The sequence below is a fragment of the Catharus ustulatus genome, chromosome 11 (genome assembly GCF_009819885.2).
Source record: "Catharus ustulatus isolate bCatUst1 chromosome 11, bCatUst1.pri.v2, whole genome shotgun sequence".
Taxonomy (NCBI): domain Eukaryota; kingdom Metazoa; phylum Chordata; class Aves; order Passeriformes; family Turdidae; genus Catharus; species Catharus ustulatus.
Window position 1 is genome coordinate 12,392,896 of NC_046231.1, and position 282,542 is coordinate 12,675,437.

General features: G+C 40.4%; 7 protein-coding genes across 12 annotated transcripts; 4 read left to right on the forward strand and 3 right to left on the reverse strand.

Annotated features, from left to right (window-relative positions):
* The first annotated feature begins 9,290 nt into the window (after window positions 1-9,290).
* LOC117001406 (galanin receptor type 1-like) lies at window positions 9,291-22,704 on the forward strand. Of its 4 annotated transcripts, none has more exons than XM_033069724.1 (4): window positions 9,291-9,531; window positions 10,054-10,452; window positions 11,296-11,361; window positions 21,454-22,704. In XM_033069724.1, exons 1-4 carry the CDS (start codon window positions 9,412-9,414, stop codon window positions 21,769-21,771), a joined length of 903 nt encoding a protein of 300 aa, XP_032925615.1. In that variant the 5' UTR covers window positions 9,291-9,411; the 3' UTR covers window positions 21,772-22,704. The 4 variants fall into 4 exon arrangements, with proteins under 4 accessions (XP_032925615.1, XP_032925614.1, XP_032925613.1 ...); XM_033069723.1 differs by having other exon boundaries at window positions 9,443-9,867; window positions 21,454-22,701; XM_033069725.2 differs by lacking the exon at window positions 9,291-9,531 and adding an exon at window positions 9,748-9,926 and having other exon boundaries at window positions 21,454-22,703.
* Window positions 22,705-23,624: 920 nt separating this feature from the next.
* DDX28 (DEAD-box helicase 28) lies at window positions 23,625-26,261 on the reverse strand. The gene is given in 2 exon segments (XM_033069887.2): window positions 23,625-25,934; window positions 25,936-26,261. Coding segments are annotated over 2 exon segments (1,974 nt in total). The 3' UTR covers window positions 23,625-24,286.
* Window positions 25,297-43,096, forward strand: DUS2 (dihydrouridine synthase 2). Of its 2 annotated transcripts, none has more exons than XM_033069889.1 (16): window positions 25,297-25,354; window positions 26,290-26,429; window positions 27,197-27,242; window positions 27,936-28,027; window positions 30,301-30,344; window positions 31,023-31,083; window positions 32,322-32,369; window positions 32,961-33,026; window positions 34,626-34,696; window positions 35,078-35,164; window positions 35,270-35,438; window positions 36,340-36,461; window positions 39,114-39,257; window positions 40,265-40,352; window positions 40,977-41,050; window positions 42,251-43,096. In XM_033069889.1, exons 2-16 carry the CDS (start codon window positions 26,307-26,309, stop codon window positions 42,486-42,488), a joined length of 1,473 nt encoding a protein of 490 aa, XP_032925780.1. In that variant the 5' UTR covers window positions 25,297-25,354; window positions 26,290-26,306; the 3' UTR covers window positions 42,489-43,096. The 2 variants fall into 2 exon arrangements, with proteins under 2 accessions (XP_032925780.1, XP_032925779.1); XM_033069888.1 differs by lacking the exon at window positions 25,297-25,354 and adding an exon at window positions 25,928-26,009.
* Window positions 43,097-70,470: 27,374 nt separating this feature from the next.
* NFATC3 (nuclear factor of activated T cells 3) lies at window positions 70,471-132,962 on the forward strand. Of its 2 annotated transcripts, XM_033069780.2 has the most exons (11): window positions 70,471-70,668; window positions 85,813-86,932; window positions 94,661-94,823; window positions 106,765-106,964; window positions 107,592-107,764; window positions 108,499-108,639; window positions 109,757-109,812; window positions 110,450-110,576; window positions 112,393-113,439; window positions 121,989-122,090; window positions 130,656-132,962. In XM_033069780.2, exons 1-11 carry the CDS (start codon window positions 70,569-70,571, stop codon window positions 130,778-130,780), a joined length of 3,354 nt encoding a protein of 1,117 aa, XP_032925671.1. In that variant the 5' UTR covers window positions 70,471-70,568; the 3' UTR covers window positions 130,781-132,962. The 2 variants fall into 2 exon arrangements, with proteins under 2 accessions (XP_032925671.1, XP_032925673.1); XM_033069782.2 differs by lacking the exon at window positions 121,989-122,090.
* An 18,131-nt stretch (window positions 132,963-151,093) lies between these two features.
* ESRP2 (epithelial splicing regulatory protein 2) lies at window positions 151,094-193,626 on the reverse strand. The gene is made up of 15 exons (XM_033069956.1): window positions 193,495-193,626; window positions 192,899-193,027; window positions 174,783-174,896; window positions 172,760-172,874; window positions 171,946-172,038; window positions 171,766-171,820; window positions 170,876-170,986; window positions 169,893-170,025; window positions 169,658-169,700; window positions 168,880-169,181; window positions 166,699-166,920; window positions 165,243-165,441; window positions 163,832-164,027; window positions 162,463-162,640; window positions 151,094-152,386 (listed from the first exon to the last, which is right to left on the reverse strand). The coding sequence occupies exons 1-15, from the start codon at window positions 193,624-193,626 to the stop codon at window positions 152,228-152,230; spliced, it is 2,181 nt and encodes a 726-aa protein (XP_032925847.1). The 3' UTR covers window positions 151,094-152,227.
* A 35,698-nt stretch (window positions 193,627-229,324) lies between these two features.
* Window positions 229,325-230,589, reverse strand: LOC117001399 (leukotriene B4 receptor 1-like). Its single transcript, XM_033069713.1, has one exon. The coding sequence runs from the start codon at window positions 230,453-230,455 to the stop codon at window positions 229,445-229,447; it is 1,011 nt and encodes a 336-aa protein (XP_032925604.1). The 5' UTR covers window positions 230,456-230,589; the 3' UTR covers window positions 229,325-229,444.
* A 14,495-nt stretch (window positions 230,590-245,084) lies between these two features.
* PLA2G15 (phospholipase A2 group XV) lies at window positions 245,085-263,201 on the forward strand. The gene is made up of 6 exons (XM_033069890.1): window positions 245,085-245,298; window positions 252,622-252,778; window positions 254,135-254,253; window positions 255,674-255,772; window positions 256,178-256,402; window positions 259,145-263,201. The coding sequence occupies exons 1-6, from the start codon at window positions 245,160-245,162 to the stop codon at window positions 259,654-259,656; spliced, it is 1,251 nt and encodes a 416-aa protein (XP_032925781.1). The 5' UTR covers window positions 245,085-245,159; the 3' UTR covers window positions 259,657-263,201.
* Window positions 263,202-282,542: the final 19,341 nt, after the last annotated feature.

Sequence of the window (282,542 nt, forward strand, 5' to 3'; positions counted from 1 at the left end):
AAGGGTGTCACACTTTTGTTTATGATTCCACTGTGGAGAAATGACCAAGTCTCATGAACAAATCTCCCACAGACCTGTTGTGCAAGTTGTGTCTTAAGTGGAACACATATTTGTCTTCAATACTCTAGTTCCCACTAATTGGAAAACTTAAACAGAAGCCCCCACATCCCTGAGAATTCTGCTACATATTGCCAATTTGACAAACTCCACTTATAAATATTTACTATCCACTTCTGTGGACTAGAGAACCCTAAATAATACAAATGAAGTAACAAGAGAAAAGACAAATATTTTCTCATTCTAATCTGAAGTTTGATCCAGACAAGAGCCATTATTATGCCTATGACAGGAAACTACCTTTCATATTTCAACTAAAGCAGGAATTGTCAGGTTCAGATTCCTTTTTCATTTGCGGTCTAGTTCTCGTCTATATTTCATTGTTAATTTTAAACTTTTCAGATTCTCATATCTGTCTTCCAGAGTAAGTAAATATTACATAACAATCATTGCTTGCAATTTATTTTTCCCATTTTCTGAATTTTCTCTCCTTGAAAAGTCAAGATAAATATTTGATCTGATTTCTACCTAAACCTAAGCTCACCAACTCTTTGTTCAACAACAGTTTTTGCTGAGCCACTGAGCACCTTCTTGAGCTTTTAACAGCTCACCTCTCTGCAGATTCAGAACATAACTGATTTTAAAAGCTGCTAAATGCCAAACGATTCCTTTGGCTCACAGTGAGGTTTCTTCCATAATTTTGTTCCAGTAGCCCTGGATTAATGCTAACAGCTGTCTGTGTGTTATTATTCTGTGTGTTATTATATGTGGAATTTATGATGTACATCCTTCCTGCAGAGTTCACTGGGCAGGACTGGTCTCTTAACAAATATCCCAAGAGCAACCTTGATTGTTCAGAATGTTGCTGCACAGCTGTCTCTCCCTGAAGATAGCTACCCCTATGTTTATACCATGTTATATTCACCTCACACATACTTTGGAGCAAACTGAGAATCTGTAAAAGAACTGCAGCACTCACACCACATCAGCTGCTGTCAGGAAGCAGAGGGATAATATTATGTCCTGGAATACTTTTCCTGCTAGGAAGGCTTGTTCCAGCCCAGAGCATCTTCATTAATTTCAGTACTTACACAGCCAAAGCACTGATAGTTTTTACTATCAGCACAGGTTGAACTGTAGATGAGTACAGCTGGGAAAGTCAGACTTTGTACATGCAGATACCTATTGCAGCAGTCACTTTGAACTGCAATTTTGTTTTCTTTAACGTTATTCTCTTCTACCAGCCCCCGGCATCAACTGCACTACATAATAGCACTTCAGCACTTGGGATGGATAAAGTTTTGTGTGTGAATCAGCTTTAAAACCCCATTGCAATTGCTTAGGGACAAGCCACATTAACTCAGTATTGTAAGTCCTGCTTACCAAGTATTCAAACTTGCTGTCTTATTTCTGTGTGAAGATTACAACCTCCAGGGCAGTCAGTTTGGCATTTCTCGAGTGCAGGTATCACTGCTTTAATTAGGAACTGTTACAACACGTTAGGAAGAGGAAATCCTGTGTACCAGGATTTCAGTTTGCATAAAAATAGCAGTACAGGCAGACTTCACTACTGCAAACTGAGTTCCATCTGCTTCTTCTACTCATCTCAGCATTAGTTTCAGGTCCTAAAATGATGTTAGTTCACACTCGGTGATGGGAGGTCCTTTGGTAATTTTAATCTGTTTAAATCAGCACGGTTGCAGCTTATTTCTTAGATGAGGCCTTATGAGAAACATTAATCTTGGGAGATCAAAGAGGTTAAAAACCAAGTCAGTAAAAAACTTTTTGCCATGTTGCTCTGCTTCCAGTTTCACAACTAATTTGACCAGCATGCTGAAGGCAGTTCAGAGGATGCCATACACTCCCAGGACACGAACATACAGAACCACACCAACTGGCACCAGTTACCAAACACACAAAATACAGGAAGTACCAAGAGAAATTTTTCTCTTCACAGAGAAAATATTTCATGAAGCACATCAAGATATCACCAAAGCTCCTTAGAAGGAATCTAGAGCTGAATGCTGCCTTTAGCTGAAAGCAAACAGACCATAATGAATGCAGTCACCTTTCAGGATTAACACAAATTAGTACTATTCTGACACCCATCAATGTGTCTTGTCAACAAGTTTTTCTAAAAATACCAATTTTTACCCATACCAATTGCTGTGGATTCTCCTGGCTCTATTCTCTGACAGAATTAATTTCTATATTTTCTTGGAAGAAAGATGGAGAAAGAAGTAGTGGAAAAAAAATAGCTGCAATAAGCTTATCTAGTAATTTACATTGTGTTTATTTTAAAATATCAGTAATATTTACAATTGATAATGCCCAAATAGCAAAGCAAACTATGCAAGGCCTCTGTTTGTTTAGTTACACATTTGTTCTACAAAGGTATCAGGTATCCAGTTTAACTCTTTTGATTCAAGCAAGGTGAAAGTTCTTCATGAAGTGGCAGAGCTTCCCCATTACAATAATCCACAGTCTGTGATCTGATGACAGATTGCTGATTGGCAGGACTGGAGATGACTTCTGAGAACCAGGACACAAACTAGCTTGTTTCAGACATGTGGGCTGTTTAATTTGGAGATTGTTCCCCCACCCAAGGGAATAAAAAGAAAAATCTTTTTTGAAAGGCAGTTGAAGAGGTCACAAAAGGCTCAAGGTCAACAGAAGTTGTTGCCTACTCAGTTTGAAAATTTTATCTGAAAAGGCTTCCAGAAACACTTAGAAAAAGTAAAGGGGGAGGGGAAAAGGACTTTCCTGTTTAAAAGCAGAATTCTCAAAGCTATATTTCTGCCACTTCCCACTCCAATTTTTCAGGAAGAGCAAAGCCATTCATATCTATTTAAAGCAGCTGCTGCCCTTGTGGCATGAGCACCCACAGCCAGGCAGGGCAGCAAGCTCCACTGAATGCCAAGTTCCCTGTTCAGCACAGCTTTCTGAGAAGAGCCAATCATTTTGGTATCAATGAGAAAATCCACTTTAGAGCATGTCTACTTAGCTTCGTTTTTGCCACCTAATAATGGGTCTATTTTTTAAAATTTGTGATTCAAATACTTTACTTTGAGTTTTGGAGGGATGCCTAAAAATTGTCATCCTTGCCTGATCTGTAGATGGTATCCAGGAAATCCTTGAGCAAGGCCTAATTTCTTGTTCATCCCTATGCTTATGAGTAGAAGCTCTCAGCCACCTTTAACTGCAAATTTGTCAGCACATGCTAGGATATTAGAAGAGTGTAGGTTCTTCTACCAGCTTTCTAAATAATCAGTTGTGTGCCAGTCTCTTTGTTAGCAATTCTGAAAGGCTTAAGCAATGACTTCTCTTTGCAGTGTGTCTGCAAACAGCTGTGCTGGGCACACATACAGGTAGTGTTTATTTTCCTGCCTCAGAAGTGTTATGAAGCTAAATGGTACATGCAAATAAATTGAATAGTTGTGTCTCTTTTTCAGACCACATTGAACAAACTGGAAACTAAGTTGCTCATTCAGTCTGTCAGAGACCTTTAGAAAAATCTAGAATTTGCTGCAATTGTTTAAAGTTAGCTACCTCAGAATCTGATATGAAGCACAATCAGATGGTTTTAAACATTCAGAGCTGTGTGCAAATAAGAGATCCTAAGTACATATATATATATATATGTATGCATATGTTTTTACGTGTTAAGAAGCTTCCAAGTACTTTTGTCTTGGGATGTTTTTGTTAAACCAGAAAATTTATCAGCCTAGGATCCATGATTTCTGAGGTGTTTTTCACAACATATTGTGATGCTTAAGAAGAGGTTTCTTTAATTGAGGAATTTGGCAGTAATTTCAATGAGGCAGTAGATAGAAATTGGAAAGAGAGCTCCCTTGCAGCAATGAGAGCAAATCACCATGGAAACTTTTTGCTAAGATGGCATTAAAGAGCAGCATGTACACTTACATCTCTCCTTTTGTAACGCAGCATTTTGTGATACAGTCTGCAGTGACTGAGTCAAAGGGTTATTTGCACAGCAAGACAGCAGGACTTTCCCAGAACTGTTGCAGGATTTTGTTATGCTGCAGAGCTGGCCAGTTGACAGCACATCTTGCTACACATAGAAAAGTGTTAAGAGATGAATGGACAAGTGATCTTACCCAAACAGTTTGGTAAAGTCAAGTTGATACACACATAGGAAAAACAGATTTGTGAGCTGGCCTTAAACCAGTTTATCATCATGGGAAGCTAACTAAATGTTCTCATGTTGTCATAGAATGTTCTGGTTTTCAAATCAGGGTGGGCTAAGTTCACACACTCCACTGAAGCTGCAGTATCCCCTTTCCCTCCCTCACATGAACACCAGGGCTGGTACTGAACAGGCAGCCTCTCTCCAGGGTGACACTGTGCTTCTGGCTTCCACAGCACAGGATGTCCCAGGCTCTGCACTGGGATCTGATCGCCCTTTGTACAGAGGCACACAGGTATTCACAAATATCACATCAGGACCCAGATGAAGACATCTTGTTCATCTGTGTTAAGCCAAACTGTGAGAGAGCACTCACATCACTTTGTCTCCTCTGACTTCACAGAAGGGCTGTGCACAAAACCACAGGAAGAGATACATTGTCTTGGATCTGCTGATGTAAGCCAGAATATGTTCCTTATTCCCTACAAAATACTGAACAAGTATCTACAAGCATCCTGCTTTGAGATTTATTATGGTTTTGACATATTCCTCCCCTAGTTTTATATATATCTGTCAACACTGTATGCCAAATAATCTTCTCTTTTTGTAACTTTATTCCAACATAATTTCTGTTAGAACCAAAATAATGGTTCTTTACTCAGATGGTTGGTCATAAATGAATAACGAACTTTGTTAAACAATTATCAAAAATTATACTGCAGAAGAAAGTTTTGAAACACTTGGATGTGCTATTGTCTGTTTAAATGAAGTTGTTCTATTTTTGATATAAATTCTAGGTAAGTCAAAAGGAATTTGTAGGGTATTTGTAACCAGCTACCTCTCCAGTAAGAATGACACAGAAAAGTCATGTGAGGACTTCATGGCCAGAGTGAGATACATAAGTTCAATTCTGACCCTTCACTGAAGAGACTCAAAGGTATAGCTCACAAAAGGTGAAGGGATTTATTTATTCTGGCCCTGGGAGTTTTGTACTTGCTGCAGCACTTCATCATAGCTCCTCCATGAGCAAGACTACCCCACACAGCTGGGCTTGGAGCCTGGTGGACAAGTAACTTCTGGGGGGATGAAAGTTTCAGTTCCTTTGGGAGCTATCTTGATGCAACTCAGGAAAAGGATTGTGTGCAATTGGAAAGAAATTCAATCTGGGCTCTCATTTTTGGGGACAAATATGCAGAGCAGTCAACAGGACCTCCTGCCTCTCTTGGGGTGACACTTCAAGAGGAATGGCCACTGCACCTTCCCCTTTCACTCGGGATCATAGCTGGAAAGAGTTGGTGTGAGCCAAGCACAAAGATTTCCCACCTTTGCATCTAGAGATAGCTCATGAGTCAGCCTAAAGGGCTTTTCAGCCCAAATCAGCCTTTCAAAAAGCTCTAAGAACTGCACAAAAGCCACAAAGAGGCTTTTGATCTGGATATTTGTTTTTCTTTAAATGGATCTGAATCTGAGATGTAACCCCCATTCTCCAGAGAGACAGAAAAGCGTGACACTAAGGTTCTTGCTTGCTGTTAAGCTTCAGTGCCCTCCTTCCACTCAAAAGGCTTCAAGAGCTAATGCACGAGTATCAAAAAGCTGAACCATGGCTATCATAACAGTAGGAGTGCTTATAACATGCCACATATTCAGTGCAATCAGGAGCTGAAGTACCCATTAGCAATCAGAAAATGGACAAATTAGTTTGTACCTACACAAGCTAAAAATGCTACCATTTAAATACTACTGTTTAATGTTTAGGGGTTTTTTCCCCACCCTTATTCTTAGGATTGACATTTCCCATTCTTCTCCTTGCTCTGGGATGGCAAATTTGTTCATGGAGGTCCAGTACTATCCCCTCTCAACAAGACACGTCTGATGCCTGTTTAGTCAGGGAAGAAAATTTGACGCTTTTAGCCCAAATCAACTCAAAAGCAAGAACATCTGGCTTCCAGTTAATTCTTGATCTTGATCATCAGTGATGGCTATCAGACTTCTACTTTTATTTCGTCTCACAGAGATTATTCAGTGTCCTTTTGCTATGTCCTCCCACTCATGTTTAAATATTTGTTGTCTTCTAAGAAGCAACAGAGTTTCTAAAGAACAGCAGAATTTTTACAGCTGAGATATTTCATGGAGCTCAATCCACAGTGTATTAATTGTTTCTGGTTTCCAGATGAAACACTGTGAATTTTAAAATACCACACCTAATGTGAGTGTTCCCAGCAAATCAGACATTACAGGTTTACTTGCTGTTTATGCTCCTGTACTTATTCAAGTGACTTGACCTTCTCCTGCCAGCTGCACTAATGAAGAGGTCTCATGGCTTTGTCTCAGCTCCCTTCTGACTGTATTCAGATTGGCAATTCTCAGGGACAGGAGATTTCTCACTGTCAAAAACATGTGATTTAAAGCAGTTGAGAAGTGGCACAATGAAAGAAACAGAAGAAGGAATCTTTACCTTTGTGAAACTTCTGTCTGCCACGGTAAACATACTTTCAGGATAAGTTTTCAGTTTTCAGCAAAGCATGTAAATTAACACTGGAAATTAGCTCCTAGTGAGTAAGGCCAGCCAGGATTACTTCCATACCAGCCAAGCTCCATATGAAATCAGATTTGCAGCATCTCAGCTCTGTGGTGAAAACAAGCTAGGTTCCTGCACATAGTTTTCTGGATATCTAATTCAGCAGGTGACTGCCACTTTCTATCCAGAATATTCTCCTTTCTACCCCCTGCCCAGTTGTAACACTTTCAGAGAATTGGAAGGTTCCTCCTGTAAGAATTTAGGTAATTTTAATTTTTTGAATTTTTTTTTTTTTTGCAGATCTAAATGATCCTATGATCTGTCCCTCCTCACTGCCAGAACTGTGCTATTCCCTGCCCATGTTCTGTTTGTTTGCCATGAGATCTTTCAGAACTGCAAAGCTGTGTTTGTTCTGCAGGTGATACAAAGAAGCAATACTTAAATTCCTGCATGCATTGACTCAAATCCCCTGTAGTAGAAACCACTCGTGTTGCAGCTTTTATTGCTTTTCCCAAACCCACTAGACGACTAAAATGCATGTTCTCATTTACTGTGAAAGTTACAGGTTCTATATGATTATAAACCGCACTGAGTATAAGCCGCACTTCCGGGTGCCAGCAACTTTTCACTCTTTGTCCATACATAAACCGCACATTACAATCCAGAGTGTGATAAAAGGTATCTATTCTATCACCATCTGTTGAGGGTGGGGGCAGTGATCCTTATCTCCATGGGAGATATTCTGCTAATGGGCCATCCATTGAAACCAGGCAGGGCATTGTTCTTTATCTTTTCACAACCCATCCTTCCTCCAGCCAGTCATTTTCTGCTCATGGCCATTGAGTCCCACTGTGGGACTGATAAAATTACTGCATCCCATTGGGAGTTGCTCCAGCCAGGGGGAAGAGCCCAACATTTCTTACCAAGATAAAAACAGAGGGTTTGGGACACTAAGGGAGCCCCTTTCTCCACTGGACTCCAGAGGAAAACCGGATTTCTCCACATCACCACTGGAGCTCCAGAGGGAAACTGCACCTTGTACAGGAGCACTGCTCCAACTGAGCCACATCTGTCACTGCAGGAGGATGCAGCCACCATGGAATGGGACTGCTACCAACACCCTGCCTGACGGGGTGTCAGGTTGTACTCTGACTTTGTCAGGGTTTGGAGTTTGTTTCTTTGTAGTACTGTATTTCTATTTTAATTTCCCTAGAAAAGAACTGCTATTCCTAATTCCCATATTTTTGCCTGAAAGCCCCTTGATTTCAAAATTATAATAATTTGGAGGGAGAGGGTTTACATTCTCCATTTCAAAGAGAAGTTCCTGCCTTTCTCAATGTAGTTATATGAATAATATTACAAAAAGTAATTTTACAGTGGTCACATATTATCACAAAAGGAAATGGAAAAGTTTCATGATCTAAGGAGGAGTAAAGGTGCATAAGGATGAGAGAGACACAGCAGGCAGAGGTAAGAGCTGAACTGACTGAATATTTGAGGGCAGGGGAGGCTGAGGGAGGCACAGGAGAGAAATGTCAGTAGATGGCACTCGGGCTGCAGCACAGCCCCATCCCTGCACACATCCCAAACACACAGAACATTGGGGAACTGCGAGACTTCAGGGTGTGGGAGTCTCTGAGCAGCACTTGGGGCGGCAGGGGAGTCAGGTCCAGTCATGGGGACCTGCTCAGGACAAGGAGAGATCATTTCCCCATGGCAGCTTAGACATCTTCCCTTCCCTACCCCACTGTGACCTCCCCAAAGCTGTGAGGGGAATGAGGGACTGAGCTCCCGATCAGTTTTGTAAGTGCCTGCAGTTGTAACCACTGAAAATAGAGCTGTGCTGCATCCATAAATCACTGTGTGCAGGTACTGATAATGTCTGCATAAACTTTGTTCCCTCCTCACTGCCTGCAGAATCCCTAAAAAAATGTGAGGAAACAAACCGTTAGAACTAACCTGCTTAGTACCTTCTAAAACATATGTACTGTTTCTATAAGTAAGCATTAAAACCATGGTAACTGGGCCATTAATCTTCAACAAAACTTCTCCTAAAAAAATAAAATCATAATTCTGTTTCCTGGCAGGGAATATTACAGCTGCTCACAGCTACTAAGACTGAACATTTCCTTTTCCAGTGCAGATGCTGTTGGCATACTGGGCTGAACCTAAAACGTCTTCGAAGCTGCATCAAGGTCCATGAATATTCAGGCATTAAAGAATTTGGGCAGATATCCCAAAAGTGGCAAGACTCAGCACTGAATCTAAAGCTCACTCAGCTTTTTGTGTTGGAAACGCAACAATTCAGCTGGCTTTATGCTCTAATGGGAGCATTGATGACTATGAAACAAATAAACAACTAAAATCATTCTCAGTTGATTAAAATAAAGTATTTTAGCTTTTTTTTTTTTCTAATGCAGCCAGTACCAGCGCTGCCCCTCACAGAACTGCTAACATTATTGCTCAGCAGCTGCTGCTTATCCATCCCTTTGGGTGAGAACTGTTGCTCTGCTCTTCTCCCTGGTGAGCAGTAATGCATGGGGACAAAGCTGGCCAGGAGTTGTTTTTTGAAGGGCTCAGGACACAGACAGCATTTGTTCTCTCTGCCACAGGCTCAGCGTGGAGCTGGGAAAGCAGGTATGACAGCCACACATCCAGGAGTGTGGGAGGGAAGCAGAAGAGGAGGAGCATGAGGAAGTCGAGCTGCTGCTGCTGCTCTGCCGCTGCTCCAGGCTCCCAGGGCAGCCTCATCCTCTGCTCCTCTGGCACAGACTTTTCCTCTGCCACACCTGCACCAACTGCCAAAGCTGTGAGTGACACAAATTCCTCCTCTTATTGCCACTCCCTGGAATAATCTGCACCAGAGACAGAGAGAACTCAGAAGAATCGTCTGAACAAAATCACTGCTCAAAGGAAAGGCACGGCGTTGGAAGAGGCAAAAGTTCATCTCTGGCCACCCCAAACAAACCCAGCAGTACCTGTCAGCAGCCAGGGCTGCAGTGACTGCTCCCTGCCTGGCTCCATGGAGGAGCAGCAAAACAACTTTGTGCTTTCCCTTGGAGCCAACACCAGCAAGTGCAGCCTTGAGACCAGCCCCAGAGAGGCCCCAGCATGCTGGGCAGGAGCAACCAGGGGTGGCCCAGAGGTGGTGATTGTACCAGTGCTTTTTGGGCTGATTTTTCTCCTGGGAATGGTGGGAAACACGTTAGTGTTGGTTGTTTTGGGGCGCCTCCGGCCCGGGGGACGCCCGTCGCGCAGTGCCACCAACATCTTCATCCTGAACTTAAGCATTGCTGACTTCTCCTTTCTGCTCTTCTGCGTTCCCTTCCAGGCCACCATCTACTCCCTGCCAGAGTGGATCTTCGGTGCCTTCTTTTGCAAGTGGGTTCACTACTTGGCCATGGCAACAATGCTGGTCAGCATCTTCACTCTGGTGGCCATGTCTGTGGACAGGTACATCGCTGTGGTCCACGCCCGACGCTCGCCCTGCATCCGCAGCAAGCGCAACGCTGCCCTGGGCGTGGCTGGCATCTGGCTGCTGTCCCTGCTCATCGCCATCCCTGTGGCCCAGCACCAGGCCCTCATGAGTGGCCATCAGCAGGCACCCAACAGCTCTTTCTGCTGGGAGCACTGGGCAGACGGCTCCACGGCCAAGCAGATGTACAAGATCACCATCCTGCTGGTGGGATACCTCCTGCCCCTGCTGCTCATCACCTGCTGCTACGCCAAGGTGGGTGCCAGGGGTGGGAATAATGGTTAAATGGAGGGGAACATCCCAGACTCTTGGTGGCTGATCCAACCCTTTCTATATCCTCTCCTGGTACAGAATACTTTTTTGAGGCAGGGTGGGGGGAAGGAAAACAGAGAATGAAATTACACCAGCTCACAAAAACAATTGCAACTACCAAGATGATGCCCAGCCAGACACCCCAAACCCCCTAAAGACTCTTGCTGTTTTTCATATTTCTCATTTTGTTCTTTCTAAATAACAAATGTTTGCTACTGGCAAGAGAAAAAAACCTGTGGAGGGATAAACATTTCCAGGTTATTGCTGTGCTGTAATTAGTTTCAAAAGCTAGACCTAGATGTTGTTAACTGAGAACTGCCTTCAGTGCTCCAACACTCCTTATGACCCTCCCTCGGGAGGGTGACCTGCTCCTACCACTGTATCTGTTTGTGCTGCCTTCAGGAGCAGCAGGACAGCCCCACCAGGGTACAGCCTCCTCTATGCCCATGTGCATCATCAGCCTAGGGAGTAAATGAAGACAAGCTGAGCCTCAATATAAAATTAAAAGTCCATGTGAAAACTCCTGTGGATTTCAGCACAGTGCCAGCTGAACTCTAAATATATGCTGAACTACTGGAAGCTTAGCAGGTTTAATGCTCTTTCCAAACCTTGTTTCTTGAAAGAGAAAGGGAGAGCTTAGAATTAAAAGTCTGAAAGCATGAAATCCATCTTTGAATCATGTTAAAACAATTACTTTAAATTTTTGGTGCTTGTATGAGGAGTTCAAGTATTAATGCACAAATTTCAATTTCCCATTCAATATATTGCGCCTTTTTTTCCCCCAAGGTTTTATACCATCTCCATACCAAGGTAAAGAACATCTCCAAGAAGTCAGAGAGATCAAAGAAGAAGGTAAATATCTTTGCTTTAATCTGTACATTGACTATAATACAATAGATATGTCAGATTTATGAAGTAATCAGCCTGGTCTGTGCTGATTTCTGTTAAATTAGAGCCATTGCTGTTTCTGTCAGTCCCTTTTGCCTATGAATCCTAACCAGATTTAACTGTAGGCTATATGTAGTTTCTACTGGTTCATTACACTCACTAGCATACACTCAGTTTTGTTTGCAATATACTTATGAGGATCAATTCATAATTGGTCTTGCACCTACACTGTCTGTAAGGATAGAACTCAGCTGGTATTTGCAATATTATCTCATAACACAGTAACTGTCAAAGTTATTATACACCACAAACAATATTTACTGTACAGGTGTTACTTTCCCCTCAGAGTGTTTTGAACATGTTCTCTGTCTTCATCTGACTTCAGGTAGGTTCTGATAAACATTCTTTTAACCACCTTTTCTACGGCAACACATAATGCAGCAATGAGCTGCTGTGTATTGCCTGCTGCAGGAGCACCACCAGACCTAGATGGAGCAGACTGTGTTGAAGAACACCATGTCTTTTTTTGCCTGTTGACTTTTCGGTGAATGCTGATGCTGCTGCAGATAAACTTGTCAAAACCAAGAGTATAATTTCTGGATCAATAGTGCAGACCACAAACAGAAAGCAGAATCAGAGTTTTGTGTGTTTAACAGTTACTATGAGAAAAGGCAACTAAGATGTGTTGACAATTTTGATAATGTAGAATGCAGCAAAGAAAGTGCTAAGAAGCATTGCCATTCTACATAGAATAATTTCATAATTTCACAGGTTTGAAAAGTTGTTTTAAGTCTCAAAATCACCAACAAATCCCTAAACTGGTTGGTTTACATTTCCCTCCAGAATTCCCTTACTTATATATTAATGGCACACTACCTATTTTGTTGTTGATTTTCAAGAAAAAGCTACCAACAGTTGAAAATTACTACTGTCCTGCAAAGAAGTGAAGAATTTAATTTATTACATTTTTAATGTATTCTCTTGCATTGTTTTCAGATTTACTCTGTAGAGTTGGATGAAAAGCTAGCTCTACAGTTTCTTCAACCTTGAGTTTTGTTATTAGATATTGCCAAGAGGATCAACTTTAAAAAACACCTTTGATTTTACCTGTTCAAACAAGTTAGTGGTGCAGCACTTCTTCCTCCCTCCTCTTAACTATTTCACTGGCCATAATTATGAAATACTCAATAGTGATTCTTGTTCCATATGGCACAGTTAGGCCTAGTTAAAGAGGTGATCCTTTCAGACAGAGGAAAAATTAAATACCTTCCTCTATACATGCACATCATCCTTCACAATATGTCTTCTTCCAGCCCTGTCTGTGTAGAAATTGTCCATCTAGCCTTCCTGCATGCCAAATATCTTTAGTGTACTTACTTAAAGGTTTTGTTGCAAACACTACTCAACATTTCTTAGGGAGACTACCTTGGGTTGGTTGAACACACACTCAGTTCCTGCATGTGCTTTCAAGGCATGCTTGAAACACAAGAAGGAGAGTCAGTCTTTAAAGCACATCTTAAGCACACTTCATTTTAGAGCCTAATAGGAAACTCATGGATGGCTGTCAGTTGTGTTAATCTGGCTTCCTTAATGTGTGTATTTAGTTGGTCCAGTTGTGAAAGTAGCTGTGTTTGGGTTTAATTCACAAGCTTCATCAGGGATTAAGTGGTGAACAGCTTTTGTGTTTTAACTGGAAGATGTTTGACAAATTAAACTTGATCCACGTTTGGAAGGCTAATTTATTATATAGGGAACATTGAGTTTGTTCTGAAATATGTGTGACTTCAGTGGCTAAACCCTGATTGCCTTGAGCTATGACAGAAAGTGTAGCACAACAGGCAAGTGATAAAATTGTCTGAGTCACATCTGTTAATTCACAGTGTGCATCTTCACCAAACTGATATCGATAGCAAGGTGTCATATTCATAAAAAAGAGGATAGTCTGAAAGTATGACCATGCAGTTCCTGCTTCATCCCTATAATTTCAACAAAACAGGGCATTTGAGCTACTGTCCTCCTTCTACCCCCAAGAGAATGGGGTTTGGGTTTGCTCTTTTTGGGTTTTCCCCTTTGGGTTTGGTTTGGGTTTTTTCTGTTTGGTTTGTGGGTTTGTTTTGTTTTTAAACAGTTAAATAGCAAATTTTGCAAACAGATTTTTGCTCAAATCTCCCAATGCTCATCAGGCCTCCACACATGAGTAAAGGTCTCAAAAGAATCAAATTGCAGACTCAGAGTCCTTGTTGAACAAGATTTTCCAGTGAAACAGTTGCCAACACCACCACTGCAAACAATTTGCTCTGTCACTCACCATTTCAGAAGCTATAAGACCTCTCTCAGGACTGAACACTTCAAGATAAAACATAGTTTAGAAAGAAAGCAAATGCCATAGAGCTCAGGGAATGGTCTTGCCATAAGCAGCATTCCTCATGCTGACTGGAAACACATTGCTGTTATTCTCCATTGTAGGCTGCTTTTCAAAAAATAGCATTACCAGGTAAGATTTGGTTTTAAATGTCAAGACTTCTTTTTGAATCTTTATCTTTCATTGACCTTGCTGGACCAGTGCCTCCACCCCCAGATCCTATAGCACTGATAGCAGGCAGAAGAGACATCATTCTTACTCACAGAGTTTGAGCCACAGAACACAGAAATGCAGTGAGAAGCATTACTGGGACAAATCCAAGCTAAAGCCACCTGGAAGGTCATAGAGGAGCTGGTATTTTATCTGCTATCAGTACATCCTGGAAATCTGGAAAGAGCATGTGAACCTCAATAAGACAAACATTTACAGAACAAGTAGGACACTGCTGGACCCAGGCCTAATGTGGTTTCTAAAGAAATGGTGATGGCACAGCCAAACAAACAGCCCCAGTGTTGTGCAAGTACAGGCATGACCTTCCTAGGTGCATTGCTGTAGCAAGGAAAGCAAAATAATCCTGGATTTAACTGGCTCTAAGTATGTGAAGCATATTACTGGAGCCCAGGTACTTGGTACTGTAGCTCAACTTCCCCCTTTAAAGATCATACTGCATCAGTAATTTGTATCTATGCCTTTAAAGTGAAAAAAAAAATTAATTTTTTTTTTTTTAAATGAATAAATCAAACCCATGGAAACAGGAAGCAAAGTATAATGAACTAGAATATTAGGAATTAATTTTTCCAAGAAGTCTCTTGCTTGATTCTCTCCTCCCTTCTGCCTTTTTGTGACACAGCATGGTTCCAGTGCCTGCTCCCTCCAGCTGGGCTCCCTTCCCTCCCTGGTGGGTGCTGCCTGCTCCCAGCAGAGCAGGACCTGCTGCCCAGAGCCCTGCAGAGCCGCACGAGCAGACAAGCCTGTGATAGCTCTGTCTGTTATCACAGTATGGAAACAAAACCCAATTAAAAATTAAAACAGTGGTAGAGTTTTGGTTATCCACACAGTTAAGAGAAGCTCTGACACATACACCTACAGAGTGTCATTGCCACCCCATTTCCCCTCAAGGGGTTTTGTCAAAAAGTTCCCACTGCTATATGAAGTGGGAATATATAAATACATAAAGTCTAAATAAAAGTCTCTAATACCAGATTTCATTTCACCAGGATCTGAAGACCCAGTTGTTGTCTCCCAGACCACATTGCCACAAGATTTAGCTGGGGTTTCAGTGTGGATTTTATTCCCTGCACAATGTTTGCAAAGTCACTTTTCCCTTCTCTTCCATTACTGGTGATCTTTCTGCTGTCTGTCATTGTCCCATTTGCCACAACATTGTACTCAAAGTCTGTTATTTGAAGATATGTAGGGGTAAGAGGGCCCTGTTTTTTAGGACGAGCTACTTATGGGCAATATTTAGACCCACTACTGTAAAGTCAGTTACAACCAGATTTTGTTTGAATGGGTCCAGTTTATGAATAATCCACAGAGCTCTGACAGCTGTCACTCTCTCCAAGTCAGTGTTCAAACACTCGATGAAAAGAACAAGTTTGAGTTTAGCAGAATCCTACAAATGACATACAGGCACACATCAGAAAAAAAAAAAAAGAAAAGAAAAAAAACCCAAAAAGTTTTGCACTTCAGTTGTGATCTGTAAGCCTTTAAGTTAAAGGATGGTTATGTTCAAGCTACAGCAACCTTTTCAATTTATGCACACATGAAACTTTGCAAAAATTTCCCTTCCATAAAGTTTGCTGCATCCTAACTTCACATTCCATTATTAAAAGAATTTGGCCCTTAATTCAGATTCCCACTTTGAAATTTTTATATAATTTTGCCATCTACATGCCAAATGTTGGGCATTCCCAATTTAAAGGGTGTTTCCATTTACATGTATCACCTGTGCATTAGAGCAAGGAAGATGCTTAGAACTTTTTGCATGTCTAGGCTGAAATTCTTCATGATGTACTAAGACTGTGCCTGCAGAAGGGACACATGACTGGCTGTTTCCCCACTTAATGCCATCCTAGCTGTACAACTTTGCCAGCCTTGAAAACCAGATGATGTGATGCTTCCTTTGAAGTTTTGGATAATCGTTTTTTGAGGCCAGCAGCAAGACCACACGCTAAAAAATTCCGTGCACCCCTCTATGACAATTAAATATATTCCAGTTCTGTTACCTCTTTTCTGGACTATGCAGAGTACTGCAAGTCTGTAATTTGGCTCCAAACAAAGTCAACCATTCCCTGTCTGACAGTGTTGCAAAATGTTTCATAACAGCCCAACCCCAGGAACTCTGATTGTACATCTGCCTTAAATAAGATGATTTAATGAGGGAAATTAATGCAAACTAAGGTCTAGCATGGCTCTGTGGTGTTTTACTGGCCTCTGGAGCACACCAGGGCTCCTCAGTGTTTACTCAGCTCTGTCTTGCGCATCTTTAAAGAACAAATAACAAGCCTTGCAAACTGAACAATCTGAAACGCTTTTTCAAGCTCAAGAATGGATCTGGGGAGGTGAATTTTGCAGCTCTTTTGCAAGCTCCTTGAAAGGATAGTAGGAGTTGTGGGACCTTGAGGTCAGAAGCTTCAATTAACCAACCAAGTGAGCCATTGAAAGAAAACAAATTCTTTGTTATAACATATTTCTGTTGGTTAGCTGCAATAGAGAGGTGAGCCGTGCTTACCTGGCAGGTTGGCAAACCAGCTGTTCATTGCTTCCAAAGCTAAGTAAACACAAAGACACACAGGTTTATTTGGGACACTCCCTGGAGTGCTGCACTTTGAAGGTCATACAAGAGCCTGAGGTACAAGACGCAGAATTCCTCCAAGGTAGATGGGTATTCCTAAAAATCTTGGCCAAGAGAGGCAGATAAAAACTGCACTGTGACTGCTTCTCTGTACACTAAACTAATTGTTTGGCTATTGTCCAGGCAAATTGAAGGTTTTCATATAGATGATGAACATGATGTTCAAGGCCTTGGCATTTGAACAACAGAAAATACAGCAAAGGAACATGGAAGATCCTGGGATCCATTGAGCAGAAGAATATAATTCAGAAGTGAAATCCTGCATGTTGTTTGGTTAAGAGGAGCCCAGGGCAACAGGAATTAAGAGCATCATTACCAATTAGGGCATAATAGAAATATCACAATGCTCAAACACATTTATGAATAGAAAGTGAATAAGTTTCAAGGGCATCAATAGAGGAGATTTAGTGGCATAATCCCAGGATGAGAGATGTGCAGATGAGCAGCTGGAACAGTGCAATCAAGCTGCTGGGAAATGAAGAGTCCCTCTTAGCACATAAAGTGAGTAATTAAAATGATTACTTCATTCCCTCCTCTTCTTCATAACATCCAACTGCCACCTCTGGCTCTGAGAAAAAAGAACAATGAGAAAGAATACTTTCAGAGTGGTTTTAAGATCACTGAAGAGTAGAATTAGACTCAAGTGTAATAAAAAAAAAAGAACAGAGGGCAATGAGAAGTGCTTCAATAGTAATTAAAATATGTGGGTGCTCTGAAGAAGAGGCAGCTGCTATCCAACCTTTAAGTTACTTAAGAATAGTTATGCCATTTTCTAAACATTTTGCATTCTTCACTAAGATATGGAGTGTTTCTGGAGATCAGATTGTGCTCGGGACCTTTCTGTCCCTTCTGTTAAGAACTTGACTTGCAAAAAGGAAAAGAATGTTTGCAAATCCGTCAGGGGGAGTCAGATTTGCCACCAAAGCAAAGAAGAGCATGGCACCAGGAGTGAGGGAACAGGCAGATTCACTGCACACGTTGGCTCCCAGATGGACTCTGAGCAAAGGGATGATCTCAGCTGGGTATCCCTGAATCTAAAGCCACAAAAATTGCCTTCCTCAGAGGCTGGTAAGTTCTCCAGCAGCACAGTGGTATATTGCACTAAGCCACATGTGTTCTTTTAGATGCCTGTAGTATCTATAAACAAAAGCTTAAGGCAACGTGGGTCGTTACATTTTTTCCAAGTGTTCACTACAGTAAATTACAATATATAATGATGTCTGTTACACTGTAGTTTCCCATAATGAAGTCTGGGGCAGTAAAAATGTGCACCAATTGTCTCTCATACTTTAAGGAAAAAAATATACAAGTTAGAGATAAGCATAACAGGAGAAAAGATTTATTGGTTAATCACATAATCAGACATCCTCCTACAAAGCAGTAATAAAGGAAGAGTCAAATGTAATTTGCTGATAAGACAGTGTGGAAGAACAGGTACAGGCTTCTTCATGCTTCTTCATTTAGAATTATGGAAGAAAAAAGGAAGAAAAATAATCTCACCATATTCAGGAAACAGCAGTGGTCTCACTAATGAAGCACATTTTGTCTGCAAGCCAGTACTGTTTAATAAAAACCTAATTGAATGTTCTTTCCCATTTCTGCGTGGCTGAGGTACACAGTAGAAATGGATGGTCTGATCAGCTCTAAAAATGATGTGCAGCTGGGCTGTCTCCAACTGGGACTAAATTAGGAAAGTCTACCCCTCTAGACTGTTCAGTCCACTCTATATTTTAATCTCAGGAATGTTTATTAATCTAACATTCAGGTAGTTCTTCCTAAAATTTGTAAGTCCATGGAATACTTGAAGCATTTGACTCATAAGAGGGCAATCTCAATGTTGTCCTTGACAAGATGCCTGACACATTCAAGCAACTTCATTAGAAGCTTATCAAGAATAACAGCTGTGAACACAATTAAATGCTAAAGACTTCATCATCCTCCTGAATGAGGTATCTCCCCCAAAAAATGTTTTTTAAACACATTTTCTAATGCTTTTTGAAGGATGGAGAAAGGCTGAAAGCAAGAAATAGCTTGTTCAGGGACAGGGGAAAAAATAATCACAGGGCAAAACAAAGAAGGGCTGGAAAGCATAAATGAGAGGCAGATGGCCTACAAAAATAGTGAAAGAATCAGCAAGTAAATTCAACACAATCTGCACATGACAGAAATAAGGGGATGGGAGGGAGGAATAACAGAAATGTATTTAATTATCTGACAAACAAAAATATCTCCTTGTCTTTGTTTGTCACCAAGCTATTGTTTCACTGTACAGCTTAAACACACTTAATTTGCCTGTACAATAAATAGACTGTAAGTTATTTCCTGGAGCTGCTTGAAAGACTTCTAGGAATAGTAAGACTTAAGTGGCCAGTAGTGGCCACTGTACATGTCTATTATGGACCAACAAAAATTTCAAAGTTGAAACAGAAGGTTTGCATTAAGTGGGGACAGCTTGATCAACAGTAATGCTGTAACTGTGCAAACTGTCACTGCCCATGGAAGAAGCTCAAACAGCACACAAACTGTTTGGATCAGTCCTCCACAGCTGGTCACAGCCCACAGTAACAGCAGTTTAAGCTACAGCAAAGTTACCACATTAAAAGCCAAACAGTGTTTTGTTTCAGTTTACTCAGTCTTAACTACCTGTTCCCTGAATTGAAAAAACAGACACAAGTTCCATTTTCAAAACCTGTTTCTTGAATCATGAATTATGTACATTAGTTCTCTAGTATTCTCTGTGTTTTCCACCTGCAAAATCCCAAAAAAGCTGGACCCCAGAAACAACTCTGTGCTATTTCACAGCAACTGCAAACCCATTGTGAATACACAGACCCATGTTAAATTGAGTTTGGTATTTCGCAATAAAAGGGGGAAAAAAAGCTAGGTGTATAAGCCTTATTCAAAAGAATATTTCAGTGCTTGCATCCCCCTAATTTAAGCAGATGGATGCTCTGAAAGGTTGCCTGGGTAACAAGCCTAAGCTACTTAACATTGCTGGAGGGTAGAGAAGTAGCACCATTATTTGTGGTGAAAGCTAATGATGGGACCTATTTATTAATCATTTCTTTGGTACCCACAGTGCATGAGTTGGACCCCACAAGACCACTAGGTCTGTGTCCTTCAGTCTTACCAACTTCTAATCATTCCAGTATTTTTAAGGACATCATCTGGCTCCCAGCAGGGCTGGTTTGAGGATGCTTGGCAGGGTAGTTTGTTCACTTTTAAGACAGCATCTTTGTTAGCTCAGTGTCAGCATTCTAGTAGGTGAAACAAGGAAGAACCTGGAGCATGCCAGGTACACAATGAACTTACAGGTTCTTGCCTTTCAAAGTTAATAGAAACTGATTTGAGAGACCTATTTGACATAAATCCCTTTTTTTCTTGTATTGTCATCATGACCAAACATCTTCCTTAGAGACGTTAATGGCTTTAACTAAATGCAGCCATGATAACCACTGACTAAATGAATTTCTGTTCACTAGAGAATTATCCATTTCTAGGAAAATGATTTTACACTGTTCACTCGAAATCATGCAAGGGAATTATTGAGAAAATGGACCTAGACTAGGAAGGCTGTAAATCTTGAGCTGAAATGAAACCTAAATTTTAATTTTTCTCCAGTGCTTTTCTGCTACTTGTACAATTCTCTTTAGGGGAAGGATATCATCTGCATGTTTGCAACTTGTTACATTTATTAAAATGACAAAATAGAAATGAGAAACACTAAATACCAAAGTTAAAAAGGAAACATTATGCAGAGAAACTGGTGGGGCAGGAGGAGGGAATTCACCAGCTGTGCATTTGCTACAGAACCCCAAAACTGAGGGATTAAATAAACAAAAATTGCTCACCTTGCATTACCATTTGTATTTTTGAAAATTCATGAAGTTGTATGGAATTAGCCCTACAAACACATCAGGCAAGGATCTTAGGGCCCCAAGTCAGTAATCTTTGAACCTTGCTAGGCATTCACTGAATGTTCTAGAAATAGAATGTGGGAGAAAAGCAACACTACCAGCTTTCTTAAGTTGAAAAGTGCAGTCCTGCTCCCACTTCTGTAAGTCCTCAGGGTCTTACAGAAAAATGTTGAAGTGAATTACAGCTTAATTTCAGTTACTGTCACTGTTAACCTTCATTTTGTATGGAGATCTCAAAGAACAGTTTTCAGGAAAATTTTACCTCAGGTCAAGCTTTGGACTTACAAGTGACAGACTGTGCCAGAGGCTGGCCAGCTAACTGGGGAGCAAGCACTGCAGGGTAACACATAACCCAGGCAGCACAGGCTGGGGTCCCACAGGCACAGGAGCCTCCCTCAGGTCATCACCCAGCTAGGAATATGCCTAACCAATGAGCACTGTGTATTTTTAAAAAAAGTCCTCTATGCATTGGTTGTCTGGGTTTCTCCTGTAAAAGAGAAGATACTGGAAAAGCCTTTCTCCTCAGGCCAGCCTTTGTTACTCCTCTCAGGGGTGTGCTAACTTGCAAGATGTTTTCCCCTGCAGTTACTTTCAATAGCCTTAATGTTCCTCACCCTCCAGATGTTAGGGAATATTATTTCCACTCTTTCTTGTAACACAGCTAGCATTGTTGCAGCCTTTGAACTGTTGAAGTTTTACAGGCACTATCTCAATTGTCTATAGTTATTTGCTTGAGCCAAAACTAGTAAACCCAAGTTTACCAAGGATTTTAGCATCCTTTTCCATATAGTCAGAATTTGCCCACCTGGCAGTTGTCAGTGCTGCCTGTGTTATGCTGCCTTCACTACTGATGGAGACGAGCAAACTCACTCATTCCCCAGACTCTCTTGATGATTTCAGACATTTCTCCTCTTTTCCAGACGGCGCAGACAGTGCTTCTCGTGGTTGCTGTGTTCCTGCTCTCCTGGCTGCCACACCACATCATCACCATGTGGGCAGAGTTCGGGCACTTTCCCCTGAACAACATCTCCTTCACCTTCCGCATCATCTCTCACTGCCTGGCCTACGGGAACTCTTGCATCAACCCCATCCTTTACGCTTTCCTCTCGGAGAATTTCCGCAAGGCCTGCCGCCAAGTCTTCACCTGCAAGCTCTTCCTGCAGCCGGTTTCTGCTGAGAAACTGGCCAGAGTGCGCATGGAGAACTTCTCTACCACGCACTCCACCACAAACATGTAAGATGGGTCACAGAAACGTGCTTCAGGAGGAAAAGAGGGCTCTGTCTGGGGACAACATGCATCCAAGTACATTCCAGGCAGCGGTGGAGTCTGCAGGCGTGGACTTTGCCAGGTTGCTGGGGTGGTAGGAGACACATTTCCCTCTTGCTATGATGGATGATATGCAGCAGAGCCTGTCCTAGGGTACCTTGCTAGTCACTGGGTTATGTGCAACAAAGGCATCTGAATGCTCATAAAACAGAGCCCAAATGGAGTGGTAGTTGTGACCATAGGATTTAGAATAAGATTTACACAGAAGGTAGAATGTATGCACAGACAAGACAGCAGTAATTATGTCTGTAGACAGCCATCAAGAAAAGAACAATGAGTGATGTGACATTCAGAGAGCAGTTTGGGAGAAGTCAAACTAAAGTCTTTGGATGCCTTTGTTTCTTCAACAAATTTAACCACATGTGAGCTGCACACACATTTAGCTCACTAGCAGTGGTAGGGTCTCTAAATCTCCTTGCAGGCTTAGCTGCAGCATTTACCTATTGGGCAATTACACTTTTCACATGATGTGTCAGTGGCGTGGCTGTCTGCATTTGGTGGCTCTGTATCAGCTTATACATCCCAGGGTCTGAGTGTCTGTGTGCTCCTGTGTGCAATTACTGCTGTTAATCACTGGCTCCAGCAACTGTCTCTTGATGAGCAACAATAGGGAGGTGGCATTTCTCAATATATGCTTAAAAAACTGTGATTTTGTTTGAAAGTACTGTCTACAAAAGGTTTTGTTGGTAAATACAGTGTTCTCTTGAGTATATCTAACCAAGGCTTTTTATTAGACACTTTGGTATATAAATGCCTGAAATTTGTGGTGAGGGTTTTTTGGGGTTTTTTGTTTGTTTGGGTTTTTTTGACAAACTGTTGTGATCAACAGTGGTCTAGCAACAAACAAATAAGAGCATTTGTACTTGTAACTATATAAAATGCATATTACTTCAGAAGCAGGAAGCAAATGGCTGATTTTCATCATTTCACTGTGTTGTCTAATTTAGTATTTCTGTGTGCTGCAATCCAGACTGAGCTGGATTTCATAGACTGCAAAAATGTGAAGTTAAACAGAAGTTAAAAGTTACAGAAGTTAAACTACAAATTATTTGCCATGCAATGAATGGGTATCCTGCCTCCAAATGGACCACTCTTTCACTGCATTTCTAAAACTTGGGAGCTTTATTATTAAATAATTTTACTGCAGTTTGTAACTTCCTTTAAGAGCCCCTTAACTGTGCAATATGAACAGATCACATGCACAATAGGATGAAGTCATTGCCTGATTCTCTGATTATCTGTGCAAGTTTTCTCTTTGTTTTACTCTCAGTATACTAAGAGTAGCTCCAGTGAATTATTTCCTTAGGAACTAGATTTAGATCCAATGCTGTGATCTTCTCATTTACCATAATGTAGAAATCTACTATTTCTACATTCCAAGTGATTGCACAGCCTAAAGTGGGTAGCATGGGGAAAACAGCCACTAAAAGAAAGGGTTGTGGCAAATCACTGCAACAGAAATTAGAGCTAAAATGCTTATTTGTGCGATTATTTACCATGGATACAAACTAGCAGCTAGATATGAAAAAACCTCAGCCTGACTTCAACTCCCTTTGAAGCAAAATAGGACAAAGACACAACATTCAAAAGAAATCACTCACTCTAGAACACTAGAACCTGTGAGTAAACACTCCTCTTTCATTTAACAGAAGACATCTTTCAGTGTGCTGGGGTTGGGGTTTTTTGGTGTTTTTAGTCATTTCAGAAACTGGACATGTCACTACAGTATGCAGGAAAAAACGTGCAGGAACCACTTAAGCCATTTTTATTTTTATTCTTATGCTTATTTTTATTTTTATTAAATATAATATGAAGGAGCAAGATCCCATTTCTCAGTGAAAGGAAACCATAAAATAACAAATTAAGGCCTTGTAAGATCCTCAGGCATTATTGTGCCTTCTCATTCCCGGTGTACTTTTAGGTATCCAGTCTAGAAGTCTCTGAATGACCTGTTACATCACAAGAAAATCAAGTATCCTTTGTGTCTGTAACTGGTCAGTTTTTTTCTCCTGCCACAGTAGCAATTTTTAAGTTTCAATAACAAATGTTCGCTGATGGCAGTAGGTAGTAATGAAACGCAATAGAGCTGTATATCACACAGACATAAATTAAATTCAAATCCAAATCCAAATGAAAGTATGTCTCAAAATAAGCAAACCTAATCAACTGATGAGGTAATTCTTCAATATTCTCCAAAAGCATTCTGTTACTCACTTACTAGTTTCCTCTGGGAAAGCCACATGTTGTGATGGCTGTGCAAACGAACAGTGCAGCTTCCAGAACAGCGCACAAAGTTAACCTGATCACCCTCCCTGGTTCTGAAACTCAACTCTACTTTTCCAATCTGCCTTACACACAGCAGCTTATTCACTCTGCCTTAATGACCTCGAGGTAAGCCCCTAGAAGGGAATGCCTGGCAACCTGCATCAGCCTCCTGTAGGTGAAGGTTTGCTGAGAGAGTCCATTCCTGGGAGACCTGTCCTTTTCCGGGCTGCAGTCTCTATTTTCCGTACCAGGTCCACATCCCACCGATGGGTGACAAAGCTGACCACAGCTCCAGGGGCCCTGCTCCCAACCCGGCCCACCCTCCCAGCACGGTGCAGGTAGTCCTGCAGGGTGTCTGGGAAGTCATAGTTGACCACTAGCTGCACACTGCTGGTGTCCAGCCCGCGCGAGGCAAGGTCAGTGCACACAAGGACGGACACTTCACCCTTCTGGAAAGAGGCAAAGATGCCAGCTCTAGCGGCCGCCGACATCTGCCCCTGCAGCCGCAGGTGCTTGATTTTGTGGTCGTCCAGGATGTAGCCCAGCCAGTTGACAGTGCTGGCGCTGTTGCAGAAGATGAGAACAGCCCCTCCAGATGCTGGGCGCTCCTTGAGCAGCAGCAGCAGTTCGGGCAGCTTGTCCCGGCCTTTGAGGCGGACGAACTTCTGCTGGACGTGCGGCGGCAGGCGGTGCAGGCTCTGGGTGCTGAGGGTGACAAACCGGTCCACGTCAGTGAACTTCGCCAGCGTCTCGCTGAGCCCCGCGGGGAAGGTGGCTCCGACCACCACCACCTGCGTCCTGTCCTCGTCGGGACCGCCCGGCCCGGGAGCGCCGGCGGCCAGGGGCGCGTGTGCCAGGATCTCCTCCAGCAGCTCCGTGAAGGACTCGTCCATCAGCGTGTCCGCCTCGTCCAGCACCATCCAGCGCAGCCTCTCCAGGCCCAGGAAGCGCCGCCGCAGCGCCTCCCGCAGCGCGCCCGGGGTGCCCAGCAGCACGGCCGGGCCCGGCGGCGGCGCCCGCAGCTGCCTGCGCAGCCCGCCCGCGGCCCCGCCGCCCGTCAGGCCGCGCACCGCCAGCCCCGCGGGCGCGCACAGCGCCGCCGCCACCGCGCCCACCTGCGCCGCCAGCTCCCGCGACGGCAGCACCACCAGCCCGCGGGGCGCCGCCGGCCCCGCCGCCTCCGCCGGTGCCTCGGGGCGGCCGAGCAGGCGCTCCAGCAGCGGCAGCAGGTACGCCAGCGTCTTCCCGCTGCCCGTCTCGGCGGCGCACAGCGCGCTGCGGCCGCGGCGCAGCGCGGGGATGGCGAGGCGCTGCACGGCCGTGGGCCGGCCGATGGACAGCCGCTCCAGCCCGGCCAGCAGCGCCGGCTGCAGCCCCAGCTCGGCGAAGGTCGGGCCCTGTCCCGCCTCAGCCGGCGGCGCCTGCAGGGCGGGAGCCGCCTCCTGCGAGGGCTCTAGCTGGAAGTAATCCCCGTACGCCTTCCGGTGCTTCCAGCCCGCCGACACCAGCGGCGGCTGCTCCCAGCGCCCCACCGTCTGCCAGCGGGGCTGGCTCAGCTCCGGCCGCCGGCTCCGCAGCAGCAGCTTCCCGGGGCGCGGCGGTGCCGCCTCCTGCTGCCCGCGCCGCCGGCGCTGCGCGCCCCGCTGCAGGCGCTGCCGCAGGGCCCAGGGGATGCGCACCACGGCCCCGGGGGGCTGCGGGCTCCCCGCCGCCGCTATCCCGCTGCCCGCCGGCCGCCGCGGCAGCAGCAGGGGGAGGGAGAGCCCGGGCCCGGCCCAGCGCAGCGCCATCGCGGTCCCCACGTGGGCGCGGCGCTGCCCGATGACGGTGGCAGAAGCGCCGGTCCCGGTTCTCCCCGCCCCGCGGCAGAGCCACGCGAGGAGGGTGAGTGTGGCGGGCGGTGCCGCTGCCTTCTTTCCCCTTTTTCCGCTGCCGGTCCGAGCCGTCCCCGCGGCCCTGAGGGCTGTGGCGGGGGCGGCCCTGAGGGGCCCCGGCTCGGGAAGGAGCCGTGTGGCCGGGAGCATCCCCGGCTCCCGCACGCCGGGCGAGCCCGGTCCCCGCTGCCCGGAGAGCCCTGTCACACCCCCCGCTGGCAAAGGACACATCTGTGTTTTTGGGCAGGAAATGACCCCCCATGGTAGTCCCCCCGGGCTCTCTCTTCCAGGTGGAGCAGCAGCAGGAATGACGGTGAACACACCGCTGTGCTTTAGAGGAAAGAAGATCCTGGCTCCAATGGTGCGAGTGGGGACTCTGCCAATGCGTCTGCTTGCTCTGGACTATGGTGCCGATATCGTGTACTGTGAGGTACGGAGAAGGAGAAGATGAGGCGGGTTTATCTGATAACATTAAGAAAAGTACAAATGGACTTATTTTCACTATATTAGTTGTTCTTTTTGCACATAATTTTCCACTAAAAATGAGGAAAGAAGTCTATTTATTAAAGCATTTCTCAGCTATGACAAATCCATATTTTAAGGCTGTTCAGTAACTTCAAGTAATTTAGACAAAACATGATAGCAATTTCCTTAAGTTGTATTTATCTGGTTAGTTCTGCCGTGTTCCATATGTTTCTAGTCACAGCACTGCTGTCCTTGTTTCTTAGCCACTTTTTTTAAAGCTGGCTGAAGTTGAGCCTCAGCACAAGAACTATCTGGACCTGTTGGAGTGGATCCAGAGGAGGCCCCAGTGATAATCAGAGTGCTGGAGCACCTCTCCTACGAATACAGGCTGGGAGAGTTGGGATTGTTCTCTCTGGAGAAGAGATGGCTCTGAGGAGACCTCATTGAACCCTTCCAGTACTTAAAGGGGGCTTTTAAAAAATGAGGGAGATTAACTTTTTACGAGGACAGATAGCAATAGGACAAGGGGGAACAGTTTTAAACTAAAGAGAGGAGAGCTTGAGATTAGGTATTAGTTAGAAGTTCTTTAACTAGAGGATGCTGAGGTACTGGGACAGGTTGCTCAGAGAAGTTGGTCTCTCCAGATAATTATTTAATAAAATGGACAACTATTTAGAGCTGACTGGCTGAAACAATTCAACTCACTGAGTTTTTTTAATCCTTTCCCCTCAGGAGCTGATTGACATAAAGATGCTGCAGTGTAAGAGGGTTATAAATGGTAAGTATGGCATTTCTTTTGATGATGCCTGTAAAAAGACTCTTTTCTAGTTAAGAGAAAGGGTCATTATTTCTCTGAAGCATTTTTCTGTGATTATAGTGATGTATCAGTACATCTCACTGAATTGTGTCTAGGGGCTTACAGCCAGCTTTTGAAGTGCTACCTTAGACTTGTCTGCTGCTCTGTAGTTTCAGACTTTCAGTTTGTTTGGACTGCAGTAGATACAGTTTCCAATCATGAGTCTTTTTAAGTGTTAGATGTTTGTGACATGATATATACACACCTTGTAGTCTACTGCAATAAGGGAGCAACACATACAAGATCTCACTGTTTATCATTTATTTATTAACTTGAAGTCCAGGGACTTCACTTGGAATAACATTATTGTCACTGCAAGTTCTTAAAAAGATATCTTTGAGACCTGGCCCTATTTGAGTGGCATAGAAATAGTTGTTTGCAGTGTCCCTGCTGGGAAATAGAAGTTCACTACAAATCTCCTCTCTCCTCCTGCCCGTTCTCAAAAATAGAACTTTCATTCTGGCTGGGTTATCATTGGGCTTTGATACTTTTCAAAGAACATCAAATGACTTTGATGACATTTCATTTACATATAAATGACATGGTCACATGACTTGTTAAAATTTTTACATTTGTATATTTTTGTCTGTTTTATCTGTTCCTCATTTCATACAGAAGTACTTGAAACAGTGGACTTTGTTGCACCTAATGAAAGAGTTGTTTTCAGAACTTGTGAAAGGGAGAGAGAACGTGTTGTCTTCCAAATGGTAAGAAACCAGATACTCTTCTAACAACACATTTAAAGGAAATGCTGATGACATGTTGATGTCAGTCCAAAGCAGCTCTCCCTGGTGCAGACTGTCAGTTTCTTGGTGTTTCAGGGGCAGGTAAAGTTTCACACCAAAGGTGTTGCAGAATTTCAGAGCTCACTGTAAACTGTCCTTACGGCTGTTTTCAGAAGAGGCGATTCAGATAAGCTGTGTGCTCTGCAGCAGCTTGTTTTTGTAGCAAGTATCTTAGATACATTTCCCAACTTATGGATGCAGAAAATGAATTGTACTGATGTCTGATCACACATTGAAGTTTTGCACTGTCCTGTAAACAGTCTCACTGGAAACACTGAAAGAATTGGCATTGTTTACTATAGATAAGAGAGGATTACAGTAATTTCACAACTATAAGGCGCACCGGACTATAAGGCGCACCCCCCCGGATTCGGCAAAATTTGCAACTTTGTAGATCAGATAAGGCGCACCGGTCTATAAGGCGCACTTTTTTTTTTGCAATGAGGCCCCGCCCCCAGCTCACCCCGTGGGGTTGCTGGCCGAGGCCCCGCCTCAACCCGGCAGCCATTGGCCCCCGGGCCCGCCTCCACCCGGTAGGGGCGGTGCCGCGAGCCACCGAGCCACCCTGGACCCGGCAGCCATGGGTCCCCGGGACTGCTTCCACCTGAGAAGGGGGGTGCCGTGGCCCCCCTAGCCCACATTCACACGGCAGCCATGGCTCCCCAGGACTGCCTGGACCCAGGAGCGGGGGTACCGCGGCCCCCCTAGCCCGCATTCACGCGGCAGCCATGGCTCCCCGGGACTGCCTGGACCCAGGAGCGGGGTTGCTGCCGGCCCCCTAGCCTGCCTTCATCCGGCAGCCATGGGCTCCCGCGGCTGCCTGGACCCAGGAGCAGGGGTGCCGTGGCCCTCCTAGCCCACATTCACGCGGCAGCCATGGCTCCCCGGGACTACCTGGAGCCAGGAGCGGGGTTGCCGTGGCCCTCCTAGCCCACATTCACGCGGCAGCCATGGCTCCCCAGGACTGCCTGGACCCAGGAACGGGGCTGCTGCCGGCCCCCTAGCCTGCCTTCATCCGGCAGCCATGGGCTACCGCGGCTGCCTGGAGCCAGGAGCAGGGGTGCCGCGGGGCCCCTAGCCCACCTTCATCTGGCAGCCGTGGGCTCCCGGGACTACTTCCACCCGGGAAGGGGGGTGCCGCGGCCCCCCTAGCCCACATTCACCCGGCAGCCGTGGGCTCCCGGGACTGCCTGGACCCGGGAAGGCGGGTGCCGCGGCCCCCCTTGCCCTCATTCACCCGGCAGCCATGGGCTCCTGGGACTGCTTCCACCCGGGAATGGGGGTGCCGCGGCCCCCCTTGCCCACATTCACCTGGCAGCCATGGGCTCCCGAGACTGCCTGGACCCGGGAAGGCGGGTGCCGCGGCCTCCCTAGCCCACATTCACCCGGCAGCCATGAGGCCGAAGGACTGCCTGGACCGGAGAGGGGCGGTGCCTTGGTCCCCCTGGCCCGCCTCCACCCGGCAGGGGCAGTGTCGCGGGCCTCCGGGCCCGCCCCCAGCCGGCTGCAGTGGCACTTCCGGCTCCCCCCACGACTCTCAGCTCACACTTCCGGTTTGGCAAATTTCGCCGCTTTGTACATCAGATAAGGCGCACCGGACTATAAGGCGCACTTCCGGGTTCGAGGGAAAATTTTAGTCAAAAGGGTGCGCCTTATAGTCGTGAAATTACTGTAATATGTGCATTAGCATTGCAAAATGTATTAAAGATTCTGTCTGCTGAAGAGAAAGAAAGTAATTTGCTCTTAGAGACCACTCTGTGTAGGACAAGAGATGATGGGCTGGGGGTAGGGAGAAGCATGAGTGGTCTGCATTAGATACTGAAAAGACGATTTTCAGTTGTAATGTAGCCCTGAAATAGGTTGCTTGTAGACTGTAGAATTGTTATTAGTGGAGCTTCTTGAGAACATTAAAATAGGTATCTGTTGTTGAGGAGCCAGGAACATTTGATATTGCTGCAGGTGAAGAGGGCAGACAGACCTCTTTGGATCCTTTTTTCTATCACTTTTTATCATCCAGTGGCTGACTCCAATTTGTGCTCTAGGTAAATGTTTTAAGTGTCCAGTGTGCCTCTGAGTGGGTCTCTGTACTAAATGTTCAGAACAAATAGAGTTGTACACATGTGCAAATAAGCACCTTGGTTTTTTTATCAGTTTGATGATATTTTCTAATATAAATCCTCTTCTTTTGCCAACAGGGTTCAGCAGATGCTGAAAGAGCCCTGGCAGTAGCTAAGCTTGTGTAAGTTATCTTCTCTCACCTCCTTCCTACCAGGGGTTGGTCTGGGGATTTTTGTACAGAGGAATTATTGTAAAGACAGTTTCTTATGATTGAGAGCATCAAAGTAACTCTTGATAGAACCAGGAAAAGTTCAACTACATAAATTCTGTGCTGGATTGGCTTTTTGCTAGTGCAAGTGTGTCCTTGATCTCTTTGATCTCCCCAGTATAAATTTCCCTGGGTATTGTGCAGCTGCAAGACCAGTATACCTGAAAATGTCCCATACTGTTTGTGGTTTAAAGCCTCCAAAAAGTATTGTGCAGAATTGAAAAGTGGTTCTCAAACAGGTGGTTTAAAGCCTCTATTTAAATAGATGGAAGTTTCAATAGAGCTTACTGTAGGGATAGTGGTGGATATAGTTTATATAGGATGAAGTATATAGAAGGTATTTAGGATGAGTATTTGCAGCTTCTGCACAGCACTGGTTATTGAAATCTGTGGACAATCTAATCTTCAGACTGTCATTAAGATTTATATATTTAGCTTAAATGAGAAGCTAAAAATTCAGAAGTTCAAATAAGCTTTACCTTAAGTTCTCACACCTTAATGATGGTGGAACAAATGACCTGGAAAGATACCTATTTCTTGATTCTTGTTCTAATATGCTAAAAAATATTTTAATTTTTCCTTCTCTTTCAGAGAAAGTGATGTGGCTGGTATTGATATCAACATGGGATGCCCAAAAGAATATTCTACCAAGGTAAGTGGATTTTGATTACTCTTAAATGAGCCTTTTTTGACTTTGAGGTATGGAGTGTGGAATACATGGTCTGGTTTTCAAATTCAAGCAGTAAAATTTTGATGTAGAGAAAAATTAAATTTAACTTTTTGTAGTGAACAGAACACTCTAGAAGGTGTCTTGGCTCTAATGCAATAAAATAACATAAACTGCTAGAAAATTAAATTCTTAAAGACTAGACAAAATTACTTGTTAGGGTTTTTTAAGATTTTTCTGAAGTCATTAATTTGTTGGGTGAGTGAAATAAGTTCTGCCTAGCCTTAATAAAAATTGAAATCACAGTTTGTTATCCAAGCAAATAGATGGCACAAACCATCACAAGTTAGTAATGCTGAATTCAATTATTTGTCAGTTTTAAATGGATCAGTTAAAACCTGATATTTTTTTGGGGTTTGTTTTTTTTTTTTAATAAAGCACATGCAGTTCTAAATTAGTCCTGTGTCAGACTAGAGCAGAGCTTTCAAACTGGTTGTAGGACTGTTAAGCCACTTGGTGTAGAGATAAAGGATCAATAAATTGGACCATGATGCTCCATTTTTATGTCAAATGCTCCACAGAGCAGTAATTAAGAATAAAACGCCAAAATATCCATCTTGTAATAGGGTGAAAGATCAGAAGTTCAACTGCTGGTGAATGGTTATTCTCCAACAATAGTTCTGGGTCAAAAAAATTTGTACCAAAAAGTTGTTGGCCTCTGCATCTATGTATTCAGATGAAACAGTGTGGGAGGAACAGCTAAAATATGAAATTGTTCATAATTACATTAATTGTACATTTTTTCTGTTCAATAAAGGCACTTAATTTGTCTTAGTCTCTTTTTTAAAATGTAGTGTGTAGATGGAAAGTACTGACTTAAAAACCTCTCAAGTGTAGTGTGTAATGTTGAAACAATAAATTTGTTCAGCTGTCACTTAATGAGGGGAAAATGGATGATAATGTTTGCTAAAAATAGCTTTCTGAAATCCTGTCTGCTCCCTAAAGTGATGAGAGCAAGTTGGTGCCCTGAATTTCTGCTTACTTATTCTGATACAGGTCTAAGAAATATTGCACAAGGTGTTCACTAATGCTCCTGTGTTTTAAATTTTGCCATTTTTCCTTAATGTACCATTGGGCTTTTGTTGTGGTCTGCTGTAAGACAAAACAATTGAGTTGAAAAATGTATTTGCCTAGTGGGTGACAGCTTCTGTCTGTTTTCCCAGGGAGGGATGGGAGCAGCACTGCTGTCTGATCCTGACAAAATAGAGTCTGTAAGTATCACTTGGTGGGGTTGGAGCTGCCTTGGAAAGAATTGTGCACTGTGCTCTACTGGCAGCAGGAATGAGTTGCATAGACAGCAAATTTGTGATTGCTGGAGTGGAATGCTCAGTTTAGGGCATTGGATATTAATCGGATATAGATAAATATTCCTGATTTAGTTCTCCTTGCCATTATCTGGACTATACAATTGCTACCTTCTTTTTTTTCAGTTTAAGAACTTTCAGTGTGGTGCAATATTTGCAAGTTTTACATTCCTATGCATGTAACTTGAGATTATCAGAGTTCATTTGTCGTGTCATATTAAAAGCAGTGTTGAAACTCCAGCAGCAGTTAATTCCTCTATAAAAATCGAGTTGAAATCAACAGAGAAGTGGAAGCAAAAATGTCTTAGACTATTAGTGTATCTACTGGATAAAATTGTATATTCAGTTACAGATTGTGTATGTCTGTCTAGCAGGTAAGATTCTTTATAGAGGAATAGTAAACAGTGTTACATTATTCTAACTTATTTTTGAGAGAGAAAGGAGGAGAGTTTTAGTAATGCCATTGTTGTGATCAGGTTTTTGTCTTTTTTTTTCCAGATACTGACCACCCTTGTTAAAGGAATTTGTAAACCAGTAACCTGCAAAATCCGCATTTTGCCCTCAGTAAGAACGTAAATCATTGTGCTCAAGTGTTCAGCTGTTATTTCTCTGATTTGCCATAGTTAGAATATATGTTGTTCTAGCATGTTTCACTGTATGCCTGTGCTGTGAATTAGCACTTGGAATTGCAATTTCTGTTTGGGGTGCTGTCCCAGCCTAAATGGTTATCTGACCTGCAGGTGCACAGAGACTCTGATTGTGGGCTTGTCAGATTCTGTGATATGCAAGGTCACAGAGGCTTTTGTCCTCTAAATTTCTCAATGATGTAATTTTTATGTCATAGAAGTACAAAAGGGTGTAGGACAGCACCCCTTGAGCAGCCAGTAGATGCTGTTAATTCCTGTTTTTCACATGGGATAGCCAATAAATTATTTTTTTTCTCTTCTTTCAGACTAATTTTTCTTCCATACTGTTTTCCTGTTATTGCAGTTAGAACAACCAATGAAGTTACAGGATTTGTCTTTCTCAGGGTCTTTTTCCAGACTTTTTTTACAGCTGATGTAGCTTCTTTACTGCTTTTTTTTTTACAGATTAATTCTCTACATATTTTTAAACCTCCAAGAGATGATGGGCCTTCTCTTTTAAAGACTGATTATTTTGCGATTTGGTATTTAATTACCTGCCTAGATACTATGATTGCATATGACCTAAATAGATATTTCAGTTGATGGATGAACTGTACCTGAGCCAGCTTTGTTCAGAAGTCATTTATGTGTTGGATAAACAAATGAAGCTTGTCTGAAAAGAACCAGTAACCCATAAGATCATTTTGGTTCTGAAGTATTAAATCAGAGAACTGGCACCTTTATCCTAGAGCCTCTTCCTTTTTGTTTCAAGCTGGTTTTGCATAATGTCATCCATCAGAACAGCAGGTGAGCTTCTGTCTCTGCATCCCTGCCAGCTGGGACATGCTGCAGTTTTCAAAACGAACCTGATATGTTAGGGATGAGCCACAGATATTCCTCCAGCTTTTGAAAGGAAAATTTGCCTTACCTTTTTTTTTCATTCTCCCTACTGCATAAGACAGGCTAATGCAGCAGTGTGTCAATTTTATTTCTGCTTTTTAAGATCATTTTACCTCTTTGAAGATATACTGGGCCTTTTGATCTACTGGGCATGTACAAATATCCTTAGAAATTTTTAGATGCTGGTTGACATTTTTAAGACACATCTGAGAGGAATATTTATAGGTTGCATATTAGGTTGATTTGAGAAGGCTTCCTCTTACTGAAAAGAATTTTAATTATAATTTACAGAACAGTCATTAGAGGGGACTTGCTAATCAAATGTTCCAATCATTTTCAGTTGACAGTCTGAAAACCTATTGGAAAATATTCTCCTGCTACAGAGTATTATGTTACCTGGTTTGAGAAAGTTTGTAATCTATAATTTCAAGGAAGCATTGAAAATGGACTCAATAGCATGTATTTTTTTAATTGAAGTATATATTAAATGGTTGTACATGTTGGGTTATTGATGAAAGACAGGAATCACATCCCTCTTGATAAAGGAAGACTTCCAGCATTTGTTTGTGCAATGGTCACATGATAGTAATTGCTTTTGCTTTGAATTAAAATCATGTCAGTCTGTCTTATCCCTCAGGTTGAGGATACTGTGAATCTGGTGAAGAGAATAGAGAAAACTGGCATTGCTGCCATTGCAGTCCATGGAAGGTAAATTGATTTCAGGCAAGAAAGACTTAGTTTTTTTAGTTTGTTGGTGACTATAGCACAGCATGCTATGACTGGTATGAGTATACTCAATGCTCTAAGTATGTGGTTCTGATTTCAGCTGTTAACTGGTGTTCTAGGAAATCAATTCAGTAATTAGGAAATTGAACTGCTTGCTGCTCTTTTCCTAATATTTTTTCTCAAAGACCAAATAGAACTAAAATTATCTTGCATACTTCGTATCTAAAAAATCAAATATATGAAATAAATAAGCTGAAACAGGTATATCCCAATAATCCTTGTGTCATGTCTGCTGTGGTTTAGAGATCTATAAATTCCACAGGAAATCTTTGGTCTTGTCTTTTTTATTTGTTTGTTGGAAAGGAAGAAGGAGGAGAGGCCTCAGCACCCTGTTCACTGTGATGTGATCAAGGCCATATCTGAAGCTGTCTCCATTCCAGTAATAGCAAAGTAAGTTGGACTAATTAGCTCATTATGGTCAGATGCATGTATTTAAGATTTAATAGTGCAGGAAAAAGAACCATGATTAATTATATTAGTGTTGTTAATTTTTAGTGGAGGCTCTCATGACTTCATCAAAGAATATGCAGACATTGAGACCTTTGAGAAAGCAACAGCTGCCTCATCAGTCATGATTGCTCGTGCTGCCATGTGGAACCCCTCTATCTTCAGAAAAGATGGCTTTTGCCCTTTGAAGGATGTCATGCAAGATTACATCAAATATGTATGTTTTTTATAAGATCTTACTTGTAATTAACATTGTTTAGAATTTTTAATGCAAGTCTTAGTGCAATATCTTAACTCCTCTTCATGTCAAAGAATTGGTTCTGGGGTATTTGAACATAGTGCATGTGACATGAGTCCTGAAATCAACCCCTGCTTCCTCTGATTTTGTTCAGAAGAAAAAAGTTCTGAAAACATGCTTTTTAGCCCTAATTTCTTGGGAACATTTATGAGGCTTACTAGGCTATCTAAAACTGTTAAAAAATTTAAAAATGTGTTGTCCAACTTTTTCGAAGTCACAGTTGTACAATTTGAACAGATTATTAGATACAGTATACGATATTGAATTTACAACATTGAACAGAAAAGTGAAGTAAATGCTCAGTTGCTCCTAGATTCACTTTTAGAAATCAATAGTTTTCACAAATACTGTCAAGAAGTATTCACAGTAGGGGAGCAAAGGGAATGATTTGCCAATAGAGTAATGCTGTATTGCCAAGTCATCTAATATATGAAGTTATATCCACTGTTTGAAAGACAAAATTTTAATGATGTAATAGGAATATTAGTCAGAAATCTGTAACTTTGATCATGTCATCAATTTAAATCCTTTCTTTTTTTAATTTGAGCTTACTATTGGTTACTAAAATATCAGTGGGTTGCTAGTAACAGGTCAACTCTTTTTTCAGAAGTGTGAGAGTCAGTTGAACTTTAGTTTGTGAAGGCATGCCAAAATAATCAGATTATAGTCACATTCATGGGTAGTGTTGAATATGTTACTGAGGAAACTGCACTGTGGTTTGCCTTTCAAAAGTGGTTGTGGAAATAATCAAGAGACCATGCACGGTATAGAGGATAAATTTGTTTGGTGTGGTTTTGAATTCTTTGTCTCTTTCCATCAGGCAGTGAGGTATGATAATCACTACACCAACACTAAATACTGCTTGTGTCAGATGTTAAGAGAACAGTTGGAAACTACTCAGGGTAAGAAGCTGCATGCTGCACAGTCCACACAGGAGATCTGGTAAGCATGGACTTCAGAAAAGGAGTTGTACTCTGTCCAACTTGTACACCACTTCACTGTCCTAGCACTGCCTGGCATTTCACACTGTCAGGAGAAGTTGTGAGAACCCCAAAAACAACCCCAAAAAATCCAGATGGGAAATGTGAAATAACAGAATAAACTTTTCCAGGTTTCCTCCATGCTCAGATGTTAGATCTTTAACCCTAAAACTCTCTATTCAGCACACTAATTTGAGTAGTGCTTCACTGAGTGACAGGCATTTATTCAGCATTTGCATGAAGTGATTAAGAAAAATTTCAGCTTGTCTGAAATTTTGTGGAACTTATCTTCTTCCAAGGATGTTTATTTGATATAACTTTCCCTTTTACATGTGGGTTTTTTAATGTTACTGGAATAACGTATTTGTTTTGAAATGAACACTTAGAAACTCAAAACCATGTATTAGGGTTGTCTGGTTTATGGTACTTAAATGTAATTTTTTCTGCTGCTTTTCATACCTGGACTATCCTAATGAAGGATGGCAATCCTTTGGAGGAAATATAGTAGCCTTAAAGAATCATGTCATCCTGCACATCTGAAACAGACTGGATGAAATTTTTCAGTGGTAGAGACAGAAATGAAAGAACAAAAGTTTTGAAAGAAACCAAAAATTAGGCAGGTGAATAAAGATTTTGCCCCAAATTAGGGGAATTCAGGTTTGGACACATCCCAAACTGAACAAAATAAAGCTCTGAGCTTGCATGTATCGTATCCATGTTGTGTGTTATAATTGTCCTTCTGATAGAAGGAAGGGGAAGAGTCTCCTTGTTTATTTCCAAAATTAACAGTCTGAAACTGTTTGATATGTAAGGTGTATCAAAATTGATGGAAATGTTGAAAGCTTGAAATATTTTGAAAAACTATTTATTGGTTTCTAGCAAACCCTAATCAGTGTTCTCTTCATGTTCAAAATGATTTGAAATGCCTGCAATCCTTTTGCCATTTTATTGCCTTTACCAATTTTGACTTTCTATAAATAATTCTGTCCATGATTATTACATTACAGTACAATGAAGGGAATTTGTATTGCATATATAAAGGGGGTTAGACTTCATTATTCTTAAAGGAGCAGTGGAATCCATGAAAAACATCTAAACTTTGCAAGTTACTTTTCACTTTGGCAACTTAAAGAATTTAACACATTTTAGTATGCTGATAGACTATTTATTTTGATTATGGATTTTGAGTTTAGGAAAAAAGTATCGATTGGAGCTCAGCTCTTTTGCAACTTCAATAAAGTTTTAGCCCAAAGAGTGGTGGTGTTTGCTGCTGCATTAATAACAATGGACAGTATGTAAAATAAATAGTGTAATGTAACAGTGTTGCACTGGTAATGAGAAGTGTCACAGTTCATACACATAAACACTGGATAGAGATCTAGTGTAAAACTATGCCTAACAATTCTTTAGGGGCTTCCAAAATCAAACTCTCATTTTTGTACAATGTGATGCAATACCAGCTTCAAAATGGACTGAGACAATGTGTGTGCAAGAGAGCAGGACAGAGAGAGCCATTTGTAGCCTAAATTTGAAAATTTATGAAACTACTTTCTGCCAGCAAACTTGGTCTTTTAACCCCTGTTCTGAACAATCTGTTTCATGTCCAGATAACTGAGGAACATTCACTTTTTAAAAATGCAGCAGCTTATCTTCAGACAAAAATAGTGCATAATTCTGCTGTCTCCTGGTGGTGAGGATGGGTTACTGCCATTTGGGCTATAACCTCAGTGCTGAATGCAAGAGAACAGTCTGCTGCTCTTCCCACAAAACATTTATATAGCAGTATGTAATAAATTACCTGGCCTTAGAAGCATAAATTAATATTGTTCAGCTTCATTGCTTTTTTGCTTGGACCACTGGAGATGGCTTTGTGGGCAGAATTCATTTCGTCGTTGAGCAGCCCCATATCAACAAGCATCCTTATAACAGAAAGTAAAAGTTTTTCATGCTGCAGGTTTTATTGCCATTATCATCTGCAGAAAATCAATAGTCTGTTTTTCAATGTAGATCCAGCCTACCGTGAGTTTGAAATTTAAAAGGATTTGAGGCTTTTGCCTTTGACTAAAATCCTGGTTGCTCCTTCTCTTTATTTGGGCTTGTGAATAGTACTCTGAAGTTAGAAAATCTGAGATTTTGAGGGGTTTGGATGCCATAGTGTTTATTTCTTAAAGTATTTTTAATCACTATAATTAGAAGAAGAATCTTTTTCCTACTTTTGGCTCGTGTTTCCCTTGTGGAGTTGATGCACCAGGAGTCACTCTGAGATGTTTGTTTGCTGGTTCATCCGGCTGCAAGTTATTAAATGAGCTACTAACTACAACGTTGCAGACCTGTATTTCTGACCGATTCTGCCTGCACTTCCAGGCTACAAATTGCATATGTAGTGCTGGAAATCAGAACATTCTTTTTCTACTTGTAGCTCAACAATGTCTGGTGAGAATTGAAAGAGAAGCAATGTAATGTCCCTGTGCAGAATACAGCCAAAACTTCTACTTCATTCTCTGTACTCTTAACATATGCTGTAAACACAATTGATTTCTACATTTTCTTTATCATAATGCTACACAAAAATTTATAAACTGATCTCTGATATAAAGGAATTCTGTTTGAATAGTGAAGTCTTTGAAATGGGTGACTTCTATGAAGAAATGACATCTGTTTTTGAAGGAAAGAAAACATCTTTAGAAACCAAGACGCAAGATGAAGATGACCAAATAGAAGATCCAGATGTAATAAAAATGGCTGTTAGATTTGACAAGTAAGCATGCAAATCAAGTTTTTCACTCTCTTGAATCTCTGAATAACAGCTGTGAGGTTGACAGTGTCTTAACAGTATTTTGAAAATGATAATTTGCAAAACCACACTTACTGAATGAATTCCTGTGAAGCAGTAAATGACCATCATTGCATAATCATCACTCTTCCTGGGCCGTTTGGATGTTGTAGGATGTTCTATAGTTCCAGGCTTCCTAAGACTGCTTAATTCTCTCACTTAACTTGTTAAAAGTGCTGAGTGCTCTAGGAGAAAAAAACAAAAGAACATCTCTATGTAGGAAAGTGTATTACAAATATGTAGAGTGAAACTTCACTAAAACATCATAATTTTTCTGTAAGAAGTCCTGAACAAATTTCTTAATAGTCTTCTAAGCAGATAATATGCTCGTCTGAAGTGTTCTAAATGTGTTCCACTCATAAGCTATTCCTTGAAAAATTAATTCATGGAGTTGAATTCTAGTTTATTTAATTTTGAATTATAATCTGTGAAACCCATAAAATTGCTGTTACTTTCAATGTTAAACTCCTGTTTGCTGTTTTTTGCTAATAGGCTTATCAGTGTCAGTAACTGAATAAATTCCTGCATTTCCTACCCTTCTTTCATTTGATTACTGCTTCATAACAGAAGCAGCTTCTCCTTTTTTCTACTTGTGTTTAATTGGTGCTTATAATAAGCAGTACCAAACTGTTTCTCTCTTCTGTGTCACGTATTTAGTTAGAATCTCCTTTCTGGTAAGTGTCTTTTCTCTAGCTGTGTTATTTACAGGATGTGAATGTTCAGGAAGAATTAATAGAAAACGTTAGGTTTTATTTTAGATGTTTTGTCACATCTATTATTTGAGTTGTCTAATGAGGAAGAAGCATCTTTTTCATAATTTGAGCTGTAAAATTAAACCTCAAATAACTGGTAGAAGTAATACAATAAGCAGCACTGTCTGTTTTAAAATAGAACTTTGTGCACAGTTGTTGACCACAAATTCTTCTGTCTAGGCGAGAATATCCACCACAGATCACTCCAAAAATGTATCTTCTGGAATGGTGTAGGAAAGAAAAGCATCCTCAGCCTGTTTATGAAACTGTGAGTCAGTGAAAAACCCTTTCAAACCTCTTCCTCTGCCTTGTATATGAAAGTAAATATTTTAAGACTCAAGGTAGTGAGAAATTCTGCTTCCCAGTCTGGTGTAGCTGTTTCAGAAAGCAGCTGCAGAAATGGTAACACACACAGGTGTGAAAGTAGCAGCTTGTTTTATTAGAAAATAAAGAAGTAAGAGTCAGTCTGCTTTTGATTCATGTGTGAAAGAAGTAGCTGTAACTTCTTGGTCATTATATAGGAGCCCATGACTGATTTTCTTTTGCTACTATTCTGAAGTAAAGAATTAAAGCTTGGAATGTTTTCTCTTGTTACACAGTGTTACAGATAGGAACTGTATGGGACTGGAGCACCTGTTTGGTTAGATGGGATATTATTTGACTACTTACTTTTGTAAAGCAAAAATATTTGCAACTTGGACAGTGTCTTAGTTTTTTATTGCTGAGTATGTATGGTGAAATTTGTGGCGTGAATTAGAGTAATTTTCAAGTTATGTTACTTGTTATTCTTGTCTTTATACCTGTGAAGGAATGTTGATGATGTTGTTTCTTCTGTAAATTACATGACTGGTTTTTGACAGCCCCTTCCCTTTTACTTCTTTTTTTCCTACAGGTTCAAAGACCACTGGATAGATTATTCTGTTCAGTAGTGACAGTAGCTGACCGAAAATACCGATCAGCTCTGTGGTAAGTCATCCTTAATGGGTTTTTCAGCTGGGTTTTTGTTTCTGAAATGTTGCTTCAAAACTTACATTAAAAGGGTATTCCAGTTGACTTTGATAAAGGTCAACTAAAAGGTGCCTCCTAAAGCTACTTCTAGGAGGGAGAAAGCATTAAAAACTTCTCAGAATTGAATGTGACAAGAGGAAGTAAGCACTGGCAAAATCAAGTAAACAATTACAGATTTTAATTCACTTTGTGTTAGTCCACAAACTGTACTGGAAGGGGAGCAAATGGGTGACCCAGTTCTGTTCTGTATGTGATGAGTTCAGAAAGAAGCCAGGGGAGGCAGAGGGGAATGTTGAAGGAGATTGTCTTCACCCACTACAGCAGATTCACTCCCAATAAGAAGTCAGGACTAAGTGTCTATATCCAGTGAGGTAGAGGACAGCACTCTGAGCTCTTGGAGATCACAGTTAATTAGCAGCTACATCCAGGGCTGCTCTAAAGTTTCATGATGGTATTTTATACAATCATCTATTAATACTGGAGTTGACTTGAGGCATTTGCACCTAAGGTGATCTTGATTTAACTGCAAAGCTGGAGCTCAGCATTGAGCATTTTGAACAGGACAAGTGCACACAACTGCTTTGCAGCCTTCCTGTTCAGAGGCTTTAGGAAGTTATGCTCAGCTGATCCAAAATTTTGAGAAGAAAACGTTTTCAAATACTGACTTCCACAAATGTGTGATGTGCAGTCTTTCTCAGAACTGACAGAATTTTTAGTATTATGGAACAGTTCCTGCTTTTGTCAGCATCATGTACTTGTGCCAGAGGGTATACTTATGCCTGAACCTTTTTCAAGAAAAGTGATCCTTTATAACTCAGTTTTGTTCAGTGATCAGATTTGTAAAAGTTACCTTTCTTGAGGATTGTGTGGGACAAAAACCACATTGACTGTGTACCTCTGTACTGGAGAGTGTTTGAGAGACAAGATCTGATAGAGACAGATTTTCTGGGAATATTGCATCAGGAGTGATGCATCAACACTTGACACCTAGCAGGATTGAAATAATTTCTGGAAGTGACCTGTTTTGTTCCTCTGCTGTGAGATAGCTACAAGTGCTGTTTGTTTCATCATGTTGCATCAGAGAGAGGAAATTGTCTCTTGGCAATGTAGAGACCTCAGTTTCTACTTTTACGTGTGCTCTGTGTGCTTGCTCTTCAGGGACAAGTCCAAGAAACTGGCAGAACAGGCTGCAGCTATTGTCTGTCTGAGAACGTTGGGTGTCCCAGAGGGAAAGCTCTGTGAGGGAGAAAATCACCTGATCACCAAACGCAAGAGGGGAGACCAGGAGCACTTGATTAGCAGAGACCACGGAGAGGATCTTGCTGAGCCTTCCCATAAAAAAGCTAATTTTATTGAAGAAACTGCTGACATGACTGTGCCGAAGATGCCACGATAGCATGGAAATTGGGGGTTTCATGCCTATGCAGCTGCAAATGAGCTCCTATTTGTGTATCTTGCTGTCCACGTTTCATTTGGATTCTCTCAGAGACAGATAAATTTCCCAGTTGTGAGAAATGCCACTGAGATGTTTACTGTTCACCACTCGCTGTCCCTATGGTGCCTTTCAGATAGGAACTTGATTTTAGAGAACATGGAGAAGTTAATCCCAGTAATAAACTTTTTAAAAATATCAGGTATTTTCAAAGCAATTTTGTCATTGGTTTCATTACTTGTTTTTTTTATTTTTAATAAGTCTACAATTTGCTGGTAAGAGATATATTAATACATCATCCACAAGCAGAGGAAGGGAACTGTGTATTGAAACTGGGTAGTTAATCAGGAAAATCAATGTAGGAAAATAATTAATAGCAAAGTAGATGTGGTTGTGTCAATTAAGTTCTATGCATGTTTTGCAAGCTTTGTTTACACCTCATGTACCAAGAAAAAGTGTTTTTGCAGAGAGAAGAACTTAAAAATTGTAAGACAGGCATTAAAATAACATGCTTCTGTGGTAATTTCTACTATGTTTTACCCTTTAGAAATATGACAGTGGAATTCACCATCCTTTCCTGGTCTTAGGTGTTAACATTTGTGTCTTTCCAGTAAGGAACTGGAGCCAAGCCTGGTAGCAATGACTCTTGAATGAAGGCTCTTCGAGTTTTTTTGTTTTGAACTTGAAAGTCCTCGTAAATGTCTACAAGTAGATTACTTGCAGTAATGGGCATCCAAATATGGCCTTGTATGTTCTTGAAAGGTGACCTTGTTTGTCTCAGTAATCAGCTGTTGGTGATACAGGGGTCTTGATCAAAGGCCCATGTTCTCTTTGTTTTCCATCATCACAACTTCCTGGTAAACGCTAAGTAAATGCTATATGCCAAGAGAGGGTACAGACCCTGTCTGATGCACAGTGACTCGTCTGATTTAAATTAGAGTTGTGAATCCTCAAAAGAATGCCAAAAGAATTCAGACATTTCTGTTAGTAACATCTTGTTGAAACAGTTTCCCTCAACAGTGCAAGAGATCTTGAGATGATCAGCTCTGATCTGAGAGCAAAATGATGGGGATGTATCATGTCATGGTCTCTAGAGTACTTTTTATAAAGAATGTACAAGATATAAGTAATTTGGTTGTAATTCATAAAGAATCTTAAATAAAAAATTAATTATTTTCCTAAAGTGATAGTGCCAAATTAGACCATTCTCTTAAAAAGGAAGAACAATATCTTATCAGATAATATTCAGGATTGTGAAGTTAAAATGTCTGCTATTCAGATTAGAGTAATTTCCAGTAAATCTGTACAGTCTAGGAAGAAGGAAATCTTTCTTGTTCCGTTTTGCAATAAATGCACTTTAATATGTTTACATTTGATATCATTTTAGTGCTACAATTTTACTTTGAAGCACTAAAAAAATTGCAGTATTAATCAAATTTCAGAGGTAGCCCTTTTCCTATTATAAGTTCCATCTGGATATCTTGCTTTTGTCAGAATTATTTGGAGCCATAATAATAAAGAAAAAGTCATTTTTGGGTCCTGCTATTAGTGTGGTTTACAAGGTCTAACGTGATAAAATCATGGAATGTTTGAGTGTGGAGAGGATCTCTGGAGATTGTGTGGTCCAAACCCCATGCTCAGTGCAGGGTGAGCTAGAGCAGGTTTCCCAGGACCATGTTTTGCACATCTTCAAGGATTGGGACTCCACAACCTTTCTTGGCAACCCATTCCAGTGTTTGAGCACCCTTAAGGTAAGCAAAAGTGGGTGGGTTTTTTTTCTTCTTCTGCATGGATTATCCTATATTTCAATTTCTGCCCATTGTCTCTTGTCCTGCCGCACAGAAGGATCTGGCTTAGTCTCCTAAAAGGAAAATTGAATCTTTGGGTGATACAGGTGGTGGTGCCTAAGTACGGTGTGGACTTGTGTGGCAGCAATTACTGTGGGTCAGTGGAAGTTACAGTGGATTGGGATGAGTTTATAGATAAGTCAGTCATGAGAAGCATGTTATTTCTCTTTTGACTCCGAAAAAAAACCCCAAAAAATTACTCGGGAGAAACTGTGCTGCTGCTGACTTGAACTTCTTACAAAAGTGAGATAGGATCATTCAGTTTAGGAGCCAAGGCCTTCATATCAGTATTTATACCTTGAGGTTTTTTATTTCTGGTATTTTGTCATGTCATGTGAATGTGCATCCTTCTGCCTCCTTGATGAGGTACAGCCTGTGCAGACCTTTCATATTGCTTCCTTCCAGCCAGTGCCTCCATGCACTCAGAGCACAGGGTTGAGGTGAGAGGTGGGTGTTCCACTGCTGCTTGAGAAGGTGCAAACTTGGGTTCATTTGAACAGCTGAGCAGATTTCTGCAGGATGCTGACAAAAATTCACATATAACTGTAGCTGAAGATAGATACCTTAACACAGGTTGTGTGAGTACCAGCCTGGAGGTGCTTTACTACTCGTCTTACATTACAGAAATGTGCCCTGGCTTGGTTGATGGACAGTTGGATAAAACTGGCTGCATAGTTTGCTATGAGTGAAACAAATTCTATGTTAACACTAGTCTGCAAAGTGTGCATTAAATCAAATGGGTGCTAAACGTTGGAGGGGATGTTTCTGTTTTCTAATAACTGCATGTTTTCAAGCCTTTCCTGAAATTATGACATGGTTGTCGCTCTGCACTGGTTGTACACATGAACAGGGCTGTGGTTATGGATAGGCCAAATAGAGCCTGTAGAAGTGAGAGTGAGGAGTCACTCTGTTGGAATGAGCTCTTAATGCTAAATATAAAAGGGCTGTGGTTCTGGCAAATGGCTATAAAGTGTAACATTGGACACCTTTGATCGGGTTCAGGAAGAACCAAAGTTACCCTTGTATGTATATGTATGTATGTTGTTGTCAGAATGTTGAGATTTAATGACTTTCTGTTACATACTTACATTCCTTGTAATTCTGTTACAACTGGTGTATGATGACTTACCCTAGTTTGATCAATCAATTAATCCCAACCAGTTCTACAGATAAGATAATTGTGTTTATCATGTGTGTTCGCTTCTCAGTACTGGTGGTAAAGTGATTACTTCAGTGACCAGTGCTTTCCTCCCAGAAATAATTACATTCACATTGTTTTTAAAGACCAGCTGGTTACTCGGTGTGAGTTTCTGCTGTGCTTCTCTTCCCTGCTGTACCTTCGAGAAACAGAAGGTGGCAGGTTTTTTTATTGTTTTCAGAAAAATACGCTGACTTCTGCAGTATTTACCAATCATTACACTTCTGCATTCTTGCATAGGGTGGCAATTGAGGCCACAGCTGGGTTGGAGGATATTTAGCTTCACTTTTCAGAAACTTTTTTTTTTTATTTTAATGTGGTGTGAATATGATACTTGGTCAATACTGATGAAAGCTGTGCTCTATTTTAAGTATTTGCTTAGTGAAAATGTTTCACTGTTAATCCTATGAAACTCTGAAGTAACTGGAGGGTTTTTTCCCAGCCATCAGCCAACAAAAAAACAGTTGTATTTTTTTTTACTTGATAGTGATGCTGCAGAGAGTATTTGTAATGATACCTGCCAAGGTGTGGTCCATAGCTATGGGGAGAACTGCAGATCATCCTCCCTGTATTCTGCTCACTAGAAATGTGAATGGGAATACAGAGATATTTTTACCAGCCTTTAGTGTGGATGCACTCACTGTGGGTCTACCTCCAGGGCCTTGCTGGCTGGAATGCTTTTTGGAATGTCCCGGGCTCTGAGCCCAACCCCGCCCTGGAATGTGAGGTTAAATGTTGGCGGTACAAATACAGAGTTTGAATATCAAAATCCTTGAGTTCCCCAGCACTGCAGTTTCAGAAGCTGGCAAGTGAGCCACATGTCAGCTCAGCTGCTCTCCGAAGAATAAGCATGCCTCGGGTTGCTGGGGAAGGAGGGGGATGGGTTTTGTTTTGGTTTGGTTTTCATTTACCCATTATGACATGCAGAAGAGCAAGCTTCTCAAACACGTCAACTGGCAAGATTGTGAGAGGTCCCAGACAGGTGTTAGCTGGAGAGAGTCTTCATTCACAAAAGCATTTTACTGCCATTCTTTAATCTAACCTAGGAACTCAACATAATGAGAACTGTTGCATTTTTAAAAGGAACCTGCTTATATTTGGACTCCAAGTCCAGGAGTGATGAGATGGCCTCTAAGGCTTGAGTTCCATCTGTGCCACAGTGCAGGAGGCTGGTGCTTGAGGCTTTGAGTCAGAGGTGCTGATGACAAAGCTGATGAAAAACATGAAAAGCTAAACATGGAAAGCAAGCCTTTGCTGAGGAGGGAGTGCATCATGTATTGTTAAAAAACAGTTGCCTAGGTCAGCTAAGGAGAAGAATTGCTGAGCTCCAGGGGGGTCTGGTTCAGTCACCTGTATTCCAAGGAGCTCTAACCTCAGTGGGCTTTGTGAGAGGAGGCTTCAAATATGCCTCACTTGTGATGTTCACTTAGCTCCCAAATGAAACTGTGTTCCAGGAGCTGATGTGAATCCACTGTTAAACATCTATCAGTTAAACAAATAAATACTTTTCCCTTGCCCTGGTATGGTGGGAGAGTCTCTGTTTTCTGTTTTTAGAAAATTATTGTCTGCAAGATATCCTCTTGTGAGAGTTTACAGAGAGAGAGCACTGTATAAATTTGATACTTTACTCATTTTAACTTAATTTTCCTTGATAAACTCCATACGTTTGTTAATGCTTCAGTATGTCATTATGTTCCTGTTCAGCTGCCTTTAAAAATTATTGCTTGGTGATTGGAACCAATGGATATAATCTATGTATAGTTATGAACATGCATTTTTTGATTAGTATTCTGTTGCATAGAGTTGGCAGAACTGGATTTGAATACAGATCTTCAACCTACTTTTTAGCTGGTTTAAAACTCTGTAAACATGCTCCTTTTTCTAATACTTTTTTTGTTGATTTGCCAGCTTTTCTAAGCAGTGTTAGGCTGCCATGCATACTGTGCACTTGCCACTGCCTGTGCACAGGTGTTAGCATGGATTGTCAGCAGCTGGTCATGAGCCTTCGTGTTAAACTTCTTACACAGAAACTGATAACGTGGTTTCCCTCGTTGTGGTCGAAGAAAAGTGAGCGTTATAAAGATATTTAACTAAAGCTTGTACATTTTTTACCTTTTCTAATCTCAAGTGTTGGAAAATATTATCTTTCTGAGTAAAAAAAAATAAGGCTGTAACTGAACTTCATTGGGAAGCTTCTCAGTGACTTACCTGGTTTGGTTCTGTGTATGCTTATTAAGAAATGGACTACTGCAATTTTCTTTCAGGTTTTCAAAAGCCTTTGTTTTTTTTTTTCCCTTTTTGTGGTAGTTTACTGTTTCATTAGCTCTCTGAATTGCTATAAAATTGAAAGCAAACTTCCTAACCATCTGTGTATCCATTCTACTTAAATACTCATACTAAATCCCAGGCAACAAAAAGTTTAAAAGCTGAAACCATTGTTTTCTTTTGTGCTGAAAGAGACCCAAACCTGGGCACCAGACAGAACACAAGTAAACATGTGTGGGCAGAGGCACTATATGAGCCACAAAACCCGTGAGATCTGAAGGGTGTTATAAACAATATGGGGCAGTTTCACTTGAGCAGAAGTGTGCATTTATTTCCCCTGTATGGCATACAAAAGGGGTGTTTGTAAGGTTGGGTTTTTTTATATAATTTAGTTTAACATTGTGTATTCAAATCTGTAGGTGGAAGGGAGTGGAAGGTGGAGTGATCACAAGGATATCAGAATGATATGATTTCAGAGAGGTGCAATATTGGGACTGCAGGATTCAGGCAGTAAATCACTGTACAGTTAGACCATGATGCCTGGTGTCACATCAGTGGCATAGTAATTCTGTCATGCTGCCCTGTGACATTCTCTTCTTACAGCTAATAGCAGCTTTCATACTTTGCTGTGCCTGAACGTGGAAAACAATTGCAGTTCTTAGAAAGTTTATAGCTGTGGGCTATAGAAATACTGCATTGAGAGTGCTGAATTAATAGGGATTTAATAAATCACCTTCTCTCCTATTAGCTTTTATCAGCATGCCAAGTGTTGCAATGTAGACTATAAAATCAGTGGTAGTTTGCTCACTGGTGTTGGTAACATGCATGACTGTGCAGCATGAACTGAGAGTGCATATCCCATAATGGCAGCAATGCTGGCTGAAGGGATGGAGGGAGAGAAAAAAAAATAGATTAGTCACTGCTGTCTTTCTGTGCAGTAGCACTGGTACAGCATTTACCCATAGATTAAACATTTAGCCCTTTTCCTTGTGTTCATTTTTAGTACACCTCTGTTGTAAGATTCTCCATTCTTTGTTAGAGTCAAAATGTGTAGCACAGCATTTATTGAAAGTGATGCCTGATGTCGCAGGAGCAAATACAGCTCATAGCAGGATGGAGGGAAGAGTTTCCATTTAACTTTGTAGAGAAACACGCTAAAGACAAGCAGATTTGATCCACCCACACTCCATTTTCTTCATACCTCTTCATTAAAAAAAAAATCAATTTAGATGAAGAGGACATTTTACAGAAAAGGTTGATATATTTTCATCAAAGGAAGAGCTAACCTCATCCTGTTAGAAAACATCTTGCATCTTCACCTACCACTGCCTGGCTGCTCTTGTGTACTGTTTTCCTCTCAGCCCAGCCTGTGAATTCACCGGATCACCTGGTTGGAGAGAACATTTCACCCACACAGTTCACCCCTCTCACTTCCCCTGGGCTTCAGAACCCCCATGTCACTGTACTGACAGTGCAGACTCACAGTTAGCAGCTAATTGTATTCCTTCTTGCATTAGGAGTTTTTATTGGCTGTCTAGGACTGTGACTTAAATTGATTTTCACTAAATGCAACTCAGACCTTAGAGAAGAAGCTGTCTGCAACTTTTTAACAATTTTTGGTATAATGACAAAAGCTAATCTTAGTATTTTGATGATACTCTTCACTCAGGTCTGTGTGGGTCTGGAAAAGGGTTTTCAAATGGTAATTCAGGATAGCTTCTGCTCAGTTGTTTTCTTAGCCTAAGTTGACTAAGCTAAAGTTACCTTTTATAAACACCTTTTTTTTTCTTCTGCCTCAGTATTTAGAGTAGGCATGTCAAGATGACCAGTCTTTTCAGCTGAACATAAATAGTCACCTAGTTAATCCTGGAATTTCCACTGCAAGCCTTTCTTGCATCCCTGGGTGAACTAAAATGAATTTGGGATGCAGCAGTTACACCTGAACAGTATTGTGCAGGTACTGACTTCCATTCAAGAAGGTTTTTAGCTGAGGTGACAAAAATGTATGTCATTTGTTTTCCAGTCTTTGGTCTGCCAGTATTGTTTCTGTAGTAGAGAGCATCACACAGCTCCTTCCTTGAGGTCTGTAGGGCTCAGTTGGCAGCATCCAACTGCTGCCAGTGTTGGTTTTCCTTACTTTGCTTACTCACACTGCAGCTGGGATCCTCCACAGCATGTGTGTACGAAACATCCTGTTGACAACCTCAGCACAAACATCAGTGGCAGAAAAAGAAAAGGGCAATGAAAATACTTCTTAGTCTTTTCAAGTACAGTATCTCCAGATCAGGACTCAGGTCAGTGATAAGGGCATATTTGGAGTTTGTACTGTTACTGTCTGTGAAGTAGCTGATCTCCTAAAGGAATGTAATAATATTCACTCTTTGGCACTTCTATGCAAATTAGCAGGCAAATTAGTGCCATCAGAAGATACAGAGCAACAGATGCACTTTTCTGTTATGTTTCCTTGTGATTGAACTGGGAACAGTCTGGAAAATTTCTGTCCAGTATACTTCACATTTATTGGCTGCTCAATATTGCACAGACAAGTTCATAAGCTTTGCATAGGTATTAAATTTATTCTGTTAATTTCTGTGAATTAATCAATTCATGAACAATGTACAGTATTGAGCTCTGTCAGCAACTTGAATCTATATCACAGTAATACACCCCCAGTACATGGTGAACTGCTGTAGTTTAACACAAAACTCAAATCAAGAGGATCTTCCTTGATAAGTGAGGAAGTGGCATGATCTGTCATTAGCTTCCTTCTAACGAGAAACAGGTATCTGCAACCACATCTTCAGACTCCCACGCCACTGTGGATATCAAGATGTTAAACTTGGTTTATTTTAAAGGTCATCATGTGAGATCTCATGCACAATTTCTAAGCCATAAACAAAACATAGCTCCATAAAAGGAAAATGTAGACTATCAAAAGTGAGTGAAACTTAACACAGCGTCTAAAAATAGACTCTGACATTACTTTTCTGACTCAAAAACATTAGCAATTATGCTAATGTTGATATGGGTTGATATGAGGAAAAAGTTCAGGTCTGTGTGGAATATAGTTTTATCCTGTATATGATAGCAAAATCCAAAATAGTCCCAATGTTAAGAGTATGTCGAGCGACTGCTGTGGCGAATTTACCATCTAAGAGAACAAAGCTGAACAATAGAGCAGACAGGATATAACTACAAAGGGTGAAAGGTAGGGAGGAGCACGAAGCTAACTGACCCATTTTTCACAAGAGTAGAGGAGAAGCTGGAGTACATATTTTTGCACTTTTTGTGCTCTGTGACAAGGATGGATGTGGTGAAGCAGGAGGAAGCTGAGGGACTCATGGTATCGTCAAGACAAGGAGAAAGAAAAACATTATACAAAGCAACTTAAAGAATGTGTTGTGGATGAACTGGTGAGCAGAAAGTTAAAATAGTCAGGGATCTGGAACTGGGGTCACATGAAGCAATAGAAATGGGGGAAATTGTGCTTTTATTGGTAATTTAGGTATGACTCCAAGATCCTGGATGATGTCCTGAATTCAGATATACTCACTATACACATGAGAAGTATTGGTGTACTAGTTTCTTATATATGATTGCTGACAGGAGATTGTTTAAAATGGAAATCAGCATTTTTTCAAGTTTTCACTAGTTGAGTATAAAGCTTTAGACTGAAATTCTTATAAAGGATGAAATGCTGGTTGAATTAGATGGATTAGAGTAGCACACTTTGGATCTAAGTTCTCACAAACTTTAAAGCTATTTAGCCAAGGAATTTTGCTCCAAGCTCTTTTCTCTTTGATTTTTTTTTTTTTTTAATTGTGTGCTTAAGAAGAAGGAACTGATATGCAATAATTCATGGGGACTGCATGAGATTTTTCATGGGAAATTGCATTTAACTGAGATGGGAGGTGAACTGAAGAATGCCAAAAAGGGCTATTGAATGACCATCAGCTAAGGAAGTTGCTGCCTGTCCTTGAGTCTCTGAGTGTAGTGGAAGGACACTGTGTTTGAACTATGTTGCCATTATATTCTCGGACTAATTATTCTTGAAACAACACACATTTCTCAGAGACACTCAAAGCTACTAAATAAACCACTGTAGCATTGAATCTGTTAAACTGTTTCTTTCTTGAAAGGAAAAGTGGAGCTAAAACTAAGGCAAGGGACTATGAAGGCTGACTTGACATCTGTTCTGAACTCTTTCATACTCAGCAGTAATTTCATCCCTTTGCAGTTCCAAATCCTCTGTTAGAATAGACACACTGTGTTATCAGGGCTCACATAACAGGCTGTGGTTTGAATCAAGGTATGAAGTCCTTGCCTTCTGCTTCTTATTGCAGCCTTTTTTGCTTCTTACCTCCTCCCTTTTGCCAACACAGACACTTGCTTGTGGTTGCTTTTATTTTTCAGCTGAATCAATTCCCTGATTCGATTCACTCTGGGACCACACAAGTCTTAGTGGTGGCACAACAGCAAGAATGGCACCTTAGTGAGAGAGGAATGGAGAGTGCCTAAAAAGGGAAAATGGGGACTGTTGGCCAGTATTAGTCACCCAGAAAAGGTCAGTAAGCCAAAGTCTTGTTAGCTTCAGGCCCAGAGAAATATCTCCCAACAGTTCATGTTAGTCAAACGAGACTTACAACTTTTTAGCCCTACAGATGATGAAAGTCGTGGCAAAAGAGCTGTGCTGAACAAGGATATGATACATTGGGAGACAATTTGCTTCATAAGTTCTGTGATTTCTGGGAGCAGTTAAGACAAATGTTATTTCCATGTAATTGAAGTTGTATTGTTAAAAATACCAGTTAAAATGACTGGCTACTGGCAGATGAGCTAGACTGAAACAGATCTCTGAGCTGGCTAAACTTCTCAAGTATTTATTCAGTTTTGTAGAACATCATGCACCCCTGCAACGAAATCTGTGCTGCAAGAGTTCTGCTAACAACAGCTGCTCTACAGCCAGGCTGGCTGTGCCTTCATGAGCTGGAGTTCTAAAAATGCCTGCAGTGTCCATACACTCTGACACACTGGGGAGTTGTTGGGCCAGTATCTGCATTATTGAATGATTAAAACAGTTGTAGTTCAGGTGGACTAGCCACTGATTTTAATGTATATGGCAGCAATGCAAGTTTGGGATAGAAATCTGCATTTCTGATCCTAGATGGTGACTTTAGGGAAAACTGCATCTTTTAAGCCCTAGATATTTTATTACTTCTTGCTAGCTCTCAATAGGGCTCATGGCAGATGATAAACAATTCACTCAAATGTAGAATCTAAAATTAAATATCTTGTTCTACCTCCTTTATCCTCCCACTATTGTTTCCTGAAAGCAAACATTTTGAAATCGTTATTGAATCCATGGCCTACTTGTAAATGTTTGCCTGGGGAATTAGTGCTATGGGAGAGGTCTGGGTTAGTGTCTGTGCAGGCTGAAGTCCTCTGTCTATGATTTGGATGCACTGTGGTCAAGTCAGTTTTACAAGTGTGGCTTGTGAAGTCCATTCTAGCAAAGTACAGTGGAGATCTCCTCCTGCATCACACCCTCAGTTCTGCAAGTGCAACTGTATGTACAACTATCTGGCCAACTTCACTGGGGAGCTGATGCAGGGGAAAATCAAGTCTGCAAAAGAAAGTGGGTTTGTTAGGTGGAATTTTTTGATAACAAAGGGCCACTGCTGCCAGAAGAACCACTCAGGAGCCTCCTTTACTCCCCTCTGGGATGACTTTGAACCAGGTTATGTAGTTCCTGGGCTACCCAGGGCCCCACAGTTCACATTACCAGATGCTTTGGACAATGTCTCAGTCCTAAATGAAAGATGAAAACAGATACCTTTTCAACACAGAAGTGGCAGCTGGAAGTATTTAAAGGGTAGATATTGGCAACTACAAATGAGCTGAAATGGAAGCTAAGTGGATTCTTGTATGTCTAACAGACAAATAGCATTCCTGTACAAAGTGAGTTGTCTTTCCTGGCAGTAAGGCACTCAGACTTGTTTCTTGACTGGGTAACAGATGCTGTGGCTCTTCTCTATGTGTTAAGATAGCAACATTTAATATTTGGAGGGAAGTTAGTCTGCAGCAAAAAAAAGTTGTGCCAATTCAAAGTGTGGACAAGAGAGCAAATATATTTCATCTTGCAGCAGTTTTTGAGTTAACTGGTTTTAATTGTAAGAGATTATTTTTAAAATAGAGCTGCCAGAGGCTAAACTTTGCAGATCATTAAATATAAATAGTTGTTTCCAAATGGCCATCAGTTCCTCTCTTTAAAGAAACTGCTATACAGCTGCCTACTCCTAAGATATTCCTAGGGTTTCCTAGTGAGATTTCACTCTTTTCTTCTAAATCATGGTATTCATTCACTTTCTATCAAGGTATTAATAGCCATGGTAACCATCAGTGAGAACCTTGCCCAGTCCTGGGAGAACAGGAACCAACAAAAAGGAACATTTTTTTTCATTCCTTTCCTATGGTTCTCTTTGAATTATCTTTTGATAATTTGCCACAAAAAACAAATTTTTCTGATAGACCCAGGTAAGGGAGTGGCTCCATGTGCAGTCAGAGTGGCAGATCTGAGAGGACTGGCAGCTAGAGGGGATGTGGAGGAGCTCATCTCTTCATACAGACCAGCTGCACATCTCTGACCATGTCCTCAAATTCAGTAATGCTCCTTCTCAGGCAGGGGAGATGGAAACCCCATTCTCAAAGTCCCTTGTGATACAGAGGCCAAATAAATGTTCATCTTATGGTCTGCATGATTTCTGAATGATAAACATCAAGTTCTGATTGCTCCAGGCAGGCAGATGAGTCTCATCCTTTGCTTTACTTGGCTGTGAATGAAGCCAAGGTTTGCAGAGCAATTCTCTGTACTGGTCCCAAAGAGCATAAAGGATGGAAAAACACAAGAGGAAGGGAAAGGTCCAGGGGAGAGAATTTTTAAAAAGCTGTTCCAGGATCCACACTAACCTTTTTTCACTACTCTCTGATGCTGCTCCTGAGAATTTATTATTTTCTAAATGAATAAGGTGATGACACCTTGAACAATACGTCTTCCTGAGGACTCCAGGTATTTCTCACAGCTGCTGGGCCAGGTGACAGATAAACTACACGGTTATCTGTGAGCCATGTAACATATATCAAGGAAAGCACATAAACTTTTGGGACCATTATTCACACTTGAAGGCAGATTGGCAAAAATAATGCAGTTGGCTCCAGTCTCCACGTTCCTACCACATCTATATAAGCCTAGATAAGATAGAAGCTCTTTTGAAAGGATTTATGCATTTGAGTTTTCTTCTGACTTCTGGCTCCAGATTTTTGTCTATAGATTAAGAAAACACAAACATGAAGGATTACCAAGAGTCACTTCTGAAGGAAAAGATTTGGGAGGGGAGGAGCAAAACAAAAATGTGCCTCTGTTCCCTAAAACAAAAGCATATTCTTTGGAATCTCTTTATAGAGGTTCTGAATAAGGAGCATATGCCCTGGTCAGTATGTGAAAGGTGTTTAGTCTAGTCCCACTGCCATTCAGAAAATACAGCAGGCCCTGGGAGTATCACTGGGGAGGCAGATCTGACCTGTAAACAGACTAAGTGTTAGGGATTACCTCCTACCTCATGGAAAAACAAGTACTCTATTATATAGAGTAATAACTCAGCCCTCTATTCATAAAAGTGGGGAATGACCAGCTGCTTAACAGCTCTTTTTGGTGTGTTATAGAGCCTTTAAAATTCTGTCTATGAACTTTTACATACAAACACCTACATTGTGTATCTGGTTTGGGGACAGCAAACATACTGAACCTTGGAAGTTTGTGCATTCATGTGGGGTTATAAAATAGTGTGCATATTTTAATTTTTAATTTTGCAATAAACTGCAAGAGTCAGTAACAACCTTGTTCATACAAAAGTGGTGTGAAATTGCAACCTTATCCAGGGTGGGAGAGAGGAGAGACCATGGGGGGCTGTGTGTGACCCTTTTAAAGCAGAAATCTCCTTGGTCCTAACAGTGCAAGTCTGATTTATAGGTGGATCAGGGAGCTTTTGCAGGTTAAAACCTGTATTCTCCACATCACTGCCACCCCCCTCCAAACAGTTTTTTGAGAGCAGTAAGGCAGAAAGCAAAGGAAGGAACAAGGAGCCTGGATGGTTTGAGACAGAACTGCTGACAAAAGCAGCATTTATCAGACTGTGTCCTGTAGATATTAGATGTGTTTGTTGATGTGGATGTCTGTGACATTACAAATATTAAAGGCTTCTCAACAGAGCTAGTGCAAAGAAATATAAACCAAACACATTTGTTCCAGGATAAAGAACCCCCCTATTGAAAGGGAGAATTACCATTATGGAAGAAATGTGATTTCTTCAGCTGCCCCTTGTGAGGCAGAGCACTCAAAATTTACATGTACACCATGGCCCTTCCCTGCACATACATGTATTTGTCACATAAACCTGTTGGTAGAAAAACTTCAACAAGTCGAAGTAATTTAAAATTTCAAGTTTCATTTTCATGACTAATTTTAGAGGCTACATCCAACTGACTTAAAATGAAAAAACCAGAAATTTCTAAGGCATTTTGGAAATTAAATGTAGTTTTTGGAGGTAACTTATTGATGGTAGACTACTTACTCCATTCCTGCTGCTGTGTATGGTGAAGCTTCATCTCTAGGCACTGTCATAAGAACTTGGTGGGTGTCAGAATTACAGTTCAAGTCAACTGAAAGACATTTTGGATTGTGTGCCATGTAACTAAAAATCAGAAGAGAAGTTGCCTTTCAAGTTGAGTATATGGAGGCTTTTTAATCTTGTAAAATGAAAACAATCCTCTCTAACTGCATGCAGCTTTTCAGTGCTAAGCAAAATTTTACATTGTTATCCCATTGTCTTTTTTAGTAACAACAGGCAAAGTGAGTTTATGTAGGATAAAAGTCTCACCATAATCTTCTATTTTTAGAACTGAACTTTTTCCCCACAACTCCTGAAGACAAAACACAATGTGTGAGGTTGACTATTCTCATCATATTCCAGCTGAGAACAGAAATAAAAGTACCAACATCACAAACAAGCCTTTTTCTCCCAAGACTTATAGCACATTTTTTTTGATAGAAAGCATTCAGATGAATTTCTAAACTCTTAGATGTTTATCTAAACTATACCCACATTTTTTAACCTTTTGTAGCTTTCCTTATATCTGAGACTAAAAAATACATTCATCAGGGCCATGGCTTAGAACAACAATTATCCCTAGTGGACAAATTGTTTGTTTTCAGAGTTACTGCTATGAATTGTGGGGAGGGGAAAAACTGATGAATTGTTTTCTAACTGTTTTAAAGATTCTTTCTTATTTGAAGTAAGCTTTAGCCTGTTTTTCCTGATTTCCTATTTCATATGCATCTTTCTGACAATGATACTTTTAAAGTGATTATCTTTCTCTTTACTGAATGCAAAATGTCTTTAAAACAAAGGTTAACATAAGGAAATTCTATAGCAAACAATTCAATAGCCCTGTATTTATCACTTGCAATAAGCCTCATTATTTACCGTTCAGATTCACTTTCTGCAAGTTTCACTGCAGATCAGCCTCATCACAGCTTTGCCTCTAAAGTCACTGCACAGCAATGTATTGACAGCATTTATCCTCCAGATCCCATCTGTTCATCACTCATGAGCTCGTTCACAGGGTTTCGTGGCTCGTGGGGCACATGGATGTGACTCAGAGCTGGGTTTCTCCGGGGCTGCTGCCTGCCGTGGGCATGGCCAGGGCCCGGGGCTGCTCTGTGGTTTTGTCTCATGACACGCAGCCCTTGGCAGCAGAACTAACTTTAGACATCCTCGCTGTGTTCTTGCGGCAGCCCCTGCACCATCCCCGCTTGGCAGTGCTGACACAGCTCTTTGGGATCAGATCTGGGGAGCTCACCCAGCCTGGGCACTGCTCCCCTGTCCCTCAAACACAGCCCCAGGCTGGCTCCCTTCCCTGCTCCCTCGTCTGGCTCACAACTGGATCTGCTGAGGCAGCTGAGCACTCGGGATGCTTGCAGGGCACAGAGGGAAGGAGCAAACCATTACACTGCCATTGCCCAACACCATATTCTTATAAGTACAAACAGACGCAAATATTAAATTTATTTCCTAATACTTGTAGTTGTAACTGCAACTTACCTTAATGGCTGGGTTGCTGATTGTAAAGGAGGAGGTTTTGAGACTTAGGTGTTATAGCTTATCATGTAGCCTAAATTAATTTATTTATTCAAATAGATTAAAACATTGTTAGAGAAAAATCTGTAGTTAATACACCCCAGTTGGCATTAATGGCAGACTAAGTAACTGGTACGGATCAAAGCATTGCTTCTTCTGCTAATTATTCTTTAATTGCTAGGCTAATATCATCTTTGGTTTGTTATCTGGCACAGTAAAGATACATTTTAAAACAGCTACAAAGGTCCTGCAAATGGGGTCAGGTCTGGCTCTGTTCCCCGGATTAGAGTGTGCTCTGGCATTCAGTCAAATTGAACCAATTCCAGTGATTTCTGTACTGTACCTGACTTGGGCTGGCTTTTCCTGCAAGTCTTGTAGGTCAGAAACCTGTGATTATGCTTTTGCTGCCTTGCATTCATTCTCCATATACTGTTCTTTGATCAAACCTTCAGATAGCCCATGGTTTGAAAACTTTTTTTTCCTGGCCCCATCTCTGCAGTTTGGCACAAGGCAAGCAATTGACAATTTCTGTTGAAACAAAAGATTCATCCTTATAAGTACCTTATTTTTGAAACTGGATGTGTTCAGTTCATACAAATTGCTCTTTTTGTTTTAATTTTATGGAGAAGGAGGCACAACAATAGAGGAACAGGAAAAGGTTACATGCAAAGCCCTGTCTTTTACATGTTTGCTGTGGCCTCATTGCGAAATTGGTGCATAATGAGAGAGCTCTGGTACACACCCATCCAATAGCTCAGAAGATTGGCTCTGAGGCACAGGCAGGTGGGCTGCTGGTGAAGAAAAAACACTGAGGTGATAAAGTCTGACTGAGATGCAGGTCCCATCCTGATTTTCCAGGGAAACATCTGCAGTTCAAGCTGTGTGGGTAGTGTGGCTTATTTAAATTGTGGCTGCAGGGGGTGTCATGAATGAGCTGGGGGTGCGGGCAGAGGTCCCCCCCTTACCCGGGTACCCACAGGACATGCACCCCCAGCCCGAGAGGGAACAGCCACGGGCTGAGCTGAGCTGAGCTGAGCTGAAAAACCTGCTTCTGAAAGAAAATTACTCCATTCCCACCTCGTTCTGCCCCAGGCAGAAAATTAACGCAGCAAAAGTGAGTGAGACGTTTCCAAACGGTTGAGTGAGTTTGGGCAGTTCCCGTCCGAGGGGGTCATAGGGAACACAGAGTGTGGAACCCCCTTTCCACACAGCTGGATCCCACTGCTCCTTTACTGTGCTCCTGCTAGCAAACCGCTTCTAACAAGCCGTGCTGGGCCATTTGTGACTCTTCTGCTGAAAGATGTTACTGTTCCCATGTTGGAAATAGCAGGTCTGGTGGAGTTTTATCTGTTTAATTTACTCTCTACCCGCAGCTAATTGGGGTTGGTGTCACTCTTTGGGCTCTGGGGTTAGCCAGGAGCGCTGGGGGTCCCAGCTCCTCCAGCAGCTCCTGTCCAGCACGGCTCCAGCTGAGCTGGCTGAGCTCCCTCCCCTGTGCCACTCACGCTACTGGATAATGAGCCCGTTCAGGGAACCGAGACAAAAAGTTGCTTTCTTTGGAGCAGGAGCCTTGCGCTGGCTGAGGTCCCCGGGCTGCCTTAGTGCGCACTGCTCACATCAGCACAAATCACCAGGCAGGGGGAGGGCCAGGCCAGGGCAACTGCAGAGCAGGTTAGCTTAGGGTGTTAGAGAAATACACCCTGAATGCAAGCAGAAAAAGTATAAAAACTTGCCTTCCAGAATACCGTGTTTCTTGAACAATTGAGCCACTACTTAGAAATGCAAGGATATTAAGCGCAAAGGAATTTAAATCCTGCATAATTCTGATTTAGTTTTTAATTTTGAGTCATATTTGGGCCAGTTAAGTTATAAATATTGAAGTAGATTTCCCAAAAAAGGAATTATGTCCACCCTTTCCCTTTTGTTTAAATACCTGTCATTCTGGTGATATTATGGGTTAATTAGTTTATTTTCTGAAATGTATTTCTGGGATATTTTCCCTTTAACTACTTCAACCCATAACCTCATGTTCTGAGAGTTACTTAACCTTTGGTCTTGTTCAGTTTACTGGCAACCATTCCTTTCCTTTTAGGATTTCTTATTTGTGATTCCCTTAGCAATATAAACCACATATAGCCACTATTTCCTAACATGAAGCCTCACACAGGCAACTGACGTTACAGTTAATTAACAGAAGACTTTCAGATATTTCACAAAGTTATTGACACCAGAAATGCTGTACATTAATACCAAATGTTTGACATCATTTACTGTAAGAAGAGATTGCAATCTCAGATTAAAAGCATATTAAAATGTAGATCAAATTTATTTTCCAACTAAAGGATTACTGTCGGAAAGAGTTAACATTGCTTGGATATCCTATGTGTAGTTCTATGCCTTAAAAAGTTTGGATTTCTTTCAAGTTCTGCTCTAACATTTCTTGGCTTACAAATGTTTTCTACACTAATTTCAAAGCTTAATTTTAAACACTTACAATTAATTTTATTACAGCCTCAATATTATTTGTTAGGGAATCCCCAGTGAGAAAAAGTCAAGGAAATCCAGTAAGACTATTTTTAATACTCTGAAGATACATAAATACCAACATTGAAACTATTTTTAGTTTGATCTTTTGTCGGATTCACTGGTCTGTACCAATTGTTTAGAGCCAAGCACAGTCAGAGCTGGTAGCCAGTTGAACTGGGTTTACAACTTTGGAAGCTGCTTAGACAAATAACTTTCATGTACTGTCTTGACTGGAAAAGATTCATTTTCAGTTTATGGTCATACTGCAGCAGACACACCCCTCCCTCTGTGATAATAAATACAAAACTGCATTCTGTGATATGGATCTTTAATACCTTTGGAAGGTTCTACTGTAAAAAAATTTAAAACATAAAATACATTTTCTTAATACAGATAAAACTTGGAGCAAGCAATGTCCCATTTGGTGCCTCTGGTGCTTTAGAAGGCTTTTCCTTTTAATGTTTCTTGAACAACTGTATAAACCCAGAGGATTAGAGTCTGCTGCAGGAGAGCACCAAGAAGGGCAGCTGTTGTTCTCTTCAGCATTTTTTTGCTGAGCCATCAGGACAGTTTAATGCTGCTACATGCTAAAAAAGTCATGCATTATAGTGGTTGTGGGTACATACAGTCCTGCTGAGTCCCTGCCCAGCTGAAACCACTCCATGGCTGCTGATTGATTGTTTCTTCTTTTTTAGTTTTGCCTAAAAACTGGGGAAGATATATATGTTTTAATTGAAATGGAAAGCTAAGTAGCAGATTCCAGAGACCTTATCTGAGTGTATTTAGTTCAGCAAAAGGGTTTATTAAGTTAAAGGAAAAATCACCACAAAACTACTTACTAGCACCTCCCTGTCTGTATTTATACAGACATGTATTTTTGCTAATATTTTAATATTAATTAATGCTGATAGTTTTATATTAGCACCTCCTATCATCATGGAGGTGACCAGTTTCCATTATCTTATATTCTTTTCCTCCCAAATTTTACTACCTGGATGTAACTACTATTATGATACTTTAACCTAACAATCACAGAAACCAGAAGTAAATGACAAAATTAGAGAGTAGTCTGAGCACTGAGCAATTTTCTAATGCTACATTTTGCAGTTGTTGTCAGCTTTCTAACTAATCAACAGATTGTGAACCTCAGTGTCAAAAAATGCTTTATAAAAAAAGTCAGACTGAATAAATATAAAACTGAATAGTTAATTGTTTTTCCCAGGAGGCAGTGCAGCCTTGAACACTTTAAATGTTAACTAGCCAACATTTTAAATGATAAAGGCACATGACATTTTGTACAGATATTTCCAGTCTGTCAAAGTCAAGCAATTATAATGCCTCAAAAAAACATTGTGCAATGAAATACACAAGAAAAAAAAGATTTTGAGCTCTCTGAAGTATGTATCATGCTTTAGAATGGATGTATTCTGTATTTTAACACAAATCACTCTAAATGCCATGGATTATAGAATTGCTTTATACAAATTCCATTTTTTAATGGGAAGGTAGTCTATTTAAATTTGATACAGACCTCACAGAATTATTTACCAACTGAATATCATAATGTTGAATTTAACAAGTTTAGCCTTTTCTCTTACTGGTTTTCTTAATGGGAAAATACTTGTAGCTTATTGGTGTTATTTCTTCTTAACATATGGGAACACCAGATCCTGGTCTCCAAAGGAGTAAGCAGCAGGACAAACATTTTATTGTGTATTTCTACACAGATGATTTGTGCCTATTCAGGCATCTGTGGCCTTTTTGATAATGAAAACAAGAGGACTGATTATATGATTTGGTTTTGCTCAATGATTAAGTGACATGATTGAACCCTTGCAATAAGATTTTTAGTTTGAATACATATTAAAAATCCATTTTATGTGAACATTCATTTAAACTCTGTTGTTTTGTTCAATATAAATTACCAGCCAAACCATTCTTTTTATACATATCTGATGAATAAATATATAGGATCTGCAAATACAGCAAAGCTAAATTAATTTTAATGGGTGAACCTTTGCTGAGTAATATTCTTCCAGAGCTTACTGGGCTCACTTTATTCATTGAGTAGCTCATTCTCCAGCTAGGAAAAATACTGAGATAGTATTTAATCAGTTATTCCTTTCTGTGTTTTGTCTTTTCTACTTTCCATAAATTTTTAATGTACAGCAGCACCTTTATCCCAATCCACCCTGCCAATATAGAAGGAGTTAGAGGATGCAGCTAAGCCTGCTCTTGGGAAGGGGTTAGGCTAGAAAGATAAGGATCAGGACCAGGCAGCATATCAGATGACTGACTGTAATGAGGATTGATTCTGTGACCAAATTGAATCGTTAAAGCTCCCAGCCCTTGCTCTGTCAAAGAAGAATCAACCCTCTTACATGCTGCAATCTGGACATCAAGCCAGGCGGAAACTCAATCAACTAAAAAACCGAGAGGCAAGAGCAGCTAATGAAAACCACCACCTCTACTCCAATGCAAAGGCAAAAATAAACGTGAACCACCTGGCTGGCCTGTTTGACTTTAGACTGGGGTGGATTACAGCAAAAAAGACACATAAGCACCTGCAACAGCTGGGCTACGGCAGTGTGTTCACATGGTACCTCTCAGCTGAAACCTGCTGTGTCCAAACTAAGACATTGAGTCAGAAAGCTCACTAGGCACAGACTAAGCAAGGGGGGTGAGCATATGAGCTCTAAGGACTGCACAATGGATCCACAGAGGAAAGGTGGAAGTCCCAGATCAAACTGCCAGGGAGCCTTTAAAGTTTTCCGCACCACTGGAACCTATTGTTTCATGTTGGCCTAGCCTGATCCGAGTCAAGGACACGAGAGTGGAGTGCACAAGGCTGACAGTCCTGCTCACTCAAGAGTCAGCCCATTAGGCTTCCTATGGACCCTGGGAATTGGCACATCAAGGAAAGTTTAGTAATACATTTATTCCAGTTGCTTATTCTGAATTATGGTGAAAAGCTGTAATGAGGGGAAATACTCTTTTTCTACCCCTGAAGGTAATTAAAATGCTGATGAAGAAACATTAATTTATGAATAAGCAAAGTCTATGTATCATTTATTAAATTAGAGTATATAAGGTGGGATGACTTAAGCACATGAGATTGTGGTTATACCTAATCAAAGGTTACATTAGATTGTGGTTATACCTAAGCTAATCAAAGGATATAAAATCTATATATGAAATACAGAAAAACCATTGCACCTTCAACTGTATGTGCATTACACTTGAACAAAACAGAGCTACTCTACAGAAGGACCATAGTTTTTAAAGATCCTTGGATAGAATAGTTAAAGGTCCAGGGACTCAGGTTCCATTTTGCTACAAGAGTTGTGATGCCTCTCTTTGTCCAGTACGAAGAGAAATACCAGCCCAAATCATCTGGCCAGGCTGCTTAAATGTTCAAATTGAGTGTATAATAAGCAGTATTTCAGACTTGAGAGTCCTTACTCAGATGCATTTGCAATCTAAGTGAAAAGAGGAACAGAAGTCATATCACCCTCACCTTAGAGGGAAACTAAGGCAATGTTTTGTGTTTATATAAATAGCAAGTTACTTGTGTCCCTCTGAAGTCTGAAAACTAGACTGCATGAAAGGGGAAGCTGGGAACAGAGCCTGTATTTTCTACATCCCTGTACTGTGCAAGAGGACAGTCTGCTGGCTAGTGAACAGTCAAAAATGAAAGTTAAAATATGGAAAAGTAAGTAAAATGCCATCTTAGTCTTTTTTTCAAGGCTAAGAGCTTTTATGAAACCTCATTTGAGTTTCCACAAATATTTATCTTATGCAAACATCACTGTGCATTAAAGGGGTTTGTTCTTGTTCTGGTAGCAATCTCGGTTGTCATCTGATTTCACTCACAAACCACTTTAGGCTTTGTAATAAGACTCTAAGGTATCTGTAAAAGCAATCATTTCAGAAGCAAGTACTTGTGCTGGGAGTGTCTTCGTACACTGGTATCAGTAATGGTGCAGCTGATCATTTCACTTTGCTTTCACTCGATGATCTGAGAGCAAAATACTGTGAATATAAAGTCTGCGAGGAGAGCCATGCAGTTCAGTGCCAGATTTCTAGACCCTCTAGTCTTTTCAACATGTGTGATGGTAACCCCCAAATGGGAGGATTGCAACCTGCTCTGTAAAACTCTGGAAATATAAAGCAGCAGCAAACTTTATGAAGTAATGTCTGCTTTACATGGCATGTTAAACAAACAATAAAGCAAAGCAATGATTGTTTTATGTAAAAGTATATTGAAGAGAAATATATTAAAGTGCATTTAATGTGACTGCAGTAAGTTTAGGAGAGCGATGAAATTTCTTGGGGAAAACTGTAAAATGGTTACATGAGACTGTGACCTCATTAAGTTTTTATGTGGATATGTTTTTGTCAACACACACCGTGTAGGCAATCTTTTGTTTTTTAACTTTGTAATCTTGCTATTACAAATGCCCCATTGATCAAACACCAAGCTCAAGATCTAGATAGGAGTGTTGCAACTGCGTCATGACATAGCAAAACTTAAAAGGATGACACTAGATTTTCACTGAAAATTTATCAAAGTTCAGTCAAATTACTGTCTTGTACTCTGTGTTTTGCTACTGTGTATTCTAATGCCTGAATTAGCACAACTCCTAATTTTGCTAGGAAACTTTCCAATGCTATGCAATCTACTTTTGTTTTTGTTTTGCTTTTAATTCCCCAACGGCAGAAGTTTCATATTTCACCCAGGCACTGGTAATTAGCCAAGGAAATTATTTAAAATGCCAGATGTCACATATTAAATATAAATAACCTATGACCCTGTGTGCAGAATGCAAGCCTCTTTCCTATATGACTGCTGAATTTAACCTTCTTCAACATAAGCTCAATACTGAAATATTATCTTTCTCCTGCAGAACACCATTCTGCTTGCTTAAACAATGGATGTGCCTTGTTAGCTGTAAGAGACATGAAAGCTGTGATAATTTTGTTTGTATCCATTTGCAAATGAGTTTAGGAGTATTAAGCATGCCCATTGATCAAAAAATGCCCCTTGTTGTACTCATGCTTGCTTCAATAGCAGCTGTAAAAGGCATAACCATTGCTGCAGCCAAGGAACACTATCTGCTCAGTCCAGGAGCCTTTCTCTGTGCTTTCTCATCTGCCCTTTCTGTGCCACGCTGGTGTGTGTGGCTTTTAAACAGGTCCAGATTCAACCACAAATGGGAATGAGATCAAGCACATGAAATGCAACCTTCTGTGTTATATTCCTAATTCGAGGCTGTTTGGTTGATTGAATCATGCAGAACGAATGCCTGACCATGCGTCTTCCAAAGCCTATTCTGGCTACAACTGCACAGCTGGCTTTGATTTGCTGCCCATAGGAAGGGGGGAGGAATCCCTATTACTCCAACACAAATACAGATCTGGGATGTGGCTGCAGATCCAGAATTCCTAGCTATCCAGCATCGGATGATGTGTGGAAAATAAAACACAGCACAATGTAGCCCTCAGGTTTTTGGAGCCGAAAGTCACAACATGCCTAAAAAACAGCCACAGTTTGGAAAGGATTCAAATACCACAGGAAGCACGTTCCTTCCTTCTCAAGTCACATGCAATAACTCCAGCTCCTGACCAGATCAAGGTGTATCCCCATCTGGATGCAATAACACAGCCTAGAAGCAACAAGGACAGAAACCACCTATGTATATTAAATGAATGAATAAACAAAGGAAACTTCTCCTCACAAAACCACAAGTGAAATGAAGTTGCCCTTGTTAGTGCCACCGTTTCATTTCTCAGTAGCCAACAAAAGACAAATCAGCCATCCATGTCCTGGACCTCAAGCACTGAGGTTGACAGAATTCCCTGGAAATTGAAGTGAGCTCACTCACGTCAGTTGTTTTACCAACTCACTTCCAGTCACACCCCAATTACTCTTTAGCTGTGTGGAAGAGGTTTGAAGGGCTATTTCTCTTTACAGTTTCAGATGGAGAAAGGATGTGCTTTTTGGTGCAGTACAACAGAGCCAGCAAAATGAAAGCTATGGTGAAGACAAGATGAGAGGAAAGGATGATGTTGGCAGTGGAAGTACTGAACTCAAAGACATACATCTGCTTTTCAAGTAAAAAGCTTTATAAGGCTTACTGTAAATAACTTACAATACCACCTTTTACATATTCTCTAAATTCTTGCCTTGTTAGCTAGGTGATCATGTCATAACCAATTACTCTGTTTATTTTAGGATATATAGGCCATTTTCTTTTTCAGCTGAAAGCAGGAGGTAGGACTAAAAGCAATACCTGATATCCTGCTTATATCATAGCTTTCTGAATGAATAGTGGAGACAAGAAAAAGGGAATACAACATTTATTTTACAGTTAAGGGAAATGAACAAGTCATTGATATGAAAATCTTTAATTTAGCATATTCACTAGAAATATACTCTTATCATCTATTCAAAGAACATGGATCAAATACTTGTGTTCAAATCCCCCTTATGAAGAGAACAAGTTTGATTGTTTTTTTCACCAGGAGCATGCATAATGAATAATCTACTGGTCTAACAGAACAGGAAACTGCTGTGGTTGCTCCATTTGCTGTAATCTGACACAACAATTATTTAACAATAAGACAAAGTCTAATTCTGCTGCTTTGAAAAGCAAAAGATTACCCAAAAGTTTTCAGACAAAAATTAGCTGTTATAAGTAATTTTGTGTATAGTGTATTTTACTGACTCCTTCATTGTAGATCTGTTTTCATTCAAGAATGTATGGGGGGTTTTTCTTAACCACAGTTAATCCAATTACACATACTTTTCCAGCTTGTCTTGCTACGTGACCTTGGATTTAGAGATAAAAAGAGGCTACAGGCCAACTGGGTGTGAGCTCCTTATAAAGATTCAGTCTTCCTTCAGGAGAGGGACTTGTCTACCCTAACAAGAGCATGGATCTTTGGTTTAAGTGTTGTAAGAACTGTAGCTGTAGCTGCTCATGTATTTTCAGTAATGAAATAGCTAGTGGTGTGTGGGAAGTGATAATGGCAGGGACAGTGCTTTACAAGATAAGTCAAAAACATATGGCTGCTTTTGCACTAGAAGCAACTTCCCATTTTGGGCAAACTCCTGCTGTCCCAAGTTCTGCAAAGTATTTTTTAATATTATGTGTTCTGTTTCCACTAGAATTGCAATGTCACAAAGTAGCTTTTCACTTAGGCTTGCTTTCTTCAGCACAGATTACCGACCTTCCTCAGAAGTGCACAGAGAGAGAATTCACAGAGAATTCACTGCACTCTGTTAAGAGCCTCTGGATTGAGGATTATTCACTGTAGCTAATTCCTCTTCACGTGAGCCTGCTTTTCTCACTTTCACAGGTTCTAACGAGCACATCCAGGTACAAATGCATGCCTGGGATTATGACATGCCTGTTTGGATCTGTCTAAACAGCAACAAACATGGAAAGACACTGTGCATAGAAACAGTTGGAATTATTTTAGAATCAAACAATATTAATCTCCAGATGGCCACAGTCACAACACACTAGTTCAGCTGATTTTTCAACTGAGTAAGGAAACCTTAGAGATAGCAATGATATTTCTGATTAATATGAATTTCATGTCCCATAACAAATTAAACTGTGAATATTACATAACTAACTATAAGCAAACTTGACTACATGTGAGTAGTAGTTTAAATCTCATCAGTGCCCAAGTTTCAGCCTAAAATCAACCTAAAATCTAAAAGAGATCATATGTATTAAGGATTAATATTTTACTAATTTCACAGCACACAGTTAAGTCAGAACCATAGAATAGAATCACAGAATCATTTAGGTTGGAAAAGACCTCCAGGATGATCGAGTCTGACCTTTGACTGATCACCACCTTGTCATCCAGTCCAGAGCCCTGAGCACCGTGTCCAGTCATTCCTTGGACACCCAGCAATGGTGACTCCTCCATCTCCCTGGGCAGCCCCTTCCAATGCCTAGCAACCCTCTCCATGAAAAATTCTTCCTGATGTCCAGCCTGAACCTTTCCTGGCATAGCTGAAGACCATGTCCTCTCATCCTGTTGCTGATTGCCTGTGAGAAAAGGCTGATCCCTGATCCCTGGCTACACCCTCCTTTCTGGAGGCTCAGCCTCCCCTGAGCCTCCTCCCGTCCAGGCTAAACACCCCCAGCTCCCTCAGCCACTCCTCACAGGGCCTGTGCTCCAGACCCTTCCCCTATTCTGTTGCCATTCTCTGGACATGCTCCAGCACCTCAATGTCTTTCTTGAACTGAGGGACCCAGAACTGGAGACAGGACTCAAGTAATAAGCTCTCCTCAAGTTGCTGTATGATTTTTAGAGTGCAAATTCCGGACTCATTAGGACAGTTTCTATACTGCCAGGTCCTGCAGGGAACAGATGCTCATGTTGCAAGAACAGCTTAAATTCTACATTTTATTTTGCCCTTCTTCTTGTCTTTCCACCTTAGTGCAAGGCAAAACTATAGATTATGGTGTGTTATCATGCAGGCAGAGCATCCTGAAGTTCCTGTGACCTTCCTGCTGACTGCTGGGCTCCCTTCACGGATGACATGCATTGCTAAGGAATATTTAAATTAGTTTCCTTATAGTTAAGAATTTCTAGATGCAGATTTCACAAAATGGAAGACTGGGAAGACACTATTCCATGCTTTAAAATTCTTTTTGGAATTGGTTTCGGGGGAGAATTCCCCCCAGTTCTAGAGCCTTGGTGCAGCAGCTGTGGTGACCAGAAGGTGAAGTGCAAGCCAGGGTGGCTGGGCACTGTGACAGGCTCCCGAAGGAAGGGTCACAGCACCGAACCTGCCTGAAACCTGTTCAAGGAGCGTTTGGACAAGGCTCTCAGGCACATGGTGGGATTATTTTGGGGTGTGCTGTGCGGGCCCAGGAGCTGGGGGATCCTCGTGAGTCCTTCCAGCTCAATATTCTGCGGTTCTGTGATGGCTTGATTGCCACTGCTCCCACTGAGCCGGAAGGCAAGCAGCTAACAGCTTTGGGTCTCGGAGCCAGCGTTTGTTACCCAAGCGACATTCCTCAGCTTACGCCATCCACCTAATTATTCGAGTCATTAGTTGGTGCCAAGAGCACCATCTATTTACATGCGGTGGTTTAGAAAGTAACGCTCCGCACGCCGCAAGGGAATTCTGCTCCTTGGCTCTGGCGTGGGGCCGGCTGCGCTTTGCAGGAGGGCTCACGGAGGGCTGAGGCTGGGGCTGGTGCTGGGGATCGGGCTCGGCTCGGCTGGGCTCGGGCTCGACTGGGCTCGGCTCGGCTCGGGCTCGGCTCAGCTCGGCTCGGCTCGGCTCGGCTCCGGCTCGGCTCGGCTAGGGCTCGGGCTCGGCTCTGCTGGGCTCGGCTCGGCTCGGGCTCGGCTCAGCTCGGCTCGGCTCGGCTCGGCTCCGGCTCGGCTCGGCTCGGCTCGGCTCGGCTCGGCTCGGCTCGGGCTCGGCTCGGCTCGGCTCGGCGCGGAGCGGGGCGGCCGCTGGCGGCGGCGGCGGGGCCGACACGTGGCACCGCGCCCCGCGCGCGGCCCCGCCCCCCGCGCGTCGCTGGCCGCGTCCGATTGGGCCCCGACCGCCGACTACAACTCCCGGCAGGCCCCGCGGCGCGGGGGGCGGGGCGAGGCGGCCTGTCTCGGTTCCCGGTGGCACGGGCGGCGGTCACGGGGCGCTGTCGGTGCCGTGACGTCACCGCGGGAGGGCCGGCCGGCCGGGGGAGGGCCCGGCGGGGCGGGCCGGGGCGGGGGGCGCTGCCCGGGGCGCGGCGCGGGGGCGGGTCCAGCCGCAGCCCGGAGTAGGCGCCCGCCCCCCCCGAGTGACAGAAGCGCCCGGGCACCGGAGCTTGCGCTGGGGCTGCAGCCGCCGCTCGCGCCGCCACCCCCCCCTCCGGCCCCTCCGCCGCCCGGTGTTATGCGGCGGCCCTGAGGGGCGAGCGCAGCCCGGCCGGACCCAGCGCGGCCCTGAGGGGCGACGGGGTCTCGCTGCGCCTCGCCGGCCAAACCCATGACTACGGCAAACTGCGGCGCCACCGACGAGTTCGACTTCAGGCTGATCTTCGGCGAGGACGGGCAGCCCGGCCCCGGGCCGCCGCTGGGGCCCGCAGGTGCGCCCCGGGGCCGGGGGGGTCGGCCGGGTTCCTGTTTTTCTCGGAGCGAGGCGGGGAGGGCAGCGGGGGCTGCGCCGGCCCCGCCGCGGGAGGCGGCAGCCGGGGGGAGCGGCGCCGTCCGTCCGTCCGTCCCTCAGGCCGCGGCCGCTTCCCGGCGCCGCTCCCGTTCCTCCCGCGGGACGCGGGGGCTCGGGGCGATCGGCCGGGCCTCTCCTCGCCGTAACAACTTTCTTTGGGAAAAGAAACCCAAGAGCTCGCATCGTGCGGGAGGAGCCGCCCCGGGCGCGGTGGCTCCGGCGGGGAAAAGGCCCCGGGTTGGATGTGGTGGCCGCACGCCCCCCGGGCCCGGGGAGCGCCGTGGGGCCGGTGAGGGACGGGCGGAGAGCAGCGGAGCGGGAACGGGGCCGCACCAGAGCCGTGCTCGGGCACTTGCGATGAAAAGTTTCAACAGAAGTGTTCCCCTGTACAGAACATCCCAGTTACTCCAGTGTGTTCTGCAGACTTTGTGTGCGTGTGGATGGGCGAGCACCGCGTGTCGAGATGTGATGGCCCTTTGGGTCCGTGTGTACAGATGCTCGGGTATATCTCAGAGTACTTCCATTTTACTTCGTCTTATAAAAATCTGTTTTGAAAAGCCTGTTTTAAAATGCTCGTATTTCTTGCAACTGCAGAAAACAAAGTGTTCACTGTGAATTGTGGTGTGAAGAATCAATAAGGACCAGCTGTGCCTTGTTTAGCTGTACCAGAGTTTGAGGGCTGCGTGCTTTCTTTTCTAACCTACTTGAAATAAGTTTTAATTGGTAATGGGCTGTCTTATGTCGAAGTGTTAGATGATAAGATAGCTCTGAAACACGACTGTATCCAGGCTAAATGATGCAGCCATGTTGTTTAGTTCTCTGACTCGGTTGTCTGCCGAAGTTAATTAGAAAAAAATTTGTTTGATACAGTCGGTGTGCAAGCACACAGGATTAACTTCTTAGAAAATCCCTAACTTTTATGATGCTCAGATTTAATTTTCACATTCATTCAGATAGGGGAAGACTTTATTTGCCTATTTTCCATCTCAGTGCAATAACAGATGTGTTTTGTGAAGGGGCCCTGAATTCTGCAAGCTAGATAAATGCATTACAGTACCATAAGAAAACAATGGAAAACTTGTGTGAACAAATGACAACAAAAATAATTTTGACACCCCCATTTCTGTTATTTTGACATCAAATTGGTTGTCTAAACTATGTTCCTTTGTCGATGATAGATTAGAATGAGAGAAGTTTATCAGAAAACTGGAAATACTGGTGTGGTATCAACTCACTGTTGTGATATTTGTATTTGGATAGCACTCTGTAAGAAGCAGTTTCAGATGTTACTTTGAATACAGAGAATTTTCTATGCTTGATAAGCCAAAACTATTCTTTTGTCAAATTTTAAAATGTGATATTTGGACCATGAACTGGTTTGTTTGCTGTAGCTCTCAGTAAGAAATCCTTAATCTGAAACTCAAGTAATTTTACTGTTTTGTAGAATTCTGGAGATGATCTCGCCTGCTGTGCACAGATGTGGCCTTCAGGGGAAAGGGTTAGACTAGGACTCTGCCTTCATGTATTCTGTTCAAGTATTGCCAGAGCTCATCTGTTAATTCTGCCCATGTATTTTACACATATGAGGGACTAGAATTCATATGAGAGGTCCCATATTGGAAATCTGTTTTTTCCCCTTATCCCTCTTCCAAATATATTAGATTAACAAAAAAAATAAGTTCTTAGAGCTCCCTAAAGCATCTATTTCATAATCCCATATCACTTCCTTCAATGGTGGTGTCCATTGTGCTGCAAAGTGAGCATAAGGGCATTTTTTTTTCAAATGTGTGCTAATAGCAAAGCATGTAGGTCACAGGGAAAGTTGCTTAATTTGAAATAAATAATACTAAAATTACAAAGTTTTCCATGATCGTGGAGAACACCTAAAACCACATTCTGATCCTTCATGCCTTGTCTCTAGAAGTTTGAGACTGGCATTCTGATGAAAGAAGTGTCTGGTACTAAGTTGTTGTGCAAATAGCATGGAAATCTATGTTAATTGTGTCTTTTATACTGAGATGTCTCTAGTGTTGTGAGGATTTTATTCTTTTATGTATATAGATGTAAAAGTATATACAGTTACATATTTATATTTAACTGTATTTGTAATCAAAAGCAAGGAAAAGTGAACTGTTCTTTCACTTCCTTTAAATACTTTTGATATCTGAACTACTAAGAAAGGGCTAGAAAGGACAGTAAGAGAAATTAAATCAGCTGGGATCTTTAGTTATTGCACAGAACAATTTCAGCCCTGCAGGACAGCAGGACTAACATTCATAGTTTTGTGCTAAGTGGCTGGACTTGAGACCTCTGTTCTGCATTAGTGTTTGTTTGCTTGATCTGAAAGTTGTAGTTCCTGCTGCAGAGGAGAATGCATAAAAGCTGGTGTGAAGGTGCTTGAAATCCCTGCTGTAATACTGCAGTCTTTGCAGCATCCTTGGATTGAAATTAAAGGGTTAGCCCATTTCTGGTAGTTTTTGAGTGGAGGTAAAAATTTGCTCAGGTAATTGCTAAATTAAAGAGTCTCAAAAGCTCTTCAGCTCCTTTCAAGTGGATGTTAGGTACTGAACACCTTCTGCAAACTCTTGCCTTCTGTTTCTCTGATTGTTCAGTGTCCTTTTCCCCGAACAACAAAGAAATTGTCACTTTGGTTTTGTAGTATTAGGCACTAAAAGTGTTTGGTACAGTTCTAGGTACTAATGAGCTTCATCTTTTTATGACCAAGAAATTAAATCCTCCAGTGCCCAAAGGTAATGCTGTTGATCACTCTAAAGTGAACCAAATCTCTTTGGTGTGCTCTTTGTTGCAAAATTTTGAGTAGCTGAGGTAGCATCTGATTGCATCATGCCACATTTTATCAGTTGCATTCGAAATGCCGAAGTCAGCACGTGCGTAATGTTCAGGTCCTGCACAGTCTTCTAAGAGAGACTGGCATCCAACTGGCAGTGACAGTGTTTGATGTGCCACCTGGTTTGGTCTTTTTGATGGAGAGACCTCTGGGATGTAATGTGTGGCACTTGAGTGATTGAATTAGCTTGAGTGCCTTTGTAATGATGCCCCGATTCCCTCCACCACCACCAGTTTTGCAATACTATTCAGTGTAATTTTGGGAAATTTGTCTAGAATTTATTAAGCAATTAAACTGCATTGAGTTCTCCACATTGCTGAGAACATGTTATACTTTTTAAATGCCAAACTTCTCAAAACAGAAGCAAATACGAGTTGCTATGATATTTTCTGACGTTTTAATTTAGGGGGTTCATCTTCTCTTTTAAAGAATGATTTTTTACAAGGTAAAAGCTGAACTTGGAGTATATAATACTAAACTGGGAATTTAGGATCATGTAAGGTTCTGTGTCATGCAAAACTATTTCCTACTGGTATGTGAAATCAGGACTAAAAATTAGAGGCTGCAAACTGTTCAGTATTCAGAAGATGAGTTACAGATGAGTTATTGATGCTGCTGTTCAGCATCCTGTCTAAAATGTTCCTTTAATTTCTGATTAAGTATTCTAAGAGCTAAAGAGGGGCTAATGTTTTGTTACCCAGTGAAACAGAGTAATATGTGAGTTTCACCCGAACTTCCACCTTTTGTTCTTGGGTTTTGAAGTAGAGAAGGAGAAATTAATATTTCCATTTAAGTAATCTTCCCTGGTTAACTTTGTTTATTTGCTTTCCCACAATATGAGGGCTTTAAAAGAACTGATCAGACTACCATCCTTGAACTTCAGGTTCATAGTATTTATTTTCTTTTCTTGGAAACCATGAAACAAGCTGAAAAGGGGCTCTTCATATTTCCTGTGACTTAACGTTTGGTGAAGTAATGCTATTTAGTAATCTTGTTACAAATGAATCTTACAATATCTGTTACTTTTCTACCGAAGATATAGAAAATTCCCGGTTCTGTAATGAATTTTGTGACAGTTCAAAACGTCTTTGTGAATTGCAGCCTAGGACACTCTCTGTGGATTTGGCTCTTGCATTGATTGCAAACTTCTACTGCTGTTCTCTGAGATTTTTTTTCCTTTAGCTTAGAGCTAGTAGGTTGCTGGATATCATGACTGAAGTACACGTTTTGCTATAGTCTGTCAGAGTAATCTTTTCTTTGGAAGGTGTCTGTGGCAGACCTTTCTCTGTGAGCATCCACGAGCTGCTTGGGCTGCTCAGCAGTTGTCTCCTGCGCACATACCAAGTACTCTGAAGTGATGATGGGTGCTGGATTTTCCCTCAGCTAGGCAGAGTTGTCTTGTAGTGAAAACTGGCACTATGTATGTGTTATTTCATTTAGGTATGTCCTAGAAGTCCTAAACCCACTGATTTGTACTGAAACACCACCACAATACTAGTCTGTATAGCTTTGCCTTCATCATTAATATGTAAAGGATCCTTTTTCCCTTCCCAAATGTGTGTTCCTGACTGATGTTGCTGTCAGGGATTGTTGGTAGAGTAGAAAACAGCCAAAGCTACTGACAAGAGTTTGCAGTGTGGTTGAACTTTTTTGTTCTTTTCCCCAAGGTCGTGATTAAGGTAAATAATCTTAAGAAAGTCAAGATGTGTTAGAAAAGTGAGAGTAGTCTTATAATTAGATTGAGCAGAAAATTAAGGGCTGGATACTGGCAGTAGCTGTGTACATGAGGTGTGAGTTGACCGAGGATTGCTCTTGGTGAAATTTGTTTTTGTGTTCAAAAGAGTTGGTCCAGAACTGTTGCAAAGTTTGCTTTCCTTAGCTGAGCAAGAAGAGCTGGTGAGACATCTTTTGAAGTCTTCTTACCAGGCTACCTTGCACAACTGTATGGTTCACTTGAAGTTTTATTATTTTTTACAATATTTTGATTCTGTTTAGATTTGGCTGTGTATATAAATGGGTAGGAGAGAAAGTCTTTGCACGAGATGGTAACTGTGGTTAATATGTATAATTTGAGCCATCCATATAAATACAGCTGTCTGCTGGTCTGTTAACATTTGCTATACAAAAGAGTGCTCCTATGGGTTAATAATAGGATCAGCTGGTGCAACTTTAACAAAGGAATGAATGGATAAGTTACTTGAATCCGTTAATTTTTTTCTCTTAGCTATAAATGACATTTTCTAACAAATATGTTTGTTTATTAGATGACTGAATGTTAAATATATTGTGATAAACCACCACTTGCAGGAAATTGAGCTACTATCACTTTATTTTACAAGCTACTGGATGCTGGTATCTGCATGTAGAAGATTGACACACAGGGACACAATGCAAATCAGTCATATAGGCTGTGGTTATATAATCTGCTGATAGGGGGGAGGAGGGAAAACCAAACAGCTGCATCTGACCAAAAACAGAGGGTCTTGTGACTTCAAGATAGCTTAGAGAAACACTGAGGAAGAAGCAAAGAAGAATGAATACTGAAGTGGTATCAATGGAGTCAAGAATTGCCTGGCAATTAAGAGATGAAGATGGTAATCCTGGCAAGCTGACATGTTTGAGTATGTTGTGATTTTTCGCAGTATTCTGGATAAATTAAATTGTACTTATTTGAATGAAGTTTGACCAGGATGAGACTGTTCAGAGAAAATACCAAAATCTTTTGTGTGATGTTGCAAAGCAGTTGTAGTTGCAGCCAATCTAATTTAATAACTTTTCTGTTTTGGTAGTATGGTTCTTTGATCACTACACTGCGTGGAGAGTCACTAGGTAGTGAGTCACTGTGTTTCACAGGGATTTGAAAAAGGTCCCCAGTTTGACAAAATGTCATTTGCTTTGTTTATTAATTCATAGTTGCACATCACTCTGTCCCCTTTCCCCCCAGCTGAATTGTGGGCAGAGTGTAAATGAGAACAAATCCTGAGATTTGGGATGTGGGAGATGGTCAGGGTGCGAAAGCATTTGGGCTGGTGCTTTTGTCTCACTCTTTCTCAAAGTAAAAAGTAACCCTCTGCTTAACACGATGGTCCCATCTTTTTGGTCTGTGTTGTCCAGCTGGAAACAGTTTGTCAGATGCCACCTGAAGTGTAGCCAGCTCGGTAATGTTGCTGTGAATGAGAGAGAATAAATCGAGTAGATGGGCCTGGATCAATAGTAAGCAGCAGTTTGGCTGTTCACAGCAATAACGTAAATACGGGAGTTGTTGCCTCAAGCTGCCCTAGTGGGCCAGGGAAGTACGTGGAGCAGACTTGGCAGTGAGCCCAGCCAGTAAAACAACATCCAAGTCCCTGCATTTGTCCAGGCATGCCATGTGGGTTCGAATGACAGTGGAATTTAAGATGAGTGAAATGATCAGTAAGGCTCAGTAAAACTGCAAGGCAGGAGCGAGCTTATTAAGAAGGCAGCATTCTGTTCTGCCTTCAGTGCACCCCTCTGCGAGTGTTCTTGTGAAATACTGGCCAAAGGGAGCTTTAAAAAGTCGTAGAACTGTTCAAAGTCATTCAGGGAAGATAAATTTGAATCTGAAGCCCTGCAGGTCTGGTGGAAGGAGAGAAGAATGAACTTTCTGGGGCTCTGACTACAAAACCATGATCTTTCGGCGCTAAAATCATGAAAATAGAATTCTGTATGTGGCTCGATTTGGTGTTGTATGGTGATTTTGGTGGGTTTTTTAAAGCAGAAACAAAAACTTCATTTGAGGTTGCATGACAGATGTTTGTAGGTAAAAACATGAGCAAGTACTTACAGCGAATTTATTAATTCCAGGAATGTAGTATCATATTGATTAGATTAATATTGAAATTAATAGGAATTGCATGCTTTAAAATGGCTTCTCAGGCTGCACTTTAAAGATTAGACATCACTTGTAAAAATGAGAAATATTTTTAATATAGAAAACGTTCTTGAATGGAGTTGAATATTTCTGGTGGTTTTTTGGGTTTTTTTAGTGGGTTGGTGGAAAGGGTTAATGAGATTCTTCGTGTTTGAGTGGCTGCTAACACGGCTTTTTGGGAACAAATGCTATGAGAAATGTTTTTTTTAATCCCATATTTTAATTTTTTAATGGTTTTGGAAAAAAGGCAAGAATGACTTACACATACTTTCAGAGAAGCAGTGTTTGCTCTGTGCTAGAGAGGGCATGAAATTGTGACTGATTGTAGTCGGGCCGGGGCAGAAACTGTCACCTTTTAACTAAAGTTGTTTTACAAAGTAACCCTCTGTATCTTCATAGCCAAAATGAAAGTGTAACAGAACGACAACCTGCTAATTCAGTAATGTTGCATTTATTAACTGTTAGTGACAATGATTCATTGCTTTGATGGCTGCATAATGGCCTGTAACAATATCTGCAGTGATGTACAGCTACTCATCTGTATCTTTAGATGCTTTCTCCAAGTCATTCCCTAAGTCAAGGACATGAAGATGAGGAGATTCAGTTCGTTTGGGATAACTGTATTCAAACAACAAGGCCATAGGGAAATGCATGGTTTAATCCAAAGAACGACTAAGAAAATCTGTCAACATTTTGTATTTTGCAAAGCTTCTTAAAATTATGTAAGTCTCTGTATTTAATCAGTGTGATTTGTAAAGTTTAGTCTTTTCAGAGCAAATGCTGCTGTCCTTCAAATTGCCAAGCTTTTTGTGTTGGGGGCAGGAGGTGAGGCTGATGTACAGTATGTGGTGACACCTCCACTCCTGCTGGAATAAACACAAGCTATTTAGGACTCCGGGAGGAGATGCAAAGTTACATGTGCACAGTCATGAGGCACGCTAATACCACCATCTCTGTATTTTGGGGTGTCATTCTAAACCTTGCTGAAAAAAATGGTATCTGTGCTCAGTCTCCTCTTTTTCATCTGGCTGATTTGTGTTTCTGCCTTCTATTGTATCAGTCTAGCAAAGTGAATTCAAGGTGTTTCTGTTTCTACATTCGTGTGTGCAGATGGGAAAGCAAGGCAGTTTCAGATTGTCATTGTGGCTCATTACAGCTCTTTGATGTACACAGCCTTTGAGTTTAACGTGCCTGAAGTCCACATTTAAACTGACTTATGAAATATTGGTGAAAAGCTGTAATAATTAATGGTTTGAAATACTGAGTTAACTATATGGCAGGACTGCCTGCTGTGGAATGGTTTGCCCTCTGTCATGCAGGCCAGCTGCAGAAGCACAGTGTAATTTGGCCAAGGTGTGAAGAGTTCCCAAACGAGTTTGTTCAGATATTATCGATACCAGTTCTCAATCTCTGTGTCGTGCTCTGATAATCAGAAATGCCTCCATTTCAGTCTCCCCTCCACTGTGTAACTGCTCCCCACATGGACATCATCTACCAGGTTTCACAAGGACTTTGGGCTGTGTCACTGTACTTTCATGTAGCTAGAATATACATTTTCTTGCCTGTTTTCTTTGATATGGCCCTACTTAACACCTGATCTTGGAATTTTGGCTTCTCAGTGCTTGTTTCAGGACTAGAGCAGTGAACTGGCAGTGTCTCTGTATAGAGCAGCAGGTTACTGTGAGTAAGGTCATGTTAGAAGTCAGTGGTAAAGGCATCCATGTAGAAGTTAGGTGAATTAGGTGAGCACTTCATTCTGTTTAATAACTGGAGAGCCTTTTTATGGAGTCTGTTGGCTTTGCCCCCACAGGGGAAGAGTTGTTAGTGGTAGATTGGCCCACAGCACCAAGAATCTAGGCAAATGACATGTGGCAATTACAGCACATGATTAATTCCCTTGTTCCCTTCACTCAGTATTTGCCTAATCTCACTTACCTTTGTGCTCAGTGTGCTTTCAGTGAGTCAGGCACAGCACTCCAGATTGGAGTGATCAGACTTCTCTCAGATCCCATGGCTACACATCTGAAATGCTCTGGGGTTGCAGCGCTGCAGTCCTTTAGCAGGCTAACACCTGATTGTGTAGAGTAAGAGTTCATTTTCAGAACAGCAGTGTCAAAGGGCTGTTCACATTGTGTGATAGTACCTGCTGTGCCCATGTACTGTGCTGTTTCCAAAAGGCTGTGCACTCATATCTCTGAACTGCTGGGTCATGTTAAGGTGGCATTTGAACGGACAGTGAATGACAAATGAGGCCTCATCAAACTGGAGGGCAGCAGCTTCTGTTTTGTCCACAAGGTTATTATGCAGTGAAATACCATGTCTTCTTGAATGGTACAGCCACAGATTCAAAGAAGGAACCAAAGACGAGCCCAGAGAACTTTAAGGCTTTTAAAGCAAGAAGCAGAACTTTTTAAAAACAATTTTTTTAAATGGATAAATCCTTTAATACTGAGCCAAAGGCTTTATGAAGTTATCATTTAAAGACATGCTTCATATCAATCAGAAATAGCAGGAGAGCTGGAGAAGGCACAGGTAGAAACACTGCTTAGCACTTCCGGTTGTTATTTTCTGTTTTGTAACTGAACTCAAAATGACTAATTCTTGTCAAATCTTATAAGTTGAATTCTTTACCTGCCTTGTACATAACTTTTTATCAATGTGTCTCAAAGCTGTTCTTTCCCTGTTTGAAATTTAATGTAATTACTTTGGTGTGAAGCTGGATGTACACTAAGACAGCAGTTCTGGTTTAAAAGCGTACCAGGCTGTGGCCTGACTTTATTTAGTTGCATGTTATGTTTTCATTTGATAGTGAACATCAGTGAACACCTGCAGTTCCTGTCCTGGTTGCTTGTTTCCCCCCATGTCCTAAAGCCTGCCATTCTGTCAGTTGTGTATATACAGGTGTTAGTGCACTGTAAATATGATTGCCAAAATCATCTATGTTAAAAGAACCTCTCTTCTCATTTCCCCTCCCCCTTTGTGTGTGAAGGTGTGTGGGAGGGTGGTTGTGCTGAAAAAAACCTTGGTGTAGTTACACCCCAAGAGCCAGTATGTTCTTATTTTAGTCAGCATCAGTTGTAAACATTTGATATGCTGGATTATTGTCTTGCTTAAACTAGTGCAGTTTCTTTATTCTTCTATATTTCTACCAAGGATAATGAATTGTTATCCAGCCTAGAATTTGGAAAAGATTCATTGATGAGCTCCCACTGTTGAGAAGATTACTTTTCTTCTACATTTCCAGTATTCTTACTTAACAAAAGAAAATAAGTGAAATTGTCATTGGCACGACAGAACAGCCTCTGGCATACGTGATTGACAAAAGTAAATCTATTTTTATCCTTTTTTGCATAATTTGATGTGACCATGAAACAACACAAAACCATCGAAGAAAGTGAACTGTTTCTTAAAATGAGAGTTGTAGATCATCCTTATTTGAAAACTTAAACTTGCAGTACTGCTCCACACATTGCTAACTTTGGTCTAGAAGGATGTTTCCCCCTACTCCACCCTGCTACCTGAATTTTTTTCACAATTTATTCTTTTTCAGTACCATATTTGGCTTGCTAGTCAGTTGTAGTCCTTATAAACAAATACATTGCTATGTTTCAGTTTGGGGTTGTGGGATTTTTTAAGTTGTTTTTTAAGCTTGTAGGAAGTGTTTCTGGAGAACCAATAGCTTGTAATGGAAAACTGGAGTTAAATATCCAATTATAGAGCTTTAGTACAATAGTGTACCAAGAAGAACTCTGATCAATTGTGGTTTTAAGTGCACAAAAGAAAAGCTTTTGGTTATTGGCTATTTTGTGTTCCCTGTGAAGATTAACAACTCCTTTTTTATACCAAGAAATATATAAACTTGTGCAAACCTGCAGGATAATGAAATAAAAAACAGCCACATATCCTTTTTGTCCTGGTTTACAAATATTTTTGTAACCCATCGTATTCAGAAAGAGATAATGGTAACTGTCATGACAGAAATGGAAAACAGAAGAGTTGGTCATTCTTTTTAAAGCTTGTAAGTGAGACAGACTTGCCTGAGAACACACATGATGTCTGTGTCAATGTTCAGGTCTTTCCTCATGCTATTTAAAGGACTTGATTACTGATCCTGTTTTCACAGTAGTAGTTTTATAAGTCCTAGGTCATGTTGCACTTTCTTCTTACCTTATAGCAACTCCTATTGTCTGAAAATGTTTGTTTATGGGCTTGTAAACTTAGAATAATAAAACAGTTTGGGTAATTCTGGCACAAGGCTTGTGTTCAGACATTTGATAGTAATTGACCTTCCTTCTCTGGAGAAATCTGGCTGAATGCACAGCTGCACATGTGCATGTGCCAGTACATCACTGGGGAGTGAACAACTGGTGGGCAAGCATTGCTAGTCCTAAATGTGCACTCTGATACAGCAAGTAGCAAGCAAAATGCGTTTAGAAACAGTTGTTCTGGATATTATTTAATTATATTCCCCAGTTAGACAGCTTATATTGAAGTGTAGTTAGCAGCTTAGTAAGGGATGAGCCAGCATTGTTTTAATACTGAACAGGAGCTTCTGTACATGAGGCTGTTTCCAGACAGTAGCAAATGTACATTGAAAATGAGCAACCTTCTGGTTCTCATTGACAGTGGATGACACAGACGCCTGATGCAGGATTGCAATGAAAGTCTGCAGCTTTATTTAGCTGATACACTGTGAATCTAGAGCATCTGCTCATTTTTGTGATCCCTCAGTAGTGAACCTGATCTCAGCAGGGTGGGGATGAAGGCTTCAGTAAATTTCTAAAGACTCATGGCTTCTCTGTGCATGGCAGTGTTAAGAGTCTTAGTAAGTAAAAACAAAGCTGAATTTCTTTCTATGCCATTTTTCCAAAAGATCTCCTTTGATTGTAAAAGAAAATTTGTTTGACGTGGTTTGTTCTTAGGAAACAGTGATTTGTTTTTTTTCTTTGTCTCCTTAAAAATGCTTTCTGGAACAAATAAACTATTAATACTACTTCTAAAACTGAAGTTGAACTTATTGACCCATAATCCTTCAGTAGTTTTTAACCTTTTATTTAGTCCAGTTTTTTATACTCTTTATTGCTGTTATATTTATTAGCTATTCATTCTGTTGTCCTTACTAAAGCAAAAGCATTTAGCACACCTGCCTTTTCAGTGGCATGAAGGCTTTTGATGTGAATGGCACTACTTCTCTTGGTCTGTGTATTTTGCTGTGTCTGTCTTGTCTAGCTTCTTGCCCCCATGTGCTTGTGGTAGTTTCTGTGCTCTACCTTCATAGTCTGCCCTAGTTTCTGTGTCTTGAGTGCTTTCTTATATTTTATGGTCAGTGAAATCCTCATGACATGACCAACTCCATTATTGTCTTTCCTCCCCCAATAGGATTGTTTGAATGTAATAACTGTCCTACTAAGTAACCAGATTTCCATAACTCCTCTTTCCCTTGGGTTTCTCCATAACTCTTTTTTCCTTACACTTGTCTGTTGTGAGACTTCTCTTTGTTTGTTTACCCTCTGCTTCTTGAAGCCCTGTTTTGGATTTGTTTCGTGCTATTCTCACTGCTTTCTCTTTTAAGGGTTATCACCTATGTTTTTTCATTCTTTCTTTTTCCCCCAATTTGTCTTTGTTTGTATGTTCACTAGTTCCTTAAGATAGGTTAGAAGTCTCTTCCTGATTGGATTCTCTGCAGTCTTTTAATGACGCGATTTGTAAAGGTCTCAGTGTTGTCCTTTTTTGTGAGCAGCTAACAGGTTATTTTAACACATGAACTATAAGGGGGAGGATTTGTGTGTGCAGACTGAAATAAATCTACATGTTTTTCAATTGTGTCTGAAAATTATTTGGGTGACTTGGATTTCAAACTGTGTTGTGTTCACAGTGTGAAGTGTACCTTTGGGATTGGTTATTCAGTAGGTTTCTTGCTTCCTGTTTGGTGTGTGTGCAGCTGGGGAGGGGTAACAGGACAGTGCCAAACTCAGGAGACGCTGTTTGTCAGGAGAGGACCAAAGAAGCCTGAGTCAGAAAAGTTCTCTCTCCTGTCTGCTCCATCTCTTCCCTGCTGCTGTTGGTAATTCTGTGCTCGTCTGATCTCTCCACCTCAACCTTGTGAAAATTAAATTCTGAATGAACGTGTGCTTTTTGTAAATCCCTGTGATACTGAAAGTAGAGAAATTGTCTTAAATATTTTAAGATTTCTTGATTATTGGTGCAAGAGGAGTAAGACTCTTTGCAGTGGTGAGAGATTTAGTACAAACAATGTGCTGCTACTGTTCCTAAAACCATTAATGATGGTAAATGGTTACACACAGGGCTTGAAGACTTCCAACTGCTCTTTTTCTGAAACATTATTATTATTTAAAAAGTTCTGTAGTTGTAGCTGTTTTATTTCTAACTTTTGATAAGCTGGATAATAGTCTTTGTTAGGATTGCATTTTTCTTCCCTTGATCTATGCTTTTATTAATACTGACTTAGGAAATCCATGGTCTTGCACATTAATAGACCAATAGATGTGGAAAACCTCTAACCAACTACTGTCTGCATTTCATGTTTTGTGATGGAAAACAGCAAAAAGAAAGACCCTCAGTTAATATTTTAAAAAATGTTTGTTACCCTAGTGAAAGGACAGGGAAATGCAGTTTTGGTAGTGCTCAGCATAGTGAGCTTGTGTTAATTGTGTGCAGTATGTGCCACAGTCCTTCCTGAGAATCCTAATCCTTTGTGTGTGCTCACTTAGAAATCAACCTGTGCTGATTTTCTGTGCTCTTAACACATATAATAGTAGTTAATGATATATAGTATAGATAACTGTCATACATAACCATGATATATATAAAATCACACAGTGTTTATAATGTTACTAGGTACTCCTTAAATGCAGTGTATGTCTCCTTCGATGTATTTCTTGTAGAATTGCTCCCTGTTCATGAATCTTCAGCCTTTTCTTTTTTCTTTTTTTTATGAAGTCTGAGGAATGTAGTCCATTCCTTGGTGACAATATGCTTTCTCTTAAGTTGAAAATGCTTCCCCTATCTCTGAAGAGCTGAGATTTTGTTTCTGTTTTAGTTAATTTTAAGCTGATTGCTGTTAGTGAAACTGTTAATAGACTGACTTCATTAACAAACTAATTTTTTCATCATGGAAAGGTCTAAAATACATAGCTTCCTGTCTGGATATTTTAACTGATTGTGAGAGAAACTACATTTATTTTAAAACAAATATTTGTAGTCTGCTGATACTCACGATAAAAATAATTTTTAAAAAAGAACTAATACCTAAAGATGCAATTAATTTCATCTAGTCTGGATTTATGAAAATTCAGGAGTGAAGACCCTATTTACAAGTGGAAAGAAACAAGAGTGGAATCACAGTGGCTACAAAATATGAAAAAAAAGTTGAGTTTTCTACTTTGATTTCAGACAATTGTCTCATATTGGCAGTTAATTCAATGTTGAGAAATGGGACAAAAAATCCTGCTTCAGTTCTGTGAGACAAAGTTGCTGATTTTGTTAACTGGACTTGTACTCCCTCTCAATTGCTTGTTTTTCTTTGGAATATTTCCTGTGTTTTGGATAAGTTAGTGAGATCTGAGAATATTTTGTTTTGCCTTTTTTTGCTGAACAACTTGTGCTCAAACTTCATGAGACTTCACTGAAAAATGCTATTTAGCATAGGCACTTGAGAATTTTCTACTCTACAAAAAATATACCTTAGCAATACAATTCTTCATAAGACCTCTAATAATATTCCTTGTTAGGCCTTCTTTAGTTGAATGTTTTTAGTAGTTCAAAATCTTCATTCAAGTTAAAGTCACTGTAAGATCCTTTCTATTGTTAGAGTAGATCAGTATTATGTATGTGATGTTCTCGTGCTTGTAAGTATTGACTGGGCTTGCAGAAAGTACCCAGTCCTATTTATGTCAAAATGGCAAACTTATAATGATTTTTGATTTAAAATGATTAGTCATAATTGGAATACAGTTATGATGAAGTTTGAATTGAGTATTCAAGCTTAGATCCTTTCAGGATTTCAACCCGTTTTTCGTTTTGTGTTATATTTTCAGTGATTGAGGATGTGTATAGATTGTGAAATCTGAATGAAAACAGGATTTATAATAGAAAACCATACTGTAGCCATATTTAGTTGTAAAATAGACTGGGGAAAATTTAAAATTAAGAATTAGCTTTATTTTGTATCACTAGTGTAATGGGAGGGGTCTAGGATGTTGATAACAGTATCTGGGGAGCAAAGGATTTTTTTTCTGGCGTTTATCCAAGTATTGCATTCTGACTCTTACTACTTTTTTTATCTTTTTAAATTTCATTTTCAGATCTTGAGTCAGATGACTGTGCATCCATATACATCTTTAATGTAGACCAGCCATCATCCTCTGTCAATCAGCCAATTTGTATTCCTCGCCATGGACTGCAGTCTCACTCCTCTCCTACAAGGTTTCAGAGTCACAAAAACTATGAAGGCACTTGTGAGGTACCAGAATCCAAGTACAGTCCACTAGGTGGACCCAAACCCTTCGAGTGCCCCAGCATTCAAATCACATCGATTTCACCCAACTGTCACCAGGGGATTGAGGCCAATGAAGATGAATTGCACACAAATGGCACAGAAAATGAGTACATGGAAAGGCCTTCCCGGGACCATCTCTATCTTCCTCTTGAGCCATCATATAGGGAATCATCCCTTAGTCCGAGCCCTGCCAGCAGCATTTCGTCCAGGAGTTGGTTTTCAGATGCTTCCTCTTGTGAATCCATTTCCCATGTTTATGATGATGTAGACTCAGAGCTAAATGAAGCAGCTGCTCGATTTACCCTTGGCTCTCCCTTGGCATCACCTGGTGGTTCTCCAAGAGGTCCCAGTGATGAATCGTGGCAGCAACCTTATGGATTTGGGCATGCCTTGTCACCTAGACAGTCTCCCTGTCATTCTCCTAGAACTAGTATTACAGATGAAAATTGGCTGAGCCCTAGACCAACATCAAGGCCCTCATCAAGACCTACATCCCCCTGTGGGAAACGCCGACACTCCAGTGCTGAGATTTGCTATGCTGGTTCTCTCTCTCCTCACCATTCTCCAACTCCATCACCTGGCCATTCTCCCAGAGGAAGCATAACGGAAGACACATGGCTAAACACTTCCATTCATAATGTTCAAGGCCTTAACTCTGGCCTTTCACCATTTCAGTGTTGTACAGAGACTGATATTCCTCTAAAAACCAGAAAGACCTCAGAGGATCAGACTGCCACTTTATCTGGAAAAATAGATATCTGTCCTGAAGAGCAAGGTAACTTGTCATCATCCCTTGAAACTGCAGTAGATGATTGCTCTGGATCTCAGCATACCTTGAAAAAAGACTTGCCTGGAGACCAATTTCTTTCTGTTCCTTCGCACTTTACTTGGAACAAACCAAAGCCTGGTCACACTCCTATATTCCGGTAGGTGGTTAGAAAGTAACTCCTGCTTTTCCCATCCTGTGCATCTTAAATAGACATATAAATGTCCTTGTATTTCAGTGATGCATTAAGACTTCTTAAAGAAAACTTTTTGAAAGCAGGTAGGTCTTATAATTAGGAAAAAACAAGCTGAGATACCAAATACCCTTCATCTTTTAAAAATACGGTAGATTGCGTTGTAAATAGGATTAGGTTTATTTAAGTAAAGTGTGTATGCACAAAGCCCAGCTGAATTAAATGTCTGTGATTTTGTACATGCTTTGCAGTTCCATCTAATCTGAGCACTTGACATTTTAATATAGCTAGGGAAACCTGACTTACATGATTTTATAAAACTGGGAGCTCGCAAAAGAGATAGGAGCTTATTTGCTTTTGTGTCTGTTTGCTTCTTTGGGCTCATATAATTCTAGAAATAGAATAAAGAAAAAAATTTGTATGCCATGTTGAAAATAATCCAGAAAGAATGGATGTCTGGGCTGTAGTTCCAAGGTATTTCCACCATCTATGATAGAATTAAATAGATCTTTTCCTTTTGCAGTCCTGTCATGTGCTAGCAGGATGATTTGTGGAGACTCAGAAAAGGAAACTGGTTCAAAGGGGGGAAAAAGTCTCCCTCCTCTCCAGTCTGTTACTTTTTAGATGGATCAGTTCTATGATCTTTCAAGTTATAGAGCTTGTATAAATTGTTCAGAAGTTGTCACTTAGCTTGGCTTGTTAGTAGCTAAATATATTGAAACAATACTTATTCAGCTATTTGGTTATTTTTTGCCTAATTTTAAACCACAAATTTTAATTTATCTCCACAGAATTGTAGTGATTTTAATAAATTGATTGTTTTTTCCTTCTCCTTAAATGTTCTTCCACATAACTGTTTATGGATGTAAAATGTAACAGTAAAGATGCAAAGCTGCTGGCTGGAAAAATCTGTTCTACCAGGTCTGAAACTACTGTGTTAACAGATAACTTAAGTGTGCTCAAGTCTGGGGTTTTTTTGAGTTCCATTGCCATCTGTTAGTGATACGTGTTCAATCTGTTACTAGAATCTTTTCACTCAAACTAAAACAGTGATGACTGTTTTAACTTAATTGTGTATTTTGGAATTGTATTGTATTTATGTAGGATACCAAACAGTCCCATCTCTGCATTTTTGTTAGCTTGCAGGCTGACATTGCACATAAAAGGTGAACACTACTGTAGGGTTAGAGGTCATGAATATAGAGGCATGGGGTGTGGTTCTTCTGTGGGATGAACAAAGTGGTTTAAAACACAGGCAGCTCATACCTGTTTCCTCTTGTACTGCAGAGAACTGAGTACCACTAAATAAAAAGAAGTGTGTTTTCATTACAAAATAAAAATTTTTTTTTCAATGTCAGACTTTATTTAGAAGCTGGAACTGAAAATTTCTGTAAATACAAGATGGACAAACAGAAAAGACAATGAGGACTGCACCTATACTCAAGGAAACTACATAAATCTATTAAGCTGAGTGCATTTACTGCCAAAAATGTTGGCTGATTATTGAATTAGTGGAAATGCCTGCACTGGCAGCTGGATCCTCAGTGAAATGTTAAATTACTTAGCAGTTGTAGGCTGTTCCACAAGGGCTGTAGCAGTGTGCATCTTCAGTAGGTAAAACATTCCATTCTGTCACATAATATTTTGTAATTTTGATTCTTGTAAACCACGGTAACTAAGTTGACCCTTACATGTTATGAATAATGATGAAATGCAAGAAGATCCACTGTTTCTAAATGGTTGATGACCAAAAGTGAACATATTAATTGTCATAAAGAATTATATAGTCATGTTTATGCATTAATTCCATATTGTATGTACAATTGTATTAATTATAGTATCAATTACATGATATAGTAAAAATAATACACTTCTTAATGTCTTGATTGTATTGTCAAGCACAAAGTAGTGCATGAGGTAAGCAGGAATATTGATTCCAAGCAGATGAGGTGCACACCCAACTGCAATAACTGACCCCTGGTAGAAGGGGGGTAGTTTGCCTCACGTGTTCTGTGGTATGAAATGTGTAGGTAGCACCTTCTGCTCTGAATGCTCTCTGAAGTTTTGTAAATCTGTTATCTACTTTATCTGTCAAGCCCTCACCATGTTTTCCTTCATTTTTCTGTTTTCAATAAGTATGCAATGCTTAACAAAATCTAAAAATGTGTAAGATGCTTTTGAGCGTATTAGTCATATTTCACGTGCCATCCAAACTGTTTTGTTAGATGACAACTTGTTATTTGGTCACAGAAACCCATAATCTGCCAGTCAGTGGCATATGAAAAATGTCTGTGTATTCCATGCCCTGAGTCCCATTTCTACTCCCTTGTCAAAGATAAGTGTGGGCAAGGGCCTGGGCAGGACCACTGCAATTCCTTCCTACAAGTGAAAGAACTGGGTAGCAGCTTCTGCACAGGCAATAGTACAGGAGGTGTGTATTGGTGATGTCACTCACCAGGTATGATGGCAGATTCAGTTGGTCATTTTACAGAATATTCAGCAATGAACTCGGTAATCTTATTTATTAATGGTTACTCTTGTTACTGTTTAAGATACCTGTTTCTTTCACCCCCATCCTTCCCACAGGGGATAAGACGAAATTTTATCTGTGTCATGTTTTCCTTCTCCTCCACTTAAAAAACCCTTCTTTTTGGGGTCTTAATGCAGTGATAGTATACCCAGCCTCCCCATTTGTGTTCTACCCCAACATTCCACAAATGCACTCATTTTATTACTTTCTTGCACATTTGCTGTTAGAGTTTGAGTTGTAAGAGTTCCAGAAAGTGGGGGGAAAAAAAAATCAGCAAGTCTGTTCTACAATACTTTTTTTACTTGAATAAAAAGAGTCCAGAGATGACCTAGAAATCTCTACTGAGCAGGTGATGTAATGCAATACTTTTGGTGAGGACTTCGCTTTACAAACACAATTCATAAAAGATCATCAGCATTGCTGGTGCTAACCTTGGTTATGGTCTTACAGGGCTAAGGACCATCACAGACATGGCCAGCACTGGTACAGGTAACATGGGGCTGTTTTTTAGAAGAGTGGTCACTGATCATGCAATTGAAAATCATGGCAGTTCTGTTATTTTTGCTTTTAGACTTGGTTATCTTTTGCTTTAAACTTAAAATTTTAACATTATTGACTAGTGGAACAGTAAACTTTAGATTTGGTAAAGTGGATCTCAAGAATCTAATTTGTGTCTCAAACAAATGGGCATTTTGCAGAGTAGTAAATTTAATAAGTTGTTCACTTTTTCTTTCTTTAGCCCCACAGTATTTGATGGCAATAAATGATGCTTTTGTTTTGCTTTAACCAGGCAATATTCATTCATGGTCAAAAATCTTGAAATAAAACCTAGTTTCTTTTACTTCCCTCATGGAATTAATAGATTGCACATAGATTTAAAAATGACACATATATTGATGTTTGTCTCCAGACTGTTGTGTCATGAATTTTATCTATGATACTGAGAGGTGATGGGACATCAAATAGTTTCTTAGTTCCATTGGTAATTGACAGATGTATTTACAGCCCAGAAATGGTGGATATGTAATGGCAATTTGAGAGTATTTTACTGCTGAAAACTTGGATGGCTGACAATGTAATTAATTTGTTCAGAAAAAAAATTAGTTTTAATAAAGTGGTAGATAGTGGAATACTTGGGAAAGTTGTTTCTCTTGTCTGAATCCTTCTCTTGGAAGTCTAAAGAATAGAGAATAACAGAATCATGTCCTATTTTTGCCATAACTATATTGGGCCTTCAGTCCTGATCTTAAAAATTCCACTCACATTGAAAGATTTCTATAGACAAAGTTGGTTTGCCAAGTATTTATCACCTTATTCTGATAAACAGAAATTACACCAGCTATTCTACTAGCAAAACTTTTAAATTAAAATGTTTGCAAATTACTGACTTTGAAGATAAGGACCCACTTAAGTGAGACAAGCAAAGGAACTTTGAACCTCTTAGGTTTTTAATAAGCAAGGCTATCACTGTCATGTTTACACACCATTAATGAATCCAGGGAAATTCAGGTAGTGTTTAATACAGGACCTTTGTGCTGTAGCTGTTATTCATCTCTCTGCTTTGCTCTAGGATGATGAAACAGAGATTTCCATGTGGCAGTTCACTGTACCAGTACTCTGGCAGCATTGTGAACTGTGGCTCAGCTAGGAGCAGAATTGTGGTATTTTGAATGTAAACAGGATTAATAAAGTCTATTGATAGGCCACTGTGGCAGCTGGAATGGCCCCAAAACTTCTTAACTTCAGAATTTTTCCACCAGGGAGAATATGGCTTTGTTCTAGGCAATGAAGAGCAACCACAGCAGGGGCTCTGCAAAAGTTCTTGAAAACCATAGTATTGAATCATAGTTCTGATTTGAGATTCTCATGGGCTTGCTGTGTTGCAACGTTGGCTTGTCACAGAATACACCATGGGTTCATCTCTGCAAAACTTGAGATGAGCTAAAAATGTGCAATAACACATTGGTTATGGTCAGTGAGCTTTTTCCCTTTTGAAATGTTGGGAGGAGCTGTAAGTAGAAAAATATTTTTGCTGCAACTAAAAATTAATAAAAGTATCTCTCTGGGAGATCTGAGATTCTTGACTAGTGAAGGAAACAAGAACTTTTACAAATATCTGGAGATACTGTGGGGAATCTCTGAAAGGTTGCTACTAGAATTAGTGGCTGCAAAGAGGTGGGAACATTTTCATACAGAAATACAGATGCAGTAAAGCTGGCAGCTTCAGACCTACTTTCCCATATTCAACATCTGGTACAAAATAGCATTGCTTCATGTCAAAAAGTATTCAAAACTACTTCTTGCACCCCCAAGGCTGACATGATTTTTCTTATTTCATATTGGATTCTACATGGAATAATAAAACCTCAAAATACCAAGAGTTTGTAGACTGTATTCTGTTGAGCTTTTAAAGTTATTTAATATGCAATCATGTGGGTTCATGTGACTTTAAGAAGGTGACAGTGCTGGCAAGGAAGTTCCCACTCTGCTTCCCACTCCTTAGTTTTGCTTGAAGGTGTACAGACAATTGGAACTCTAGTAAATTAATAAGATTTAAAAATTTACATTTCAAAATGAGCCAAAGCTGGATCACGGATTCAGTTCAATGTGTATCTCTATAGTATTTGTCTCAAAAATGTCTAAGGATGATGTGGAAGCAAAAATACATCAAACCGATACCTTACAAGGCAGAAAGGTGCATGACAAAGTACCCTAAAACCTTTGAAGAATCCACTGCTGCTGAGAAGGTCAGGGATAGAGGCAGCAAGAAAAATATTCAGAGAAAAATAGCAGTTTGGATATCCAACATCAAAAGGGAAGCAGCTGTAAGTGTCAGACCAGCTACATGTAGAAAACATCTGTTTGGTGCAGTACAGCCTCAAAAACTGTGTCAGTTACTGGGGAATCTGTGTTTGGATGCTTTGCAATTTTTTAACATTTTAGGCATCTGCGCATGCACAGTGCACTTCCTTGCTCTCTCATGCTGTTATTTTCTACTTGTTTTCAGAGGATGACAAAATCTTGAAACTTGGCTATTTTCTTGTCTCCATATTTGTTCTAGTATGCCAAATATTTTTTCAAAAGATGATTTGTGTGTGATACAACTTGTGCCACATGACTGTTAGTTAATTGCAGGAGCAGTAAATGTCTTTGAGCCACCGTATGGAGAGTGGTATGAGCAACAATTACTTCTTTCTTGACTGTATTAATCATTCAGCTTTCAGTAATATCTCCCAATAATTGGTGTATAGCCTGTGGTGCATTAACAGAGTTCTCTCAGGTACCATATCTCTTCAGTGTACACCAGCTATTTTGACCCAGAAATTTGGTTATGTGGGGGATAGATTTTCAGAACCACTACTAAAAAGTTCTCACATGCAACACTTCTTTTACCCCTTTCTAGTATCTTCTAATCCTGATGTTTTTCTTTCCTTTTCAGACTGAAGACCTGAATCCTTCTCCCTCAGTAGCTATAATAGTGAATGACAAGATGTAGTTGGTAGCCAGTAGTAGCATTTAGGCAGTAGCTCTTGGCCTGTGGTGAGTACCTGGAAGGACTGGGCTTATACTGCATTCCTGACAGTTCCCTGTTTTATTGTTGGTATCACCATCATCTCCTCCCCAGTAAATGCTGTGGGAGAGCCAGTCCTCAGACCTCCTTATGGGGGGGAAGAAACCTCTGTGCTGTGCATTGAATGAGTGTGGAGATGATTTATTGCTCACATTTCTACCTTTCAGTAAGAAGAAAGGGAAATACTCACCCTCTTCCTCTCATTGCTCCCAAAAAGGTGCTTCAGGAGAGAAGGTTTATGTTATACTGGCAGCTCTGTCCTGAAGTGCACAGCACAAATGTCCATGAAACAGCAGCTCAGAGCTTGTTCTCCTCAGAGGAGGCCAGCAAGCAGTGCTGTTTCTTCTCCCTCTTTCCCAGTCTTAATGACAGATGTTTCTGTGGTAGAAAGTAGATCTGTGGTGCTGCAGGCTGAGCCCAAGTCCTTCCAGATACTTCCTAAAGACAGAGATTTTTCTTTTTTTTTCTTCAGTCCAAACATTTATCTTCTTTCTCAACTGTGGATATGTTTTTATATGTCTTAGCTAAACTCCCCGAAAGGAATCATTTATCTGTCAGGGACCTGTGACTATTCATGTTTGTGGATATTTGCGTTGATTGGTGGAAGGGTTTTACCCAACTTCCTGTAAAGTGGAAAGAAATTAAATTGAGCTTTCCCAGATGATGCAAACCAATATTTGTCCATCACTTTAAAACCTAATTTGCTTTTCCTGTTGGTCAGAGTAAGCTAGTACAAAACTATTTTTAAAAAAGATTATTTCAATTACAAATGTTTTTGTTTGATAAACAAAATGTTTACTATAGATGAACATTATGTATATAGATGTTCACTTTTAAATGTTCATAATTTAATTTGCTCTACCAGGTAATTACTGGCTTGAATCTGACTGTTCATCTTATTGGAATCCTAAGTCTATAAATCTATGCAGGCAAAAGGGTAGATATGCAAACATTGGTTTGAAGTTCTTCCATGTTATTTTTATTACTGTGTTTTGTTATTCCCTGGAGTGACTTTGCTACTGTGTGTAAGGGTGTGTGGGTGGACAAGCTGAACGCACCTTTAGGTGTCTTTGTTGCCTGTTGCAGTAAGTCTTTATGTTAGATAGAACAAGTAGTTTTTTAAAACTTTGAGTGATCACATAGTGTTCTTTTTAATGATAGTTAACAAAATGCAGTGCTTGCCAAAGGAAAACAAAAACAGCAAGCTGGAAGATAATGCAGAGTTAAAACTTAATGACTGGCAGGTTGAGTTTAGATATTCTCTCTAAACCACATTTCAATTTGCTTGCTAATATACTTAAGTTTAAAAAGTTAATTTGAAGGCATTATAAAGTAGCACTGGTAGTGGCTGGAGGTCACAGAGTACCTTTCTTTTGCTCAGGTGCTGGAAATAAGAATTTCCATTGTAATTGAAGATTTTAATATACCAGCAATACTGTGGAATTTTCATGTATCAATTTTAGGCTGATAGTTACTCTTATTTGGTTATCATTTGTCACAGAAGAGACATCACTGTCTGTATTTTAGAGTGAAGGCTTTGTGCTGTGGCCAGATGGAGCAGTTCCTGTAACCAGTGTGTTTGTCTTGATTGCAGCACATCTTCATTGCCACCTCTTGACTGGCCTTTACCAAGCCATTATGGGCAGTGTGAACTGAAAATAGAAGTCCAGCCTAAAACTCATCACAGAGCTCACTATGAAACAGAAGGAAGCAGAGGAGCAGTAAAGGCATCCACTGGAGGACACCCTGTAGTAAAGGTAGGAAGTCTGGCTGTCTTGAATTGAAGGCAATTTTTAAACTACAGTTGTTGGTATTTACGATGCTGTGAATTGTTACCTTTCGTGAAGCTTACAGCCTTTCCTAGATTTTCTCCCTTAAATGTAGTGATAACTATTTTGAAAACACTGACCAATAAAACTAGTTATTGTTGAGCTCAGAATTAGATGTAAGGTCCTGGTAAATTAGACTTGGCTTTGGCATCATACTCTGAAGAGAAAGGTATTTGGGTTTGGTTTTGTTGGAATAACTGTGTGCATGAGATGTGATGTGCTCCTCTCTGACTCAGAGTGTTCAGGTGTGCACACCTTGCTCTGTCTAAGCTGGTTAGAGATAGTCACTGAGGTCTCCTTTAACATCCATGGTATCAGCTGGCTCACACATCTTGGAAAGGAACCCACCCTCATTCACTGAACGTGGGGCAAATGGTGCTGAGAAACTGTGGGGCTTCTTAAGACGCCTTGGTTTGTTTGCCACATCCTTAGGTGAAACCAGTGTCTCTTTACTTACCTCAGTATTGTTTAATGGTCTTTATCTTAGTTCCAAGCCAAGTTAAGACAAAATTTAATGACTTGTTTATAAGTAAAATCCAAGAACAGTTACAAAATCTTTATGAAACAAAGAGGGGAGAAAAATTTTATTGCATGAAGGTTACAGCAGGTTTTGTCTTTTCCTCCAAATCCAGGATATTTCATATTCTTTTCCAATAAAATTACAGTCAGTGTTTCAGTCCTAAATATTTTGCTATGGTCTATACATTAAAAATGTATTTTATGTATTTATTCTCTTCCAGTAGTTGAAAGTAACTTATTACTATTGGAGACCAGATGCAAAGTGCTGATAGGATTGGCATAATCGGACCCCATTCTTTCTCCTACTCTTACTGTAGTATAAACATGATATCAGTTTTCTTCCTTATGGCTTATTCCTCCTCTTTGACAAGCGAATTTTGTCATACTTTGTATTTACATCATCATACTTCATCTATATAGATTAAGATATTCTAGCAGAATTTAAGTATCTTGGATGATTTGCTGGTCTTAATTTGTCTAAGCAGCCTCTGCTTTCCAGGCTGTTCTTCTGATGTATTTCTTCCATCAACTTGACTCCTAATCATATTCTTTGGGCTGTTGATCAAACTGTTTCTTCTCTGTTAACTTACCTTGAACTTTCTCATTACACCTTTTTTCCTCTTAAAGACTTTGTATCGTTCCTTTCTCTTCCTCTAAAAAGGATTGGTTATCGCTGAGCTCTTCATCCAGCTTCCGTGTTCCCTGCAAAGTTGCTCAGTGTTTTTAATTCTCACAATACTGTGGCCTAACCAGCAACTCTCTCTTTTTGCCAGACCTGCAGGGTTTCTTAGCACAGTGGAGGCAAGGGTCAGGTGCTTCTTAGGAAAGTGTATGCTGCAATCTAGAGGAAGGTGAGGATGCCTAGACTAGGCTGGAATGGGAAAGCTGACAAGACACGTTCCTTCATGTGGAGTATTGTGTTGCTTTAGTCAGTGGAGGACAAGTAGACACAACTTCCACATGCCAAGGTGCTTGCAGTGGAATTTAACACATTATTAATGAGGACAGAAACCTCAGAGATTTTAGCTGACAAAATAAATCTTTCCTGAACTGCTGTGAACTGCATTCAATATGGTTTAATTTTTTTCCCTGAGTGCTTATGTTTTGCACTAATATTTGCATTAAGGGAATTTCTGCTGATATTTGTAAGATTTGACAAATATGTAGGCTTTCTTTTGCTTACAGAACTAGATGCTTCTAAGCTGCAGGACTGGATGCTTCTAACTGCAGTATTGCAAGTTAGAAGAAACAGATGTGTAGTGGTGACTTACACCGATGATTTTAAAAGCTATTTATTTGCATAGAAATTGTGAAATACCTTGCTATACAAGAATGCTGTCTTAAAATGAGGATGGCATTTATGTGTCTGACAGTCTCATGCTTCAACATGTGCACTGTACTGTGCCTCTCTAAAATAAATGCAAATGCAAATTAATATTCAACTTCACAATTTGGTCTCTTCCAGCTGGATTGGAAATTAATTAATTGTTGTGTTTTATAGGAGATAGGAAGTTGTTGTGAAACAAAACATTGATTTGTGTTTACTTTTACTTGCTACTGGGAAAAGCAGCATGAGAAGGGCCAGGTTTGAAAAAGGTAATACTAAATATCTGTAAGCAGGCAAATATTACTTTGTTTTGGAGTGTTTTCCAGTACTTGTGGAAGCTTATTCCAGAAATCCACATCACAATATGCATTATTACTTCTTTCTGACTTTTCTTTTTGCTGCTCTTAGATTTAGAGCAGTGACTTCATATGTGATCATCGCAGTAAAGTACTCAACATTTTCCTGTGTAAAATAACTCTATGTTTACCAGTGTCAGATATGAGAAAGGGGGTGGGTAAATAGAATAGAATCTTTTAATTGGAACAGACCTATGGCGGTTATCAAGTCCAACTGCTGCATCTTTGAGTGCCTGAAGGCTCCGTGCTTTTTTTTCCTACACAACTTGTTTTGCTTTTGAACATTATTTTATAGAAAGCTGGGCTATTTAATTTCCAAACTGTGAAGCCTCTATAGTTCTGCATGTGCACTTGATGTATTATTTAAAATAAACATTTTTAAGATAGTACATGGCTTCAAGCCTTTAATGTATTAGTGCATGTCATTAATCTATTACTAATACTGTACCACACCTGTTGCTAGGACACTAAGCTTCTGACAAATTTGGCATCATCTGTTGTGAGTACATTTAATCAGCTTATTTCCAAATGGGAGGAAATTAAATAAGTGGAGCATCATGCTTTGCTTTGTATATGTCTTAACTTTAAGAAAGCTAATTCTATAATGATGTTCCCTTGTTCTTAGCTTTTTTTTTAAAAGCAAAGTGTTCTAAGAAGCAGATACCTTTCATTTTGAGCTCTGCTTTCTTGGGAGTATGTTCCAACTAATCCTTGTCATCTGGTACAGTTTCTTTTACCTTGGCACAGAATCTGCATGATAATGCTGACGGTTTTCACCAGGAGGGAATAAAGAATATAGCAGAAAGGTGGTGTGTTGAGCTTTTGTCATCCAAATGATGTGGAAATTTTGTAGTGCATTGCCAGGAGACAGCCTCTGAGCACTCCCTATTTTTACCATTCTAATTCATGGGTTAGAGTCTGCAATTCACCCATCTACACAGCCTTTTAAACAAGTAGCTGTCACATTTTATCCAACTCTAAATAAGCAGTCATCGTTGCTTGAATTTCCACCCTTCCCGTGGGTCCAATTGTACACAAAATAATGTTTGCACTTATAATTTGCTAGAATAAGCTTTCACTTCTGTCTGAAATGGTAGGGTTCTTTATGAGACCTCACTTGTCTAATGCTTATGATCAAAAACAGAAAAGCGTTTTAGAGCAGGTGGGCACCTGATAAGAATCTCTCTGGGATAGTTTGGGTTTTTTTCACTTTTGTATCTTAGTTTTCTGATCTAAAAAGAACTTTTTAAAATAGGCAAACTTGTTTTATATATTGTGTTTCTGTTACTCATGCAATTTTCTGAGCTCAAGTATTTTAAATCCAATGACATGTTTTGGTAGTAAATTATGAAGGCTGTGTTGTGCACAAGAAATACTGTTTCCTTTTCTCTTTTGTCCTGTTGCTGGGGAAGAAGGTGATGTCCATGCTGGTCATTTTGTAACCATACAGAGTGATGTACTCAGGGGCTGTGGGCTCACAGCTACTGCTGAGCACCATTCTGTGTGTGAGGAGTCTGTCCTGGGGCCATTGGCCACTGTGGGGGGCACTGTAGTGTGAACTGTGATGGGCTAGTTGGTACTACAACTGGTAATGTATTTGCAACAGACACAGTACAGAATCCACTTACACCCCGTGTATGCAAGGTAGTTTTGGATTGGTGGTAGCTGTTAAGAATTTACCTGGACCAGAAATGTATTTTTCGTATACTGCAAAGGGTTTAAGGATAGAAACATTCTGTTCCTCTGCCATAAGCAAAATTATTTGTGTAGCAGATTCACAGTAACAGAGGAGGGGAAGCATCGTGTAATCCATATGGACAACTCAGAGTTCTGCAGCTGAAAAAAAAAATGTATGGTCAAAAATCAAAGCCATAATAAATAAAAGCCAGTTTTAATGAAATGACTGTGCACTGCTACTCACTGACAAGCAGAGAGTTGTCTTCTGTGTGAGGTTTCATGGAGACCTGTAAAAGAGGGACTCAGTGTCAGTTCTCTTTAAAGCGATTGCAGAGCTTGAAGTCATGACAAGCACTGCAGTGGAAGAAAAAAGTAAACTAATAGAGCAAAAGTAAACTCACTTTGAACTGCTTTGAAAGTTCTGGGACAGGAATGTGTTCTCAAAAGCCTGTCAAACTCTGCCTGAGTCATGAAACTGCAACCAACAGGAGAGGGTCTATGCAGGCAATGTCAGATGATCTGATAAAAATAAATGAACAAAGGGTTGTCTAAATAAGTGTATATTTCCTGGCCTGTAGTTCTGTGGCTGTCACCTTTTCCCAGCTGTTCTGTGGCCAATGCATGTAAATTCTTGAATATCAGGTATATTGGAATTCTCCCTCTTCTCTGTGTCCAATAAACAGCACATTTTTTGTGTTTTGCAACCCTTCCTATTCTTCCTGCCTTTCACTCTCTAATTTTCATTTTTGGCTTTGAATTTTTTTCTGATTTGTCCATCACCAGAAGGCAGACTGTATGCCAGCTCTAGTTGCCTACTGTTGATTGGTGACAGCAACCTGCCAATAAATTTAAAAGGCAGAAGGTAAATCTCAGCCTGTGTGAACTGTGTAATGGGCTGTCCTGGCAAAAGCATCGACCTTTGGATGAGATTCTAAAACTATAGATCTTTCAAGAACAGTTTGATGTTTTAGACATCTTCTGCTTCAGAATCCCAAAAACAGATAGCAAAAGTGATGCAACTGTTCACTCTGGAAAATGCAGTAATTGCTGTGTGAAAACCAATAAAAACAACCATCTGCTTTTTGTATCATGGGTTTACTAATTTTTTTTTTCTACAGGTTATGTGGGAGAAACCTTTCCTATCCCAACAATGCTTGTCCAAAAACTCTCCATAGCTTAATTAGCATCTGGAGTTGTTTCAGGAAGAGCACCTTTTTTTTCAACAGTGTGGTAGAGCCAAGTGCAGATGGATGGTTTGATGGCTGATTAGATGGGACTGGCAATTCTGCACTGTGTTAGTCTAATACTATTTTAGCTATTAAATTATATCCTTTTTTGCATAGTCCTGTCCCATTTTACACTATAACACCTCAAAAAATGACTGCAGTCAGTATTTAAAACACTTTCAATCCTGTCTGCAAGCAGTGAGTGTGTAAAAGTGTGAGATTTCAGAAATAGAAATCCAGGTTTTTAAACCTTGAAGCATGTTCTGTACATGGTACCATGACCAAGAATGAACTGATATTTACCATTACTCTTTTGCCTTAGTCTTTTGCAGGGTCTGTTTGGTTTTGTGATGACCTTTAAAGTGTTTTTAATTTGACTTATGCTCCTTCCTAATAGTTTATTAAAGTTTGTTCCTTTTATCTGTCACTATTTTTTTTCCACAATTGCAAAGGTCTGTACTATTTTAAAGTCTTCAAGTCAGTCTACTCTACAAGATTAAGGCAAAGGAAGATACTTTTCTGAAGTGTATGCTTGTCCTTGATGGAAAGATGCACCAAATAATCAAGTGATAGAAAACAGTACTGCACTTCAGGAAGGGATTGAAATAGTTGTTTTGGTTCAACATATTGAACTTTAAAATCAGACATTTAACCTTTTGCAACATTATAACCTCTGCAGAATCAGAATGAAATTATTAAAAAAATTCAAATGTGCTGTTAAGGCTTTTTGAGCCAGTGGTTGGAATATTGCTTGATAGATCTGAATGGAGTTTCCTTCCATCAGTTTCTGCAATCTCTTTTAAGTAGTCCATTGAGATTATAGGTCTGCACTCACTGCACCTCTGCAAGGGATGACTGTAGTCAGTTTGACTTTCAGTAGCTTCCCTGAATTCTGTTTTCTTCATTTCATGCCCATGGTTTACTTCAAGTTTTTCACAGCTCTTGATAAATTCACAATAAATTGTATCACTGGTGTTAGTCATGGTGTCTTTTGTTTTAAATTGTGTTCATCTTCATGCCCTTGGATCCTTGTCATCCTTTACTTGTCATCCCAAGGCATGATTGATAGATATGCTGCTTGCTTGGCAGACAGCCCTTCAGCTTTTAAACCCAGCAATCCTCACAGTTCTTTAGGAAAGTTGCTGCACACCACTCAAAAGGGAAATTCTTGTGGATAAATGTCTGTAGAAAAAAAAGTTCCGTTGATCAAAGCCATGCACTGTTGCTTCTCTGATACCACTGTCCAAAAGATTCCAGGCTTGTGGGTCTTATCTCCCTTTTCTCAGAGGATAAAACCTCTAAGAGGTTTTTTCTTTAAATCAAGTTTTTAAAAGAAACTGTATTTTACTTTTGAAGTGGACTGAAATTTAAGCAGTAATGGTTCTTTTCCTTTAGGATTGTTTAGGTCTCATAGTGAACTGTACCATATTTTGTTCTGTCTTCCAAAGTAAAGGGGATAATACCTGATTTGAGAGAACAGCTCTTTGTTTTCACCCTCTGCAATGGGCCTGCATTCTTCTCTCTTGCCCTCCTTACCTTGTCACTCTGGGAGGTGTTCTAAGGAATAGAGAAGTCACTGAAACCCATCCAGCTGCTGTGAGTCTATCAAGGGGGAAATATCTATTTACAACCTGCTTTTCAGATCAAGTTGTTGAAAAACCTTAGAAAAATCCATCTGAAGTAAATGCTTTCTAAGTGCTTGTGGCTCTTTGCACAGATGATGTTCCTTCCCTGTTGTTCACATTGGAACTGAGGATTTTTGTATGGATACTGGTGCATTTGGTGAAGATAGATTGTTAACTTCAGGGACTTGATTATGACAAACTTGTCTTGTATTTCAAGACTATGCCCTATTTTTAGGGAGGCCTATTTGTATGTGAAAGCTTTCTGTCTAATCAGCCTACTTCACCAATCCAGTAATGCCATAAGCAGTGAATTAATTGCACAAAGGCAAAGGAGCACTGAAATCATCTTCAATTAGCAGACAAAACAAAAACCACATAAAAGATGAAACATGAGTATTAAGCCCTAGTGAAAGTTTGATTAAGCTTGGCAATTTCCTAATAAATGCTGGAAAGTTTTGCAGAAAAAATGCTTTAAAAATACAATCAAATAGGTTTTGACACCATCTGCATGGTGTATCATAGTATTCATTGATAGCTGAGCATAAAACCTAACTGATGAAATTATCTTTTCCCTACCACCACCCCTTACACACTCCCCCAGTTACATATTTTCTCTTAAATTCTAAGTTTGAAAGTGTAGGTGTGGAATTACAACATTGTTTCTGGATTCAATGACACTATTAGGTATTTGGGGGTTTGGATACTTTGGTTCAGAAACCCAGACTATTTCCAAGTATACTTAGTGATGTCTGTAAGTACCTGGTTACTGTGAAGTGTGTATTTCCTGTTGGATATTTTTTCCCCAAGTTTTGTTGTGTGTCTTAAGAAAGGACACTTTTGCATTTGAATAGAGATTGGTGAGAGTTAGCCTGCAACAATAAATGGAACACAGGGGACAGAACCTTCTTCATCTAAAAAAAAAGGATGAGGATGTTAAAATGTTAAGTATTAGAGACTAAAAGGAGTTTTCTCATAAGCTTTTCAAATTGCAAGATTTTCTTTAGATTAGAGCATGGAACCAATGATATCTGAGCCAGCTATACCCCAAACATAATCTGCATGAAATCTGGAAAAATGGTAATTTATTTTTTCCAGGTTGATGCCTCTTAATTAATGTGACCTTTTTATTTTCCTCAGCAAGGAAAAGTTCTCACCATTGCCACAAAATTCCAAGTTTAAATAGTGCTGTCTTCAGTGATCAGTTTAATCCATACAGTCTCTACTGTGACACATTTTTAAAGGATTTTCCATGTGTGCATTAAGAATATAGGGGTGGTTTTGTTGCATAAAATAATGATGGTGATCTAAAACTCGTTAAGTGGCTGCCTTTCAGTTGCTTGGTAAAAGCTCTGCACTGCCAGTGCCATGCAGGGGTTTCCTGTGTGCACTGTAGTAATATGGCTGGAGCTGCTCTGGCGTGCAGCCCTTGTGGCTTATCCTGTAGTGACCTTCAGTCTTTAGCCTTCCAGCTTTAGTTTAACTTACGCAGGCACTGACCTTTGCTATGGAAACGATATAGAAACACAAAAACAACTTGGCTGAGTTTCCTCCAGAGCGGTGGGTGGTGTATCAGGATTCTGTTACAGAGGAGGGTTTCTAGAGGTCACTAGTGACACAGTGCAGCAACTTACTGCTTGTCTGCTGCACACTGTTTGCTGCTCCTGGGAAAGTGCTGTATCTTTTTTTAAAGTAAAATTAGCAATTTTTTGTTTGTAGTGAGCAGCTCTAATACTGCACATTAATGGAATAAGCGCTGGAAGGTGTACCTGAAAGCCTTCCTGGGGCTCAACCAGTAGTTCAGGTTACTGCTCCTCTGTAAGTGACCCATGACTGAATGTTGAGCACACTGATACTGTAGTGCCTTACCATAATGCATCTTCATGGTGCTGATTCTGCAGCACTTGCCAGTAGGTTGTAAAATGCTGTTTATTGAAATACCTATGATCTGTAAAAGACACTGTGTTCTTATTGTGTATATTCTTTACTAAGGTGAACTACAGGTACAGATGCCATACCATTATGTATTTCAACAAAATATAGTATTTTTTCTCTCGAGTTAATGAAGTACTTATTTTAGTTGAAAAACAATTAAGAGGTTGGGGTTTTTTACTGATTTAAATGTTTGGGCTGTTCAATGTGCAGAATTGTGCATAAAGCAGGCAAGGTGGTAAGAAAGTGTCACCCTGCTGTCATTGCAATTAAGAACAATCAATATTTTTTTGAATGAGAAAAAGACTGTATTTAAAATGTATTTTAAATGCCTAAATAAGTAATTTTTCCTGATTTGAAGTTGATTTGGGGTAGTAAGTCTCCTTCATTATTCATGAGGTAGGTATTGCATCAGTACTGGCAAGTCAGCCTGGAGTTGCCATCTCACTTATTACACAAGATTTAAGGGGGAACTGTTCATTCTAAAGCACAGATTTGTCTAATAAAAGTTGGGTTTTTTCTACCCACAATCTGTCCAGCTGCCTGAGTTTCACTAGCACATCAGGCTGTCTCATTAGCATGCACAGCCTATTGAGCTCACTGGCTTTTGGCTCTGGCTGGGGCTGTTGGGAGCACGGGGACACTGCAGCCTGACAACTCTTGCTTGAGGCTGGGCTGTTTCTTTTGATGAGGCTTCGTTGGTGCAGTCAGGCCCTGAATTTTACACCCTGGGCTGAAGGACATGGGAGTTGTTCTTTCCTTCCCCACTCCCTGGCTTGCTTTATTGCCACGAGTATTGCACACATTGGTTATATTTATACCCTTACAGTAGGGGGTGGAGAGTGGTTCTCTTTTATTTAACTTTGAATAAAAGCAATAAATTGCCTGCAATACCAAATATATATTTTTAAGTTTCTGCTACCTTGCCTGTGTATATGGCCAGAGAGTCTCCTGGGCAATACCAGTGTGACTGCTGGCATGGGGGATGTTTTACTTCCCTAAACTGAGCTCCTGCTCTGTGTCGGCTTCTGTAGAAGATGGTCTTCAGTCTTCATGCACTGTAGACAGACCAGCTTCATTTTACAAGTATCCCCCACCCTTCCTTATCTCTGGTATCACCAGTATCTCTAGAACTGCTGTGTACATGTCCATTGTTCAGCATGGGGAAGATTAGCCTTAATTGGAAATTAGCTTTGTCACAGTGACCGCATTTGGAAGTCAGTCAAATTTTTGAATAGGTCTGGCTTGTAATTTTTATAATTCCCAGTATTAGAGTGAACACATTTCACTAACGTCACATTTAGGCTGGATTCCATTGTGTTAAGATTTAATTTTAACTCTGAGGAAAATGGATGGTGGAGTCACAGTGTTGAGAACTTGTGACAAGATGGCTGCTGTAATGCTAAGCTAATACATGTCCTAATTTTCTTTAAACTCCTAAAATAATTCAGACTAATAAAAAAAATTCAAATATTTGTTTGGTGTTTAATGACAGAAAAGACTTTTGGAAAGGCACTGGAGTCCTCCATCAAGCATGAAAAGGAGCTTGAGCACGTGTATATATTTAATTGATGTAACAGTCCCTATGCTCCACTGTGATTGCAACACTAAGAGAAATGTTCCTTGTGCTCCTGATGTTCCTGTAGTTTATGGATGACTTCTGACAGTGAAGGGAGAGAAACCTGTCAGTACACTGACTGTCACAGGAGGTTCTTTACTATAATCTTTATCACATTTATTTACATGGGTATCAGCTCTCACCATCTAGACTATCTCCACTCAGTGGCTGAAGGGATATTTTGGTTTGGTTTAGGTGTTATTTAGCTGGATTTAGCTCTTTCTGTACTGAGAACTCCAGGGATACCATATTTGACAAAACAAAGACTTAACAGACTTCTGTTGGAACCTAAATTTCTATTCTTGACTGAGAAAGCAGTAATAAAAGTGACAGGCCTGTAGGTGCTGCCACTTGAATATAGAAACCAAGCTGTAACTTGAATATAGAAACCAGGAGTTCATTTGGTCCATAAAACTCCCTGCCAGGAGTGATGCACCAACAGTGGGGCTTCTGACTGCTGGGTGTGGGTGCTTTGGGCTTTTGTGCCACTGACTAGTGGCTTAAATTACTCTTCTAAGTAGGTTAAATTGACATGTTTTGTTTGGTTTTTAAGTGTTGGTTCTGTAAAGAGCTTGGATAATATTGTTGTGTGACCAAATAACTCTCCCTAGAGACAAAAATATTGACATGACAAAACCACGTTTAAAGAATGACTGTCTGGCCCTCCCTCCCGTTTGAACATAAGTTGATGTCAAAGTCAATGAAACGGAAATCTGCTCCAGTGCAGTTTAGCAATTATATAACTTGCAGCCTGCATCAATCTGCCAATTGCAGGAAGGTGAAGGAAAATGGATTTGTAAGAAATATTCCGTAGGTTTCAGATTTATAATAGTAGGGGTTAAAGGAAACTGATGTTACTGTTGTTTACCTTTGTTTCCTTAACAAATTACCCATGTACTATCATAAAATCGGCTTTTACTTCTAGATTCAAATTTTTTTTCTGCTGTTTTGGTGTTGAGCCAGAATTGCTGCAGTTAGCTCAAGCAACAGGTGATTTTATGGCAACTGAGTGCATTGGTGGTTAGATGTGTATTTGAGAAATGGAAAGATGTGTAAATTACCATTTGCAAAATTTAGGGATTTAAAATATTTTCTTTGCCAAAAATAAACCACACTTGATTTTTCTTGATATGAATTGAATCTTCTTGTCCTAACTTGATACACTTTCATTCACAAAACTTCTTAAGGTTTAATAAAAATTGCTATTCCATTTCATAGTAGAAAAGCTAAATTTTTTTAGTATTTCTATAATCTAGGTGCATCTTAGTAGAATTGGAAATAAGCAATTAAAAACAGCGCCAAGAGCTGACCGGTAGCGTAGCATGGCTTTGATGTAGAAATTCTGTAGAAAGAAAAATTCTCTTTGAGAGATTCAAAAATAATAATGGTACTTTGATATTCATTTGTTCCAGTAATTGTTGCCAGTCCTTGCATTTGGAGACAGATACCTGTACTGAGTTTTCTGCTTGCTGAAGAGTTTGTAGAAGTTTGTGATGAAGTGCTACTGACTCTTAACTCTTTGGACTAGTGTCCACACACAGCTGCAGTGGCAGTCCCCTAACGTGTTGCTCTTGCATGTGCCCTTCCCTCAGCTGCTGGGCTACAGCGAGAAGCCGGTGAACCTGCAGATGTTCATTGGCACGGCCGACGATCGCTACCTGCGGCCCCACGCCTTCTACCAGGTGCACCGCATCACCGGCAAGACCGTGGCCACTGCCAGCCAGGAGATCATCATTGCCAGCACCAAAGTGCTGGAAATTCCACTTCTTCCCGAAAATAATATGTCAGCCAGGTACAGCACAGCATCAGTCAGCCATTTGGTTGCTATGTGTAGTTTTTATTTGCTTCATTTGTGCAAAGGTGAAAGAAGAATGAAGAGACACATCTCTTAAAGCAAGCCAGTGTGAGAACAGTCAGAGGTAAAGGAGCAGAGAGGCAGGGAAGGTCTTGTACAAATGTGTTATATGATTGAGGTTGTGTGTCTCATATTAATAACTGACCTCTCTGTGGAATAGCAGCTGGGATTTGATGGGTACACTTTGTCATTCTCTAGTCCTTCCTAAGCTAGAACTAAATATTGGTCTCTTGCTCCTTGTAAATGACGATTACTATGTTAAATAACTCACTTTGGAGGTTAAACAATGTGCAATAACAAATAATCTTTTAAAGGTTCAAAAAAGCAGCAACTGGACATTTACAAGACAAAATGCTTCACCAGTACTTGCTGCTGTTTCCACACTAAGCATTCTTTTAATTGCAGGCATTTAAAATAACCCTTAAAATACCATAATATGGGGGAAAATAGAACATCTTCATTCTTTAACAAACAGAAGGCTTACAGAGTGAACTTTGGCAGTAGTTTGATTGATTTTCTTCCATTTCTCTTGTGATCCATCTGTCCACCCTCTCCTATCTCCAGTATCGATTGTGCTGGTATTTTGAAGCTGCGCAATTCAGACATAGAGCTGCGGAAGGGAGAGACAGATATTGGAAGAAAGAACACCAGAGTGCGCCTTGTGTTCCGTGTTCACATCCCACAGCCCAGTGGAAAAGTCTTATCTCTGCAGACTGCTTCCATACCTGTTGAATGCTGTAAGATTGCTCCAACTTTTTTTTATACATCTTTCATATTCATGGTTTCTGCACGTGTCAGTAGTAGTGTCATTCTGACAATATTTATTGGCAGAATTATGTGTAACAATTGTGTGTGAAGACCTCAATTACCAAAAGTTAATGGTACTTGCCAAGTGGAAGCTTGGAGGTTTAGAGGAAAACCAAGAGTTTGGGCTTTAACCTCAGTGCAGTCCTACAGCAGCTTCAGTAGTGCCTGTGTAAAACCAGAGGCAACTGATACATCTCAGTGAAAATATTAATTCTAAAGCTGATACCACTTCTTTGACAAGGGTCTGTATCATGGCTTTCCCTATGCACTATTATCTAGTGAACAGCTGAACTTCTAGAGAGTTGATTTTTAAAATATTGGCACTAAGGAAGCAAGGCATGACCTTAATCTGAATTTCCCCTAGAATTCATTGTATCTAGAAACTCCTAAAGTAATTTTTAATCCAGTACTCCTAAACTAAAAATTGAATTTGCTGTAACAGTAGAGACTGTTGGCATTCATGTCTTCTTGGTGTTTCTTTTCTGTAATTACGTAATTTTAAAATAATTTTAAAAGCAAAGATAAATCATACACAAATATGATTTGTGTATGTAAACAGATGGTCATTTTAGTTTAATCTCTGATTCTTCAAGTTAGAATTGTAAAATAAATGTCATTATGATTAAAGTTGTGAATAATAATTATTCCCATAATATTTCTAAAGCCCAGCGATCTGCACAAGAACTTCCTCAGATTGAGAAGTACAGCATCAACAGCTGCTCAGTAAATGGAGGCCATGAAATGGTGGTGACAGGATCCAATTTTCTTCCAGAATCCAAAATTATATTTTTTGAAAAAGGACAAGGTAAATACTGTCTTGCTGGCTTTTTTTTTTTTTTCAAACCATACTCAGTACCTGAGCTTGATTTTAAGAAATAAGGATGTTTTAAAAGGAAAAAAAAAGTCCTGAGTAGTAATTGGAAAGTTCATTTGGGCACTGATCTGTGTGCTGTTATTAATGAAGTTAGAAGGCAGTTAATGAAGGCAGTTATTAATGAAGTTCAAGAAGAGAGAGGGTAACTGACTTGAAACGTGTGTATTTGAAAGATGCTGTTGACAGATCATACTGTGTATTTACTCCTTGTAAATAAAAATGAAAAAATGAGGATGGGGTCTAATTGAAATGTACTATTTGGCATTGTTGCCATGTTGCATCTAATTTAATCAATGCATAGGAACTGACTCCTTAGCTAATGAAATAAATGCTAGTTAGAAAACAATAAAACATTACATCTGAACAGCTTAAATTATCATCTTGGTGACTTAAGTGTCTGATTTGAACTTTCAGGAAAGCATATATAAGTAAGAGTGGTGTCATTTATACAATAGGTTATGTAATGGTGACCACCTTTGGAAGAAGCAGAGCTGCTGCAGTGGTTCCCTGGTTACCAGAGAGCCCAGGGCTGGGTTCAGGGTGTGTGTTCTGGCAGCTCAGAGCACAGGGAGGCTGCCCCGTGATTCCCCCTTGCACCTTGCCCATTGACCCCTGGGCTGTGGGCTCAGGGCAGGGAGCACTGTGACCCTGGGGCCGGGCAGGGAGGGGTGGCCTGGGTTATCTCTGCTGCTGACTCAGCCTGCAAGTCATCAGCAGTTTGTTTGAATCAGCACAAGTGGCAGCAGCAGTTTAAGCACCCTTGAGAAACGTTTCAGAAACATGAGGAGGATCCTTCTGCAGCTCAGTGTGCCTGTGTGGGTGAGCACGCTGCAGAGTCCTGCACAGCAGGCAGCCACAGTGGCTGCAGTGCTGAGCTCCTAAAGCATCTCTGTGCTTTGTTTACAATGTGTGTCTGTCAGTTTAACGGCTCTTTGTGACTGAAAATAAACCCAGTTTTATATTAAGTATTTAAATATTTTTAGGATGAATTATTAAAGTGTTAAGAAAATGCTTTTTGCTTGAATTATTTGTAAATTTCTCTCAACAGATGGACGACCTCAGTGGGAGGTAGAAGGGAAAATAATTAGGGAAAAGTGTCAAGGGGTGAGAACAATTTTTCTTACTTTAGAAAGTTTTGGTTTTTTTAATGTGAAAATAGACATTTTCATTGTTGTTCTGAAATTTAGACTTCATTTATTAAAGTAAGTAGATCACTGGCTAATTCAGACAGACAATTGGAGACTTCTGAATTGTCTTAACACTATAAAATAGCCATTAAGAGGATGCTTTGAAGGAACTTGAAATAGCATGCTTGTTGTGAAAGAAATGAAAAAAGAACTTGAAAATCAAAAAGCAGAAGCTTAAGATCATTTTGCTAACGTGACAAATTACTTCCAGTGCATTCAATTTTTTTTTAAAAGCTTAATGATCCAAGATGCAGTTCTTTAACTGCTAGAAGGTTTTTGTGTGCTCTGGCAGATAAGTGAAGCATCCTTAGATGATACATCTATTTAATTAAAGCATTATCTTCAGAGCACTTGTGTTTAAAAGATGATAAAATTCTTCAAATAAAAGTTTGCTTATAGTACTGTTTTACTATGTAATGTGCCTAAACTTGAAGTTTGTCAATTTCAAAATATTAGGGTACTTTAATTTTACTATAAGTGTTTCAGTTTTTCTGTAATTAATGGTTTCATTTGCATTTAATGTGTAAAACTTTTTTATTTCAACTTTCCTGTAGGCAAACATCATACTTGAAGTTCCTCCATACCATAACAAAACCATCACAGCTGCAGTTCAGGTGCAGTTTTATCTCTGCAATGGCAAGAGGAAAAAAAGCCAATCTCAACGTTTTACTTACACACCAGGTATCAAATGAAAAATACAAAAGTGGCATTGTATTTTGTTTTTTAAAGTGGACATACAAAAATACTTCAGACAGTCTTGTCCCTTTGACAGGTACATAGGATTAGCTTTGAACTGTTTGTAAAACAGTTACTAAAGCTTGTCTAATTAAAAAGCAGAAATACAGAGTAATAAGCTCCAGTACTGTGACTGCAGGCAGTTATTTCTTCATTACAGTTTCTGCACAATAATTTTTGTATTCTACTTCTCTTTGAGAATAATGATGAATCTCAGAACCTGCTCTTTAAATAACCCTGGTGATGACATGGCAGACTGTGAGATCATAGAAGAGCAGATTAATGCTTTTTTTTTTCCAATCTCAAATTTCGAAAAAGAAACAAAACAAAAAAAAAAAAACTGGTTTATATAGAAGGAAGGTCAAATTCTTTTTTCCCCCACTCTGGACACATTGCAGCTTACTGAGACAAATCAGCTTGTAACTTAGCCAGAAGTGAAACCAGGACATGTTAACTGCAGATGTAGTAAAGCAGCCTGTTCCCTCCCACCTGGTGTGAGGAAGAGCTTACAGCAGACATGCAGTGCCTGCTCCTTTGCTGCCCCTTGCTGCATTTCAGAGCTGTGTGCCCACGTGGAGCAGTCAGAATTCCCAAGGTACCACTGGTGGTGGGGACCCTTTGTGCTGCTTGGAGCACTTGAAGTCAGATATCTGAAGGAGTCTTTAAAGTCAGATAAGGATGTTAATATAAACTTCTTAAAACTTCTGTATATGCTGACAAAGCCAACTTCCATTAGTTAACACAATTTAAAATAAGCTGTGCTCACTTGTGCTCTAAAATTACCTACTTTTTAAATTTAGGCAGTGTTACCGGGGTGTCTGGTACGCCAAGTACACATTAACTGTGTTATCAGATTTCTGTGGTATTTGTCAACTGTTTTTCAGGAATATCAGCTCCTAAGATAGTTACACATCTATATTTTTATTTGAAGTATCTCCATTTGAATTATTTAAATGGTGGAACGAAATAATGACAGCTACTACTTAAATAAGAAGCAAGCTGAATTGTAACTGCAGCTGTTATTACACAAGCACTTAAAACACTCTATATGTATTCCAGTTCATTTGACTGTAATATTTAGTTAACTGTATTTTATAAAGTAGTAAATGAGCATTTAAGTGTTAGCATTTTCCTACTAGTACTTAAGATCAGTATCTTGTCCTGAGCCTACCAGTAGTTTAAAAAAAATAAATCTGTACTAAACCTGTAACTGAAAGTGTGTCAGTTTGTAACTTATAAGAACATTTGTTGCCATCACTGAAACTGGGGGATGTGCTTAAAGAGCTGCTGTAATTAAAACAGGGTGCACTACTCAAACTGGTGTGCATATTGTCAAAGTTCAGCTGTCCTTGTGATCAGAGGCAAAGGAAAACCTGAAGCCTGCTAAAAATTCCCTTCACCATTTCCTGGTGCATGATACTGAACTCACATCTGCCTGTTTTCAGTGGAGACCAGCAGCATCTCCCCCTCTCTGGTGTCAAGAACATACTTCAGATGAACTGGACTTTCTCTGACTGGGTGGCAAATGTCTTTAAAACCCTACATTGCATAGGAAAGTGTACTGGGGAGATACTTGGATACCTGCTGGGAGAGTTCTGGCTTTGCAGGGTCAATATAACAGGTATAGAAACAAAGAAGGTGAAAGCAGAGCAGAGGAAGGGAAGTAATGACACTAGCAGTGCTATTGTGGTTGTTAAACAGCAGTTGATTTGTCACAGGGTACAGATGGGCTGGAGTTGTAAAACTGTTTTATGTTTTCTAGTCATAATGAAGCAAGAGCACAGAGATGAGGTGGATCTGTCTGCTGTTCCGTCCTTGGCCCTGCCGCACGCGGGCAGCGTGCAGGGCCTGCACTCGATGCGAACCCAGCTGCCTTCGCCAGAGCAAGGGCACCCCCACGACAGTTTGCTGTCCACGTCACCCAGGAGCCTCGTGTGTCCCGTCCAGCCCCCCTACACGGCCATGGTGACCTCGGCAGTGCCACACCTGCCACACATGCAGGGTAGAAACCTCAGTCCAAGTGAAGAGTGTCATGTTCTGCCTCCTGCTGTGGTTCAGTCTTTTCAGGTAACATCAGCACCTCCTGTGAGGCCTTCTTACCAGCCTATGCAGTCTAACGATGTGTACAATGGACAGCCTGGTCTTCCTATGAACTCTGCCTCCAGCCAAGGATTTGATGCGATTTCATTTCCGCAAGACACGGCTGTACCTCATTTGATAAATCTCAGCTGCCAAGCTCTACCACCAGTGCAGTTCCATTCTTCAAATCCAGGTTCTGTGTCAGCATCAAGTCCAGCAGGACACCCCCTGGCACACGCAGCTCATTCGGGACAGTCGTCTGCTCACCTGCCGTCGCTGGGATACCACTGCCCGGGCAGCGGGCAGGGCTCCATCCCGTCTGCCATGAGCCGCTCCCTCGGCCAGGCTTCTCCCCAGCTGCAGCAGGTCCCGTACCATTCTCCAAACCCAGCGTCCGCTTCTTCCCCGTCCCCGACAGCTTCCCACCCGCTGGGCCACTCGCCGCTCTCGGGCCCCTCTTCGCCCCAGCTCCAGCCTCTGCCTTACCAATCTCCGAGCTCAGGACCCGCCCCATCGCCGCCGCCCGGGAGCCGCTCGGGGCAGCACTCGCCGCAGGCCGCCAGCCCCGCGCTGGCAGCCCTGGGCACGGTGTCACCCCTGGGGCCCCACCCCGTGTGTGACTCATCTCCCTTTGCACCCGAGGGGGCAGCTGTTCACATCAAGCCAGAGCCCGAAGACCGGGAACTGAATTTTCAAACCATAGGACTACAAGACATCACACTAGATGATGGTAAGTGCATATAGTATTGCAATACTGGGGTTATAATGGGCACAAAACTACAAAGTGGGTGTGGGAGGGTTGTTTTATTTAGAACACACTGCTCTTCACAGAAGGAAATTTATATCATCAGAATGGAGTCATATTTTTGTGTCCAAAGCAACAGCTTGTTTAAAACCAATTATATTGGCTGTTAATTTGTAGTTGCACAATTCAAGCATTTCAGTCTGATTTGCCCTCAGATTTTGGTTTTGTTGTAAAACGAGGCTTGTGGATCAGCTCCTGCACATTGGCACCTTGTATTCAGGAAAGTCATTTGAAGTCTTTTCTGATTGGCTCGTTGATATGTTTCAGTGAAAACCATGATACACTATCTAAGTTGCATAGATGTAGTTTGGAGTCTTGTTTCTTGGAGTTGTCCCAGGTTTGAAGGGCAGGCTGGTGTTTTGATAATCTATCACATGCATTTTGGCACTGTCTTGGTCTCCTCACAGACGTTCTGTAGATACCTGTCATCATTCAGCACCTCTGCTCACAGCAACTGTTTGCTTTCTCCACTCTGGCTACCTTTTTGAGAAGTTCACTTGTTTAACATAAGCAGAACAAGGACATTTTATAATGCTGAAGGCCAGACTATAAAGGACTGTATTGTAAACATTTGGTCAATTTTTGAATTTATTTATTTATTAAATAGTTATTTTCCAACTAAGTGAAAAAAGAAAAATATCAGATCCTAAACATCATATTATTTGAGGTGTTGATGCAAAGGAATTTAAAGGAAATGTCACACTAATAAAATCTAGAATATAAGACCTGGCCTTAAAAGTTGTGTACAGTGTGTTTGGTTTTGATGAAGGGAATCATGTCAGTGTCTCTTCTCTTAAGTAGCCTTAAATGTTGTGGTTTGGGGTTTTATTAACCATCCCTGGTAATTACTTAATTGCATCAGCAGTATAATACAGACTTAAGTGTAGGCCATCTGTTAAGTATCGTGTCAGTCCCAGCTCCTCGCATAAATGGAACTTTGCTATTGTTACCTCCAGACAGCAGTAATAAAACTTAGTAAGAAATGCCTTTAAAGACATGGCATAGTAGGAAGAAAACAAGAGAAACCAATCTAGCTGAGCTTACAGTTCAATGGCCACCTTAATTAAACAAAGCTCTCTTTTTAGAAACACTGTTTATCAATCAACTTAAGTTTATTTAGAAAGGAAGGAAGAGACTGATTCTGTCAAGGACTTGCTGAGGGGAGAAAAGCAAGGCTTTATGAAACAGCATGCAGCAAAAAAATAGCATTTTATACTTCTGTATAGAGGAGCGAGAAAGAAATCTGATGTTTCCAGAAGTGTCAGGTTAGAATCTACTTTTGTCTCATCCTTCTTCTCTCCACACCCACAAAAAAATGTAGAAACAAATAAGATATAACGAAATACTCTAGTTAGACTGTTCAGAGTAAGCAGAAGTGTTTAGTACTTGTGAGCATCTTGGCAGTATGCACAGTAAGAAGATTTTTTTTCTCTATGTCACAACTATTTGTTGCTTTTTTGATACTATTTCCTTTGCTTAGCACTGAAAGTCCTGCCTTGTTCCTGTGCTGACAAAGCCATGGAATCACAGGAGACAGAAGCTGTTGGAGCCCCACTGAAAGTGTGGCCACTTGCTGATGGTTTAGAGTACAGTGAACATGAGAGTCAAATGGCCACAGCTTAATTAACTTCTTTTTTTAAATGATTGTTGTAGAAAATTAAAGAAGCTCTGATAACTGCTGATTAAATATACTTCATCTATGGAAAATTGACCATGGATTTAAATGCTGAACTTGCCCTTGGCAGCAACACTGTGTTTGTGAGCAGATTCCTGCCTTTCCCTTCCATGTTGCTGCTGTACGATGATTTCCTGGGCATTGGGTTTGGGGCTTGTTTGCATTTCCAGTCTGCAAATACAAATCAGATGTCGGGCATGAAACCTGCTGTTCCAAAAGTCTGGAAGGGCACAGTGACAGGAAGCAAAGCTGCTCAGTTCTCTCAATGTGAGTGAATACTTCCTCTGCTTAATCAGCTTTAAGGGAAAAAAAGCCCATGTTTACACATGAACACTTTTTTCAAAAAATTATCTGACATATTACTCTGGTTTAAAAAATAATTCTAAAATTTCTTTTTATGTATAATTGAATTTTAGTTTTTGTACAAATAGAGCCAGGCAAAAATAGCAAATAGGCTATTCTACAATAATGTTATAACAATTAAAGAAAAAAATCCAAACATAATTACATACATAAAATGAGTGTTGATACAATATGTTCTCCGAGCTAATACATCAAACCTGAAAGCTCTACTTAGTTGGAAAATAGGTTTTTGAGGGCTACCAATTAAGGCAAATAAACCTCTCAAAATAAAACACTAAGGCAAAGCCAGTTGAAAATTCTTTAAATCATGTCTGGATTACCAACCTTAAATATTTAAATCAGTAGTCTTAAAATAAACAAAAAACTCTGAGAGCATAAATTATGTTCCTTCTTTTAAGTAATGTATACTGTTTCAAAATTAAAATAGTATCTATTTCTTTGCCAAGAAAATATTTCAATAAATATTTTACAAAATTTCAGTGTAGTATGGGAGTGCTACCCCATGATAAATTGATCCCAGAATAACTGTGTAGCTCAACAACAACTGTTTTAAAATTCTTAAAAACAAAATCCCAACAAAAGAACACTCGAAACTGGGAAACCCCCACCTCCAGATGTGGCAGTGTGGATAGTAGTTACATTAATTCATTCAAGTGAAGTAACTTACTGCCTCTTCAGCCAACATTCAGGTCTTTTCTTAAAAACACACCAAAACCTTTCCAAATCAGTACATAATACAGAGCCACAAAGCTGCTTCATCCATCAGTGCTCAAGCCAAGAGCATCTGCATTAGTCTCAGCATCTCCTGCAAAGTGTAACACATTTGCAGCTTCCCTGCAAAGTCCAAGGTGTTTGCCAGTGACCAGATGGAGAATCTTTTAAAATGTTGTTGTATTTCTTTGCCCTTTACCCGTGCTCAGTTCAGACTGTGGTTGAGGACAGGTTGCACATCGGAAAGGCAGATCCTGCCCATGTATCAGCACAAAGGATGCTTCTTTTGTTTTCCCCCCATACTGAACTTTGTGTGACTCTTCATTGTCTTGTTTTTCAGGAGGACCTTGTTGATGTCCTTAGACTTTCCTAATCTTCACCTTTTATTTTTTACTTTTAAGTTTTGTTTCCCCCTTCCTTTCCTTGCATCCTACAGGGAACACCTTCTAGTTCACTTGTAACAAGGGATCAAAATGCATGAGGTCACACAGATACAAACTTCAAATTACCTTATAAAATGTATTTGAAACATAATACAATTTCGAAGCCGTATTGTATGCTACTACTTCAAAGGTCTTCTGAAAAAGTTCCCTTTTCTGCTTAGGTTTTTGCAGTAGTCAGGCTGCAGAAGCTCAGAAACTTTTGGGCTGGAACTAAGTAAGAGCAGCATGCACTTTTATTCATCCCCTCTACTTTTTATATCCCCCAGTGTGTGGGACATTTTTTCCCTTAGTATCTTTCAGCAAATCAGCCCTCTGGCCAACACCTCAGGTTAACATTTCCCTGGATAGACAGTGGAATGTTTAGGGCTGCAAATAGATGTAAACAAGGCAGCTGAAGTGACTGGAAACAGGCAGCTGGTCATTTCTGGCCTTTCCCATATCCATCATCCATACTGGACTCTGCTGCACACACATCTAATAAAGTTTCTTCCCCACTGGAAAGAAAAGTTACTCAAAGTTAGACTCAGTCTGGTTATATGATGAGACCTAATTAATTTCCACCCCCTCTGTTTTTAAAAAGTGGTTTACCTGTTCCCACTGTCAAATGTTAGGTTTAAAACTGTTCCAATACTGTTGATCTCAAATTTAATCTTTTGTGGTTTGCAGTTTAGGAGGGAGTTTACCTTGGATTTCCTGGCTTTCTACAGTGATGAGATTTCTAATATGTACACCTGTATTTAACCATTTTTAAGGTGGTGTTTGGCTGTATCCTGCAAACCAGGATGACCTTCTTCTAATCCTCTTACATTTTGTTACTCATTGCATCTCCATTACATAAAGCTGGAGATTAGAAAATCCAGTATGTGCATTTACTATAAATCATAACTAGAAATCCCCTAAGCACTTTGTGTATATAAGGCTGCTTTGTCAGATGTATTCCATGTAGAACTCTAAGCCATTAGCATTCATTCATTTTAATAGTTCTGTGATAACTATCTGATAAATTCTCTTGCTGAAAAGCTCAGATTATTCTGATCATGGCTAGAAGATTTGTACCTCTTTGCAGGCAGTTTTTTGTTACTGTAGCTTCAGCTTAATTTCTGGAGAATCAAATTGGTGAGTAATAGGAAAATATTGGAGAAGGACTATACTTTGTATTTCTGTCTATATTTTAAAACTTGCTCATTAACAGATTAGTGTTAATTAAGGCAGTATCCTGCCATTGGAGGTCTGCAGAAGCACAGAAAGTTCTGAATGCTGGACTCTGGTGTAGTGTGGAGGAGACCAGTTCAAACTTGAGATGTACCTCTCAAATCCAGGTGTTTTTATTGTCTCCTGAGTACAGAGCAAAGTGTTGCACCTTGCAGTGTGTCCAGCACAGCCAAGGACTGACTCTAACTTACACTGTGCTTGGAACTCCCAGAGCAATCCTGCACTGAAAGGCATTCTGAAAATTATACCAGTATACATTGTTCAGTGAAGTCGTGTTCAAACCCCTTTTTTAGCATTCTGATTGTTAAATCTGTATTGCCATGCACTATCCATGCAGTAAAAAGCAGTCCTGCAATGAGATATTGAGGTGATAAGGCAGAATCTGAAATGTATTGAAAGATAATGGAAATCTACTTTGAGAAATGTGTGTTATGAACAAAAAGATCCAGACCAAGCAGTAGTTTAAAAGCTGAAGGGTGGAGCAGTGAGCAAAGGGGAAATGTTTTTCATCAGGGGTTGTCAGCAGTTAAAGGGTGCTTTGACCATATCTTCTAGGGAATTCACTCACTGTGTCCATAAAATCTGTGTCAGTGAGGCATCCAGTGACAAGACCAGTTACAGATTTCTAATGTGTAAAAATGTCAGCTAAATCCTCAGGTGTCTATGGCCAGCTCTCCCTGTGTGAGCCCATGAACATCTCATAACTAATGCAAAGTAAACTCAACTGGCTCACCACTTCAAAAGGATTCCCATTCAGGAATTAGAAGAACTTAGAGACTTCTTCCATCGGTGCAGGTGGCACTTCTGCCCCAAGATGTGGCTGCTGGCTATTGGCATTAGAACTGGAAGGAGCTCAGCACGCCTTGTGACCCTGGAAAAAATCCACAGTCCCTTCAGCACCACTTTCCACTGCATGGCCCACGTGTCCTCTAGAGCCAAGGCTTGTGCTGAATTCTGTCAGACTCAGCTCTCTCTTGTGTGAGAGAAAAGGTAAACATGACTGCAATGAGTTGGTTTCTCCAGGATACAGAAATGCAGAGTGTGACAGCATAGCCAAGCCATGAGCAGGGTATTTGTTGGTGTAGCAGATAATTGCAGAGCTGGTGCTGTGATTCTGCAGGCACATTTAATTTTTCTATGCAGCTATAAACATAATGTGCACAGGAAAACTATACTCCAGCATTCATACAGTTAATTGAACAAAAAAAAAAAAAGTAGTACTGCTTAGTGAAGTTGGCATTAAACCTGAAATTACTGAAAGCAATCCTGGCCTATGGTTTGTAATGGTGTGTGCAAGGCAGCCCACCCTGTCTGTGGTGGTGTGCCACAGCAGCCATGGCCTGACTTGTGACTGGTTTGGTCTCAGCTGGCTGCTCCAGCACTGGCAACTGAGGGTTAATTAGAGCCTGGCAGCTTCTTCTTTTTTGTTAGGGAGAGTTGACACTTGCTGGTCATGTGGAGACAAAACCAGGCTAAATATACTGCACTAAGCAATGTGACGTAATTGCAGGGATTCTTCACATAAATCCAGCTGGTAGAGTTCTGTCTGGAGCTGACAGAAGAAGGTGTGTCCCAGGAAATGTGTGCTGCAGTCTGCCCATAATTTTCCTTGGGGTTTGCTGATCCTTGCTACCTCTGTCAGGAGAGCAATTCACTTACTTGTCCTCTAAAATACATAATTTGTATCACACTTTGTGAAGCACATTGAAAAAACTGCACTCTGTGCTACTCACTGAAGCAGCACAGCAGACAATCGTGCATTCTAGAATATTTTGGGAGATTTACTTTTCTAAAACTGGTACATCTAGATTATGTCCCACAGCCCACACGTCCTGCTTCAGTTCAGCAGCAGTAAAGGATACACAGGCTAAAGTTTTAATCAGATAGTACTACAAAAACAGGAAATTAATTGACTGCTGTAGGAAGAGATCCTGAAAACCAAATGGGATGACTCCATGAGCTCTTTGGTCTGCCTGTATCCATAACAGAACTCTAATTTTAATTTGACTTCCTACTTTGACCCAAACCAGGTGCTGATAATTGAGGGTTTAAAGCTTTTCTTAACCTTTCTTTACTTAAAGACTGAGTCAGGACAATGAGGTCGTTCAAAAAAGTACAAATTTTTGATCAGTTAAACAGATCTACCAGGTGTCATTTTTCTTGATTTTTGTTTCAACTTCCTAGTTTTCATTTTGACTTTATACTCTTTGGTTACAGAATGTATTTTAGTGGTAAAAAGCATTCTCAAATGTTTAGGATATTACAAAGTATGAAGGTATTTTCAATGTATATTTTTCTGGTACTTCAAGTTCTGTCTAATGTGTGTGTGTAGAACAAAATCTTTATGCTGTATCACACAGTTAAAAGGCTGTTGCTGTATGTCCCACGTTTCCCAAACAAGCAGCAGTGTGTGCCCCAAGGCAGTGCATGCTCTGTTCCAGAAGGTGCTGTTTGGAGATGCTGTGTGTGCTGTGCATGGCACCGTTTGTCAGGGATTGATAAAAGCAAACACTCACCGCTGTCAGCAGCTTTGGGAGCGCACACAAAAACCTCAGCATCTTGCTAAGTATGAACCTAATTAGAAAAATTGCTCAGAAACATATTTCTCTACCAGAGTGACACATAATCCTTACTGTATAAGCTATGCTGTCTTTATGGTGCAGAGGCTGCTGCTTTATGAGCTAATGAACTCCACTGTTCTCTCTGGAGGCTTTTTGTCAGTGTTCATTGTCTGCTCTTTTGAAAGCTTCACCTTTCTAAAGAGGGTTGTTGATACAATTAATTTGTTTAATCACAATGCAGTTTCCTGCCCATGTGTCTGGATTCATTAGATCTTTATTTAAATATCACTTTCTTGCTGTTTCCACCATAATTGATAGGGAAAAACGATCTTTTCTTATCCCCTATTATTTGACAAGAATTTGTCCTTAATGTACTCCTTTCCTTCACAATGGCAGCGGAGGTTTTCATTGAAACCCAGATAATGCTTTCCACTTCCCATTTAAACACATGTAACTTTACACTTTGAACAATTAAGCATAAGAAGTCACCCAAAGAGGCAATTTGAGCTGCTTGAATTTCAGAAGGAAGTAAGAGTAGATTCCTTTGTTCTCCCAGGAGTCATCCCTAAGCAGGGCTTAGAAACCATGCTGGCAAAACAAGTGTGTGCCTCTATCCAGAAGACACAAATTAGCCAGGGTCCAGAGTAATTTTGCTAACTGTGTTAAAGCCTAGTTGACTAAACTTGCAACCCTGTCTTGGGCAGGAAAAAACCCCAAATCCAACCCTGTTGTATGCTCTGCATAGCCACTAATGACAACTGAATAAACACAGACTTGTTGGTTAAAATGATGCATACGCTATTTGATATTGATTTTTCCTCTAGGAAAAGCAGTTCCATGAAATGCAGCTGTGCACTGCCTGCAGGGTTTCTCAGGTAGGCCAGGTGTGAGGGAGCCCCCTGTGCCAAGATAACACTTGGTTGTGCCTCGAGCTGTGTGGCCCTGCTGCAGAGCCGTGCCTTGGGCAGGGTGTGCAGTGGCACAGCAAAGGGCAGTCAGAGCTGAGAGCAGCCACAGCTCCCTGTGCTTGGGGGACAGGGAAAATGGCACCAAAGGTTTTGTTTACTAAGACTCTTGCCTGCCCTGGAGCTGCTGTCAAGGGCCACAAGTGCTTCTAATTTGACCACAGTAAGTAAAGCAAATTGACAAAACTGAAGGAGGGATGTTCTAAACACAAATACTAAAATCAAATTTAAGTAGTATAAATACATGATGATACAACTAGGCAGACATCCAGAAAATTAACCATTACCTTTATGGCTCTGGCTGCTAAATGAAAAGTAACTATGCAAGTAAATATACAAGATAAGTGATACTGTTTTTAGTAGGCACTCTGATAACTTATTAATAGTTACTTATGTCACATACGCAGTGTTTGTGAATGAAATGGGGTATTTCAATTTAGTGCTATTAAAAAAATCAAAATGAAAATCACTTCCTGGTTGAGTGAACTGTAACTTCTTGGTTTAGTCCAGTCAGTAGTTATGTCTGTCTTCTTCTCTGACACAGACAGTTTTATCTCTGACCTGGAATACCAGCCATCAGGTTCAACAGAGAAATGGACTCAACATTCAGCACTCATGTCCAACTCCTATGTGGAAAATCTAGAGGGTGAGTCTGCTTACTGAAAAGCTTCAATGTTTGAAATTGGAGCACAAAGGAAAGGGGAAAGTGTTATAAGAGTTTTAAGAGCTGCAAGTGAAAAGCACTGTGTAATACTGAAGTATTGCTATAACTGGACACCTGTGTATTCTGAAATAGTTGGAAATGTAGCATTTGTGAACCAGGTGTGCATTCATTCAGTAAAAACCTCCACTCAAAGTATACAGAACTTCCTGAGTGCTGTAGGATCTAATAAAACAGCAGAAGAGAATATGAAAATCTTAAGCCAAATATGGGCAAGTAGAAGAATGGCCAGATCATTTAACTTAGAAATTTGGAATGTTTCTCTTTTTCAAAAAGATGAAGCAATGTCAGTTTAAATAGATGGAATCCAGTGACATGCACCACCAGTCAGAGTACTAGGAATACAGGTTCGTAACTAGATTTAGAGTTGAATGTGCTCTATAATTGGGTAAGAATGTCTGGATTTATTATTAGAAATTGTTGCATGGTATATTGGTCTTGTTTGTGTTTAGACTTCAGTGGTTTTCACTTTATTACAAACATGCCTAAAATGCTGAAGAACTATACTGTCCTTTTTTTTCAATACATATGCAAATACATTATAAACACTTATAACACATTCTACTTTCTCCATAGATTTGGAAGGTTAATAACTGTAAATAGATTCGGTAACAGTAAAATAACCAAGCTCTTCATAAAATTTTTACACAATTACTGTGTATACTGATCCTAAGTTTGCTTGTGAAACTGAAATAAACCACACTGGTCATTTGCCAGCTTTCAAGAAACTTAATTCTGCTTTCCTTACCTATCCAAATGTTATTAGTAAGGTAAGTAGCTCCCATTTGGAATGGCAAGCCAGAGAAAGGACTGTACACCAAGCTGACATTCCTATGTCTTGAAACAGCAAATCAATTAGTAAAATGCAAGTTACAACTTAGATTATTTCAGTATTCTACACTATATCCTGTACAATTCAGAATCTGGTAGGTTCAGAATAATTGTTGAAGAGCAGGAGATCTTGAAAAATGGAAATTCAGGCTAATAATAAATAGCCCTCAAGTACCAATATCCCCAACTGAAAAATAACACATAGGGTGGCAGCCCCCAAATTTAGGCCTGTGAAATGTATGCTGACAGGTCCCTTTTAAAAAGGGCACACAAACAGATACCCAGACCCAGAGAGAAGCACATTTATACACAAGTGTTAGGATTTGACAAATGCAATCAAGAAACATAGCATTTTTAAAAGTTAAAATAATGGGTCTTTTATGTATTTGGCATAATGTAGTGTGGTATTAATATGAGAACTGGGATTACAGAGGAAAGTAGGATGGGTTTGTACCTTGAAGAATGCTCAGTGTCAAATCAGACAAGTTAACTGTATCCACTGCCTGTACAGAATTCTTACAGAGCCAACTTTTAGGCTTAAATTAGGAAGAGCACAGCTTCTAAATTATACTGCTGCAGAGGAGAGCAACTGTGACTGTAGTGTGCTGCAGGAGATCAGAGCATCTGATCAAAGGCAGCAAGTAACTAATGGAATGCTTGAGTTATCCTTTAGAGAAGGGGTAGGTGAGATGATTGCTTCAGGAAGTTCCAAAACATGAAGAGACCCCCCATGAAGAAATATCTCTATTTGGTTGAAAAGAGTGCACAAAAACCTCTTGAAAAAATTAAATCTTGTTTTGTAGCAGTTTCAGCATTACAGGCTGTGACAAACTTGGAAAGACAAACTGTAGAAAACTATCAAGCTTATGAAAATATAATAGGTGGTCAAAAGAGTCAAGCAGTTGCAAGCAGTCTGCAAATTATTTATGAAGGTTCATATTAAGTGTGCAATTACTCTGCTGTGAGAGACTACAAGCTGCTTCCACATGGAGAAATCAGAAAAGAACATAAAAGTTATGAAGTTAAATGGGAAATGTGACCAACAAATGACAAATCAGTTATGCAGTTAAAATTAGGTAAGTGATCTTAGGAAGCTTTGTGTAGTGATGTTGACAGTTGAGGAACTAGAGATTCTCATGCCCAGAATCCTTTGAAAAAGAGACATGTTGCAGGACCTGTCCCAAGGTAAGGTGTCAGTAAAAAGGTTTCAGAACAGTGACAGTGACAATTGTCCTCAAGTAGATGACATGCCAGACAGCAGCTCTGGAAGAGTAAGCAACAGTTAATTATCAGCTGTAATGTAGAACCTGATGTAGAGCCTGGGTAAATGTGACACTGCTGCTGCTCAGCTATTTGTAAGGGTGAAAACTAAAAACTGTCTAGAAACCTTTACAGGAAGATCTTGTGGTTAAAGAAAACCAGGCAGTTAGAGAAAAAGTGGAAAATGAGTAAGGGAAAGAATAAAAACTGCACTCATCAATACAGTGTTAACTATCCCCATTTAAAACTGTCTTGAATTTTAAATGGACAGTTCTATGAAAACTTGCTCAGTAGTGTTAGAAGTCTTGAAAGGGTGAATAAATGTTAGGAATGTCTAGGGAATAGCAGAGAATAAGCAAATGCTATTCCTTAGATCTGTTTTGTGGCCACATTTTATTCCTGATGCCACAAAGGAATTAGATGAATTCCTGTTGTTGGATCTGCTAGAACTCTGCAGCCAGAAAAAGGAATGAAGAGAAAATGCCCAATATAATAAAATGAGTGGGGGGGTACAGAAAGGGTAATGGAAGATAATTCCTGGGAAAGAAACCAGTAAGTGGCCACCAAGTAATCCTGGGGACAGTTCAGCCCATCTAAAAGCATTGCTACTGCCATAGGGAGTTCAGCTTTGGAATCTGCTGTCACAGAATGTTGCAGTTGACAGAATTTTGCACAGACTTAGAAGAGCCCAGGGAGAAAAATCCAAATGGGACTATTTGGTGTAAAAGATACTGTCCCTAACTCAGGAGTTCCCTGGGAAAACACATTTTGGAGGGTGGTGGAACACCCTGGGGTGTTGTATTTTGCATGGTTGTATTTTGCACACATCTCTGCTCTTACCCATTGCAGCCCTAGTGGACTGTGATCTGCACTGGTTTGCCTGAAGTTCTTCACAGGGGTTTTCAGGCAGTATTTTTGACTTAGAAAAACCTAAAATGTGTGGTAACTGCCAATAAGGAATTTGCTTGTCCTGTAGGAAGATTAGTGTCTTCCTGCAAGGAAAAAGAGGTTACTTGTATTATTCCCTGAAAGGCCTGTAGATTCAGGAATTTCCTTTTCTTATATTGTTATATAAAATCTGTATACTTACATATACTTCTGTTTTCCTTTGTGCTCCAGTAATTTTGATCTTTTAGCACGCAGAGCAGGGATATTAGATACAGAGCAATTCAGAAGCATGTTAGTTTTTGCTTGGCATTTGATTAAAAAAGATAATGCCTTTGCTTTTGATATTAGAACTTCAAACACCTTAAAAACACCTTAAGAGAACTTGTTATTATAAATTCATAGTTTGGGGGGGGCGTTCATTTATCCAAAATGTTCAGGATTTTATTATTAGAAGCACCAGCTTTCATGCTGATGTCATGCTTCATACACAAGAGCTTTGTTCTGTTCAAATCAGTGAACTTGAATCACTTTCTGTAGGTGGGAGTTTCTGCAGAGGGGTTGGTCAGTGCTGGAACAGCTGCTAAGATCAGCACCCATAGCTCTGGGTGTCACTCACTGCACAAATGGCTGAGCTGCTCAACCTAACTTTAGGTCTTTAAACTCTGCATTGCAAATTGCGAAGTGTGGAGAGCTCATCCTGGGCAGCTTGGCTGTCAGGCTGTGGGTTTGTCAGCTGTCCAGTGCAAGCCTTCAGTGGCCAAAGGTAAAGCCCTGGGCCCTGGGCAGGGGAAGACTGGGTGCTCCAGCTGCTTCCTCCTGTGCAGTGAGCAGGAGCTGGAAACAGAGCACAATGGGAAATTAAAACTATGAAATGCAAACCCAGTCAAACACAGTAAGTGATTGCCCTTGTTTTACAGCAGATCCAAAAGTCTGAGCTACTTTTACTCTATTCTACCCATATTGATGTTAAGATACTGCTTCATATTTTGCAGTTTTTACTTTTGTAGGCTGGAGCCTCTGTCTGACATTTGGTGCTTTCTCAATGAAGTGTGTTGCTCCTTCAAAGGGAAAAGCAATGCAATGCAACATTGCAGTATCACCAGTATTGACCAGGCCAATCTAATCTGTCTGTAGCAGATTTTATCCCTACCAATTTAAATTCTGTTCTGCACAATCTATTTTTAGCTGTTAGTGTAAATTTGCCAGCCAGCTTACATTCTGGATAAATACTAAGGGAGGAAAAGGTGAAACAATTGCACGTAAAGTAACAGCTGAAATTCTGAAGTCTGGGAAAACTGCCAAAGAGGTCAATTACATAGAGAAAAGTTGTTAAAATAATTTCCATTTCACAGCCTGATATTTAAAAAAAAAAGGAGAAAAAATATTTTAAAAACCTGCTGTATCACATTTCAATCTGTGCCATATCTGACAAGTTTTCAAAGTGCAGTTATCACTGTTATTTGGAGGAATATACCGTGTGTGTACACAGTGTAGTGTGTGCACCTCTCTCTCTTTTCATCTGCTCCAGTCATTATTTCAGGATTAGTGACCTGGACTATTAGCACAGAAAACACTTTGTAACAGTTTTTATTTTATTCACTCAGTTGACGTTGATGATCCAGAATGATTTTAGGTATCAGTAGATACCAAATGATTACTAACTATTAGCAAGGCCTCTGTAATGATTTAGTGTGTAAGACATTTCTGGTTCCTCCTGACTTGAGGAGTGACTAGAGGTCCAGGCTGTGGGATCAGCAGTCAACACCTGGCACCACAGGTACAAAACAGGCAGGGATTTAACTGGAAGGAGCAGTGGACTGAAAAGTCAAGGTCCTACTTCACAACTGTTCTGCTGAAGTCTAATGAAATTGGCTCTCTCCAAAGAGGCAGCCAAAGTATGAACAGCACACACATGAACCTGGCAGACAGAGCACAGAGAGCATGAAAACCATCCTGGGGATCTGTATTGCTGAATCCCAAACAAGCTCTGCAGCCTGCCCCTGCAAACTTGTGCTGAAGAAAGGAAATGGTACCAAGACAAGGAGGCTTAACAGAACCATGCATGCTGCTTTCCCAGTGTCTAGTTGCTAAAGGGATGGGGCTCTTAAGGTTAAGCAAAAGGGAGTATGAAATCTTTCTAGTTATATTTTTAGGACAGAGGAGCCCCTGCAGCCCATAATCAAAACTAGGAGAGATGGGATAAAGTGGTTTTTTAAAAGTAAAGAAATTCTGTTTTGTTTGTAAAGCATCAGCAATAGAGCCTGAGCTTGTCCTTTCTCAGAATTGTTGGAATTAGTTCCTCTCCCAATTTTTCACCTGAAGAGCTTGAGTTTTGCCATACAGTGTTGTAGAAAACCTGGATTTATATGCAGGAATTAAGTTTTCAGTTTTAATCACAGACTATTACATGTTGTATGCTTGCCCCTCCTTGGAGGAAGGTGACATGTCATGCATTCAGATACTTGCCTGTGGATTTCTCTTTTAGTCTTTAACACAAAAAGGAAAATGCTGTATGATTTCACCTTCAGCCTTGTACATTTTTATGCAGGATTTTATCTCTTCTTACTGACCACATGATTTGCATTTTAAACTGCTTTAATTTATACCATTCCCCATCAGAAAGACAAGTTCAGATAATGCTGGTATTATATGATTATTATATGTGCCAGATTATTATATGTGAAAGATTAGAGATTGATGTGAGCTGCTGCCTTCTGCAAGTTCTGCTTTCTTTGAAGCCTTTGTTTTTACTCTCATCTAATCAATGGAGAGTCTTCTGTAGTTTGCAGGCCAACCCCAGTCCGTTTGTTGGGTATAGAGTTCCAGACAGCTGAAATGAACATTATAAAATAGGAAGATGTGGTGGTTGGGAGGCCAAGGTTTCTGAAAAAACACCTTGGCCAGACACAGCTGGAAAAGCATTTTGGCCTTTTTTTGAGGCCTGCAAGGTGCTCTGACAGAACACTTGTTTACATACTTGTTTTGAAAAAAGCACACTTGAATACTGGTTGGTTTTATAAATTGGCAATTCTTACAAAGTCACTGGGACAAGTAAGATTTCTCCACTGTAATTCTCTGTTGGAATGAAGACATGGTCCTGCATTTACCTGGTGGGTGTTTCTAATGGAAATCCATGTTAACCAGATAAATCTGTATTCACCACATGCTAAAAAGTATTGCAAAAAAACCCCACTGAGCTACAAAACAGCTTCATATAAACAAATCAGTGATTATTTAGAACAAAGCAACACAAACTAACCTGTAGCTTTAATACTCTACATAATGACTTCTGCAGAAGTTTGGCAGATAAAACCCCATATGGCCAGCTATTGTCTTCAGTGCAATGTGTTTTATGGAGAATGCAGTGCCAGTGGCTACGTGCTGTTCAGTTAAACACCTCTGCCTGTGGGAGCCACAAAACATTGCAGGACAGACCAGTTTGTGCTGATGGTGCTAGTACAGATACAGACCAGCCATCAAAACTTAGGGGAAGTAACTAAGAATTTCAAAATATTGAATTTCAAATCATTATTTTTAATAAGTTTTTACTGTAGCACTCATGAAAGTTTTAGCAGTACTGAACAGCTGGGGCATTCAATTTGCACAAAGCTGCTGTTCAGTTGGTAAGAGCTGTTGGAAGTCCTTAGAGCAAGCTAATGAATGCCCTGACAGTTCTTATGAATGTTCATCTATAATTTGTTTTTTAAAAAAAACATTGTGGTTTTTTTAGCAGATGTTTACTTATGCATTGTGTTGGCCTAACAAAAATACTTGGGAAAGTGCCCTACCTGCAGTCACACAATTTCCAGTGTTGTAGTGCAGTTAACTTCATTGAATGACAGGGGTTTTTTTAAGCCAGATAAATTGCACATCTTGTAATGCTGGAAGGAATTGGCTTTCCCACAGAATGTGTGAGCTGTTAGAACCTTTGGGTTCAATACCGTGTGTGTAACAAGCTGTCCTTGCACTCCTGAGGAGAAAATCATTGCAGTGATGCACTTGTAGATAATAATCCATTACACACAGAGCTGGGGCAGGAGTGACTTTAAAGAACATAGACACTACCTCTTTTCAGAGCTGGATTTTCTGTGTTGTATGGACTTCAATCTATTCACAATATTAATACATTTTCTTTCAGAACCACTTATGATCCTGCTGCCATGAAGGGCAGTGCTCAGCTGTTCAGTGCTATAGACACAATTTACACCACCTCTAGATTGGTTTTGTTATGCTCCTACCAGACAGGAATGGTTGGTAGGAAACTAAATCCTGCTATGAAAAATTAAGGAAGCGTTAAGAAAGGTGGTGAAGTGCATCAACACTGTTCTGTAAAGTTACCTGATGGAGAACAAAGTAGCCAAAGCCTGGGTTCCAAATCTGTTAAAATGTTCAACAGAAGCAGCTTATTAGCAGAACAAAACGTTCTAAACACAAAAATAGTCCTTAGTCAACAAAAGGATCCATTAAATACCTGTTTATAGAAGGTCCAAGCAAACTCATGCCAATGATTAAGGAAAAGCCTCTATAATTCAGCCATTCAAAATCTTGCTGAGAAAGAGATACTATAACCTACTACCCCGTCAGTAATGGGAATCAACAGAACTCATTGCCTCTAACAGTGAAATAATGTAGATCATGGTTGTAGTCCAATATTTTTCTAAAATTTTTCATTATTATTTAATGTGATATTTTTCATGTCCATGTACAATGTTATTCAGTTTTCTTTGATAACATTACCAAGGTAATGTTTTGTAAAATAGACATTTCTATCACTGCTTTTACACTTAGCCTTTAAAATGGTCATTTTTATCATTTTCTAACCTCAATTGTCCTGCAGTCAATTACATAGGATTTGGAGTAAGGCTCCAAGATTGTAATTTCTTAATAACCCAGGTTATTTTTGTCACATTCGTGGAGTTATCCCTCACTTTTAAACAATTAAATGATTAAACTTTGCTGAAGTTGACACACATGGATACACAATGTTAGTCCATCCATTTATGATATTAGTCCATCCTAAATCTTCACTGTGGAGAAGTGGACAGATAAAATCAGTTACTGTGGTTTCAGATAAGCAAGTATTCATTAAATAGGTATGTAGAGTTTAAAAAGAATATTCCATTAACCTAAATCCAGTTTGTGAGGAAGTTCTGTGAGTAGCCTGAAAGAGCCAGGAGTTGTTAGAGTTATTTGTTGTGTTTGTCACACTCTTGAACAGTTCTGTGGGGAAATCTTGATAAACCTGTGCTGTGCCTTTCAGTTACCTGTATGTCATGAATACTCCTCTGCTTATTTTCTTCAAGAGGCTTAGGGAGTCTCCAGCATGGATTATGGCAGGACTTTTTTCCCCACTTGCTTAACTGTTGTTGAACTAGGCTCCTCATTCATCTCCTGTTACATAACAGCATCAAGGCTTAGCACTCAAAGTATTTCTTTTTAAAAGGGTTATACTGATGAGTTCTGCCTTTTGGAAAGCATAACAACTTTTTAATATTTCTTCTTTTTTTATAGTGAATGAGATCATAGGAAGAGATATGTCACAGATCTCAGTGTCACATGGAACAGCAGTGGCCAGCCAGCCTGCACGTGCGTGTCCTGGGTCTCTGGAGACGAGGATATCGGATGGAATCCAGTAACGGATAAGCTAACGACTCAGCATCCATGAAACTTCACAGCTTCTCTGAATATTTCTTCATCCTCTTCCTCTTTAGACTTACTGTGCTTCCAACTCTGTGGCCTTTATGAACTGGAACAGTGGATCCTTGCAAAGCCCTTTTAGTGGGTTACATTTTTGATGTAGAGACAGAGCATTTTAATTATAGTTCCTCAGATGCTGTAAAGAGACTTCTTAAAATGGACACACAGAATCTACACCAGATATTTTAACTGTTTTAAAGTTACAAACCAAGCTTTGCTTTTTGCATTTAAATAGAATACTTTTATATTTTAAGTGCTTCAGATGTGTGGAGATGTTAGTTTGCTCTTATAATATTCACAGTCCTGAACGTGGAAGATTTAATGCACATCTTCAGTGTGCTGCTTGCCCTTAGAGGTAGAATAGTTTGTAACTGATGATTTGTAACACCTTTTGGTCATTTTGGAAAGCCTTTAAAGCTTCTGTGGTTTAATTTTTTTCTTAATAAGACCTTCCAGTGGCAAATCATACCTGTCATCTGAAGCCAATGCCGCGGAAGCCATTGTGTATATGAATATTGTAGTGTTTTCTTTCTTAGATTCATAGGAAGCAAAGCCAAATGTAGATCTGCACTTGTTTATAAACTGAAGATGTTACTTGATAGGCTGCAAAAAGACCATTCCATCATGAAAGTGTTGGGATAGAAATTACATTCCAAAATTTAACTTTTATAACTTTGTGGATAATCTTCCTGATCTTTATTAGCACAGGCTCCTTCTTGAAATAGCTTTTTTCTTAGAAATTTACATTTGTAATCAGATTTGAGCAGTAGGATTTTAGATTAAAGAACAGCAACATCAAAGCCATGTTAGATACAGGAGAAAATAGAATGTTTGCTGAGGATCTGAATGTTCCCATTAACCCTGCAGAATATGGTTTTGAAATCACCAGTTCAGTGGCATTCAAGTTTTCAATGCAATAAATCATTTGATCACATCTGTATCTTTTATATGCTGTATGCCCGACCATGCCACTTGGAAGTCCTAAGGAGATGACAGTTACAGTTCCTGAAATTCAGGCTGTTTGTAAATGTCAGTTTGCTAAAAAGTAATTTACTGTCAGTTAGTGGTTAGGCAGTATGATGTGTCCATGTTCAATTTTAAAGGTGTAAAGCAGGAGTTACCAAAGAAATACTGAAGATTCATCACAGCAGCAGTAAACTCCATGCTGTGCTCTGAGGATGTGTCTCCCTTATCCCCATAATCTGATGAATTTAAAACAATCTGTTTATGTCATTATTTAAAAATCTCTGGCCTTTCCAATTAGACACTGTGGGGAGGATCCACCACTACCTGTGGAGGCCACACACATTTCCCTCCTCCAGGAATCACTCGTTCGCAGAGCTTCCCTCCATGGAACTCACAGCGTACACCAGTCATGGGAAGGAACTCAGAACATCCAAGGTGTTCCTACTAGTTGCTCATTTGGGTGAGCTATGGCAATCTAATGAAAATTAAGAGTGAATTATCATAAAGAATTAGAAAATTGGAAAGTATATTTGCATTGGCTCCAGTTCAGCCAGGTGTGGCCATTTTAGCAGTTCAGCACATGGGGAGCACCTGCCCTTTGTAGACTTCAGGTGAATGAAGGGGTGTGACAGGGGAGAGCAGGGCTGAGTTACAGCACCTGGGAGAGTAAGCACAGCTTCTGCTGATGTTGCATTTTGGCAAACAGTGGTGGGGAAAACTTTCCCTTGAGCCTTTTGCAGGCAGAACCTTACACCTGAAGGGAAGTCAGTGCCCAAGCAATACCATTACAGCAGCTGTAATTGCATCTCTGTAATAGCTGAATCATGAACTTTAAAAGCTCATATATTACGTGGGTAAAACTAGTTTTATCATGTACTTCCTTTTAAGAGTGCAGCCTGAGGCTACTAATTTGATGTTTCACAGTAATTTCAAACAACTTAATGCAAGGCCACTATGTACCTGCTGGGAATCTTAAGCATCCTTTTTGTGAATGTACTGTTCAGTGGTGCAAATCTTGACATTTGCAGGAAATAATTGGCAGGGCTGGAATCTGAAAAGTGTGATATTGTAATTTTCCCTCAGCAATGGTGCTTTACTCTGTCCTCTACTCGTGTATGTTGAAGATCCTACAAAGAACTCACATGCTCAGAAATACATCTACTTATCTTTTTAACACCAAATACATCTACTTAGGTTTTTAACACCTTCAAAATGAACCAAACCAAACCACACAATGCTGTAAACTATGTAATTGTCTCAGAGTGTGTGCTGGTGGCAAGGCATGTTCCAGTTTTCATTCATGTATTGGGTCTTTTGCATTAACCATTGTTTGTAGGAGAATTCTGACTGAAAAGCTTTTCATACTGTATGGGATTTATGCTCCTTTATCCTGCTGGTACAGACTCTCCTTGCAAGTTCTCCAAGTAGCTGGAATTCACACTGTACCTAAAATATAGGAGCCCAAACAATCCGGAGTTGCTATGCACTAAATTTTCTGATGCCTTTAAATACCTTGATGCCTGTAGACATAGAAATGCTTTCCTATTTAAAAAATGAAATTTAAAAAAAATATAGCTTTGGATACTAAAGCAGTTTTGTATTTGCCTTGTAAAAGCTTCAATACAAGGGTCTTAATTTTATTTTAGCTTGTGTGATAACGTAGATAAAGACTGTTAATCTTGTATAATTTTAGTGGTATAAAAAGCACACGATCTCTATTGGACTATGCAAATTTAATTAAACAGCAGAACCCGGCACCCGTTCATATTTTGTTGGCATCCACTTCCTTGTCCTTAAGTCCTGTCTTCTCCCTGAGTACTTTTCCAAAAATTTTTAATAACTTAGATTATCCTGAAGGAAAGCCTTAATGATGAGGTCAAAGATCAATGTTTAGGAAAAAAAAAAAAAGGGGTAGCATATTAATCCAGGGGGACAGGGGTGAGTTCTGGAATTACCATAAACTAGCAATCTGAATTTCTGTAGTAAAACTTACCTGTTATCAGGGGAACTGCCACCCTTTTTAAACCAAAGAATGAAAAAGCAGTTTTGTTCTGATACAAAGCTTTGAAACTCTATTTTTGATACTCATAATGGATGTCATTCCTTGAGGTTTGGAAATCGTTCAAATTGAAGTTTTATATTTAAAAATGTGGGACAATAAAGATTAAGTTCTAGATGTTTACAGAGCCTTGTATTGTAATTTCATGTACATTTTGTATTTTAAACATTTTTGTAAGTTATGATTGCAGTGCTACTTGCAGAAATAAAGGGAAAAACTTGCATTTAGGCTCTTAAATCATAGTGTTCAAATAAATAAAAATAATGCAAATGCATTGTCATTTATTTAAAATGCAGAACCAGACAGTGGGAAGAAACTCCATTTGTGATGCAGCAGTAACCAGCTGTGCCAGGCTGGGACAGAGCAAGTGAGGGACGTTGGATATTCCCCCTGAAGAGTGGTGATTTTGAACAATCTGCTCAGATTAGAGCCAGCCCCAGTGAACTTTTACCTCTGTAAGAAGTGATCAGCAGTGATCAGAGTATCAGTCTGCACAATACTGCTGCTTCCCCATTTGCAAGTGTCAGTGTTTCAATTAGACAATCACAAGATTATTCTGAAAGATTTTCCCAGAAATAATTATTCAAGAAAGTTTATAATAAACAATAATTTCCAGTCCTGAAAGGACGTTGTCATAGGCAAGATGTTGTTTCTGAAATTGTTTCTCAAATAAATGTGAAATTCCGACAAAGTTTAAATTGTTTGCCAAATCCTGGCTGGTCAAACAGTACCGAGGGAAGTCCCCGTGGGCAAGGTTCTGCCTTACAATGTGTATCTCGGGGATCCTGGTGCCACTGAGAGGTTTTCATCTCCCTTGCAGTTTCTCCCGACCACGGGCTGGGATTAGGCTCCCCCGAGCGCGTGTCCCGGCCCGTTACCTTCAGCGCCGCTCTCAGCTATAAATACACCAGAAAGGGGATGCTCAAATGCCACCAGCCGAACGCTCGGTAAATATAGCCGAGGTTTAGTAAAAATAGCGCCGGCAGTTTGAGAGCTGTTCACATGTTCTGTAGGGTGATTACCCAGGGTATAATTAGCACACACCGGCACCAGCAATAAGCCATTGAGCGCGTCTCCTCTGCCGTCAGTTCAAGCCCCTTTCAGACGCAAAGGGGCCGGAGGCTGCTCCGCTCGGACGGTGGGGTGGGACAGGACAGAGCTGCAGTCACGCCAGGAAGGGTAAAGCTCGGCACTGACACACGCACTGCTCTTGTGCTTTATTCCAGGCAGGGCGAAATCGTCACTTCCCCCTGCAAAGCACTGGTTTGGTGTTTCAGGTAATCAGAGAGAAGGAATGTCCTGTTAAAGGCAGTTCCTTTAGAAGAGTAACCAGACGTTTGTTCATTTAGGACCCAAACCCAAAGGAAATGCTGGCAGAAATCAAAGCTTTTTAATTCTCTTATTGTATCCACAATTTCCTTACAATATTCCACAGTTATTTTTTCTGTCTTCTGCTGCTTGTTTCTGGACCTCTGTCTCTCCCTGCCCAACACAAAACACCACTGCATGCTCTGAGTTCACCTTGTGCTCCACTGCACTGAATAAGGTGAGGACTGAGCTGTTTTCTCCCCACCTTTTTTCTTTGCCCCTTAGCTTCAGTTAATTGACAATAATAGTATTCAGGAATTAGCCTCTGCTGTAGTAAGTGAAGTAGTAAGGTGTGTAAAAGGCCATGGGAAAGAAAAAAGGATTTTCAATATATTTAAATTCATGCATAGTTTTGCATACAGACTTCTCTGGTAAAGGAAGTTAACACTGAACTTTATTCTGCCTGTTAAATTTTTATCAATCAGTCATTCTTAACATACAAAGCATGGTCATTTGCAGAGATCCTCTAAGAAATTATTTTACAATAACCTGCTGTTACCCTTGTTAACATCTGCTACATGCAAAAGAAAACAAGGAAAAAACAGACTAAGATACAGAAACAATAGAAAAATAATATTTACTTTGCAAAGATATGGATGCTCCATTGATTTTGTTTTTGAAGAGATTGATCAACTAGAAAAGTCAGGCTATACAAGTTCTCAAGCTCTTTCTGCAAATGTAAAGTTTTCGTTTCATTGGTGTTTTTTATTAGGAAGAACTGGGAAAAAATACTTATCTCTTCCTCCCTGTCATTGCTGTGACACCTGCTGGTAAGAGCTGGAAGAATGTAGTGTGTGCTTGTTCTTTTCTGTAATTTTTGATCAAAGAAAAGTGATGCACCTAAAGAGGACTCAGTATATGAAAATATTGCTTGGGAATGCAGTGCTGGATAATCAGTGGTATCATATGCAGTAAGTTGGAGGAAAAAGGGAACAACTACTATTCCAAGTTTTTGTGACAGTGAAATGATAAATCACTGATGAATTAGAAAGGTCCTTCTTGTAATAAAAAGCAGGAAAGACAAGGAAGCAGCGTGCTGAAAATCCTGAGGGTTGGGAAGGCAAATATTTTCTAGAAAACAGGCATTTATATAAAACAATAACCACCCTACATATTAACAACTGCAGCATCTCTCAGCAAACATCTTCACACATTAACAACTGCAGGTTCTGGAATCAAAGACAAAAGTTCCTAAGTCCAGCTTCTCCATGTACCTGAGGTTCTGGCTGTAACATCAACATCAGGGATTTAGGCTGGCACAGAGCATTCTTTAGGACAAGGCATGAAAGGTCAGGGCTGCCTTCCTAAATTTACTTTAACTTGGTACAAAAGGTGTGATGGATTCTTCTCTGCCAAGGTGGCAACACCACTGCAACACAGAGCACAAAAAAGCTGAGTGTTGTCCTACACACATCATAATTTTTTTCACACAGCAATAAAAGGATCTGTTTGTAAATATTCCAAGATTCCCTGGTGTATCCAGCAGCCAAGTCGTTCTTGCAATGTGTTGGAAATGGACAAGACAAGCTTCTAACAGTCAGTATGTCACTGTTTTCAAGTAGGAAATTCTCTAAGTATGAGGCAAGAACAGATTTTTCCAGTCTTCTGTCATTAGAACAAGTGCCTCCAGAGCTGCTGCACTGCCTGCCCAAAGCACTGGCTTTCTATGATTTAATGAATTAAGGTTTACTTTCAAGGTTTGCCATTTTAAGAATTGCATCACAATAAAGGTGTGACGAGCATTTAAAGGTCAGAAACAGCTGCAGTTGACAGCAGATCTGCAGATTTCCAGTTTAGCTGTCATTGGTTCAACTTTACCCTGTGTGTTTTCTAGGCAGGGTCTCCAAGAGGAAAGGTCATAGGACATTAATCCTCACACCTGCCTGTCCCAGCAGCTCCTGCTCAGGTCTGTGCTGTGGGATCAGTTCCTGCTGCAATTGTTTCTGTCTCCAGCTGCACTGATCAGCACACACTGTTTTGCCAGCACATGCATTTCTGCATTTACATATTCCCACCATTTCTTCCCTTACCAGGAATAAAAATTTGCTCATAAAATCTTCAACAGAAAGCAAATATGAGAGGTCAAGGATAACTTTATTCAAGTAACAGCAAATATCACCCTGTGACATTTGCCTGGCTGCAGTCACAGTAGCTGGAGGAGGAGTATGAGCCATCAAGCCAATGGGACAAATAAGGCAATACTGAAACTGAATTAAGTGCTACTATGGGATTATTTTTCCTAAGGATATGAAAAAAGAAGCTATGCCAAGAATGTCATCATTGCCATCTGACCTCACCACTGACAGAAGTTATAATGGAAAAGTTGCACAAACAATGGAGGATAACAAGCAATCCAACACTGGCCAAATCCCAGGCTGAATGACATCGTGGCTTGGAGAGGCACAGCCATACATTTTGTGGCTGTCAGCAGAGTTTGCTGAGAGACTCAAATGCTGCTTGCCCGAGCCTAAACCCTTTGGAACTAATCCAGCTGCTAAAATGACACTGGAGACTAAGGTTTCCTTAGCTAGAAAGAGGAATACAAAACATACAAAAGACAGAGAAAAGGGGGAAAAGAAAAAAAAGAAAATATTTTGGTTACTGAGCAGGTCTGTCTCCAATTACAGGCTTCCAATCCCACAAAAGGCTGACCTCATCTACTTCATAGCAGAAAGCAGAAAAATCTCTCAAGAACTTCTTCTTGGATGTACTTTTTAGATAGCAGTAAAGCTGCAAACATCATCTTTTAGATAAGCAACAGTTAAACACATCACTGGCTAAGCAGGCCATATTCTAATGTAAATTGTCCCATTTTTTCTGTGCCATTTGTGCTCCCCTGCCCAGACACCCCCCCACAGAGACTCTGCCTTCATGACTTCTGTATCATTTTCATATATTTGTATCATTTTCATATGTCATACTAAGCTCAATGTATTTTCCAACAGCACATGAACTCTTTGCAGGTCAAACACCATCTGGAGTAGACGAATAAAATGGAATTCTATCACTTATGACAAAAAATTTCCTGTTTGGTTGGAAGGACATGACCTAAAAACAGAACAATTCTGAGTGACATTAAACATTATATTTAAACAGTGACTCAGTTGTTCATAATCAAAGTAGAAAAAATTTAGAAATGTTGTCTTTACACTCAGCTTGTAAGATAGCTTTCAAGCTAGCTGGTGTTTCTTCCATCCAAAATACACTCAGGTGGCTTCACTGAAGGCCTTTTTGCAGCCATGCAATAGAGATGTGCTGTAGATGGTCCCAGGAAGCTGAATCAGCACGGGCTCCATACAATAAAGAATATCCTCAGGGGTAGAGTTAATAAAAAAGAAACCACATTATTGAGATTCAAGGAGCTCAGTTGTTCAGCTGTTCTGGAAATGTCCCTCAAGCTCTCAAATGTGTTTAAACAAGTGTCAAACCTTCACTTGGTGTTACTGGCACTCTCTCAGTCACACAGATATGCGACTGAGGATCCTGTGGTCAACAGCAAAAGGACTTTTTTTTAGGATTACTTTTTTGGGGGATTTTTGGGGTTCTTTTTTTTGGTTTTTTTGTTTGTTTGGTTTTTTGGTTTTTTTCAAGAAGGCAGATTGCAGCTTGGGGTGGGGCCAGGAGTGTTATAAAATTTAATTCACATAGAGATCCTATGCAGTTCCCTATTCCTCCCAAGACAAGTCAGGGTAAGAAGAAGGATGGCAAAGGACAGATCTCTGGGGTTTCTATTTCTAGCACAAAACACACACCTGAATCCAGGTTAGACTTTGTGAGCTCCCCAAAGGCACAGATATTTGGCTTAAAGCAAAAAGTTAATGGCAAACCACCTTTAGCTTTCTATTTGCAGCTGAAAAGGAGGTTTAAGATCACATGCCGTTTGAATTATTTCTCTCCATTTGTATATTATGAGTCACTTTACTCTCGGTAGGACTCCTGCAAAACAAACACAAGCAAACAGGAATAGGAGATGAAATCTCACACGCAGAAAGGTCACAGAGGGAAGCAGGGTTGGTCTGCCTGCGCTGAGCCAGCCAGGGCTCTCCAGGAGGGTCACAGCCTCTCAGTGTCCCCTGTGCCCAGCTCCAGAGCAGTCCCTGCTGCTCCTGCCCCAGTTAATGACGGGACTGTGTCACAGCCAGGACAGGCAAATGCTGGCAGCTAACCCAGGAACAATGAATACAAGTGAAAAACAGCGCTGCTAATTCTTCATCCCAGGGCTGTTCAGGGGATATTTGCTTCTGGAACAAGAAAATGCTGGGAAGCCCATGAAGGGGAAAAGGTTGGAAATCTGCTCCCCCTGAGTGTTCTTGGTAGTGTTTGTTCTCTCTCAAGAGCCAGCAGTAAGGGGGTAGAACCACAGGCTGACACGGGGCCTCGGTGGAGCTGCAAGGGGCAGCATCGATGGAAGGGACAGGATTCCACACCTCATCGAGGCAAAATACCTAAACAATTCAGTAAAGGAAAGGATGCTTAACGGCTGGAAGTTTACATACACATGGAGAGGAAACAGCCTGTATTGTAACTAAAAGGGTGGCCCAATTCTCCTACTCAGGAAGAGTAGGATCTGGAAAAAAGGGAGTATCAGGTGAGATTAAACCTGGATAAATCTCCTAGAAGACTTGAAAGGGAATAATGGCTGTAAGAGGAAAGGACACCCCACCAAAAATGTGGAAGACACAAATGCTAAACCCTTTAGTAAGGTTATCAGAAGGGGAAAGAACAAAGCTGATTACTGCACAGAGGAAGCTTTCTCACAGTATAAATGCAACTAGACTAACACAGAACTGGTTGCTTATCTATTTCTACTCCTATGTCTTTCTTTAAAAACAAAACAACAACTAACCTGGTTGCTCTGGGCGTTATGATTAAACACAGATTCACCATCCAAATCACTCAACTCATGCTAGTTAAAGTGATCTGGGTAACTGCAAGGCATTTCTTATCCTCACACATGGTGAATGTAAAAACCGAGACCTCAGGACCCAGCCACCCAGGGCCTCTTCTACTCCACTGAAACACCGACAGAGCAGACTCCTCATTTGAAAGGCACAGCTCCAGGAAGAGTCACAGCACATGTGCCAGAGAAGCACTAACAACTTCTAGTAGCTATTGGCCATACTGGAGGCTCCTTGCTGCACATTCAGTTTTTGAAAATATACTAGAACTGCAAGGCTCACGGGGCAGAATATCACAGCACTGAACAACCTTTGGTAAAATTCACAGATATCTTAGAATGTACTAACAATTTAGTATCACTGTATCATAGACCATTTGTGCTATAATTTTGTTTTAAGCCTTTTTGTATCATGAAGTACTTCAAATAAATGCAAAAAAAGTCATGTTAGTCACCAAGACAGCCTCGATTCAGCTGGAATGCAGCAAGTGTTTAATATTAATAATAAAAAGACAGGATTTAAGAAATATCATGGCTGGCTGAAACACAGGTGAGTTTTAAGCAGGTATTATGAAATCACCTAGGTTTGTGCAGGCTACTAAGGTAAATGCTTTCTTAAGCAATTATCATTTGAATTCCGAGTTATTTTCCACTATGTCCCACAGAGATAACATAAAATCTCTGTTAAGTACTGTGATCTCCAGTTCCCAGAACTCAATATATGTTTTGGTGACATTTCAGGTCACGTATAGAAAGCATTTTAGAGCCTTATTGGTTACAAAGTGCACCTTTTAGTCCAGTCTTTGCAAACATATTGATCACGAGCTGCTCCACCACCGATCTTTCCCGTAACTCAAACTTTCAGCAGTTCACGGCTTTATCAGCAATTTCCCTCCCTACTCCCAGAAAAATTCACCATCTAAAGTCGGCCCCACACCAAAGCAACTTTAAGCTGCATTGGTTCTTCGCCCCTCCATGCTCTTAATGGACTTAATGAGTCCATATCAGATTCCACCTGGGAGGAGAGAAGGGTCAGTTCCCAGTAAAGAACAGATGGGTTTGGGAGGTGCACTCACACCCAGCCCCCAGCCCTCCCAGAGGAAGAAAACGTGGGGAAGGGGCAGGACAGAGCTGTTCGTGGGCTTTTCTTATCTGCAACTCACATCTGCAGTGGCAGCAATGCCTCCTGCCAGCTCTTGGTTAGAGTGTTATCTCACTCCATTCTGTTCCTATTATTTTTGTATTTAAAGTCCTCCTACCCAGCTCCAGAAATTCTGCTGTCATGAAAAGATACTTGGGTTCATCTAATGCTTTATTCATGCCCCAACGTCACATTCACTTAACTAACAGATGGTGGCTGATGAACTCCAGAAATTTTTAACACAGGCTTCTAGTTTTATTAATTTAAAAGTAATGAATAATTTATATATAAACAATTAATCTGATGTCCCTTTCTTGTTCTGACAGCAGTAGAGAAGCATCCAAACCACATGAAAAAATTGCTTCCAACACCAGCCATGCACAACTGCCCAGGAAGTCTTTCATCTACCCCTACCACTAAAGGTACTAACTGAAAGCCAGTATTGCACAACTGATGGTTTCTACAAAACAGATGCAAAACTAAAGAAAAGGACACATAAAGGTGTATTTAACAAAGGCAGCATTAATTCTTACAAAATAGATTCCTGGTATCCCACACTGAATGTCTCAAAAAAATTAAGTGAGAAGACTCAAAGCAAATCAACCCTCTATAGACTTTTTTCTAGAAAGTAGTGCAGAATTTTGCACAGAAAAATCTCCTTTGTAAGAAAGAAGAAACCTGACAAAAGAAACTGGATTCAGAGGCATGGCCAGGTAGGACTGATGATTCAGTGAAGGCTTTCAGGCAGAAGAGCTATTTTGGAAATAAAAAATGTGTCCTTCAGAGAAAAGGTGGTCCTGCTATAGTGTGGTTAAGAGGAAATTTTTGTTGTTTGCTCTGTGTTGGGAACATTTAAATTATTTTCTCCTTTTTTTGTCTGCATAATTAAGACTGGCCTTGGTTGGCCTTCCAGCAACTGCTGCAGTCACTGCAGTGGCTTCACACAGCTGGAGCAATGTTTACAAGGGTTGCAGAGCCGAGCTGTTCTCAGAACAGGCTGGGTGGGCTGGAACAGGAGGCACAGAGTGTGCTCACCCTGCACAGCAGAGCCCTCTGCTCACAGCACCGACACCCAGCCCGCTCCCAGCTCCCAGGAAAAGCCAAACCTTCCACCTCACTCTGCCAGGCACCCCTTGATGCTTCCTATAAATACCTTCCTCTCCCTGTCCTCCCAGAAATGGCAATTAAGTTACTTTTACAGCAGTGCAGAAAGCATTATTTATAAAGCTCCACATTAGCCATCTTTCAGGGAATGCTGCAGTAAGATAAAGGCAAAGGCATTTTTGAGAGGAATGCTTTCCCATCATGAAGCATTATCAAGAGAACATTATCTGTAATAGAGTTGAGACAAAAGGCTGTGTGTGTGGTTTGATTATTGGTCTGAGGTGAACTGCATTTACTGTGTTCACAAAAAATTACTTCAAGAAACCAACTTTCTTTGTGCCTCAGAGTGAAAGTCTGAGCAATTTATGTGGGGGGGGGAGGGGCAAATTAAAAAAACCCCACAAGTTACCGATCTTATTCACTGTTGAGATACTATGTGGAAAACAAAGATAATTTTAGACTCAATATTAACATCATGCTTCAAATGTACTCAAACGTGACCAAAACCAGATGAGCTCATTCCACAAACACAACCTCTGCTTGGGGCAGGCATATCAGAGCAAACCTGGGCTGTTGCTCTGGGTGGATTGCTGACCCAGGCAGGGTGTGCAGGTCATGCAGGGAGAGGTTCAAGAGAACCCCACAGCAGACACCCCCTGTGCAGAGCTCACACAGTGCCCACCCTACTGCACAGGGCATGAATACACAACCACCAGCACAGGGCAAGCCCTTGAATGGCAACAGCCTAGGCCACGCCACAAAGGAGCTCTGAAGCACAACCACAAGGCAAGACAAAAGCTTTCCTTTCACACTTTTATTATGATGTCATCCTTACTATAAATTGCCACTTTCATTTTCATATCTAAAAACCCCCAAACAAGGCTGCCACACTTTACTGCTTCTGGCACTACAGAGCCACCACAGTGACAGGTAATAGCTTGGGTTGTTTTCCATATTACTGATGGCTCTCTGTTTACAAACCTCACCACTGGTGGAGAAGTGAGGTTGAGGTCTTAGGTTTTTTTGGCCATTCCTGAAAAACATCTGTCAGGTTTGGAGTGATTGAAGGGCAGCAAGTATGAAGTGTGTTTATGTAATTCCTAAAGCACAACAGCAGAGCCCATTTAGGAGAGAAGAGAGGGTCACTGGGATTCTCTCAACATCTCCCAGTGAGGGGAATTAGGGGAATTGTCACAGCAGTTACCATTCTGCACAGCTGCTCTCTCACAGCACCCTCTAAACAGGGATCTGCAAAGCACTGCACGTTCCAAAGCTTCTCAGAATGCAAGGTACTAAAATCTCTTGGGTTTCAGTGTTCCACTGTTGATTTGGGGAGCACATGATGGAGTGTTTTTAATACAAAAATTCAAAAAACATCCTATGGTTTATGTGGGTAAAAAATAAAAATGAATTATAAACCACAGAATCTTATTTTTCCTGGGTACACTGAACAATAGAGAAAACCATTCAAGTGGGGGTGGGGATGGCAGTGGTTTTGAGCATTCAGGAAAAAATGCAAGTCCTCTTACACAAAGAGTTTGCAGAGTTCAATTTTCAGTGGCATAGTCTGCTAAAGAGCAACCGTTTTTCCCCTGTATACTTTGCAAATTTTATACCTGAAGGAAATATGAAACTGAATATTATTGAAATCAAGAAAAATACATAGGAATGAGAAGAATTTCTGAAGGGAGACGATGTGCTTGCTAAATAGAATTCAAAAGTTACTCTAATTCTGTAATAGCTCTTCTGGAGGATTTCTGACTCAAATGCCAGTGTTACAAATTCAAGGGCTCCAAGAGCCAGGCTTGTCTGCTTCATTACTAGCTCCATAATTATTCCTCAAAGTTATCTATTTTTTTACAGTGACATCCACACAAATATTACATGTTCCCCCTTACTAAACCTTGTTTAAAGGGATGAAAACTGAGGCGCTGGCATAACAAAAATTGTTCCTTGGCTCTCCTTCTCATTTCAAATCCCATTTCCTATTCTGTATCTAGAGGCTAAACCTTAATTTATGCTCAATGACAGTCAATGAACAAACTGCAATTGTATCCAGCTCTTTTCCCCCACTTTGGTTTATCCTGATTGTCTCACAAAACTGTAGAGTCTATAACTTGTAATCAGTTGTGACTTCAGTTCAGGAGCTCAGCAACATGAGCAGGGCTGTGCTGGGAGCTGCACTCCCTGAGCCTGTGCTGCCAGGGCTCTGGACCTGCCCAGCTCAGATCTGCTTTAGTTCAACCTGCAGCACACTGTGACCGATTTCTAAGTTTGAGGTTTCCCAGAGTTACCCCAAGAGCAGCTGCCAGCACTGTCCTTTGCTGATGGCTCATCCCAGCCTGCTGGCAGTGTGGGCTGATGCTGCCTCCTCAGCACATTTGCAACCTGCTTTTCCTGTTCAAACAGTTCAGAAAATCATCCCATCCCATCTCCTAAACCGTCACAGGAGCCGTTACAAACCCTCTGGAAGCTGCAATATCCAATGCTGCCCTTGCTGTGTAGCTGGAAGGTCTCCATGCCCACTCCAGCAGCGAGCTCCCACGGCAGCACGGTGCTGTTCTGCCAGAGCAGCTGTATCTGAAAGGAAACCACTGCAGGGACAGAATAGAAAAAAAACCACCCAAACAACCCACAAACCCAAAATATTGCCTTCACAATCTCCCCTGTTGTCAGCATTCTCTGGAATGTACCATCAGTGTCTAGGCCCATGGCCTTACAATTTTCCTTCTCCAAATCATCTCCAAAACAATCCCCATAACCTGAAAACTTTGAATCCTTTCTTTTCTCAGGGTTTACTTTTTACAAGGTAAGGTAGAGTCACTTTAAATAAAACCACTGACATGGTGAACAAAAAGATTGATTTTAGAGACAAGCAGAAGCCACATTTCATTGAAAATATGGAACTGCCATCCTTATAAGCCTCCTCCTCCTCCTCACAAGCAAGAGAAATTGTCTATTACTGTCATGAGTACTACCAGGTGTAACTCCAGCTCTAACTCTAGGATATATCTTCTCATGACCTGCAGATCATCATCCAAGCTCTGCTCCTTATCCCATCAGGAATATGATGTACCTGATTTCTGATAAAACATTTTAGAACAATTTTAAAAGTAAATACCACACACACACAAAATATACAGCTTTGTAAGCAATCTGACAGTTTATATTCCAAGGTATAGATTTCTTGTCAGTAAAAACTAAGCAAAATTGATTGGTTTTCTAAGCTTTTGCAATGCTTTTCAAAAAAATTAAACTAAAACAAAATAGCCAACCAACCCACCCCAAAACCAAAAAAAAAAGGGTCTGATCTTTTCAAGGACATTTTAAATTAATGCTATGACTACAATTAATATTCCACAAGTGTAGCTTGTTTGGATTTTCCCAGTAAAGTTCACAATTGCTCAAGGACTGTATTGCATCAAACCAAAGAAAGGCAGGCCTAATCCAAGGGAATGAGTCCCACATTTTCAGGTCATGTTTAACTAAGAATTCCTTGGTCTAAGTGGTAGTGACAAATGTTACACTCCAGATAAGGCTCAGACTGTCCTTTCCTCACTTTAACCTCTCATGCCCTGACCAGAGAGGAGGAAGGATCTGTTCCTTGCCAGCCTTTGCGCTGTGCAGCTCCACCACACCTTTGCATTTCTACCACAGCAAACTTTGTGTTCTCTCCCTGCTGAGCAGTCCCAGAGAGATCCCCAACATTGAATTAGTTCAGAAAAGAGCAGGAAAAGATCTTACTCTTAAAACTCAAAGGCTTTTACTCAATGCAGCAAGGACAGCTAAATTCTAATGCTATTCTATTGCACACAACAGTGATTTTCTGAAAAAAAACCACCATCAGTTTTTTGGAGCTTCTCAGAAAATTCCAGTAAGACTCCTCCTCCCCCAAACACATCATTTTTCCTCACTTATTCTGTTGTTTCCTACCACCTCTCACCTATTCTTGTGGATAGTAGTAAGAAGAAATATAACAATATTGCCTTCATTTTGCCCTTGTATACTTTTAAATATTATTATTTTAAATGTACCCAGAGTAAAGATTTTTAATATTTCTGCACATTAATACAAATTTTAGAGTTATGTTTACATGAAATTCAAAGACCTCAAGTTATTTTAGAAGGGAATATACACACACAAGTGATTCACGGCAGTAGCACACTGACTTTTCCTCTACCTCCAGCAAGCAGAAGATAAAGTGCTGATAACAAGGAATGATTAAATCCAAATAGCAACAAGAAAAAACATTTCCAGAAGTTACAATGTTGTAACAGCCAGGCTAGAAGGTAAGGACCAATACAGGAGATTGGTATAAACCAGAACAATTGCACCTTCATCAGGTCTATTGTAAAATCTGCTTTCCCAAATGAAACACACGTTCTTATTTTCGCCTATGGCTCAACAAGAGGAGAATGTCCTAGAACTTCCAGGAGCAGTGGGAGGCCCTGTTTAAAGTTCCCAGAGTCCAAAGCAACAGAAATTCACCAAGACAACTCCTGTGTTTGCAGGTTAAATGTTGTGGGTGAGACAGTTTGTTCCTTTTTCTAAATAGTGAAACTATTGAAATCCCCACCACTCCCCCTTTTCAATTTCTCTTGAAAAAATTAGGCAGTCCCAAAATGTGACAAGTGCTGGAGCAACTCGAGATCTAATACTGAACATTAAAAACCTCTCTCCCTTTTTACACTTCTTTCTATATAATCTACATACTCTGAGTATCTCACGGGATCCTCCACAGGGAGAATTCCCAAAGACTCGGTGTTTATGGTGTTAACACAACCAGAGGAAATGCCCCGAGAGAGGAGGATTAAAACCAACAAGAACAACAAACTCGCTGTCTGCCAGCAGCAATTCAGGCACCCCCAGCAGCGAGGAGCTGAGCAGACAGGCTGGGAAAGTCAGCACCAGCCCCGAGCCTGTGTCACCTCAGCACACGGGCACCGGCAGCCGGAGACTGAAGAGTCATTTTCCTTCATTTTTGGTCTAACACACGCTGTTTACATCAGGGTGACACTTTTGTCCAATCATTGCCACCGGATTTCTAGCAAACATTTTATGGATTTCCTTTTGTAGAGCAGTTTTTAGAAGTTAATTTTTTTCCGACGACGCAGTGAGATACAGTTGTGATTTTCGCAATTTGAAATCAGTTTGTACATTCCAAACAACCGTATTGAAAATCAATGAACTGGTAGAAAACATTTAGAATAGCAAAACAAGGCCAAATTTGGAGGAAAACAACAACGACAAAACCAAACATATAAACAGAAAAAACCCACAACCAACTTAAGTGAACAATTTCATGAACAGCAGAACGACCTCCGGTTTTCAGGCTAGCAGACACCAGAGCATTCCCGGGCACTGAGGCTCCTGCTGCAGCTGCTAACAGGGAACTCCCGGCTGCAAAGCTGCTGCTTCCAGCCCCTTCCTTGCCAACCCCGATGGAAAGGGGACATCTACTGGCAGCTGAAGACATTCTCTCAATGACACGGATAACATTAAACGGCAAAATTACAGCAGTACCTTAGTAATGTTTACAGAAGGAAGGCATTTTATTTAAACTCAATATTATCAGCAAGCACCAGAAAGCAGCAATAAACAATGGCTATATTTAAAAAATCATGTATTGAAAGTAAAATTATTATAATAACACAGCAATAAAAGAAATGGCAATTAGCAAGTCTAAATTAATATGCTGTCATCTTAATTTTAATATTTGCATTTCTGCTGCGTATCCAACTAAATGATACAGTAACCCTCACCTGATTATATGTAAAGAAAAAAGAGAAGAAAAGAATCAGGTCTCTAGTTTAGTTTGGATTTTCTTTTTAAAAAACTTTAAAAGAAGTAGATCTAAAAAGGTGAAATTTTAAATTGACTACAGGCAAACCTTGGCACATCAGGAATTTTCTGGTTTAGAATATTTCAAGTTTTCCTTAGATGCAATCAGCATTTAGAAGACACTTCCAGTGACAGACTCTAGATATATTACAATAGATTTTGTCAAATACAGTTCTACATAAGACAGGACCCAGGAGGTTAAACTGTCAGCCTTCACCAGCAGTTCATTTTAACTGACTGAAACAGAACAAATACTATTTCAAAATGAAGGTGCTGAAAAACTTTTATTCTTTAAAAAACGAGGAATCAAATTTCACTAATAAAATATTTGTTGAAAATATCTTAGTTCACATAAACAAGCAAAACTTTTAGCCTGTCTTGGGCAAGACTGCTCTGCAAATGAAGAAATCCTAAGAAGAAACACCTGATTTGATGCACAGCTGTAACTATTAAAGTAGAGAACGGCTGTTTCAAACTCTTCAGTCTCATCTCCAACAAAAATAAGAAGAATAAGCTATCATCTCTCTAAACTGGGCAGGAACATCCCACGGGACAAGCATACACAGAAATCATCTCTAGGTAAAATTATCAGTCTCAAGAGAGTGGGAGCAGAAATGACTAAATGAATCGTCTCCAAACCAGGACTACCAGAAGTGTGAAACCAGAAGAAATACCAGCAATGATAATTCTGTTCCTCAGTTATACAACACGGCAACACAAATGCAGGTGAAGGAGTTTGCTGATTGTGAGCACAGAGCAAACTTCTTGAGAATCGAATTTTGTGCATGAGTGTAGGACCCATTCTTTAGCAACAGTAAAAGTCAAATAAGAGTTCTTTACCAAACTTCAGTTCTTTGGTGAAACAGTGAAAGCTTAGCGCCTTTTAAGTTTTCTGTTAACATACATGCATGTAAAGACAGCAATTCATCTGAGAAGGCTTTGCCACACAGTATAGTCTAATCACAAGGAGTACATTCACCAAATAATAAAATCAGGCCTTACCCAAAGCTCCCAGCCTTCTCCAGTGATGGAAGCCGCCATCCTAACAGGTGTGGTACAAGTATTTAGCTGCCATTTGTGGGAGAGCTCTTGTTAAAGCCAGCCCATCATCTATAGAGCACCTGCAGGGAAATTCCAGGTGATGGTTTGTGGCTCCGGCTGGAGAGGTGAAGCTGAGGGGTCAGAGGGCTCGGCTGAGCTCTGTGCCCTGCTCAGCTGAGAGCCCGCACAGCCCCAGAGCAGAGACACAAACCCCGAGGGCATCCCCAGAGCAGAGACACAAACCCCGAGGGCATCCCCAGAGCAGAGACACATTCCTGCCAGAACCACCGTCCTCTGGCAGCAACACTCCGTTTTTTAACGTTCCCCTTATTTTATTTTTTTTTTCTCTTTTATTTTTTTGACAAGACCACAGAGTTGTTAATGTGAGCAAGAAAGTTAAAGTTCAGAGGAAGAGATGCCCAGGTGTGGTCTCTTGTCAGGTCAGAGCCCACCCGGAGGGCTGTGCTCTACCCAAAACGCTGCCACTGCCCTTGCAGTCATTTCACACAGACAGCAGCTAAAAACTATACTGGTCCCAGATCCCGTGCACTGGTTTCACACACAAAGCCACAGAGCCTGAAACAGCCCCAGGTTCACTTTGTAGAGCTGGTTTCCACCCTCTCATGCTAAGCAGGAATGAAACAGCAGTGGCTGGCAGGTGGGTAGGGACTGCGGCACGGCAGAGCCTGTTCGCAGGCTGTGATGGGGGCGTGGGGCTGCTCTCCAAAGCAGAGCTGCGGTCATTGCCAACTGAACCATGAAGGTGTTAGATGCGTAGGGAGAGTGTTTACATCTAAATCACGGCTTATGTCACTGAGGTTCTCAATTCCTCAGCTTGCCAAGAGAGCAGAAAACCTCAAGTTCCATACGGGTTTTATAAGAGGAAAAATGGGAATGTTTCAACAGCCTGCAAAGCCATGACAAGCTGGACAGTGGCAGACTGGAAGTGTGTAATGAATGAACTACACACTACCAAATTTTCCTCCAAGGCACAATGAGAATGTTAATTGCCATTGTGCAATTCTTTATACTATTCAAATTACTTTAAAAGTAAGATTATTGGTAGACTTTACCAAGACAAATACTGGGAACAGGTTAGTGCAAACACTCCCACTTTAAAATAACAAAAAAATCTTTCCGTCCAGTCCCACCTGATCGTGCTGAAATTTAGTTCGGGAGGTTTTGATGATTAAATGGTATCTGGTATGAGATGTGTCTGACTAGAGAGAAACAGACCTTCTCATCTGGCTATGATTTCCTCCCCTTTCTCTATTTTCACTGCAAAAAGGCTGGCTGGCTCTATCTTGACTTAAATGTAGCATTTTGGGTTGCACAGAAAAGCGAGTGACCCATTAGGTCAATTAAACGCAAACGGGAACACAATTTCAAGTTCAATACTTTGTTTCCTCTGGCAACAGAAAGAGAACACTAAGCATGTAAACAGTTACATCATGTTGCCTAAAATGTGTTGCGCTAGGAGAGAAACGCATCAGAGATTTCTGGCGTGTTAGAATACGTAAAAAGACAGAAAACTAAAATAAACAAAACAAAACAAAAAACCCCCCCAAAACAACAGAAAAACCACCATCACAACCCCAAAAAGACAGAGATGTCACACTGCTGGCACAAAGAACAAATCCTCATCTAAATCTAGGGGAAAAGTGTGTAAGGCTATTTATCAGACTGATGCTCTGTGAAAATAGATTAAACCAAAGCATAAATTACATTCAAAAGACAATGCACATCGTAAGCATCTCTTTTATTTATTGTAATATAAAGAAGCATACATCATTCAGCTCTTTAAAGTACAACTCAAATTGTACACTAACAAAAAAGATCAATTCAGACATCCATGAACATGTCAACAACAGAATTCATTACATTTTGCTCTGCTGGTATTGCACTTGGAATGGTTTAGAAGTAAGGCACAGTAAAAACAAAGTCATTTAGTGCTACTACAGCAGATGTCTTTTTTTAAACACATGCTACACGACGTAAAAGTACTTCTAGCTTATGTGTATACACACACAGGGAAAAAGAAAAAAGCATGCACTAGAGAATTCAGATTTCAACAGATCTTGCTGTTTCATAATATACAAATAAAGTAGTTTAAAGATGTAAACAAATTGCATGCACATAAACTAGAGCAAAATCTTTAATACAGTATCTGAAAGCTATTATGCTTAAATAAAAAAATATAACTTATTAGTACTCAGGTTTATGTGCCATTTTTGTCCTGTAGAGATTAAAAATTTGGGTTGGGGGCAAGGAGTTATGGGTGGAAAGAGAGGATTTTTCTGGTTTTGCTGTTGGTTTTATTTTTTTTGCTTCACACATTGGCAGCAGTACACTGGTAAGAAGGTCAAATATGGCTTTTGCAAAACAATGTCTAATGAAAACATGAAAAAGCACAATTGTGTTTGGGATCCAGCATCCTGATATTTTCCAGTCAAGAACAAAACAATCCAAAAATCAATATGATCTACGCTTGGAACTGGGTAAGCCATGCATTCCAAAAGACCTTTCTAAAGACATTTAAACTCTACAAGAACGAGACACTTTTGTCAAGTGTAAACTCTTAAAAACTAAACACAGAAGAATCCGAATGACTCAAGCATTGCTTTCCACTTCAAATGCTACTGAGTAAGTTTTGCCCGTGGCTGCAGCAGCTGAAGTGCTATTGGACTGTCTTCAGAATTAACTATGTGCCAGGAGTGGCTTTGCTTCTTTTTACACAGGTACATTAGAAATTAAGTAAATTAACTGCTCAATTTTTGGTTTCACTTTATCTTTGGCATAGGAGAAGCCATTTTTCAAATTAAAAAGGACATGCACCATGTTGCATTCCAACATGTTATGCTGAAAAGGCACATTTGTTGCTGCCTGGGTGGCAAGGGAAGACTTCTCATTTTGCAAAAGGCACGGTGTTGAGTGCAGCATCCTTTCCTCATCCTCCAGAGAGTGTTCAGTTAGACCAGGTACAATTGTACACAGTGGCTTCCCAGGAGCTGCCCGTTTCTCTCAGCCACTGCTTTCTTAGCTAGATCCAGGCTTGGAAAAGTCACCAACACCTCACCACTGGGCTGGCCACTAAAGTTGTAAAGCATGAGGATGGAATCTGCTTGGAGCTGCAATGGTACAAGAAGACAAAAGAAAAAAACTGTTATGACCAGAGACAACATCTGGAAATGCAGTTTTTAATGCTGGCGCATTTTTTAGTGCATCTGGCTCACTCAGCTCCTGTGTCCATGGTGAAAATATTCTGAATGTTAAGAATGGGAAGGAGCAGAAATCAAAGATTAAAGGAAATTCAGCTTTTAGCTTGACAAACAGCAGCAGCTCTTATTCTGCTGAATACAGTGATGTAGACATAATTCTGTGCAAAAATTTTGCTAGAGAAGCAATTGAGATTAAAGGTTAATAAAGAGTTAGATATAGAAGGTGAATGGAACAAGAAATCCAGGCATGAATAATTCTTGTACTGTGTGGACTACTGGCCAATTGACAAAGGCTATTAAGGTATGTCAATACTCACAAAGTTAAAAACATCCCAGCCCACATGCAAAAAATAAAAGAGCTGGATGAGTTCTGTGTTGAGAGAATGAGCTGAACTCAACACTGGTGTACACAGTGCAAGGAAGGTTTTTCAGAAAAATTAATAAGTAAAATTTGGTACAGGTCAACTGAATGAAATAAATATTGCAATCTTAACAAGGCTGAGAAAGAGCAGGTAAGCAGATGAGATTTAGTCATTGCAGTTAATTTACTTTGGAGGACATTTGCCCTCATGAAGTCTTAAAAAGCACTTCCAAATCGCTGAGTACGAAGCAGACATCACTGTCAGCCCTATTGTACCCCATCCATTTTCCACAAGATGCAGGAAGTTCTTCCAAGCTAAATTTGGAACTCCTGGTTGTTGGACAGAAATGAATCTCAGTGAGGTTTCAAAACCAGAAACTTAAGGATCAAAAGTTCAGCACACAAGGTTAGTTTTTTTGAAAAACAGAGTCAGACAAAGCTGTGCTGGAAACCCAACCAGTTCTATGAATATCAATTCAAGTCAAGTTCACGTGATATATCCTCTTGAGTTCATAAAAGGTTAAAGTATTTAATTGTTTTATTTCTGTAGGATTTATGTGTGTCTGGTATACTACAAGAAATAGCAGACTTCTCTGTTATTACCAATAACATTTCTTTCATATATTATATCATATATCAGCTTTACATTCAAACATATGAAAATGAAGCAATTGCATACCAGAGCTTCACTCACCCAAACACTGAGCAGGCAGCAAAAATATTCTTAAAATATAAATAACAGTACACTTTAGAAACCAAAAACATGCATGAGACAGTTAGTACAATCATTCTCTCATTTCTTCTCAGAGAACTAAAGTTAGTCAAGAAATAGCATGCAGTAAGAAATCCAAAAACAGATAAAAAATCATGTCTAAAGCCCACTTTTAGTTTGGAAGCAATCTTGGTTTATGTCAGAGTAACCCTCTCACAAAGAGAAAGCTGTTCACAACTTGGGTTCAACTGAGCTAAAAGATGCTCTGCTCTAAACCAGCTCTTTGCTCTTAATCCATATGGGAGCAACTCATTTACCATCAGTCTAGAATAAAATTTTAATATTTCAGCTCAGAGTCAGCTGAAAACACACATGGAGCAGAGTCAGACCTCTGAGCACAGAGGAGAGCTTTAAAACCATATTTTAAATAGCAGTATTGGTGTAATACCAATGTAGGGATCTGGAAATTCATGTTGTAACAGTTGCATGGAGAGTTAGCAGAGAAGTTTACACATTCTGCAAGCAATAAAATTAAAAGAGGTAAATTAACCCCTTCAGTTTAATTTTAAGACATACTGGATTGAAGTTTTTATTTATATATGTATTTCTAGAGAAATAGATTTTCTGTATGTACATGTGTGTTTTAAAATTAGATTCAGATTCACAAAAATGCTACTTTGTACAACTTGGAATTCAGACTGAGCTGCTCCATGAATTAGTCAAAGATTGTTTCCATGTCATACTTAGTAGAAACCAATCGCTGGTCTGGTTTTCCAGTTATCACCAGACCATGCAGTCCATCTGCTCCCTACAGATCCTACATGAGAAAACAACTAATTTGGAAACAACTGAGTTGATGGTTGTTAGTGAAAGTAGGCACAGTATATGACTGAAATTTTTAAACTGAAAGGTTCTTCTATTTTTTTTTTCTTAAGGAGAAAGAAAATGTGCTAACTAACCAGTAGTCTTTTGAATGGAATACAGTAGTACTGTGGCATCATGTACTCCACATATTTCTCTGTGATTTATGTGTGAATGCCAAAAATTCAGGCAAATTTACTGTTAGCAAATCTAGTTAATTGTATTGGAAAGTCACTATATCAAAACCTCTTCTGAAAAGACTAATCTCTAGCTAGTTCTATGAGACAGAAAAGACACATCCAGGGACCTGGGGGGTATTTGCACACACATTTGTGTGTGCTTTCTAGAAATATAAGGGGGAAAAAAATCGTCTTCCACTACTAAGAGGAAAATATTGGGCTGAAAGGTTCACATGAGATGCAAGCATTAACAAAGCCTTCTGGAAGTTGAACACACCATCTGAGCAGAACCAGGCAACCACCCTACCTCCACCACTGCTGCCCATCAGCTACAGATCACAGCCGGCCCATTTCCTTGGGTTAGTTGATTTTTGAAGCAGAAAGACTAACACCAGGATCCCAATGCAAGCTGCTAAGGGGGGAAAAGCCACAAGCAAAGATCTCTGTAGCACCAAGCCCTTCTTTCCCTTCCCATTCACCTCTGGAGCCCCAGGCTCTGCCAGTCACATCTTACCTTCTTCAGAAGTTACAAAGAGTTACAAACAGACCCACTCTTTCGGTGCTTGTAACACACTCCTGGCTTGATCGCTCAGCTGAATTAGGCCATTGTAGTCATCAGGTGCATACTACAGTACAAGTGTGACATGGGACAATCAGCAAGAGAAGGAACAGTCTGGCACAGCAAGCCACACAGACCATCATTTCCAGCCACAATTAAGAGCATCAGCTATAACAACTGGCAGGAGACACTGAATTGGACAAAAACTAACTTTATGTAATGTAAAAAATACATTAATTGTATTACTTGTTGTAGAAATAAAGTAAATGCTTGTGGGGAATATTCTAAACTATGTATTTGAACTGCTTCTCATCAAGGAAGGGAAATAGCTCAGACCATGAAGTGCTTTTATTTTTCTTTCTACTCATGAGATGGCAGCACCAGGTAACCAAACTCTTACATTTTCACAAGCACGATCATGAGCACAGTAAGGGACAGAGGAGCATCTTCCAGCCTGCACACTGAAGTGGGGGGATCAGAATAATTGTATGGATCTCATTCAGAGCCTTTATGCGCTCATGGAAATGAAGTGCAGCTTCTCTAGGGTAGAGTCACCAAGACTTGAGCTGCAGATAATACTTCTACTCCATAGACTACACCAATGTAATGAAAGAAAATCAGTGGTCCAGCATGAATGCACTCAACAAGGTAAAATAGCATTTAACCTAGTGTAGTGTATTTCTGCACTGGAAAATGAAATAAACTACCCAGTGTGCTGCATCATGACAGATTTGTAGAAGTAATATAAAATAAAAATAATGACTGTACACAACAGTCACACCAACAAATTTGAACAAAAACCACATATGTGAATCAGATCTAAGAATTATTTGAAATCCTGAATGTGAACAGTAATCACTCATGCTATTGGCCTGGTACAAATATGACATATATAGTCAGAATATACATCTTGGAGAATATGAAATTGTTCTTAGCACATAATCTTTTCAAATAACATATCCTGGAAAGGGACTGAGCATTCCTACACGTGCTGCAAAGACTGCTTGAGTGGCTCCTATAATCCAGAAGAGTGGTTAGCATAACCTGAGTTGTAGAATATCTCAGTGGCAAGGAGAGTTTTCTGTCTTCACCCAGGCAGACTAACTAATGGTTTTGCACTAACACTGTAAATGATTGCCAAATGCACACAATGTAGATGCACTATGCTACCTTTCCTTTGATATTTCCATAATACAAAAAGTCTCCTGCCAGCTTAGGGAGAAAAGGGTATTTATTATATTTGGGCACACAGGACATGTATCCATCCAGAGGGAAGTTGAAAAGAAAAACACCAACCATCTCAGTACACACCTTTCACAGAAAACAATAACCAAGAGCCCAGAGAACACAAAAGAAAAGAACCCCCCAGAATTTTACTACTGGATTCTAGCCACCTTCACATCTAAACCCAAGCCATTAAGTGAAAGGCAAATATAAGAAGTATTTTCTAGATAGTCTCTGCCAGGGCAACCAGACCGTGCAAATATTAAATTTATCAGTTCCCAGACCTGCCCTTGAAACAAATCTACAAAATGCAAGTTTACTCTTTGGAAGGAATGTCTCAAGATAGTACATACTTTAGATTATCAGTAGATGTACAGTAGGCAAAGTTCTACAGTCTTACTCTTGTAAGGGACAGTATTTCATAAGTTACACTTGAAAAGTAATAAATAATGTGGAAAATAGGAAAGTTGGAAAAAATATCCTGCACAGAAATATCAGAGTTGGCAGAGCTTAGGCAAAGACCTAAAGAAAGACATAAAGAAAGTAGAAAAATAAATTCATCAAAAGACTTTGAAACAGAAGCAGCTTCTAATCACAAGGATAGGTAAGAGACTGCAGTGAATTAAAACAGATGCTGTAGAACAGTAAATTCTTCAAATAAAATGAAGATTACCCTAGCTTGCCTGAGTAAGCACATGACTGTGAATCTTTCTGATTCTGTCTGCATTTCAAAACCCATAAGAGCAAAACAAGAATATCCAACCACACAGAACAAAACCAAGGGTAGACTGGTTAATAAAGATGTAATACACTGTACTTCCTCCTTGAATTCTCTTCAACCTATTTGATTGCTTTGTTCTTCTCTTGCTGAGAGAAATGTGGGACTGTCTTCCCTTCACAGACTGTGCACAGATTTAACCAGGTCACTAACCAGTAAGTCATTGATTTCCATTCCATTTTTGCAGCTCCTACAGTGAATATTCAAAGCTCAGTCTAAAAACAGCACAAACAAAGCAATCTAGAGAAAATAACCCACTGCCAAAAAAAAAAAAAACAAAAAAACAAAAAAAAAACCAAAAAACCCCCACAGCTTTGAAACTGGAAAGTATATTTAGACACACTCCAACTGGGAAAAAACAGGAGCAAGTAATAGAAAAGGAAAACATCATAGGCACAATGGCCACTTCAGGAAGGCAGCTGCAATTCTCACCCTAACCACCCTGAAAATACAATATACCCTTGATATACATCAAATCTGATGACTATAAAATCAGATTTAAGGGTAGGTAACCGCAACCTTTAGCACAAGAGTCAGGAGAAATACCCCAAACTGGCTTTGCCCTTACAAGTACATCAGTTGTACCATAAGACTGCCTATACAAACAGCCACAAATACCTGAAAGCTCTGTGGAACAGATATCACCTGAACATTCTGTGTATCAGAGACTGAAACAGGTAATGCCTGTTCCAAAAATACCGAGGGTGCCACTTTAGTCTCTTGCTTCAAGCGTGGGAGGCAACAGACAGAAACTGGAACCACTAATTTACCCATCTCACAGAGACTTTCTCCTCACAGGCAACATTTCCAGGTGGGAGATAAATTTAGAATAAAGCAAAACAAGCAGTGTGTTCTATTCTGAGAGTGAGGGGGTGAGCATGGGACAGTGTCTGTATTGCCAGATGATTTCCAGTCCCACTGAGTGGGAATTCTTCCTTGGCACTTCCCCTTTCCTAGTCAGGGGGTGCCATGCCTGGGACTGGCACACACACGATGGGGTATCCCCCTCTCAGACTACAGAGAATCAGATTTCAAAGGAAACCCAAAGGAAATAAAGAATACTTCTTTGTTTAAGCACACATTTCAGAAAAAAACCTCCTAATCCCTAAAAAGTCAGTAACAATGAAGTCTGTTGTCCTGATACAACAGAGAAAAGTCGTTAGTTCCCTTGGAATTTAGCCACTCATCCACTTTCCTTCACTTCCTTACTACTGTTCTAAACACAACTCACCCTCCTCGCCTCCACCAGCAAGCCTTAGATTCTGCATCTCTGAAGCCTTGGAGGATTAATATACTGCAAAAGCTCTTTATAGCTACAAAAGACACTTTAGCCCAGTACAGGTTTAAAGAACACTATTTATTTTAAGGTTTTCTTATGTAGAAACGTGTACACAAAGAAATCCTTACATCTCCATCCCAGCCTCTTTCAGCAAATTCAGGGGGCTCTAAATAAAAGTTCACCCTCTGAACTGGCCCCTAAATCTTAGCCATCTAGTTTGGTTTCTTTTACTGCTATACTTACACACAAGCTACCTAAATAGCAAGTCTGCTTTCTAAGAACTAATCCACAGGGTCTTTTTCAGGCGGGCGTGAGCTCACATTCATGCCAGCCTCCAGAAACTGGGCAAGTACTGCTGAAAGGAGGCTGAATCCCAGCCAAGACAACAGCTGGGAATTAGTTTTTGGTCAGCTAAGATCATGGGCACAGCTAAACTGCATCTGCTCTTACATTAACCTAACAGCTCTTGTCATGAACCAAGTCTGACACTATTTACATCCTCATAAAAAAAAAAAAAAATTAAAAACTGCACACCAACTACCCCCCTACCCCCCAAAAACCTCAAACACAACAACAACAAAAAGAAAACTGATAAAAAACACTACCCAAAAAAGTCAATATGTGAAGACTAAAATATTTTGCATTGATAAATTTAGTGGCTAAATAGTAAAACCTATTAAGTATTTAGCCACTAAATTAAAAAAATAAAAACACTTTAGAGAAGAATTTTGTTTTCTTATGCACCAACTTCACATAAATTCCTCACAAGTACTACTCCTGTTCATTCATTTTTTACTGCAGTTCTCTCACTGCTTCTACAGCTGTACAGAGTGATGGCCTAAAATTCTGAGGAGTTTTGCTCTATGTTATTACTATATTTGCACTACTTCTTCCTCAAACTTTACCCCATGGCATGAGACATGAGTTATTTTTCTGAATTCCTGGAGAACCTCCTCACAATCCCATCCATGGATCCCTTACTTGGGCTTAATGCCCAGGATCTGCTAAATAGCTGGTGAATGGTAAATGGTGAGGGTTTTGTTGTTCTTGTTTTGCTTATTTTGGGTTTGTCGTTTTTTCAATGTGATTTTAGTTGAGTTGGGTTTTGTGGTTCTTTTTTTAGCTTTCCTTTAGCTGTGTATCCAGCATATAACTGGACTCAAATCAGTGGCCATATTGCTTTACAGTACAACTAAAATGTAGTTTAATGTGAATTATTGAATCAGAGAGTATTAATATTAGCTCTTTTGAGGATTACATACACTACAATATTATACAGAAAGGTGATGGGGAAAACTGCCATCTCCCTGAGTTTTTCTTCCTGAGTTTTTCAATTGCTCAATCCAAGTTACAATAAATACATCCAAGCTGGAAGGAATTTTCACCAATAAAAACAAGAAAACAGAATTACAATAAGCAATTGAGTTGCTGAACCACTAAACAAGAGGCTAATGCTAAGAAAATTAAATGAAAATTAAAATGCTGATCTGCAGACTTTTAAATTATTTGTTTTCAGAAGCATGTACTGACGTTGAGACCAGCTTGTTGAAGCCCATGATAGGCAAAGTCTATCTCTTAAGAGGCAGGTCTGGTATGAAAAGTGCTTTCTCTTAAGTAGCAACATGTACACACATGCAATATATAAAGCCCATGAAGCCTGAAGGAAAAGGGGAGTAAAGCAAGAACTAAAACTTAAACCCTGATCCTTTCAGACAAGGACACACAAAGACAAAAATCACCCTTCAATCCCAGCATCCCCGATCTGCTTCCCAGAATACCAACACTGAAGTCCATTGAATACCATCAGTTAGTTGTGCAGAGATTAAAACCATGCCCAAACCACTGATGATTATTAAGGGCTCACTTTATGAACGAGCAGAAGCATCGTGCAATAAATCCTTGGGCGGCAGCAGAAAATGAGAAAACAATGTGAAGAAAGGGGAGGAAAAAAGAAAAAAATTAAGATTAGTTATTTCTCCAGAGATGTAATATCTTCCCATTACAGTAAGTCACCATCTCCTTTTCCCCTGAAGGAATGAGTGAGTGTAAAATTAGCATTACCACATGTGGGATTCCAAGAACAATTCAAAAGAATTTCTGGTTCCTTTGTAAGATTTTGAACCTGATCTCATTTGGACAACATCTTCTAAAGAAATCAAAGAGGTGACCAATTCAATAACAGCAACTGATAATCACACGGGGTTGCAGCAGCAAAATATAGGTTTCACTTTGTGGTAAAATTTCTGTTCATCTAACCATTTAATTGTGCAATACAAACACCAGGACCTGCTCTCCAAAAGCAGAAATGAGGAGAAGGGCAAACTGAGCACGAGACACAAAGTCCAGATTCACTAAACTGGAGATTTAGTGAAAGGTACAGATACTAGAGGTTGTCACTGACCTGTTCATGGATGGACAGGTTCAGGTCACATTTTTCAAAGGTGGAGTTACACCTCTAGCTGAATTTCAATTTAGCAAATGAGCTTCCACACTTAAGGTTTTAATACATCCACCATCTATCCACCAAAACTCCCAATCAGCAGAAAACAACTAAAAGGCAAAATATTGATGGCTAAACAATAGGATGAATGATTATTACTTGTCTGAGCATCATGAAAGCCACAAATAACTGAACTCTGGAAATATCTGTGGAAGAAAAAGCTCTAGAATACAATGATATTCAGTTTCTTTTTACTGTTCATCAAAATTCACCACACTTTTTATGTGACTATCTTTTTCCACTGAAAAAATGAGCATGCAAAACTTCTTTCAAAACATAAATGTAAAGTTCAAAAAGAAGATGCAACAGGTAGAGCACTGCATCTTCCAAATAATCAAAACTTGGAATATACACTTTTAAGCACCGTTTTCAGTCTACATTCATTTGCATACCAGACATCTGGCTCTACAAATTAAAGCTCATCATCTTGTAAGAATCTTAAGGTTAAAAATAATAATACTAAAAAAAGAAAAAAAGAAAACATACCATGACTGAATCTTTCCTATTAATTCAATCAATATCAGTGTTATCCCAGAATGTTGAAGGACAAACATGCAACAATTGTTGCCTTTTGACACAAATCATTTGTTCACTTGCAGTGGTTTGAGAGCCACAAAGAGGATTTTAGGCCAGGGCTCCCAGGCAGTACCCAAAAGAGCAGTTGGTAGCTGTGTAGGTGCTGTTACCCACAGGAGTTAAATACTCACCAGAACATACCATGTTCAATTACCTTTCCTTTTAGCAAACATGTCATGACAAATCATGGATATACATACAATGTGCTGTGAGACAAAAGGCAGAAGACATGGAAAGAACCATTCCATGAATTCAGGCAAGGGCTGCTGGAAAACAGGGTTTGTAGCTGGTGCTTGATTTTGGGTTTTTTTTAACTTATCAAGAAGATAAGTTTCTGTTTGCTCACCTGAGAGCATTCCATCAGTCCACACAGACTGACATTACCTATAGTTTATGTGCTGTCAGTATGGAAAGCATGGATAATACAGATTTCCTTTAGTTTGCAATGTAATACAGCTTCAATGAAAGATGTTCCTGCCTGTGACCAAAATAAATAGCACTTGAAACAGTGTTTGACCAAGACATGGTGTCTATCCTTTTGCAAGTCACCACACCCAGAGCACAGCTCCCTGCATCAGAAATCTGCAAACTTTTAAGTGTTGAAGGTCAAACACTGACCCTACCAAAAGGCTCCTACCACCAAGAGGCCAGGACTGAAAATTCTGGCAGCCCCACTTTGCTGGGGCAGCCCCTTTGCAGCCCCACTCACACTGAGGCTCTGACTCTGACTCTTCAGAGTCAAACCCTGAACCCAGACACCAAATCACTGCTTCCAAATCAGGATTTGTTTATTTAATAAGAAGTAAGGCAAATCATGTGTTATGCTTCAGTCTGCCAGTTAAATATACAACATGCAGCTTGCTGACTTGTGTGGCAGTTTCCAACAGCACTCACTTGCTCAGTTTGACCTCCACTGATCAATACTCAGAGGTCTCAAGGAGAGGGCTGCATACTAACCTGGTAGCCCTGGAAGAAACTGAGTATCTCCTTCATTCCTGTGTTATATGGCAAGCCCTGCATCCGGACCAAGGCTCCAGGCTGGGGCAGGATCGGAGTGTGGGTGGCAGTGGCAGCAGCTGCCACAGCTCCTGGAGGAGCTGCAATGTACCCCACCGTGGTAGGAGACACTGGAGGACTGGAAGAGAGAGGGAGCAAAATTGTTACAAAAAACCATTAACAGGTTCTACTACTCAGAACAAATAAAGATGAAACTGAAAATTTATATCTGAAAATAATCCAAACACCACAGAAAAACAGTCCTGATGTAGATTGTTTTGTGGACTTTTAAAATTTCTCTTCAGCATGTCAGTTTTTAGAGAAAGGAGGGAAGGGAAAATAGTTAACATTTGTAGTTAAAGATATAAGGAGCAGCATTTGTTGTTTCACAGGGGATTAGAAAAAAGTAGCTGCAGATGACTTGTTTTAAGATCATTATTAAAAGCAGGAGAAACAAAGGGGAGGGGTGTGCCATAGCATGAAAAGGTGGAAATTGCCCAAATCCAGCATTTCTGAGCCACAAAACAGTGGGTAGTTAGCATCTCCATCTCTGGTCAGGGCCTATCCAGCAAGTTCCCAGATACTCAAGCTAGCAAATGTCACAAGCCTAGGCCATATCATGAACAAGCTATTTCCCCACAACCCTGTACCAGACTTCAGTGACTCATGCTGATACCATCTGTGGGAAGGGAAAAGGTGGAGATCTGCTTTGCTTTCACATGTAAAAATGTTCTTTGGTCTCACTGATATACAAAATCAAACCTGGTACACACCTATGATGAGTCTTTCAGCACAGAAAACAGTGCAGTAATTTCACGACTATAAGGCGCACCCTCTTGACTAAAATTTTGGTCTGAACCTGGAAGTGTGCCTTATAGTCCGGTGTGCCTTATATAATGGACAAAGTTGCGAATTTTGCCGACTCCCAGGGGGTGCGCCTTATAGTCCGGTGCCCCTTATGGTCGTGAAATTACTGTACTATAAGTAAAAGAACAAACTAAGAGGTGAGGGTAGAGGTGTGTATTGACACAGCTTCTCTTCTGGCCAAGAAATAGAACTGTCTTGATGACATCGCCCCAGTGCCAAAATAAGCCTGTGAAATAATAGGCCAGCGTTATCATGAGATTCAAACAGAACCTACAGAGGAGATGAACCCCCTTACAAGGTCACAGAGAAACAGTTAAATGGTTTCTGCCTCTGTTGCTGCACATGAAGTTCCCAGGATTACCTACACCAGAAGTACAAATGTAAGAGCTGCTCACAGGCATCCACAGAGTCACCTGCTGCGCTGGGCTGAAAGGTCAAGAGATCAGTGAAATCTCAGGGTTACCTGGGATAGTAAGCTGTGTAGTTCATGTAAAGCTGAGCTGCCTGGGCTGGGTAGTAGGTAACAGTTGGAGGAGCAGCTGCAGAGGCCTGGGGCGTCCTGGTTGTTGGCAAGAGGGCTTGTGGCTGGTAAAGGGCTGCTGCCTCTGCAGGGATCACAGCTGCTGTTTGGAAAGCAGCATAAGCTGGTGGAGAAAGACCTAAAACCAAAACAGGTCACAGCAACAAAAAACAATCAGAATGGAGAACTCTGGGATGAGTAACTCCTCTCCTACAGCAATGTCATTAAAATTATCTGGGCATGATTGATGAACACTTGAGCAAAGACTGCTCTCTAGCCTCTCCCCTGGAGACCTTTGCTACATCTCCTTGCATAACAACCAGGGCATTTGGAATGAGTAATTCCTAAAAGGTCTCAACTCCAAGAGCTGAGCAGCCTTGTCTATATGTAAACGGAAAGTAGGGAACTTCAGAGGTATTAAAAGAAAGCATAAAGCCATGTGCATAGAGAAAGCAGGCGTGCACACCAACACACCCTCATGTTTTCTAACAGAAGTTGTACTCTGTGGGACTAAAGCACCATAATAGTGTTACACGTGGGCATCCATAGCTGCTGACCATGAGACTCCATGTATAAGCTTCCTATGACTTCAGAAGGTATTTTTATGACATAGCAAATGGAAGGGAAAATATCCCACTAGATCACTAGCCTGATGCATTTTGATGAACAAATACCTAGTTTGTACAGAACAATAAACTTGGATTGGTGTGCAGTCAATTTTGTTTTATATACTATATTTGGCAGCTTTTTACTATTTTGCAAATACATATCAGTATCTGCTTTGTGATTTGATGGTGAAACTAATTAGAACAGTACAGTAAAATTCCATTATAGTTCCTCAATAATGTTTACTGTAATCTTAACAAAATTAAAATCCATCCAACTTCACCACTCTATGGTTGGTTAGTACACCATCCCAATTGGTGTTTTCCTTCAGAAATAAGCCCAAAGAGTACCTTCTCAATGCTCTGAGGCAAGATAGCAAGAGCACTCATTGGCAGCTGGAATATAGAACTTCTCCCCATTTTAAAAATCCCTCTCATTCCAAGTAGGTTTCACTACAGGCAAGTCTAGTGCAGAGCTCAGAAGAACAGTACACCCATAAAAAGCAAAGTGTGCAATAATTTCACTGGCAAGGCCTTGCTGCCCTCTACTCACCGCCGAAAATACAATAAAAATGCCTCTGATCAGTCCCATTATTGCCCAAAGGGAACAATTCCAATCTTAGCATGTACACAGATGGATGATTATTGATCATGGCAAAACCCGAGTCAAAAGGTGAAAGGCCACAAAGCTTCAGCACCTACCACATATCAGCCTTTAGCAGCAGAGAGCAGAAGAATTGGAGACTTACATGGTAACTTACATGGCGGTGGGGACAAGCCACTACGATTTAAAGTGCCACCCATTAAAACAAAGTTCATCTCCTCTCCAGAACACTGGAATACTTCCACATAACGGTCCTTCATCATTTTTTTGTGACATTTTTGAGCCACCATAAAGGCTTTGTCAGCAGATTTCATTTGGATAAAAGCATCACCTGATGGTCGTCCCTAGGGGAGGCAGGGAAATAACTGTAGGTCAGTCTGTTCTTAAATCACCCAGGTCACAAGAGATGCAGAAAGGAATAAGATCAAACATCTACTGAAAGCCTGTAACGTTATTCCTTCTCTGGCATGAGTCACTCAATCCTCGATAATTCCATTTAGGAGCAGAAAAATCAAGACTCATGCAACAAGTGCCCAGTTAACACAATGCTACTTCAGTCCTCTGCAGAAAGAAACAATCATGGAAACAGCAGCATGGAAAAAACCTGGAGGTCTCATCCAAAAGCTGTTCAAAGCAGGACTAACTGTCAATTTACATCAGGCCACTCGTGGCCTTGTCCACTTGAAATCTGAGCATCTCCAGGGATGGAGATTCCATATCACCTCTGGGCACCTGTTCAGGTGCTTAGCCAATTTCTCATTGTGATTTTATTTTTTCTCTTTTCAACCAACTGGATTTTTTTTTTTGATGTAGTCTCTTATTCTTTTGCTGTGAATCTCTAGGAAGAGCTTAGCTTTGCTTTCCCTAGAACTACTTTTGAGGTAATACTACAAAAGCATAAAGTTTCAGATCCTTTAGTAAAGTCCATAGCTATGTCAGAAGTTGATTTCCAGGTCTGATTTTCTGCAGTCTGACAGATATACTTGTCTGTATAAAATACAAAAAATTTCCTTAACCAGAAAAATACACACACAAAAAAAACCCTAAACAAATGTAGAAGATCTCTCATTTGTTTTCTTTAATACCTCAGTATTTCTGTCATTAAGAACTTGTTTTAACACAAGACAACAGGGAAAATATATCTCTATGATGATATCATTAAAATATACCCAAACCACAATTTTTAATTATCTACTTCCTTTAAAGCCTGAGCAACTACTAATCAAGTTAGAAAACCTTCATTTTGACACAAAGACCACTCAAACAACACAGCAGGAACCCAGAAGCTGACAGAGCAGCTATACCATCTAAAGGAGACATTTCTGGCGTGTATCTCCAGCCTCTGTCTGAAAACAGTCTCCAGGATAAGGTTATCATTCAAAGAACAAGCTTCATCTTCCCCAGGCTGATGCATATATACATACAGAGACAGAAAAGCAAGAGTGTAAACGGGGAAGAGAAACGAGGCAAAGACAGACAAAGAGAACGTTGTGTTTTCCCAAGGTTGGAGAAGACTAAAGCCAAGATCAGGTAAGCTGCCCTGACTTCTAACCTGCTCAGTCACTGCAAAGTTACTCCTCCCACGCACAAAATGCTGTTACCTGCTGATTAAGGACCATGTGAACTCCATGGGGTTTGATATCCCCCGTGGCATCTCCCATGAATTCCAAGATGTCATCGATGCCAGCAGTGTAGGGAAGACCTCTGAGCCGGACGCAGTCCCGGATGCTGCCCGTGGCAATGGTGTAAGGTGGGGGGATGACTGGAATGATGGGGGTTGGAAGAGTTGGAATAAGAGGTGTTGACATGTATCGATTCAGTACCTGTTGGGAAAAACCCACAGCAATGCAGATTTACAATCATCTGTCTGAGCACAGAGCAGTTCTCACAATACTATTTCCAACAGCATAGAAAAAAACCCCTTCTTACACCAAATTATTGCAGTTAGTTTCCTGGTGGGCATTTGAAAGTTTCAAACTCAGAAAAGACGAGTGTAAGAAATTCAATTTGCTAGATTGCAACAACAGCCTTTTCTCATCTCAATATAAAAAGTTAAAAGCCAAATACTTTAGTATCTCAAAAATGAACATCTGAAATCACATCTGTGCTAATAAAGTATTGCCAGTATTGCCACATACAGCTCTTAGTTAAATCAGGGTAAATTAAAAACAGTCATTTTAAAAGAACTGAGACCTCAAATAGCTAGTAAGTAACAGCACTAATTCTAATTTATTCTAAAATCTGATTGGTTAAGTGAGAGTGCTTATTTTTTTAACCCTAGTGCTCATCTCCAAGTACAGAGTTTCTGAGGAAAAAATAAAAATTAAAGATAAGAATATGACTTGACTTTGATCTCAACATTTTCTCTTGACTCATTTCCAAATGACAAAGGGAAAGTATGACACATGTTGGGGCTTAACTGCTGAAAAACATTTTTAGTGATGATTATCACAAATAAATACATTCTACTGAAAAAGGTACCAAAAAGCAGGTTACAAAGCTTTAATTCTGTTAAAAGTGATTTGGCTCAGGGAGTTTGTTTCAAGAATCTCCTTGTAACACATTTCAGGCCAGAAATCTCTCTCAGTTGTGTGGAGAATATTGCAATTACTTTGTCCTAACACTAAGCAGATGAGAGCTGGCTTTACTTCTTGTAATTACTCAAACAAGTAGCCTGTAATTTCCTAAGAAATAATCTCTTGTCCAAGCAGCTAAAAAGTTCAGGTGTCAGGCTAGACAGCTGTCATAGAGGAAGAAGTAATGACATGTTGGTAGAATATAAGTTATATCCATGTCTCCCTAAAAAAGGTGGAAGCAGAGACTTGGTTGCTGTGACAGAGTGATTTTTGTTCCTTAGAGGATTTTGTTTCATTCTCTCCCAGGAGGGAAGGTGTGGGAAATGCCATTTCCCAATCCTCACAGCACGCAGATTCTGGGCTGTTGTCGTATTTGTATCACAGTAGTAGCAATGGTCTACAAGTGTGGATATTTTTTCCCTTGACCAATCCCTTTTTCAGAAACACTTCACATGGTTTATAGGTGCACAGTAACTGTTACATTTTTATAGCCAGTGATTATGCAAAGACAAGACTAATTCTGGTAGTGGTTCCCTCCGGAGCCACCAATCTACAAATATTCCATGTCAGGAAGAAAAATATGATGTGGTGTTTTTCATAGGGGCAAGTTGCTGGTGACAAATAAAATAGGAACTGTTGAAAGATAGGAAAAAAAGGAAATATATTACCATATAACCTCAGGGGAAAAAAAAATCACTTCCTTTCACCAAAAAATCAGATACATCCTCTTAATTCTTGGTATCCAAGAAAGCAGTTGCTCATTTCATGCATCCAGATTTGGATTTAATATTAGAAATTCTGTACATGGAGACTAGCATTTAAAGACAATACTGCAGATTTTCAAGAAGCATTACTACAATACTATCAATCGACCATATTTTTAGAATTATTTTTGTGATTTCAGTCAACCTTTAAGGAGAAGAAAATTATGCAATGATTTTTACTTTATGGCCTGAAGGATGGCTAAAAAAACAACCACCCAAGCAGTGGCAGCTTAAAAACCCAAAATAAACACCCTCCTCCCCAAATAAACAAAGAAAAACAGTGCTGCACAATTTTCCATGCCCATTAGGAAACATGTATCGGCTTTTCTTGACATCTTTCATATAATAAACGTTCATGGCTGTCTACAACATATTTGTGTGCAAGTGCTAGAAGAAACATTTCAGCTGCTCAGTTTTGAGTCTCACAATCAATAGTTACAACCTGTTGGACCTCTGCTGCTGTGCTCCTGAAGAGTTCAATGTAACGTTTTCCAAGTATTTCTTTGTGCTTTTTAAGTGCATTCTGTGCATATTCTTCACAGGAAAACAACACAAATGCATCTCCTGTGGGCCTGCCATCTGGGTACTTGACAAAGAGAAGTCCCTCTTTCCCTCCTGTGACGGGGCACTCCGGGCCCAGGAACCCCAGGACATCTTCCTGAGTGGCAGTGAATGGAAGGCCTCTCATCCGGATGATGACTTGATTCTCCTTGGATAGGAACTGGGCCACTTCATTGGAGGTGCCTGGTGGAGATAACAGCGCATGGTCAGCCCAGAGCACGTGGTCAGTGCTGGGCACTGCATTCCAGAGCATGCAGCAGCAGAGAAGCGTTAAGGAACAATACAGGAGGTGAGTAGCCAGCAACAAAGATCCAAGACACCAGTAACTCTTAGCAAAGTATTTTGAGGGGAAAACCTCTCAATCTGTAAGTGTTTAATATTTTAATGAAATTGGAACAAAGATGAGATCAGTGTGAATACAAGATACACGGATGCTTCCATTGCAAAGGCTGGTCTTCCTCCCAAGACCTGTCTGTGAACATCACAGCTCTGTTACAACCATGTGAAATCAGAACTTGACAGGGTCAAATATTCTTGGAAGGCAAAACAGGAAAAGTTACTTCATTATCCATTTGCATCCTCAGTAAAGGAAAAAAAAAAGAACTAGAACAACATTCCTATGAACTTAAGTAATCACACTGAACTCTAACATCACTTACCTCCTGCAATTTTCAAGAATTCTTCCCCAGTTGCTTTGTAAACCTTCAAAGAAAGAACAAAAACTCACATGAAAATCACAATGTCCAGTTTTAAGCCACACACTCTTTCACGAGCAAGAGAATTGTGTTTTGGTACTTTGAACAGAACAGAAGTGTAGTTTGGTTTTAAATGAAAACATAGCCTAAAATATTCAGATTTCTCTCCAAAGGTTTGTTTCAAGTCACAGCTTTTTACCTCAATGTATCTGCTACCCATGTGATGCTTGTGCCTTTCCAGGGCAAGGTCTCTCTGCTCAGAATTCACAAACCGAACCAAAGCCTCCCCATTTCTTCTTCCTTGAGAATTCAGACAAAGAGCCACGCCACCTCTGGAAGGTAAAGCCAACAAACACAAGCTTAGTCTAAATCTTTAATACCTTTAATAAATAATTGTGTAAGAACAGCAAAGGAATCAGACTTTAATATGAAGATAACAGACTGAAAAAGAATTTGCTACTATCAGCCATTTAATTTTTATTGTAACACAATCATACTTAAAAATCTGCTGCATTGAGATCATAGATCTCATGTTGTTCACCACTTTCTCAACTCCCATAAAGATGCAAATTTGTCCTTCCAATTATCTCAGAGATACACACTTGAACTTCCTCATGACTCTAAATTAAAAAAAAATATATATATGTATATATATATATAGACTCAGTGTTGGAGATCTGGAATATATTTTAAGTGATAGGTATGCTAAATAAACTCACTCTCTTCATATATATGTATACACATAAATCTATACACAGGTATACACAAGAGTCATATGAAAATTTATTCCAAAGAGTACTTGGAAGTTTCTGAATGTGGCCTGCTTTGGAGGTGGAGAAGAATAATAAGTTGCCACAAAATTAAAGCGTTTTTTCATGTCTTGGCCTCTGCTTTGATTAATGCAAGAGGAGTTTCTCCCTTTAGACACTAGCAATAAATGGATGTATATTGGTTTTCAGTTTGTAAGTTTCTTTTCTTCTTCATGCATTTCAAAAGTTTTTCTTGCACACCTAAGGCTGCTAAACCTGTTCAGCTGTCGTGGTCACAGCATGGAAAGGGGTGAAGTGGGAAAAGACTGAAGGACTCCAGTGGGGAGAGTGGGGGATGTGTGTTAAACAAATAATAAAGGAACTTGCTATTAAAGGCAAAGTGATAAAGCAAGGCAAATTCTCCTTATCTTACTTGGCAATGTTGAGTCCTTTGAAAAATCGAGCGATATCCTGGTCTGAAGACTGCCATGGCAAACCTCTGGCACGTATTACTGTCTCACTGTCCACAGTTTCAGATTTACTACTGCACAGAAAGAAGAAAGAGGACAAAGTTTTAATCCAGGTTTTCCAATATTTTACCAAACTTCAGATTGAATCTAATTGAGTTGTAAATTGGGAGCATATTTTCTGTTGAGACACTCCTATCTCCATTATTCCTTTCAATAAAGAAAGGGAAGATAACTTGAATAATTCCTTTATATCTACAACACTGAAGATGCGCAGTGTTGTCATCACATTGCAATTCCTTAAATAGAAATACAGGAAAACTGCCTCAATGTAAAGTAATAAGGAACTGAATTAATTTTATTTGAAAGATCTAGCAACCCAAGCAACATAAAATACTTATGCCTAAGATATTTAAGTCTGGTCATTGAAATGCATTTGTAAAGAGTGAGCCATCCTGTTCCCTTGTCCCTAAAGCCAGCACCCAATTCAGTAAAATCACTTTGGGAAGCACCACACAGCTCAGCCCATGCAGGGTGCACTGGTCATCAGCCCTGTTGACTTAGGGAAAGTTCACAAATATTTCTTCACTCTGGGTAAGATAAGCCAGCCTCCCTGCCATGCAAAACAGAAGCAAGAGAACAAAGAGCATTTAACTTGCAGTGACTTCAGAGATGGACTAAAGTGCAGCATTCAGCATGCCAGCCACAGTCTGTCTGCACTGCAGAGGCTGCAGAGTACACTGAGCTGTTCTCAGGAGCCAATCTGCTGTCACACAACCATGGGGAAATATTCACAAGGTTTCCTTGCTCTGCACAAGACCCATCTTTGCTTGTAAACCAGGACAAGGGTACTTACCAAGGACCTGTTTCATACTTGTATTTCACAGTTTCAGGCTCAGTAAATACGTGATCTGTGACAAAACAGGAAGTTTAAATATAACCAGGGTCAGATTACTTAAGAATGACAGCATCACTGCCAATTCTTTCAGAAAAGAAGGATTTTGGCATTCAGTATAAATAATTAACTTACTACAACCTTCTGAGAGCATGCTGAAAATGATAGCCACCATGGTCTTCACTTGCCACACACCAAAGTCCTCCTCTGCTTCATCTGTGCCTAAGCCTAGATCTAAAAGGTGATTATAGAAAATAACAGAATTGCATAATCCTCTGTAAACAAGTCATAAGGCTTTCCTGATAGTAACACAGAACTAGTAATCAAATGTACTGGTCTTAGCAGGGACATGTGCTATTAGACATGTTACTCTGCTCATAAACTGGTTTATACTCACTTTAACTGACAACAGTTTGAAGACTATTGAGACTTACGTAATTTCAGTGTTAACAGTCCAAAAAAGAAAAAGCTGAACAAGTTCAAGGAACTTTAAACATAACTGAACTTTAGTCTCATTCAGATGGGCCACCATAATCCTTCTAATTTGATATTACTTGTAGGGTTTTGGTTTTGCTTTATTTTAAACTCAGTTCAGTCAGGATCATGCAAGATAATAGTTATCTTGCAAACAGCGGAAAGCTGGAGGCCAGCTGGTGCTGAAAAGACCCACTGGCAGTTCAGCTTTTCCTTTAAGATCAAGTACCAATGCAAGTGAGTTTTCTTCAGCAGATTTACTGGATATGGTTTAGAAATCAATTAGATTCACTTTGGGGGGAAAAAAAAAATCACAAGCAGAGCCACTCCCCCGACACACTTAAGTAGACATTCCGTTCACTTGAGTTTTTAAAACCTGGTTTTATTCTAGTTTTATTCTTCTAAACTCTGTTGCAATCACAGAGATAAAATTCAAGGAAGTTTAACTGATTGTGGTATACAAGCTGCAGCAAAAGGATACATTCTGCCATGCTCTTGATAGTCTGATCTTTCACGGCGGCTGAGCTAGGGTAGCAAGTGTGGAATTCTTTCCGCAGGTCATAAAAGGAATAGAAGCAGTCTGACAACAGGAAGTTCTACAAGAAAGGCAAAAATGTTTGTTTTGTACACACACCATCTCTTTAAATTTCAATTAATACTTTTGAACTGAATGAGGCACTCTCAAAAATCATGTAGTTCCACGTCACCAGCTTGTTGGTGATGGAGCAGCTTGGTTCCTTTGTAACACAGTTCAAATTCCATAACTCTACAGCACTGGAACTCTACATGAACAAAGTCAAATAGCCACTGGGAGTCAGACCCATGCAGAACAGGTGGAGAGGATGGCTGGGAAAAAAAAATGTTTTAAAATATCTAGGTTTTGCTGCTTAATTCCCAATTTAGACACTATTTTATCTTTTGTGGCTACACTGAAAAGCAGATTTGCACCAAACCATGATGACAAATTTTAAACAAATATTGACACAGAATACAAAATCTCTTTCAGCAACTTTCAGAAAAAAAACCCTACAACTGGCCAGCTCCTTCGATGTCAGCAGCTTTCATTCTTGTGGGGATCCTGCAGACCCTGCTAAGCCAGCAAACCCAAGAACCCCCACTTTGCACAAAGGCAAGGTTTTCCTCGCTTTGGGTGCTCTAAACCCTCCAGGAACTTGGAGTAGAAACTGCTGCTTCATGTGGGAGTAGCAAACAAGCTGCAGCTCTGCTTCCTGCTGAATAAATGCAGATAGGGAACCACTGCCAGGCCACACCACCCCCTGTGTGCTTACCCTTCACAGGACACTGGTTTAACACAAGCCTAAGCAAAGCAACAGTTCTCCATCACCTCTGCTGAGGGTTGATCTGCACCTCTGTTTCCACTTCATACACAGAACTCAAAGTACAGTAATTTCACGATTATAAGCCGCACCTGATTATAAGCTGCACATTACAATACAGAGTGTGATAAAAGGTATCTATTCTATCACCATCTGTTGAGGGTGGGGGCAGTGATCCTTATCTCAACGGCAGATATTCTGCTAATGGGCCATCCATTGAAACCAGGCAGGGCATTGTTCTTTATCTTTTCACACCCCATCCTTCCTCCAGCCAGTCATTTTCTGCTAATGGCCCATTGAGTCCCACTGTGGGACTGATAAAATTACTGCATCCCATTGGGAGCTGCTCCAGCCAGGGGGAAGAGCCCAACATTTCTTACCAAGATAAAAACAGAGGGTTTGGGACACTAAGGGAGCCCCTTTCTCCACTGGACTCCAGAGGAAAACCGGATTTCTCCACATCCCCACTGGAGCTTTAGAGGGAAACTGCACCTTGTACAGGAGCACTGCTCCAACTGAGCCACATCTGTCACTGCAGGAGGATGCAGCCACCATGGAATGGGACTGCTGCCAACACCCTGCCTGATGGGGTGTCAGGTTGTACTCTGACTTTGTCAGGGTTTGGGGTTTGTTTCTTTGTAGTACTGTATTTCTATTTTAATTTCCCTAGAAAAGAACTGTTATTCCTAATTCCCGTATCTTTGCCTGAAAACCCCTTGATTTCAATTTATAATAATTTGGAGGGAGGGAGTTTACATTCTCCATTTCAAAGAGAGGCTCCTGCCTTTCTCAGCAGACACCTGTCCTCCAAACTAAAACAGCAACTTTTTGTTCTTTGTCCATATATAAACCACACCTGATTATAAGCCACACTTTGGGTTCAGACCAAAATTTTAGTCAAAATGGTGCAGCTTATAATTGTGAAATTACTGTACTTGTATTGCTTCTGTCTCTATCCTGCTTTTTCCTAATTTTCCTCTTTCTTCTGCTCATCTGGGTAATGTGGCTGACTTTCAAGAGCAAGTGCCTAAAATAACTACTTAGCTACTCAGAGCTCAGTCAGGGAGGGAATCATCCTCAATAGCCTTGGGACACTCTAGTTCCCAGGGTGGAACTGTATCACTCCTCTCCCAGCGTTGCCTGTGTGCACCAGTTCTGATCTTGTACCTTCTTGGATGTTTCTGGGTGGAGAACTTGTCGAATGAGCAGCTGGCCATCACTGCAGAGTGTGTAAGAGCTCCTTCCAAGCACTTTCAAATCACTGGATACCAGCTGACTAAACTGGAAAATAAAGTGAGAAATTTCATTGTACTGGCTGAAAATTTCATGCGCTTGACATTATTTCAGCAATTTTTAAAAGGATATAAAGTAATTCAATATTTTGTAAAAGTTTTTGAAAAAACAGACATGGCTTTCTGATACAAGTAAGCAATTGTGGAATAAAGAACAAGAACACCCAGAATATAGTAAAATGACTAATTAGGAAGACAGGCAGAATTATGAGTTCCTGTGAAAAGTGACCATATTATACTGATAATGTACAAAATCTGCACTATAAGTTTTTAAATGTTTGAAAGAACTTTGAAGATAAATCACAATACTGATTTTGTAGTACCCTTTCTTCACCTATAGCACCTTTAACTTTGATTATGTCCTTAATAATTTTAACTTACAAAAAACCCCAAAGCCTACTCATCAGGATTTACTAATGTTTTAAAAGTAGTATACTAAGAAAAGCCAAACAACTTGTGATCTAATACCTTCAAAAGTGAAATTATAAGCAAGTCACATGCAAGCTAATAAAGTTTTTGGTAGAGATAAAGTGTTACTTTAGATTATGTATTTTATGCTATATAATACATAATAATATTAAATACTAGATTTTAAAAAATTATTTCCAGCTCTAGGATGGCTAACCCCCAGCAGATTAATTCCCACGAGGAAAGGGCTCCAGCTGTGTTATTCAACATTGTTTTCCATCCTTAGATAACAGTTTCCAGCCTTTTATTACTCTATACCAGTGTTAAATTCCTAGCTCCTAATAAGTCAACAAGCATATTGAAGTAGCTACATGTATCATACCAGTAAGCAGTAGCTTGTTAACTGACTTTCAAGGGGACAAATATAATTATTCTAATCTTCCCTCTTGATGCTACTCCCTCCCAGGAAGGCATCACCTCACAAACAAAGCAACAATTACAATCATGATGCAGTGGCCACCCACTGCTCTCAGAAACAGCTTATAACTCCAAAACAACCACCCCCAAAAGCAAATTACAAGTTGACTTGGGACTCAGACAATGTCTTTGTGCTGTCTTTTAAACAGTGCTTGAAGAGAAACGAGAGTTGGTTTGTTTTATCACAACACATGTGACACTTCCCATCATCACAGTCTCTGCTCAGGACAGATGATGTCCCGATGACCTGATCCCACAGCTACACAGAGCTCTCAGTGTGAGCAAGTGCTGCAGCCCCTGCAGCCCAAAGTAAGGCTCCACATGGGAAAAACTTATTGAACATGATTTAGAAGGAGCAGAGACATGATTACCCAGGCTTTATTTCAAAGTACCTGCTCAAAGCAATGCAGGCCCCTTTCTAAGCTTGGGCAGCTGAGCAGAGTTCCACTGCCATTTTGAGCTCAGAATCCTGTAGCAGTGGGTTCTACACATCAAAACAGGGAATGAGGGGAGAGGAGGGGCACTCAGTTCAGCACCTTGTGTTAAGGTGCTGCATTTACAGATGTATTTAAAGTTATAGATGTGAACAGATCTATAAAGTGAACTTATTTAATAGCAGAGAACATATTTGAAACTATAAGAAGGGTGAATATTGCCCCAAAACAAAAACCTTTGTAATGCAATTCTCTGCATGATACCAAACAACAAAAAGAACAAACACCACACACAGACAAAATAACTAACTAAAAATCAACCAAACCAAAATTGCAGATTCACAAAGCCTGTTTCCTCCCAATTGCTAGTGCAGGTTGTGTTCCTACCACAAGTTGAAATCTTGAAGAACCTGGGGCTTTAAAGCTAGTTATTGTTCAAAGATGATTTAAAGTCAGAAAATTGAGATCTGAGATTGATCAAAATACCTCAGCTGATGTGTAAACATCAGAAAAAGAAGAAAATCCCAGTGGACTCCAGAGGAACCACTTCAGAAAAGTAGTTCTGTACACAGCCACAGACCAACAACAAATATTCTCACCACAATAACACATGAGGAGGATTACCTTCTTACTAAATGGAGCAACTTATTAGTTTCTTTTATAACTAATGGGCCCAACAAAGACCAAATACTTATAAAAAGGGATTGGAAATGGTGATAGGAATCAGCCTCCAGAGGGTGCACAGGGATTCTTGCTGAAAGGAAGAGAGTCTTGCTGATGAACAGCAATAAAACACTCCCCACACCTTCAACTTTGTACCCTGTGTTACTGAAGATGCTCAAGAGCCAATACAGAGAGTGCAGTTAGGGAGCTATTTTGGTCAGATACAAGAAGAAATACAACCCACACAATCTGAAGAAAGCAGCAAATGTAGCAGCCTCCTGCTGTACACATAAAAGATAAGAATTGTAGATCAAGAAGACTTCATCAAGTTAAAAAATAAAAGGAGAAAAATGTTTGTACAAGGGAGGAAAGGCTCAGGTAAAATGGTGTAAGTCAAGTTAGTAAAAATCAAGACTGCTGCACTGAAATATTCACTTTTTTTCCAGGTGGTTTTCCCACACAACCTGCAGCTGAAAAGACAACACAGTTATTTTCAGGAGCTGGTACTGAGAAGATACGAGAGTAGTAAAATATTGCATAAGGACACTGATAAGCCCAGAATTCCAAGTGTACTAAGGTTTGAAGAACTCCCAAGGATCCACATTTGTTTTTATTTTTAGTGAGTGTATTTGCACTGAATATTTATTAAATGTCAGTGATAACATTCAACATTGCAAACTCCTTTCCAATGGGACAATAAACGTGTCAAAACAATTCTCTACTTTTCTTACCAGATGCCAGCAGCTTAAAGTGCCTTAGATAAACTGCCACAAGGTTGGCAGGCCTTGCTGGGATTTTATTTAGAAATTTCAATTTTAAAAACAGCCTGTTTCAAACTTTGGGGTGTACTGCTCTGGAAGAGGACAAAAAGACTGTGGGAAGAATAGTCAGGAGACCTAAGCAATCCTTCATTGTGCAAACCAGCTTAACTATGGCATGGGTTAACTGAGAGGAAGGGGTAGCAGAGTGAATGGGAAGATTCACCTGGGATCAGAACACAGGGCAAAACAGCCTCAGAGGAACAACAGATACTTGAGAACAGTCTGAAGAAGCTTCTTTCATCCACAGGAGATGTCCCCTAATTCTCAAAGGTTGAGTATGAAAGGCATAGCTCTGGACCAGCTCTTGCTGTATAAATTACACTGGACCCTCAAGTTTTTCAGGCAATAGATATACCTAACACAAGTGTCAAACCTTTAAAGTACTAAGGCAGATGTCTTTAAAACCACATTGTCTAGCACAAGCCACATCAGTTAAGCAATTCAGCATTGCCCAGGAAAAGCCATCTTCAGCCTCCTTTCTTGCACCACAGGTTTCAGGCAGCATTTCAAAAGACAGCCTTGAACCAGCATCCACCCAAATGCAGCAAGCTAAGGACAAGTTAGGACCAGCACGGGATTGACGTTACGTTTCTCTGTCTCACATGTTGAACAACCCGTCCACAACTCTGTCATTTCATAAATTCCATCCCCATCTCCTTCACTAATAAAAACCATCCCAGCTATTTACCTGCTGTCACTCATGCTGCCCTCCAAGCACGCCCCCACTTCAGCAAAGCTGCCCCACCTGAGCGCTGCCCCCACCGAGCTCACACACCCTGTCTGCCCTGCTCATCTGCTCCTTTCACAGCAGTTACAGCTAATTACCTGTTTGCAGCTTGCAACCAGCTCTCATTTCAACTGCAAGAACCAGTCCGTTGGCATCACCCTCCACCTTTATTGCTTATTCCACCAGTTCAGTCTCTCCAGCAAAGCTCTGATGAGTCATTCCATATTTAAAGGAATATGTTCAATAATTCCACACCAAGATTAAAAACTGAGCAGAGAGAAGAGGAAGAATCAAACAAGCTGCTCTGTATATTTGCCTCTGTGAAACCTAAAACAGTTCTTGGAGAAAAGGTGGTGAGAGGGAAGGACAGACTTTGAACACCAGTTTGAAAAACTGGCTGAACAGGATTTTGGTCATGTAGCTGAGAGTACAAAGAGATTGAAGAGACATGTTTTGCCAGCAGCAAAGCTGGATGAAAGCCAGCACAAGCTGCTGTGTTTTTTGTAGATGAATCCCAAGGGACTAAAATAACAACCCTCTTCATGTTGCCTTAAATATAGCTGAACTAAGATGTGGATCTTAGAGAAACAAGAAGATTCTTCATTAAGCTTTTTCTACAGTTACGATGCACGAAACACTAAAATAAACATCTGTCTGTTTGGACATTCTCATTTCCCTTACTAAAAATAGCTCTCATCCTTGAGAAAGGCCACTGCATCTGTGCTGTATCTGTGCCTGGCATGGTAATGAAATACTGAGAGAATTCAGTCACAGAATGCACCCATGCTGTCAAACAGAGCCATTCCTAAAACACCACAGCACTCTGGGGGATTCTCTCTTTAAATCCCCTCTGAGAAATAACAGAAAATTCAGCTGCCTCTTCTGCATCAGATTTCCAACAGCTTTTAGCAAGTCTTTAAAACTGGATCCTTTCCTTTAGTCATGCACAGAATTTCTCTGTTTTGCTTCTTTTGGCTCTGCTGACCTATCACAGCTAAGACAAGACAAAATCATTCACAGAGCTTCAGAATTAAAGCCATCCTTGCAGTTAAAACTGGTCTGGAATGCCATGCTAAAGTAGAACAAAAATCCAGAAAACAGCTTAGCTTGTATTCCACACTTAAGCTAAATTGGAATCTATTTTCAAGAAGAAAGACAAGTTATACTTATCAATATTCTTTGCACAAAGAATGGTCCTCACAGTGTAGGGATCTGGTTTCAAATCAGTAGTATCAACAGGATGTTACTAAATTGCCCAGAGTTTACAATTTGGTGATTGCAGATAAATACATGGTCTACTTTCTGCCTGATCAGCATATCAAGGAGTGCTCATTTTGTCATCCATGCCACCTTTAGACTTAGGAGGGTGACCAGATCATATCTGGTCCAGTAAAAACTGGAGTTGTGAGACAGAGAGATGATAATTGATTTGTCTCAAAGCCTGTCGAAAGACTTTGAGCAGGCTTAGCATCCTAGATCAGTGTTCTGCAAAAAAAAAAAAAACAAAAAAAAAACCAAGCAAAAAACAACAAACAAAAGCTGCCAAAATAAACAAAACCCCACACACAAACTCTTTCAGGAATGATAGCTTTTTGCCATTATTAAAAAGAAAACTTTCAGGAATAACTTAGAAGAAAAGTTATTTTGGTTCACTTAGGCCCTACATTCTGATATACTCCCTTGAGCTTAAAAACCCCTCATATTACTAACATGAAACTGTTCTAGAGAAAGTGAAAATAAGACTCCACATAAGATCTGTAAAGTACTCTGAGATGAAAAAAGTTTTGTCTGAGGCACATAAATATGCACTGCTTACATCTCCTTTGCGCAAACCTATGACTAAAGCCACACTGTTTATAACCATGGATGTTTTCCAGTCTAACTTGTATTTCAAAAAAATCATCATCACTTATTAGACATTACTGCAATTCACAGCATTAGAACTTTAGACTCTCTTTCAGGCCTTTGGTGTGAGTCATTCTTTGCTTGTAGCACTGAGCATATAACAATGATCAGTCTACTTTCAGCTAACAGCAGCATGGGAAACAAAGGATAATCTTCAAAAAGGTTTCACTGGAGATTTTCTATTCCCAGTTCTGTTTCAACAGGCAAAAGGTACTGCAGTTGTTGCCTCAAAGCCTGATTTTATGCTAAGTCCTCTACAGTTTATTCCAGAGAACACCCAAACCCAGTTTTACAGCTGCAGGTGCGGTTCCTGAAAGATCTCCAGCAGCTGAACAATGAAAGAGGCTGCTGAGAGAAGTTGCAGATTCTTCATCGTTGAAGATACTAAAGACCCAAGTGGCCATGGGCTTTGGCAGCCTGCTCAAGTGCCCCTGCCGTCAGGACTTGGGCTGGACAACATCTACAGGTGCCTTCCAGCCTCGGCTGTTGTGTGACTCCCTCCACTTTGGACTCTGTTTTGCCCACTCTGCAGCTCCACCAAAGGTCGGGACACCAACACCACCACAGTGTGTACCTGAGGGGCTGGGTGCTTGGGAAAGGACATTTTCCAGGATGGAAAGTGAAGGACATCAAGAGTTAAGATGTAGCCAAATTTCATTAACAGAACCTGTCTACCACTAAAACAGAAGCAAGATTGGAGCACCACTGAAAAACAACATCCAACAATCCTGAAGTCTGCCTGAGGACTTAAAAGGTATAACACAGCATGAGAAAACTCAGGGTAACAAGCCTTGGCTTTGGCATACAACAAACCATGACATGTCAGCCTAGGGAAATATTTCACTTGGACTTTGTGCCTCAGTTCCTACACCCATGAGGGTTTCACATATATTTACAATACTCTCCATGGGCAGTTTTCTGCTCCTTCACTCTTCCAACCTTGGTGATAATGTCAACCTTATCCATGCAATGGAGGAATTTAAAGCATGTCAGTACTACTGGGAGGTGCACAGACTGCATTTCAGCACTATTTACAAGTATGATAACCCTTTATTGTGCTGGGTAACTTTTTAAACAGAGAATCCTATAGTAAGCCCTTGCCTTTGTTCATCTGTTAACTGATATTCCACATGGCTGATAATGGACACATAGCGACCTTGTACTAAAATTGCTGTATGGAAAAAAAAGAAAAAAGTGTAAGCCCCAGTGTAGCCACAAGCTATGAATAACTTCGTTTCCCCTTCCAGCTAAACAGGGGGGAAAAAAATGGTATTTAGATACCATTCAGACAAACATGAAAAAGAAATTGCCCCTTGGTTATACTTCTTCGCAGGGCAAACATGCAGGACAGAGGCAGTCCATTCACTATAAATATTCAAAAATAATATTGCCAGTTGATTTCTCCTATTAGGAGGAAGTCAATTATTTGCTCTACTGAACACTAATGCCTGAGATTATTTAGTGACTGCAGACTAGCTTGGACAAAAGCATGGGGTTCATTTCCAGCTTGCCAGAGAATCTAATCTTGCTCAATATGACTGGTCAAGTTACATACCATCTTATGCCTCTTGATGGCCCAGAAACTGCATCAATATCAGAATGAGGAGTCAGTCACAAAGGCCACCATAAATGTGCTCAAGAGAGACATTATGTAGTAGCCAAAAGCAGTTAGAGTCCAGATCCATCTTTGGAATTTGCAAGTGTAAGAGCAAGTTTGCCCTACTGAGACTCGAGGAGAGGCAGGATGGGGCACTGAGCTTCCAGCACTGCAGACTGCATTCTCCTCAAGTACCTGGTGCTGCTTCTTACCACCTTAGTCTGCTGTCACTTTGCCTTCTTTCCTGAGGTCCAGAGCAGGTGCTGCACATCCTGCTGCTTTAGCTGTTCCAAAGCCATTTCCTCCACATCAGCTGCTTATACAGACTCCTGTTGCTGCCTCTCTCACTGAAAGAAATTAATTCTTTTCCACTCATACCATGAGCCAAAGGTGACAACAGTCTCAGCTATCCTAGGCTTGGGGTTCTGCCATGAAATTCCAATCACAGATCTTCAAAAGAAGGAGTAGTTCAACAACGCAGAATTATGTTTTTAAATGTATTTATGATAGTCACTTTTATTTTTTCACTTTGTTGGGAAGCTGAAGTTACAGGAAATAATATCACCTTGCTCTCCTCCTTGCTGCCATCTCACAGGTCACCACAAGTCTCTCAACAGAGAAAGGCCTACAGACACTTCTTATAATTATTTCAAGAATCTAAGTGGGAAAATGGAAGGTATTCTTCAAGTTTATTGCATCCTTCCACTCTATAAAATAGAGCAAATTCCTTTAAAATTCATTATACTCCTTCAGAATTAATAGAGGGACTGGCAACTGTAAACTTAGCTGGTGAGAGTAGCCTACAGCTAATTCCCTGCATAAAAATAAGTTTGCTTAGCGTTGTTCAGCAACAGGTAGAACATGAAATACAGAAACAGAGCAACAATTGTCATGGTTTGTCTGTGCAGTGACAGTCTGTGGAGCATAGAAAACAGACCATTGTGACTCAAGGCTGTGATAAACTGTCTCAAAGATGAAACTTCCACATTATTTCTTTCTGTGGTTCACTTTAATTGGGGTTGGGTCTCTGTGCCACAAAGTAAACATTAGCTAACTAAATGCTTTAATTCTTCTGAGGAAAGAATGCAAACATCTAACCTTCTGTCATGACAAAGATCTGTCCAAGCCACGCCACTTGAGCATTTTATGACCATTTTTGATTAATTATTTCTTAGATGGAAGTTTGCAACACCAGATTATTTGCATGCTTTCCAGCTATGGTATCTACAGCATCTAATTCAGGTAATGCATTAAGCATAAAAGGCAAGAGCATGGCTCAGGCCATCTGAATGTCACAGCAGTCAGGTCACAGGCTTTTATCTTCAAAAGCACAACCTGTTTTAATAAGAGAGTGTTGAAATATGCAGAGTACTCCACAAATAAGCTACTTGAAGTTAGCCTTGTGTAAGATAAAGCACCCCAGTCCAGCAACATAAGAATTTCAGACTTTGTGGACTTACTTCACTACTACGTTATGTGTCAGGAAACTGCTAAATAAAGAAACACTTACTGAGATAAACTACATTTTCACTTTAAATTAATGTGTGAAAGAGGCCATAGCTATCAAAATTAACAAAATAATGCAAAAATAGGCATATCTTGCAAAATACTTTATCATTTGTCAGCAAAGATTATTCATAAGTCTGATTTTAAGCAAAAAGAAAATTCTGAATACTACTAATAAAAAAAAAATTCCCTACTCTGTCAACCTTTTACCTACATTTCAAGCAGGTTTACAACGGTGCCTCACACTCCTCACAGGCTGCTATCAGCTCAACTCACAGAGCAAGTCATTACAGCCTGAAAGACAAGGTTGAACATACTTTCTAAACTCTAGGTTTTAATTAATGCCATGACTGCAACATTTCCTAAAGTCTTGATATAAGCACAAGCTCTCTCTCAGTGTTCTATACCTCCCCCACTCCCACTCACCTCTGTTTCAAGGACAAACTTTCATTAGCAATGTGATCTTTAGCACTGGCTCTATTGACTGTAATGCTTGGTACTGCTCTATTTACTCAACACTACCTCATTGTTTGTAGTGCAAGCTTAACCAGTTGTAGGAGAATAGCCAATGCCTGCAAAATTAAAGCATTTTTTTTCTAGTAGGTTGTTTCTCAAGTTGTTTTTGTAGTAATATGCAGGGAAAGTAAAAAGATGAGGCAACACCAAAAGAATGAAGCGACACTTATTATCCACAACCCAGTTTCCTGCAGGATTTTCTCATACTCTCTATTTTCTCTGTCTCTCCATTAAACTTACACCCTAAGAATATCATAAGTATGGACTTTCCTGAATAACAACCTTGATATCTATGAAATATCTTTGCTTATGTAGGAATCCAAGTGATTCTTGATCAAACCCTTACAAATATCAGCAAAAAAAAAGTAAAACTTGATTAAATTGACACTACCTGGTTTTGTAAGTGGGGGGAGTGTTCCCTTTCTTGTACAAACATGCTTTCACAAATACATAAAAGACAAGTAGAATTAGATCCCTAAATCTGTTTGCCTTCAATCTTTCAAACTTTCAAGTCACAGATTAGGGAAGCACCAAGAACTGGTTGTGACTCATAAGGAAAAATGAGAGTAAGAAATTAGAGATATGATTTTTGCAGTTCACAACTGAGTAAGATCAAAATTGGCCTCCCAAGGGACTCAGACCTGCCCAACAGAGAGCAAGGACATTAATGGTTACACTGTTTGGATATTGCTTCCTCTTACAGAACTACATCCTGTCTTTCAGGTAAATTACTATTTCCAAAGTAAGTTCCTTGTGACTGAAAAGACTTGGCACGAGTTTGTCTGAATGTGAAGGAAGTCACAACTTCTTGTGATCAAATCCTAGCATCTAAGACTTACAGAGAAAGGGTGCTAATTTATATTTTCTTTTGTTTCTTTAAGCATACCCACAAGAACAGCAGTTTCCTTGTGCACTTCATATCTACAGGGAGCTTTTTTACATGCTCTAAAATAAACTGCAGTCCATCCTGTGTAAGTTTTATTCTTTTGTAAGAAATAACATGGAGACACTCAAGTTATCAATCCAGCAAACTGCAAAACTCCATCACAGTCATTCTTGTGACCAACAATGCATTTCTAACTATGTATCTCTCACAGTCCTCCTCCATCCAATGGTGTTTGATCCAAGAGGATTGGCGTAATACAATGTCTTCTGTATTTCTCAAAGCTAACTTAAATCAACTTTCAGCTACAATAAGGTCTAGTTACACAACAAAACTTCTACAGGGGTTTTTTCACTTTTATTTTTCAAATTGCTATAGTTCTACTTTCCATTTAATGCAATTCAGTGCAACAGACTTGCTTATCAGGGAAGTAAGGATCTTTACAGGAGCTGCAGCAGAATTAATGTCACACACTGCCCATGTCACACAGCTCATTGTAATGTTAAAGCACATGTTACATTTCTCTAGAACTAAAGCCAGAGAATGGAAACCCCACTAACTAAGTTTTGATTTGAGTTCAATAAAAATGATAACACAATTCAGAGACTGTTCTAGATCTCTAGTAACAAAATCTTTTATTTTAAGCTAACAGGTGTCCAAAATCATCACAGCAGCCTAGTTTTTGCAAAAAGGAATACAACTGTTTCTTAACCTTAAGTTTCTAACCAATATCTTAATGTTAATAAAATATTAATTTCTCAATCTTTTTTGCCACACTCTGCCCACAGCAGTTCTACAAAGAAAGACAGCAGGAGGAAAGAGAAACTAAAATATTTTGAAACTGAAATTTTGGGGAAATAGGAGAGATGGTTTTAGTTGTTTTGTTTTGTCACTCATCAAAAGGGGTGATCACTTCAAGTTCACTTCCCATTATCTTTTGCTTAATATTTATCCCATAACTCACATCTACCTTCACAGCACGTGGATTTAATGAATGAGGGACAAATAAGCAAAGCAGCTGTTTGTGAACAAAGCAAGAACAGAGGCTATTGTATAGAAGTGCACTGGAGCAAATTGTGAAGAGTTTAAAGAATATCATAGATTCATCAGAGCTAAGCACTGAAACATGGTTTGCAGAACAAACATGACTTCTGAGTCAAGACTGTCTTGAAACACATGTCAAGGTGTCTTTCAGAGCATCAATATCTCCATCCTTTTGTTGGAATAAGGTTGTAACTAACAGAAAACAACATGGTATGTCTGCAGGGAAGAAAAAAGCTTTTCCAGAGCAGATAGGAGATGGCAAAGACATTAATGTAAGGGAGAATTACTGTGGATGTTTCTAATTAAGAGACACAAAATTTCCACTTTTAACCACAGAAATTATAAAACGAGACAGGGTTGACATTATGTTGCTAAAAAATAATCTTTAATCAGCATTTTTAGTTCTGGCCACAACATTGCTTTGCTAGCAGTATCAATTCTAGCATCTGTGATCAGTCTGAAACCCAACTGCTCAGCAAAGAAGTGCTGCAACAGGTTGACAGAGACATTGCCCTCATTTGGCAGCACTCAGTTGCCCAAGAACTTCATATGTAACTTAGGAGTGTTGGTTTATGGAAAAAAGGAAAAAAATCAAGTAAACCAACATACAGACTGAGGAAGTGTGCGACCCTTTGAAAGTGCTACCAGAGGAAGAGAGAAACAGCACAGGCTTGCAGACAATGCAGAGTATTCACACACAGTTTTCTAAGCTGCCTGCATGTTAACAGCAAGAACAGGTAGAAGCAGTGCACACATAATTACTGTCCAAACAGCAGAATACAAATCACAGAATCATTTAGGTTGGAAAAGATCTTCAAGATCATCAAGTCCTACCATTAACCCAAGTGCCAAGTTGACCACTAAACCATGTCGCTAAATGCCACATCTACGTGTTAAAATCCTTTATGCTTCATTTATCCCTCAGTCACTTTTGAAAACCCTGACAATAATTCATTAACGCATTTCCAGTGATTTTTTCAGTAGCTACTTAGAGCAAGTTAGAGGAAAGTTCAAAGTCTCTGAGGATCATGAAATCCAGCAATCTTTGTATTGAAATACTTCTACCCTCTGTTTTGCTGTCTTTCAATTACTTTTAAAAAACCCTGCAAGAACAATTTCAAGAGAAATTCAAGTATTCAGAGATAATATTATAGCTGTGGAAACATCCAAATGTATTGGTGACACACTTTTCAAACAAGGAACAATGTCACTCCCTGTGAAGACAGGTACCTCAAGCTATTCTGGGAGGTCATAGTAAAGTTTATTTGTCCATATATGCTAATCCCAAATTTGGAAATTAATTGTTAGTGTTCAACTCCACCAGAAAAATTACAACGTCTGCTATCATAGAGAAGTCTACTCATACCCATCCTCAAACCACTGGGCCAAATTATCCACTTGTCTTGAATATTGGCACTTCCAGTTTTAAGAGAAGACAGCCCAGCTTGCTGAGGGTACCACACTTTTATGCCTATAAGGACAAGAATAAGCAGCTTTAGACAAATTCCTTCATCTAATTCTCTGCTCATTCTGAAGTGCAATGTACCTAAATACAGGAACAAAGCAAAGGAACCTTTCTATTTCCTACAGGGAATACTTGAGGACCTCAGACAAAAGTATTGCAGTCTTTAGAGAAGGTGAGGTCACTGCTTTTCCACACAAGCTAACAGAACATAAGTACTGCCAATGACAAATGGATTCACATGATCTACACATGTACATTTCTGTGTACATACATATTCAATATACATAACAGAGGAACTATTTATGCTACCAAGTCTTTCTGGGCTTTTTGAGGGAACAGATTTGAGTGTTTCAATAATAATGCAATAAGTTACAGAGTTGGGTAGCACTGAGGATTTGTGAAAGGAAAAACAGTTTATCTATGCCATCAACAACAGAACTGCAACTAAGATTTTCAAAAAAGAGTTAACCATAACTAAAAAAATAAAAATCCACACTGTAACATCCTACAGCTACAGAAAGCATTAACATAAATTCCCCACAGTAAATACTGATGATATTTCAATAGTAAGTATGCAAAATAATTTAACCAACCCTGATCTACATTTATCAATGAAAACAGGGAGCTATTGGATGTTAATAAAAGTGAAAACTCTACATCAGGCTACCTGCACACAGGCCACTCAGCCCTCCTGTAAGAGCAGGAACCCATCACCTAACTGTCCTGACAACCTTGTGTCTATCAGGAAATCCTCATCACTCACTGCTGATGCCAAACCAAGAACACAGTTTCACATAAACTGCTCAGTGCCCTACCTGTCTGAAAGTGTTACCCTCCTTTCACCCACACCTTAGTGCTATAGCTGCCCTCAGGAAAACTTCCCAATCTGCCACACATCAGACAGAACCACTCCAAACCAGAACTGCCTTCAGCTCAGAGCAGTGCCCTGCTGCAGTTCACTTTGCAAAGACTCTGGCAGGATGCAGGTGAGGGAGGGCCATGCAACACTGCCTGAGTGAAAGGTGCCACTGCAGTGTTCATACTGAGCAGCTTGAGCACACAGTGCAGGGGCAGGAACAGCTTAGGCTGGTATCGCCATCAGACGTGTTGGATCATGAAAACACAACCAAAGGGTGTAGTTTCACAGGACGTGAGCTTGGACAGCAAAGCAGTTTAAAGTTCCCACCCCACCTGCTCATTTCAGTGATCCTGTTTACAGCACAGCTCCACAAAGGGTTTTACTGACACAACAAAAAGATGGCAAAGTCTGGCGTAGGGCAGGGGAGAAGCTGGCTTCACTGCTGAAGCCAAATCTTGTGAAACAGCACCCTAAGTATTTGTTGTGGAAAGAACAGCCTGTCTAGCGACACTTGCCAAAGGTTTGCCAAACACCTGCTCCAAACCCTCAGAACTCAGACCAGCAAATACTCCAAACACTGTTAGAAGCTCTGTTGAGGTGATGCAGTCACAAAATAATCTGAAGTTGGAAGACCAACAACAAGACTCAAAAAAAAAAGTCATCCCGTATTTTCAGACATTTTCTGCAGTTTGGAGACTGAGAGGTGTATCAAAAATAAATTCAAAAAATCATTTATCCAAAATGAAGGTGTGACAGCTGGCAAGGGAGCCTTTCAGTTAGCACATTGGGAAGAAGCTGCAGAACAAGTTTCTCTTAAAAAAAGGGTTGTAACCGGTTTATCAGGTTAGAGGAATTCACCAGTTCTTCCACCTCTCCCCCCATCCCATTTGTTTCCAAATGCTCATTTAACCAGCTTGTTTCTTGCTGAATTTGCTGAAAATAAATTGCACCTGCAGCTCAGCTGGATGATCAATAGGCACCCAAATATGTTTGAGGGAAGTGGCAATTTGCTATCAGCTGACAAAGTGGCAACCACTCAGTATTTTGAAGTTGAGCATTATTTAGGGGAGTGTGAGTATTTAGGGGCAAAGGCCCAGCTTTCTTTCTCTGAGAATATGAATCAAAATATTCACTGATGTATTTGATTCCATATATTCAATCAGTAAGACTAGGAGAGACTTTTAAACAAATTTTTAATATTTAAATGTCCATCCATAGATTAAAATTGAATGTTTTCAGTAGGTCCAAAAGCAAAGCCAGGTCCCACATGAGACTGTCTCCCTTTTTATGTATATCGTTCAAAGAAAGATGGTAATTACAGCTAAATACTGCAGACAGTTCTCCAAAATTATTAGCTCTTCTTAGACTTATCCTTTGTCAGGAAGACATGCAAATATTTCCTTGCAAAAGGAAAGTAACATGTCTTAAGGCAAGTCATGCTGATTCAGCCAGGTTTTCTGTATGGGAGGGATTAAGTAATCCACAACACTTTCAACTTTGTATGGGATTTTTAACTTAGAACCCCTGTGGCAACAATCTGAGAAGCACATGAGGATGTCAGCTTTTTGATGACAGAGTAATGGGGCTGAGAGAAAGGCAAAGTTCATTTTGGTTTTGCTCTTTAAAAGCAAGGTTCCATTCCTGCAAGGTTTCAGAGAGCAACCTGAGAATAATTGCTCTCCCTTAAAAGCTTGCAAAGTGGGAAACTATAAAGCTACAGCAGTTAACTAGAAAAATATAAATAACATGCTAAATAAGCCAGTCCTGTGATTTGAGGATCTGAACAATGAAACCTGGCAAGAATGCCCCAGTCATGCAGGAAGAAAACTATTCCCCTTGGTAAGGAGTGTACCTGATGCATGTTTAGAGGCTTAGATCACAGGCTCAAGACAGTTCCAAATACACACTTGAACAAGAGATCTCCCACTTACTTTGTTAAATAAAAATGCTCACAGTTTTCTACTCGGCAGCATTCTGCAGCATCTCAGCAGCTGTGAGTTCCCCATTACTGCTCTCACATCAGAGGTAAGTTATTGATGTCATTTGGAACTAAATGCATCAAACAAGGTGCTCCCAAAGGACACACATTTTGTAACTTCAGGTAGCTATTTCCCTGACATTTGTACATACTCCTCTATCACAAAGGAAAGCTATCACAACATTGCACACCACCTATGAGAAAACATGGATGGATCCCATAACTGCAGGAGCACCCATGGAATCAAATGTTTGTTACCCTGGACAAGTACAGTGTTAAGAACATTGCAACAAAACAGAGCATGTGCTGCAGCAAACAGCTTGGTTATTTGAGAGCACTGTACTTCAGAACCTTATCTTCTAAAATTACAACAACCAAAACTTATTGATAAAGAACCCTATTTCAGAATATTTCTTAAGAAACCCAAGCAGTAAGCTGTGCAAGATAGAACATTTTAAGAATATGAAATGAAATTGAAATGATGCATCATTTGATGAAGTGCATGGTTAAAAGCAGGGTAAAGACTTGACCACTGATTACAGGCCTTTGGTAGATTCCATCATTGCTGGAAAGTGAACTACACAGCAATAGAAGGAGACTTTCTGTGGTCAGGGAAATAACTCCAGACCCACAGAAGCTGATCTACTGTTTACCAGCTACAAATCACTGATTCAGAACCACAGAATGTTTGAAGTTGAAAGAAGCCTCTGAAGCATGGATAAAAGTTACAATGGATTTGTGCTCAGTGATTCTCACTTCCCTCTAGGTGTAGAGACTGGCAACCCAAGGCAAAAAACCTGAAGCAGGCACCAAAACTTTCATTTACATGATTGAGATACGTGCTAAGGTGAGCAATTTTCAGCTGCATCATCAATTTTCTACCACAATCCTGGCAGGGTGTGGAAAGCTAATTTCACATACTCTATAAAATTATCTCAAATCAAGGTACAAGTCTACTTCCTTTTCCTCCTCGTTTTCAAATAACCACTTCAACTACCTGTTGCTTTTGCTAATCAAAATGCTTAACTGAGAAAGAAAAAAAAAAACCCTTTATGCGTTGTCACCTGACTCATCCTTAAAATATATGATGCAATTAAAATATCCCATGGACTTGGCTTCAAAAATGCAGAAAAGGATCTACTATTAAAGAATATGGAGTTTTGCTTTTTGCCACCAGTGTAAGTGGGAAGTTGATTTAATTTTCTCCTAATTCCCACAGGAGTCAGGACACAGAGAGGAAGGGTTTAGAAGAGTTTAGGTAAGGTGTGTTCCAGAAGACTTATGATGGAACTGGCCACATCACAACTGGAATCCAACAATTAACAGCAAAATCATTATTTAGTTGCACAGATATGCAAACAAAAAGGAAAAAAAATTGTTGTTTTCCAAGAGTCTCTACCCACCTACACACAAAGGTAGTATTTCCTTTTATTTGCTAAAGCAGACCCACCTACAGTGCAATTTACAGCAATAAGATACAATCTCTCATAAAGTATTGAGGATAATTAAAGTGTGTCTGTTATAAAGGTAAACAGAGTGTACTAGGCTAAGCTGTTCCAGATGTCTTTACTGCAAGATCTGGGACAAGATCAAACCTGCAGCTGCACATTTTCTCAGGGGTTATAATAAAGCTTTAAAAAAAAAAAAAAAAAGAAAGAAAGAAAATCACCTCTTGGTCCAGCAAAACAAAAGTAAATAGAACAAATACCACTGCAGTCAATGCTGACAGATATTAAGCTGCACAGAAATTACATGTTCAAAGAAACTCCAGAGTGTAGTGTTAACCATGCAGTATCAAAGAGGGTTAGGACCAAGTCTGCCAAGTTATCTGTGTCACCAGAAGTTACAGCAACATGAACCTGTTCTACTGCCTAAGCAAGTTTCTTGCTGAAACACACCTACGAATGATTCAGCCAAGGTGTGGAAAGCCAGCTTTATATGTTACACAAAAATGCACTATTGTATTTTTCCATTCAAGCACATTTTGTGCTTAGAAATGACAGTCAAAGCAAGTAAACTTTTGGGAACTGCATTATGTATACACTATTTGCACTAAATTTTTTGAAGTAACTTAAATCCTCTTGAGCTGTAAGTACCATACAAATTTTAGATTTACTGTCTCAGTGTGAAAGTAAATGAGCCAAAGAACAAAGCTACAGAAATCAGAAAAAAAATCAAACCAAATCACTTTATAATCCAGGCTCATCTGGAGAAGAGTAATACACAACAAGCATATCTGATGTCCCATGAAAGGTTTTGAAGATTTTTGCTGATTTTAAGAATAAAAAACTAGGAAAAGTTTTTTAATACAGATTAGAGCAGTGAGCCTCTAGATTAGAATGTATCTTGTGAAGTCTGAAAGTTTGATTAGCACTGCTTTATTAAGCAGTACTCTTACTGGCCTACTCTTTTTAGGCTTAAGAGAAACTTGAAATAAAAGTAGACCCACCAAAACAATCAGATCTTCCAAGGACTAATAGCATCAGCTCAAATACTCTGGTATCATGCACAACTGTTTCAGAATGATGGAGCTCTCATTTCACATGGTTCAGGTCTCTTTTGGGGTTAAGTTATAAACAAACATGAAAACTTCTTAGTGATTTCAAAGTGAAAGACAAAACTGAAGTCTATTTCCTTTTTCAAATCCATGGACTCTCATTCACAGACTTCACCCTGAGGAGCCCCTGCTCCCAAAAGCAGCGCCTCACCTGTTGAAGAACCCGGTCCAGAGGTTCAGCTTTGCCCAGTCCCTCTGGTGTTAAGCCACTGACTTCGCGACACTGGTCACTTAAGTCCAAGTTGTCTGCTTTCACCAGGGATTTGTGTAGTGTCCCTACCTAAAAACATTGAAGAAATTACGGACGAAAGTGAGGAACAATCGAACTAGTTGTGTACAGCAATGTGTTGAGACTGCAGAACAATCAGAAAGGTGCAGTTTGACCTCCCGACAAACCCCAGAGAAAAGGCATTTGCTGTTTCACAAATGGGAACCTGTGGCCGCGCGTTCTCCCGCTCCCACCCGCAGAGCCGCGCTCGGCTCCGAGCATCCAGCCCGTTCTCATGGCAGCCCTTCTCCGACTTTTGGGAGTCGTTCAGTGCAAAGGGAAGATCACTTCATATTCAGGGTTTCATGAATCCACGAATGAAATAGATAGCCCTGTTTGTTTTATCAAAGCCCTCAATCTCTAGGGCGTTATTTATGATAGGGCTTTTGGGGAGGAAAATACTAGAGTTTAGGTTGGCCTAAAAAATTAAGAGAAGTCAATATTCTTTTAAAGGTTATCCAAACATTGGCTAAACAAACAAAAAGCAGGCCCAAAGGGTCCAACGGTGACCGTGAGCCGGCTCCCAGCGCAGCGAGCACGCTCGGAGCCACCCGGGGCAGCTTTTTGTTTAAAAGCTTCAAAAGCCCGCAGACATCCTCGAAGCCGCACATGATTTAAGGCGGACGGGGCAGTGGGGTGTGGAAGGGGCTTTAAAAAAAGTTCCTTCTTCCTACAAGACGGAACAAAAAGGAGCTTCCCGAGGCAGCGGCCTGGGCAGGGAATGACCCCCGGGGCATGGACTGAGCCCCGGGCAGGGAGGCAGGGAATGAGCCCCGGGCAGGGAATGCCCCTAGGCACGGACTGAGCCCCCGGGGACAGGGACTGACCCCCGGGGCAGGGAATAACCCCCGGCACAGCCCCCTCCCGGTCCATTTGTACGATGAGCAGGCGGCTCCGGGCAGGGAGAGCGGCCGGCTGTGCCCGCTCGCCCCGCGCCGCCAACGCGCCCTCGCCCCGCAGATGGAAGCCGTACCTTCTTGCTGTGTAGATCCACAACTTGCCACACCAAGAGAATTAGTTCCCTCTCATCCGAACCCAGTTTAGCCCCATATGCACCAGCTGTTGCCCCAAACAACACCACCAAAGAGTCACTGTGCGAAGCCGTCATGACCACAGGGGGAAACAACTACAATCAAAAGCAGAGGTCAAAAAAAAAAAATAGAGAGAGAGGAAAAAAAAATGCAAAAGAAAGACACAGTAACAAACAAGAAAAAAAATAAAACCAAAAAATCCCACAAGGCTCACCCCCTACCTCCAAGTAATCAAAGGGAAAAGGAGCGAACGAGGAGTCACAATATAAAGAGAAGAGAAAGAGCTATTTAGAAGGTTGGTTGGTTGAGAAAAAACAAAACGTGGAGAACGAAAGCTCCCATCTCTACCTGTTCCCGGTGATCTCCTTCCCGGGGCCGATTGGGAGGTGAAATTAGTAAGCTGTGGGTTTCTTTCCCTCTGACATCATGGCAGAAGCTCAGTCTGGGCTTGGGCTTTTTTTTTCTCTCTCTCTCTCTCTCTTTTTTTTTTCCCCTTCCCCTCTCCTGAGTTACCTGCCCTTGGTGCAGCTCATGTGACTCTAGTCAATCTCCCAAAGGGACAAGGCCATTGGGCCTCTGCGAAAGGTGTAGGAGGGACGGAGGGAGAATCAACGCCTGGCTGATCCGGCCTGATTGGTTTTTGAAGGAGAGCAGAGGCAAACTCCCTTTCTGTGTTTAATTGTGCCTGCAGGAAGTGCCCGTACCTGCTCTGGGCTCCGCGGGATCCCGGCGTGGGGGGCTCACACCGCGCCCGTTCGGGGGATCCCGGCAGTGTTCGAGTACAGCCCCTAAAACACAATTCATCACCTAGCCTCGAACTCCACGAAAGAAAAGACTTTACCTGCTTCTAAGTAATTGCCTTTTGTGCACGCTGCTCTGTGTGTTCCCAGCTGCCGACACCAGCGTTAATGTGTAATGAAGGTGTAGTATTCCACAGGGATTCCTAAGGGATGGTACAGGCGGAGACACTGTGCAGTTCAGGCCCCAGCCTTCATACAGTTTGTAAAGATGGGTCTAATAAAACAATTTTTTTGTTGTTTTGAGAATGATGTATCTAGGAAGTTTTGCAAAAACAGGGTATAAAGACCTGCGTTTTCTACCCTACAGCCGCCCAATGAGGAATTGTCTCCTGGGCATTGACTGCAGTCCAAGACGGGAAGCTTTTCTCCACTCCTCCCTCCTGTTTCACTGCTGAGACTGCAATGGGAAACCACCAGCTAGTTTAGCTGCTATGAAAACACTCCTGCTCAACAGCAGCAGCGATATTTGTAACACTGGGGACTGAGAAAATTTTCAGAGATATTGCAAAACTCAAATTGATTTGAAAGCAGAAAAAAAAAAGATCAAAAGGCTTCTAAACTCTTTTTAAAGTTATTTTTCCTATTGCCACCAACGATGAGTTACTAATGATTTTTAAAGGCCAAATGCCACAAGTTAGACTAGTCAAAGTTTTTCTTTTGTTTAATTAAGTCTTCAGTTTATACTTCAATATGAGTGTTGTTGTTGAAATAAAGATTTTGCTGAATGAAAAATCGTGCTGCTCTTAGCCACTGATGTCTATCCTGGGAAAATGCAGAGCTCAGAATTTAACTGTGAATATCTGATGGCTTAAATTATTAAATAACATTTTCTCATTTTCTTTTAACATTCCAATTTTATAATTGATTAATTATAGCAGTTCTTGTGGACCTCCTTCTGACAAACACCGATTCCCCATGCTAACACCACCAGCAAGACTAATTCCATTTATTTCAGTGAAAATAAAGTACACTTCAAGGATGCTTTCCAATGTGAAGTATCTTAAAATTCATGTGTTACAAGTTTTTACCTGACAGACGCCATGCAGGAAACCTTGCACAGGTGCATCTCACTGAACAAGGCAGGTGAACACCTCTCAATCCTGAAAATACATTGTTACAGAAAGGGCAAATCCCTGAACAGAGATGAAAACTTTAATCTGTAACATGTATATATTCAAAATGTTTTCAACATTGTATTTTTTAGCATTGCTGAATTTATGCCACAGCTATATTTTCCTCTGCTAATGAATTTCTAGAAATCTTTGGTAGAATAAAACCCCATTTCTATTCCTTTTGGTTAGTTACATCCTTTGGATATAGTGGTATGGAAATAGTGTAGCAGACTTATTGAGTATGGGATGATTATTATCCCTGAAGTCTGTAATAAGAACCATAAAATTGCATTGACTGTAAGTATGAGAACTGCTCTTCTTTTTCAAACCTGTTTCCCCCCAAACTCACATATATCTATGGATGGGGGTGTTTGGAGAGATATGGTGTTTGTACAGATAAGTGTAAACACAGATTAAGTGTAAATACAGATTTTAACTCTAGCTATGTTCACAAAAAAAAAAAAAAAAAAAAAAAAAACCAACAAAAAAAACCCAAACCAACAAACCAGGCTGTTTCAATTTATCTGCCTTCATGAGGATGTAATTTTGTAGCCCTAATATGTGAGTCCTTCATACATAATGTGATTTTTATCAGCAGATTTCTATAGGAGATCATGATACATTATTGGCCAGGTTGGCACATACACTCACAGGTTCCAGTGAACTGGCTCAGAGAATGCCAACACATATGTACTTGTAGAAAAAGGATTGTCATTCACTTAGAGCAACATGTCAGATTAAAGAAGTCCTCTTCAAATCAATGTCAAAGACCCTTGAAAACTTATTAGAAATCTATACATGGTATCAAAGGCTGGTGACCTCAAAAGCTCCTATGCTTTTTACAATTATATAAGCTCATCTCATAAAATTTAGTTTCTCTTCACAGAAAGCCCATCTGGTTTCTACTTTTAGAGTATCTTGACTCATATAATTCTACTGTTACTAATTTATCTGAACCATTCTAGCTAAACAAGATTAAAACATATTCTAAAATGTTTTCTAAAAAACCTTTAATAAATGCTGGCCTTCCTGCAATATCACACATTTCAAAGCTATCAGATTATGCAACTCACTTTTCATTCATCTTCTATCCACAACCCTCCCATTCTCTGCTCTGAAATATCCTAACAATTTATTATCTAAAACATCTAAAGGAATGACATTGTATGTCACAACAGAACAGCAACAGGATCCAGTTCCTGAAAAACATATGGGACAAGCCCCGGTACACTGAGCATAAAAAGGTTAATTTGTAACCAAGATCTTGCTGGAATAAAGAGTTATTGCTCACCTTTAGCTTTAATCCTGGCAGGCATATTTATAGAGGTACTTCTTTGTAGGCTCCATATGAGGAAAATGTCTCATAAATGTAACTGGGTGGAGAAGAAAAGTTTTAAATATGGACAGTCATTGTTATGCAGCTCAGTACTGTGATTATTCTGTTTCTTATTAATCAAGCAATTAAAACTGTAAAATAGGTCAGTTTTACAGTTAGAGCACATGAGAACACTGAAGAGATTCATTAAAACCGTTGTGCTTGCAATAGATAAATCTCTAGGGGCGCTTCATTCTTACAATACAGGGAAGGGAAGGGAAGGGAAGGGAAGGGAAGGGAAGGGAAGGGAAGGGAAGGGAAGGGAAGGGAAGGGAAGGGAAGGGAAGGGAAGGGAAGGGAAGGGAAGGGAAGGGAAGGGAAGGGAAGGGAAGGGAAGGGAAGGGAAGGGAAGGGAAGGGAAGGGAAGGGAAGGGAAGGGAAGGGAAGGGAAGGGAAGGGAAGGGAAGGGAAGGGAAGGGAAGGGAAGGGAAGGGAAGGGAAGGGAAGGGAAGGGACCATCTCTTTTACTGCATTATTAAAAATCCCTATGAACTGAATGTCCAGATGACTGAAGTCCTTTTGTTAAAGCCTAATGAAAGGATGAAACTCTGAGACATGAGATATGGAGTAATATCCTGGCTGGATTTAGATCTACAGAAATATCTCAATAGCCTTTCAGGGAACATGGAAGCTGATCTTTTGTTCCAAACTAGTATGATATTGAGAAGTTATTTTTCCTCACGAATATTTTACTCATCAGTTAAAAGAAGGAAAATGACGATGATATTTAACCCTGTAAAATGATTTGAAATATCCTGGGAAAAAGTGAATTAATTTTGAAATTGGGTCTAATTTCAAAATTGGGGATGATGGCAGGGCAAGGATGTGCACCAAAAGCTGTCCAGAGGTCTCTTCTAGCTATTTTTTTCTATGATTTTGAGAAACAGACACATTAAATTGAATAAATATGGAGCCTTGGTGATTCTCTGCACAATAGGGACTGGGACTGGAAGTAAAAGATTTGTAAGTGATGTGCAAGCAGATGTGAGAAGACATTTAGATTTCATACCCATTTAGTCCTTGGCTCCTGGATTGGTTTATAAGGTACTGCAGCAATATTTGCTGAAGGAGGAGCTTACTGTAACTCCTGAAACTTAAACCCATATATAAAGAATTTTTGGCATCCTTTCTCTAGCAGCAAATGAGTGGGAAAAGGCATGGGAATTAGTGCTTAGCAGTGCTCTTTGATTGCTGTCCAGATGTTTGGAGAGATCTGATTCTTTGGTCTGCCAGGTAGGTGTGCCATGATTGCAATGCACTGTAGAAGCCTTGAAATAATTTCCATTGAGATATCCAAAAACCTGCAGACGAGCTTCAGAACTGTGGTTCTGATGGATTGCTACCCTGCAGACACCAGCACCATCAAGCCACACTGGAAGCATTCATTTAAAATCCTGTATCAGTTGGGATTTATTTCTGTTGACTTAAAGGTAAGTTAAAACATAAAATTGGTGACTAGACAAGATAAATAAAAATGAAATTACTTCTCCTATTATTTTACACAGCTTCTGTATGGGATAACAATCAATGCAGCTGTTAAATCCCACAAAGGTTTTACAGGCGCTCAGTTCCAACTGGAGTATTGGTGTGAGCTGTTTAGCCAAGTTTCTCCAGATTACACTCACCAGGCTTTTGAAAAGCTAAGCATTTACTTTTCCACCAAACTTGTGGACAGATTAAATGTGCATGCATAGTAGTGTCTTTCACAAATATTATTATAGATTTACAAAGTTAATAGTAAGTTTATAATAAATAAACTGAGCTTCCTTTTTTTTTTTTTTTTTTTTTTTTTTTTTTTTTTTTTTTTTAAATAATTTACTGAACAGTTTTCTGGATTTAGAAATGATTGCTAACAGGACTTCTGCAAGCTCTCTTGTCCAGTGTTGGCTTACTGCCAGCACTAATTGAATTTGTCACAGTCCAGCTGTGACTTGGAAACCTCCATGGATGACCCATTCCAGTGCTGCACTGCATTGCTGATGAGAAACTTTCTCCTGGTCGCCAATCTGATCTCACTGCTAAATTTTTAAATAATTCACTGCAACTAGTTGAGACAGGATCTTTAAGCTGTGGTAAGTTAGACAAGCCATGTGATACAATTCCTGTTACCTAATGAGATGAATATGCAACTACTTCCTTACCCTTTCAATCTACCTTACCTGTGATTTAAAATTGACTTTTTGTGAAGTTTTATTGCCTTTACAATCAGTCTAAATAAATTTTTGTTGCAATTGTTTATTTTTTTTACTAGTCTCAGGTATAATATAATATGAGAAAGAAAATTCAAAGGAAAATCTCCTTTTTGTGGCAGGTTTTTAAGCAAGACTGATGGTCAGTCTTACCTCAAAACACTTCTATATACTAACCCATTCCCTCTTCGCTCATTGAAAGGATATAGCAGTTTACACATCTGTCAATGTGGCAGAATATCCAACAGTAAAAAAATTTGCTTTTTAATGATAAAATTGATCTAGTGAGTTATTCATTACATAAGATATAAAGGAAAGAAATTCTATTACCAGCATTCTTGCTTCCATCACTATTGCCCTAGTGAAAGGAGTAAAAACATACATTGATAACACTATCCACTGCCATAGCTAAAAGCCAAAATGATCTCTCTAATTCACTAGTATTTACATGCAATTAAATAGAATCACCTTCTGAATTTATAAACAATAAAATTTAAAATTACACTTTTATGGTTCAACAGGGTAAAGTTATATCCTTTTGGGAAAAGATCAAGAGTTTAACTCCTCATAACAGTAAATGAGAATGACCTAATGTCTACATAAATCATTCAATTTGGGCCATTTGTACTTCACATGTAACAGACCAACTCAGAGACTTCCAGCCATAGCAGTAGCAAGACAGGAAATTCAGTAGTGCTTTACCCTTATAGAAGATTTTTGTAACTCCTTCAATGAATCAATGATATTCAGCCCTTCATATTCCCACACATAAACGCATTCACACTGTACAGCTGGAAAGTTCTCAGAAGTTCACTGAACCACAAAATCACTGATGTTTCAGAGTGAGAAGTGGCCACAGCCATCTGGAACATTGGATTCCAGTCATCCATTCCCAGTCATCTTTGCATGTAAACACTAAAAACAAATAGACAACATAAGCAATGTAAGGCCATTATCTACATCAGAAGATCTGCACGCTCCACACTGCTCTCACTTACTGGGAGTTGATAATTAGTGCTGCAATGTAGCAGATGAAAGAACTGATCATCAAATACAAAGGATGGTATACTGGGACTCCAAGTTATTCAATGAAAAACAACTGTAAAGTTTACACAATTAATGATGAATTTATGCAGGTTACATCTTCTCAAACTTTACTGAAAACTGGTTGATACTGGTCTGTCTCACAAGATTATTTTGGCAGAAATTACTAATCTCTGTCTGCTTATTCAGATTGTACCACAAACTCTCAGCTGACATAAAAACCTTGATAAAAAAGGAAGGTGTGTTCCTATAATATTTCATTCCCATTTCATTTAACTGCTCTGATATTTAACCTGTTTCTTCATTAGAATTTAATTAAACTTATTCCACACACAGATATGCTAATGCACTTCTTTTTCTCACCACAGTATAAACAGAAGTAAAATATAAATGCAAAACATAAGCAAAACTTAACCACCTGTTGAAGTACTTGAGCTTTAAAAACATTTCATCGAAGCATTTTGTATAACAAATTGATGAATGCAATTATGTGCATCCAAAATAGACATGATGGGACCTATCATTCAATGATTTCCTGATCTTTCATCTTGATTATTGTTATTTTGCTCCACTTCACTTCTACCAGCAATTGTTACATACCTATGATCTGACAAGTAATTTCAAACACACCCTGTGTCCTATTCTATCCAACACAAAGAAGAAGCAGACCTCTGATTTTTTTTTTCACTGTCCTGTGTTGAAAGTACAAGTCCTTTAAAAAGTCTTGTCTGACTCATGACTACCAGCCTCAAGCAGGACTAATGCCAATTTCTAGGAAGATTAAATGAATTTATTTTCTACTCTACCGTTTGCAGCTTGATAAGGCAGCTACAGGTTTTGCAAAATATTGTAATTTTTTTCTACAGCACCTCAAAATACAATTGCTTGCATGGAAGATTTTAATTCACATTGAAATGTGTTATATAGTTATAGCCATGTCAGTAGAGTCACCAGATCCTCACTCAAATAAATTTCCTTGTTCTATTCAACAAATGCTCTTGTCACTTTAACCTCTGATCATGATTGAACAAGTACCTTTCTTCTTTGGCCTGATGCTGGATCTGTGGAAATAAGATAGAAATTGGGTCCTTACACAACTTGTCTAGCTGATAGAGGAGACTGATATGGTTTCCTGAGAAATATTCTGAAAGAAACGTATTGCACAGTCAGTAAATGTATTCAGACACAGAGAAGGCAGGTATACCTAGATTATTCCTTTTGGCATACTGTAGAAATTTTAGGTTTAAGGCGCCATATGATGCAATTCGGTGCATTTTATCACTTAACAGCTATAGAATTGCTTTATAAGCACAGATAATAACTAAGCACATGCAAGCAGCTGCAATTCCCTTCTCAGAAAGCTGGAGCTGTGATAATATACCCTGACAGAGCTCTTTCATAACAGCCAGCTCTACCCCACCTCCTTTCCACAGCCCTCTGCTTATGTGGCACACCCTTGTTTGACAGGAAATGTCACCTTGTGTTCAGTCATTCCTTGTTTTCCTCGAGTAATTATTTCAGTCGTGGTGTGACACAGTTAACATACATTAAGATTTTGCCTTTTCTACACTGAAATACATAGTGGTGAGGAAAAGAAAAAGAGCCCTGGGGCACATGAGATGAAGTTATTCTGGGGGTGGCTCTGCAGTGACTGGGGTGAACGCACCAGCAACACTCTGGCTCTGGGTGAAGCAGATGGCAAGGACATAATTAACTTTAAATTACTCCTTTCCAGGCTCCAGTGGCCTGCTTTGTGTGAGGAGGGAGTCTGAGGAGTCCGATCTGCTCCTCTGTTCTCTAAAGTGGAGTCATTCCCTCATTGGGTTCGGTTACCCTGCCAAAAACAAGCCAGGGACTCGTGGGAATGGGCAGACAAGGGGGTACTTCTGCATTGATGGCTTTGGGGCACATCCAGCCTTTCCAGGCCAGCACCTGAACACCTGCAGCCCCACTGAGGGCGGTCAGGCCAGCTGTCATTGTCACACACGGGTCACGATGGGCAGCATTTCACATCTAATTCATATAGACATAAGATTTAAGATGGTCTTAATGGTCCTGTGTCTTCAGAACGCTGGATTACATTCTATCTATGCAGGAATCCCTATCAGAGGATGTAGAAAACAGCGCGTTTTTGATTAATTAATGTGTAAATTTCTCCTTTTCTCACAAGGGATCTTGCAAAACTGACTTTAAAAACTCTTTATATGTTGCACTGCTATCAAAAGTGCAAGATTTATCTGTCCAAAACTTGTGAATCTCTTTGGTTTAGGGGAACAAGGTGGAGCCCACCACCTTCAGTCAAAGATTGGCTGCTTTATTCAAAGAGATGTGAACAGCTTGCATTCTCAGCTTTTGATTTCCACAAAGCCTGTTTGTTTTACTTAAGGCTAGCAGTCCCTGTTGCCAAGGAATTGCTAGGGAGCTAAGCCACACCTTTGTGAATATACTTAGCACTTCCTGCTCTGTGCAGCCTTAAAAGCAGTCTCCTCTACTCCAGAGAGATAATTGGGGGTTAAAAAAACATAAACATCTACATCTTAAGATCTTGCCTGGCTGGCAAAGCCACCTGACTTTGTGCTCTTGTTAAGTAGTTCACACAAGGTCTTGGGGAAGCGTTTGCCATGAGATATATTTCTCAGAAGAATTCGATGTTTGGGATGGTGATAATATGTTTCTTACCCTTTCATCTGCTTGAATGCAGAGCTTCCATTGGTGGTTGCTTTGTGACTAGAAGAAAATGAATTGGTGGATTCCTCCGAATTCCCTCTGGGCTGGTACAGATGCTGTAGGCTGGCTGGTAGCTCCAGCACACAGGGTAAGGGTTCATTATTCAAAATACATGTAAACAACCCTCTCTGTTCTGAGGCAGCACCGTGGTGTAATTGCTAGACTACTTGCATCCTCCTTTTACTGCTTCATCTGTAATTTAAATCATTACACGGAAGGATTTGTCAGTCCTGTTGATGCTCAGTATTTACATCCATCTCAGGAAGTTGTGTTTGCCGTTTGTTTGGGTCTTTTAACATAGTTTACTTAAAGAAACAACTTTTAATCACACACATTCAGTACCATAAAACAAATCTAATTGCAGACTTCATTGCTGAAAATTAAGCTGTCTAAAAATGCCTAAAGCACGCAGAACATTCATATCAAAAAACCTTACCTATGAATCAGTCCCACACAGATTTCCCTCTTTATCCTCCCCTCTGATGCAGAGTATAAAACTATATTTTGTTTTATTGCTACTGCATACTGCAAATGGGACTTCAGACTCCCACTTAACATTTCTTACAGTTTTCCTGATGTTACAAATGATAACTGCTTCTAAGGTTTGGGTGGATAGCCGGGATGATTAATCAGATATGGTTACTGGCACAGCAGTGAGGTGGAGTAGGTGTGAGTAATTGTATTCTGTGGGAACTCACTCAGAATCCTCTGGTTCACGGGCATGAAAGTATTTTGTATTCTCAGCATTTCTAAGAAAGGACAGAAAATCAACAGCATCCTAGTGCCAGTTTCCTTTAGGATTTCTATACAGAGAAAGATACAGGCAACAATGGAAAATCAAAAATTTGGAATTAAAGTTACTTCATGGCTATGTTTTTTCTGAAAATGAAATCTGCAGTGCACATTAGATTGATGTAGACTCAAATGCAGTGGGAAAGGATTCTCACCTGAAGACTTTGAACTTGTTGCACAGGTCTAAAAGCACTACAGGGAACAGACTGCTTTTGAGCATGCAGCTTCCTTGTTTCAAAAGAACAGTCTCCATAAGAGTCCAGATACATTAATGGGGAGCAGAGAAGGAGGCTGTGAGCATACACATAATGAAACAAAACTAGTGGGTGTAAATAACGGCCAGTTTCATTTATTTGCACAGTTTATCTCTGGCAGCAACCAAAGTTTCAGTAGGCAAACAGCTTGGACAGCTGGTGTGGAGGAATGGATTCCACAGCTCTGCAAGGGTTTCATGTGAAGCAGTGCCCTCTGACTGGGATTAGTTGCCTTACTCAAGACCAGACTCAGAGGGATTTACAGATCCACTATATACCCTTTTTCAGAGTCATACAGTAACATCTTCATTGTTGTGTGGACAATATGCTGCATCAGAAAGACTTGGTTTTTTTCCTCATATGTAGAAGAGAAAACACCCCTTCCTTAGAAAAGTCATAAAGGATAAGGGACTGGTAACACAGGGATTAAGCAGGTAGGATTACACAGTCTCATCTGAATAAAAACAGCGTATGACAACAGACAAAAACTGTTAAGTCCCATTCAGGAAAAGGGATTATTAAACCAACAGTTCTGCAAGTAAGGCCTACAGTTCCTGGTCCTTGGGCAACAAATAGTTGTTGTCAAGTGCTGGTATTTAATATAAAAGGGGCTCTCTTCAGTCTTCATGTGCCTTTCCACAACACAATCAAGGCTAGATGACAAAAATAATTTGTCACATTTCAACAGGGAACTTGGTTTGGCACTAGTCATGATGGTTTAGGAATTCTGAGGGAAAGGATGAACACTGGAATGCTCCTAAACTCTTAAAATCACAGTTGGTACCTTTATTTTTAATATACAAAAAGAAAATTTATGTATCAAGGTGTTGTATCAAGAAAAATTAGTATGGGTATGAAACAATGAGGAGTTTCTTTGCTCTACTCTCCTTGACTGAGACAAAAGACAGTAATTTCAAGGGTATTGTTTGTGCATGAAGGAAAATCAGAGCTTGAGGAGCTATTTGTTTCTTTAGCCCTTTAAAGAATAAAGACATAAACTGCTTGAACTGCTCCAATGACTTCAACATCAAATTTCAAAGAATCAAAATATTAAAATTTAGTTTCCTAATCTATTTCCTAAATAAAAATACATCTTTCAAACAAGGCAACATTAACATTTGGACAGCAAGCTCATCAACACTCATAATCCCACATTACAGACAAATATGGATGTATATCTACACGTACATATACATAATTCCTTTGTCACATATTCATTTTCATTCCTCACCTTTTTGTTCCCTCAGAGTGTTCAAGTTTGGGCCAAAGGCATATACTTCATCTGCTTTTGATTAGCATTTCTGACTTCTTTAATCTTCTTGTAGTTCATATTTTTCTATCTTTCTCTCAAGTATCTGAAAATGCAGAACATTAGCTGAGTATATAGCAATGTAGAATAATCGAATGTCTGTAGAGAGTACAGGTTTCCCACAATAGTATTACAAGTATAAATTGAATATACTTTTCACACATCATTCACAACATAGTTGTTACTGTCTCCCCCTGCTCCCCAGTGAAAGCAAGCAACACTTCAAAGAAAAATGCCTGAGTAGTGTGAAATTTAGATCTGCTTAAGGCCATTAATAGTTAATTCCACATTTGATTGGAGTCTGACTCTATCATTTTCCTACCAGCAGTAGATATGACCTTTATTAGGAATGACTGCATAGGAGAAACATGCTCCTTTCACATCAGTGATTCTTTATGATACCTTTCCTCCACCCCTCCCAGCAGTGCCTTCAAGTTTAAGCAGCTTCACTCTGAAGTTACTACAGCTATGCAACTCTTGCTCATTGTGTAGCCCTTAATAATTGCTTTCCATCTGGATAATGCTCTTGCCATATACTCTGCATAAGGCTACACCTTAAACACCTAATAAAATGGAGTTCATGTCAGAACAGCAAGGATTACTCCTGAACTGCTTGACTCAACACAATTTTTTCATAGGTTGGTTATGAATAACAGGTACTGCACAGGAGGGGTGAATAAGCTCTTCTCTTTTTCTCCTCATTACCCCTTCCTCTGTGTACACACACACCCCAAAATACGGCCTCAGTTTGATATCCTTGATATAACACAAGGCACAAGACTTTCTGAGGATTCAGGACTCAGGATATCTGCTCCTACTTGACAAAAGCATGAAATTATATTTTAGCCATAATTCAGAAGACATCTTCTCAACAAGGCCAATGGAAAGAGATGAGGATATACTACCATTAATAGAGAACACACAAACCAATTCTGTGTATATCAAGCCAGCTCCAGCACCAGGCTTTAGTCCAAAGCTGGATCACAACTAAATTATTCCTAGGGCATGCAAAAATTCCAAATGTGATGCAAACTGCATTCCTGAAAAAGATTTGGTATTTCTTAGTATTTGCACAGTTTCTCAAGAAGTTTCACTGGGGCATGACAGGTATCAGATGCAAAGGCAGCATTCAGCACAGAGCTAACTTGTTGCATTCAAGTTCAACAATGCTTCCTGCTAACCAGACTCAATAGAAGTCAGCAAACAAAAGACTCTCCTCATAAAAATTTATTTACTAGTCATGAGCAGAACATGAGTGAATTCCTGTAGAAAGTTAAAGCAAAAGCTTTATTGTTATTACTTTTTATATCAATTAACCATATTATACTTCCTGGACTCTGGATCCATTCTAAATAAAGAATGCATTGCTAATGTCATATTCAATGTAACCTATTCCTTTGCAATATTTAGATGCATTTTATTCCACCACAGAAAGATATGCAACAATTGCAGGTTTTAAGGACATTTGTTATATTTGTCTTCATTTTAATTTTGAACTTTGCAAAACTGTGTCCTTTGCCCACTGCTAAAGGGTAAAATTATGTTAATGGAACAAAACTGTCATTTAGTCTCTGGAAGGTCACACACTGCTCAGGTCTGCAGTTAAATATGCTCTAGAGAGCTGCATTTCTGTTCAGCCATGTAACTAGGAACCTCTTACATCAGATGCTCGAGAAGATGGGAGTGAGAGTGTCCCAGAGCAGTGCTCTGCAGTTACTGCCTTACCTTCAAATCAAATGGTGTTATCCACTGAATCAACATCTCACACTGAATTTTCTCCTCTGTGCTCATTCAAAAAATAATCCTAGTCTGTATGTTGTTCAAGAAATAGTAGAAGTAACATTAAGCTGTACCTCAACTATTTTTCTGGTTGGATCACTGAGCTGATCTAACACCATTCAGACTTGCAAAGTCAATCTTACATGATGAACTTCATGTGAAGAGAGTCTAGCTTTTGTTTGTTTTACAAAGTATTGTAAAAGAAATCTCTGCTCAGAGTTGCACAACATCTTTTTCCTCCTCTTTCTCTTTGCTTCCTTCAACTTAATTCTCATAATTCTCCTTAATGTCCTGGGAAGATGACAGTCAAATTTTACCCCATGATTACACTTTTCCCTTTCCCTCCAGATTTGTGTGTTCTCTGAGCCAATTTGTATTTTCTACCCTGGAGAGGAATATCAAAACAAGTAGATGTATCTGAAACTTACAATAGGCATGTTCAAACAGTAATAAGTCTCACACTTCTTTTGCACTACAAAGAAAACCACAGGATAATAAACTCATCCAATTTTAAGTATAAAATATGTATGTTTATATACATATAATAATGACATGTGGGAATCTGATACAAGACTTTCATAATATAGAGGTGATAGACAAAAGCCTCAAAGAGCTCTTGGATGTTCTTCCCCTTCCCCTTTCCCTTTTTAAACAAGCATTTTTCTTTATAGCCCACCCAGAACTAGGTCTCCATTGAAAATGCTCTTGGGCAGTGACTGCACAATAAACCCAAGTCAAGAGGACAAACCTACTCCTGCACCACTCTACAGTTTGTCTCAATGAGGCAGGTGGAACAAAAGGATATCTTAATTTGTTAGAAATGAAAAATATCCGAATATTATACATGAACTACAGCTCAAAAACACAAAAACAGAGGAAAATTTACAGTTCATAAGAACATTCAGCAGTAGCACTATCTGTTAATAAAAACACTACATCCTGTATATTAAATGGTAAATGTCTGTTCAGTGTAGCTTACATCATTAGTTTTAACCCTCACAGCTGAATAATAGAGCATCCTCTGCTTGAACACTTTTTATTATGTAGATCACATAGTCAAGCTATATCCAGAAGGAAAACACAATTCAGCTCTCATGTGGCCTAAAGCTAACAATTTTTCAAATTCAGTGTGACTTGTACCTAGCTAACACAGAGGTATGTTTGAATAGCTGGCCTGGCAAAGACCTATTGAGCCTCAGAGTAAAGAAAACGTTTCCACACTCAGTGTAGATGAACAGGTCCTGTATGACAACATGTTCAATAGTCTCAGCAGCATTGCTGAGAGAATGCTGGACCAGCATTTATGAAACTGCTGAATTCCTGCTGAACTGATGCACTGCTCTGCCACTTTTCACCTTCCACTAAGAAGTGGGCATGACAAGATGACTGCAAAACTGGCTGAGGGTGTTTAAACCTCTTTGTGTTTTGTTTCTTTGAATCGTTGAACCGAGGGAAATTTCTAAAACTTTAGTATTGAGATAATAGCTAAGTCTAAAACTTTAATGTTTAATTTTAATAGTTAAAAGACAACAGGCTCACATGACCACCTGCAAATTTGAGTTGAATTCTGAACTTAAACTCAATTCAGAAAAATCTGAAATTTGACACATGCCTTTTCAGGTAAAACTTCTGAACACAACTTTTGAAGTTAAATACTACAGCTAAGCTGGTTTAACAGCTTGGCATTGCCAGAAGTGGGAAGCCCTTGTTGTTTCCCCACATTTCTTTTTCCCAGCTTTAGGTATCCCATCTCTTTGTACCTGCTGTAGTTGTGGTCAGACTGTGGCTGGGCCAAAACCACTTGTTAATTCAGCTGTAAAACCCCTTCTGATCACCAACCAGGCTGCCTTAGTTCTGTTACTGCCAGAGCCTACGTAAACAGAGGGGCCACAGTCAGGAGAGAGAAAAAGAGTCCCCTTTTAGCAAACCATAAGACTGGCCAAAGCCATAATGCAGCCTTCTTTTCATTGCTTACACAATGTAAAATCTGATTTTGTGTTTTTAACCGGGGGTTTAGAACTTGTTTTGGCAAGTAAATTTTCCAGGGAATTTTTAGAAGCCTTGACTCCCTAACTATTCTTTAGCTAAACCGAGTCACAGCTTCACAGCTTTTTATTTCTTGACAGGTGGTTGGGGCCAGAAATGCATTTTAACTATAAGCTGGTTTCGGCTGTGAAGAGGAATCACCCTGATATCCTGCCCTTACAGGGTCGTTCAAACAAATACTTTAGCGCGACAGTAATGTAATCACAGAGTTCCTTAAGGAAATTCCTTGGCTGAAGTGCTGTGGCATACATTTTAGTCAGTTTAGTACAGACCATATTGATTTAAAGACAGCAGTGTACTTCAGATGCAGGTAGAGAAGGATACAAAACAATAAAGTGACAGAAAGCAGCAGAATTCTTCATCAGTGAATGGGTCATGCACTCATAGCTACTTAGCAGTATTTTGAAATATCCACAGCAACTTCTTCAGCCTCTGGGTCGTTAGAATTTTACATTTACAAATCTTTTGAGTGACAGCTAGAGCACAGAAAAAGGAAAAAGCTGAGGAAAAAGAGTAGTTCAGCACTGTCCTTAAACTTTTTATGCCATCAATGCCTGAGACAGAAATTGATCTTGAACAAGAATGTCAATGATTGTTCCCCAGAATATCACAGATCTTTTCAATGTATCAGATGCACAACCATATGTATTTTGAGTGTTCCTTTCAGATAGTTCTGCACATACATCTATAGCAGTATGCACAGACACACCCTTTAAAACAGTTCCTTTTTTAAAGTATAACTTTATTCAGCTACGAAGTGGGTCAGGATTTCAAGAAAAGACTCCAACCTGATGGCTGGAATAGTCATTTTATGAACACCCTGTCCCCATTTGTTAACCAGCTTTGCTCATGAATAAATACCATGCAGCATTTTTCCTCCCCATCCCCACCTTTTAAGAACAAAAGCAGCCTCAGGCCATCGAGTCTTCCCCATCACCTCCTAATCTCTGAGAAACAGCTTCTTTCTTAATTGTTGTTGCTTAACTAATGCAACATTTAACACCCCAGATGAATCAGCACTGAGCTACAAGTAACCTGCTGGCTGCTGATCCTTCAGCTCCACAATACCGAATTTCCTGCTGGGAGTGCCGGGCTCGGTGAGCTCCTTTTCGGGAGGTCATTCTAGAGCCCACATTTGCTTGGGATGCTTTCTCACCTCTTGTTCCTTTGAATCTCTCTAGAATTCCAGTACACACAATTAATTTCTGTGACCTGGTGCCTTCTGATCATCAGCACTCATGTCATCTGTTCGTATCTGGGCAGATCCCAGATGATGTTTGAAGTTTAGGGGTTCAGGGCTTAGTACAATACTTACAGAAATTCCCTGTATGACCTTACCGAAGATCACAGGAAAGCATTGTTTTGGTTGCTATTGAAAAGACAGCAATTCCAGTCAGCAGAAAGTTTCTCATCAGAACTAAACAAGACACTCAAGTGGATGATGGAAACAAGAGAACAGGTTTGTTAGAAAATCTTTCCTCAACCACAAGAATATGTATTTATTGGTACACACATATTTAAAATGTAAATTATAGAAGTATATGTATACACACCTTTTTTTTCCCCAGAAGTTTTTAGTTAGGGTGGACAAGGATGAAATCCCTTCATATTTTTACTGGAGTTCTAATTTGTTCCTTGTGGGCAAATTTTCTATTTTTCCACCTCTCAGTTTCATCACACAGAATAGTCTCAGTGTAGTAGAAATAGCATCAGTTAACAAGATCATGTCTGCAAGCGCTAACAATTTCAACCAGCAAATAAAATTACCTAGAAATCAGAAAATGTTTTTTGTTTTGTTTTGGGGTTTTTTGGTTTGTTTGGTTTGTTTGTTTGTTTGTTTGTTTTTAATTTCTGTTGTTGTGTCTCCCCACTATCCCATGCAGGAAGAACATGCTAATTTTTAGGCAAGTGCCCTGTGAATGTTTTCCTTCAGTCGTACACATGATCTCACCCACCCTCGAGAGGCGAAGGTGGGGCTGTGTTTATTGAGCAGCCTCTAGTGGTTCCCCACGGAGCACCCCAGGCTGTGACTGCGTGGGCTGCAGAGGCTGCAGGTACCAACTCACACCTTGCACTCTGAGAAATGCTCTGGAATTGTCATCTCCAGTTTAGCAGAGAAATTCTTCTAGCATTGAAAAATCTTTTTTAGAAACCAATAATTGGAATAAAACTTCCCATTACTGAGAGATTCCTGCTTAGGCTGATAAAATCTTCATTCCTAGAAGAGGTGGTCCTTGGTCAGCAGCAGTGAGCCAGCCTCCAGCTCCGGGGTTTGGTTCAGTGAGAGGTTGTGATGAATGGGGAGAGGAGGGATGGAGCTACCAGAGCTCATCCTGCTCACCTTAAAGTGCCGTGGAACTGCCCTGGACCCAGCACAGCCCAGGATACCTGAGAGTCCTGGATTCCACCCCGGGGAAATAACCTTCTCAATTAGTGTCTTACAGAAAACAGTCTCAAAAACTTTATACAGCACTGTTAATATAATATAAAAATGTCCAGCATATGAAAGACTGAATATATAAACCATGAAAAATTAATTATAAAATTAATTACAAAGGATTTAAGATAGTTTCCATTTTTATAATTATAAAATTAATTATAAAGGCTTTCTAATTGTTGCCACTGTTTATGCTTAAATACATAAATTTGGTGCTCTAATATTCCATTAGCTTAATTTGATGTAAAGGACTTCAAGCTTAGACAGAAATTTTGGGCTCTAAAATTTATAACACTATATCTAACTATTTTGTGATGATAGACTGATATTAATTAATTTTTTCCAACTTGTAGTATCAGCTTTTTCCACTAAATATCAAGAAGATTCAGCAGCATATATGTTAGTTCACATGTAAAAACCAGTGACCATCACAGCAAAAAACAAAAGCTAATTCGAAGAATCTACTTAGCAATTCCTCTGAGAACCTAAACCCTTAAACGCCAAAAAGCTCCAACCATTTTTTTCCATCCTCATTAGGATTCTGAGAAAAGATTTTTCAGCTGATTCTCTGCATTTGCATCCCAAAACTGCTATTGAAGCTCTTCCCACCAGTAATTAATTACTCAGAGAACGGGCATGTTTTCACTCCAACCGAGATCCACCAACCCTGCCCCGGGGGCAGCACAGCTGCCCCACCTGTCAGCAGGCAAATATGCTTGGTATGCCAGTCACATTCATGGCAAAGCCTGTGAGCCCACTCACAGAAAGATTAAGGTTTCCTATTACTCTGAGGCACGTTTCCAGCAGATCAAAACAATGGGCTAAAGGGATACTCTGAAACTGTGAAGCCAAATTTGCAAGATTTTACACTTTTACTAATGATACTTTGAATCCCTAAAAGAAAAAAAAATGATTTTTTGAGTTTCTGAAACACAGTATCAGCCTGGGGTTTGATTTTTTTTTTTTCCCCCAAATGCAAAATTTCTTTTGGGTGAAAAAAGGTTCTCGGTTTTAGATTATTGAATAATGTCCTGAAAGAATATCTCATAAATTCAGGCTCATTAAATAATTTCAGAATTCTTATTTGTACTAAGTTAAATAATATTTATGTAGTCGTTGCTTTGTTCTTATTTCTTGGTATCCCAGGCTGGAGGTGTGGAATATTCTCAAAGGGTGGGAAGTGCTAGGAAAGTTTGTCATCCAAGATCTGAGAAACAAAATTAGTAAATATCCGGACTCTCAAGAAATTGTGGGATGCAAATGGGATGATGGAGCACAAAGCTCTTCTATAGTGTTCTCTACAGAGTGGTGGTGTCAAGGTGTTACATCCTTCTAATTTGGGTAGCACAGGGGTTCACTCTCTAGATCTTTGTGGTTTGGAACAAAAAACCCCAAAAGTGCTTGTCCTTTTTTTTTTATTTGACAATGTTAAAATTCCCCTTTATTTTTTTTTCCTCATTTGCCATTTATCCCCGGTCAAACTGCATGTCATCTCCATTCTTCTTCCTTTCTTCCCAACAGAGATGAGGGGCAGAGTGGGTGACACAGGCTGTGACTGCAAGCACTGGTGATTTTAGGATAATGCAGGAGTCTGCCTCCCAGCCACCAAGGCTTGGTTAGGGCACACACAGAGCCTTCACTATCAAAATCAAACATTATATTTTTCATCCGACCCTGAAGACCCACATAAGAAAGTGATTTTAAGTGGTGTAAAATTATGTTCTAAAGGCTGAATCTGTCTACAGAGGAAATAAAACATAATGTGCAGCAGCCCAGGCTGGATTTTATTTCTATGTCCTTTAAGCTTCATCTCTCTGCTGATGCCAAAAATCTAAGGACCAGATCAGACAGGTTATTTTTTCATCAAGAAAACTGAAGTGTGAGCAATATTTATAAAAATTTTTAGTGACACACTGGATTGTAATCAACTTCATAGTTTAAAATAGACTCATTCAGTTAGAGAAACTTTCTTGCTAGCAATGATTTGTTTTTACACTTCCTGCCGTTCAAACTGGTGGACTGGCCTTATGTGATGACAATGAAGCACTTAAACTTCTGAATGGAATAGATATAATTTTGAAGGCCAGGGAGAAGAAATAACCTGTAGAACTACACCTGAAAATGTGTGCTGTCTATTTGCAATATACCAAGAAAAATACCAAGCAGATATCTGTGAGAAAATCAGGCAATCTGCTTCTTTTTGTACAGTTACCCGCTTGATCATGTTGATGTCAATTTATCAGTTACTTTATAACTGAACACTCCTGAAATATATGCTGCTCTCTAGTGGTTTCCACAGAAACAATAAAGCACATCTCTACACTCAAAAACTGCTAAAAGCAAAAATCCACGTTTCAAACACTTGAAGGACGGGATTCTCCTGCTATTTAGTGTTTTCTATAGCAAAGTCTGTTTAAGGAGTTCCCTCTCCCCATTTTGGGCTTTGATGCAGTGGTTCACACAACTGCTTGTGAGACTGCATAGTGAAACACACCTGGTAACTGATCCATGTTTAAAATCACCCTTTTTAAAAAATATTGAAGGTTGAGTTAGCCCAAAGAAAATGGGTTATTCTGAAAACAGATAATTTCTCTGATCTGCTGAACAGATGCACTATCACCAAGGACCAAACAAGAGGACAGAGGTACAGCAGGCAAACTTTGCAAACTGTCTTTGTCACTGAGAGAAAAAACTGCACCCACGTCCAAATTCCTGATTTCTTGAAGATTTCTGTGGAGTGGCTGTGCACAATCAGCTCCTGCTTTGGCAGTAACCAGAACACCACCAAGACTAATCAGAATGGTACAAAACAATTTAAACACACATATCAAAAATTAAATCTTTCAGAATTGATGTTAAAATCAGAGGTTCTGTCAACATCTTTCATTTTTCCCCAACTCATTTTACATTTACAGGCCTCAATGAGTTTGATCCTCCACAGTAATTTTCACCTGTCATGCAATACTCCCAGCTAGATGCCAGTTTTTGCTGCCTGATTATTTATGCCCAAACCTGTCTTTCACATTATCCCTTAAACACAGAAAACCCTGCTCAAATTAATTCGTATTCAACTTAGCAACCTCAAGACATGTTTATACTCTGATGTTTACAGTAAACTGCCAGTCAAGGTGGAGAGGAAGGTTGCATGTAGGGAATTTTGATACCATAAACACTATTTACTTCCAGCTTCGGGAAGTCTACTAAGTATGCAAATAACTGGACTTGTTTCTCTGTATTGTTTATTATGTCTTCCACTAAATTAGCTGCTGCAGCTATTGCAATATGGCTGAAATAAATCTCAGTGCATTGTTGGAAGATAATGGGACAGAAAGCTGACTATTGCTGTGTCTCTTCTGTTTGATACTGTGGTTGTATTAAGTAATTTCCATGTGCCAGGAGCAAAGCTGCCCATTCAACATTTATACTCAGGTAGCACTGTGCCAGTGCACCTTTTAAATTTTTTTAGACCCAAACTGATTTTAACTATATTTATAAACAAAGCTTTTTTCCTTAAAGCTGTTAGTAGGATACAGTAAAATTTACATTTATCTGCCTTACCTTGGCAAAGGGCTTGAAGGACTAAAACCTTGCTCTTTTGCTTCCATCCTCACTCCAGATCCCAAGGGAAAAACTCAGTCACTTGTAAAACAGGAAAGGAAATGTAATAGACTGAGTTCCATCAGATCAAATGAGCTCCACCACAATAAACTGATCTGATTCTATATTATATTATGCAAAAAGAAAATCATGGATCCCTGAAATTTGTAAGAAGCAGCTTAATTTATCCCTGATTTCTAATGTATTCTCTGTGCACAGACATACACACACACAGAGGAAAAGGGCTGTTCCTAGCAGCTGTGAATCTTTGACATTTCTGGTCTACTCAACAAGGGTTAGGAGACAGTTTACAAATAATAAACTTCATTACTGCAATAGTAGCTCTCACAATGTTAAAAGATGATTCACAGAGACTCACAAAATAAATTCATTATGTGTTTAGAAAGACTATTCTATTCATGTATGATGTCACAGATTTATGAAGACGAGTTGAGAAAATAGACATACAAAATACTGAACAGAATAATCAGATCTCCCATGGTATAGCATCAGTTGTCAAATGTCACATGTGGCTGTTTTCATTTACAAGTTCAAGTTACGACAGAAAGAAAATTCATGGCACAGTTTTGCAAGACACAGGGTTAGCAGGACTTGTGTTAATCCCTCAATGCTGCAGTACCCCAAACCCATCTTTCTTCCAATATTTGATATTGGGAGTCTCTTTCCCTATGCACAATATGACAAAAGTGCTGTAAAACCTCTCAGAGAAGGGACTTGAATGACTGAAAGATGTGGCTAAGGAAACAAGGGAAAAGGGAAACAAGAGGATGAATGTAGGAGAAAGAAAGTTTCAAACTCCATATGAATGTTAATGTCATATGAATGTCACAACTGTCAGAAGAGATACAAAGAGAGAAAGAACCAGTATACCAAAAACATCTGAGAAAGACAATCTAATGTGGAAAGAACTGCCATGAAATCAGAAAGTCTTGACTCTTTCTCCAAATTACCTCTTGTGTTTCCAAATAATTGTACAGAGTAACTGAATCTACTACATTTTCTGTCAGCAAAATCAGAGAGAATGCTTATCTGATAGGCAAACTTGGGTACAGAAAAATCTGTAAGTAATCTTCAGACCTATCAAGTTTCATGCACTAAAATGAGATTTCCACAACTGCTTCCAAACTCACATTTTTATACAGCCAGCCCTCCCTACCTCTGCTGGGCAGTGCCACAGCTTCCCTTTCCTTCCCAGCTCTCAGCCAGTCCCAGGCTCCCCCAGCCTCTGTTCCCACACATCTGTTCCAAGGACCTGTGTGACCTTTGGGCAGGAGGCCACTGCTTCCTTGAGGGAGTCTCCCGTTTGTGCAGCCACAGATCTGAGATGCTGCAGAACTGGGGAGAGTCAAATCCCTTGGGTGATAGAAGCATCTTCTGAAACAAATATTTGGCTAGATCCACAACGCTGGAAAAAGCCAAATCTCTGACTCAGCCTGTTTGACAGGGGTTAAACAACTGAGTGAACAAGTTTGATGTGATAAAAAGTGTTGGCTCTTACTTTTCCTGAGGCTTTTTTCCTATTTGCTAGTGAAGTCTTGCTCCTTTGCAGCCACCTGTGGTTGGTTTTGTTTTGTTTTGTTTTCTGGGAAAAAACCCCTGAAATAGAAAAATATATGTAATGGGAAAAATACCCCAATTAAAACATTATGCAGAAAGTGTAAAGAGAACTATGTTGTCCAATAGCACACAGCATTCACAGGAGGGAATTCAAGCAGATGTAGCCAAATCAACTACAGAAGAATGTAAACATGATTCTGTAGCTAGAAGAAGACTAATGATGAGAACAAAGGACATATTGTTAATAAAAATGATGGAATGGGAAGAATTATAAACAAGTCATTCACTGAAAGAAAACATTAGAACTAAGCATTCGGTGAATAAGATAAATTAAAAAATAATTTATTTTTTTTACAAAGAACCACACCTGGAAATGTTAACAAAATGAGTATTGAGAGAGAGATGCTGAACAGAAAAGATGAACAATGGAAAAAAAGTCATTGAAAGCCATGGAATATTTTCCAGCTTACTGTGAAAGTTGGATTTAGAGTAAGGAAGATGAAGGCAGGGTATTTTTACCACATTAAGTTAAACCTTTAGTTTAAGAAAATAAATTTGGAAAGTTTTCTCCTTATTTTTAGGTACAGTTGATGGACAAATAAGGTCTTTCCCTAAACTACTTCAGGAGCTGCTCACCTCTCTCTGCAGGTTAAATAGGAGTGCAGAGTGTGACACGTGGCTGAGCCAAATCAACAGTTCCTGGAGGGAGGGCATTGAGTCTGTCCCCACCTTTCCAGCTCCTCTTTCTTTTCTCTCACATCTTTCTTGTGTTGCTCTAAAGTTTATCTGATTCATTTCAAGGTCAGGCAACAAAACTCACTAACTTGGCAAAAAAATGTCCACTTTGGAAGGCGGGCAAAGGTAACTTCTGTTGTTTTATCAGGCTGAACAACCTGCAGCCAGCTGAGCTCCAGAGGTGGCTCAAGGTCAGCAGGGGGATCACATAGCCAGGAGCAGAGTGGGAAACAGGAGAAGGGCAGGGGGAAAGGTAAGTGCTTTCTGGCAACAATTAGCTTCTAGCTGAAGTCAGCCAGTTTTGTAACTTAAGCACCTCAGTTAAATACAATAAGTTCGATGGAGGGAGCTGTGCCACTGCCATCTGCCATGCACACAGAGGAGGTGCTGCGGCTGTTCTTGAACTTGGATCTTCGTGTCCTCATGTTTCTTATTCCTGTGAGCCAAATCATCTCCCCAGAGGTTTATTAAAGCTGAATTAGGAATATCCTCCACTGCCAAGCTCTCCTGTGCTATTCTGCTCCACAGCACTGATTTTTCATTATAGTACTGAGAGTTTGACACAAGAGGAAGCTGGTATTAGATTTACACACTTCTAGGTTTTATTGCAAATCTCATTATGTTCGTTGAGTTTTATTTTTAGCCTCAAAACTTTACATTATGCAAATAGACGTCAATCTGCATTTTCAAATTTTAATTTCTCAGTGGTGTTCTCTGTTTTCTTTTTTATAGAGCCTTTGATTATATATTTAAAAATCTCTGATTCTTTAATATACCTTACATGTACTCCAATATACCTTAGTCAGGAAGGCTTTGTATGGCATTGAGATTAAATTTAGCCAATTTTCAACTATTTTTTCTATTTCTAATAGCCAGGCTGCTTGCCCCTATTAACCAAAGTTTAAGCAGAAGGTGAAACAAGGATTCTACTGCCTGTAGGAACAGATGTACAAACAAGCTGCTACAGGGCATGCCAGGGTGTGAACACACAGCACATCACATGCTCTGCAGAAGCTCTGCAACCTGTTCCTTCTCTAGTTTATGTCCTCTTTCTGCACAAACCTGCACTTTATGAAACCTTGTTAGCCAAGAGGAATTTGTGTACAATATATATTTATTTTCAGGCTATGTGACTGTGCTGGGCCCTTTGTTCTTAATATACAACATTATTTTCTTCTGGGAGTTACAACTTTCCAATATTTTTAGACAGCAGATGGATCTCATATTTCAATCACACATGCACATGGCAGTAGCCTACATGTTTGAGGAAACTTGCAGACATCAGACATCTCATAATGAAGAGTAAATAGACTTTAGGAAACCCTTCCAAAAGAAAAAAAAATCCTTGAAGCTAGCTCTATTTTGGGGAAAATTTTTATACTTTGGTACCTTTGAAAATCTAAGCATTCAGCACATACTTAATTTTAAGCTTGGGAGTGGTTATATTAAAGTCAATGAGGGGAAATAATGCATGCAACAGCTTCGCAGGTACAAACTCCTTGCACCACTAGGGATTTTCCTTGCTTTTATGAAAAAATTATTTGATTGACTTTAGTAAAACAATCCCTGTGTCCCCCAGGGTCTGTCCCTGCACACAGATGTGTGTACACAAACACAGCTCCTATGTGCTGACTGGTTCCTCATGTTGCTTGAGCAAAAGGTAAAATGATGATTTGTTAACTCATCAAACCTTTTCTGAACAGGTATCATTTTTCTCTGTGTTCTGGTGGATATGTAAATATTGTAGGTTCTAAAAGAAACAAATGCCAGAGGCACTGAGTTAGGTGTATTACATAAAACTAAAGCTCAGAGAAAAGTTGTGTGGTACCTGTATCACCTGCCCAGCCCAAGGTGCTGAGTAACAGGAGAGGAATGGGGAGCTGCAGGGGCAGAGCAGCACAGCAGCACAGCTGCATCCCCTTGGCACTGTGGTGTCTAAACACAGCCATGCACCATGGGACCCGAGCTGGAGGCAATGCTTAAATTCCTGAAGAAAGCTGTCCCTGATCAATACCTGAAACTAATGCAGTACCTGAGATAAATACGTTGTACAGTGAGAAGGAAATACATTTTGAATGAATGTATAGATGTAGCCTTCAGCTTGTATGGTTTCCCTGAAGCATAATTTGCCAAAAATTGAATTAATCTACAAAAATTCTGTGCTCATTACATCTACATGGGGAATGCACAATCATTTACACATTTAGAAATGTAATTTTACAAGTCTGATGTTAAGATCACAAATCATGACACAGCATACCAGAAAATACAACAGGGATCTTACACATAGTAATAATTCTAAAAAGACATTTTCATGCTTCTAAGACACCTTACAGTAGCCTCTGGGCTCATTTCTAAAAGAAGGGATTACTTGTGATGAGTACAAACCAAGTCTTTATGTATGATCTTCCCTGTAAGTGTTAGAAATAATTTGAGATTCCAGTCTGACCTCTGAGATACATTGAAATCAAATACCTAAAACACAGGGGTTCACTCTGGAAACTGTTATTTTTCAGTTTCTGCAAAATTATTTTTACAGATTAAAATTGCTTTTCAGATTGCTTTGTGACTACATATTCCTTGCTATTGCTTAAAACATCTTTAAAGACTTTTGCAACCAAAATATAAAACTTTTATTTTAATTAAGTTGTAGGGAACTTTGTCTATAAAGGCAGTTATTTATAGCTTTAATATGTACTTCAGTCATTCCAACTGTACCCTGAGGAAATGTTAATTTTTAAACTTTAATGTATTATTTTAATGTAACTTTCTCTGTTACTATTTCTGCCTTATTCTCAATTCAGGAAGCTACTTGGAAAACCCTACTAAGGTAAATTCCATATTAGGTTAAGCAGTTTACCTTCCTTAAGAGGTCTACCTATGAACCTACCTAAGTAGTGTAAATTCCTATAGAATTTATATCAATTTGATAAAAAATCTAAGTGTTTTGATAATAAAATTCTTGAAGTGTTTTGCCCACCTGTGCCGTGTGATGATAATTTTGTTATATATTTAACTACTGTAGTATATTATCACACTTATCTCACTCTTACAATGACATTTACTGTGTAGCCTTGGGTGCTCCCCTTCACCTTCTGTTTTCCTGGCTGTAAACAAGGAGCAATAACAGCAGAGCAGAGCCTCTCTGAGCAGTGCAGAGGGGCTTTGCTGGCACTCAGGCCATCAAGGCATCCCCTCCAACCCATTCTTACCTTTGGCTCTCCTTTTGAGGCATCATGGAATTTCTGTTTTATATTAAATACAAAACTGCACTCCTTGCCCATATCAACAACCATCTGAAGCTGCTATGAATGTGAATTCTCTTCAGAAAAAAACACAAACAGAACTCTTCTTTTGAGATGCAGGCAATGTTGGGGCATTAAAAGGAGTGCCCTCCTGACCCCCGCTCATGTCCTGAGGCAGCAGATTGGGTTACCTGCTATCATTGCCTTGGCTTGGATAACTGCTCATAAAGTTACAGAGTTTTGAAATTCCTGCAACACCACTTACTTCCAGGAACACCTGCAGCTCTGGTTTCCATAGGCCAGTTTGAAATTCAGTGCAGAAGTATTTCTCCACTTTTGCTGCCTTTCTTACTAAGGCTCCTCTTAATTTCTTGTGGGCTGAATGGAGTCCTACCAATTCTCTTAACCACTACAAAGAAACAATTTTTCATTTCCTGAACTTCTTTTTGTACAGATTAAAATCCTGCTTCCTTAAGTAATAATATAAAAAAAAAATCAATGCTGAATTACTTATTTGCTATCATGCAATCATTAATTACTCACCCAGCTTTAGAGATTAACAACAGATTTCAGAGATAATAAACTGTTTCAAATTAGTTCATTATGTTATAAAAAAGGAGATAAATCCTTAGGTTTTTTTTCTGTTATTGGATTTTTCAGTTGTTACTGTTTATTTAATACTGCTCTTTGAAGAATTGAATACACTATAATATTAATCAAAATATAGGAAGTTGCTAGCTTAAGAGGCTTATCTTAATCTTCTGATCAGACAAATAAAATAGGGTTTCCTGTGGGTCTTTTTTGCTTGTTTGTTCACTTTAGAGCAAAGTACTGATCTAAGTCACATTTGTACATCACAGTTACAGCCTTTACCAGTGACCAGAGATACATCATACTTCTCCATAAACAGGAATGATGGTGAGCTACTCCACAGATGGAAAGGGGAACAATGAGGAAGAAAAGGAAGTGGTTTTGGCTCAAGCAACCAAGGTGAAATGTATGTTTACAGTTACCCTGAAAGTGGGAAACTTCACTTCCCAAGCTCAGCAACGCCACACTCTGTGTTTATTTTTACCTATACACGTAGGAAACGGGAAGGGATTTCCTTGGCACACAAAAAGCAATGGCAAGGTGGGAATTTGGAAGGGTATCTGTCATTTATCATTTGTTTTGGTACACTTCAATACTTGTGAATAACACCAGTAATTTAAAAGGTTAAATAACACCACTATCCCTCTGTGAAATTATTGCTGTGCCTGAAACTATTTACCTGAGTTAAATTAATAGCAATAAGTAAACAAGTACTCTATAACCAATGCAGTAATAATTTGCTGCTTGGGAAATGCATAGCTATGTTTTCAAATACATACTGAGCTTTTTTTTTTTTAATCTTGTGCTCAGGATGCTAAATATTTAACTTTATTCAACTAATGGTATTATTGAAATGAAATGAAAGATCCTATCACACGGCCATTCCAAGAGTTACACTGGGCTATTTAATTGTCTGGTTAACTCAAGCCAAAGTTCAGTGACCCACAGCAGGTGAAATTCTCAGTGCAGAGTGTGATAACATCTTTGTGATCAGAACAGCGTATGTTTTCCTAGCTCTTGGGCCCATAGAATTTCTATGTATTCCAGTGGTTAATAGATGCAATTTTTTGTATCTTGGAGCGAGCAAAGTATCTTCCTGTGTATCAAACACAGAAAAACTCTGATGAGACTAAAAGAATCAAGGGAAGAAAAGGAGTCAGATGTAGGAAAAATACTCTGAAGTTCTTATAATTCTTCTTCACTTGTAATATTAAAGGAATGTAAGTAGAAGTAAAAAAATAGTAACCTTGAAACATTAAAGTGTAAAAACATAATCTTTTTTTTTTTCTAGGAAGCTCCCCCATGTCTTACAAAGTTGCCTAACTTAAGCCATTACATAAAATGGCAATTGTGGCTTACAGGCGTTATTCTTTGAATAATTTGCATTTTCCTGTTTTTGTTCTTTGTGTTTCATTGCTGCTGAAAATGTATCAGGCCCCTGGGTGGACTAATTACTCTTAATGACCCTCCACTCCACCTGCCCTGCCTCTGGGCCTGGGAGTCCATATAAATTCAGGCCTGGAACTTCACCCCCTACTTGACCTGTGTTGTTTGAGTGCCTGTTTGAGTTCTGCCCTGGCCATTCCTTGTTGATACAGGTCCTGACCTACAGACTGACTTCCTGATGTGACCCTGACTGACCACTGTGGTCCTGCTTGATCATCACTGCCTGGTTCTGATGATGCTTATTCTCAATGATCCTCATCCTGACCTTGACATACAGATTTATTCCTTGGCTTCATCCTTGGGCCAGCCCCATCTGCCCAAAAAATCCCTAAGAGCCTGGAGTGAACTCAGACACAGAAAATCTTCAATTTTCATTTTACTTTAGTTGTCAAAGAATAAAATAAGGTGTGTAACATAAAATAGTTGGGTTTTCGTGTAATACACAATGTAAGTCTTCGGGTAGAATGGATATTTAGGGAAATGGTTATTGGGTAGAAACCTTCAATTCATGATGCCTTCTTCCTAGAAGTGCTATGAGAAGTTCTTCAGCAAAATCAGATTCTTCTGATCATTTTAAAAGTAGGATCAATCAATTAGTCTAATGTTATTCAACATGACAAATGTAAGAGGATTAAGCCAAGCCTTGTTCAAAGATGCCAAAACCATTACAGAGAGAAACTAAACATTGCAATAGTGAAAAAGGGTATTTGAAACCAAATCTATTGTTTCTGTTTTCTTCTTTACTCTTAACACTTCTCTTACTTTCTTAAAGGAAAAGCTTTTGTAATTTTCTTATCATGGATATCTTTAAGACTGCAAGAACCATTTCTAATTTTAACCACAAGGAAGTCAAGTCTTTCGGAAATTTTTGAGAGCATCTCAAAGCTACCAAAAGCCTAGAAACCAATAATATCACCTCCAGGAGATGTGAGATACTCAAATTCAAGTCAAGGTCCAGCTCAACATGCTTATTGATGGTTTTGCTGGGAGAACATGGAGAAGCTGTTTTCAGCATGGACTTTTCACAAGTTGGCATGAGGCAATTACATTCTGTCAGACATTCTCAGCTTGCCTAGGCTCCTGAAGAGCAAGAAAGAGATGAACTAGATCATTCCAAAGTGAAGTTGAATGTTTAATACATTACTGTGTTTTTTTGTGAACATTTCTGAGGTTCAATGACCTGACCCTTAAATATTGTTCACAACTGAAACAATGAGCAAAGTACTTTGCTGCTTGTTTCAGTGACTTCCAGGGTATTAAAATTAAGCCTAACTTTTTAAAATGGAAAAGCCACATGGTGGCAGGAGAGAACAAGGCATGTAAAAAACCTGTGCTGCTAAAGGCTTCCCTTAGATTTAACTACACAATGTTCCCTTCTACAGCACAGCTGAAGGTCTGTGGCTCTATTTTTGTATCTAACAGGCACTAACAAACTCATTAGTTGCAATGTTTAAAAAAGTGTCCGTGACTTCTAAGTTTCTGAAACTACTCACCAAATTCACCAGGAATTACACAGTAACTGTTAATATTGCAGTAACTTCTGAAATTATGTAGTAGAGTTAAGGTATTGAATCTGCAACCTGTTTTCAGATTGTCCACACTGTAATATATTCCCACAGCATCAGAGATGCAATGACTGAAGGTGATCTTCACACAGCTGCTTTCCTATTGTGGCTCTTATGGTGACACTACCAATGACAGGCCATGAATAGTGCTTCAAATTCATAGTTCTATGAAAACAAAATATTTAACCCTTAATTTTTTTTGTGTAGTGTGCTGTAGCATCAACAGGTCTGCTGTGCAGAAATAAGTCTGGTTTTTCAGTTTAAGATCCAGTAAGAGGAGGCTAAACTAGTAATCCTCCAATTTCCAACCATCTGGACATATCCTTCACTTTAATCACAATACACTGTTTGTAGATGCCTTAGTGCAGTCCACACTGTTTTCTAGCTAATAGCTAGTGGAATTAGTGGTGCACTTACCTGCACACACTGTTAGTGCCTACCCAGGTGAAGCCAAAACTGAAGACTGGCCACTTACTTTTGTAATCAAGATATAGTTCTGATACCTGACTTCTATTAGATAAATAATAACTGGATTTTACTGTTTAGCAGATGTATAATTTGGATTCCTAATTTAAGAGCTGTGACTCTTTAACCTGTATTTGGGATCTTTTTCATTAATTCCATCATTTAAATCACTGACTTGACACATTCTGTAAAAATAATTTTCTTCACATCTGAACATTTCTTCAACTTCAATCTATTTTAAAATGCTGAATCTTATTAAGAACCATCCACATGATTTTTAGCATATTTAATTTAACAGGAAAGAAGACACAAAGAAATTCAATAGTATACGATTCTCTTATCTCCATACCTATCAGTGCAAGAACTTTCTTAGGACTGTAAACAGTGTTGTAAAGTTTCTGAAATCCTGGATCACTCATCATAGCCCTGCTCACACCCAGCTCTTAATGCTAGCAGGAGCAACATAAGCTGCTCACCCTCTCAAAGGACAGGCTTATGTCTCTCTAAACTCTGGTTTATTGGATTTTTTTTTATTTAACCTATTGACCACCAATGTGGATCACACTGAGAAGTTTTCTAATAAAGAGCTGTTTTAGTGATTAACTGATCTGACAGGAAAGCATTCACAAAAATCTGAAACTGCCTTGCAGCAGAATGGTTTTCACTTCCCTGTCTGCTCTCTTTCTATACTCAGCTCTCATGACTGAACTTCTCATTTTCATTTTAAGTCCATATTATTCTTAATAATCTTGACTAAGTTATTTTTCTTGTTTTTCCACTCAAAAAAGCCAAAAAACTTTTCCTTTGTCTCCCCTTTTCCCAATACATGCAGAAAAGGGAACAATACAAGAGCTGTACACTAATCTGTAGAGAAAAATTTCACCACTATTATTATTTGCTGTGTCTGCATCTTCTAAAATGTTTATCCTTTATCACACTCTTTCTTGAATGTGAAAGAATTTGCATTCCTATGTTGTTTCTGTGCCATCTGTTAGCTTCCAGGTTCTTTTATTCCTTTCACCCAGGCACTGCAGGCAAATCCCTAATTTTATCCTAACTGTAGCCCTAAGAGTCCCATAACTGCAGCCTTAACTGTCTTTAAAATGTGTTTTTGCTCTACTTCTTCCTAGAAAATGTTCTGGTGGTTTAAAAATATTTTTTTTCTTTAATATAATGCAGCTGCCCTGTTTCTGCTTGCAAATAAGGATCTCTGATTTCCCTTGTGCTACTCCTTAAATTACAAGTTGCCTGTGAATATTCACAAAGCTCTATTGTTTAATCCAGGTATCTATTATAACTCTTTTACCATGATTCTTACAGAAACATTTTGATGTCAACAAGCAACGAATAGTGTAAGGCTGATACTTTTTCTTTATGTCCTTTTCTATCCTTCTTGTATATTAGCTGTATGAACTAAAAACTCCTCAAGCTTTCCTTCAATTCATTTAATATAACAGGAATTCACTTGAGGCAGCATGATCTTACTACAGCAAATGTGAAAAAATCCTGATGTAAACCCATGGAATGTTCACAGGAACTTTCAGCCTGGGAAATATTGAAATGTTAAGAGATAAATGTTAGGAGATTATTGATTTTTACAAATACAAGAAATTCAAACTATCCAGTCAACTCTTAGTACTCAGTGTTCTAAGCAGTGACCCCACATCATGTTCCCTGTACTCCAGTGCAGTCTGAGGTGATTTGACTCAGGTGACTGAAGTGGCCTTCTCTTGGCTCAGCCTTCTGCCTTGCTGTGTCATGAGAAATAGCTGGACACTGAAACCACAGAGCAGACTTCATAAACAAGGTTAGAAGGGTTAGGAAGTAAGAAAAAAAAAAAAAAGGGGAACTCAAATGACATGAAGCCTCTATTTTCTCAGGAAACCTGAGTGTGTCTCGAGTTACTAGGAAGGTACAATTTTGATCTAGCTTGAACAACAGATAGATGTGAGAGCATGTTAGCACTGATGAAGTGCTATACCTGGCAGCATTGCTAGGCCTGATGTGTACCTGCTCAAGGAAGCAGCAGAAAACCAAGTCACGCTTGTATTTTTAGGCGGACTCTTACGGTCCCAGTTACATGACTGTTGTGTTGACCAAAATATTAAATCAGTGAGGATTTTAACCATGCATACCAACATTTGCAAGAATTAACTCTATTTACTCTACATAAAAATGAAATTAGTTAAGGCTACTTTTTTAGTATGTTCTAATACTTCTCAAACAGCCTTCAAAAGAAATACAGTTCTTAGAGCTGACTGTCTACCAGAAGTAGAACCAAGGCCATTAATGAGAAATTAAGAGGTGTAGCTCTAGGTCCTTGATGGACCTCCTGATTTACAAGGACTTCAGTACTGTGAGTAAAAAGCAGTGGAGAAAATGTGAAAAATTAATACTGAGGCAGAAAATTCATGCACAGACTGATAGAAAGGAAAACACTGGTAAGGTAGCTTGTACTAAAGTTTACCTGGGTGTTTTCTCACCCTGTGGGTTGTGAAATGCTTGAGTTTTTGTGGCCCAGAAGTTCAGTTGCAGTGCTCATGTGCTCATGAGATAGTAAATCTCTTCATCTGTTCTGTGTTGTTGAATAGCGAGCGATGATTCCTATCTCAAGAACATATTGGGAAATACAGCTTCACTTTTTTATGAGTAGATAACCTGCTGCTTTTTTGGGGAGATAATGCCACACTGCTGTATGGAATGTCCTACAACAATCAAAAACCATTAGAGGGTTGAAAAAGAGTGGTAGGTAAAGTCTATAGGGTTTCATCTGCTGCTTACTATTTGCTGCAAACAAGATCTTGCTAAAGTTTTCTTTAATTTCACAGGAGTCCTGTTGAAGGAAAACCCTCTGTGCTGTGGACTTTTCTCCTATTCAGGAGAAAAAATACTTTTTGATAAGAAGCAGGAGTAACAAATACATATGCAAAGTTTAGAGAAATATTCTCCCATTAGCAGCTAAGGATTTTACTTCTCCATGTTTATTTCAGTTTACAAGGTAAATTAATACAACTCAAATACCCTTTACTGTGACACATTCAGACTTCAAATTTGATTTCTGGTTAGTATTTGTAATTTCTTTGTAAAGATGAGTAATGTAGTTATTTATCAGTTATCCAAAAGAAAGAATGTGAAATTACAATATGTTTTGTAATCAGTAATTATCTTGATCTTATTACAAATTATTGACTTAAAAATTCACAAAGCAAGTATAAAAATGTTAGGCACAATTGAAATAAATAAAACTTCAAAAGCAAACACTTGATGCTGTGCAATTTTTCACAGTGAGTTTGCACACATTCACAAAACTGAAATGCTTGCAAATACTGATTTCATTGGTTTCTTATGATAAAGTCCACTATTCTATTAGAGAACAAAAAAATAAAGCTTTTATTTGCAAGGTGAAGTTCTTATCATATAAGACACTTTGTACCACTACTATAATTTTCTTACACATAAAAAGTAATATGAAGGGAATCTCCTTCCTCCTCACCTGAGCTTAATCCGATTCTTTCACATTTTTATAGACATCTTGGAAGCTTGACTTCTTTGAATCAAAATTTTTGAGGATACTCAAAGTATATCTATTTAACACATCAAATTTCCACTGAAGTATGCCTTGTGTTTGCAGTCTGCAGTGATGTTTGCCATCCAACACAGTTCTCATACCTCCTGCTGCTTCTGGAGGGATGTCACACTCCACATTTGACTTGCTCAAACCCATTACACCAAGATAATACAGTAAATGAGCTTGACTGAGTAAACAACACATATTAATTTCAAATCTAAATAAAGTAATCAATAAAAATAGCTTTAGATTTTCCATCGACACAGATGTACACTTTAAAACCATTCTTAACATATAAAGAATTTAACTCCTTAAAACTTCAGATTGTATGAGGAGTTTTGAACATGTAACATTTTTTTTTTCTAAAGAAAAACTTTGCTTTAAGTTTTCAAAATCTCTCTTTTCCACACGCAGTTCTTTTCTTTCTTCTACACACAGACTTTCTAGAAATCAGAAATAATTTTAATGGAAAATAAAAATGCTATATTCCTTACAACTGAGCTTTTAGCCACCTTGCTGAGGTTCCCAGCAACAGTGAAATAGTGCCCATTTCATGATGTGAATATTACCTTATGAACTGAGAAAGGCTGTAAATGCCAATTCTTATAAAATGCACAAGAAAACAACACCCAGACAGCTTTTATTTCTCTCCAGCTTTCTCTGGGCTACTCAGTAAATGAAACTGAGAGAATGAGGAGAAAGGACTGCTGAAGGCATGACACAGATTATTCACTGAGTTCCTTGTTAGAGATTTTCTGTGCCTACCAAAGGATCTTCACGTTTGGCTACAACCAGACTTCTTTTTTTGTCCTCCTCTGTTACAGTCTGACTAATCTGTTCAAACAGCTTCGACATCTTGGCAAACCTCAGGTGGTTCTGAAACCTTCGTGCAGCAAAAGCATAAAGCAGGGGGTTAATACAGCTACTGATGAATACAAGTGCTCCAGAGATGTACACTCCTTTGTCTACAATTTCTTCCAGCACCAAAGACACCTCCTCATTAGAGAGTTCTGTTTCAATGGAAATAATATCCAGGATGTTAAAGAGATGGTGAGGGAACCAGCACAGAATGAATGCCACCACGACGCTGGCAATGAGACGTTCCGATCTCTGCTTGGATTGGTAAGTCATTCTGCTAATTCTTCTTGCAACACACACATAACAAGTGCAAATTATTAAGAAAGGGATTACGAAACCTGCGAGGGTCTCCAGCAGAAGATAGGAGACTTTCTGTCTATTAGAGGAGTAGTTGCGACATGTGCAGAGCAGCCGACCGTTCATTTCCTCTGTCTCTTGAAATGGAATGACAGAAATGCCAAAGGCAATAGACAGGAACCAAATGAGGAACACAATCAAAGAAACTTTTTCTTTTCTTCTGTATTTTTGAATTGTGAAAGGGTAAAACACAGCCAGTAGCCGCTCCAAGCTGAGTGCTGTAATCAGAAATATACTGGCATACATGCTGCAGTAAATAATGAAAACCAGCATTTTGCAGAAGGTGACTCCAAAAACCCATGAGTCAGCAAAAGAGTAAATCCAAATTGGTAAAGTGATCAGTACAAGGACATCAGCAATGGCCAGGTTCACGATCAGCAGGACTGAAAGAGATACTTGCTTCATTTTTGTGCAAACAGTCCAGATGACGATGCAGTTTCCAGGGGTGCCAATTATAAATGACAAGCCCAGTATTATGCAGACTACTGACCTCACAATATTCCATGTTGAGTTGCCACTGCTTTCCTCAGCTTGACTCATTCTGGAAATTCTTCTGTTCTCAGCTGCTCTGTGCTCCACTTTTTTCTGCAGGTGTTGGTGAACCACTTGAAAGTTCTCCTCTAGCTGATGTTCTGAAGGCTAATACAGATTGTGAGCTCACATCCTCATGCTCACTCTTACAGACATCTGACCACATATGGCAGTTCCTGTTGTTTAGGAGGATGGGTATTTTTGCATACAAAGCAAAAGTAAAAATACAGTGCAGGACCTGACTTTGCTGTTAGTTATACATCCTTTGTGCTTCAGCAAATTTTACAGCATGTTGGTGGTCTTTCTAAAGTATCCCTATTCCCCCAAAGAAACTTGCTACTGTTTTGATATTACTGATCTAATCAACAGCTGTGAGGAGAAAGGAATCCTTCTTATGCTATTCTATTCTTGCTCCTATTAATAACTCGGCATTTTATTTGACAAAAAACAAATTTAAAAAAGAGGGGTGGCAGGTAAACTACAAATGTGTATTATATGTTTGACATGCATTTAAAAGCAGCAAAATTTGTGCTTACTACCTTGATGTCATCTTTTTTTAATTCAGCAGAAAACAGTAATGTTTTATCATATTTTTAAAATGCCCTGGCACAAAGGAAATCAACTGCTTTTACTATACTGCTGCAATAAAGTGGGTAGTAGCTGTATTTATAATTCTCTGGGAAATTGCAGTTCTTTACTAAACAATAACCATCAGAATATTCAGTCTGGATGTACAGTTATAGGAGGAAATGCTCCATGACAGAGAGAAAATATATGATTACATTATTGTCCTCCTGTTCCAGCAATCGGCTGTGACTTTTATGATTTTTCCTAGGAAACTTGGTAGACAGTGTAGTACTCAAATCCTAAATGAATTCTCAGTTCTTCAGAGAGTATGAAAAGAGTATGAAACTATTTTGTTATCCTCATTTCAAAACATCTTTTGAAGTTCATTTCTAAAGTGTTAAAGGAGGAACTAGAACAGCAGAGCCAACAGAAATATTCAAGAAGTGGAACTAGAAGGGTATTTACAATAAAGAAAGATTCACAGAAACAAAGGAGTTATTTATAGCTTTGTGAAATTTAAGAACGTGGTACGGATTATTTCCCTAAACCTGGCAAATGTAGTGCATAGTATTAAGTCAAAAAGTACTTTTCACCACGGGAAAACGATTGTAACATCAGCAGCTACAAAGCAGCTTAGCTGGTTTTGGTCTCATAAGAGTATAATGAGATCAAAAGCAAATCCAGAATAACTCCACTGAAGTTGAGTATTATATCTTCAAAATGCTATTTGTGTAATACAGATTTTAATTGGGATTTAATCTGATAGATGATTCCAGTTCCTTTCATTTTAACTGCATTTAATGAATGTTGGATAGAGGAAAATATGAGACAAGTTTTTGTATTCTGAAGAGAATTTCTGAAAATCACTTGTGAAAATTAACCAATGGGAGGAAGTCCTGGGCAGTATCTATTCTTCCAATTAAATCACCTTTACACACATTATTTCTCCAGAAGTACCTTCGTAGATGATTTTTCGTTTATTGCCAGTGACATATCTCAATTGAATTAAGCTGCAGATTTTTATTGGAAAAAGATAATCAAGGAGAGAATGCCCAGTACCTTTTGTCACTCAGTTCTGAAGGGACTGGCAGGTTCTTCAAGTAAAGTAAATCTAGATTATGATTGTTGTGTCACACACTGGTTATCAAGACTTTGACCTGAATTGCAGAGGGCTCAGGTGACGAAAAGCCTACAATAACCAAAGACTCTAGATAGTAAAGAAAGCTACACCAACTACCAGAAATTCTGCTGAACTGAAAGCTGGGATAATTGCTAAAAATCCTGTGTACCAGTAAGATACATTAACTGCTAGAAATTGTAGATAACAATAAGTATGCTGATAAGTGAATTTTTATGTCATAATCTATGATCTTGTGGACAATTCTGATTCTACTGAGGATCCCTAAAAGGACCTGTATGTTCTGTACAATTGTGTGACACCTCTGCAGGACTTTTTTTATAAAACTTCTTCTGGTGCAAAAGAGCAGCTGTCTGAACAACCATTGGTATAAGTACAGCTCTAATCCACTAGTGTATGGATGTGGTTGAACTTCTGAAGCATCTGGCCTTACATTTTCCAGAAACACGTTTCTCCACTCGAGTTGAAGTTTCCTTCCAGATGGCCTCTGTCTCTGGCTGTGTCTTTCACTTAAAACAAGAAAACAAATGAATCTGAATTGCAGCCACAGTCTGGAATTTCTGTTTCAGAAAAATCCCAGAGAAGAATTGAACTGCTAAGATTTCCTGGAGTTAGACTCTGAAGCCAGGCTATTAGACTGAATATCTCAGACATTAGAGTCAGTATTAGCTCGGGAGCTTCTTTCTGAGCAGCTCTACATGACTGCTGGATCACTAGGAAAACTTCAGACTGCAAGCTGTCTTTAATATTCTCTAAAAGTGTCTGACTTTTATTTGTCAAATTTAAATTAGTAGTACACAAACTTTATGGGCGATTCAGCAAATATTTCCATTAACAGGAGGGGCAGCATAGTGTAGTTAATAACTGCTAAAAACAACAGTGGCTAAACAATTCAGATCTTACTCACTCTAACAGCCATATGTGGGTGGGCTTTAATGAATGAATGCATTTGATTTCAGACCACAGAAGCTCTGGTTACTTCATCACAGTAGTGAAATTAGGCTGCATCTGTATGTTAAAAAAAATCAAAACAATTTAAGTTTTTTGTGTGCATGTATATTATATGTAGTGCAATAAGTCAGTCATCAGTTCTGTAAGTTCGTTACTTTTAGATTGGCAAATAACTTCTGAAAACTTTCCAAGCTCAAAAAGTTCATGCTACTGCTATGAAACACTTTAAATAGGATTTGCTTTGCCATAAATATCAGGTGTGTGTTTCTCTCATCCTTCAAATTATTTATTTTACTCTGAATGAATGCATGAGCTTCCCTCTGGTGGATGTTCTGTGATTTACATTAACAGTGAGCATTTTCAAGCAGCTGTGTTTGCATCCCTAAATGTAAATTGTAACTGATATTTTCACCTTTTGCACATTTATGCTGAGAAACAGTTTCACTTCAAACTGCTCAGAGTCTTCGGGGTAAGAGTCTCTGCTCAAAGTGTATCCATCCCTCCATGCTGTCAGAGCATCCCGGCAATGATTTACAGAGTAGCTAATGCATGGCAAATGGCAAATCCAGAGGGTGGAACTTGCATATAGAACTCTACCAAGGAGACTTTTAAAATCCTCTTTACATTTAGCCTTCAGAAGGATCCCCTGGATGTTTCTCTAGTAAGAGATAGCAGACTAATGATCATCAAGTATCACATATCTGCTGAGATCTGCTGCAAATTGATGTTATAACCTCATTTATCGCTAATGTGCAAGGGAAGAAGTAATTAGTCTGAACCCCTCAGCTCTTCAGCCACCGAATCGAGGTGTATTTGCAGGATTTGTACAAATGTCTTATAACAAACTGTAACCCATGTGCTACTGAGGACAGTGTGAAAGTGCAACCCTTTGCCTTGAGCAGTGAACTATGAACTACTTCACAGCTGATCTAATTGGTGCTTTCTTATTGTTAGAAAGCTCCTATATAAGTGACATTTCATGGGGAGGTGCTAATAATGACTCTGCTCTGCAATTACTGTAAAGGGAAGTGCAGAGTAGGAAAAAAACCATACCAGACATTTCTAAGGTCTTGCAGTGTTTGTGACAGCAGCCCATGGGGCAGAAAGTACAAATAAGAACACTCCCATTGCTGCTTTATCAGATAGAAAATAACTTAAGGAAGAACTTGGGATCGGTTCCAGAATGTAATAAAAGATATGTACTTTGCACTATAAAGTTTGAAATATTCTGTGCTGTGTTAATCAGTATTCTAACATTAAAAATTTGTATTCCTTACCCAGTTCAGTGGCAAATAACAATACTTTTTATACGGCTGGCTAGAGAAAATATTTCCTGCTTGTTATGTTCAGGGAAAACTGCTTTAGGGCTTATAACAGGGAAGTGCTTCCAAGCCACCTGTTGTGTGTGCATGAGACATGCTTACATACTGGCACCTTTCTTGCCCTAACAGACTGATCACTGACAATCAGAACATGTTGCCATGGTGAAAAGCACTGAGAAATAATTTCCTTGTACAGACATACCAGGTGCATTAGGTTAGAGGTGATAATTGAGATAGTGAAGAACTGTATTCATAATTCGGACTATAAGCGGGAATATTAATAACAAATATGCAGAGATTATAGAAAAACTTACAGACACCTATTCTTGACATTGTGAATGTACAGCGTTTTAGTGACCTGTTACAGTACTAGCTTTTGGACAGTAAATGTATAGAATTGCTACAAGTCAAAGCAAGACTCACTAGTTCTGAATCAGCTACTATTAAGTAGCTACTTGTACACCAAAATCCTTAATGATATAAACATATCTGGCACCATGGTTGCTACTGGGTAAATCAAATCCTTTTGAGTAATAATTTCCAGATGACAAACACTGCTTGGATGATTTGCTGCCAAACATTACTTGATTTTTTAAAAAATTGTTTAGCTAAACTTATTGGCATCTCCACCTTGTTTTACTGGGATTGCACGTAAATATTATTTTGCTATATGATCAAGGTCTCGTTCTGTTATTCAGCAGTGATGAAAGGAATTGTTTAGCAGAGGATGTCTTAGTGAAGGAGGTGTGATTAAAACCAGATTGATACAAACAGATACTCCGCAGTGCAGACGACAGCTGCTCTGCCCACGCGAAGGGGCTGTCCCTGCACTTCTGTGTCTGCAACGCAGGGTGGCACTGGGAAACCATCCCTTGGATTTTGGCTGAGCCTGCAGCCCCGAGGTGCTGCCTTTCCCTGCGCGGGGTGCACGGCGTTCAATGCCATGGGTCTCCACAGAACTGCTTCTTTTGCATAAGAAGGTTAAGCGTTTGTGACTAAAATTTCAATAAAATTATGGAGAAAAATCACAATGTCTTTTTTAGTCTTGTACATCACATTATTTCCTAAATACTCATCTTTCTAGCTCTCTCAGATCTGTTTTGATACATATCCATTTCCAGGGCTACATTCTATGTTAATTGATCTAGTAAGTACAGCTCCCTCTGCGACAAAAAATAACATTAATTTTAATAAATAAATTTCATTTCCTATGCCTCTGAAGGAACAAAGTTTTGAAAGTTTTGTAATTATATTAACAACTGGTGCTTCAATGTAGTTCCATTTGTGTGTTCTCTTGGAAAAGCAGATCAAATTGTGAAACAACCCTGTCCAGCAGATTTGAACACCTCTGAAGACTTACTTAATTCCTTTATTACCCATGCCTTAAGCTTGGACCCAGTGTGACATGAAGTCTTGATTTTGTGGCCTTGTGTCAGGAGGATGGTTAATGGTGCTGAAATAAGCAGACTGTACTGATTTTATGGGGAATACAAAGATCTTTCTTCTGCTCTGCAGCAGCCACCGTGTGTGTTAGGAATGCCTGTGTGCTCAGCCACTCAGTAATTAGCATACCTGACATTCTGTTCTGCAAAGCCAGAGAAACCAGCACCCTGTGCCAGCTGCTCTTCAGAATGGTCTCGTCCAAGCATTCTTAATTTGAAACAAAAAGTAGTCAGGATTCATTCTGAGATGCTACACAGAGCCACACTAACAGCTCTTTAGTAAACATAATACACTGTATGGAAAAAGTGTAAGATATGCAAACTTCAGACACAAGTGATGTTTCATCATTCTGTAATGTGAGCTATTGTTTCTATAGAATTTCTATATAATATTAGAAATTACTGTGAACAATGATAACTTCTTCATTAAATGAAATGTTTTCACTAGAAGAAAGTGGTAACACCCTTTTCGTAGTTATTTATGGAATTTAATAGCTAATAAAGCTAATAGACTGTAAAATCATCTGATGTCATACTTTACATTTGACTCTTGAGCCTAATAATATGGTCTGGTTTTAGGCAGATTTATTTCTTATGTTCTAGTGTTGATTCAGATCAAAACGTACTTTTAGCCCAGGCTCTTGTGTCTGGTAGCAGCCACAAGCAGGTGTTTAGAGAAGAATGTGAGAACAAGATGCGTGTCCATACTTGTCCTACACATTCTCGGCCATTCAGTCGATTACAGCTGAGGAGTTTCTTGGATCAGGGATGGTTTCTGTGTGTTTAATAAAGCTTTGCGGACATTTGTTCTGTAGACTTCCTAAGCCTGTCCTTGAACTCAAGTGAACTTTTAGCACTGCAGCTTTGATCCACGATGTGTGAGGAACCACCTCCTTTTATTTGTTTGCTGTTCTCCTGTTGGCTCCAGCTGGCTCCCCACAGTTCATCTGTTGGAAAAGCAGTGAACAGCACATCCGTGTTCATCCTTTCCACAGTCCTTCCCTGATGAAATCCTACATGTGCCAGTCATTTCTTAGCTGCAGAATGAAGAGTTTTTACACACATGAATATACCTACACAGCTTCCTGTACCCCATATAGAAAACATCCCATGCCTTTCATCATCCCTTCATTCTTCTCATTGTCTCTTCATTCAGGTCTTTTATGTTTCTTTCACACAGAGGAACAGACTAGTTCTGAAATTCAATAGTTCAATTAGACCACAGTGGGCTGATGAGGGAAAATGAAAGAAATTAAGACACCCAGAGGTCAAAGTTCCCTCATCTCCAGTCTGTTTTTCTTACCCTGATGCAGTGTAACAGGGCTGGCCACACTGCACTCAAACATGTCCTTTTTTTTTTTTCTTTTTTCTAATTGGGGATTAGTTTAGTTTACATTCAAACCAAAAAAATAATAATTAGCTTTTGTCTTTCTCAATGCCAGTCTATGCTCTAAGATTTAGAAGACTTTGTTCCAAAGGTCACTGTGTCATTCTTCCTTCATTTACTCCAGATGCTTCACAATCATAGAAATCCTCATGTGATGCAATTATCTTGTAATCCTTAAACCATAGGTTATCCTCTGACTGGTAGAGCTTTGCATCTCTGTGTGTGTCCTATTCTGTGCTTAAACCACTAGAATTCAAGTATAATCTAAAATTATAACCATTATTTGGAGTTGTATGAGAGGCATGTTTTTCTAGGTGGCTTTGTGTCTTGTTATGCCTGGCTGTATGGGAAGCTTTTAATCCTCCAGGGTACTGAACAGTATCTCTTTAACACCTCTTCTTCTCTGACACAGCAAATGTGTGACTCCTCTTTCTCTCATGATTGTTGTTTTCCTGTCTTTTCAGTTTGTGACTATTCACCAAGGCCTGTGGTATCCTACCACAACCACAGTGTCACTGAAGCTCTCCTGGAGCTCTGCTGCTCTGGCTCCCCTCAGGGTGAGCTGCAGGCACCTCATGCTGGCCCAGTGAAGTGTTTGCTATGTGCAATAACTCTGATACACGGGGCTGGTTTTTGGCACATTCTGGGATCTGTTAGCGAGTGAAAAAAAGACAACAGTATTGAAAACATGGCTAAGACTCTTGGTAGACACTGCTGATGAGTATCCATTGATCAAATTGCTAGAGATCCCCCTTGGCATAACAAATCACAGATCCAGTCACAAACTTTATATATGTTCTAGTCCTCTGGTTGAGGTTTTGAACAGTGTGAGGTTCAATTTATAATTTAAGAGATTTGCTAGGTTGCTGTCATCAGGTAATTATGACTTCCATAAAAGTTTATACACATATCAAGAAGACAACTGTTAAGGATATAAAACCAGATTTTACCCACACATTTATAAAGAACAGAAACACTAAAGAAAAATATCAGTTCTGTCTAGCAGATTCCCAAAATGAGGAAATGTCCAATAAAACAGAGGAAGAGAGCAGCTTTGAGAGAACTGCTTTCTGCAGCTAATCAATGCATCTTTGCAGCACACAAACAGAGCAGAACCATTTTCACAAGTTAGGTTAGAATGAGGTCCAGGTAGAAGAGTTGAAATTGCCTCATAAAGGTATAACCTTTTACAGGAACACTCATGTATTTCTTGCTTTCAGCAGAAAATTTGTTTTCATGTCACATGATAGCAGCACCCATTTTTTACTGCTTCTTTGGCTTGTAATCTGAGCAACTTCACATTCAACTGCCAAGCACTGATAGCCAAATTAATTTCACCATACCATGAAGAAATTCTTATGAGTGTTAGTCTATTGTCAGTGTAGCATGGTAACAATATTTACAACACCTCAGCCTGTCTTTAGCATACTAATAAAAAAAAAAAATCCAATAAATCAATCTTCTCAAAGTACGATGCCCAGATAGCCTTTGAGAAGCTTCTCCTTTCTAATGTGTCCACAAGTGTCTCTAAAGTATCACTATGTAGGTTAAAATACGACAGGTCAGTTCACTGCCACATGTTTAAAACGTCCTTTATTCAGTGTTATTACCAAGAATGTGTTAAAGAAAATGGTGAAATTTTATTAGAATTTTTACTTTATATATGTTCACTTACTGCCCAACAGAACTATCAAAAATAATTTATTGATCCAAATTTGATCATAGCTATGATTTGAACATGAGGATTAAAACAATGACCTTCAAAAGTCCCTTCCAACCTTAATTTCCCTGTAACTGTATTTTTGCACTGACATGTTTGACAGAGCCTCACACAATGCTACTCATGATGCTGCTGATTCAGGCATTTCCCCATGATTAACTGTTCCCAACTGCTTGTGTCCCTCAGTTTAGAAGGGAACCGTGTCCTTACAGGAATCATCAAGCAATACTTTTTAACTTAATCTGCCCAAAGGAAGGAACAGTAAGTGCCTGTGCATTTGTAGCCTATCAATCCCTTGCTTTAGAACGTGGTAGCAGCAGAACATCAGATCAGGCATTTCTTTTTACATTCAGTGGCAGACAAAATTCAGATCTTAACAATTAATTTTGTTAATCTTGTTAATTTTGTTTGTTTTTAATGTTAGTCAAGAAACTTTGGTAAAATGGGGCTCCAATTTGGTTCTTAAGTGTAGTCAGTTTTCCTATTCATACCTAGTTTTTAATGTGGTAATCTGGATTTAAAGGATAGAAAATAAATGACCTGTCTACAGACATTACATCTTCATATCTAAGTTGACATTTGCTTTACAGATGCGTCATTTAGTGGAATTACATACACATTTCAGAGCCAGAGACATAAATAAAATTTAAAAAAATCTTTGCATATCCTTTAAACTCAGGAAAACTCTCATTTTTTAGTACATCAGCTAAAGAGGAACTCTCAGATTGTTTCTCACAGGCTGAAGGGAAGTCTCTCAACATATGTGATCAGGGTCAGATGATTTTCCATCCCTCAGCATAGGAAAAATTTAGCACTGAAAATGAGTGAGTGAAACCTCAGGGAGATCAGACAAAGACCAACATCCCCATTGATACATGACTAAATTACTGATACCAGTTTCAGTTCTTCTGGACACACTTGTGTTTCCAGAGATGGATTCACTTTTGTCACTAATCTGTCACATTCAGTAGTAGCAGCTTTGTGTCTCTTCAGAAGTAGCTCAGAGCTAGCAGATTTCCTAAACCTTCTATTTCCCTGTCCAGCTGGGATACCAAACAGGTGTGCCACTGGATGAAGCTGCTTATTAAACATGGGCTCTTGCCTTTTCATTATATGTGGACTAGAATCCTGAAATGCTGCTGCTTGACTCGTGTCACTGTGCCCTCTCTAACCACACTCAGCTTTGTAAGACTTGTTAAGCCTTACAGTGACAGCACACCGAATTCTGCTGCTTCTCCAAATCTCTCCTTCACAGAAAAAAATACCTTGTCTGCAGATTAAACCACCTTGTCAGCTTTCTGCCTCAGAGGGCCCAAGTTTCTCTGCAGAGCAAAAGGTTCTAGCACTCTCGCAATGTGCTGGGAAGTTGTTGTACTTTGTGGGAACTTGTGCAAGACATAAACTGTCCCTGAGGGTTCAACCTACTCAGTTTTCATCACAACATGGATCATATTTTCAACACTTTTACTCATATATTCATCCTACACAAAATTGTATCTGCCCATTTTATCTTCCCATACCACTTCTTATTTTTTTTCTTAAATTCCATATATTGCCTAGCTCCAATTTCAAAATTCTTCAGTGGTCTAACCCAGAATACTAATTCTGAATAAATCTTGAGTTAAAAGTCTCACTAGTTAAGTCTGAGCATTCTTGCTAAAAAGTTTTTACTCCCAGATTCTAACAAATTTCTCTTTGAGCAGGAATTCTGAAATTCCGAGAGTTAGTAATTAAATCCTCACAATTTACTATTACACAGAAGGACAAATTGATTTGCTTTAGCAAAACATTATCCAAAAGAGTAATATGATCTCTATTATATGGATTAAAGGTTTGAAGATAGGAGAGATGACAGTAACTGCTAATCTGTTGTGGTTATCCTACCTTGGCTCTGAGTTTGTGGGTTGATGGTTATGTAAACCTGCATTTCAGTACTCCCACCACCCAATTGCCCTCTTCCCCTTTTTCCAGTCCCTGTTTGACACTGTAACCAAATTTAGCCTGAAAGACAATGAGGAACACAGGTTTTATTTAATGTCCTTATGCTACAGAGCAGCACCATGGGGAACAATATGGAAGTGGATGTGAAGCACTGAGGAAGAAGGAGAAATGAAAGGAAGAAATGTCTTTGCAGCCCTGGTTCAAATGCATGTCAGGTTGTGTCCTGGGACTGTGCTACTGCGCTGAGGTGCAAGGACAGAGTCGATTTGTCACAACACTTTTGGTTGTCTTCACATCTTTCTTTGAAACTGGCTGTCTTCTACTCGTGTGTGTAACCCAGGACAATCGTGTTTGAGGGTGTTTGAGCCAACACAAACACCACTTCAATAGCAAGGATCAGAGGCAAACAGAGAATTCTGTTCAATCAAATAAAAGACATTTAAGCAAACAGTAGATTTCTGGAAAGGATTGTTTCTTTTAAATAACCAGCATGCAAACTCATATCCAATTCATGGTTTTTGTCATGTTGCCAGTGCAATCCCTCAAAGAGTCTTAAACAAAGATAATGCTACTGACACTGTAGTTGCTGGCACTTGATATAATTTATTTCTATGGTGTGGGTTTTTCGGAAGAAGTAAAGAATATTTTCTTAGAAAATAGATTATGCACATAAAAAAACCCCTACAGTGATAACAAACTGGCCTCTGAAGTACAGATAACGATTTTTTTTCCCACTTCATACATAAGTGAAAAAGATGCAGTTCTCCTTTTATCAGTAGTTTAACTGTAACAATTTCATTTTCCATTTCTAGCCAACTTCGGATATGAAACATGTGAAAGGAGCAGTTTATAGAATGTATTCCATAAAATAATGAGCTGGCTGGCATTTTCCTGGCAGTTCAGATGTGTAGTTGGTTCTGTTATTCTTTGAATCTGCCTTGGATGCCTGGTAGATTTCTGTGTGGCTGCAACAGGTCATGTTCCTGAAATGCTGTTAATCTACAAATGGCCTGCTGTCAAATCATTCTCTGTGGAGAAAGAGCTGGATTGCACTTCTAACAAAGCAGCCCTTGGAAATAATGACACTGACTCAATTAATAGCAGGGTATCGTCGCCTGGAAAGCAATGTCGTGTGTCCAGGTTCCTGGGTTTGTTGGTGTGAGTGACAATAGGACCAAGCACTCAGTCTGAAAACAGAAATTTGCTGTGCATATTTAAACCTTACAAAGGCAAAGAGCTTAATACACTTTGTGTTTAAATGCAAATGGCTCTGATCTCACAAAAGGAGACCATAAAAGAAATAACTAACAAATGCTGCTTGATTCATCAGCTGAAAGACTGTTATCTGAAGAGCCTGGGCTAGCAGGAATAACTGTTACGTGCTTAGAAAGCTTTTCCTGGGACAGAATTAGATGGACAGTATTTTAGTGAAGTGTGGAGACATTCCCAGCAGCCAAAACAGCACAGAGATTTGTAGAAGAAATATTGATTGATTTGAAGACATCCAGAGTAGAATCAAGGAGGAAATGATCACAGAAGTGAAACATATGTGATAAGCACTAAGAGCACTTGTAAATGCTGACAAAAGCAAAGTGTACATGGAGCCCTAAAGGCCTGTGCTCTTAGAGGCCTACAGCCAGGCACAGAAAATCTGTCCTAAGATGACGCTTTGATGCCATCCAAGGGAACCCACAAGATGAAAAGGACTTGACAGGTGTCATTCCTTGAGCCTCATGTCATAGCACAAGTGATCCCAGCCAGGCTATTTGGACATGTGCATTCTGGGTCTTTTGAGTATGAGAGAAAACTGATTTCAGACACAGTCATTCTTTTAAATATTGTTTTACTCTCCCATGAGGTCTTTTGCTGCATTTTGTAACTTTTAATTCGTACACTAGGTTCCCTGTTGCAATCAGCTTTAGTCAGTCGTACTTGCACACCCTGCAGATTGTTTTAGTAGGAGGTCATTTCATGTCAACACTTGCATGGTGACTAAGCACCTGTCTTTGGGTTTGTTGGCTGTAAACACACAAGGTGTGGCTGCAGCCTAGAAAAAGGCAAGTCTAGATTTAGACCTCACCTTCCCTGAATGATTTGTTGCTTTTTCTTCTCTTACTTAAGGAGGAAGATATATCCTTCTCCTTCCATGTCAATGCCTAGACCACACAATTTTTCTAAACTGCCCTCAGCAGGCTGTGTATCTAATGCAACATTTTGCCTTCACACACAATCTCTCACACAGATCACTCTTCAGGAATAACAGAAGTTGTTGAATACTGAATTCAGTGAGGCCAGAAGTTCTACTTGTCTTTCATTCACATCTTCACTTGTGATATTGTTCATGCTCGTGTATTAACCACCCAAGGTAGGAATATTCCTGAAAATGAGCAGACCCAGTGGGGGATGTAGGAAGCTGTGAAGTAGATAGTGCAGTGCTCCTGTTGCAAAATAACCTCTTCAGAAATCGTTTTATCCTGAGCATGAATTGCTAACATCTGGCTCAGAAAGTGTGTTTCCACAGCAGGAATAGATATATGACTGAATCAAGGAAAACTTGTCCAGCCCATCAGCACAATCATTGCTGATCAAGAACTGTGATTACAGTCGTTCCAAGTACCATTTCTGTTTAATTTCTGCCTCTGTGGATACTCTTCCTTGTTCCTCTCCGTAGGCAGACACACACCAAATGACCTGTACACCAAACAGAGCACGTAGCCCCTACTAACTGGTACTGCTGAAGCACGAAGGCTTATAACACTTCTGGTTCCACATTACTGTAATTACAGGACTGCCGTTCGCATTACATGTATAAAGGTCTAATGATTTTTTTTTCCTCTCACTATTGCCAAACACCTGATCTCAGGGATCCTCCGTACCAATTAGCTGTCATGTTACTTGGGTGTTGCCTGAAGTGCAGGTATGCCCATGAGCTTCTCTATCAGATGCCAGTCCTTTGACCGTGTAACACTAAAATTCCCAGCACTTCATTTGGCTTTCCTTTCAATGATTCTGACCACGCCTCTTATGCGCTACTTATTTTTAGACCTGTTTTGCAGCAAAGGCCCATTTTTTCGCTGTTAGAATTTTTCATGACCACACAACTGTAGATGTAATAATGACAGAAAAACACTCTCTCACTCAGCACGTCCTTAGAGCGTCGTGCCGGCCCCAGCAGAACGGGGACAGCTGTCCCTCCCCACCTGTCCGGGCAGCTGCTGTGCCTGGGCCGGGGCCGCCTCATTGGCAGGGTTTTCCATGGGATCGAACTCCCTCACTGACAGGGCTTTCCATGGGATGGAGCTCCCTCACTGACAGGGCTTTCCATGGGATCAGTGCCCACCCTGACAGGGCTTTCCATGGGATGGAGCTCCCTCACTGATAGGGCTTTCCATGGGATGGAGCTCCCTCACTGACAGGGCTTTCCATGGGGATGGAGCTCCCTCACTGACAGGGCTTTCCATGGGATGGAGCTCCCTCACTGACAGGGCTTTCCATGGGGATGGAGCTCCCTCACTGGCAGGGCTTTCCATGGGATGGAGCTCCCTCACTGGCAGGGCTTTCCATGGGATCAGTGCCCACACTGACAGGGCTTTCCATGGGATCAGCGCCCACACTGGCAGGGCTTTCCATGGGGATGGAGCTCCCACACTGACAGGGTTTTCCATGGGATCGAACTCCCACTCCCACCCTGACAGGGCTTTCCATGGGATGGAGCTCCCACCCTGACAGGGCTTTCCATGGGATCGAGTGTCCATCCTGACAGGGCTTTCCATGGGATCGAACTCCCTCACTGACAGGGCTTTCCATGGGGATGGAGCTCCCTCACTGACAGGGCTTTCCATGGGGATGGAGCTCCTTCATTGTCAAGGCTTTCCATGGGATCGAGCTCCCACACTGACAGGGCTTTCGGCAGGGATGGAGCTCCCTCACTGATAGGGCTTTCCATGGGGATGGAGCTCCCTCACTGACAGGGCTTTCGGCAGGGATGGAGCTCCCTGACTGGCAGGGCTCTCGGCACGGATCGACCTCCCGCACTGACAGGGCTTTCAGCAGAGACAGAGCCGCCCCAGCCGGGCCCGAGCGGCGGCCGCCCAGGCGCTGCCGGTGACGCGGCGGGGGCGGGCCCGGCGGGGCGGGCGGGCCCTTTTCTGGCCGTGCCGGGCAGCGGGGCCGCACTCCGGCCGGGCCGCGGCAGCCCCGGCGCAGCGGTGGTGGCTCTCGGCCCCGGGGTTATGCGCAGGGGCGATGTTCCTGCCGGCTGTCGCCAGGCTCCTCCCGTGCTCCGGACGGAGCTCCTTTCTCAGCCTCCTGCTACTGCTGCTGCTGTGCCCCGGCGGCGGGAGCGCGCTGCGCCGCCGGCCCGCGGGGCCGCCCGTGGTGCTGGGTAAGAGCCGGGGGGCGGCGGGGCGGGCGCTGCGGGGCCGGGCTGAGCTGAGCTGAGCCCGCCGGCCCCGTTACCCACCCCCGGCGGGGCGGCGCGGGGGGCCCGGGGCGCTGCGGGCTCGGCACGGCCGCGGGAGCGCGCTCCGCCCGCCGCCGGCAGTGCCCGGGCTCCGCGGGCACCGGGGGCCGCACAGCCCGCACCGAGCCGCGGCTCCGCAGCTGCGCTGAAAACTCGGCCTGGCCCGGCGGCCGGAGCTCCAGGCCGGGGCTGCCTTGGCCTGGCAGCGGGTGGGGGACAGACAAGGCTCGCTTTAATATGCTTCGAGATCATTAAGTAACCCCAGAGCATCCCTGCTTAAGCCTTTCCGCTCTATGAACCTTTCGTGGAAGCGGTTGGAATCAGATGTGGAAAGAGGAGTGATTGGGTGTTCCAGCAGTTAAATTACAAAATTTAAAAAAAGGCTTATTTCATCATATAACATGAAGAACAAGTATTTGTTATTGGCATGTGGTTTCACCTATTAACACAAGTTTGTAATGAATATGCAGGTAATATTCATATAATAGTAAATAAGTAATATTTGTTAGTTGCTTTTTGTATCCATTGTCAAGAAGACATGAATAAATTTTAAGTGTTTAATAACTTGTCTACTGGAACTGTAATTCTTAAGCATACCGAGACAGCAAGTGCATTTGGTGACAGTAATGTCAGTAGCCAGTCCTGTGAATGTATTCAGCATGCTGCAGGTTCTTGTTATTGATTAACCTTGCTGGTCACAGGGGAAGAAAAACTAAAAAGATGGGGAGAATACAAGGAAAAGGATTAACAGTAGTATGTTGTTCGATTCAAGCTCCATTCCTTCATAATAATTTAGGCTCTGATGGTGACTTTGTTACTACTGTTACAAACTTCTCACTTAGAAGTGCAAACTCTAAAGCAATATTTAAAAAATGTTCTTGTTATCTCAGGGAACAGTGTGTACAAAGCCACAGTTCCTAAAAGGCTGTGGAACTGACTGATAGGCTGTGGGTTTGGAAGTAGAAACTGCAGAAGGATGTCCCAAGAGGCAGGAGTTGAAACAGGAAAAATTCTTTGAATTCTGTCTGGGAAGGCTAGAAACAATCTTTTATGCCATCTTTCCACTCTGTGGTGCTGGGATGTAGAAATAGGCCTTGGCACTTGCTCCAGTGCAAGCTTCTAAATGGCAGAGATATTTTAGTTGCTGATCCAATATTGAACTCTGTCTGGGAAGGAATCAAAGGTTTAAAAGCACTTGAGAGAAAGAGTTACTGATTGTGGAAGTGTGGATTTACTACTGATGGAGCTACTGTAAGTATATATATTCCCTAAGGATGGTTTTAAGAACTGTGGTTGACCTACATTTCCTTGAGACATTCTGGTAAATACTGTGTAGCTGAGCACACGTTCATCCCAAGTGCTTTACAACAGACTTTCTTGCTATTACAGTGAATTTTCAGCAAATGATGCAGGACTTGCATCTCTTAGTGTTCTAGTCTGTCTCTACATTTTAAAATTTGCTGGATTTTTTGCTGCCCAGCCCTCATCTTTCTTGCATATGTCACATGTTAAAATAAGCTTTTTTTAGGAATGACTGTGATGAGGATGATGGAAGGGCTTAGAAGAATCATTTAGGGAAGCATTCTAAGTGCTGGCTTATCACAGGTGTTTGGGGGAAGGGAGAAAAACCCACATCGGCTGGATACACAAATGGAAGAGATTTAGAGGTGTAAGGCTGCATTATACAAGCCTATACAAGCTTGAGATGAATTTGGAGCCTACACCAGGTGGGAATACAGAGTTAATCCTCCTGATTTATCAGACTGGCATCTCTAGACTTCTAATTTCTTATATAAATTCAGTTTTAAAATAAATTTTTATCTTGCAGGTTCTCAGGATCAAAACACTCACCCTTGATCTTAGCAGAAAGGGGGATTCAGTTTGCTCGTACTCTGTGCATGGCGAGTTGGCCACCTGAGCTGAAGGAATAAAGAAAGAAGTGCTGTTTAAAGGAATGTTGTCAACACAGTGATCACTTCAGAAATGTTTTGGATGAGGGATGGTCACGAGACTCAGTGTAGCTTGCTCTCAAGCTTTTTGTGTAATGACCCTGCTTTGCAGCTGTACTATGCACTTACCCAATTAACAGAGGGGGAACTAGAGCAGAATCTTGCAAAATATAGAGTGTTGCTTATTTATGGGTAACTTCTGTTCTGCTGCCCAGGTACTGACAAAACTGCTGCCTTGCTGAATCTCACATCTGAAAACAGCTGCATGAATATACCCTTGTAGCTCTTGGCCATAGTTGTAATGGCAACAGCTCTTAGATTTGGAGAGTCCCCGACTGGCTCAGGTGAAAGGTGATTCTGTGGAACAGCTGTGCTCACCCAGCTTTCCTTGTACCTCTTTGTTGGCCACTTTGTGGAGTCCTTTGTCTTGCTGAAGCATGAGGAAATAAACTGGTGAGGAAGAAGTGATTAATTTTGGATTACTTTAATAGAGGAGCTGGCACGAAGAACATGGAGAGTGGCACCACACCACTTGGATTAAGTTGGTTTTTAATCTGGTGTGTGCATGTTCAAGGTGCCTTAGTAGCAGGAGGTACATACCTGGAGCTCATGTTCATTCATACCAAGGGAGCATCACCAGGGACCAAATTGCCAGTAACTGACAGCAAAATACTGCAGTGCAATTCCTCAGTTTTCTGAGATTTAAATAAAAAAGCATTTGAGGTGTATTCATGTAATAGTGATATCAGAATAAGAAGGAACTGGTGAAAGGCAAAACCTTACTTGCAGAGCCTGCTTGAAAGCCTGATATAAAGCACAGTGCTCATTAAACTTTAGGTGATTGGCTCAGATTCCTTTCCCAAAAGTTTTGGGGGAAAAGGAGACTAATTATGATGCTGACTTGCTTTTATGCCTTTTTAAAAATGTGTTAAATTTGGCCAGGATGATATAATCATACAGAAGACTCTCCTTTAACAACCAAAATAATCCACTGAATGCTTCTGTTCTACTAAAATATCTATTATATAGTCTGCATTTATTTCTGCATATCTGCTTTATATTTAGATGAACTATAATTTTTTACTCTTATCAGTCTGTTGATGTTCAATAGGCTTGTCTTTAATGCTCATGTCAGTAGTTTTTGTGGCTGTTCTTCCTCCTTCATTCTCTCATGTAGTCCATCGATAATCACTGCATTCTGTCTTGTGTCTTAGACACTTTTGGAGCTGATAGCACATCCTTATAAGATCAGTGTCAGATGCACTGAACTCTTTACCTTTTAGAGCTGACTCAACACAATAACTATATCAATGTTCTGATACCTTCTGCAAACAATTTGTTAGGTACTTGGCTAAAGTTTTCTAGAAAGACACCCAAATGAAGTTTGTTAATGATTGATTTACATGCAAAAGAGCTTTGCCTGTGAATTCCTGCTGACTGCTATTGAGCTGTGTATGTTTGTATGGTCAGCTGGCTAGATGTCAGGAGTGATTTAAATGTTTATGCCTCATGTGATCCAAGGTATCTGGAAGTATCATGTGAGACGTTGTTTGCTTTCTTGTTCCTAATTTTAAGCAAGGCTTTTTCTGTGGCAGTCCAGGGAGTCTATGAACTACTTTAAGACATTCTTCTCAGAGGCCTGGAGTCAGAATTTAAAATTAGTTTTCCTGGAAAATTGGTTCATTTTGAAGGAAGACTAATTTATAGAACCAAAAAGACAACAGTTATTTGAGGAAATAATACTGGTTAAAAAGTTACAATAGTTGATAAATACCCAAAGGCATTTGCATTTCAGATAAAAGCAGTAAAAAAGTACCAACCTCTTTTTTTTCTTTCTCCCCATATAAAAAATATGTTGGCTTCCCACCCTGTTAATAAGTAGGTACTTTTTTTATTCTTAGGATCCTCATTGGACACTTGTTGAATGATTTTTTTTTTTTTTTTTTTTTAATCTGAGAAGTCTTAAGGCAAGTCACTTTTAGGATGCAATCTGCTTATTGTCTCTTGGTGGGAACTGTGAATCTGTCATTAAGACTTAACGATAGTGATAAGCAGGAGCAGGAAGGTATCCTAATGCTAATTGCTGCAATTCACGGTCTGTTACCTCTCTTAAACTCTAATGATGTTTCTAAATGTGCTTTTCCATACAGTTTAGTCATATAAAAACACATCCCAGAGGGAGATCTACTAGTTTTATCAAGGCACATGAGACCAAAAAATTAGCCAAGGCTACTATAAATATTGGAAGTGAGTTTGGCTTGTTGATGTATTAGAGTGAGTTTTGTTGGGATTAGTGTCTTTGTGAAAAAGGAGGCTGTACTAGAACTGATAGAACACAAAATCTTATGGAAACTTTTTCTGCTGAATAAGAAATCTGATTCTTCCAAATGTTGCAGTTCTGAAATCAACAGAGGAATTACACAGCTGCAAATTAGGGAAGCAGGGCACTGCTGAAGATCTTGTCTTGGACATCCGGTCCTAACTAGTGCTGATGTATTTTGCAGAACTTCACAAACAAGTTATTTTAGGCTCAATCTGCAGGCTTTAAAAAGTAAGAACTCTCTTGAATATTTCCAGCAAAAAGACTTAGAAACAGCAGGTATTAGTAAATAAGAGGATGAGGAGAAAAATTGCATTCAGGTTATTCTGCCTGCAGGTATATTTTTGGTATGGTCTGAAAGCAAAGGGAAAGATGTTTTTCTACCGCTTTCAAATTCTACCATAGAAAATTTGGAAAGCTATGTCCTTAACCTACAGAATTAATCTTCAATGAGGTATTTTTTAACCTGTTACTTATAAAAAAAAACCACTAAGTAGTTCTCCAGCTGAAATGTAAATCATTAACACTGTTAAACTGGGTGGGTTGAGGACTGAAGATCTTGCATGCTTTTTTTCTATCTCAAAAGCCAAAATTTGTGTTTTGTTTCCTATAGGTTCATCATGAACCATCTTCAGTTTGCAGAGTACACTTTAGAAAATAAAAAAGCCCCAAGGTGTGAATGATAGCATTTAGTAGCTTTGCTGTTAGTATGGATATGTAAACATGACAAAGACGTTTTTGTTAATCCCTGCTTTACAAACAAACAGGAATCATACTTGTAAATGAGAATTTATTTTTAAACTATTTATCTTTGCATAAGTAGAACTTGTCCCTTTTCTTTTGTTTAGAATTGAAAAAAATGCCATTTTTCATCTTGTCTCTTATCATCCCTTCAGTAAAAATCAGTATGTCATGTTTCTCATCTTGTGTCCTGAATTGGATGCAGGAGCACAGCCTCTATCCTCCAGAAACTTGAAGATATCTTAACTAAATGAAAGTTGCATTTAATCTAAGATCATTCCATTAAGTCCAAGTGAGACTTTGTACAGTGTCCTGCTCTCAGTGCTTTTGTTGATATCTTGGCTATAATCTGAAACTTCTGCAGCTGTGAGTTTTCCCTACTCTGAGCAGGATGCTTGTGATTGGTTGAGTGCAGTTTGGAAACCTCAGCAAGTTCTCCAAATTCTAATACCCCAGGTGTTTGTCCAAGTCTTTGAAGGGTTTCTTTGCTGGAAGAATTTTATTTTTACCCGAGGAAGTGAGATTCTAGCCTAGAACAGAATGTCACTCTTCTTTGTTTTGTATTGAAACTGAAGACAAAATCAACCTGTTCTGTCCTTGGCAGGTCTGCTGCTGAAACTGGCCAGTCATGAAAGATTGATATAAATAGAATTACGTTCTGTTCCTTTTCCAATTAAAAGCACTGATACAGCAGAAGCACGAGACTGGAACAAGTTGTTGCCTTAGTTTTCTAGGCAATTACCAAGTAGGATTTTGTGAGGTTACAAGACTGAACTTCAGTAAACTCTTTCTAGGGTGTGATGCAATGCTGTAATCTCCCTTACTATGCTTTCCAGTATATCAGAGTCCTTGAAATATGACCTAAAACAAACCATGGTCAGCTACTGGGTCCTTTAACGTTTCACTTAAGGTGACAAAAATAAAGCCCCTAAAAACCTAATGAGAAAGTAGAGCTAGTTAATAAAGAAATCCTGAGGTACATCTCGTGGTGGGACATAACCTGCAGTGGTTGGAGGTTGTGAGAGTGTGGTTATCTGAAGTTTTGGCCTTTTTCAGTTCTGCAATAATTTTTTTCTAAAAGCACATCTGGTTTTGTGGTTAAATTGGGCATTCTGCTAGAAGATCTCTTTCCTTAAACCATTGCTAAGTATCAGTGTATTATAGAACTCAAACTGTTTTGATTACAAAGTTTACTGGGAGATAGGAGGAAACAAATGTATGGGTAGACCTGCATTAAAAAACTTCAAAACTAAACATTGATAAGCACACCCTAAAAAGGGGACTTTGTGGACCTGACAGGAGTGGAGGGAACCCTTAAGAAGTGCTTAGCTTCTAAATTTATCTAATACAGTTTTTGCCTCTCTGGTGCTTGAGGGAAAAAAGACTAAATGTGACAGAACGTGAGAAGTTTCTCTAAAAACTTGATGGTGAAAATTGTTAGTGCTTGGTTAAGATTAATTTTAATTTGGGAAAATATTCCTGTTTCCATCTAGTGTTTAAAAACAATGAAGAATAAACCTTAGTCAAAAGAATACTGGCATTTAGTGTATGCCTTAAGAAGGTGTGAATACTCAAGACCCTTTCCTCCAAGCCTTGCTGATGTAAGGTGTCCAAAGGAAACAAAAAGTAAAACTGTTGTTGCCAAAACCTGAATGTAAAAACAAGAAACTGCATTGTAACATTGTTAGCCAACTATGTCTTGTGTTCTAAAAGTCAGTCTAATGTAATGAAGGGAAGATAAAAAGTAAAAGATTCATTTATATTATTTACGTTTCTGATGTCAAATTGATAGTTTGCAGGCAACTGTTTAAAGAGAACAAGGTTGTGCCGTTGTGATGCTCTGAAAAAAGTGTTCTTTCAGAAAGATTCAGTTTGTAATTGCAAACACAGATAAGTTTGGTAATGTCCTAGACAATTTTTTTAATTCCCATGGCCTTACGTTCTCCTGCTCTTTGAAGTTAAGAGCTGTTCATACATATTCATTCTACGTGTTGGTTTTTCAGTTAATGAGCTTTGAGAAGTTATAAATATTGTCAGTGGAAAATGTATATGTAGTACCTTCTTCTTATGTAGTATTTTTTTTCCTCAAATTACAAAACTTGATGGTGCCTCTGGATGCAGTGATAATGTATACAAAGGCTACAGTGTTTAGTTGTGCATACTACAACATAAAATGTTGCATGCTTTAATTAACTGTCTCCATTTTATATCTTTCTCTCCTTTTTATATTTTCAGTTCCAGGGGACTTAGGTAATCAGTTGGAAGCAAAGTTAGATAAGCCATCAGTGGTGCACTATCTCTGCTCTAAGAAGACAGACAATTATTTTACACTCTGGCTGAATCTAGAGTTGCTTCTGCCTGTCATCATTGACTGCTGGATTGATAATATCAGGTAAGATCAGAAATGTTGCTCTTTGCAGTTACAGCCTTTCCTTAGGCTGACATGCAGAATGCTGCCTTTAAATTCCTTTTCTGATTCAAGAAATGAGAGTGAGAGAAATCACTTGGAATTTCTGCTGGGTGGACTAACAGGATGGGTCTGAAGATGTGGCTCTGTTGCATCTGAGGTAGCTGTAATTGCTGATGAGGAGCAGAGGCTCTCTTAGTTTCTTCCACTTTTTCTTCTACCAGTGGCTCAATGTAGGTTTAAGCACTTGTTAGACACTTCGATGGCCTTATCTCAGGGAGGAGGTTTTCTGCTCTGTTTTTTTTTGCCAAGCAATAGGACAAGAGGAAATGTGCAGAAACTTATGCACAGGAAGTTCCACCTGAAATATTTTGGTTTTTAAAATTGCCTAATTTAAAGCTTTCACACTGTTTCATAATTCAGCCTGCCTTATTAGTGTTCCTATAAAAATAACATAAATATGTGTATGGGATCAAGAAATAATTAGCTGGTGCAATTAAAAACTATTGTTTTGGCATATTGCTCTTTTGTGAATGTACTGAGCTGTTGTAAAGCAGTCTGCTCTGTCTGGCCCTGTGCCTTATGGGTTACAGAGATTTTTGTTAAGAGATTTGTGCATCGGTTTAGATTCTTAGACTCCATCTAGGGACAAAAACTTGCATTCAGAGATGGCAATTGTATTGATACAGTACTAAAAACACACCAAACCCCAGCTGTGACAACAGGGATGATTAAAGAAATAAACTGACTCAGTGCTCCAGATTCTTCACATCCTAAGTTGATTCAAAAAATATTTTCACAACACTCAATACCTCAATATGTTTCTTGAGGTGCCAGTTGTGAATCAGGAAATGAAGTATTCCCTTATGCTGTATGAGTGTTTCCAGTTAAATGGAAATTAATTAGTTTTAGATGGGTTAATATTTTGGATATCTGATTTAATCGGTGTTTTATGTCCTGCTGCCGCATTCCTATGGTCTTTATAGGTTTTTTCCAGTTTGCAGCTTGATGCAAAGCCAAATGATTTAGAACTAAACAAAATAGCTTATAAAAATGAAGTTCAATTACACTTCCATGTACTCAGTTTTACAGAGACAAAAAGTCTTAGATTCTGCACATAAAGCATTAAAGTAATTGTTTGCATTGTGTAACCTCTTAGCCATGAGAGTACTCTGATCATGTCACCTTGGGCTGGGGCTTTTCCTCCTTCTGAGTAACAGCACTTAAAGTTCTTGTACTGCACTCAGAGTGTAAGACCCAGTGTAGTTGAGAGTTGTCATGTGGCAATAAAACATGTTTCATGGGGTTTTTTTTAATTGTTTTTCTTCCCCTCCTCCCCAGGCTGGTGTATAATCGAACAAGTAAGATTACAGAACCACCAGATGGAGTGGATGTCAGAGTCCCAGGATTTGGGCAGACTTTTTCCTTGGAATTTCTTGACCCAAGTAAAAGGAGCGTTGGTATGTACAAGCTGTGTCTGGAGTGCTTTGTCACTTGGAGGGTTTTTCTAGTTTGTGTTTGTGCAACAAGCTTCTGAAATGTGATTTCAAATTACAGTTCTGTGAGCTCACTTGGCTTTTAAGAGTTTTCGTTGCATTGTATTGTTTGTTGTGTGGCCTGATAGATTGAGACAAGAAGGTTCCACGTTGTTATTTAGTGTTGTATCAAATCTAAGTTTGGTGGATGAAATCTGAGTAGGCATATTGAGGGCAGATACTTTCTTAAAATGAGGTGGGTTGAGAAAAAATTCTGTGACAGAAGCTTGACAAGCAAAACTGAAATAAAAGCACAAGTTCTGAGTAAAATGTTCTTTAGCCTTAAGAATGGATTAATTGTATTGGGACATATGGTACCACAATGTGTATTTCCTTGCGTTTTGCTGGTGTCAAAATAACTATGTAATAGCAATTGTGCTGCAAAAGATTTTTGCATTAATGTGTTTGCAGGGTTTTTTGTTTGGTACTTCTGTAGAAGTCATGTTTCAGAAAACACTGAGCTTGATAAGCTTTTGTGAGTTGTTTGCTGTGGCTGAAGAGTGGAGGAATTGAATAGTCAGTAATGCACCAATCTTCACATGCTGCATAACATGGATGTGTTCTTTGAGGGTAGTGATGTGCTTCATGATCTGCACTGGGTCACTCTTATAACTACAACAGGGCTATGACTGAATTCTCCACTTGCTCAAAACTTAAATATGACTGCTGTCCAGTGCACTGTTCTGACACTTACTGGATGCATTTAGTCCCGGTGATACTTAAATCCTATGTATCAAACCTTGAAATAAGTGACATCTTTCAACTTGCTGTCTGCAACTGTTTCCCTTTTTGTTATTAAAGCTTTATATTCACTAACTTAAGTCATAGTTCACTACCCCAGAGATCAAAAAAATAGTTTTGGGGTAGTTTCCAGAGTTCTGCCCTGGGTACATGATAAGCATTTTTTTCGAAGAATAAATGTTGGTGAAGTCCAGGACAGCTGCTGTACCCTACCTGCTATTAATTTGCAATCAACAAAAGCTATGACTGATGGAAACTCCTCAGAAATTATTATGTTGCAGTTCAAGGGTTAATTTTCCTCTGCTGAGTAAAATTTGTCCACTTTCTGTATACTGCAGTTGGCTGCCAAAATATTTGAGAGGTCAGCCAACTAGTAAGAAGTTTTAATAGTGATACTCTCTCAATTTTGGCCGACAGTGAGCATAACTCATTTTGTTTTATATGTGTGCAACATTCTAGATTGTTAAAGGCAAACTGCAGGTTTAAGTGTACATGTGGTGTCAGAGATAATGCCTCTGGAACTTTGTTTTGAAGTAGTGTCTGACAGCTGCTTTTCACACTAACCTTGTTACTCTTGTGTTTCTCTCTTATCTGATATTTACAGGAAGTTACTTTTATATGTTGGTGCAGAGCTTAGTAGATTGGGGCTACAAACGTGATGAAGATGTAAGAGGAGCACCTTATGACTGGAGAAAGGCACCAAGTAAGTAATATACTGTTGCTTTAACAAAATTTTGACTCTCCTAGCCAGCAAATAATGTATTGAATCTCTTCTCCCATCCTTTACAATTGTATCTAAGAACTTAACTTTGTTTTGTTCTTGGGGCCTGTGTACTCCTGGATGCAAATGCAAGCTCAGTGTTGTGGTTGTTCTGTAATTCTTTAAACAACTTGCTACTTAAAACTTAAAAGCAGACCAAAACAATAGAAAAAACCCATTTCACCAAAGCACGTACATACAAAACCCCCACTGCTCCCATTTAATATTGGAATTCTTAAGGTCTGCATTAGTAATTCCACAGACAGTTCAACACAGTTATTTAAAAGCTTTTTTTTTTTAAAGCTCTGCATTCACAATTACTAATTATCACTGTGTGATCTGTTTTAGATGAGAATCAAGACTATTTTGTGGCACTTCGCAAGATGATAGAGTTACTGTATGAGCAATATGGGAGCCCTGTTGTCCTGATTGCCCACAGTATGGGCAATATGTACACCCTCTACTTCCTCAACCGCCAGCCCCAGGATTGGAAAGACAAGTACATCAAGGACTATGTGTCATTAGGGGCTCCGTGGGGAGGAGTGGCTAAAACTCTCCGTGTGCTGGCTTCAGGTAGGTAATTTGCAGCTTTGCCTGTGTTGTGTGTAGTTCACAATGCTAAAGAGGCTGTTTGCTGTAAGACTGCAGGATGAGAGTTTAAGGTACCATGAAGGGAAAAATACTTTTTGTAAGTGGTGACAGCTTCGTGTTTCAAGCCTTGCAACCCCACTGTTGTCTTTCATATTTGTGGGGGTGGACTGAGATTTCTCACATCCTGTAACCAGGAGCTTTCTCCCTTCTTGACCTCTCCTGACCTCTTTGTAGCAGATTGTTGTGTTGTCTGCTGTTTGGCCTGGTGCCTTCTCTTTCTGTCCTTTCTACCACCAGCCTGATTGCTCTCTGTTCAGCATTGCAAAGCTACCAAGGACTCCAGGGCATTCAGCAGTTTCCTTTGATTAAAGATCACACAGCTGCTTGAGGTTAACATTAAAAGAAATTTGTAGAGATGGTGGGGAGCTGGTGTTCACAGTGCAAATGTCAGGTGAAAGTTATAACTCTGCAGATTAGGAAAGTATATCTTTGAGGTATTGGGTATTGGGTCTTGGGTCTAGCACACTGGATATGCCAGACACTAAAAAGCAAAAAAATTCAATAAAGCAGCATAATGTACTTCACTAAGTAACTGAAAATAACTGATGCAAAATGTTAACTTAGCCCATCATGTGATACCATAATTAAATCATGTGCTTTGACATTTAGTTTTCAATGTTTCCGGTTTGGTTTTGTAGCTTGTTTCTGACCTCTTAGCTTTGGATATCGACTATCTTTTTCCTAATCAAAGCTGACATCAAAAACTGGACTTCATCAAAATGCAAAACACACAGCAAGAGCCAGCCATGCATGGACAGAGCAAAGAACACTTTGCTTAGCAAAGGCATTTGATTCTGAACAGTAGTGCACTACTCCATTACTAATTAAGAAAACTTAATACAAACATCCAATTTACATATTGTTAAAGCTGTTGAAATGCCGCTGTATAAATTGATTTCCCACAGGCTTTGTCTGACATATTTGCTTGCTGCAGAAGTGGCAAGACATGAACAGTGTTAATATCACCCTCATAAAATGACACAATTATATAAAATTCCATAGTCCCATATCTCTGGATTAAACTTTTGTGCTTCTTGTCTTTTGTATGCTTTATAACGTGCCTCAAGCAAGGTGGCTAATTCTACTAATGCATGAATACTTAAATTTCTACTAAAATGTAGTCAGTCATATTTTCATCTGTCTATCTGTTGTACTAAACTTGCATGTTTTTGAGCAGAAATATAAGAATCATGTGGGAAAGTTACATGGGCAAACATAATATCAGAATGTACAGTTTTAGGCTGCTTCTGTCTCAAATATCTAGTAAAGCACCACCATCAGCCCTTGGACTGCATTAGTCTATTTAGCAGTTTCTAAAGTTATCAGGGTTAGTATGCTGAAGAATTGTTGCTTTGAAGAAAAATACTGCATTTCAGCAGGAAAGACAAGGCATTCTATGGATGCGTTCTTTCTGCTCCCATTCCTGTTTATAATATGTGATGGCAGGAACTTCATGTCGGATCCACAGCTGTGTTATCGAAGTGGTAAACAGTACAGGGGTGGAATTGTCTTCTGGAGATTTCTGTGATACTTTCTGCTACTTGTACATGAGCTTTGGTGGGTCCCAGTACAGTGTGCAAAGACACAAAGCTCACAGTGGTTTGTTTACATTTTTAATGTGTTGAAATGTTAGCAGTGTCTTCCTTACACCTAATGTTTTGTTGTGACTGATGTGTCTGCTGGCTTAAATGTGGTGTTGGCCATTCTGTACTTCTTCACTTATGAGAAAAGTAAAGGATTTGAGAAGCACTTTGTAACACTTCTTTAAGAGAAGGCTGGGATAGTCATGTTCTGTGTTTGGTTATTCTACTGGAAATAAATCTTGCACACATTCCTTTCATTGTTCAGTTCAGAACTTTCTTTGCTGTGAAAACTGCCCAGCAGTGTTCAATAGCTTAATGGTGAGAGTGCACAGTGAGCTGGTTACACCACACAGTATCACAAGACCCATTTTTCAGGGCCTTTGTGATTCTTGCTGTGCAATTGAGTTTTCTTTATTGTTTCACACTAGCAATGTCTCCATATAGTCCTCCTAAAATAGCATTACTGTGCTTTGTGTCTTCTTGCTGAAGCAATAGTGCCACCCCATGGAATTGAAATAGCACCAGAGTATATTTTTCAGGAACAGGTTTCAGTTGCAGCATTTCAATTTTTATGGCATGGTTGACCATTACATGCTGTAATCACCTGGATCTGACAATGGAAAATAAAATTTAAAGTTCAACTGACAAAAGAATTTATGTGTGACAGCCCCTGTGATAATGAAAGCAAACAGGGAATATAAACTCCTGTGTGGTTCAGGCTTTTGTTGTTGTTCTTTTTTTTTTTAAGTGATCATTGTGTTTATTAAGCAGCTGTTGGTTTTGTGAAGATGGAAGAACAATTGTTAAAATATGCAGAAAGGTGCATATAAATTTTCATTTAGTCATGTGTTAGTTTAAGCCACTTATTTCAGTCATTCCATCAACTCATATTTAAATTTTGGAAGTTATTAGAAGTCAATTTACAAGACAATCATAAATGACGAAAAACTTTTCAAATTGTCACTGTAAGCCAGAGGAACAAACTTGTTACACACGTTATCACCATGAGTGCTAGTAATTGCTGCTGATTGAGATTGATGTCATGCTTTATGGATAATGAAATTCCACTTTTTTCCCTAAGGTGACAACAACAGAATCCCTGTTATCAGTTCACTCAAGATCAGGGACCAGCAGAGATCAGCAGTTTCCACGAATTGGATGCTCCCCTACAACTATACGTGGCCTCCAGACAAGGTCTTCATAAGCACACCCACAGCTAACTACACACTCCAGGATTACTGGAAGTTCTACAGGGACATTAACTTTGAGGATGGCTGGCTGATGAGGCAGGACACAGAGCCCCTGGTGTACCAAATGACCCCGCCCGGGGTGCGCATCCACTGCCTCTACGGCACTGGTGTGGAAACCCCCGATTCTTTCCATTATGAAAGCTTCCCTGACAGAGAACCCAAGATTTTCTACAGTGATGGGGATGGTACAGTGAACTTACAGAGTGCCTTGCAATGTAGAAAGTGGGTGAACATGCAAAAACAGGAAGTGGTGATGCTTGAGCTTCCAGGAAATGAGCACATTGAAATGCTGTCCAATGCTACTACTATCTCCTATGTGAAAAAGCTGCTCTTTGGTTTGTGATAACCTTGTGTTGATAGTTATTTTCCTCACCTGTGATGCCTTCCCTTAAATAAGGGGAAATGCCTTTTAATCCCTTGTTATTTAGATATTTGAATTATTTATTTTGCTTTTTTGAAAGGTTGTGTTCCAGTTGCTCTCTGTTCTAAATGATCATTTGTTTCTGATTTGTGTTTATGATGCTTCATGGTAGTTTCACAATATGCATTTTGGTGCCTCTGGTGTTGTGTCCAATGGTCATACAGACTTTCATTTGGAGATTGTGCAGCCCCTTGCACATACCACATGCAGTCATAGATCCCAGAGTTCTTTTGTGTGGTCTTTTCAGGTTTGGAATGGGAGGCTAGGAAATATGCCAATTTTGGATGCCCAAGGGAATGGTATTAACAATTTGGTGGACTCAGTAAGCTTTTTAAAGGGTCTTGCATATTCTGATCCACAGTTCCCAGTGGATTAGTTTGTAAATGTGCATATCTACTAGGTAAAATAGGGAAGAGGACTGCCTGGAACTGTGCTGCCATTTTTGTAATTCAGACTTTTATTTATAACAGCCTGGGGGGTAAAAAGATGGATGTGTGAAGTACTTGAAGCTTCTTTATTAGATGCCCTACTGGGTTATTTTAGAAAGAAAAAAATTGTTTCCTCATCAACTTCTAGAGTCCATGATCACATGCAGTCTGGAGTCTGAGGAATTCTCAGCCTGTGCTTTGTTTCTCAATGAGGGGATGAAGCTAAACTGGTTGGTGCTTGTAATAACTGAGGCAGTATGGAGTAGCACATAAATCAAAGCTAATTGAATACTGGCAAACAATCTATAAGGTATGGAATTGCATTTCTGGGTGGAAAACATAATGGATGGTGAGCAGTATTAAAAGAAAGATGAATTTCTGAAATGGAGTGGGGAGTGGAAGCCAGCATAATGTTGTATGGAGTATAAACCTTGTTCTCAGTCAAATACTTTGGCTCTGATCCAGTTACCTGACTAAGCAGTGATTAGATCAACATTGCATTCCACTGAAAAGAAATCTTTTGCTTTAGGACTAAAAGTAATTTCCCATAGATGACAAGTTTCATTTTTGCTGTTTCAAGAAGTTGGGACATGTGGTTCCTTAAATGTTTCTATAAATTGCTGAACATGCAATGCTATAATTTCCTACAGTGTTGTTCTACTCAATGTTAAAATAGTAATTTCAACTCTGACCTCCACACAAGTGCTGGCCTAAAGGCCATCATTTTTACCACCTTGATTACAGAAGTCCTGTTGGAGAAATAGTTATACTCAGAAGTTCTCTTGCTTGCTTTAAAACCAGTCACCCAGTTAGACTGCACTTAGTTTTCTGAAAACACAGCTTTGAATGCTTTCAAAATGCTAGGTTCTCCAAGAAAAATATTTTAGGAGTTTCAGAAACTCATCAAACTATTAAGGATTCATCACTTAGGAAGCTGAATTTGTCTAAAGGCCAAAGTTTTAAGTATTTTGGTAGCGTGCCTAAATTGTTTTCTACCTTTGAACATATCAATAAGATGTGGATGGGCTTGAACTCTTGCTGTTGTAGAATGGAACCAGGAGGTGGTTTTAAAGCTTTAGTTTTAATTCAGAAATCTCTTGTTAATTCAAAACAATTTGAACTAGGGTCATCAACTAGCTAAATATCTTGCTAGGTTTTAACTTCTTTATGTACCCTCTGCATTTTTTTCCTATGTTGGAGTGGAGACATTTTCCTGGCTTTTAAAATGGATAATTAATCTTGTCCTCAGTTGCCCAGGACCCTACAGTCCAGCAGCAATATTGCCTAGACTGTTCCAGAGTAAGTACTGAGTTGCCCACAGTCTTTGTAAAATATAATTGTTGAAGTGAAAAAAAAAAATATTGCCCTTTAGCCAAATGATCTATTTTGTGCAGGGCTTGTCAGCTGGATAAGCTTCAGGATTGTGTTCCAAGACTGCTTGAAGATGATAAAGCTCTTTCTTGGTCTGACTCAATTTTTGAATAAATGGCTATTGGAATAAATTACAGAAAACAGCTAATCAGAATTTGTAGTTCTTGCTGAAGGAGAATGCCTGTTAATAAGCACTGGATTGAGTGGAGCTGGAGGCTGTATTGCAGGATACCAACATAGACATCAAGGGCTGAAAAATGAGAAAAAATGTAGGTAAACAATTCCTAACCTGATTTGGAGAATGTTTGTAAGATTCATTTGGATCCTTGCCCATTAATCAGTAGCATTTTCAGTCTCGTAGGAAGAATTTAGCTGCAGGGTTTGTTTTTTTTTTTTTTTTTGGTGTGATTTGAAACTCTAAAATATGTGATTCAAAAAATGTATGTTTTTTCCTCTGTTTTTCTGTAGTACTTTTTAAATGCACTTTTTGTGACCCAAAAGAAGACAAAAGCACAACTTATTATTTTCTAATTTTGACAACCTTGTACTGTGTCTGAGATTGGTTGGCTGTATCTTTTAACCTAAAGATTTCTAAACCAGTTTTCTGTTACTAGACAAGCCCTAGAGTGTCTCCTTAAAGTTGTGATAGTTCATGTGGTAAAAGGAAGCTGAAGGTTTTTCAGTGTTTTTATTTGTTCTGTTGTTTGTCACTATAAAGCCATCTTGTGCTGTTGTAAAGAAATGTGTGTACCTGAGTCCTGAGTACTGTGTGAGAGCCAGCACAGCACCTCTGGTGTTCTTTGACTGGATGTGGTGCATCTGCAGGCTGTAGTTTTATGTCCACAGAGTGTGGGGGTGTTTTTGGTTTGTTTTTTTTTTTTTCCCCTCTACCACATGATCATCAGCTCTTTCATTTGCAGTTTCTTGCATGTTAGGATGCAGTTCTCACTGAGAAGTGAATGCATTATTGCACTCTGTGTGAGGGAGTGGCTGCTCTCTGCAGCAGATCCTCTGCAGGAACTGTACTGAGCATTACTGTTACAGCATTGAGCTGTCTCGATTCTTGTGGGGACAGAAGTCTGAAAAAAAAAATTAAGGAGAATGTGGCACTTTGATAAGAGGATTAACTCAGGTGCTTTGCCACACTGCACAGCTGAAATGTCTGAATTCACTAATGTGTCTTTGTTATACCTAAAGCATTAATTATGTCTCTTTCCAAAATTTTTACTTGGTTTTATTCTTCCAGGATATTTTCAATAACTGAAACTAGTCTTGTGGACCAAATGTGTTTCGTATTTTTGACAATATGTATAGAAAATGCTGAAGAAGCTTTCAGGTGTCATTGTAGTACTTCTGAAGAGGTTGAGTCACTGTGTGATTCTGTATAAAAACAGAAAGCTTCAATAACTAGCAATAATTGCAAAGGATTTGCAGACCAAAGGAAGGAATGTTAGGTATTAAGGTAGTTCTTGGAGCACAGTGTGTTCAAGGCCCTCTTAAATTCAGGGAATGTTTGGCAGTGACTTTGCTGCTCTACACTAACCAGTATTTTGTACAGAACATATTCTGAGGCCTGGCATTTTATATGTTCTTGTGTATGAATGTGTTCAATAGATTTTGAATATTTTATTGTCAAATTTGATAATATAATAAAGTTGATCTAATACAGATTGTCTCTTGTTGTGAATAATGTGCTGTCTCAGCTCTCAGAGGAAATGAAAACTTGGTGCTGTTTTTCTTCCAAAAAGATGCCTGATGTCACTCGCAGTAATTACTTCTTGCTTAATCTCCCAAATGCACCTACTGCCTCGTGGTACATTTGGAGTTCACTGTTAATTGTTCTTGAATTTATGGAGGTGTGGGATTGAGACTACTCAGTTTCTTTTTGCTTGCATCTTACTTGCTTGTCTTATGTTAAAAAAAAGTTCTCAGGATGCCTTATAATTCTACTCAGGTAATTATTTTGAAATTAGTTCCTCAGTCGTGAAGTGTTTTACTTGCCTCCAGTTGCCTTTATACTGTTGGTTTTCAAATTGATCCACAAACTCTTGCATAACGACCTTACAGTTTTGTAGTTGTATTAAACAATCTTATTTCAATTAGAAATCATGCATTGTGGCTCTGAAGGAACTGTAATGCTAGACAGTGATTCTGTGAGCATCTGGGTTTTTTTTAACATGATAAAGACTCTAACACCAATTGAGTATTAGTGACTGCTGTTCCTCTCTGTGCCCTAGATTAACTAATTGGACATCTTGTCCCAGTACAGATCTTGCTCATGCCTGCTTCAAGGTTCATGACCCCATATAACTGCAGAAAAAAGGGGAATGTGACCTTCTTCCAGCTCCCTATAATGTGGGAAGCACTGAAGCCATGTGCCAGTTCTTGCAGGAAGCTGGGAAGGCTGAGAGCACAGGGAAGAGGAGGGCAGGATGAGAATCAGCCTGGGTAGAGGGGTGCAAAGCCATGGGAGAGATGTGTGGTCTAATTCTGGTGTAAAGATGTAACACTGGAGTTAGCCGGGCTTGTGCAACCTTCACGTAGCAAAATTACAGTTGCAGATTGTCTGATGCTATTTTGCTGTGCCATCTTAAATTATTCCGTTAATGATGGGATTGCAGTTTTGAGAAGTGATGTTTAGCTTTGTCTTGCCTCAGTTGTGGTTTTCCTCCTAAGGTCTAGGTTAATAGTTTGCTTTGGGTTAAAACTAATGTACTTTGTGGTTATTCAGATCAACAAATGAGTTAAGTGGAATATTTTGCTCCCAAATCAACATCCTTTAGGCAAAACCAGAATGTAGTATGAGCCCAGGAAATGCAAGAAATATGCGATGTTTTACTAAAAATAGTGATGTTAAGTTTGTTTTAATGATTTGTGTATACATATATATGCAGTAGAGGGCAGTAGTATATAAATCACGGAGTATTTTTAGATGGTCTTGAATGGCATCTGTGTTAATTTCACCTGAGAGATACAGGATTGCAGGGAAATTAAGACCCAAGTTTGATATCCAGAAAATGCTTCCTGTCCTGAAGCAATTGTACATATGCAGGCTCTGCTACCAGAGGAAATGTTTTTCTATCTGATGTGAAAAGCAAGAAACTCTAGCTTGATTCAAATTTGAGTAAAACAATCAAAGGCGTGAATTAGATGTTCAGTCCCATTTACATGCTCAGAATAAAGCACAAGGTGGACAATTACAACTACATGGAGTGGATTGGTGTATAGTACTATGCTGTACAAAACAGATAATGTGTTTTTAAAAAAGTGCTGCAAATGATGTCAGCTGTTTTCATATTGCACTGCTGAATAGTGGATAAATCTTGTACCTCAAAGTTGTCACTTTGCTTATAACCACTGACTCACACCTAGTAACCTTTCTGGGAAGGCAGATTTATTGACCAAGCTGCAATTCCATGTATAACTAAAAATGTCACCTTATGTGAGTAAAATCATCAAGACAGATGGTAAATTTGACTGCATGAAAATGCTGTGCCTACAGATTAAGTATTTTCATCACTATTAGTATTTTTGAGATTGTGTTATGTCTGAGGTAGTCAAAGAAGGATTCTAGACCAGGTCTAAGCAGGTTAAGATTAGCCAGGAGCACTGCTGTCATTTTAGCTGTGCTAACAGAGCTTTGTACCTGTATTAAAAACAAAAGGTAAGATTAATATAAGGAGTCTCACTAAACGCTTATCATGACTACAGTAATTTCACAATTATAAGCTGCACCATTTTGACTAAAATTTTGGTCCAAACCCGAAAGTGTGGCTTAAATCAGGTGTGGCTTGTAATCGTGAAATTACTGTAAATACTATTGTGATCAGTGCAGCTGAAAGATGACAGTGGAATCTGTAAACAGATCTGGGAGACAGCACTGGCCAGCAGGGCAGTAATAAGGAGTCCTTGCCTAGCCACATTATGAGAACACACTTTCAATGACCCAACCAAAGCATGTCCTGCAGGTGCCAAAATATGGATTGGCCAGCCCTGCTTTACACAGTTCAGGCCTGGAAGGACACATTGTGTAGTGAATTGTTAAAGAGGTTTCAGTAGGAATAAAGTCATAACACAAAGAATGATGTAGTCTCTGATCTGTGTGAAATCCTCACTCTGGTTGTAAGTGCTTCAGCCTTAAGCTCTTGTGGTATTTCTAGATGCAGGAAGTATTGTTGTCCCTGTTTGACTCAGACAGAGGTAAATTGTTCAAATTCCTTTAGGTGGATCTAATCATGCACCTTTAACTCCAAAGTTGTTTTTGTCATTAAACCATCTTCAGTCTGCAGATCACTTGCAAGTGGGTAAGGGCAGAGCAGCTGTGCTACTCTCGGATGGAGGAAAGAATACTTGAGAAAAATGTAATGTGTAAATGAATGCATTTTTTGCATGATACATTCCTTGTTAGTAATTTCATCTTGCTGAACTAAGTTCAAAACCATTTATCCCCTATGAAGGTGTGTCCTTGTTTTTTCATCTAGGTATTTGTTGCTTCATATTTTCCATGTTTTTATTATGTCCATTAGTATTTTTATGTCAAACTATGATACAATGAAGAAAAACAGAGCTAAAATAAGATATGGCCAGACAAGGGGGAATGCCTTCAGACTGAAAGACAGTAGGTTTATGTTGAATATTAGAAATAAATTCTTTACTGAGAAAGTGGTGAGGCACTGGCACAGGATGCCTGGGGAAGCTGTGGATACCCCATCCCTGAAAATGTTTTAGGCCAGGTTGGATGGGACATGGACCAACCTGGTTTGGTGTAAAACATCTCTGTCCATTGCAGAGGAATTGGCCCAGGATGATCTTTGAGGCTCCTTTCAACACAAACCTTTCTATGAACATAAAAGATAAGAAAACCACCAAATATTCCATTAAAAAGTTCCTCAGTCTAGTTTTGGCTCCTAATCCAGTGATGTAAGCCCTTTCCTCCTTGCCTTCAATTCAAACCTTTCCAACCAGGCTTTTGTCATTGAACCCAAGTGTTTTTGTTTTTTTTTTTCCTTGCTTAAATGATGCTTAAGTCTCTGCACCTAATGCAAAAATAAACCTTCCAAAGCCCAACAGCATGAAAATCTTCCATGCAGACAGAAGCAAATTGTTGATAATCAAGTGTTATGTAGTGTCTCTTTTTGGAGAGAGACTAAATGCTTCAATAATGGCAAATTACCTTGAAGAAGCCCATGTTTTCTTAGCAGGGATGCCTATACAGAGATAGCATTTAGCTCAGAGCTTAAGGGAGTCAGGAACTCAGAAAAAATAACTGAAATGTCAAGCAGCAGGAACAAGTGAGAGGCTGGGCTGGTAGAATGATGTCTGTGGGGCTATGATGTATTTGTGTTTGTTTTTAAAATCTACTTCATCAAAGCAAAAGGAAAACTCTGACTCCATTAGAGAGAAGGAAAAAACATGTAATTAGCTGGACTGCAGTTACTGGCATCCTACATCAAAATCTACGTAGCAAGAGCTAACTTAAGGCTCCCTGGCCAGGGGAGTGTGATGTTGGACTGCTAAACATTCTTTCTCTGGGAATCCTGAAGTTATTCAATGTTTGCACAGGATCCATATATAGACCATGTGTCTTGAGAGAATGTTTCCTGTGAGAAACAGCAGAGGATCTGGATTTACATGTGGAGATAGAAGACATTGTCTCCTTTTCTCTAATTGTACTTGGCTAAAGTCATTTAGCACTGCAGGGTTCAGAGGCCTCTGCTATTCATGGTGAGTGACTTGCCCAGCTCTGTCTCTAGGCTTCAGCTCTGAAGACCTCAGTTCCTAGCTCAGGAGTTGAGACTCACCTGAGGACCACAAGTTTCACTGTGTTTTGCCGGTTTTTGTCTTCCATTTTAAGACTACAGACCATCATCTCCCTGCTCAGACCAGCCTGTGCAGTAAATTCAAGGCCATCATGTTATTCTTTTTCCAGCTGTTTGTTATCAACTTTCTGAGGAGGATCACTTGTTTATTACTGCTGAGACATAGACATAAACACACAAGACAATACTATACATTTCTAAAACAGGAGTATCACCTAATTTACACAATAATTTGTTTCTGTTTCAGCTTAACAGTAGAACAAGTTTTATTACCTAATTCATATGTTTATGATCAGCCTAGAAGGATTAAAATTGTAAAGTAAAATTTATACATTTTGTGATGATATCTCATAGGCTTTAGGTAAGGAAATAGTTTGGTATGTAGCCAAAGTTAGAGTTTTGACAAATTTACTTTAAAAAATTGCTAGATTTTGTTAATCCATAAAATAAATCCATTTTGTCATGTAATAATGACCTGTTCCCAAGTGTGACCAACTACTAGCAAGTGTTTTTTTCAGAAGCAAGAAACAGTGAGGTGCACAAGAAGAAATACTGCTGCTATGATCCTTTGCTTCTAGCCTTTGTTAAATATTTACATATTCAAAGTTCTATGTAGTTTTTTCAGCTAAATACAGCTTTTGTAATACTTAAGGTTTAACATCACCCTCTTTCTGTACAATGAAGCAACCAGGATTTGGGATCAAATCTACATGAAAAAGTTGTCTTAATGTAAGGCTTAGAGGGTTTTTGGGGGGTCTCAGGGGGCCTCAGTGAGATTTTGGGGGCTGTTCGGGGGTCTCAGGGGGTTTTTTGGGGTCCCACCTGGTTTTTTAGGAGTCTCACGGGGTTTTTTGGGGGCCGTTCAGGGGTCCCACTGTGCTTTTGTGGATCCCAGCGGGTTTTGGGGGTCTCATTGAGTTTTTGGGGGCTGCTCAGGGGTCTCAGTGTGGTTTTGGGTATCACAGCAGATTTTAAGGGTTCTCAGTGGATTTTCTGGAGCTCTCACTGGGTTTTTTGGGGGCTGCTTGGGGGGCCTCACCAGTATTTTTGGGGCCTCACCAGGTTTTTTGGGGGCCATTCTGGGGTCTCAGAGGTTTTTGGGCTCTCACTGAATTTTGGACTCCCCTTCAGGGGTCTCATTGAGTTTTTCGGGGCTCCTTGGGGGGGTCTCAGTGGGATTTTGGGGGCTGTTCTGGGGTCTCAGGGGGTTTTTGGGGGTCCCACCTGGTTTTTTAGGGGTCTCACCGGGTTTTTTGATGCTCTCACCAGGATTTTTGGGGCCTCACCAGGTTTTTTGGGGGCCGCTTGGGGGTCTCAGTGAGTTTTTGGGGCCCTTCTGGGGTCTCAGAAGTTTTTGGGCTCTCACCGATTTTTGGGGCCTGCTCGGGGGTCTCATTGAGTTTTTTGGGGTCACCTTGGGGGGTCTCAGGGGAATTTTGGGGGGTCTCTCAGGAGGTTTTTGAGGGTCTCAGGGGGGGTTTTTGGGGGGCCATTCTAGGGTCTCAGAGGTTTTTGAGCTCTCACCGAATTTTGGGGGCCCCTTGGGGGATCTCAGTGGGATTTTGGGGGGAATTCGAGGGTCTCAGCGTGTTTTTGTGGCTCCCACCTGGTTTTTTAGGGGTCTCACTGGGTTTTTTGGGGGCCGTTCAGGGGTCCCACTGGGATTTTGTGTATCCCAGCGGGTTGGGTGCTGGGTGTGATTCTTTCGGAGCGCCTCCAGCCGCTCAGCACTCAGGCTCCCGGGCTGGGTGTCCTCTGCCATTCTCTGTGCCATTGTCCCCATTGTAATGTTAGCAAAGTCGTTGGCTACACCCTAGGACGGTGCTTAATGACACAAGGAGAGGCGGGGAGGACACCTGAGAGCAGGGGCGGGCTGGGGGCAGGACGGGGAAGCTCTTTGTGCCCGGGACACGCTCTCTGCCTCTCTCTCGCTCGGTGCTCGGGCAGGAAGGTGCGCGGGGCTCTCTCTGACCCCCGGCCATCCCCGAGCGGGGAGCCACGTTCGCCGCCGCCCTGCCGCTGTGCCCCGAGCAGCCTGACACCTCCGGACACCCCTTGGAGCCACAGGTGAGCAGGGGGTCCCTCCTCCATCCCTCTCCCACCTGGGCCGTTGTCCTGCCCTCTGTCCGTGTAACTTTGTCTCTTCCTAACCCAGGTGCCCATCCTAGCAGCCACAACCTCGGGCTCTGGCTGAAGCTGTGACCACTCAGGACCCCCAAACCCCCCCCAGGACCCCCCAATGACCCCCATCTCCCCCCCCCAGCCATGACCCCCTCCAACCACCGTGTCCTGATCGCCGCCCGCTTCTCCCCACCCGACTGGAACGGGTCCCCCCAGGGGTCTCCGGGCCTGGGACCCCTGCCCGGAGGGGGAAGTTTGGGGGGGATTTGGGGGTCACTGAGGGGTTGGGGGGGTGTTAGGGGGCTGCAGCGAGGTACATAGGGGTTTGGGGGGGTTATGGGGGGTATGGAGGGGTTTTGAGGGGGGAGGTCATGGGGGGGTACAGGGGAGTTATGGGGGGATTTGGAGGCGGCAGAGAGGGGTTTGGGGGGGGCAGAGGGGTTTTGGGAAGGGTTATGGGGGGTACAGAGGGGGGTTTGGGGGGGAAAGAAGGTTTTGGGGGGCATTTGGGGGGGTAGACAAGGGTTTTGGGGGGGTTATGGGGGTCTTGGGGGTTTTTGGTGGGTCTCTGACCCCCCGACCCCCCCAGGCCTGGCCCAGGGCCCTGCAGGAGCTCCAGAGGGGTCTGGGGATTTCAGGGAGGTTTTAGGGGTCCCTGTAGAGTTTTTTTGGGTCTGGGGACTCTGGGGGGATCTCTGGGGGTCTCTGACTTCCCCTGTTCCCCCTCCCCAAATTCACAGGGACCCCCCAGAACCGCCCCCGCCAAAAACCCCTGGGATCCCCCAATACCCCCTGAGACCCCTCCCCAAATCCCCCCGTGTCTCTCCCCAGCATCTGTGAGACGCTGCACTCTCAGTGGATCAGGTGAGTAGAGGGTCCCAGGGGTGTCTGGGGGGTTTTCAGACCCCTCTGACCCCCCCTCTTTCCCCCTCCCCACTACTTGAACATCGAACTGACGGACATCAGCGTCACGGACCCCGAGAAGTTCCCGCACATGGTGAGGGGTGGGGGGCTTAGGGGGGTTTTGGGGGGTCTCAGGGGCGTCTGAAAGGGTTTTTGGGGGGTCTCAGTGTGTTTTTGGGGGTCCCACCTGGTTTTTTAGCGGTCTCACTGGGTTTTTTGGGGGCCGTTCGGGGTCCCACTGGGATTTTGTGTATCCCAGCGGGTTGGGTGCTGGGTGTGATTCTTTTGGAGCGCCTCCAGCCGCTCAGCACTCAGGCTCCTGGGCTGGGTGTCCTCTGCCATTCTCTGTGCCATTGTCCCCATTGTAATGTTAACAAAGTCGTCGGCTACACCCTAGGACGGTGCTTAATGACACAAGGAGAGGCGGGGAGGACACCTGAGAGCAGGGGCGGGCTGGGGGCAGGACGGGGAAGCTCTTTGTGACACTTTCACCATTCTTCTCGTTCCTGTTCTTGTCCATCCTAGTTAGTTACACGTGTAGTAAGTTTTTGCATTGACTAAAGACTAATTATGCCACCTAATAAATTCTCAACATTATCTAGCTAGGCTGCCGAAACACAAAGTTTTATTTCTGATGCAATTTTTACCCCTTTTTCTGAACGCAGTTGTTGCAACAGGAAAGTATTTGCTTTCCTATAAAATTTTTTGCAATAAAAAAATGACTCACCTTTCTCTCGTTGAATTGCCTGACCTCGAATTCAAGTCTGAGGAGCCAAACAGCTGCAGCTATTCTGAGGCCTTTTATACCTCGTGCAAACCAGAGGCGGTCCCATATATATATATATTTATATATATATAGGGGTATATTAACCACAGCCTTTGCTAAGGGCCTCCCTTCCCTCTCTGGGAATCAGCTGGGATAAGGGTTCTCCACTCATTTCAATGAAGAGGATGTTTCACCTTATCTCAGTTTGTTTTTCAGCAGATGCTTTTGGGCATCTAAAGCAGAGGCTTGGAAGAAAATGGCATTAAATACAGTGAGCATTTAAGTTCATAGTTTTGGGTTGTGTGTTCAGAGGTGATAAGATGCTTTTGTAATTTTCAGTTGTGTTCTTGGGGTTGTTGGTTTTTTTTTAGGTGGCATACAGCTTCCTGAAATTTATGTTGTGTTAAGTATGACACCTGAGATTTTTTTAGCACCTTTGTCATATGACAAAAGGCACCTGACCTGTGTTAAATGTCTGAGGTTGAAGCTTCAGGCGAGTAAAGGGAGGCCTGTGACCGGGAGAGGGAGGGTGAGCAGGCTATCCAGTTAGGTGTTACCTTAGAGTGGGTGGGGGTGGTTTGAAGGCAGTACGGTGTAAAATGTGCTTTTGTGAGCCTTTGAGACTTTTCACAAGTGCTGCAGATGGATTTGCACATCTCACAGCACATGGGCACACCCACCTCGCTCACAGACACGCCGTGTAACTTTGTCTCTTCCTAACCCAGGTGCCCATCGTAACAGCCACAACCTCAGGCTCCGGCTGAAGCTGTGACCACTCAGGACCCCCAAATCCCCCCCCAGGACCCCCCCAATGACCCCCATCTCCCCCCCCAGCCATGACCATCCCCCCCCGCCGTGTCCTGATCGCCACCGGCTTCTCCCCACCCCGACTGGAACGGGTCCCCCCAGAGGTGTCTGGGCCCGGGACCCCCACCCGGAGGGGTGGGTTTGGTGGGGATTTGGGGGGGCAGAGAGGTTTGCAGAGGTGTGGGGGATTTTAGGGTGGGTGCAGAGGTATACAAAGGAATTTGGGGAGGTTATGGGGGGTACAGGGGGGGTTTTGGGGGGGGGAAAGGGGTGATTGGGGTGTTATGGGGGTATGGAAGGATTTGGGGGGAACAGAGGAGTTTTCGGAGGTAATGGGGGTTTTTGTGCGGTCTCTGGGGGTTTCTGACCCCCACTGGGCTTTTGTGGATCCCAGCGGGTTTTGGGGGTCTCATTGAGTTTTTGGGGGCTGCTCAGGGGTCTCAGTGTGGTTTTGGGTATCGCAGTGGATTTTTGGGGGTCTGACCAGGTTTTTTGATGCTCTCACCAGGATTTTTGGGGTCTCACCAGGTTTTTTGGGGGCTGCTTGGGGGTCTCTGAGATTTTGGGGGCCGTTCTGGGGTCTCAGAGGTTTTTTGGCTCTCATCGACATTCGGGGCCTGCTCGGGGGTCTCATTAAGTTTTTTGGGGTCTCCTTGGGGTGTCTCAGGGGAATTTTGGGGATCTCAGGAGGTTTTTGAGGGTCTCAGGGGGGATTTTGGGGGGCCATTCTGTGGTCTCACTGGGTTTTTTTGGGCCTCACCGAATTTTGGGGGTCCCTTCAAGGGTCTCATTGAGTTTTTGGGGACTCTTTGGGGGTCTCAGGGGGGTTTTGGGGGCAGTTTGGGGGTCTCACCGGGTTTTATGGGGCTCTCACCCCAATTTTTGGTGTCTCACCAGGTTTTTAGGGGGCTGTTCAGGGGTCCCACTGGGATTTTGGGCTCTCACCAAATTTTGGGATCCCTTAAGGGGTCTCACTGATGTTTTTTGGGGTTTCATTGAGTTTTTTGGGGCCCCCTTGGGGGGTGTCTCCCTCCCCTCCCCCCTCCCCAAACTGAGATTTCCTCTCCACTTAAGCCCCCTCCCCAAATTGTGATTTTCCCCCCCGAGGTCCCTCCCCACCCTGAGGGCCCGGTGGGCGCCGTGGCTGCAGCTGTGGGCGATGGTCTGGGGGTCGGCCATGCTCAGGAAGCCCTTGAGGTGCCCCACGGGCACCATGGACACCGTGAAGTCCTGGGGAGGGGGCGTGGGTGGGGTCAGGACCCCCAGAAACCTCCCTGGAACTGCTGCAGACACCAAGAAAACGTCCAAAAAAAGACCCCCCACAAAGTGTCCCAAATTTTCCCCCCAAATTCCCCCCAAAGTGCCCCAAATATTTCCCCCAAATTTCCCCAAACCCCCCAGGGCTCTGAACACCAGAATTTCTTGGGGGTCTAAAACACCCAGAGCTCCCTCAAAGTCCCCCAAAACCCTCCAAATTCCCTCAGATTTCCCCACAAAGCCCCCCCAACTTCCCCCAAGATCGCCTCAAACCCCCCCCCCCCAATTTCTCCCAAACCCCCCAGGTCTTTGAACCCCAAAATTTTCGGAGGTCTGAACAACCCAGAGCCCCCTTAACCCCCCAAAGCCCCCGCAAATTGCCCCCAAATTCCCCCTAAAAACCTCCAAAGCCCCCCGAATTTCCCCCAAGATCCCCCCCAAACCCTCTGCAGGTCTGAACCCCCAAATTCCCTCTGATATTCCCTCCAAATCCCACCCAGAGCCCCCCAACTCCCCCAGGGGATCTGAGCCCCCCAAGCCCCCCGGGGGTCTCAGCCTGAAGGCGTCGGCCACGGCCTCGGCCCCTTGCAGGTTGGTCCAGGGCGAGATTCCCACAAAGAATTCCTGGACTCTGGGGGGCAGGGGGTGGTTGGGACCCCAGGAGGGTCTGGGGAGGGGTCCCAGGAGGGTCCCTGGGGTCCTGGTGGCCCCCAGACTCACCGGTGAACAGAACGTCACCCCCGTGCAGCGCCGCCCCCTTGTCCGTCACCGACAGCACGCAGAGCTGGAGCTGCTCCAGCACCTCCCGGAGCCCCCCGAGCGGGCACAACCCTCCCACAGAATCCACAGAGACCCCGCGGACCCACAGAGCCGCCTGAGCTTGGGGTGTGGACAGGGCGGGTCACGGGGTGGGGGGACAACGGGCACGATCCCCCCCAGAACCCACAGGGGGCAGCGCCCGCACCAGGGCGTGTGTGAAGTGGCTGAAGGGCTCGGACATGGCCGGGACCCCCTCCTCAAAATGAGAACTCCTCCCTAAAAATGGGACCTTCTAAATTAGAGACTCCTCCCAAAAACAGGATACACCCCTCCCCAAAAACGGGTCCCTGCCCCTCTTCGGCGGAGCAGTTTTGAAGTGGCCCCATGGAACAACCCCCCTGCCCGAAACATCTCAAAATTTGGATGGGGGCAGCCCAGAGCCCACCCACCGGGACCCGCAGTTTGTTCCCCCCCAATCGGCGGCCCCGCCCCTACCCACACGGGGTGACCGCGGTGTCCCGCAGGCTGCCACGTGACCGCCACGCGAGCACCACCCCCGCGAGCCCTCCTCCGCGTGAGCCCCCGCGCGGGGCACCCACTAGCGACCATCCCACGCGGGTCTTTCCACGCGTGTTTTTTCCACGCGAGTTTTTCCACGCGTGTTTTTTCCACGCGAGTTTTTTCCACGCGAGATTTTTCCACGCGAGTTTTTTCCACGCGTGTTTTTCCACGCGTGTTTTTTCCACGCGAGATTCTCCCACGCGTGTTTTTTCCACGCGAGTTTTTCCACGCGAGATTTTTCCACGCGAGTTTTTTCCACGCGTGTTTTTCCACGCGTGTTTTTTCCACGCGAGATTCTCCACGCGTGTTTTTTCCACGCGAGATTCTCCCACGCGTGTTTTTTCCACGCGAGATTCTCCCACGCGTGTTTTTTCCACGCGAGTTTTTCCACGCGAGATTTTTCCACGCGTGTTTTTTTTCCACGCGAGTTTTTTCCACGCGTGTTTTTTCCACGCGTGTTTTTTCCACGCGAGATTTTTCCACGCGTGTTTTTCCACGCGAGATTCTCCCACGCGTGTTTTTTCCACGCGAGTTTTTCCACGCGAGATTTTTCCACGCGTGTTTTTCCACGCGACCGCCACGCGACCGGCACGCGACTGCCACGCGACCGCCACGCGACAGCCACCTGGCTGGCACGCGACCGCCACGCGACCGGCACGCGACCGGCACGCGACCGGCACGCGACCGGCACGCGACCGGCACGCGACTGCCACGCGACCGCCACGCGACCGCCACGCGACCGGCACGCGACCGGCACGCGACCGGCACGCGACCGCCACGCGACCGGCACGCGACCGGCACGCGACTGCCACGCGACCGGCACGCGACCGCCACCTGCCTGGCACGCGACCGGCACGCGACTGCCACGCGACTGCCACGCGACCGGCACGCGACCGCCACGCGACCGGCACGCGACCGGCACGCGACCGGCACGCGACCGGCACGCGACCGGCACCTGCCTGGCACGCGACCGGCACGCGACCGGCACCTGCCTGGCACGCGACCGGCACGCGACCGCCACGCGACCGGCACCTGCCTGGCACGCGACCGGCACGCGAGTTTTTTTACACGAGTTTTTTTTTTCCAGGCGAGATTATTCCGCGGGGCCCGGGCGTGCCTCTGGAGGGGCGGCTCCGCCTCCACGCATCCAGGGCGTGCCTGTGTAGGGGCCGTCCCGACTCCCCGGGCCGGGCCGCGCCCGCCGCTGCTCCGCGCCGCCTCCGCCTGGCAGCCATGGCCCTGCCGGCTGCCCCCGTGGCTCGCAGCTCGCACTTGTCACGGGTCTGCTCGTTGGTAGGTTTCGGTTCTTGTGATTTCAGTGAGGATTTCTTATGTATCTCCTCATTTGCATTTGCCATTCTGGAAGGCAGACCACTACTGGAGCTCTGTGACAGGGATTTGGGCTTTGGTGGAAACCACAGAGGACCCTGAGGAGACTCCTGCCTTGGGATCAGCCTGGGGTCCCAGTCGCCCAGCACGCGCTTAACGCGCCGTGACAGCTCATCCTCTTTGTTGGTCTGCAACACAGGGACAGAGAGGGGAATGTCAGAAACAGCCCAGGCAAGAGACCCAGCTCAGCAGGATTCATTGCTCAGGGTTTCATGGAATCACCATGCATCCCCACAAGGGAAGTCAGGCAAGCTCAGTGGGGCAGATGGGAAGATGCTGTGTGTGCAGGGAGATTTTTCCACGCGAGTTTTTTCCACGCCTGTGTTTTTCCACGCGAGTTTTTTCCACGCGAGATTTTTCCACGCGTGATTATTCCCTTTTTTTGGGTGTTTGCCCTGCTCCCTGTCCATGACTACAGCGCAGTATTTACGGACATCCGTGCCGCCTCCACGGGGCCGGGGGATGCCTGTGTAGGGGCGGCTCCGCCTCCACGGGGCTGGGGCGTGCCCGTCTGGTTTCACTAATGAATAGAAAGGGCAGGTTTGAACTGAGTTTTCAGAAATGTGCCAACACATGGACCCTAATAATATTTTGCTTTCAAAGAAGTGGCAGGTTGAAAACAGGAAATGCCATATTTTTCTCTGCTGAACTGAATCAAGTTGTGATAAATAATAAGAGCAGTAGGGTTTAGACCTGACTTTCATTACCACTGGTTTTACTGCAATATCTCTGAACTCCACCTGCGACCAGGAGCCAACTAACAACACCAAAAGAGTCTGGGAAGCCCTGGCTGCCTTCAGCAAATAGGAGCAGGCTCTGGGGCTCCCTTTAAGACACCAAACTGACTGAAGCAGCCCAGAGCCCGTCACTGAAAGCTCCTGAGTCTTGTCACAAGCTTTACTGATGAGCTGTTAATTACTCCTTTGCTGTTGTCATGTCATCCTTACTATAACTTTGTTATGAATTGGTTGCAGAGAAAGTACTCCTTCTCTCCCAAGCTCTGTGTGTGTCATCAAGGCAAGCAGTGAGTCAACATCAGAGCAAATGTGACTTCAGTGGTATTGCGGTTTAACCCTCTGCAAGATCCTCGTTTCAAGATGTTGCATCTGCAGCTTTCCAGTCCTCAGCACAGGACCACTGTTCTCTGTGTTACCAACTGCTCAGAGTTGATGCACAAACTTGTCTCAATAGCAAAGTTAGAAATTAGGAAATGCCTATTAAATTACCCATTACATCCATTTTAAATTTCAGCCTGCTGCACTTGTAATTTTGGACATAGCTATAAGACTCACTTACTTTTCTAAACGAGGCACCCTATTTCAAAAGGTATGTGGGAAGTTACGCACAAATGCAGTCAGTAGGAATTTGTATGCTAAACTCCCACATTACATTAAAATGTCCTGCACCACAGGAGGTGGGATGTAGGAGTGGGTGGGCAAACTTCAGAACAGAAGAAGGTAGTGAATCACTTGAAAAATTCTCCTTACTCTTTATTTATGTATTCAATTACTTGTTCCAGTTTTTACCTCCTAAGTACTCTTATTTTACATGGTTATTTCAAGGCTGAATAGAAGTGCTATATTCTTGATGCAAACCTGTCTTTACTCCCACTTCCTCTTCTCCTTAAATTTGAGATGCAAAATCCCAATGCAAGTTCCAAACCTAGCTTGCAGTTGCCAGTTATTATCCAGGATTCCCAAAGATGTACCACAATTTTCTACACTTGAATTTGAAGACATTATTATTTTGTAGACAAATAAGTCCTGTTGTGTTACTGTTCACATGAAACAGGAGAGACATATGGCACATATTGCAATACAGACTTTCACTGAATGCATCAAGAAATGCAACTTTTCTTTTTGGTTCATCCAACTGTTGAACTGCCTTAGAGTTGGCAAACAAAATGTTCACTGGTTAAGAAGGTCTCCTAGAACAATAGCAGAGTTTGAATTCTAGCACTGCATGGCTAGAAAAGGGACAATGGGTGGGTGTCTGCATGATTCTAGAGCAGCAGAAGCATCAGGGCCAGCTGCTTGGACAGACAGCAGTTATACCATTGACCAAAGATGGCATTTTTAAGTGGTCACAATTGATTCTAAATTTATGTGTTTATGCATTTCTCCTTTTACAGATAATTCAAACCTGAGTTTACTGCATTTAAATATCTCCTCAGATTTACCGTCAATCTGCTCTCTAATTTAGACTTGCCCTGAAAAGTCAGCTATGGAAGAAAGCACAGCTTCTAATTCATTACTGAATTCCCTATTTTTGGTAATTTGCAAAACTTCTGCCTGAAAAAACTACATTTAGTCCAGAGCCTTATTATATTGTGCTTTAAAATTAACTTGTGACTTTTAACTCCAGTTCTAGACTGGCAGGGTTTCATTAGAGATGTTTCCAAAACTAGTAATTACCCTCTTAATGAGCCCGTGAAGATATTGTTTATATTTATAATTAGATTTACAGAGGACACTTGATCAGTTCAAACACAGCTGGGTGCATGATGCTGGCTGAGACAGTCAATCCACTGAAAAGTCCAGTCAGACACAATTGCCTGTTGACAAAGATTACTGAGAACTGGGACCTTGCAATCTGCAAAGCTAATGAAAATACTGCTGCTTTGCATATTCCCCTATAAAAATGGTGATTCTCTGCTAGCGGGAAGATTTTTTATTTTTATTTTTTAATTAAGCTGACTCTTGGTTGTGTTCCTGCTGAGCTCTACAGTATTTGTGGATATGTGGGATTTTGGGGTGGGGGGGAAGTCGTGTCTCATTCACTGGGATGCTCAGCCAAAGGACAAAGGGGAATGGTTTCTAACTGAAAGAGAGTAGGTTTAAATTAGATTTGAAGATGAATTTTATTTACTCCTTTAAGTTAGAATTGTTAGAACAAGGTGTATGAGTCCTTGATCTTGTGGGAACTTTTGTAATGTACACCTGGCCAGTCCAGAAATAATGGGGCACAGCATAGCACCAACTAAACACAAATCTACAAACCAGACATTACAGCAATTCCTAATGTTTCATTTCAATGTTGCTAATAATAAGCAACGTCTTTGACTCTTTAAAATCCAGAGATGTTAAGAAGAGAAAAATATTTTTGTACCTGTCAGCGTGATCTGAAAACTTGTAGAAGTACTTACCTATGTAGTGCCTAATGATAATTATTCTTTCTTCTTCAATATCCTTTTACATTGCATTTCTGCACTCCATTTATTTCAGTGCTTTTTCTACCCACAGAACAGTTCTAACCTACAACATGTCCATGAAAACTAGAAGAGCTCCATGGAAACTAAGGCATTCCTTTCCAAACTGACTAATTTTCCTTACGTAACTGTCACAAGCTGACCTGGCAGAGCTGATGTATTGATGAGGATGGCTAGAATATGCAGGCAATGATGCATTTACACAGACTCATGTTTGCTTTAAAAATTATTTTCTACAGTTAAGTGCTACTATTGTCTTCTTCATCTGGAAACAAAACCAGGAGAGCTGTATGTTCCATTTTCTCTGCTAGAGTGAATATGCTCAAGCACACCAGCTGCAGAATAGAAAGCAAAGTTATAAAGTTGATAGTAACATTGTAAGTTTACATCGAGTTCCCAAGGCTGGCTGACAAAATTTCCCTCTTAATTTAAAAATAAAAATTAATTTTAAAATTAGGCTTCATCTTTGTCACCAAGCTGCAGCAGAGTGTTCACACTCAATAATCTCCATTGCCATAGCAACACATACTTATGAGATCAGCACTGAATTCATGCAGGAACCTCCCTGCAAGAAATCTGCCAACCCTTAGATATGCAACTCTAGAATTCACTAGAATTTCTTTTTACTTGTAGAAAGGAAAAATTGTTATGCAATACAAGACAAACATCTCAACCCTTCTGATCTGAATCTGTGCGACTTGCTTGCTAATAATCAAGAGTTCTGAAGTGCTTGATGCAGCCAGGAACAGGAGTAGATTGTCCAGGTGATAGGTTTTCATGCAGGAAATTGTAAATGAAAATAGGATCATAGATTATGCTGACTAGGAAGGGACTCACAAGGATCATCAAGTCCAACTCTTGGCGCTGCAAAGGACAGCCCCAAGAGTCACACCATGTGCCTGAGAGCCTTGACAAAACGCTTCTTGAACTCTGCCAGGCTTGGTGCTGTGATCACTGCCCTGGGGAGCCTCTTCCAGGGCTCAGGCATGCTCTGGGGGAAGAACCTTTTCCTAATATCCAACCTAATTCTCCCCCGGCACAGCTCCAGCCCTTCCCTCAGGTCTTGTCACAGCAAGAAGAGATCGGTGCAGCCCCTCCACTGCCCCTCCTGAGGAAGCTGCAGCCCACGATGAGCTCTGCCCTCAATCTCCTCACGCTGAACAAGCCAAGCGCCCCCAGCCCCTCCTCGAATGGCTTCCCCTCTATTTACCATTTAAACTATACTACACAAACACTGTTCTCTTTGGAGTCAGCAGAGAGGTCTTCCTCCTTTTGTGCTTTGTAGCAAAATGTTTGTTCATTTTTCACCTACAGAGAGTTATAAGGCACTCAAGCTCCATTGTCATCATGCACAACTGGATTAAGCAAGGTAGGGGTGCAGAGATAAATGATTTGTGCAAATTTGCATATCAAGTTGGCATGAGAAATACTGTTTCGCAGCTCTGGATCAGTTATTAGTGCGTTTATCATTATTACATACACTACCATTTATATTTTCATCATTACCTGATTAAAAGAAGAAAAAAAGAGCAATAATAAAATCTTTCAGCTGATTACACATTTCATCTGGCTCTGGGAATTCAGCACATAGATTGCTAGGCCAGGTTTCCACTCCAGTATGTTGTGGTTTAGAGCCTTGGTACTTTTTTAATCAATCAAACTCCAACTGGGTTATCACAACATTCCTAATTCAAGATGTGACATAAATACACAATTTAAATGTTAATCTTTAAAACAGACAGAATTTAAGGTTTGCAGTTAGTAATCTATTTGACAGAAGAATTCTTGTTTTCAAAACCATGTTTTGAAACCCTTAAAAATATAGAGCTGATTATGAACTTAGTCTATAGTTTGAGGTTTCCTAGCTTAGGGGTCTTATTGGTATTATTGAAATAATTGTTCTACAATACATTTGTATCTGGGTGAGAAAAGATCCCAGCCAAGTGTCCTGGGCTCCATAACATACACTATGCCATGTGAGTACCCACACAATGTGTGTGTGTTTATTCAGGCTACAAAAAGTATGTGCACACATAAAAATTTAATTTACTATACTTACATACCTAGGCTACCATGCAATACCAGTGTTGCTATGGGAACAGGTTTTCCAAAAAAGTAGATCACACATGACAGGCAGCACATGTTTGGATTTTTTTGGTATATATTATGCCAGAGTGGATAGTGAGCATATCAAAGTAAAGGCTAACTCAAAGTTTTATATGCTCTGATTGAAGATGAGATTCCTTTGATAATTTTGCATTATATTTTTTTAAGGATTCTACAAAGCACTACTTGTTTCCAGGTGTGTAAGAACTCTTTTCCCTCATCTTTATATAATGTATATTTAATTTGTAATTTCCTATCTTCTCTCAAGTCCTCCCCTTTTTATTTGTTTCTTCCTAAATATATTCATAATGCTCATTTACTCATTCCTTCTTCCGGCCCATTATATACCTCTTTCTTTCTTTTTTCACTCTTTCTCTCTCTGTCTCTGTGCACATTTTTCGCAGGATTTGGAACCCTCTTTTTTGTATTTGCAGTCTCCCTTTAGTCACAGCGTTAACCCCAGACAAAACACTCAGCATTTGCTCTGACATGAAGGTCAGCAGACAACCACAGCAACCACTGGAACAATTCTTAGAGTGGCGTTTTTTCATTCAACAAAACTGAATATGTATCTCTTCCTTCCACTTCCTCAAAAGATAACCTAAGAGGAAGAGTCACTTCTACTTTTGGTTTATGCATTAAAAGAAGTATGGCCAAACTACATACACTTTCATTTGTTCCTTCAAAATCTCTCAAAAAATCCATTTTTCAGAGTTTATTTCCTACTGTGCAGAGTAGCAGGTGTGATGTTTTCTGTAAACTGAGGGTATAACCTTTAAATCCTAGCAGAGAGTTTCAAAGGCTTACATCCCCAAAAGTTTAAAACTGCAAGGTAACATAGGCAGTCAGCTGAAGAACAGCTAAAGACTGTGCAAGTGTAGCAGTATTCCAGAAATCTGTCACATCAATTCCTTCTTTTTAAATGCCCACGAAAATGTTATTAAAGATTTTTGTGCAAAGATTTTGACATAAAAAATGGTATTTCATGTCTTAATTTGATTTAATATGCATTGAAGAACTCTCTAGACTAATCACTTGCCTGATGAGCATCCTGTCCTGGGGTATAGAAGCCATATTGTGCTTCATGTGACATTTGGAGCTGTTAGTCAGACACCAGCAGTGTCAGGAAAACGTCATCCAAAGTGGAAGGTAATATATTCAGATCAGTTCTACTTTTCTAGCTTTCTGATTTCTTCCTGTTCCATGATTATTCTTCTGCATCAACATTTGCAGGAATTTGTAATTCAAATATAGAATTTTTCAAACACCAGCAGCCCAAGTTCCATCTGGGATTTGAACAGTCAAGCTGAGCT

Coding starts and splice junctions, on each gene's coding strand:
- LOC117001406 (XM_033069722.2), top strand. CDS start 9,745: ATGGAGGAGCAGCAAAACAACTTTGTGCTTTCCCTTGGAGCCAACACC. Junction 10,453..11,295: donor TCACCTGCTGCTACGCCAAG/GTGGGTGCCAGG, acceptor TTTTCCCCCAAG/GTTTTATACCATCTCCATAC. Junction 11,362..21,453: donor CAGAGAGATCAAAGAAGAAG/GTAAATATCTTT, acceptor CCTCTTTTCCAG/ACGGCGCAGACAGTGCTTCT.
- DUS2 (XM_033069889.1), top strand. CDS start 26,307: ATGACGGTGAACACACCGCTGTGCTTTAGAGGAAAGAAGATCCTGGCT. Junction 32,370..32,960: donor ATCCTGACAAAATAGAGTCT/GTAAGTATCACT, acceptor TTTTTTTTCCAG/ATACTGACCACCCTTGTTAA. Junction 41,051..42,250: donor AAATACCGATCAGCTCTGTG/GTAAGTCATCCT, acceptor CTTGCTCTTCAG/GGACAAGTCCAAGAAACTGG.
- NFATC3 (XM_033069780.2), top strand. CDS start 70,569: ATGACTACGGCAAACTGCGGCGCCACCGACGAGTTCGACTTCAGGCTG. Junction 109,813..110,449: donor TTAGGGAAAAGTGTCAAGGG/GTGAGAACAATT, acceptor ACTTTCCTGTAG/GCAAACATCATACTTGAAGT. Junction 113,440..121,988: donor AGACATCACACTAGATGATG/GTAAGTGCATAT, acceptor TCTCTGACACAG/ACAGTTTTATCTCTGACCTG.
- ESRP2 (XM_033069956.1), bottom strand. CDS start 193,626: ATGTGCGGCTTCGAGGATGTCTGCGGGCTTTTGAAGCTTTTAAACAAA. Junction 170,026..170,875: donor AAAGGACTCAACATTGCCAA/GTAAGATAAGGA, acceptor TTTACCTTCCAG/AGGTGGCGTGGCTCTTTGTC. Junction 165,442..166,698: donor ACATGGTCCTTAATCAGCAG/GTAACAGCATTT, acceptor TGCCTCCCCTAG/GGACGACCATCAGGTGATGC.
- LOC117001399 (XM_033069713.1), bottom strand. CDS start 230,455: ATGAGTCAAGCTGAGGAAAGCAGTGGCAACTCAACATGGAATATTGTG.
- PLA2G15 (XM_033069890.1), top strand. CDS start 245,160: ATGTTCCTGCCGGCTGTCGCCAGGCTCCTCCCGTGCTCCGGACGGAGC. Junction 254,254..255,673: donor CCCAAGTAAAAGGAGCGTTG/GTATGTACAAGC, acceptor TGATATTTACAG/GAAGTTACTTTTATATGTTG. Junction 256,403..259,144: donor TCTCCGTGTGCTGGCTTCAG/GTAGGTAATTTG, acceptor TTTTTCCCTAAG/GTGACAACAACAGAATCCCT.